This window comes from Heptranchias perlo, chromosome 8 (genome assembly GCF_035084215.1).
Source record: "Heptranchias perlo isolate sHepPer1 chromosome 8, sHepPer1.hap1, whole genome shotgun sequence".
Lineage (NCBI taxonomy): Eukaryota > Metazoa > Chordata > Chondrichthyes > Hexanchiformes > Hexanchidae > Heptranchias > Heptranchias perlo.
In genome coordinates, this window is record NC_090332.1 from 91,220,779 (window position 1) to 91,509,136 (window position 288,358).

The 288,358-nt window shown below is 43.7% G+C and overlaps 4 protein-coding genes and 3 long non-coding RNA genes across 12 annotated transcripts; 3 read left to right on the plus strand and 4 right to left on the minus strand.

Annotated features, from left to right (window-relative positions):
- Window positions 1-28,056: 28,056 nt before the first annotated feature.
- Window positions 28,057-30,029, minus strand: LOC137324280 (uncharacterized). Its single transcript, XR_010963583.1, has 3 exons — window positions 29,781-30,029; window positions 29,377-29,575; window positions 28,057-28,153 (listed from the first exon to the last, which is right to left on the minus strand). It is a non-coding gene; the product is annotated as an uncharacterized lncRNA (long non-coding RNA).
- Window positions 30,030-32,521: 2,492 nt separating this feature from the next.
- Window positions 32,522-76,625, minus strand: b3gnt2b (UDP-GlcNAc:betaGal beta-1,3-N-acetylglucosaminyltransferase 2b). 2 transcript variants are annotated; one of them, XM_067989532.1, is made up of 3 exons: window positions 76,536-76,625; window positions 38,694-38,797; window positions 32,522-34,658 (listed from the first exon to the last, which is right to left on the minus strand). In XM_067989532.1, exon 3 carries the CDS (start codon window positions 34,647-34,649, stop codon window positions 33,462-33,464), a length of 1,188 nt encoding a protein of 395 aa, XP_067845633.1. In that variant the 5' UTR covers window positions 34,650-34,658; window positions 38,694-38,797; window positions 76,536-76,625; the 3' UTR covers window positions 32,522-33,461. The 2 variants fall into 2 exon arrangements, with proteins under 2 accessions (XP_067845633.1, XP_067845634.1); XM_067989533.1 differs by lacking the exon at window positions 38,694-38,797.
- Window positions 76,626-77,052: 427 nt separating this feature from the next.
- On the plus strand, window positions 77,053-98,677 carry LOC137324814 (uncharacterized). The gene is made up of 3 exons (XR_010963726.1): window positions 77,053-77,396; window positions 93,724-93,891; window positions 96,729-98,677. It is a non-coding gene; the product is annotated as an uncharacterized lncRNA (long non-coding RNA).
- On the minus strand, window positions 98,578-228,728 carry commd1 (copper metabolism (Murr1) domain containing 1). 5 transcript variants are annotated; one of them, XM_067989534.1, is made up of 4 exons: window positions 228,532-228,728; window positions 189,527-189,808; window positions 108,279-108,382; window positions 99,441-99,560 (listed from the first exon to the last, which is right to left on the minus strand). In XM_067989534.1, exons 1-4 carry the CDS (start codon window positions 228,700-228,702, stop codon window positions 99,533-99,535), a joined length of 585 nt encoding a protein of 194 aa, XP_067845635.1. In that variant the 5' UTR covers window positions 228,703-228,728; the 3' UTR covers window positions 99,441-99,532. The 5 variants fall into 5 exon arrangements, with proteins under 5 accessions (XP_067845636.1, XP_067845635.1, XP_067845638.1 ...); XM_067989538.1 differs by lacking the exon at window positions 108,279-108,382 and adding an exon at window positions 106,642-106,694 and having other exon boundaries at window positions 99,473-99,560; XM_067989536.1 differs by lacking the exon at window positions 108,279-108,382 and adding an exon at window positions 106,642-106,694 and having other exon boundaries at window positions 99,473-99,560; window positions 189,489-189,808.
- A 4,184-nt stretch (window positions 228,729-232,912) lies between these two features.
- Window positions 232,913-252,110, plus strand: cct4 (chaperonin containing TCP1, subunit 4 (delta)). The gene is made up of 14 exons (XM_067989539.1): window positions 232,913-233,301; window positions 236,277-236,329; window positions 237,562-237,651; window positions 237,982-238,090; window positions 239,741-239,883; window positions 244,993-245,114; window positions 247,386-247,518; window positions 248,487-248,626; window positions 249,773-249,869; window positions 250,011-250,121; window positions 250,269-250,399; window positions 251,134-251,368; window positions 251,484-251,597; window positions 251,916-252,110. Exons 1-14 carry the CDS (start codon window positions 233,193-233,195, stop codon window positions 251,928-251,930), a joined length of 1,602 nt encoding a protein of 533 aa, XP_067845640.1. The 5' UTR covers window positions 232,913-233,192; the 3' UTR covers window positions 251,931-252,110.
- Window positions 252,111-255,364: 3,254 nt separating this feature from the next.
- abcb10 (ATP-binding cassette, sub-family B (MDR/TAP), member 10) lies at window positions 255,365-285,584 on the plus strand. The gene is made up of 13 exons (XM_067989541.1): window positions 255,365-256,080; window positions 260,679-260,882; window positions 264,409-264,611; window positions 265,720-265,854; window positions 270,320-270,466; window positions 272,664-272,799; window positions 273,999-274,094; window positions 275,075-275,284; window positions 277,438-277,517; window positions 277,732-277,912; window positions 278,023-278,066; window positions 281,360-281,394; window positions 284,780-285,584. Exons 1-13 carry the CDS (start codon window positions 255,705-255,707, stop codon window positions 285,033-285,035), a joined length of 2,103 nt encoding a protein of 700 aa, XP_067845642.1. The 5' UTR covers window positions 255,365-255,704; the 3' UTR covers window positions 285,036-285,584.
- LOC137324817 (uncharacterized) lies at window positions 265,623-272,173 on the minus strand. The gene is made up of 3 exons (XR_010963727.1): window positions 271,849-272,173; window positions 270,508-270,632; window positions 265,623-265,878 (listed from the first exon to the last, which is right to left on the minus strand). It is a non-coding gene; the product is annotated as an uncharacterized lncRNA (long non-coding RNA).
- Window positions 285,585-288,358: the final 2,774 nt, after the last annotated feature.

Consider the following 288,358-nt stretch of genomic DNA (forward strand, 5'->3'; position numbering starts at 1 on the left):
ATTCACTCCCTTCACCACCGGCGCACTGTGGCTGCATTGTGCACCATCCACAGGACCCACTGCAGCAACTCGCCAAGGCTTCTTCGACAGCACCTCCCAAACCCGCGACCTCCACCACCTAGAAGGACAAGAGCAGCAGATACATGGGAACAACACCACCTGCACATTCCCCTCCAAGTCACACACCATCCCGACTTGGAAATATATCGCCGTTCCTTCATCGTCACTGGGTCAAAATCCTGGAACTCCCTTCCTAACAGCACTGTGGGAGAACCTTCACCACATGGACTGCAGTGGTTCAAGAAGGCGGCTCACCACCACCTTCTCAAGGGCAATTAGGGATAGGCAATAAATGCTGGCCTCGCCAGCGACACCCACATCCCGTGAACGAATAAAAAAAAGTTCACATTTGCACCTGCTGCAATATATCTTCAGTCCAGTGCAAGCCTAGGAGAAAGTACAAGGAAGTGCAGAACTCCACTGTGACTGCACCTCAGAGTCAGTTAGCCTGATGTCGTTGTGAACGAGAATTCCACCGATGGTGGCTATTACTGTCCAATCATTAACTACAGGCAAACGGCAGCTGTACAGTCATAGTCACGGCTTGAACATCTGCACATGTGCAAGGCTGCTAATTTCCTGTTGTATCAGTAGATGTACCCCTAGATTTACACATTGCAGTGGAAGTGGTTCAGCAATATGGGAATGGCAAGACAGGACAGATGGTTCTGTGGAATCTACTTCCTTCTCAAACCAAAAGTAAGTGGTGCAATCACTGTCTCACCTCAGCTCAGCTCCCTGTCCTTCCACTTTATTGTATTGAATCACTTTGAAATCTTGCAATATTAACCCTGACACCCGGGAAGACTCAGCCACTGACAGTCCACCATGGTGTCGCGTCTACCAGAGTCAATTTGAGGCTGCGAGATTGCAAGATCTGGCCCCAAATGCCTGGCACTCAGGGCAACCCGTCCGCCCGCCTCACCCGGCTCCCAGTGTGCGTGTGGCCGGGAATGGGCACCTCGCCCATCGGTGCCCCCACAACAACCGAGACTGATCGGGCAATTTGACGGGAGGCTCCATCATTGGCACAGTGACTACGTGATTTTACCAATCTGTGTCTCAAAACACATTGTTGTACTTTCCTTGGCACAACGGGAACCATTATTGAATTTATTATTAAATTAGTTATCTTCATTTTATTCATTGTTTGTGGCCTATTTTTGTAACGTAATATTATTACATGATACCGTAATAAAGTGTACACTATTGTGTGTTTTCAGTTCTAATACTGAGACATTAACAGCTAGTTTGGCTAAATTATTTTAATGATGTACTTCTGACTCGGAGGTTTTGGTGTGAACAGTAATGTGACGGAGCCGCCAGACTGGGAATTAACAAAAGTCAAACTTCAGGCTGCTCAGAGACAGCTTGTTCCTGATGGCGGATCACAGTGGAAAAACTTGAAAAAGAACCAAAGTGTTGGACAATCTTTTAGCTGCAGCTTTAGCCTTTTTATTACTTGTTGATCAGAATCTCAGCCAGTATTGATCAATTGATCAGTATTCTCCAGTATTTGTCAGTATTGATCAGTATTCTCCAGTATTTGTCAGTATTGATCAGTATTCTCCAGTATTTGTCAGTATTGATCAGTATTCTCCAGTATTTGTCAGTATTCTCCAATATTGATCAGTATTGATCAGTATTCTCCAGTATTGATCAGTATTGATCAGTATTCTCCAGTATTGATCAGAATCCTCAGCCAGTATTGGTCAGTATTGATCAGTATTCTCCAGTATTGGTCAGTATTCTCCAATATTGATCAGTATTGATCAGTATTCTCCAGTATTGATCAGTATTGAACAGTATTCTCCAGTATTGATCAGTATTCTCCAATATTGATCAGTATTGATCAGTATTGTCCAATATTGATCAGTATTCTCCAGTATTGATCAGTATTCTCCAATATTGGTCAGTATTGATCAGTATTCTCCAATATTGATCAGTATTGATCAGTATTCTCCAATATTGGTCAGTATTGATCAGTATTCTCCAATATTGATCAGTATTGATCAGTATTCTCCAATATTGATCAGTATTGATCAGTATTCTCCAGTATTGATCAGAATCCTCAGCCAGTATTGGTCAGTATTGATCAGTATTCTCCAATATTGATCAGTATTGATCAGTATTCTCCAGTATTGATCAGTATTCTCCAATATTGATCAGTATTGATCAGTATTTTCCAGTATTGATCAGTATTGATCAGTATTCTCCAGTATTGATCAGTATTCTCCAGTATTGATCAGTATTCTCCAATATTGATCAGTATTGATCAGTATTCTCCAGTATTGATCAGTATTCTCCAATATTGGTCAGTATTGATCAGTATTCTCCAGTATTGATCAGAATCCTCAGCCAGTATTGGTCAGTATTGATCAGTATTCTCCAATATTGATCAGTATTGATCAGTATTCTCCAGTATTGATCAGTATTGATCAGTATTCTCCAGTATTGATCAGTATTCACCAATATTGATCAGTATTCTCCAGTATTGATCAGTATTCTCCAATATTGATCAGTATTGATCAGTATTCTCCAATATTGATCAGTATTGATCAGTATTCTCCAATATTGATCAGTATTGATCAGTATTCTCCAATATTGATCAGTATTCTCCAGTATTGATCAGTATTCTCCAGTATTGATCAGTATTGATCAGTATTCTCCAGTATTGATCAGTATTCTCCAATATTGATCAGTATTGATCAGTATTCTCCAATATTGATCAGTATTGATCAGTATTCTCCAATATTGATCAGTATTCTCCAGTATTGATCAGTATTCTCCAATATTGATCAGTATTGATCAGTATTCTCCAGTATTGATCAGTATTCTCCAATATTGCTGTTGAAATCAATAAATTGACATGAAAATAATCCCAAGATTTAATTACATTTTAAAGTGTCCCTCTTATTGTTCATTTTTCACAGTGGGTTATAAAGCTGAGAAAAATGCTTCTGAATTTTATTTGCAGGAGTAAGTCCCCTCATATCACATTGCTTTAGCTGCAGAAAGTAGGAACTAGATGGGCTTGGGACTTGCTGATCCCAACCTTTATGATACAGCTTTTAAACTAAAATATGCAAACAAAAGGGTAACTCCCCTCCAGATCCTGCAGAGCCTAACATCTGTCATTGGGAAAATGCTAGAATCCATTATTAAATGGCAGAGCAGGCTTGAGGGGCCGAATGGCCTACTCCTGCTCCTATCTCGTATGGTCTTATAGCATGCCATTATGGAAAGGTTGATTCACTGCTGTCTTCTAACCTAAGGCAGGGATAGGGCAGAGAATGAGGCCATCACATCATAGCTGTGCAATGTTACTTAAAGATCTATATTTCTTCTCTGGGGAACTCCCACACGCAGATTGATAGTGAAAACCTCTGTTTTGAAAATTGGAAGAGGCAGAGAGGTTCCCTTGCTCAGGTCCTACAGTCTCATTTTGTAACTTATTTTCTAATGAAGACTGTTAGGATTTTTAAAATTATAAGCAAGTTAAAGATTCCCTCAGGGATTAGACTCAGAAATAGAGAAAAAAATCTTGTAAAAATAATGAGAGTGTATTTCTGCCAAAAATGAAAGGTTTATTAATAAACTTGGAGCATTTACTGGGATGCACAGAAGTGCCGCTCTGGAATTATAGATAGGCGAGGAATTCTGGGCTCCATCGAGCTTTGTGTATGTTGGAAAAGAGTCAATTAAATTACTGATGTCACGGGTTAATTTATTAACAGCAGTGTATCAGGATGAGGGGGAAAGTGAGTGTGGGATTGTGATGGAGAAAAGAGAGGAATGTAAATAACTGACTGACTAATTGTAGGGAAATATCACTCCTCGATTTGCCTCTCTTCCTGATAACATTCCTGATAGGCCTGTGTCTGACCATTCCATGACATAGTGGGGCCGATTCCCATTCACTGCTGCCCCGTTCAGCTTGTAAATAGGATGGTAAGGGGACGAAAATGTCAAAAAAATGCAGACTTACTACGAGAGGTCCACTCACTGCGATTCTCAGGGGTATCTCAATTTAGGCATCAGTGTTTCCACTGCAAACAGGTGAGGGGTCAGATGACCCGGTTAAGACCCCAATACGATTTTCATGTGAAACAGCACTGCCCCCACCATCTCCTAACTCACCCACACATCAAGTCATGACTTACATTTCCAGCTCTACTTAAAGGGACCTCCGCCTGCTTCCATTTAAAATGCTGCAAAGGCGTCAGATACATTTTGCTCATTGTTTATAGTGGCTTTTGGCAATTTACTCAATTTTAAAGTGCTTGTAGTGGCTGAACAAACTTCTGAATTCTGAAAGGGGTACTGATAATGGACATTGTTCAAAATGGGCATTCTTCTGGCAATCTCATTCTGGGTAGAGGAAAAGGATCAGGGTCAAGGTCAGGGTCAGGGTCAGGGTCAGGGTCAGAGTCCTGCTCAGAGTCCATTGAAGATGGCTGCAGAATATTGATGTCATGCTCCAGACCCTCACACAAGTTGGTAGTGGACCCTCCCCAATCTCTGACACGTTACGGGGGCTCCCTGACAGGCACCCCAATATATCAAACAATTGTTGGTGCACAGAAAACATTTTTCTTTTGAAGTTTGGACCTCTAAAGTTTGCATCTCTGTCCTCTCCAGCAGTGCAAGGACCAGAGTTTACCCTCTTGTGAGCCATGTCCTGGGCTGTCTTTTCCATCCTGCTCCTGGTTACTTGTGCTCTACCAATCACCCTGTGCATACCCCTCTATGTCTCTATCTATACCACTCGAGGTGACCATTTCGGTGCTGGTGCTCGAAAAGGTATGAGCGAGTGATGGTACATTTTCAGGACGGCTGGTCCCCACTGTCTGCACGGCTCAATTCATCTGAAGGACCTAGACAAAGGGCAGGACAAGAGTTAGCACATAATGGCAAGGGCAAGCAGCAGATGAGTGGCAGCGTATGTAGCCCCAGTTGGCCATGTTGTGGGTGTGATTGTGTGAGCTGAATAGTTAAGTAGAAAATGAAAAGGAAGGAAAAATCCCCAAACCTCATGCTGTGCTGGCCTCCAGACTCACCATCGGAAATGCTACCTGTCCTCCATGGCATTGTCCTCCATTGGAGTACAAGTTTGCAATGTGGCAGAATCTTCTCTTGTTCTTGAGGTCTCCCTTCTGTTCTGTGCCAACGTCTATTGCAAGAAGAGTGAGAGTGGGTTAGCGTGTGCCCCGTTTGAAGAATTGTGAAGACGTGTAACACAGTCAGCATCGTGTGCAGGCTGAGAGTCAGAAGCAACAAGTGTGGGCGAGAGGGAAGTCATTGTGAGGGCAGGTAGCAGGTGGTGTAGTGAAATGTGCCACTGCAATTAGAGGAGAGCTTGTCAAGTGGGGGAGGGCAGGGTTGTTTGGACTAGTGCTGGGATTAAAGTCTGGTGTTGCGGGGCTATGTAGAGAGTAAAAGAGATGTGAAGAGGAGTCTTACCTTGACAATTCAGGTACGGTCATTAAATTTCCTCCTGCACTAGGAGCTGTGCTGCTGTTATTGGCCTGCCCAGCCACTTCTCTCCACTGCTCTTCACCAATTTGCCAGGGCACCCATCACCCATCTGAAGGAAACAGGTCCTCCTTCCTGGTCCTTACTTATTCCATGAGGACCTCCACAGTAGAAGGCCCTGCTCACTGCCCACCCGCCCGATCTGCTCCACAAACAAAAATCAACTCTAGTGTATTTGAAGATAAATGCACAATGTCCTTACATTTTTCCTCGTCTCATTTCTGTGCTTCCCACTCCCTGTTTGTCCCCTTTCTGTGCTTTTCCCTTTGACTCTATTCGTTTGCTCTCTATTCCCCTTGTCCTGTCAATATCTGTCCTCTTTTACCTTCTGACACCAAATTCCATTAGTTGTTAAGAGATGGAGTTCAGCGACAAACGGAAGCACGTGGGGTGGAGATATTCACCCATCCCACCCCACTCTGTGTAGATTCCCACAATTGCTCACACAAAAAACAAGATGCAAAAGGAAAAGGGGATGGAAGGAGATATGGAAAAGAAGAATGAGACAACGTAACACGCCAGCAGAGAAACATGCAACAGAATTCAGGCTACAGCTCTTGGTCACTTGCACAGTTTCACAAGTGGGAAGATAGTGAGAAATACAGTGCATATTAGGAACATAGGTAGGAACAGGAGAAGGCCGTTCAGCCCCTCAAGCCTGTTCCACCATTCAATTAGATCATTGGTCTGTATCTTAACTCCATTTACCTGCCTTGGTTCCATATCCCTTAATATCCTTGCCTAAGGAAAATCTATCAAGCTCAGTTTTGAAATTTTCAATTGACCCCCAGCCCCAACAGCATTTGGGGGAGAGTTCCAGATTTCCCCTCCCTTTTGTGTGAAGAAGTGCTTCCTGACATCACCCCTGAATGTCCGAGCTCTAATTTTACGGTTATGCCCCCTTGTTCTGGACTCGCCCACCACCTTATTGCCCTGCATAAGGTCTTCAAAATCACTAGAAACCACTTATAATGATATCATGAATATAGCTCAAAGATGTAATTCTTCATTTTTATTATGAACCGATAAATGAATCAATTTTAAAAAATCTCAACCAGCAGGTTGGAGAGGTTCAAATTTGTCGAGTTTCCTGATCAGTATTCCACTCTGAAACAACACCAGCAAGCAGATTAACTGGTCATTCATCTCATTGCTGTTTGTGGGATCTTGCTGTGTTCAAAATGGCTGTCACATATGCCTACATAAGTCACATCAATGTAAAGTAAATAATTGAATACAAAGCACTTTGAGAAGTTTCTAAGAAACATCAGACAGTATAAATGCAAGTCGTCCTTTCTCTTCAAAGGTATATCAGGGAGTTGAGGAAAAAATGAAGCAGATGCTTCCTGATGTGACAGCATTGTTCCAAAAGATGGCAGTCTATCACTGTAAAGATGGCAGTCTATCACTGTAAAAGATGGCAGTCTATCACTGTAAAGATGGCAGTCTATCACTGTAAAGATGGCAGTCTATTGCTGTAAAGATGGCAGTCTATCGCTGTAAAAGATGGCAGTCTATCACTGTAAAGATGGCAGTCTATCACTGTAAAGATGGCAGTCTATTGCTGTAAAGATGGCAGTCTATTGCTGTAAAGATGGCAGTCTATCGCTGTAAAAGATGGCAGTCTATCACTGTAAAGATGGCAGTCTATCACTGTAAAAGATGGCAGTCTATCACTGTAAAGATGGCAGTCTATCGCTGTAAAGATGGCAGTCTATTGCTGTAAAGATGGCAGTCTATCGCTGTAAAAGATGGCAGTCTATCACTGTAAAAGATGGCAGTCTATTGCTGTAAAGATGGCAGTCTATTGCTGTAAAGATGGCAGTCTATCGCTGTAAAGATGGCAGTCTATCACTGTAAAAGATGGCAGTCTATCGCTGTAAAGATGGCAGTCTATCGCTGTAAAGATGGCAGTCTATCACTGTGAAAGTTAAGTAATACCAACTTCCACTCATTTGCTTTGCAAACGGTGAAGATAGTTCGCAATTCGAGACACGTCAAAATGTTTTTTCGCTTCCTGTGCTCAAAGGATTTCTCAGACTGAGATGTGGCTCCATTAACATCTCAACACGACTGCAATTTAATTGTGACATTAGAGCAGCAGCTACGACAATTTACGCACACTTGGAAATTCTGAAGTTAGGTGTGACCTTCCTTCGATTATGCAGCAGAGGAACAATGCCAACTCTGTTTAAATAGAATATGACCTTTGTACAATATTCCAAGAGTCCAGTAACTTACTACAGAAACAATCGGAAATGTTTTCGATGGGGTGTTCCTGCTGTGTTGATTTTTTTCACATTTTCTTTTAACCCCTCCTCTCCTGTAGCTAGTGACTCATAGTGCAGTACGTACACCAAAGATACCTTTATACTGGAAACAAGGACATTCCACGATAGTGGATTTATTGAAAATGTTGTTAACCATTAAGGTCCCTTTTCTATATCTTGAAGACTGGATCTCTCCAGCTGTACACGTATTCATCCATGATTAAAAATACAAGAGCCAAAAGCTCAGCCACTATTGTTCAGTTCTTGGGATTTGTTGTCACATTATATCTTCACATTCCTCCCCAACACAAGGCTGGAAAGATGTGATTGCACTAGAGAGGGTACAGAGGAGGTTTACGAGGATGTTGCCAGGGCTGGAGAATTTTTGCTATGAGGAAAGATTGGACAGGCTGGGGTTGTTCTCTTTGGAACAAAGGAGGCTGAGGGGAGATTTAATTGAGGTGTACAAAATTATGACAGGACTAGATAGAATGGATAGGGAGGAACTATTTCCCTTAGCAGAGAGGTCAATAACCAGGGGGCATAGATTTAAAGTAATTGGTAGAAGGATTAGAGGGGAGCTGAGGAGAAACTTTTCACCCAGAGGGTGGTGGGGGTCTGGAACTCACTGCCTGAGAGGGTGGGAGAGGCAGAAACCCTCAACTCATTTAAAAAATACCTGGATGAGCACCTGAAGAGCCGTGACCTGCAGGGATACGGACCAAGTGCGGGAAAGTGGGATTAAACTGGGTAGATCTTTTTCGGCTGGCATGACGTGAAGGGCCATATGGCCTCCTTCTGCGCTGTAACTTTCTATGATTCTATAATTCTATTGCTACTCATGCCTTGGCATTATTACTGTATGTGGCAAGGACTCTAGGACTCAGACAGGAGTTGGCAACGGAGCAGATGGTCCCTAGATGGCGGCTCACCGCCAATGCACAGCGCTGATTACTGTCACTGTAACCCCATTCCCACATCATTACTTGTGAATGACCAGTCCCAGTGCTTAGGCGGTTGAGGCATTGTCAGATCAGCGGAATGGCGGAACAGGCTCAAGGGGCTAAATGGCCTCCTCCTGTTCCTATGTTCCTTATCTATAGATGCTCATCAGCTTTGATATCCAGATGTGGCTTATTCTGTAGACATGTTCTCTAGATGTTGATTCTCCACTGTTTCGCACTGGAGTCGAGAGGGTTAACAGAGTGCAGGAAACTGTGTCCCGACTTCAGTCTGCTCTGAGCAGGATGGTGCTGGGACAATGGATGGGATGGACGGTGCTGGGACAATGAATGATGCTGGGACAACGGACGGTGCTGGGACAATGGATGGGATGGATGGTGCTGGGACAATGAATGATGCTGGGACAATGGATGGTGCTGGGACAATGGATGGGATGGGCGGTGCTGGGACAATGAATGATGCTGGGACAATGGATGGTGCTGGGACAATGGATGGGATGGATGGTGCTGGGACAATGAATGATGCTGGGACAATGGATGGTGCTGGGACAATGGATGGGATGGGCGGTGCTGGGACAATGGATGGTGCTGGGACAATGGATGGGATGGGCGGTGCTGGGACAATGGGCGGTGCTGGGACAATGGATGGGATGGACGGTGCTGGGACAATGGATGGGATGGACGGTGCTGGGACAATGGATGGGATGGACGGTGCTGGGACAATGGATGGGATGGGCGGTGCTGGGACAACGGATGGGATGGGCGGTGCTGGGACAACGGATGGGATGGACGGTGCTGGGACAATGGGCGGTGCTGGGACAATGGATGGGATGGACGGTGCTGGGACAATGGATGGGATGGACGGCGAGGATCGTTAGATTGTCTGGGTGCAGCTCTGGCTACGGCTACTCCGTACATCTGGAGATGCAATACTCGACAGTAGGTAAAGATCGTCCCGCTTGGTAGGTTTAAGGCAGCCAGTAATGCAACAGCCAAAAGCATCAAGAATTGAGTTCAATTTCTTTGCATGAAGCAGCAGGAACAGAGTCCAGAGCCATGGTCCTGATAGTGTTTTGATCAATGGCCCACTTGGAGTTAGCCAGATTTCGTAGGATGTTAGTCCGAGCTCCAACTTTACCTTTGGTCTTGATAATGTGCACCTTGTAACTCAAAGTGCGATGCAGTCACACCAAGATAGTCAGGGTTCAACCAATGATCAAGATTTTTCCTGCACCCTCAATATAAAACTCCTGCTTTGCTTCTCTATCCTTGAGGTGGAATACACAGACCTGCGTCTTGTCTGGATTGGCCCTCAGTTGATTGGCGTCTTGCTCTTGTGTCAGGCCAGCTAGGGTTGCTCACGGTTACTTCCACCCAATCAAAAGTCCAGCTTTGAGCAGTAACAGAAAGATCATCTGCATTCAGGAAACTTCTGATGCCGGGATTGGTCATTTATCGAATAGTAAACCACCCTGTGGACCCCATCTGTTGTCTACGCCAATGGCTTTTATTTTATCAGCATAGTTCCATGCAAAAATGGCGACTGCTAATAAAGTTGAGATGAGCTGGTTAGTTTGGATTAATGGGGTGTATTTCCTGTAGTACCAGCATCACAGCATGAGATTTATTTGCATCCAAACACCAAACAGTTGAACTTTCTTCTGCAGTCAACCCTCCTTTATTATGCATGGCAAATTCCCAGCGGGAATGGGCCTAGTGTGGGGAGCTTGCCAAAGGGGAGAGGATGGGACACTTCACACATAACACCATTAGAACATAACCTAGCTGCAAGATGCATGGTCATGTACTGACAACACATGGGGCACCATCTCTGACACTGGGCACGTGCTCCAGAGCACAACGTCAGGAGTAATTGTCTGCTTTCAAGGTGGCACCTAATACAGATCCAAACTGGAGGAGGGCTGAGAAAGGACTAGTCCTTCTCTCTATTTTAAGAAGGGCACCGAGACATCTTTACATACAAGAGCATGGAGATAATAGGGAAAGGTGAAGCTGACAGGCTCAGGGCTGAGCTTTTGTCTCACTCCCACACAGACATACACACTGAGACTTTGTGCAATGGTTAAAATAGGCAGCGAAATGGCAGCCCAATCACAGCATGTCATGCTTTATGTGGAATCACATGAAGACATATCAGGAGTGAGGCCTGATTGGCCCCCGCTATATTTGCAGGTATGGTCAATGTCTGTGGAGCAGTGTCTTCATCGGGTCCGGGTCAGCACAGCCAGATAATAAACAATGTCACCTGATTTATGGTCACTTCCAGCTCACTGTCACGGTGACTGAAGGAGCTGGTTGGCTGCAGATGGCACTTCCTTGAGCTTCACTGTTGTTTGTCATTTCTTAAACCTTTACCCGCTCAACAGTGGCAAAAACATGCAAATGTGTTGAGACGCCCTCTGAACCCTCCCGCCCCGCCCATTGCGAAACTTGCCTCCAACTGTTTCCAACCATTAGCTGCAATTTTTATTCCCACCACCGATGCACTCCTCACAGGAGCACTGTCCTGTGAAGCGCCTCGGGACGTTTTACTACGTTAAAGGCGCTATATAAATGCAAGTTGTTGTTGTAGACCTGGTCTCCACCTGGATCTCTGACTGGCGATCCAGGAAATGTGAGTGTTATCAACACATTACCACTCAGGCAGAATTAGTGCCAATTATTAATTGTTTAGATTGGGCTTATACCATAGAATCATAGAAATGATCCAGCACAGAAGGAGGCCCACTGTGCTCGTGCCAGATGAGGGAATTCCCCCAAAACCCTGCAATTTATAGGCTCAGATATTTAGCTTCAACTGGCATAAAATCTTACTTTGCCTCTTCAGCTTTAAAATTGGTAAAAAATAAAATCAAGGTGAAGGAATACATAGAATAAAAAGACCATTTATTTACAGTTTGCACAGAAGAACAGACACAAAAACCCCATTTACTAAAAGTGGAATTTGATTTATTGAGTGATTGTCAGTCGGTGGGCCAGACAGTATCTGCGACACGTAAATTCTCCTATTGTTATAAACATCGACATCTGACTCACCCTGAGCAACGACTCAGAGAATTGATAGTAACTATGCAAAGTGACATTGAATTCACTGATTTCCTCCACAACCTCAGTTCTCAGTAAAGACTTTTGTGGGATTAAATTAACATTCTCTTCATTAGTATGATCATTGTTTTAAAGAAAAGCAGATGTAAATTATTTTGTTGATGTGATTGTTGTTCTCTGTTTCTCTTCCTTTTTATTCCTGAAAAGACTATCTGTAATCACCAGGTATTGTTCTGTGATTTATAAATGCGTAGGCTTCGAGGAGCTCCTGACATTTACCTGAGGAAGGAGGAAGCCTCCGAAAGCTTGTAAATTTCAAATAAAATTGCTGGACTATAACTTGGTGTTGTAAAATTGTTTACAATTGTCAACCCCAGTCCATCACCGGCATCTCCACAACATTTTTATTCCTGTGTTGCTCACGAGGAAAACCCTGTGCCCCATTGGCCGAAAATGGCCAAAGAACCTGGCAAGGCCGGGGAAGGAACATCAGCAGCAGGAGGCCACAGCTGGGGACCCTTGGGGACGGTCCCCGGCAATCTGGAGGGGGAAAAGAGTCCCGCGATCGGGGGGGGGGAGGGGGAAGGGGAGAGTCGGCGATCGGGGGGGAGGGGGAGGGGGAGAGTCCTGCGATCGGGGGGGAGGGGGAGGGGGAGGTCTGCGATCGGGGGGGAGGGGGAGAGTCTGCGATCGGGAAGGGGGTGGAGGGGGAGGGGGAGAGTCTGCGATCGGGATGGGGTGGGGGAGGGGGAAGGGAGGGGGAGGGGGAGAGTCTGCGATCGGGGGGGAAGGGGGGAGGGGGAGAGTCTGCGATCAGGGGGGAGGGGGAGGGGGAGGGGGAGAGTCTGCGATCGGGGGTGAAGGGGGAGGGGGAGGGGGAGAGTCTGCGATCGGGGGGGAAGGGGGAGGGGGAGAGTCTGCGATCGGGGGGGAGGGGGTGGGGGAGGGGGAGAGTCCTGCGATCAGGATGGGGTGGAGGGGGAGGGGGAGGGGAGAGTCTGCGATCGGGGGGGAAGGGGGAGGGGGAGAGTCTGCGATCGGGGGGGAGGGGGTGGGGGAGGGGGAGAGTCCTGCGATCAGGATGGGGTGGAGGGGGAGGGGGAGGGGGAGGGTCTGCGATCGGGGGGGAAGGGGAGAGGGGGAGGGGGAGAGTCTGCGATCGGGATGGGGTGGAGGGGGAGGGGGAGGGGGAGGGTCTGCGATCAGGGGGGAAGGGGAGAGGGGGAGGGGGAGAGTCTGTGATCGGGATGGGGGGAGGAGGTGGGGGAGGGGGAGGGTCTGCGATCGGGATGGGGGGAGGAGGGGGAGGGGGAAGAGTCTGCAATCGAGGGGAGGGGGAGGGGGAGGGTCTGTGATCGGGGGGGAGGGGGGGAGGGGGAGGGGGAGAGTCTGCGATCGGGATGGGGGGAGGAGGGGGAGGGGGAGGGGGAGAGTCTGCGATCGGGGGAAGGGGGAGGGGGAGGGGAGAGTCTGCGTTCGGGGAGGATGGGGGGAGGGGGAGAGTCTGCGATCGGGATGGGGGGAGGAGGGGGAGGGGGAGAGTCTGCGATCGGGGGAAGGGGGATGGGGAGGGGGAGAGTCTGCGTTCGGGGAGGATGGGGGGAGGGGGAGAGTCTGCGATCGGGATGGGGGGAGGAGGGGGAGGGGGAGAGTCTGCGATCGGGATGGGGGAGGGGGAGAGTCTGCGATCGGGGGGGAAGGGGGGAGGGGGAGGGGGAGAGTCTGCGTTCGGGGGGGAAGGGGAGAGGGGGAGAGTCTGCGATCGGGATGGGGGGAGGAGGGGGAGGGGGAGAGTCTGCGATCGGGGGAAGGGGGATGGGGAGGGGGAGAGTCTGCGTTCGGGGAGGATGGGGGGAGGGGGAGAGTCTGCGATCGGGGGGGAAGGGGGGGAGGGGGAGGGGGAGAGTCTGCGATCTGGATGGGGGGGAGGGGGAGGGTCTGCGATCGGGATGGGGGAGGGGGAGGGGGGAGAGTCTGCGATCGGGGGGAGGGGGTGGGGGAGGGGGAGAGTCCTGCGATCGGGGGGGGAGGGGGAGGGGGTGGGGGAGGGGGAGAGTCCTGCGATCGGGGGGGGAGGGGGAGGGGGAGAGTCTGCGATCGGGGGGGAAGGGGGAGGGGGAGGGGGAGGGTCTGCGATCGGGATGGGGAGGGGGAGAGGGAGGGGGAGAGTCTGCGATCAGGGGGGAAGGGGGGAGGGGGAGGGGGAGGGGGAGAGTCTGTGATCGGGATGGGGGGAGGGGGAGAGTCTGCGATCGGGCGGGAAGGGGGGAGGGGGAGGGGGAGAGTCTGCGATCGGGATGGGGGAGGGGGAGGGTCTGCGATCGGGGGGGAAGGGGGAGGGGGAGGGTCTGCGATCGGGGTGGGGGGTTGGAGGTCAGAGTCCTGCAGTCGGCAATCGGGCCTGGGAGAAGCTCCTGGGAGAAGCTCCACGTTCAGGTGAGTTATTTTCCTCTCCGGTGGCAGCCTTCAGCCTCCCTTTAAGGGCCTCTGGTTTAGCTGCTGTGCACCGAATAAAACTGACCACAGGGCAGAGTTAGATTACAGATCAGCCATGATCTCATTGAATGGCAGACCAGGCTCGAGGGGCTGAATGGCCTCCTCCTGTTTCTATGTCTCTCAGTGTACGGTGCACATGCTGCTCACCACATCGAACCCTTCAACATGAGGAATGGGAATTACCCAATCAAATTTCGAGGCCATTAACTTTGCCATGGCTGGTGTGTATCTTGTGATTTGTCAGCTGAAGATCTTTCATTGTCTCTGTTTTTAGATGATTGTATAAAGTGTTTGGGGTTTGTGGTCTCGGATGTACCAAAGTGTGTTGTAACCTGGTGACACACACCCAGTCACCCTGCTGTCCATATTGTACAGGCACAGGAGGCCCTCGAACCCCCCTCGTGAGAGGTGACACTATTACATCACAACTCAGTTAGTGTTGTGAAAGTCATGATGTGGCGATGCCGGTGATGGACTGGGGTTGACAATTGTAAACAATTTTACAACACCAAGTTATAGTCCAGCAATTTTATTTTAAATTCACAAGCTTTCGGAGGCTTCCTCCTTCCTCAGGTGAACGATGTGATTTCCACATCGTTCACCTGAGGAAGGAGGAAGCCTCCGAAAGCTTGTGAATTTACAATAAAATTGCTGGACTATAACTTGGTGTTGTAAAATTGTTTACAAGTGTTGTGAAAGACATTTGTCATTCCACTCAATCAAAGCAAATCTCAAAGCAGTGATGTTACTGGTGGGACTCTCAGGATCAGTAAACTCTGATAACAATAAGAAGGAGAAAGTTTAGTGATGGGTAAAGGAAAATAGAAACATTTATATATTGTTTTAAAAATCAATAATATCCTTGAAATGGGTTCAAGGGGGGAGTTGGGTGATGTTCATAATCTGCTCAAACGTTACTCCTGGGAACACACTCAGTCGTTAGTCGTGTAACATATTCCCTCTGGTCCCCTTTCTCATTCATATTTACACCACAGTTAATATTATGTCCAAGAAATATAAAGTGATAACGGTATGACATCATGAAAGTATTTACTGGAACTATTCTTAAACAATGGTTAAAAGTTAAACTTGTGCTGAATGACATGCAGCAGAGAACAGATCAGAAAAAAAACACTTTTGATGTATTTCAGCTTAAATATAAACATCTAAGTAAGAATCGTGTCTAAACTGGGCTTGATCTGGAATTTAAATTCAGTTATTTAAAATAAAATCTGGAATTAAAATACTAGTATCAGTAATGGTGATCATGAAACTACCGGATTGTCGTAAAAACCCATCTGGTTCACTAATGTCCTTCAGGGAAGGAAACCTGCCGTCCTTACCCGGTCTGGCCGATATGTGACTCCAGACCCACAGCAATGTGGTTGATTCTTAATTGCCCTCTAAAATGGCCGAGCAAGCCACTCAGTTGTAAAATCTCGCTACAAAAAGTCATAATCAGCATAAAACCGGACGGACCACCCGGCATCGGACCACTAGGCACCGGACACGACAACGGCAAAACACCAAGCCCAGTCGACCCTGCAAAGTCCTCCTCACTAACATCTGGGGACTTGTGCCAAAATTGGGAGAGCTGTCCCACAGACCAGTCAAGCAACAGCCTGACATAGCCATACTCACAGAATCATACCTTTCAGCCAACGTCCCAGACTCTTCCATCACCATCCCTGGGTATGTCCTGACCCACCGGCAGGACAGACCCACCAGAGGTGGCGGTACAGTGATATACAGTCAGGAGGGAGTGGCCCTGGGAGTCCTCAACATTGACTCCGGACCCCATAAAATCTCATGGCATCAGGTCAAACATGGGCAAGGAAACCTCCTGATGATTACCACCTACCGCCCTCCCTCAGCTGATGAATCAGTCCTCCTCCATGTTGAGCACCACTTGGAGGAAGCACTGAAGGTAGCAAGGGCACAGAATGTACTCTGGGTGGGGGACTTCAATGTCCATCACCAAGAGTGGCTCGGTAGCACCACTACTGACCGAGCTGGCCGAGTCCTGAAGGACATAGCTGCCAGACTGGGCCTGCGGCAGGTGGTGAGCGAACCAACAGGAGGGAAAAACTTACTTGACCTCGTCCTCACCAATCTACCTGTCGCAGATGCTTTTGTCCATGACAGTATTGGTAGGAGTGACCACCGCACAGTCCTCGTGGAGATGAAGTCCCGTCTTCACAATGATGTCACCATCCAACGTGTTGTGTGGCACTACCACCGTGCTAAATGGGATAGATTCAGAACAGATCGAGCAGCTCAAAACTGGGCATCCATGAGGCACTGTGGGCCATCAGCAGCAGCAGAATTGTATTCCAGCATAATCTGTAACCTCATGGCCCGGCATATTCCTCACTCTACCATTACCAACAAGCCAGGGGATCAACCCTGGTTCAATGAGAAGTGTAGAAGAGCATGCCAGGAGCAGCACCAGGCGTACCTAAAAATTAGGTTCCAACCTGGTGAAGCTACAACTCAGGACTACATGCATGCTAAACAGCGGAAGCAACGTGATATAGTCAGAGCTAAGCGATTCCACAACCAACGGATCAGATCAAAGCTCTGCAGTCCTGCCACATCCAGTCGTGAATGGTGGTGGACAATTAAACAACTAATGGGAGGAGGAGGCTCCGTGAACATCCCCATCTTCAATGATGGCAGAGTCCAGCACGTGAGTGCAAAAGACAAGGCTGAAGCGTTTGCAACCATTTTCAGCCAGAAGTGCCGAGTGGATAATCCATCTCGGCCTCCTCCCGAGATCACCACCATCACAGAAGCCAGTCTTCAGCCAATTCGATTCACTCCACGTGATATCAAGAAACGGCTGAGTGCACTGGATACAGCAAAGGCTATGGGCCCCGACAACATCCCAGCTGTAGTGCTGAAGACTTGTGCTCCAGAACTAGCTGTGCCTCTAGCCAAGCTGTTCCAGTACAGCTACAACACTGGCATCTACCCGACAATGTGGAAAATTGCCCAGGTATGTCCTGTCCACAAAAAGCAGGACAAATCCAATCCAGCCAATTACCACCCCATCAGTCTACTCTCAATCATCAGCAAAGTGATGGAAGGTGTCGTCGACAGTGCTATCAAGCGGCACTTACTCACCAATAACCTGCTCACCGATGCTCAGTTTGGGTTCCGCCAGGACCACTCGGCTCCAGACCTCATTACAGCCTTGGTCCAAACATGGACAAAAGAGCTGAATTCCAGAGGTGAGGTGAGAGTGACCGCCCTTGACATCAAGGCAGCATTTGACCGAGTGTGGCACCAAGGAGCCCGAGTAAAATTGAAGTCAATGGAAATCAGAGGGAAAACTCTCCAGTGGCTGGAGTCATACCTAGCACAAAGGAAGATGGTAGTGGTTGTTGGAGGCCAATCATCTCATCCCCAGGGCATTGCTGCAGGAGTTCCTCAGGGCAGTGTCCTAGGCCCAACCATCTTCAGCTGCTTCATCAATGACCTTCCCTCCATCATAAGGTCAGAAATGGGGATGTTCGCTGATGATTGCACAGTGTTCAGTTCCATTCACAACCCCTCAGATAATGAAGCAGTCCGAGCCCGCATGCAGCAAGACCTGGACAACATCCAGGCTTGTGCTGATAAGTGGCAAGTAACATTCGCGCCAGATAAGTGCCAGGCAATGACCATCTCCAACAAGAGAGAGTCTAACCACCTCCCCTTGACATTCAACAGCATTACCATCGCTGAATCCCCCACCATCAACATCCTGGGGGTCACCATTGACCAAAAACTTAACTGGACCAGCCATATAAATACTGTGGCTACAAGAGCAGGTCAGAGGCTGGGTATTCTGCGGCGAGTGACTCACCTCCTGAATCCCCAAAGCCTTTCCACCATCCACAAGGCACAAGTCAGGAGTGTGATGGAATACTCTCCACTTGCCTGGATGAGTGCAGCTCCAACAACACTCAAGAAGCTCAACACCATCCAGGACAAAGCAGCCCGCTTGATTGGCACCCCATCCACCACCTTAAACATTCAGTCCCTCCACCAATGGCACACCGTGGCTGCAGTGTGTACCATCCACAGGATGCACTGCAGCAACTCGCCAAGGCTTCTTAGACAGCACCTCCCAAACCCGCGACCTCTACCACCTAGAAGGACAAGAGCAGCAGGCACATGGGAACAACACCACCTGCACGTTCCCCTCCAAGTCACACACCATCCCGACTTGGAAATATATCGCTGTTCCTTCATCGTCGCTGGGTCAAAATCCTGGATCTCCCTTCCTAACAGCACTGTGGGAGAACCTTCACCACACGGCAATGGTTATGCCATTGAATGTCAACGGGAGGTGGTTAGACTCTCTCTTGTTGGAGATGGTCATTGCCTGGCACTTATCTGTAAATATTTCAGAGGCATATTCAAAACTGGGGCAGAAAAATGGGCGGCAAAATAAATGTGGAGACAGAAAGTGGAGTGTGGGCTGGTTTTGGAATGGTGAGCATTTGAACCTCCTGTCTAATGGCTGCTAAAGTGTTGAATATTTACTGCTGGCCCATTCCAAACACCCACACAGGAAGATTCAAAAATGGCAAGCCTATGACTCACAGGGAAGACGGCACCTGGTGATCCTTGCCTATAAGAGTTTGATTGGTTCAGAGAATGTGAAGATGTTGGCCTAGCCCAAACTATTTCAGTTCTTGTGTCTCGTCCCCTTCTCACTCAATCCCACGCAGGCACTCAGAGTTACACAAACAACATACACTGTTAGTGCCTTGTATTGTGAGCTCTGTTGCATAACTGCATGAGAAGAAGAAATAAAATCATACAGGAAAGTCCCTCCGAGAACTCGACAGGCCATCAGGTAGTTATCACATCATAAAGAGAAGATCATTCTCTAATTCAAAGGTTGCAGACCACTAGAAAGAGGACCCACTTACTGTGGCAAACTTTGGAAGCAAATGGAATTTCTTCCTTATTTGGGAAGTTGGTCTGTTAACTGTAGATCGCAGTGACCTGCTCTGCTACCAGTTCCAGTGCAACCCTGACACCCCCTGGACAGCACCTCCCTCAACATTATCTCCAGAGCTGTCCCACTTGAGAGCCCCACCCTTGGAATTGTTGGACTTCTGGCCCATGTCCTCAACATTTGCTGCAATACTGAAATGAAAAGAAGCTTTTTTTCCTCCAGGAAAGGCAGGTACAGTTTTATGATCTAAGCTGCACTTTTAAGGCTCTGCCTGGGAATCCCACCTCCTGACCCCTGCATTCCCTGTACGATATGCAAAGTGAGCTAGGAGTGACTATCCAGAGAGGACCCCTCACTAGCCCAGTGCTGGGAATGTGCCAGCAAATGGGTTTCAGGCCCAATATTTTTATTAATGCTTTTTGCGATCCTAACAAAATTTGTGCTGGCAAGTCTAGCTGCCAAAGCAAAGCCAGCATTGAGCAGACTGTGGGGAATTTGCAAGGTTGACTCATTTGAATAATTAGTATAAGCTCCGGGCACAACTTTGGCCTGGTGCTGGCAGCTGTCTCAAGTGGGAGAATGTGGAAAATCTGGCTGGTAGCACAAATTTAACGGCATGTGGCCACTTAAAGGTGAGTGGCTGCATATGGGGGAGGGGCAGACATATAATGTTTGAGCCTTCGCAAAGGTTCAAAATAGATTCCAAATATTTGTAAGTTTTTTCCAAGACTGTGAGCAGGGCGTGGAGGCAGGTGGGCGTTTGATGGAGAGCATCACATGGTTTGATGGCTGACCAATGGGCATGCACTACCTGCCGCTGTTTTGCTCTCCAGGGCACCCTCCCCACAGGACCACAGTTCACAGGCTTGTCAGGAGGTGACAATAGTTCACACAATACGTGGGTAGTGGCACCATAGGGAACCTTGCTACCTGGGAAACGTTCAGTGTTCTGGTGAGATGCTGCCTCACGTTGCTCCTTGCAAACAAGTCCTCTGTCACTTGCTTGATGCGTCAGTGGACAGCTAACTGACTGGCTTGGCATTTGTCACCGATGGCAGGGTGGAAGGATTGGGTTGCATACAAGTTTAATGCAGTAGTGATCGTTCTGCCCACAGCAAGAGCCATCTCTGTGATCCGATTGCCTGAAGGCCAGCAGTTGATAGCTAAGGGGGCAGCCTTCCTCGTACAGTGCAGGCACCAAAAACAGTTTTCCTCTAACAAGCCCAGAAAGGACAATCTGGGCCAGTAAGTGCAGGTCCTGGGTTTGGACAGGTAACTAAAAATGTGCGATGCTTTGTTACACCTGCCTTTCTTGGGCCCTCAAGAAGGATTAAGGAGGAATTTCCAAAGGGTAGTAATATGGTTAGTCCTTAGCTGCACGGTATTGTGTCCAATTCTGGGCACCACCCTTTAGGAAGGATGTCAAAGCCTTGGAGAGGGTGCATATGAGATTTACTAGAATGGTACCAGGGATGAGGGTCTTCAGTTCATAGAATCATAGAAAGTTATTGCACAGAAGGAGGCCATTCGGCCCATCGTGTCCATGCCAGCCGAAAAAGAACCATTCAGCCTATTCCCACTTTCCAGCACTTGGTCCATAGCCCTGTAGGCTCCGGCACTTCAGGTGCACATCCAGGTACGTTTTAAATGAGTTGAGGGTTTCTGCCTCTCCCACCCTTTCAGGCAGTGAGTTCTAGACCCCCACCACCCTCTGGGTGAAAAAAATTCTCCTCAGCTCCCATCTAATCCTTCTACCAATTACTTTAAATCTATGCCCCCTGGTTATTGATCCCTCTGCTAAGGGAAATATGTCCTTCCTATCCACTCTATCTAGTCCCCTCATAATTTTTTATACCTCAATTAAATCACCCCTCAGCCTCTTCTGTTCCAAAGAAAACAACCCCAGCCTGTCCAATCTTTTCTCATAGCTAAAATTCTCCAGTCCTGGCAACATCCTTGTAAATCTCCTCTGCACCCTCTCTAGTGTAATCACATCTTTCCTGTAATGTGGTGACCAGAACTGTACACAGTACTCAAGCTGTGGCCTAACCAGTGTTTTATACAGTTCCAGCATAACCTCCCTGCTCTTATATTCTATGCCTCGGCTAATAAAGGAAAGTATTCCATATGCCTTCTTAACCACTTTACCTACGTGTCCTGCTACCTTCAGGGATCTGTGGACATGCACTCCAAGGTCTCTCACTTCCTCTACACCTCTCAGTATCCTCCCATTTATTGTGTATCCCCTTGTTTGTCCTCCCCAAATGCATTACCTCACACTTCTCTGGATTGAATTCCATTTGTAACTTTTCTGCCCACCTGACCAGTCCATTGATATCTTCCTGCAGTCTACAGCTTTCCTCCTCACTATCAACCACACGGCCAATTTTTGTATCATCTGTAAACTTCTTGATTAAGCCCCCCACATTCAAGTCCAAATCATTAATGTATACCTCAAAAAGCAAGGGACCGAGTACTGAGCCCTGAGGAACCCCACTGGAAACAGCCTTCCAGTCACAAAAACACCCGTCGACCATTACCCTTTGCTTCCTGCCACTGAGCCAATTTTGGATCCAATTTGCCACTTTCCCTTGGATCCCATGGGCTTTTACTTTTTTGACCAGTCTGGGACCTTGTCAAAAGCCTTGCTAAAATCCATGTAGACGACATCAAACACGTTACCCTCCTCTACCCTCTCTGTTACCTCATCAAAAAACTCAATCAAATTAGTTAAACACGATTTGCCTTTTATAAATCCTGCTGGTTTTCCTTTATTAATCCACGTTTGTTGAAGTGACTATTAATTCTGTCCCGGATTATCGTTTATAAAGTTTCCCCACCACCGAGGTTAAACTGACTGGCCTGTAGTTGCTGGGTTTATCCTTACATCCTTTTTTGAACAAGGGTGTAACATTTGCAATTCTTCAGTCCTCTGGCACCACCCCCATATCCACGGAGGATTGGAAGATTATGGCCAGTACCTCCGCAATTTCCACCCTTCCCTCAGCAACCTCGGATGCATCCCATCCGGACCGAGTGACTTATCTACTTTAAGTACAGCTAGTCTTTCTAGTACCTCCTCTATCAATTTTTAACCCATCCAGTATCTCAACTACTCCTCTTTTACTGTGACATTGGCAGCACCTTCTTTCTTGGTAAAGACAGATGCAAAGTACTCATTTAGTACTTCAGCTATGCCCTCTGCCTCCATGCGTAGATCTCCTTTTTGGTCCCTAATTGGCCCCACCCCTCCTCTTATTACCTGTTTACTATTTATATGCCGATAGAGAAGACTTTTGGATTCCCTTTTATGTTGGCCGCCAGTCTATTCTCATACTCTCTTTGCCCCTCTTATTTTCACTTCCCCTCTGTACTTTCGATATTCAACCTGGTTCTCACTTGTATTATCAACCTGACATCTGTCATACGCCCCCTTTTTTCCATTTCATCTTACTTTCTATCTCTCTCATCATTCAGGGAGCTCTGTCTTTGATTACCCTACCTTTCCCCCTAGTGGGAATGTACCTAGACTGTACCCGAACTATCTCCTCTTTAAAGGCCACCCATTGTTCGATTACAATTTTCCCTGCCAATCTTTGATTCCAATTTACCCGGGCCAGATCCGTTCTCAACCCACTGAAATTTGCCCTCCTCCAATTAAGTATTTTTACTCTAGATTGCTCCTTGTCCTTTTCCATAACTAACCTAAACCTTATGATACTAGGATCACTGCTCCCTAAATGTTCCCCCACTGACACTTGCTCCACTTGGCCCACCTCATTCCCCAGAACCAGATCCAGCAATGCCTCCTTCCTCGTTGGGCCGGAAACGTACTGATCAAGAAAGTTCTCCTGAACACACTTCAAAAATTCCTCCCTCTCTTTGCCCTTCACACTATTACTATCCCAGTCTATATTAGGATAGTTGAAGTCCCCAGTTATCACTACTCTATGGTTCTTGCACCTCTCTGTAATTTCCCTGTAAATTTCCTCCTCTATCTCCTTCCCACTAGTTGGTGGCCTATAGAATACACCCAGTAGTGTAATGGCACCTCTGTTGTTTCTTAACTCTAACCAAATAGATTCTGTCCTTGACCCCTCCAGGACATCCTCTCTCTCCAGCACTGCAATATTCTCCTTAATCAATACTGTCACCCCCCACCTTTCTTTCCTTCCCTATCATTCCTGAACACATTGTAACCAGGAATATTTAGTACCTAATCCTGCCCTTTTTTGAGCCAGGTCTCCGTTATCGCTGCTACATCATATTGCCATGTGGCTATTTGCGCCTGCAGCTCACCAACCTTATTTACCACGCGCTTCTTGCGTTTATACATGTGCACTCTAAACCTACCTTAGACTTGTATTCTTTTAGTCTGATCCCACCTAATACTATGCTATTTTTTACCCTCATGCTACCTATCTCTCCCAATCCTTCGCGCAACTTGTTTCTCCTTTCTGGTGCCCATCCCCCTGCCAAATTAGTTTAAACCCTCCCCCACAGCACTGGTGAACCTCCCCACGAGGACATTAGTCCCAGCTCTGTTGAGGTGCAATCCGTCTGTCTTGAACAGATCCCTCCTGCCCCAGCACTCGTCCCAATGTGCCAAGAATCTGAAGCTTTCCCTCCTGCACCATGGCTCTAGCCACGCATAACCTGCCGTAACTTCCTATTTCTGTACTTACTAGCGCGTAGCATTGGAAGTAACCCAGAGATTACTACCTTTTGAGGTCCTGCTTTTTAACTTCCTCTCTAGCTTCTGAAACTCTAGCCGCAGGACCTCATCCCTTTTCTTTCCTATGTCACCCACTTGGACCATGACTTCTGGCTGTTGCCTTGCACCCACGCTGTGATGTCCTTTACCCTGGCACCAAGGAGGCAACGCACCATATGGGACTCGCGTCGACGGTCACAGAAATGCTTGCCTGTCCCCCTGACTATTGAATCCATCATGACTACTGTATTTCAATGCTGAATACCGTTTGAGAGTGCCACACACCCAGAAGATTCCAGCACTGCCTGTCTCTTCCTACCCTTTTGGATGACCACCCACTTGCTAACCTGAACTTTCTGTGGCTGTGGGGTGACCATCTCTTGGAACATACAATCCAGGGAACCTTCAGCCTCCCTGATACTCTGCAATGATTTCAGCTGCCCCTCCAGCTTAGAAACCCTCAGCTTGAGCTCAAGCAACTGGCAGCATTTCCTGCACATGTGGCCCTGTAGGACACATGAAACGTCCTGAAGTTCCCACATGACGCAGGGATTGCACGCAGTGGGTCTCAGCTGCACGTCCACTATATTTAGAAACCTTTGTTTTTCTAAACTCCCTTTGGATACTCGATTATTAATTTACTCTTTACTTACCCCGATTAACCTACCCTTTTATTCCGGGTCTCTCAGAGCTCCTCCTCTCTATCACTCTCTCTGTTTTCAGTGAATGGGGAAACTCCCCCGGGGCTCAGCACCGCACCCAGGATACCCGGGGCCCCTCCCCTGGGCTCAATGCCGTTTCTCTCAACTAAATGACCTGTTTATTTAGAGATAATTACTTTTTAGTCTGTTTTTTTTTAATTGTTGGTTTACTACAGAAATTAGGATCATTTATTTCGTTTTTTTAACTTAAAGATGATGATATCTCCAGTTTCCTCCTCCACTGGTCACCTCCAGAAGCTCAAAGTTGGACTGAATCTTTGAATTGCTCATTACCAGCCCTGGCCACCAGCTGCCCTGTATTTCCTAATGAGCTGAACACTCACTGAGGTTTCTCTGGGTGGAGTTTTTCAATTTGCTGTGTTTGGAAAAAAAAACCTGAGAAGTGGGCCAGTATTATGCAGCAGCGATGATGTGGTTTATGACTTCAAGCATGTGATACTCACACTGGTTTCTCATGATCGTTCAGGCCCTGAACTAACATTTTCTGAAGCAGATGTTTCTTACAGATCCAAACATACACTTTTTAAATCCATGGCAAGTCCAAAATTACTTGATCTTTTACAAAGCTTTAGTTTACATTTGTTTCATAATCAGGAATCTGAAAGTTATGTAATGCTCATTATATTCTAAAATAATGTATTATTTTTAGAATAATTGTTAAAAGCACAAGAATATTATTCCACAAATTAATATGTTTCTTTATAAACTAGTAAAACTTCTAAAATGTACAAATATTATATGTGGAAATAGACAAGGCATATTTCAACAACTTGCAATATGAGCAAAACACTTTAGGAGAAGGTGAGGTGAGCAAACATGACACAGGAGGGTTGCAGAGGCAATTGGAAAGCAGAGAGAGAGAGAAATTTTTCAGAGAATTTTGCAAGAGGAGATTGAGGTTGCAAGGTGGTTTGGGGAAATGATTCCAACGAGCAACGGCATAATGACTGAAGGGTTAGCCTGAATATGGAGTGGAGGATTGAGGAGGGTCAGTGGGCCAGTGTCACGAGGGAAAAAGGTATGGCCTGGGACATACGATTGGAGGAAATGATTCAGGATAGGGTGGGGCCAGAATGGGGAGAGAGAGAGAGATTTTGAAGCTGCTGTCGGGAGCCAGTGCAGCTTGACACGGACAAGGGGCAATAGTGGGCAAGACTTTGTGTGAAAGGGATCTCGGGCAACTGAGTTGTGATTTAACTGGACTTTGTGAAGGGTGGAGAAATCTATCCTGGGAATGATGAAGACATGGATTAGGGTTTGGGCACTGGAAGGTGAGGGGTAGGATTCGAGTTGGCAATGTTCTGGGTGTGGAAAATGCAGTGTTGGTGTGGGTCCTAATTAAACACAGTTCAATCACAGTTCCTTTCCCTTTGGCCAACATCAAACATGATAGATAGGGTGCAGCTATAAGGTGCGAATAGCTGCAGTAATGAAACTCAAAGACACCATGAAATAGACAAATTTCCTTAGAATCCGAAACAACTCTCAGTGTAAATCAGCCAGAATGGCAGGATGAGGAGCAAAATCAGGCAGGACCTAGAGACACTGGGTCTCCATCCAGATCTCAAGTTTCCATTGGGGTTTGGAATGGACAGAACTTCTGCCTCGTATGACCCATGATTTTAGAATCCCTTTCACTCACTGATCTGGACACTGGGAAGAATCCAATGCACAGGTCAGTTCAGGGGCCAAATTGGGGCCCACCTGAAGTTCCAGGTCGGGACCTCCGAGAATTCCGGCACGTAGCGGGGAGTGGGACTGTAATACAGAGCGAGGAGTGGGACTGTAATACAGAGCGAGGAGCGGGGAGTGGGACTGTAATACAGAGCGAGGAGTGGGGAGTGGGACTGTAATACAGAGCGAGGAGCGGGGAGTGGGACTGTAATACAGAGCGAGGAGTGGGGAGTGGGACTGTAATACAGAGCGAGGAGCGGGGAGTGGGACTGTAATACAGAGCGAGGAGTGGGACTGTAATACTGAGCGAGGAGTGGGACTGTAATACAGAGCGAGGAGCGGGGAGTGGGACTGTAATACAGAGCGAGGAGTGGAACTGTAATACAGAGCGAGGAGTGGGACTGTAATACAGAGCGAGGAGCGGGGAGTGGGACTGTAATACAGAGCGAGGAGTGGGACTGTAATACAGAGCGAGGAGTGGGACTGTAATACAGAGCGAGGAGCGGGGAGTGGGACTGTAATACAGAGCGAGGAGCGGGACTGTAATACAGAGCGAGGAGTGGGACTGTAATACAGAGCGAGGAGCGGGGAGTGGGACTGTAATACAGAGCGAGGAGGGGACTGTAATACAGAGCGAGGAGCGGGGAGGGGACTGTAATACAGAGCGAGGAGCGGGACTGTAATAGAGTGGGGAGTGGGACTGTAATACAGAGCGAGGAGCGGGGAGTGGGACTGTAATACAGAGCGGGGGGGTGGGTCTGTAATACAGAGCGAGGAGTGGGACTGTAATACAGAGCGAGGAGCGGGGAGTGGGACTGTAATACAGAGCGAGGAAAGGGGAGCCGGGTTTTAATACAGAGCGAGGAATGGGGAGCAGGGTTTTAATAGAGTGGGGAGTGAGACTTTACTACAGAGCGAGGAGTGGGACTTTAATACAGAATGGGCAGTGGGATCTAATACAAAGTGGGATTTTAATGCAGAATGAGGCTCTGATGTAGAGCAGAGAGTGTGCTTCAATACAGAATGGGAACTGGTGCTTTCAATTTCCCCATTGTCATGCTCCATTGATCAGCTGGCTGCTGTTAAATGTTGGTTAGGACTGTCCCAGGAAATGAATGTGCTGATGAGGTGATCAGCTCCGACAGACACTTGCACACATTCTAGACTTACAGGTATGAAGTTTTACCAAACGGTTTTGTTTCTGATAAAGGTGATTCATTTTGGTCAATGGGAAAACAAAACCTCCTTCCCAGCCCCTCGCTTCTTCGAGAGGAAAGTTAGAGTCGCAAAGTTTATTATTTTCGAATCTAAGGTCAAACTTTTCTATCTCAGTTTGAACTCTGTCTCATTGCAACTTTAGTCAGTATGAATTAAGTCAGTGGTTTCAGTATGAATTTTCAGTCTCTATGCATCCCACATCTATTACTCATGTCAAGAGAAATTTTGGGGGATTTCCTGAGTAACGTATAAAGATCATATCCATGAAACGAAAGTAACAAAATGCCACACAACTTGTAGACGCCAAGTGGTAAAGTCAGCCTGGTTGTAGTTAACATCAATTTGGCAAAAAATAACTTTACCTGCTGCCAAGTGAGCTTACCCACAGAGAGCGGCTCACAAGCTCTTTTCATTCTCTGGTTCTTTCCGATGATGCATCCACATTTACGCAAGTAAATGTCCCAGAGGTTACTTATGTTCTTCTGTGTAGGTGACACAAAGAAGGATAGACAAGTCCATTTTACTTATTTAGCACATGACCAGGAGAGGAAGAGCAAAAGAAAGTCAAGTTTAATATGACTAAAAAACAGAAAAACTTGTAAACGATTAGGATTTTCCAAGAATAGGTTTGACTGTAATCCCTCAGATAACCGAAAGCTGGTTTAACTTCTCATGGACACCATCCACTCCTATTCCTCCTCGCTGGGCCAATTGCCCTCAAGATTGGCAACTTCTTTCAAAACCTCCAAATGACACTTTATGGCTGATGCTCGGCCCAAGCTACAGATACTGATGGTACCAGAGGATTCCCTTCCTTCCACTCGAGGGGGAACGCACCTCCTTAGCTACTTTATTTTAACTATGACCCCAGTGAACACCCATCATTTTTGGGAGCCAGATTTGGGCACAGAGAGCAGCTCAGTTTCCCCCTTCACTACCTGACAACCAGCAACAGTTGAGCGCGTTAACTCAAAACATCAGATATTCATCACTAACTGAACGAAAACCGAATACCTGCTGGACTGGCTACAGTAGCATTCAGCACCCACCATCATATATACTGGATCTGGCCCTTAGTTCAGCTATTTGGGCACATGCAGCTAGAAGAACCAATTCCAACACAGGAATCTTACGTACTTGACCGCCTTTTGGAAAGCCCTTATTTATTTGAGTGGCTATTTCCAGCAGCGCGGAACAGTCCAGTAATTATATGGCACCAGGTGGAGTCCTTACCCCAAACTACTGAACATTGATAAACATTGTTTTCTCTGATTCACCACTCAGGACAGATGGAATACTCATTCTCACAGATATGATCCTTCTTTCTTGACTCCTGCCAGCAGATACTGTTAGCCCTCTCCAGGCAGTCATTTATACTGCACTTTCTTAGCAGGATTTGGTGGGTAGCAGGTTAGACGAAGGACTGATTTCTTCATCCCCACCTCTCGAGGGCTGGAGATCCCTTGTAGGAGTGTAACTCCTAGTATCCCTTTGTGGTTTGAACTAGATATTTGTGTATTTTTCTTGAATGCTTCTTCAATGTTCTTGAAAATTGACTGTGCAAATACTTGAGACAAGGTTTGATATGAATCGATAAGCTGCTTTATCTCACAGTAATGAGAACGTAGAAAAGTTATGGCCAGACTCACTTTAATTCAAACACTACCACTTATCTTCATGTAGTAATACAAAATAAAGAACTAACCTCACTGCCCCACATCAGTGAGTTATCTCACTTGACTTAAAGATAACTTCTGACTATTCTCTTCTGCATTCCAACCTTCTTGTAGTTTGTGATATCTGGCAATCTTGCCGCACTCAATTTTAAAAACTCTCTGCCTGTATACGTCCATCTCTTGTTTGTAGAAAGGGTATCAAAGACTTTCCAGCCGTGCGTGCGATTGCTGAGACAGAAAAATGAATTGCTTATTATTTACATTCTATGAGGAAACAACATCAACACTTGCTTATTAGCATCTTAACTATCTATCATCTCAGATTCTTTTATTAAACTTATGTGAATGCTTTAAAACACATTTACAACTATTTTTCCAAAACCTCTCTTTGGAACAATGGTCTCAGTGTGTGTTTACTATTCATACTCATCACCTGTACTTGGCTTTCTATGTCTGGTCTCGTTCCACTTTATCCAATGGGAGAGTGACCATGGCACTGCGAGGACAAACAGCAAATACAGCATTCAATCTCCACTCTGAACTGCTGACGACTTTATCCTGCGCTGGTGTCCTGCTACACATTAGGATTCTCTTTCTTTAACATTGACAGTGGTATAAATTTCTTGCCTTAAGTGTAAGTAGACATGGTTCATGTTCCATGTTATGATCTGTGATAAAATCCTATGTTGAAAAAATGAAAATACAAACTGAAAAAGAGCAAATCTACATTGTGAGTTAACTATGAACAGTCTACTGAAAATACAAATTTACCTAATTATACTGGTGTCATCTACTTAAAAGATCAAAGTAATTTGTTTCCTTGATTTAATTGGTGGCAGTGACCCTTTCACAAGACAGATCTATTTTGTTCTCTTATATAGTTTTTGTATGATCGATACAGATACATTAAAGTGCTCAGTTCCAGACACTGTCCAAACACTGCGCTCACGCCCAAAACCAAGGCAAGTCCACACTTGTTATGAACTAAAATGTGACCTGAGATGCCAAGCAATCCAGGAGGTAGCACGCCTGAGGTGAACAAAAAAATCCCTTATGTTCCTGGAAATTTATGCCACAGTTGGAGGTTAAACTAGCAAAACGTGAGAAGAAGTGCTTCCTGACATCACCCCTGAACGGCCTGGCTCTAATTTGAAGGTTCTGCCCCCTTGTTCTGGATTCCCCCCACCAGAGGAAATAGTTTCTCTCTATCTACCCTATGAAATCCTTCAATCATCTTAAACACCTCAATCAGATCACCCCTTAATGTTCTATTCTGAAGGGAATACAAGCCCAGTCTGTGCACTGGAGGGTTGAACTCTTTGCCAGATTTAAAGGACCTCATGCTACCAAACTCCACATCTTCCAGCCCAGTTTTGCCAAACTCCAGGATCATCCCGCTGGACTAGGAAAGTCCAGAGCTGCCCTAGAGGACCGTTAAACCCGATTCACCCTCCCTACTACTGCTAAATACTAGATAGTTATCTCCAATTGGGTGCACCTTGTTTTACATGTGCTGTTTATTCCTAATGTATATGGCAGCAGGGAAAATCCAGAATTCTTTTGAGTACAAGTGGATTTTGACTGACTCAGTCACTATAAAATCAGTGGCACTGATGTTATCCCCTATCCTCGGAGTCACTGTGAGCAATGTTAGGAGTGAACTAGTGTATTTTAAATACTTTATACTAACGACGGAAGTGTTCACAAAACATTGGTGTCGGTCGGAGGAGAAACCAAACGTGAGTCAACTGCATTTTCCCAGCTGGTTTCAAACTGGAAATAATTTGCAAATCACTATATGCAAATCCTAACACCACCAGTACAATTCTTTTTAAAGACATTCATGCTAAAAATGCAAATACATAATCAGTAGTTAATGCCTATTTATATGCAAGTCAAATGATTTAAATTGAAACTGGGTATTACAATTCAAATTGGAAATAGCAAATTACATATCAAGTTCCACACTGTCCAAATATATGCAGAGTAAGAACACTGCATCTTAAAACCACTGACATCTTTTGCACCTTTCCCCTTCCACCCTCTCCCCACCTAAAAAATATACTAAACAGCAGCCCGATCTCCCAAATCAACCAAGGCCAAACAATGAAAAACATAGCCTGGGGTGGAGGGAATTTGGGGGAGAGAAAAAGGGAATGCGGGGGGGAAGAGAGGAGAGGAAGGGAAGGGGGAGAGGAGGAGGGGAAGAAGGGGAAGAGGGAGGGGAGGAGGGGAAGGGGGAGAGGAGGAGGGGAAGGGAAGGGGGAGAGGGGAAGGGGGGAGAGAGGAGGGGGAGAGAGGAGGGGAAGGGAAGGGGAGAGGAGGGGAAGGGAAGGGAGAGGAAGGGAAGGGAGAGGAGAGGAAGAGGAGGGGGGGGAGAGGAAGAGGAGGGGGGGGAGAGGAAGAGGAGGGGGGGGAGAGGAAGAGGAGGGGGGGGAGAGGAAGAGGAGGGGGGGGAGGAAGAGGAGGGGGGGGAGGAAGAGGAGGGGGGGGAGAGGAAGAGGAGGGGGGGGAGAGGAAGAGGAGGGGGGGGGAGAGGAAGAGGAGGGGGGGAGAGGAAGAGGAGGGGGGGAGAGGAAGAGGAGGGGGGGAGAGGAAGAGGAGGGGGGGAGAGGAAGAGGAGGGGGGGGGGAGAGGAAGAGGAGGGGGGGGGGAGAGGAAGAGGAGGGGGGGGGAGAGGAAGAGGAGGGGGGGGGAGAGGAAGAGGAGGGGGGGGGGGGAGAGGAAGAGGAGGGGGGGGGGGGAGAGGAAGAGGAGGGGGGGGGGGGGAGAGGAAGAGGAGGGGGGAGAGGAAGAGGAGGGGGGAGAGGAAGAGGAGGGGGGGGAAGGAATGGGAAGAGAAAGGGGGAGAGGCACATGTTTTGTAATAAATGTCACACAGATGATGGGCCCAATTAGCAAATCACCATCACATGGTTAAAATTATTTAAGTTAATTATTTGTTTTGAAAATTAGTCAAGATACTTTTCATGTTAATATTTATGGATATGTGGGATCTTGTTAGCATGTACTTGATTAAAGAGCATCCAAGATATAACTTGGTTTTATTGATACATATGCACCCACTTAATAATGGTTACACACCCTGTATTATACAGTTAGAGTTCTCCCCTCTCAAGTTTAAAGAATTGTATACTAGAGGATTTTGTGTTACATTTTCAATCATGCCAAGGATTATATTAACCAAGTTTATTTAGAGACAAGTCACTTAACAGGTTTTACAGACAAAATGGTACATTGTATATATTTTCCATTTAAAAACAATTTGGTCTTTTGATCTGAATAAATAAAACAGCAGGCACTTTTTCACATAAAAACACAGGAAGCACACATGCTTACATAGATTGGAGAACATCCAGCAACCTTTAATAGATTGGAAATAATCTGATACGAATCCAGAATTTTAAAAAGACTTCTGGATTTACTTACACTATCCACGCTAAAATTTAAATAGCATCAACTTTCCATTCAGAAATTAGATTTATTAAACAAAATCCATTTACATTCTTCTTTGAAGACATGAAATATCGGCCCTTCATGATGTACAGTACAATATAATCAAACATGATTGATAGTGAACCTCTAAAATTATGTGTAGACAAGATTTAAAGAGACAGCATCACTCTTACTGGCCTGCTGAAAATGTACAGTTTAACCATCTGTAATCTCGTTTCTATATAACATACCTGTTACTAGCCTACACTATACTGAATGGACCCCTCGATTGCCATCATCACCACAGTTTATTTTAACTGGGTCCATAATCATCTCCCAGGACTTCTTTTGATAGATTATTACGTCAGATAGCGAGAGTGCAGATTGACGAGTCTGTGAAATCATTATGTATGTTCAGTAAAATGTAGGATTCAGATCGGCCAACAGAACTGATATCATCTCTTCAACAAATACTCCTGGAGATATATAGATTCCTTTGGACCCATTATGCTTCACCCAGATTTCAGGTTTGTTACTTGGACATACATCTTCACATGCAGACTTTGCACAGCCTATTAGCATCATAACATCATCAAGTGTGCAAAATAAGATAACCCTTTACATCCAATGGAAATAAGCCTCAACCCTGTCAATCATTTTTTTCTTATGGCATTTTCGATTAACATTTCAACTCTGGATCCTGCAACTTGCTCCAGATTCTTATCATTTCTTGAGGATTTCTGCTGTGGACTAATATTAAATGTTTATATGCACAGGTATTTTGTCTATCTTTTTGCAGTATATCAAAAGTCCTGAAACCCTTATGCTTCTCTGGAGCAAGACCAAGTTTTCGAAGACACATTCCAGTATACACATCATCAATTGGATACAGTGCTACTTGATATGACACATTATGAAGTCTCTTTGCCAAGTATCCAGAGTACAGAAACCCACCACCACCGGCATAGGGAGGATAGACGCCTTCGAATATGCTCTCTGGAACATAGTACTTCAGTTTCTTCTCTCGATGAGGTCCAGCATTTGTAATAACATCACCAACAAACAGATCTTTGGCTTTGTCCTTATCCAATGTGTCCAAGTATTCCAGCATCTGTACTGTGTTTACAAAGACATCATCATCTCCTTTAAAAATGTATTGAACATCAGAGCATGATTTGCTTACCCACTCAAGAAACAACACTTCTTTTAGAGTTAGGTTAAAGAATGTGTCTCTATAGTCCCATAGAAGAATATCTTTGTGCTTGTTACTCTCAAATTGCAGCATATCTGAAAGGTTAGGAAATGCATCAGCTGCAGACGACTTCCCCAGTAAAAAGACCCGTACAACGGTCTTATTCCCTATAGTATCTTCACTTCCCCACGATTGACGGATGGCCTGCCTTCGATCAAAGTGCGATTCCAGTGATTTTATAGCCAGCAGTAGTACAGGTTTATTCTGGCATTTGGTTGGTTGGTCAATTATTAATGGATAACTCCTACATCTCAAGTATGTTAGAAAATCTTTGAAACGGTCAGGCAAAGTATCAAAATTACTGATCTCATCCTTTAACTTCGAATTACGTTCACATGTATACATAGTTGTAATGTTTAAGTTCTCCATCACAGATCTGTTGCGTAGAGCAGCTATAACAGGATTATACAGCTCATCCAATTTGTGCTGTTCTCGATTCCAGTAAGGCTTAATATGAACCACTGACATCCAAAATGCACGGTCAGAAATGATCACCTTTCTGCTAGAGTTTTTGTCTTGGTGGCCACTCCGTGAGATTTCTACCACTATATAAATGAAGAAGTTTACCATCATCATAATGCCCACCAGCTTTGTTCTTTTGCGTCCCACACTCATTTCTCATACCTGTAAAGAAAAATAAAACAGGTATTTACCAAATGGAGAGAAGCAGAATGCCAGCACAACTTCCCAACATGAGCGAGGATTGTTTCTACATAAACTGTATTAATGTGTACTCCCAGAACCCAAATAGCTAGCCAACTTGATATATCCCACAACTTTGAATTACTAAAAAACATTAACTTGATTTTTCATAAGACAATAGGGGACAGGATAGCTTCCGGAAACATCTTTAAATGCTGGCTACTGAAAGAGAACTCGAGACAAATGTATACATTTTTCTTTTTTTAAAAAATTCATTCATGGGATGTGGGCGTCGCTGGCGAGGCCGGCATTTATTGCCCATCCCTAATTGCCCTCGAGAAGGTGGTGGTGAGCCGCCTTCTTGAACCGCTGCAGTCCATGTGGTGAAGGTTCTCCCACAGTGCTGTTAGGAAGGGAGTTCCAGGATTTTGACCCAGCGACGATGAAGGAACGGCGATATATTTCCAAGTCGGGATGGTGTGTGACTTGGAGGGGAACGTGCAGGTGGTGTTGTTCCCATGTGCCTGCTGCTCTTGTCCTTCTAGGTGGTAGAGGTCGTGGGTTTGGGAGGTGCTGTCGAAGAAGCCTTGGCGAGTTGCTGCAGTGCATCCTGTGGATGGTACACACTGCAGCCACTGTGCTCCGGTGGTGAAGGGAGTGAATGTTTAGGGTCTAAGTCTATAGTTTTATTCTGTGGATAATTTCAATATGCCATGCCACATTCTAGTCACTAATATTTCCTCCAGATTTCTGATCCATTTTTACATTTAAAAGCAAACCCCAAGACAACACAATGGAGTTCCAACATTCTGCACTATAATTGTAGGGAGGTGGACTCACAGAGAGGATGAATAATACTGTTCGCATGCAGACTCTGCCGGAGAAAGCTCGTGCAGAGATATTATGGAAGAGAAAAATTGAGCACAAAAATAAAAATCACAATTAGAAAAAAACTTCAAAATTTTTTACACAACAGCAGCGCTAAAGTTAATGAAGTGATAACGCAGGAAAGATAAGGCCCTCCTCCCGGTCTTTGTTGGTGTTTAGAGGCAGTATTTTACTGGAAGAAAATCCTCTGACAATTGTTGCAAACCATATGCAGTGAACATGAAGTTTACACACATCACTCATATAATGTCATTCATTACACCTTTAATTGCGAGTCTGACCAATATATCAACAATATAAGTGCTAGCCTGTTCCAAACCCAGAGGGAGTCGAACACCTTTTCAGGTATCTCTAAGCCTTAAAGAAAAGAGTAAAATGGGCGACAGCAGCAAGTGTCTAGTGTCCACAGTTGTGTGTGCATCTTACTTATTTTTTTGCAGATTACAAGTTTATCTCATGGTAGTTTAAGCTTGAACATTTTCTAGAGACAAGCAGACGACAGCAAGGAGAGGCAGTGCATCCCATGGTAGGAAAAATGCAATTAGCAGATCACATAGAATGTACAGCACAGAAACAGGCCATTCGGCCCATCTGGTCTATGCCAGTGTTTATGCTCCACACGAGCCTCCTCTCTCCCTACTTCTCGAACATATCCTCTTATCGGAAGAACATGGCACTTTATATCGCAATTGGAAAAGAATCTAGTTTGTATAATCTGACACTTTACTTCTTTAAAATAGTTTTAAAAATTCAAACGAAAACCTGAAGGAGCTGCCCTGTCAAATTGCAGTCTTAATTTATATATTTAAATTAATCAGTGTAACACTCGACACACAACACAAGTAGCACCAAAAGATGAGCAGGTTCATGACGAGGGTAGAAATGCAAGTTTGAGATTTTCAATTGTACAAGATAACATTCCAATTCATAACATTATGTTGAAATATTTTCTATTAAAGGAAGTCAGTAAATGGTCAGACCAACAGTGACATTTTACTGTAACAATTACAAAATTACCTACAGTTTCACGGTCGTGTCCTTTCATTCAGTCCACAGATTTCTTCCCCCCCCCCCTTTTTTCTTCCAATTTTCTCCTCTCCCCTCCTTAATTGTTAACTTATTTCTGGCACATAGTTCCAGAGGCAGCCGTCATTCTCGGGTAGCACACTCAAACCGCTAGTGTGAACCAAGATAATGTCTGCAAACTACTCAATCACCCGGGGGAGGGACCATCAGGACCACGGATAATCTTGTCCTCACCCCCCAGGGGTTACTGGACAGAAATCAGGTGTTGTTCGCAGTGAGCAATTTTACCCTTTCTAATCATTGTAAGCAGTGTAGATAAAAACATAAAATTACAAAGGGATATTGATAGATTAGGTGAATGGGCAAAACTGTGGCAAATGGAATTCAATGTAGACAAATGTGAGGTCATCCACTTTGGATCAAAAAAGGATAGAACAGGGTACTTTCTAAATGGTAAAAAGTTAAAAACAGTGGATGTCCAAAGGGACTTAGGGGTTCAGGTACATAGATCATTGAAGTGTCATGAACAGGTGCAGAAAATAATCAAGAAGGCAAATGGAATGTTGGCCTTTCTATCTAGAGGACTGGAGTACAAGGGGGCAGAAGTTATGCTGCAGCTATACAAAACCCTGGTTAGACCGTACCTGGAGCACTGTGAGCAGTTCTGGGCACCGCACCTTCGGAAGGACATATTGGCCTTGGAGGGAGTGCAGCGTAGGTTTACTAGAATGATACCCGGACTTCAAGGGTTAAGTTACGAGGAGTGATTACACAAATTGGGGTTGTATTCTCTGGAGTTTTGAAGGTTAAGGGGTGATCTGATCAAAGTTTATAAGATATTAAGGGGAACGGATAGGGTGGATCGGGAGAGAAACTATTTCCGCTGGTTGGGGATTCTAGGAGTAGGGGGCACAGTCTAAAAATTAGAGCCAGACCTTTCAGGAGCGAGATTAGAAAACATTTCTACACACAAAGGGTGGTAGAAGTTTGGAACTCTCTTCCGCAAACGGCAATTGATACTAGCTCAATTGCTAAATTTAAATCTGAGATAGATAGCTTTTTGGCAACCAAAGGTATTAAGGGATATGGGCCAAAGGCAGGTATATGGAGTTAGATCACAGATCAGCCATGATCTTATCAAATGGCGGAGCAGGCACGAGGGGCTGAATGGCCTACTCCTGTTCCTATGATCCAGTGGCTCGAAGGCCAATTGAAGGACCTCTCCAGAGACCAGCTAACCTCCCACAGAATGAGGTTTGTCCGAGCACCTGCCTGATCTTACAGCTCTGTTACACACTCTGTAATAATGATAGTTGCTTCATATGCATTCTAACAGGGTTACACATGGATTAAAAAAAACCTTTCAAAACATTCACTCTGTGGTTGGAATGTTTTCTTGTACAATTGAAAATCTCAGACTTGCATTTCCACTCTCATCATGAACCTGCTCATCTTTTGGTGCTACTTGTGTTGTGTCCAGTGTTACACTGATTAATTTTTCTCTTCAATTGTACATTATAAAATGGCAAGAATGATTTACAAGGAGACAATAAAAGCATGGCAAAGAGAAATGTAAACAAAAGAAAACGTGGCCTGCTGAAGGCCGTTTGTCTGTTCTACAGTGAAGGTAAGGGTGTAATCAAGATGAGGAAAACCAAAAATAGATTTCCCTGGAAGGGCCGAATTCCAATGAGGGCTCAGAACATCAGCACTTCCTCTACCAGAGGAAATAGGCACAGCTGAGATTGACAGTACTCTGCATATGGAAACTGGAGGGAATACATTACCTCTTACAACTAGTTCACGTTGCAGGGAATGAACATCCCAGTCAGATTGCTCAAAGCAGTTCTGCCCAGAAGTAAATGACCAAAAGGAGGGTCCAATGGCAGAACTGCACCAGAATCTTGGGGAAATCTCCACAGGAATCCCAAAGAAATGTGGCAGGAGGGTACTCACTCCTTTATGGTCTTAACACACTCAATTACATTTAAACATGCACCACTCCAGACACAAGACTCATTCGACCATCTCTTCTACTCTCACTTCACTGACGCCCTTTCTTCTCCCATAAACAGGGGGCGGGAATGTCACCAGAATACCTACAGTAGCAGTCCTGCTTGTAGTTAACACAAAAGAACGTGATTTCCTTCCAAATGCTGTGCATTATATCATCTGCATTACTTCCAGTTCCGTTTTCCAACAATTTCCTGCATATAAAACAAATAAATCAAACACTGAAAAGTAATGAAAAAGTCACACTCAAAGTTTGAGGAGAAATTAAAGAAATGATCGTCAATGCTAAATCCAGAATTGTATCCTAATGGCTTTATTGGGAGGAGACAATTCTAGATTTAATACAATCTCCCTGTGGGTCCTGCACATTTTAGTGTTTACAAAATAAATGGCATTAGTTTTCAGCCAACAAAGTACTTTCATCTTCACTCCGAAATAAATTTTTTAAAAAATGCCTCCCATTTCCCATTAACTTCAATGAAGTTTACGTTGCATAGTATTATAGATTAAAATCAAATTTAAAGATGTTACCTTTTATTGTAGTATTGAACTTAGAAACATTTGCAAATGTTTGTTGCATTTCAACAGGTCAATATCAATTTAGCCACCAAATGGGAAGAGGCAAAGTCTGGACTTAATGTCTCCCTCACATTACATCACTGAAAACTGTACAGCAACAGGTTAACTGACACCTTAGGTTGCAAATAAAGTTGTTGAAATATTTGTTATGCCAAATAACATATCTCAAGACTTCTAGTCAAAAGCATCTAGAGGAAGTATAGAAAAATACAGCAATGGTAAGTGACAAAAACACATGGAAAGGGACAACAGGAAGCAAGTGGAGACTAGTACAGTAAATGTACCAAGTGACAATACAGCTCGTTCACCGGGTATATCAGGAGCTCGACATTTTACTTGCACGGAAAAGTTGGCTTACAGAAGAACTAAACCACAAACATTCCCGAAGAAAAAAAGCCGACCAAGATAAAGGTTAAAAATGCTTTCAAAATAGTGATAAAAACAGTATCAAAAAATAGGGAACGCTCAATTGCTAGGATTTTATTCACTTGCTCTCCAGTATGGGGAAGCATAAAGTCGATGAAGAGGACACAAGAAATGAATGCAGAATGAGGAAAGAGCAGTCCAATGCTAAACCCAAAGTTCCCCTGTGCTAAGCTTCTCTTATTGCAGAGACGAGGCTTATTGGAAAGTTTTTTAAAAAACCACAAAAACAAACTTCCTTTGATCAATATTGTACAATATTGAGAGCAGTTATTAAACTGGTTTCAAACAGCAACTCCAGTAAATTGTGGAACGGCATAACCAAGAGGTTGGGTGAAAGTCTTGATTCATATTATGATTATTGCAGTTTAATTAGGCCACTGTAAGGACATGACAGCTCACTACATTCTGTCATTGTCATTTGCTGCACCCAGCATTTTAAATTAACACAGTGGCAGAATCAAATTCAGATGGATTGCATCAATGTTCATGTGCACATCCCAAAATCAAATGGGCAGCACGGAAGTATATCATCCATATACCATTCTGTGCATATGCCTCATGGACACTATTGACGGAGGGAGCAGGAATTGTAAAAAGGAGTATATGTATCTCAAAAATATTTATAGTAATGGATTTCTTGTAGTAGTGCTTGTAGTAAGGCACAGAGTGTAATATCACAGAACGTGAGCCCATTAAATCACAAGAACCGTCCCTCCTGTTCGCCACATCAGGGCGACTCTCCCCCGCCCTCCTTCTCTGTTTCCACCAAAACAGCATGTGTCCTCATTCCACAGGTTCTCGATGTCTCCTTGCCCTTCCCTCTTCTCGACTCCCCTATAGGCTCTCTCTAAGCCCCCTACTCTCTGTCCTCCATCAGGGTCTCTTCCCATTTCTCTAACCCAAATCAAGATGATCTTGCCTTGCCCAAACAACAGAAACAGCATTGCTCTCATCTCCCTGTTTGTGGGCCTGCAGCATTGCTGGGATAAGGTTGGGCACATGTTCAGAGACTCATTTCTGTGCATCCACATGTATATTTCTCCCTAATCTCCCCTTCATTTCCTTGGCTTTCTCCTCCTCTATTTCTCATTTATTTTAAACTTTCTCTCTTCTTGCTTTACCTCACGCCTATGTTTCTGCAACACTTTCTCCTCATTACTGCACATAATCCAGGCTGACCTTTCAGTGCAGTACTGAGAGAATGCTGCACTGCTGGAGGTGCCGTCTTTCAGGTAACACATTAAACCAAGGCCCAGTTTTTCCTCTCGGGTGGATGTAAAAGATCTCCTAGCTCTTTTCGAAGTAGAGCAGGGGGTTCTCCCCGGTGTCCTGGCCAAAATTCCATCCTCAATAAATGCAAAAAAAAGATAATTGATGTTTGTGGGATCTTGCTGTGTGCAAGCTGTCTGTCCTGTTTCCTACATTACAAAAGTGACTACACTTCAAAAGCACTTCATTGGCTGTGAAGCACTTTGGGGCATCCTGAGATTGTGAAAGGCAAGATAGAAATACGAGTTGTTTCTTTATTTCCTGCACTGTTTTGTTCTGCCGTAGAGGACGATTTCAGAATGGGAGGTGTAGCAAAAGACAGCGGGCTAAGGGAAAAAAAATTGGGAAAGTGAATGAAGAGGGGGGGGGGTGGGGGGTAAGCAAAGCAGGGTAATCTTGCTGGGGGAATGCTCTGCGGAAGTCCAGCACCCCGAGGAAGGGAGGCCAATGCTCTTGCGAATGTTTTTTTTTGGGAGGAGAAAATTAGCTCCTGAAGAAATCCATGATTTCTTCCGAGATCTAGAGTCCTGGGGACACCAAACAAATTTACATCACATTTTGCCTGATTGCCAGCAAGGTGTCTCCAGAATGTTCCAGTAGGGTTAGTCGGCAGGTGGACAAATGGAGAGAAGTTATTCCAGCTGGGCTTATGGGCAAGCTTGTGATTCTTCAAAAATATACTGGCCAAGAATTTGCTGGAAAAATAACAGTGAGTTCATGATGCAAACATAACTGGAGGGGAAGGGTGAGGGGAAAAAAAACTCACGGCACTGACCGCGGGGCGCCCCCCTCCCCCGAGACTCCGCGGGGCGCCCCCCCTCCCCCGAGACTCCGCGGGGCCCCTCCCCCGAGACGCCCCCCCTCCCCCGAGACGCGCCCCCTCCCCCGAGACCCTCTGCTCCAGCTAATGCTGAGCCATTTGGTGATGAATATTTGCTGGATTGTGATTGGGAGAGAGGTTTTGTATAATATTATTAATGAAGAAAACAAATAAAAACATTGAACTCCGGGGAGGATCTTCGATCAACTTGACGGAGGAGGCGGTCACGGCCCACGGCACAGAAATATATACACTGATTGAACTTTTCCAAGGAGCCTGGTGTTCAGTCATTTCAGTGGAACAGATATACTGGGATGACACTGGGCAAGTGACTCCGTATTAATGTAAAAATGGTCTGTAATAGAAGCCTATCCCTTGTTTATAACAGTTTGAACATCGTGTTAACTGCCAATTGCTGAAATAGGATTGCTAATGCAATGGGATATCTACTGGCACTGTGAGGCATTTATTCCTGGTTAGTTCTTTCTGGCTTTACTCTTCTGCTATCCAGAAAGTAAATTCTCATCTTTATTATTCCTGACAAGAGGTTTGTGCACCAGGAGGTGTATTGGGAACTCAAGCACACACCTGCTCTGCAGCTCCCACATCTGTATATCCATTCATTTTAATGGACAGAAAATCATGGGGAACTGATTGGTGATACCCACTCCTGGTGGTGTGAAATTCTGGGCCAGGAGTGCAAAATACAAAAAATTACCCTCCGTTGTACAGAAATTTTAAATGAAAATTGACAGTTCCTTTCACTTTTTTAATCACAGTTTACGAAAGCAGTTGAAGACTTAACATCTGCAATCAGTCCCATCATCAATGTTTTGGAACAATGTTCGAGGAGAATTCCTTGTCCAATACTATTCACATCTGTCCCATCCATTAAAATGGTTTAAAATAAAGTTTTGTAGGAAAAGTTCTTGCATTCTTCCCTCAGCTGATAAGTTAAACAACTGCCGTTTATGGTTTTGTATTTAAGTATAATTCTGGAACCTGCTCCCATGTCATAATTCCTCATCAATCTGCAGAACTCTCATTGGCACAACTTCACATCTTTGGCTCCTCTTCTAAAAGTGTATATTTGGTAGTGAATGGAAGTGGGGCAATCACTTCAGGACTGCTCGAGTCCCAGTTAGGACAGGAAGGGAAGAATGCTCAAATTATGATCAAGGCCCTTGTGTCAGGACGGTCAGCACTTGTATCACTCCTCATGTTCTCAACACCAATTCAGCCGAGTCAATTAAAGGCAGTCCAACACTCCTGCACACTTTTGGTAGATTCACAAAGACAAAAACACATTTATCACAGACCTATGTCTGTCTCTCCTCCCTGAAGATCTCCCCCTGATCTGAAACATTGGGTTACTTAATCAGGGACACCTGTGATGACTTTTATTGGGAGCCTTGCTGACGTCCCCATCCCCTCTCCATGATCCTTGTACCTTAAAATAGTAGATGCCCGCATCTTCACACAATTTACAAACATTTAGCATCCGCTGTTCTGTACAGCACAGTGGCAATGAAGGAGTGATAACTGAACATCTCAATGCTACATATCTGAACTCATTTGATTAAACAACTTCAACACATGCTGCCATAGCATTTCAGCTCGGCTACTACCCAGTCAGAAGCTCACAGGTTCCAGAAATCTGAACACAATCTAAGCTGACATACTAGTGTAGTACTGAGGGAGTGCTGCATTGTTGGAGGTGCCGTTCTCCAGAAAGAAATTAACTGGTCATTTATCTTACAGCTCTTTTTAGGACATTCCTGCCATAGAATGGTTGCCACATTTGCCTACAGAACAGTCACTGATTCATTGAGATGAGCTTTCGGATATTTCTGACATTATTAAAGGTGCTTCAAAGGCAAGTTCTTATTCTTCTTTAGTAGAATAACATAAATGACACACGTGACTGTGGATTCTTTAAATATGACATTACATCACTGTTAACCTTACTGAAAATTTGCAATGAGTGTAACTTCTGTTTACTGTGTTTGTGCATTCAACGAGCACTCAGTCCCCTCAGATACCATGAAGTTGCAATATGCCACGACTGAAGTGTTAAGAAAATAATTACAATGTCATGGCCATTCCAGCCCTTTCAATTGTAGCTGTCCGCTCAAATCTCATTCCCCTTCCTTTCTGCATTTTTACCTTGCATCTACTAAAAGCATCTTCAACAGACACTGGCCAGCCAGAAGTTAAACAGACACTGTTCTAGGCACAAATTATTTATTGAGGAATGATTTCAGGAGTCTTCTGAAAAGGCAGATATCAAACATCTTTCAATAGATCAATTGATTACGCTGCGTTACCTGACCTCAGCTGAGGTGGTGGTAAGGACATGACACTGAGCCTGAAGGAGGGGAACTCATTCATCAAATGAACCCGGGTTACAGTGGACACGTGAGGGGAGATTGTCTTCAGGTCCGATATTCTCCATTGTCAAATCGTTTCCAAGATTATACATGAAGAATTGTCACTTTGGTGAGATATCAGAGACCAAGTCATGTTCAGATCAGACCCCAGCAGGGGTTAACATTTTTAGAAACAAAGATGGGAGGAAACTGACAACCCCACCGGCCAAAACAGCTGAATTGGTAACTCTACCCCTTTAAAAGTTGCACATCTGCATTAGTATTATGTACCAGGTGTGCCACACGCATACACTGGGGAGTATCTTAGTACACATGCATTATACTGGATGCCTAATTAACCAACATACACATCCTTGAACAAGTAATGGTAGCCAACTAATACTTTCATAATTAATCAATTCCACCTTGCTGAGTAAACCATGGTTATTGATTAATGAGGAGTATTGGTACTTGGCTGCCATCAATCGCACTTTATGTAAGGTTTCAATGAAGTATTTTAACCTATGCTCAAGGATAGAACTGCGAAATTCACCCATTCACACCCATGCAGTGTAAGTAGACAATACAACTTGTACTCTGCCATCTGCACTCAATATGTCACATGAATACCCGCTCCAGATTGTCATTCACTTAAGGACATTTTCAGCCAAGGTCATTAAAAGCAGAGCAAAAAGGATAATCCCCAACCTAAGAACATTGAGCTACAAAGACAGACTTGATGACTAGGGCTTGTACTCAATGGAGAGACCGTTTAATAACAGAATGAGGGGCCACCCATTTAAGCTAACGAAGCAGGGAATGAACTTGGATATCTAAAAGTTTTGCTGTTCCTGGAATATGATTGACCTTTGGAACAGGATTCAAGAGGACATAGTAGACGGATTCCTTATAAATCTTCAAGATGACAACAGACAGACTGCTGGAAAAAGAGGCGATCACAGTTTATAGACATTAGAAGTAAATCATTTTAGATAATAATTAATGGGTTTGGGACCTCCTGAAGCTGTCCTGATTGTTAATATTCCTCTTCGATCACTCATGGGCAGACGACTCATCAAGAGGCAATGGGCGTCTCCCAGAAGCTCGGGTGGAGAAGGTTGGTATATGGGAGTGAATGTACCACAGATGCAGCTGAACACGTGTTGGCCTGATGGCTTTTAATCTTTGACACATTGGGGATAGGATCAGGTGCCTGTTAAATAACTCACGAACATTCACAGTCTAGGATCATACATGGGCACTTGGACAAGGTAGGGCAGAATAATGACAGCTATAAAATTGCAATTGAAGCAGGGATTTGGTAATGCATGGACGAACAAACTAGAGGCCAGGGGTTCAGGCAAACTAGAAATGGGCAATAAATGTTGAGGGGAGGGAGAGAGTAAAACATTTCAGTAAATAAACACTCAATTGCTGCTTTGAATGTTGATGTAATATATAAACATAACTAAATAAAATATTCACTTCAAGTACTTCACGTGACAAACATAAAATATCTCCTGTGTTTCAAGCTAGAGATCCTTCAATATTTAGTAAAAATATTTTTATACAATCCAAATTGGCATTGTATGTATGGTATTTATTCACAGATAAGTGGTAAATGGGAATAAAGACCACATATAGAACACTGCTAAACGTGCTCAACAAAGCTGCTCAACTAGGGTTTTGTACAATAAAATTAGACATCACGACTTGTTTCCTTTCAAGAGCAGGTCAGAGGCTGGGTATTCTGTGGCGAGTGACTCACCTCCTGACTCCCCAAAGCCTTTCCACCATCTACAAGGCACAAGTCAGGAGTGTGATGGAATACTCTCCACTTGCCTGGATGAGTGCAGCTCCAACAACACTCAAGAAGCTCGACACCATCCAGGACAAAGCAGCCCGCTTGATTGGCACCCCATCCACCACCCTAAACATTCACTCCCTTCACCACCGGCGCACAGTGGCTGCAGTGTGCACCATCCACAGGATGCACTGCAGCAACTCGCCAAGGCTTCTTCGACAGAACTTCCCAAACCCGCGACCTCTACCACCTAGAAGGACAAGAGCAATTAGGGATGGGCAATAAATGCCAGCCTTGCCAGCGACGCCCACATCCCGTGAACGAATAAAAAAAAAAGAGCAGCAGGCACATGGGAACAACACCACCTGCACGTTCCCCTTCAAGTCACACACCATCCCGACTTGGAAATATATCGCCGTTCCTTCATCGTCGCTGGGTCAAAATCCTGGAACTCCCTTCCTAACAGCACTGTGGGAGAACCTTCACCACACGGACTGCAGCGGTTCAAGAAGGCGGCTCACCACCACCTTCTCGAGGGCAATTAGGGATGGGTTCCCTCAGTACCAACCCGCCGACACTGCAGCGCTCCCCCAGTACATTTAAGACAGAGGGGGGGTGGGGGGGGAGATAGTTGATAAACTAATCAAACTTAAAGAGGATAAAACCCCTGGTCCGGATGGATTGCATCCACGAATATTAAAAGAAATTAGGGAAGAGATAGCAGAGGCACGATTACATATATACAAAAATTCATTAGAAAAGGGAATAGTGCCAGAGGACTGGCAGACAGCTAATGTTATTCCTATATTTAAAAAGAGAGATAGAACAAGACCAGTTAGCTTAACATCGGTGGTAAGAAAGATAATGGAATCTTTACTCAAAGATGTAATAGAGAAAAATCTAGAAGCCGAAAATATAATAAAGAATAGTCAACATGGATTTCGGAAGGGAAGGTCATGTTTGACCAACCTTATTGAATTCTGAGAAGTAACAGAAAGGGTAGACAAGGGTAGTGCAGTAGATGTAATATATTTGGATTTTCAAAATGCCTTCGCTAAGGTGCCGCATTGTAGACTCATGATTAAGGTCAGAGCATGTGGAGCCAGGGGACAGGTAGCAGAATGAATCGCAAGTTGGCTACAAAACAGAAAACAGAGAGTAGGGGTTAAAGGTAGTTACTCAGACTGGCAAAAGGTGGGAAGTGGTGTTCCACAAGGATCGGAGCTGGGACCACTGTTGTTCACCATTTATATAAACGATTTGGACTCTAGAATCGGAAGGACAATCTTAAGATTTGCAAAGACACCAAATTGGGAGGTTAATACAAAGGAAGACAGTGGGGAAATACAAGAGGGCATTAATAAACCAGCAGAACGGGCGTGTAATTAGCAAATGAATTTCAATATAGTTAAGTGTGAGGTGGTGCATTTTGCTGGAGGAATAAGGAGGCCTCACACTGCTTGGATAATAAGAGTCTAAATGGTGTTGAGGAGCAGAGGGACCTGGGGTACAGATATAAAAATCACTAGAAGTAGCGACGCAGGTTAATAGGACTGTTAAAAAAAAAGCAAACCAAGCACTGGGTTCATTTCCAGAGGGATAGAATTGAAAAAGCAGAGAAATTATGTTAAACTTGTATAGAACCTTGGTTAGATCCCACAGAGTACTGTGAACAGTTCTGGTCCCCATATTATAAAAAAGATAGAGGTACTGGAGAAGGTGCAAAAAAGATGCACTAGGCTGATACCAGAAATGAGGGGTTATCCCTATCAGGAAAGGCTGAGGCTCTTTTCTCTAGAAAAGAGAAGACTGAGGGGTGACCTGATCGAGGTCTTTAAGGTTATGAAAGGGTTTGATAAGATAGACGTAGAGAAGATGTTTCCACTTGTGGGGGAGACCGGAACTAGGGGTCATAAATATAAGATAGTCACTAATAAATCCAATCGGGAATTCAGGAGAAACTTCTTTGCCCAGAGAGTGGTTAAAATAAGGAACTCGCTCCCACAAGGAGTAGTTAAACTGATGAGCATCGATGCATTAAGGGGAAGCTCGATAAACACATGAGGGAGAAAGGAATAAAAGGGTATCCTGAAAGAGTGAGATGAAGAGGAATAGGAGGAGGCTCGCGTGGAGTACGGCTCAGTTGGGCCGAATGGCCTGTTTCTGTGCTGTACATTCTATATAATTCTATGTCCTTCTCAAGTCTTTATTCATAACCGTAGCCCCTGACTCCTTGTAACATCCTAGTAAATCTATGCTGCACCTTGTTCAAATCCATAGAACAGTATTTTCACACCAGTTTACTCTGTCTAGTGGGGATATCTTGGGGTTGACTGTAATTTCCAGACTCCATGTATACAAAACCATAAGACAGCAGGTCTCCATCACAAGAATTTTAAATATTACTTTGTATCTGCATTTCCTTACATACAACTTGCATGCTCTGACAAAACCCCAAACTGTTGCTGACTTTTTTTTATTGTTGTAAAAACTTCCAGCAATTTCCCAGAAATGTATATATGCATTGCTTCCAGTGATAACGGTCACAATTATAAACTCTAGAAACAGTGCATTAATATACAGCCACTTTAGAAACATTGTGCGAGTGGTTACAGTATTGACAAGTACATGTAACGTTAAAAGAATCAAAATGAAGGTATTCGAAGCTGAAAGCCACAAGTACGGGGAACTACAGGCCAGTGAGCCTAACATCAGTGGTAGGAAAATTATTGGAAAAAATTCTGAAGGACAAAATTAGTCTCCACTTGGAGAAGCAAGGATTAATCAGGGATAGTCAACATGGCTTTGTCAAGGGAAGATCATGTCTGACTAATTTGATTGAATTTTTTGAGGGAGTGACTAGGCGTGTGGATGAGGGTAACGCAGTGGATGTGGTATACATGGATTTCAGTAAGGCCTTCGATAAAGTCCCCCACAGGAGACTGGTCAAGAAGGTACGAGCCCATGGAATCCAGGGTGCCTTGGCACTTTGGATACAAAACTGGCTTAGTGGCAGAAGGCAGAGGGTGATGGTCGAAGGTTGTTTTTGTGACTGGAAGCCTGTGGCCAGTGGGGTACCACAGGGATCGGTGCTGGGTCCCTTGCTGTTTGTGGTCTACATTAATGACTTGGATATGAATGTAAAAGGTATGATCAGTAAGTTCGCTGATGATACAAAGATTGGTAGGGTGGTAAATAGTGAGGAGGATAGCCTCAGTCTGCAGGACGATATAGATGGGTTGGTCAGATGGGCGGAACAGTGGCAAATGGAATTTAACCCAGAAAAGTGCGAGGTGATGCACTTTGGAGGGACTAACAAGGCAAGGGAATACACAATGAATGGGAGGACCCTAGGCAAGACAGAGGGTCAGAGGGATCTTGGTGTGCAAGTTCACAGATCCCTGAAGGCGGCGGAACAGGTAGATAAGGTGGTAAAGAAGGCATATGGGATACTTGCCTTTATTAGCCGAGGCATAGAATATAAGAGCAAGGAGGTTATGATGGAGCTGTATAAAACACTGGTTAGGCCACAGCTGGAGTACTGTGTGCAGTTCTGGTCGCCACACTACAGGAAGGATGTGATCGCTTTGGAGAGGGTGCAGAGGAGATTCACCAGGATGTTACCAGGGCTGGAGCGCTTCAGCTATGAAGAGAGACTGGGAAGATTGGGTTTGTTTTCCTTGGAGCAGAGGAGGCTGAGGGGGGACATGATTGAGGTGTACAAAATTATGAGGGGCACAGATAGGATGGATACTAAGGAGCTTTTTCCCTTTGTTGAGGACATAGATTCAAGGTAAAAGGCGGGAGGTTTAGAGGGGATTTGAGAAAGAACTTTTTCACCCAGAGGGTGGTTGGAGTCTGGAACTCACTGCCTGAAAGGGTTGTGGAGGCAGGAACCCTCACAACATTCAAGAAGCATTTGGATGAGCACTTGAAATGCCATAGCATACAAGGCTACGGACCAAATGCTGGAATATGGGATTAGAGTAGACAGGGCTGATGGCCGGCACGGACACGATGGGCCGAAGGGCCTCTATCCGTGCTGTATGACTCTATGACTCTAAGTACGTCCTTTTTCTGCCTCCACTTTAAAATTTAATCGGTGAACAGGATAGGTGTTAAATGCGGTTACAAGTGGAATAAACATAAAAATTCTACCAGCGCAAAGTATTAGCATGTACAGAAATAAATTTTGCGTTTTATTTAAATCAATTTACAAAGTGATTGAGTGAAGTTTTAATTGTTCACAATGTACTGAAGCTAAAATAACCTTGATACAAGGAAAAGATGTGGTGATTGGCTGTATGTTTCTTAATACACGAGAAACGTTGTGCAAGCTGCAAGTTACAACATTGGCCAGAATAGAGTATTACAGTACATGTACATCACGTAACGTTACAAAGCAAATCAATTCCAAGACATCGGAGCTAAAACTTACAAATGGACATTTTACACATTATACAACCAATTGCATTTATATAGCACCTATAACAGAAGATGACCCAAGGAACTTTACAAATGCTGAACCCTGGAGCAAGAGTGGGAGAGGTGACCAAAAGCTTGATTGACATGCTGAGTTTTGGGAAGGTTTTTAAATATGGTTTCAGAAGTCGAGTTCCAGAGAATAGGGCCAAGACGTTTGAATACTAATTGTATCCATGTGATTGATATCATTTAGTATTAATTGTATTCAGGTGGTGGGTTTCAATTGGGAACTCTCTTGTGTCCATTTATAAGAGAGCTTATCTGGGGTGCGGTGGGTGTAATGTGGCGCTCTGTGAATAGAGGCTCGGAAGCAACTGAAGACCAGGCTCCAGTATTCCATCCTTCACCAATGGACGATCCAGTTTAGAACACTGAAGACTCTGCCATCACACATGCGATGAAGGGAGGGGAAGATTCATAAAAAGCTAGTATTGGCCCGATGAATCTTGGAGGTGATTTAAAGCCGGAGGAGATTGCAGAGATAGGGAGAGGCAATACCTTGGAAGGATTTGAAGTCGAAGATAATGATTTTAATTTTAATTTATTGGGAAACAGGAAGCCAATGTGGGTCAGTGGCACAAATTATGTTTTCAAACTGAGGTCCCAAGACTTTTTGAATTCTCTCCACTTACTGGCCTATTTAAACGTTGTTTCTGTATAAATAAAATGGCTCCTGCAAGACTAAGACTGTTTCTCTTCCAGTATCTGGCTCCATCTTTTGAAAATTAAAACACAATCTTCACAAGTGTGTCAATATTTACAGAGCATCTCACAGAAAACGTCCCAGACTCTTCTATCACCATCCCTGGGTATGTCCTGTCCCACCGGCAGGACAGACTGACCAGAGGTGGCGGTACAGTGATATACAGTCAGGAGGGAGTAGCCCTGGGAGTCTGCAACATTGGCTCTGGACACCATGAAATCTCATGGCATCAGCTCAAACATGGGCAAGGAAACCTCCTGCTGATTACCACCTACCGTCCTCCCTCAGCTGATAAATCAGTCCTCCTCCATGTTGAGCACCACTTGGAGGAAGCACTGAGGGTAGCAAGGGCACTGAATGTACTCTGGGTGGGGGACTTCAATGTCCATCACCAAGAGTGGCTCGGTAGCACCACTACTGACCGAGCTGGCCGATTCCTGAAGGACATAGCTGCCAGACTGGCCCTGCGGCAGGTGGTGAGTAAACCAACACGAGTGAAAAACTTACTTGACCTCGTCCTCACCAATCTACCTGTTGCAGATGCATCTGTCCATGACGGTATTGGTAGGAGTGACCACCGCACAGTCCTCATGGAGACGAAGTCCCGTCTTCGCACTGAGGACACCATCCAACGTGTTGTGTGGCACTACCACCGTGCTAAATGGGATAGATTCAGAACAGATCGAGCAGCTCAAAATTGGGCATCCATGAGGCGCTGTGGGCCATCAGCAGCAGCAGAATTGTATTCCAGCACAATCTGTAACCTCATGGCCCAGCATATTCCTCACTCTACCATTACCAACAAGCCAGGGGATCAACCCTGGTTGAATGAGGAGTGCAGTAGAGCATGCCAGGCTGAGTGCACTGGATACAGCAAAGGCTATGGGCCCCGACAAATTCCTGGCTGTAGTGCTGAAGACTTGTGCTCCAGAACTAGCCGTGCCTCTAGCCAAGCTGTTCCAAGTACAGCTACAACACTGGCATCCAGACAATGTGGAAAATTGCCCAGGTATGTCCTGTCCACAAAAAGCTGGACAAATCCAATCCGGCCAATTACCGCCCCATCAGTCTACTCTCAATCATCAGCAAAGTGATGGAAGGTGTTGTCGACAGTGCTATCAAGCGGCACTTACTCACCAATAACCTGCTCACCGATGCTCAGTTTGGGTTCCGCCAGGACCACTCGGCTCCAGACCTCATTACAGCCTTGGTCCAAACATGGACAAAAGAGCTGAATTCCAGAGGTGAGGTGAGAGTGACTGCCCTTGACATCAAGGCAGCATTTGACCGAGTGTGGCACCAAGGAGCCCGAGTAAAATTGAAGTCAATGGGAATCAGGGGGAAAACTCTCCAGTGGCTGGAGTCATACCTAGCACAAAGGAAGATGGTAGTGGTTGTTGGAGGCCAATCATCTCAGCCCCAGGGCATTGCTGCAGGAGTTCCTCAGGGCAGTGTCCTAGGCCCAACCATCTTCAGCTGCTTCATTAATGACCTTCCCTCCATCATAAGGTCAGAAATGGGGATGTTTGCTGATGACTGCACAGTGTTCAGTTCCATTCACAACCACTCAGATAACGAAGCAGTCCGAGCCCGCATGCAGCAAGACCAGGACAACATCCAGGCCTGGGCTCATAAGTGGCAAGTAACATTTGTGCCAGACAAGTGCCAGGCAATGACCATCTCCAACAAGAGAGAGTCTAACCACCTCCCCTTGACATTCCACGGCATTACCATCGCCGAATCCCCCACCATCAACATCCTGGGGGGATCACCATTGACCAGAAACTTAACTGGACCAGCCATATAAATACTGTGGCTACAAGAGCAGGTCAGAGGCTGGGTATTCTGTGGTGAGTGACTCACCTCCTGACTCACCAAGCCATCTACCAGGCACAAGTCAGGAGTGCGATGGAATACTCTCCACTTGCCTGGATGAGTGCAGCTCCAACAACACTCAAGAAGCTCGACACCATCCAGGACAAAGCAGCCAGCTTGAATGGCACCCCATCCACCACCCTAAACATTCACTCCCTTCACCACCGGCGCACTGTGGCTGCAGTGTGTACCATCCACAGGATGCACTGCAGCAACTCGCCAAGGCTTCTTCGACAGCACCTCCCAAACCCGCGACCTCTACCACCTAGGAGGTCAAGGGCAGCAGGCACATGGGAACACCACCACCTGCACGTTCCCCTCCAAGTCACACACCATCCCGACTTGCAAAAATATCGCCGTTCCTTCATCGTCGCTGGGTCAAAATCCTGGAACTCCCTTCCTAACAGCACTGTGGGAGAACCGTCACCACACGGACTGCAGCGGTTCAAGAAGGCGGCTCACCACCACCTTCTCAAGGGCAATTAGGGATGGACGCCCACATCCCATGAACGAATAAAAAAAAGTTTGAAAAGCACTGCTATAGATTTATTTTATACGCAATACTGGCCAAGAGTCCTACACCTCCCAGACAACTGGGATTTTTTTTGGTCATCAATGATATTCACAATTCTTCAGCTTTATGCTTAAATAGACATTTTATAAAAACACGGGTCGTATCACAAGCCATCCAACCTTCCAAATGTTTTCATCCAGTCTTGAAATATAGTAGAATCAAACCATAAACTGTCTGAAGTACACAAAGCTAAACTCTATCGAACAGTTCGCACTAAATCAATTAAAATCCTTCCTTGTTCTCCAGAAATTAAATAAATCTCTTTCCAGTTACCAGAAGCATTAAAACAAAATGGAGTATTTTACAATTATGGTGAAGAATAGTAGTGACTTCATGCATTGCGAAAAACCAAGTGTAGAAACAGCCTGTTACAAGGTGAAGATCCCACTCCTCTGCCCCAGAAATGGACCTTAATCCCCAAACTTCAGAATATCCTCATTACAACAATGGGAATTTTTAAAAAAACAAAATACTGCAGCTGCTGGAAATCTGAAAACAAAACAAAAATAGTTGTGAATACTCAGGATCAGGGAGTATCTGTGGACAAACAGAAGTCAGGCAATGTTTCAGGCCTTCAGACTTCCTCAGGACTGGGAGATATTATCAAGGTGAATTTTTCCACTGCCCACAATACTCACTAATTTTTTTCTAAACAAAGGAGCATCAAGAGGATTAGTGGTACATAATTCAATGTCCATATGCCAGGACCACAACAGCGGTGATAGTGAATTGCATCAATAAGCTTCGTCACTTCTACCGAGGACTCCCCAAACAGTTCACCTAGAACTTGATCCTTTGTCCCTTTCCAGTCTCTCCCCCACTGCCCTCCCAAGTTCCTTTCATCCATGGGACCATCATCCTTAAATTCCTGATTGCCCAGCGTCCCATCCTGCCCCCCAATGTAGCTGATCATCCCCTGCCGTTCAAATCTGCCATCACCCTCCACCCCAACCCAAGAAAAAACCCTCAATCTTTGTCCTCGTCAAGTATTCCAATTTCCAAAGCACTTGGATCCCAGATCTATGCCCAACCTCCAAACAGGTTCGTGTCCCTCCAACAGCACCAATGCAGCTCTAACAAAAGTCATGAATGACATTCTCTGTGCTTGTGGTGCATTATTCCACCTCGTCCTCTCTGCAGCTTTCGGCATGGTTGATCATACAAACCTCCTTTGTCATCCTGCTCCATTGGACTGCCCTTGCTTGGTAACACTCTTACTTACTCAGTCATAGCCAGAGGATCTCTTTCCACCCCCACACTGACACATTGGGAGTTCCCCAAAGATCCCCCCTTGGGCCAACTCCTCTTCCTCATCTACATGCTGTCCCTTGGTGACATCATCCAAAGGTCCTCGTCCACATGTATGCTGAAGGCACGAGATCTACCTCCCCAAAACCTCTCTTCTCTTCTCTTCCCTCCACTGCCAATGTATAGCCCCACACTCTGGAATCCTCTCACTTTATCTCCTTCAACACCCGACTTAAAATCCACCTCTTTAACCGAGCTTTTGGTCACCGTTCCTAGTCTCTCCTTCTTTGGCTCTGTACCTGCGCTCTTTTTGCCTCAGTGAAGCACCTTGGGGGAAATTTTCCTACGTTAAGGGTGATGTAAAAGTTGTCCACTCGGATAAACAAGTCGACACTTGAACCACTCGCTGAACCAGGGTTGTTGGGAGCACGGGATGACTGAACTTAACAACTATCACTTCAGCACAAATTCTCTCAGCCCCTTGGTCCTCTCATGGGGAACGTGACTTGAAGAAACACTTCTGCATTTGGGGGGCAGGCTGAAATCCAGCCACAATAATCAGATAAAGCTTATTCTTTCTCTTTAGGTCATAAGGGTCATTTGAAATAAGCTTGAACAATCTCAATCCAGCTCCTATTAGCCACAAGTGATTGTTAAATTCATAACTTCACTCAGACGCCACAAAGATAGCTGGCACATGATGATCATACGTTACGGTCTAGTCAGGCTGCTCCCATCGTCTATGCAGTGAAAGATTACTACACGTGAAATCAAACCAGACCTTTTCCCTCCAGAGAAGCAACTTATCTTTAGCACTTCTATGCTGCTGTTACTCTCCTGCCAACGTGCAGGGTGTGTGCGTGTGCGTGTGAGCGTGCGGTGGGGAGAGGCTTGGTTTGGTGGGCAAGGAGGAGGGAGGGAGGGAAGCAAGTTCATCAGATGGTTCAATCTTGGTGACAAAATAGTCCATGAGCTCCTCACACTTGTTGGAGGTGAGGCTGGAGGGGGAAAAGGAGAAAGGTTTATGGAAATGTTTGGGAGTGGAGAAAAGCTCAGACTATATTTGCTCTCCAGAGTGATCCTGGGTAATGTGTAGTTTTGGCACAGGAGTCAGAGTTACAACCCTCCAGTCCTGGCTCAATTCTGGAAATTAGAATGAGAATCTCTGCTATTTCTTGCCTCAGATCCCCAGGTGTAAAGTATCAGGACCTGGTGATTTGTCAAAATTAATCAACTTTAAAAAACAGAATGCAATTAGTATTTCAGTGTTAAATCATGTGAACAATATTTAGCTCCCTCTCTAAATTACTATCTGGCAACTACTGCTTCAAAGTACGTGTGTGTATATGCAGTGATACCATCCATAGTTGAACAGCCTGCTGCGGATGAGGAAAGTAAAAGGTAAACAAAGGAAGTGTGGGACAATAGGGAAAGAGAAACTGAGCAAGTGTGGTGAGGTGACTGCTGGTGTGGAGAATGCTCACTTGGTCAAAGCACTGGGGGGCAGTGTGTGTAGAACTGTACCTCAAAGAGTTAGCCTCCAAAGAGGAAAGAAAAGGCGACTAAATTGGCCAAAAAACACTGTGTACAAGTGGGAACTGCATTCCTTTAATATATTTGTTTAATAACAGATTACCAAGGAATAAACAGCACATTAAAATTAGAACAACCTGGGGATACTGAAGGTGCCAGTAGGAACATTGAATGATTAGAAACTCTGTTTTAAGAATTAAACTCATCATTACATCCTTGCTATCTCAGCCAATTGGGTCACTTGTTTAAATCCATCAAGTAATACGATGCAGTTAAACAATTTTAAAATGTATTGGATGATCTTTCAGCTGTTACACTCTCCATATTCTCCCCACTAACCCGGAGCTATACACTGCCTTCATCACTCCTTCCAAACATTTATGTTTGTTTTCACACAGGAAAATAAGGAGAAGTGAAGCAGGATAACGTCTGGTCATTGGATACTGGGAGCAGAAAGTTGAAAGGGACATTGATGGATTCAGTGATTGGGCAAAATTGTGGCAGATGGAGTTCAATGTGGGAAAGTGTGAGATCATCCACTTTGGATCTGAGAAAGATAAATCAGAGTATTTTCTAAATGGTGTGAAGCTGGGAACTCTGTGAATGAGCAGAGATTTAGGGGCGAAGTACAGAAATCACTAAAAGCTAGTGAACAGATACAAACAATAATTTAAAAGGCTAATGGAATGTTGGCCTTTATCTCAAGAGGGCTGGAATACAAAGAGGTGGAAATGATGTTACAGCTGGACAGAGCTCTGGTCAGAGCCCATCTGGAGACTGGGTTCAGTTCTGGTCACTGCACCTCAGGAAGGATATATTGGCCTTGGAGGGGGTGCAGCCCAGATTCACCAGAATGATACCGGGGATAAAAGGGTTAAATTACGAGGACAGGTTGCACAGACTAGGCTTGTATTCCCTCAAGTATAGAAGATTAAGGGATGATCTAATTGAGGTGTTTAAGATGATTAAAGGATTAGATAGAGTAGAGAGAGAGAAACTATTTCCTCTGGTGGGAGAGTCCAGAACAAGGGGGCAGAACTTTGAAATTAGAGCTAGGGTGATGTCAGAAAGCACTTCTTCACACAAAGGGGAGTGGAAATCTGGTACTCTCTACCCTCTCCCCCCTTCCCCCTCACCCAAAAAAAATCCATTGAGGCTGGGGGTCAATTGGAAATTTCAAAACTGAGATTGATCAATTTTTGTTAGTCAAGAGTATTCAGGTTTCAGGAACCAAGGCGGGTAGATGGAGTTAAGAAACGGATCAGCCATGATCTAACTGAATGGCAGAACAGGCTCGAGGGGTTGAATGGCCTCCTCCTATTTCTTGGTTCCTATGTTCCTAAATGGCAGGGTTTTGTGCTCAATGAAATGAGACCTGTAGAGTTATCACCAAGATTGTAGTAAAGTGTGGTGTCACCATTACTGGACGTGCCCCTCGGTGCATCAAGTACTGAAGTACGGCTTCGTTTGTTTCCTTTTAGGAACATAGGAACAGGAGTAGGCCATTCAGCCCCTCGTGCCTGCTCCGCCATTTGATAAGATCATGGCTGATCTGTGATCTAACTCCATATTCCTGCCTTTGGCCCATATCCCTTAATACCTTTGGTTGCCAAAAAGCTATCGATCCCACATTTAAATTTATCAATTGAGCTAGTATCAATTGCCGTTTGTGGAAGAGAGTTCCAAACTTCTACCACCCTTTGTGTGTAGAAATGTTTTCTAATCTCGCTCCTGAAAGGTCTGGCTCTAATTTTTAGACTGTGCCCCCTACTCCTAGAATCCCCAACCAGCAGAAATAGTTTCTCTCTATCCACCCTATCTGTTCCCCTTAATATCTTATAAACTTCGATCAGATCACCCCTTAACCTTCGAAACTCCAGAGAATACAACCCTAATTTGTGTAGTCTCTCCTCGTAACTTAACCCTTGAAGTCCGGGTATCACTGCATTCCCTCCAAGGCCAATATGTCCTTCTGAAGGTGCGGTGCCCAGAACTGCTCACAGTACTCCAGGTGCGGTCTAACCAGGGTTTTGTATAGCTGCAGCATAACTTCTGCCCCCTTGTACTCCAGTCCTCTAGATATAAAGGCCAGCATTCCATTAGCCTTACTGATTATTTTCTGCACCTGTTCATGACACTTCAATGATCTATGTACCTGAACCCCTAGATCCCTTTGGACATCCACAGTTTTTAACTTTTTACCATTTAGAAAGTACCCTGTTCTATCCTTTTTTGATCCAAAGTGGATGACCTCACATTTGTCTACATTGAATTCCATTTGCCACAGTTTTGCCCATTCACCTAATCTATCAATATCGCTTTGTAATTTTATGTTTTCAATTACACTGCTTACAATGCCACCAATCTTTGTGTCATCGGCAAGCTTAGATATGAGACTTTCTATGCCTTCATCTAAGTCGTTAATAAATATTGTGAATAATTGAGGCCCCAAGACAGATCCCTGCGGGACTCCACTAGTCACATCCTGCCAATGTGAGTACCTTCCCATTATCCCTACTCTCATTCGCTTTTCGCTCAGCCAACTTCCTAACCAAGTCCGTACTTTTCCCTCGATTCCATGGGCTTCTATCTTAGCTAACAGTCTCTTATGTGGGACTTTATCAAATGCCTTCTGGAAGTCCATATAAATAACATCCATTGACATTCCCCTGTCCACTACTTTAGTCACCTCTTCAAAAAATTCAATCAGGTTTGTCAGGCATGACCTACCTTTCACAAATCCATGCTGGCTCTCTCTGATTAACTGAAAATTCTCGAGGTGTTCAGTCACCCGATCCTTAATTATAGACTCCAGCATTTTCCCCACAACAGATGTTAGGCTAACTGGTCTAGAATTCCCCGGTTTCCCTCTCTCTCCTTTCTTAAAAGGTTTCCCTTTTATTTTTCAATTTGTTTTTCCTTTACTTTCTCTCTATCCACCAATCAAAACTGACACACTCAAACTGTAGTGGGAGCACTAAATCAGTTAAAGCATATCAGATAAAGGTGTTAACTACACTGCACTGGGTGCGTACAGTTAGTTAGTTTCAACCAACTGAAACTTAATCAGCTGCTCTCACCATTAGATTTTTAGATAATCTGTCTTAAAGAATTGACAAAATTTGCACAATAAAAGGGGCAGAAAGCAGCTCATGCAATTGGCTGAGGGACAGAAAGCAGAGAGTAGTGGTGAACGGTTGTTTCTCAGACTGGAGGGACGTATACAGTGGTGTTCCCCAGGGGTCAGTATTAGGACCACTGCTCTTTTTGATATATATTAACGACCTGGACTTGGGTATAGAGGGTATAATTTCAAAGTTTGCAGATGACACAAAACTCAGGAATGTAGTAAACAACGTGGAGGATGGTAACAGACTTCAGGAGGACACAGACAGACTGGTGAAATGGGCAGACACATGGCAGATGAAATTTAACACAGAGAAGTGTGAAGTGATGCATTTTGGTAGGAAGAATGAGGAGAGGCAATATAAACTAAATGGTACAATTTTAAACGGGGTGCAGGAACAGAGAGACCTGGGGGTGTATGTACACAAATCATTGAAGGTGGCAGGACAGGTTGAGCAGGCTGTTAAAAATGCATATGGGATCCTGGGCTTTATAAATAGAGGCATAGAGTACACAGCAAGGAAGTTATGATGAACCTTTATAAACACTGGTTCGGCCTCAACTGGAGTATTGTGTTCAATTCTGGGCACCACACTTTAGGAAGGATATGAAGGCCTTGGAGAGGGAGCAGAGGAGATTTACTAGAATGGTTCCAGAGATGAGGGACTTCAGTTATGTGGAGAATCTGGGATTGTTCTCCTTAGAGCAGAGAAGGTTAAGGGGAGATTTAATAGAGGTGTTCAAAATCATGACCGGTTTGGACAGAGTAAATAAGAAGAAACTGTTTCCAGTGGCAGGAGGGTCGGTAACCAGAGGACACAGATTTAAGGCAAAAGAGCCAGAGGTGACATGAGGAAACATTTTTTAAAAAAAACGCTGTGAGTTGTTCTGATCTGGAATGCGCTGCCTGAAAGGGTGGTGGAAGCAGATTCAATAATAACTTTCAAAAGGGAATTGGATAAATACTTAAAGGGAAAACATTTACAGGGCTATGGGGAAAGAGCAGGGGAATGGGACTAAATGGATAGCGCATTCAAAGAGCCAGCACAAGCACAATGGGCCGAATCGCCTCCTGTGCTGTACCTACAGTGAAATTATGAATAGTTCATTGGTTAAATTCAATGTGCCGTAGCCACAGACCATGAAGACCCATAAATTAATCCATGGTCTAAGACAAATCAGTTGACGTAATTCCGGACAGTGGTAAACAAACCTCAGTTGACAGCAAATATCCAAAGCTTTGTTTTGGTGGGGGTTTCGGGGGGGGGGGGGGGGGGGGAAGAGGGAATTATTCACTCCTGATGACTTTCCAACAATTGCTGCCTAACAGGGAACATCGTCAGCGATTTGTGGAGGACAGTAACGTGTTTGGCTACAATTCCTCCTCCCCCTCCCCCTCCTCCCCCTCCCCCTCCTCCCCCTCCCCCTCCTCCCCCTCCCCCTCCTCCCCCTCCCCCTCCCCCTCCTCCTCACTTTCTCCACAAATTCCCCTGGCAGTTTTCCAGTGGATTTGGGGCAGGCAGAGGCAGAAAGCAACTCTACCACAATATCATCTCTGGCGGCCCGTCCCATCAGGGATATCTGCCCCCTCCATTTTCACTCTTCGAGCATTTGATGTAGGGGTTCACCCATTACGTCTTAGCATTGAGAGGTTGGTGGAGGGAACCCAGGGCAAAAATTGAAGAGGGGTCAGTGTATAATGGTTACAGCACAGAAGGCCGCCATTCGGCCCATCGAGCCCGTGCCCCTTCAGGAAGATGTGGGCAGCCGACCTGAAGGTGCAGCACCACTCAATCTGACCGTAGCAAGCACCAGCTCAGAGACGGGCACCACGCGTACTTTAGAGACTAGGCTAGACGAGGGGTCTTCACGCGGTGAATCACCGTGTACAAGTGTGCAGGAGCTAAAGCAGGGGGATAGGACATCACAGGGGCCAACTCACCAGAGGGCGAGATCACATGCTCGCTCTGCTGCGGAGGACTCAGGTGGAGACTCTGAAGGCCATGGGATGATGAGCACACCCCAGGAAATGCTAGGTGCACTGGGCAGCCTATCAGCCTACCAGGTGTGCAGTGGCTCAGAGCACAGAGGAATCAAGTCCCAACTTGTGTCGGGGGCTTCGTGCAGACCATGGAGACCATTCTGTCCAACATGGAGCGAGCGGTCTCCAAGGACATGACCATGGCGGTCACCACCGTGACAGTTTCCACGGCGACAGCGGCATCCACCACGGCGACAGTTCCCATGGCAGCTCACGCTGCTGTGATCATATTTCCAGGCCAAAGACACGAACATTAGATACTAAACCTAATAGTGAAATGCAGCACATGGAATACTCGGAGAAGGCAGGGGTCACCTCGAGTCTGTCTATAGCCCTGATGTACATGCAAGTAATATTGACAAAAGTATTGTTAAAAAGCAGAGATTACATTTATAGAGCTTGGAAAAAATGTGTAGAAGGAGAAATATCAGCACTTTGTATATTTAAGACTCGCCACACAATAAATCCTGTGTACCTGTTTGACTCTAGATATTAAAGTTTTGTGTAACAGAAAAATAAAAGGTTATTGAACTACTTTTTTGAGTTTGAATTTGCTTGAGTTCTTTGAGGACATAACGTGCAGGGTGGATAAAGGGGAACCAGTGGACGTAGTGTATTTAGACTTCCAGAAGGCATTCGACAAGGTGCCACATAAAAGATTATTGCTCAAGATAAAGAATCACTGGATTGGGGGTAATATTCTGGCATGGGTGGGGGATTGGTTATCCAACAGGAAGCAGAGAGTTGGGATAAACGGTTCATTCTCAGACTGGCAACCAGTAGCCAGTGGTGTTCCGCAGGGGTCGGTGCTGGGTCCCCAACTCTTTACAATCTATATTAACGATTTGGAGGAGGGGACCGAGTGTAACATATCAAAGTTTGCAGATGATACAAAGATGGGAGGGAAAGTAGAGAGTGAGGAGGACATAAAAAACCTACAAGGGGATATAGACAGGCTAGGTGAGTGGACGGAGATTTGGCAGATGCAATATAATATTGGAAAATGTGAGGTTATGCACTTTGGCAGGAAAAATCAGACAGCAAGTTATTATCTTAATGGTGAGAAACTGGAAAGTATTGCAGTACAAAGGGATCTGGGGGTCCCAGTGCAAGAAAATCAAAACATTAGTATGCAGGTGATCAAGAAGGCCAACGAAATGTTGGCTTTTATTGCTAGGGGGATAGAATATAAAAACAGGGAGGTATTGCTGCAGTTATATAAGGTACTGGTGAGACCGCACCTGGAATACTGCATACAGTTTTGGTCTCCATACTTAAGAAAAGACATACTTGCTCTCGAGGCAGTACAAAGAAGGTTCACTCGGTTAATCCCGGGGATGAGGGGTGGACATATGAGGAGAGGTTGAGTAGATTGGTACTCTACTCATTGGAGTTCAGAAGAATGAGAGGCGATCTTATTGAAACATATAAGATTGTGAAGGGGCTTGATCGGGTGGATGCGGTAAGGATGTTCCCAAGGATGGGTGAAACTAGAACTAGGGGGCATAATCTTAGAATAAGGGGCTGCTGTTTCAAAACTGAGATGAGGAGAAACTTCTTCACTCAGAGGGTAGTAGGTCTGTGGAATTTGCTGCCCCAGGAAGCTGTGGAAGCTACATCATTAAATAAATTTAAAACAGAAATAGACAGTTTTCTAGAAGTAAAGGGAATTAGGGGTTACGGGGAGCGGGCAGGAAATTGGACATGAATTTAGATTTGAGGTTAGGATCAGATCAGCCATGATCTTATTGAATGGCGGAGCAGGCTCGAGGGGCCGATTGGCCTACTCCTGCTCCTATTTCTTATGTTCTTACGCTCTTACTTATAGCTCAACTTGTGATATAAACAAAAAGCCAGTTGAACAAATAGTTGCATCTCTACAAATATCAATAGACTTTTCTCCCTTATTCGAAAATACTCCCCTCTGACTCAACTGCAATTATGATAACTGCTACCCAAATTAAGATGCAAAACTATGTTATAATTCTCAGACTGAAGTGTTAGGTCTGTTTTATTGGAACAAGTTCAGAGAAAATACAAGGGACATTAACAGCACAAACTACAAATTGATAGTGACTGGCCAATCTGCGCTAGCTACATAGCCATAATATGTGGGTTAAAACCACCAAAATATCAACAGCACAGATTGTCAATCTTCCCGACGAGTCATTCCAAGAAGCGGAAATGATGCAAACAGTCACAGGTCTCAGCACAAAAACTAACACTGTGCGCGTGAACAGATAACATTCTACAGACAAGCTACAACTAAGATGTTTTGATATAGTAACTGAGGCATGGAATAAACCGGAAAAAAGTTGTCCTAGTGACTTGGACACTTGTGTTATCTCTACCAATGGATTCTCTTCCTAATCCCACACTGTCACCTTGGAAGTCCCCCAAAGATTGATCCCTGGCCCCCTCCTCTTCCTCATGGCCCGTTGCAACATCATCCACAGACATGGGATCAACCTCCACATGTACTGGTAACACCCAGCTCTACTGCTCCATCACTTCTCTCAACAACATACAATTATTTAGAGCCTTTAACTAGAAAAACATCCCAAGGCGCTTCATAGAGGTGTAATCAGACAAAAATTGGTGCCAAGCTAAAATGAGGAGGTATTAGGAGGGTGTCTAAAAGCTTGATCAAAGATGTGGGTTTTAAGGGGGGGTCTTAAAGGGAGAGAAGGAGGTGGAGAGGTAGAGGGTTTAGGAAGGAAATTCTAAGGTGTGGTGATGCACAAGGAGCTGGAGTTGGAGGAGGAGAGATCTCGGAGGGTTGTTGGGCTGGAAAGTTAGAGATAGGGATGAGCGAGGCCATGGATGGGTTTAAACATTGGGGGTGATCATTTTAAATTTGAGATGATGGGGACAGCGAGCCAGACTACTGCAGGATAGGATTGAAGCAGCAGAGTTTTGGATGAGCTGAAGTTAATGGAGGGTGGAGGATGAGCAGCTGTCCAGGAGAGCATTGGAACAGTCAAGACTGGAAGTGACAAAGGCATGGATGAGGATTTTAGCTGAGGAAGGGGCAGAGGCGTGCGATGTTATGGATGGAAGTAAGCAGTCTTTGTGATGGAGATAATATGGGGTCAATCTCAGCTTGGGGTCCCACCATGACGCTAAGAATGAGCACAGGCCAGTTGTGGGAGGGATGGAATCGGTGTTGAAGATACGGAGTTTGTGGTGGGGCCGAAATCAATGGCTTCCATCTTCCCAATGTTTGGCTGGAGAAAATTGCAGCTCACCCAGGATTGGATGTCGGACAAGCAATTTGACAACAGAGGTGGAGTCGTCGAGCTGGTAGCGAGGCAGAGTTGATTGTTGTCACGGTATGTGAGAAACCTGACCCCAGGTTCGCGGATGATGTTGCCAAGGTGTAGCATGTACATGAGAGAAGGAGGAGGCCAAAGACAAATTCTTGAGGGACTCCAGAGGTAACGGTGATTGCCAAAAAAAAACCTCTGGCTACAATTGAATAGGTAAGAATGAGTGACCCTCTACACTGGACAATGGAGGAGACGTTTTCGACCATCTCAAAGACTGCAGAGAGGTCGAGCAGGTAAAGCGCATCACGGTCCCAATTGCAAAGCATGTCATTTGCATCTTGGATTAGGGGCGTTTCAGTGCTGTGGCTGGAAGAATCTGATTGGAGAGATTCAAACATGGAGTTACACGAGCTCTCAATCCCTCCACTGTGCCGAACTTGTAAAATCCGCACTTGTTTTTTAAACTTGGAATAAGAAAGGCAAAGAAATTTGAGTCCTCAAAAGTACAATCTCAAGAGTTTGTACGAATGCTGAGGCTTTGGTCAGAACGTGTGCAGCTAAGTGAAGACGAATTAAATTCCTGCTCCAAGTTATTATACTTTCCAGATAAGACCGTACTTCCTAAACTCAAAGAGTGATCACCTGCTTTAAACAAGTTCCACACGAGCCTCCTCCCACTTTATATATTTCATCTCACCCTATCAATATATCCTTTAATTCCTAGTGTGACTAGCTGGATTGCTCTCGGATAGAGTCGGCACGGACTCGGTGGGCTGAATGGCCTCCTTCCGTGTGGTAACCAATGATTCTATTTACTTATCTAGGGATGGGGAGTGTATAAATTGTGATGCACAAGGCAGTGCAGTTGCATGGACCAACAACTTTGTGTCATGAAGTCATCACTGTAAATTGTTATTTTGTGGACACAACAACAATGTGCATTTATACAGCGCCTTTAATGAAGTAAAACGTCACAAGGAACTTCACAGGAGCGATTAACAAACTTTGACACTGAGCCACATAAGAAGATATTAAGACAGGTGACCACAAGCTTGGTCAAAGAGGGAGGTTTTAAGCTGCATCTTAGGAGAGAGAAGTGGAGAGGCGGAGAGGTTTAGGGAGGGAATTCCAGAGCTCAGGGCCCGGGCAGCTGAAGGCACGGCCGCCAATGGTGGAATGATTAAAATCAGCAAGAGGCCAGAATTGGAGGAGCGCAGAGATCTCGGAGGGTTGTTGGGCTGGAGGAGGTTACAGAGATAGGGAGGGGCGAAGCCATGGAGGGATTTAAACACAAGGATGAGAATTTTAAAATCGAGGCGTTCCTGGACCGGGTGCCAATGTAGGTCAGCGAGCACAGGGGGTGATGGGTGAACGGGACTCGGTGCGGGTTAGGATACGGACAGCAGAGTTTTAGACGAGCTCAAGTTTATGGAAGATGGAAGGCCAGCCAGGGGAGCATTGGAATAGTCCAGTCTGGAGATAACAAAGGCATGAACGAGGGTTTCAGCAGATGATGAGCTGAGGCAGGGACGGAGATGGGCGATGTTACGGAGGTGGAAGTAGGCGGTCTTGGTGATGGAGCAGATATGTGGTCGGAAACTCATCTCAGGGTCACTTAGGACGCCAAGGTTGCGAACGGCCTGGTTCAGCCTCAGACACTGGCTAGGTAGAGGGACAGAGTCGGTGGCTAGGGAATGGAGCTTGTGGCGGGGACCAAAGACAATGGCTTCGGTCTTCCTAATATTTAGTTGGAGGAAATTTCTCCTTATCCGGTACTGGATGTCGGACAAGCAGTGTGACAAATCAGACAGTGGAGGGATTGAGGGAGGCCGCGGGGAGGTCAGTGTACATGTGGAATCTGACTACGTGTTTTCAGATGATGTCGCCAAGGGGCAGCATGTAAATGAGAAATAGGAGGGGGCCAAGGATAGATCCTTGTGGGACTCCAGAGGTAAGAGTGTGGGAGCAGGAAGTGAAGCCAGTGCAGGTGATTCTCTGGCTGTGACTGGATAGATAAGAATGGAACCAGGCGAGTGCAGTCCCACCCAGCAGGATGACGGAGGGGAGGCGATGGAGGAGGATGGTGTGGTCAACGTGTCAAAAGCTGTCCGTTATTATTGTATGTTTGTAAATTATATAACGTACTTTTAAAGAAAACAGTTGGCATATTATTACCAAGCAATCACTCATTTCTGGCCAAGCCAGTATTCCAATAGGCCCCTGCATAATAGCAACTCCCAGCACAGATCTGCTGCAGATATTGTGCACAGCAGTCAAGTTGAGACAATAATGCTGAGTAATGTTGTGGGGAGTACTCCATGTGGCAGTCTCATTTGTGAAACGTCTATAAGCAGTTGTGGAATAGCTGGAACGATCTTAAACCTGTCTCTGCGTTTCTAATGCAGTGCTAAATTCACTCGCATCAAACTTGCCCTCTGCTCGGCGATGATTACTGTTACTTTGTACTGATAGCTTTGCCCCATAAAAACAATTGAAGAAACTTTTTATGGCACTCAATTACAGCGATATGGACATAGCCATCTTTTCGGTCTAAGCCTGCTCGTCATGACGACCAATGGGCTTACTATCTCACCAACTGGAGGCAGTTGACCATCTTTAGTCGAGGGGCTGGATGGAAGATCCTCATTTCAGGGCACCACAAAATATCTCAAAAGCCTGCTCTCTCCTGCTTCGCACAACTCATTCAATTGTAATTGATGCTAATAATTTGTTGATCCCAGCACACAAAACTATCATGAAATTGGGGGATAGGCCTGTCCAAAAATATCCAAAATCCCAACATTTACAAAGACTCTTCTGCATTTCCCCACAAATTGCTGCAAGTGGCTCCCAGCTGGTTTCTCATGTGTCACCGCTATCAGGCATTAGGCCCAGGCCCATCAGAATGGCCGTGGTTGTGTCTTGCATCTTGCAGCAGGTCATTGGAGGTACAGGGCTCAGAAATTTGGGCGGTGTCACAAGAGGGCCGTTGTGGTCTTTGTGGTGACTCATCAAATGAACAAGGACATTCTTAAAAAGTAAACTGTAATAAATTTTTTAAAAATGCTCAACAAATTAGACCAACTCCTTCTCAGTGTTGGAACTTTACCAAATCCAAAGTCTCGGCAAAACTTGAACACTGCTCCCTTATCTCGGGAGGCACTCTGGGCCCCCCGCTCACACTGACAGATGCAAGAAAAGGCTGTGGTCTGAAACAATTCCTCTCACCTCTATCCTCCTTTCACAATCGTTCTTGTCTTGATTTTTCTGATTTACTCGAATTACTGCCCCTCTCTTGTTCTGAATACATATCCTACACACTAGTAACAATCTCCACCTGTAACTTATTCGATTCCAAAACTGGAACTTTTTATCTCCTACAATCTTCAGGCTTTGATTACCCAAGTTTGGCATCACCTCCTGATTTAACTAATCTTTGTTTTTCTTTTATGATGTCCTCCACTTAGAGCCTTGACCCTTCACCTTGGCTTCTTAAAATAAAATTGCACACATGTACAGACCACAAGTGACAACAGAGTAGCTCAGCTGGGCCCAGAAAGCAGTTCAGTCAAGAATTACACAGAAGGACCCAATGAGGAAAAGCAGCAACATGAAACCTGATCCTCCATCTCCTGCTGAGCACCAGCTCCCAAACCAGAATGGCAAAATACACAAAATTCTGTGGTACTAGAGTGAAAGTAATGGGTTCGAGCATCTACCCTGAACAAGGCAGTCACTTAATTCCATCTCTTGATGCCTCCCAGACAAGGTTAGATGACAAAGTATTGATGGAAGGAACAGTACTTCTCAAACTAGACTTTTAAACTGGCAAAAACAAAAAGGTTACAAGCGCAAATTATTTTTTGAAGAATGCACACACTATACACGTATTAACGCAGCAGAGCTCAGAGAAAATTGTGGTAAACAGAATTTGCTTTAGACTATTATATTCATACACAAACAAACATAATACATATTAATTCTCTACTAATCGTACATTAAACCATGGATTTGTTTACAAAAGGTTCTTAGAACCCTGAAATTATACAGCTTGAAATTAACAAAATCACATCCTTTTAAAATCTACACTAAACAATATCTAGTATTGTGTGCAGACACTGTGTTTACCTATAATGTAGAAGGAAATAATTTTGTGCGAACTGAAACAATGACACATAAAAGGATGTTTATAATAGCACAAGACAAACATGGAAACTATAGACTAGACTTTATTCAAAGGCTATTTGATTGCAGCATTCCTAATCCGAGTCTAGTGCAATACTGATCCTCTCTCTGTGGTACATGTATTGTATCAAACCACATTACAACAAACAAGTATCATTTTACACTTCAAAAATTCATTGGCCGTAAAGTGGTTTGGAATGTCCTGAGGATGTGAAAGATGCTAAGTAAATGCAAGTTTTTTGTTCTTTAATTATTAAAAGAGCACCATACCATCGAGCACAGACTCACATACATGATAAATTAGGACATACATTGTATCACCGTGGGTACAGCACTGGAGGAGGCTATTCGGCCCATCGTGCCTGTGCCGGTTCTTTGAAAGATCTATCCAATTAGTCCCGCTCCCCTGCTCTTTCCCCATAGCCCTATAAATTTTTTCCCTTCAAGTATTTATCCAATTCCCTTTTGAAAGTTATTATTGAATCTGCTTCCACCACCCTTTCAGTCAGCGCATTCCAGATCATTATAACTCTCTGTGTAAAAAAATGTTTTCTCTTGTTGCCTCTGGCTCTTTTGCCGATCGCCTTAAATCCGTGTCCTCTCGTTACCAACTCTTCTGCCACTGGAATCAGTTTCTCCTTATTTACTTTATCAAAGCCCTTCATGACTTTGAACACCTCTATCAAATCTCCCCTTAACCTTCTCTGTTCTGAGAACAACCCCAGCTTCTCCAGTCTCTCCATGTAACTGAAGTCCCTCATCCCTGGTACCATTCTAGTAAATCTCTTCTGCACCCTCTCTAAGGCCTTGACATCCTTCCCAAAGTGTGGTGCCCAGAATTGAACACAATACTCCGGCTGAGGCCTGACCAGTGTTTTATAAAGGTTTAGCATAACTTCCTTGCTTTTGTACTCTGTGCCTCTATTAATAAAGCCCAGGATCACGTATGCTTTTTTTTTCACAAAACAGCCTTCTCAACTTGTCCTGCCACCTTCAATGATTTGTGTACATACACCCCCAGGCCTCTCTGTTCCTGCACCCCCTTTAAAATTGTACCATTTAGTTTATATTGCCCCTCCTCATTCTTCCTACCAAAATGCATCACTTCACACTTCTCTGCATTAAATTTCGTCTGCCATCTGTCTGCCCATTTCACCAGTCTGTCTATGTCCTCCTGAAGTCTGTTACTATCCTCCACATTGTTTACTACATTTCCGAGTTTTGAGTCATCTGCAAACTTTGAAATTATACCCTCTATACCCAAGTCCAGGTCATTAATATGTATCAAAAAGAGCAGTGGTCCCAATACCGACCTCCATCAGTACCTACTTCCGTCCAGTCTGAAAAACAACCGTTCACCACTACTCTCTGCTTTCTGTCCCCTGGCCAATTTGTATCCAACATGTTTAATCCTCTAGTGGAAAGCTACGTCTCTCACATATGCACTCAGTCAACCTCGGGCACTGATAACCCCCCCCCCACAACATTGAAAATCTTGCTGACAGTTGATACACGGCCTCACATGAGGCAACAGAGGACCTGCCAACACTCAGCAAATCAGACCCCAACCCAGGAAAGATAGGGAGAGAAAGGGGAGTAGACTAGAGAGGGGGAAAAAAATCACAATAAATCAAACTCTTTCCCACTCCTGAAAATAGTGACATGCTGGAGTTATTCCATTGGCACCATTTGTCCTCAGTCATTCTTCATTTAGGAGCCTGAGCTGAGAAAGTTGGTAAGATATCAACTGTCGGGGTAATCTTCAACCACTCCGAGAACTCTGGCTTCCTTCACCACTCCCGAGCAGGGACCACAGACACCAACTGCTCTGCCCCACGACGACACTCAGAAATATTGGCTGGGCCTGTATCGCTCATTCCCACATTTACACTTTGCAAAATTAGACATGTAATCCACACTGTCAACTGAAACTAAGTGGGAAATATGAGGAAAGCTGCCATACTAGGCCAAATTGAATACTGCTCTTTTAAGACCACAAAATTAAATTTAAAGAGCAAACTGGGTCTAGCACATAATTAATACAGGCAATCCTTGTTCAAGAAAATCTATCACAAAAGAGTTCCAACAACAACTTTCATTTAAATAAGTTTCTTCTACGTAGAAAAGCATTATCAGGTGCTTCATACAGACAAAATGGACACTGAGACACAGGAGGAGATGTTCGGAGGGGTGACCAAAAGCTTGGTTAAAGACGTGGATCTTAGGGAGATGGAGAGGTGGAGGGGTTTAAGAAGGGATTTCCAAAGAGTGGGGTCCAAATGGATGACGACATTGCTGCTAACAGTGGGGCAAAGGGAGCGGGTTACACAACAGGCCACAGTCGGAGGAACGGAGAGTTCAAGAGCGGTTTGTAAGGCAGGAGGAGGTCACAGAGATGGGGAGGGTGAGGCCGTGGAGGGATTTAAAAACGAGAATGAGGGCTTTGAGTTGGAGATGCTGTGAGATTGGGAACAGTGTGTGAGCAGGACTTGGTGCAGGATACAATGTTAAAAATTAGCTGAGTACTGGCCACATTTAATAGAAATAAAAAGAAATCAGCAATTTAAACTTTAATTTATATTTAATCAACTTTATAGAGTCAGTCTCTAAACTGTGGATGGTAGTTTGCATTCTCCACTTCTACATAATCTGAAAAAAAATACATTTTGCAGAAAGAACCTCAACTTATAATTGGGTTGGAACTGGAGTCCTGGAGTCCCAGACACTCGGTACATGTAGAGATCAGGGGTTTTGTGTCTTTAGCCACGAGCGTCCAATGATTTATACCATAAGCAACAACAGAAATCTAGGAGAGTGGATTTTTTATTCATTGATTCAGAGAATGTGAGCATCACTGGCGAGACCTGAGCTGGCTGTGGTCAGCTTTCTTGAACATCTGCAATATCCTGTGTAGTGGTTTTAAACAACTGAGTCCTTATTAGGCCACCGAGAGGGCAGTTAAGAGTTGGCAATAGGACCGCAGTCACACACTGGCCAGACCAGGTAAGGATATTAATGAACCAGTTGGGTTTTTGTGACAATCCGACAGCTTCTTGGTCCTTTTACTGAGACCAGCTTTTTATTTCCATATTTTTTTCAAACTGAATTCAAATTCTTAAAACTGCCTTGGTAGGATTTGAACTTGCATCCAGGGCTCTGGATTACTGGTCCAGTAACATATGCAAAACACTACTGTAACCATATTCTGCTCTTGCCTGGCCCATTGCTCCAACTAGTGTGTAAAAATGCTAATGTCCACATGAGTGGCAGCTTGGTGTCACAGCACATGTTATCATCGCTGCACTTGATTTTGGTACTTTTAAAAGGCACTGAACCTAAAGTCAAACAAGCATTAAAGTTTACCTGAAATTTTAAAAGGACTGAAGCCTGAGAGCAAATCATTTACCATCACACGTCTAAAGTAGCCGAAAATAAAGAGCAGAGAACAAAAAAAAAATCCACCCTGTGCTGACAAATGCCCAGATGTGGTCATCCCAGTGACAGTTAGAAGTGAGGCACTCAACACAAAGACCAACACAAATGAAAGTAATTATACCAACTCCGTAAATGGCAATGATTGTTAATTTAACAACTGTCTCCTTATGATTTAAAGAAGCAGTCAGAAAATTCTTGCTATAATGCACAACTTGGGAGCAATGCTTGTTGTAACAAAGTATGCAGAACAATCAAGATACTGTATTACAATTTGAGGCTTCTCTGGATACTTTCTATTGTGTTCAATACAGAAGTCAGCATGCACGTGCAATACACCCGTACTAGGAATTGAAACTTGATCTAATGTGTAAGGTATCCAGAATAAGGGGCCATAGGGTGAACCATTCACTAGGAATAGTACAAAACACAACCGTATACTCCTGATCTCTTTGGATGATAAAAGCCTCAGAGTAAAACTACTAATTCTTGTTCATTAATACTAAACAGAAGCAAAAGCAAAATAGCAAATTAGTTATAGTACTTTACTCTGTTAAAAAAACAATAAAAGTTCCAAACTTCTTTGCAGTTCTCTCCTGTTTTCTGACATGCATTAAGCAAACAGAGAGGACTCATCCTCCCCACTTTGAAGCAGAAATCTCTACACTAGACAGGGACTCACCAGATTTAAAGATGTTTACTTCACTTCCCACTTCCACACAGAACAAGTAGGGTCCCAGGTTTGAACCTGTCTTACCTGAGGCCACTTCAAAATTATCAGTTTCACTTCAAATTCTGGGAGACAAGGGTCTATTTGCCGACTTAACACATTTCCACGACTAAATCTGGCTCCCTTATGCTGGCTGCAAACTTTTTGACCCAGATTTTTTGTGGGCTGTGATTCTGCCACTGGAGTAAGGAAGCCAAATTTAGCAACATAAACATCGGGAGTTGGCTTACGGAGGGCTGGTCTCCTTGAATTAGAGCTAAATTAGTAAAAATATTAAATAAGCTTTAGCTGATTTCCGCCACCAAAGCAAGGGGGGCACTTCAGTCTGCGACAGCATCCCAAGGCTAGGAAGGGAGAAGGGGAAAATCTCAAGGATTCCACTCCCATCTCCACTAGAAAGTATATATGCAGACAGGATCAGCACACTGATGTCCCCTCAGTTGAGCACTCAATCAAGGCTCACACGTAATGAACAGCCACTTTGACTATGAGCACCCTTGAGCACATTTTGGTAGGAAGAATAAACTAAAGGGCACAACTCTAAATGGGGTACAGGAACAGAGAGATCTGGGGGTATATGTGCACAAACCATTGAAGGTAGCAGGGCAGGTTGAGAAAGCGGTTAAAAAAAAATACGGGATCCTGGGCTTTATAAATAGAGGCATAGAGTACAAAAGTATAGAAATCATGATGAACCTTATAAAACACTGGTTCGGCCACAACTGGAGTATTGTGTCCAGTTCTGACAACGCAATTTAAGGAAGATGTGAAGGCCTTAGAGAGGGTGCAGAAGAGATTTACTAGAATGATTCCAGGGATGAGGGACTTTAGTTACGTGGATAGACTGGAGAAGCTGGGGTTGTTCTCCTTGGAACAGAGAAGGTTGAGAGGAGATTTGATCGAGGTATTCAAAATCATGAAGGGTCTAGACAGAGTAGATAGAGAGAAACTGTTCCCATTGGGGGAAGGGTCAAGAACCAGAGGACATAGATTTAAGCTGATTGGCAGAAGATCCAAAGGTGATATGAAGAAAAACATTTTTACACAGTGAGTAGTTATGATCTGGAATACACTGCCTGAGGGGGTGGTGGAGACAGATTCAATCATGGCTTTCAAAAGGGAACTGGATAAGTACTTGAAAGGAAAAAATTTGCAGGGCTACGGGGATAGGGCTGGAGAGTGGGACTAGTTGGATTGCTCTTGCATAGATGGGCTGAATGGCCTCCTTCCATGCTGTAACCTATGATTCTATGAGAAGTAGGGAAGAAAATTGGATTAAAAACGTTGAGGCAAGGAAGTAACTGTGCAGCGGGTAGACATTGGTCTTTGACCTCTGGCACCAAAGGTTCAAACCCAGCTTGATGGGATGAAAGTTTGCTGGATGTAAAGGGGAAACGTGCGATGGGGCCATATGACAGCTGTTATGGGAAACGGAAAAAAATGTCAGCGATCTCCGGGGTGGGTGGGGCACAAAGTCCTCAGGCAGCAGGTTGAGCAACCCTGCCCACCACTTTAATGAGGAAAATGAGAAGATGGGGAAATCTGCAGAGTCATCCCAGCTGCTGGTTCAAAGGACAAGTAAAATGGATGTATTGCCCCGAGCACAACCAACATTAACAGCGTCTCAGAACATGTCCAGGACTTTTCACAATCTGTGACTTTTTTCATTTTTTTGACCATAACTAATTCATGATTTTTTCAATATATTTTCATTTTAAATTATTCTGCAATAATCCCTAAACCAAAAATGCTTATTAGATTGGGCAGTTTAGTAAAATTCTGACAAGGAGCGAAATATTCTTCCTGGGACAAGTCTACTAAATGATCATTCTGGGCCATGTGAAGGTGTGGAACTTGTTAATATTGCATGTATTCAATTATTACACGTTAAAGATTCACAACAATTAGTTAAGTGTGCGGGCTCACATTAAATCCCATCATTTTACCATTCACCAGATGCAAGTAAGCATTTATACTTCAATTATATGCTGCTCAGATAATGCTGAAAAAAATGTTGCAACTAAAATAGTATTCACAAACAGTTAAATTAAAATTATTACAAATCTCTCCTATAAATCCAGACATCCCATGAAGTTTTTTTTTACTTGCAACTAACAAATCACAATCTAAACACTGACTTCTCTAAGGACACTGAGATGATGTAGGAATTTCCCAATTATTCTTTTGTCAAAACTCTCCTTTTCAAGCAACACAATGATTATTAAAGAGGAAGATCATCACCGCCCATCTCTCCACTTCCTAATGACAAGAATCCATTCGGGACACAGGATTATTGTTCAGTCGCTGCATTTCTTTGGGCGACTTGTGTCTTTATATTAACCTTTAAGCTGATGTTTCTTCTACTCGATTCTTTTAATCCTTTACCGCAGAGAGGGGAATATTGGGGATATTGGGGGAATATTGGGGATATTGGGGGAGATTGGGGAATATTGGGGGAATATTGGGGATATTTGGAATATTGGGGATATTGGGGGAATATTGGGGATATTGGGGGAATATTGGGGATATTGGGGGAATATTGGGGATATTTGGAATATTGGGGATATTGGGGGAATATTGGGGATATTGGGGGATATTGGGGGAATATTGGGGGAGATTGGGGAATATTGGGGGAGATTGGGGAATATTGGGGGAATATTGGGGATATTGGGGGAGATTGGGGATATTTGGAATATTGGGGGAGATTGGGGGATATTTGGGGAGATTGGGGAATATTGGGAATTGCAGTCAGTGGGACTCACGCACAAACTCAGCTTTTCTGACACCGTTTCCCTGTTTCGCCACTCCCGCCCCCGCCGCAAATAAAACCCGGGGACTCGGCGGGCGGAGACTGCGGCCTGAAGCCGGTGGATCAGGGACACGGCGAGGGCCCCCCCCCCGGGCCGGGCCGCCTGTCTCCCCCCCCCGGGCCGGGCCGCCTGTCTCCCCCCCCCGGGCCGGGCCGCCTGTCTCCCCCCCCCGGGCCGGGCCGCCTCCCCCGGCACAAACTGCGGCTCCACTTCCCCCCCGCACAACGCGCCGCCTCTGCGGCCGCTTCCGGCTTGGAGCACGGCGGCTGCAGAACATCGAAAACCCGGCCAGACCGGGGGGGATCACCCGCAACACAACCCGCCCAAACCCCCGGGCCAGACCCGCAACACAACCCCGGCCAGACCCGCAACACAACCCGCAACCCCCGGCCAGACCCGCAACACAACCCCGGCCAGACCGGGGGATCACCCGGTAACACAACCCGCCCAAACCCCGCAACCCATCCCCGGCATCACCCCGCAACACCGGGCGATCACTCGGCCGTTCCCCGCCCGCAGCCCGAGCCCGGGGAACCCGCTCGACAACGGACGGGAGGCGGCGACCCCCCCCCGGGGCCCTGTTGCTCCACAATCCGCCCATCCTTTCCCCGGTTAACACGGTGAGTTTGGGGCCGCCGTGATGCAGTAACCGACCTGCCGGCTCCGCTCCGGCCTCTCCTCCGCTCCGCTCCCCGGGCAAAGCTCAAGGGCTCCGGCACAGAATGAGAGCGAGTCTCCGACAGGGGGCGGGGCCCGGGCCGGGGGGCGGGGCCTGACACAGGGGGCGGAGCCTGGGGAGGGGAGGGGCGGAGCCTGGGGAGGGGAGGGGCGGGGCCCGGCGGAGGAATTCATCGACCTTCCCGGTGTGTGAGCGGCCGAATGCAGCACAACCTCGAGCAAACCAAGTGCATCCGCCGCCCCGAAATATTCCGCCCGAACCCAATCGAGGGAGGAGGGGGGAGGGGGGAGGGGGGAGGGAGGCCGGGGGCCGTCGGCCGGCCTCGGAAATATGTAAACTCCTCCATTCCCTCCCCCCCCGGGCCCGGTTGCTGCGCCTGCGCACTGTCGCCGTTTACCTTCCCAAGTGCCGAGCCCGTCACTTTCGCGCATGCGTAGTTCTCACACTGACTCTGGAACTTTGCCGCTTCCACGCTCCTCGCACGAGGGGGGCGGGCGGTCCGGTCACATGACACCGACAGTGCAGCCCGGCCCGGCGCCCGGCGCCCGGCCCGTGGTCACTCGGTGGCCGGAAAGTGGTGGTTGCGCGGAGCAGCTGCTTGTGGAATGGCGGGATAGGCCGGAGGGGCTGAATGGCCGCCGCTGACTTGTGATTTGCAAAGTTCAGATCCGCGACACGCACTGGATCCACAGCACCGTGTGATGAGCACCGAATGCCAAATATGGTCCGCGACACACGGCGCTTATAAACTCCAGGACCTGCCCCCGGGGCTCGCTTCTAAAACTGGCTTTTGGATCTTGCTCAAGTATAAATTTCACTTCTATAATTTTCTGGTGGTAAGTTATATTAAACATTGTGTAGATGGAAGTGGAGTTAAGGAACTAAAAAGCTGTTACATTGTTATAAACTCCCAAATAGTGAGAAGCAGATGGAGGAGTGAAGCTGTAGGCAAATTTCAGCAAAATATAATAATGGAGCAGAAACAGTAGGGGACTTCAATTGCCCCAAGACAGACTGGGGGAGAAAAAGTAAAAAGGACAAGGAAGATGAAGAATTCCTAAAATGTGCACAGGAGAACTTAATCAGTATGTTTCTAGCCCAACATGGAAGGAAAGAGTGCTGGATCTAGTTCTAGGCAGTGCAGTCTGTTTCAGTGGGAAAACAGCTTGGTAATAGTGATTGTAATACTAGGTTTAAAGTAGTTACAGAAAGGGACAAAAAAAAACCCAACAGTGAAAATACCCTGTTGAGATAGTTCGGGTACAAAAAAAAAAGCACGTTCCCCTAAGGAGGAAAGATAGGGCATTCAAAGCTAGAGCCTGCTGGGTGACATAGGAAATAGAGATTAAAATAAAACAGAAAAAGATTTATGACAAATGTCAGGTACAGAATACAGAAACTGCAGGGGGAAATTGAAAAAGGATATAAAGGCAAAGAGTATTTGAGGAAAGATTAGTGGGTAACATAAAAGGGAACCCAAAAATCTTTTATAAACCTATAAAAAGTAAAAAGATTGTTAAAGTAATGGTGGGGCCGATTAGGGACAAAAAAGGAAATAATCTTAGGGCGGCAGAGGGCAGGACTGAGGGAACCTGAACTATCTCTGCCTTGAAGGCCTACCATTGTTCGTTTCACTGAATGAGTACTTTGCATCTGTCTTCACAGGAGAAATGGATGAAATCAATGTTGCAATAGAGGAGGGGGGAGGAGAGATATTGGAGAGGATAAAATTAGATAGAAAGCAGGTGCTAAATGGCATCACTCAAAGTTAACAAGTCACCCGGTCCAGATGGGATGCATCCGAGGTTGCTGAGGGAAGCTCGGGTGGAGATAGCAGAAGCTCTGACCACAATCTTTCAATCCTCCTTGGATATGGGAGTGGTGCCAGAGGACTGGCGGATTGCAAATGTTACACCCCTGTTCAAAAAAGGAAGAGAATGATAAACCTGGTAATTACAGGCAGTCAGTCTAATATCAGTGGTGGGAAAACTACGAGAGACCATTGTCAAGGACAAAATTAAATTTCACTTGGAGAAGCATGGCTTAATAAAGGACAGCAGCATGGATTTGTTAAAGGCAAATTGAGTTCTTTGATGAAGTAACAGAGAGGGTTGATGAGGGTAGTGCAGTAGATGTATATATGGACTTTCAAAAGCCATTTGATAAAGTACCACATAACAGACTTATTCGGAAAATAGAAGCACATGGGATTAAAGGGACGGAGGTAACTTGGATACCTCTGGCTAAGGGATAGGAGGCAGAGAGTAGTGGTGAACAGATGTTTTTCTGACCAGAGAGAAGTATGCAGTGGGGTCCCCCAGGGGTTGGATTAGGACCATTGCTTGTCTTGTACATAAATGACCTGGAATTGGGTATTGGGAGTACAATTTTGAAGTTTGTAGATGATACAAAACTTGGCAACATAATAAATAGTGAGGATGATAGCAGCAGACTTCAGGAGGACATAGATGGACTGGTGAAATGGGCAGACACATGGCAGATACAATTTAATCCGGATAAGTGTGAAATAATGCACTTTGGGAGGAACAACATGGAGAAACTGTGTAATCTAAATGGTACTATTTTGAGGGGGGTGCAAGAACAGAGAGACCTGGGGGGCATATTCACAAATCTCTGAAGGTGGCAGGACAAGTTGATAAGGCAGTTAAGAAAACTAATGGGATACTTGACTTTGTAAATAGGGCCACTGAATACAAAAAAACAAGGAAGTTATGCTAAACCATCACAAATCACTGGTTAGGCCTCAGCTGGAGTATTGTGTACAATTTTGGGCACCGCACTTTAGGAAGGATGTCAAGACCTTGAAGAGGGTGCAGAGGAGATTTACCAGGATGATACCAGGGATGAGGGACTTCAATTATGTGGAGAGACTGGAGAAGCTGGGACTGTTCTCCTTACAGCAGAGAAGGTTAAGGGGAGATATTCAAAATAATGAGGGGTTTTGATAGAGCAAGTAGGGAGAAACATAGAAAATAGGAGCAGCAGTAGGCCATTCGGCCCTTCTAGCCTGCTCCGCCATTCAATATGATCGTGGATGATCCTCTATCTCAATACCATATTCCCGCTCTCTCCCCATACCCCTTGATGCCTTTTGTGTCTAGAAATCTGTCTAGCTCCTTCTTAAATATATTCAGTGACTTGGCCTCCACAGCCTTCTGTGGCAGAGAATTCCACAGGTTCACCACCCTCTGAGTGAAGAAATTTCTCCTCATCTCAGTCCTAAATGTCCTACCCCTTATCCTGAGACTGTGACCCCTCGTTCTGGACCCCTGAGCCAGGGGAAACATCCTCCCTGCATCCGGTCTGTCTAGCCCTGTCAGAATTTTATATGTTTCAATGAGATCCCTTCTCATTCTTCTAAACTCGAGTGAATACAGGCCGAGTCGACAAGTGGGTCAGTAACCAGAGGTCACAGATTTAAAATAATTGGCAAAAGAACTAGAGGGGAAACGAGGAGCAATTTTTCACACAGAGGGTTGTTAAGACCTGGATCTCACTCCCTGAAAGGGCGGTGGAATCAGATTCCACAGGAACTTTCAGAAGGCAATTGGACATGTACTTGAAGAGGACTAATTTGCAGGGTTATGGGGAAAACGCTGGGGTGTGGGACTAAATTGGACGGCTCTTTCAAAGAGCGGCACAGGCACAACGGGCTGAATGGCCGCCTTCTGTGGTGTAAGATTCTATGGAAAGGCAAGGACGATAAGAAGGAATAGTACACTGATAGGAGTCACAAAGGGTGTTTTTGGTGATTCTGACTAGAGCAGGGAAATTGGACTGAAGACTGGGAGTGAGGCGAGAAGTGGGCACAAAACTGGGCGACAATGACATATGTGAGGTCCTTAGAGTGGAAATCAAAGTTGGAGATAGGGTGGTAGTTGGACAGGACAGTGGGGTCAGGGTAGGCCTAATGAGGAGACTCTCCTTCTGTATTACACAATCTGCACCCTCTCAGCTGATTATCACATACGCAAGGCCTGATATAAGGGCCATGTTGTGAACAAACAAATTGCTTGTGCACAGGGTTCCATCTTCAATGTAAAATACTTCTACTGTGGTGAGCATTGCACAAACCTGCATAGTGTAACTACTGCATTAGAAGTTGATCAATAAGTAAGTCTGGGAACAAAAACCTCAGCAGAGGCAGGACACACAGATAAAGGAGGTCTGGGCATGTGTGCAGTTTGCCCACCTCAAACATTTCATTTGCAGCTGATTTGAGTATTACTCTGAAAAGCCCCAGTCACTCACTCACTAAAACTCCTTCAAGCCACCTTACGTCAGTTGAAGTATCAAAGCTGTCATGGTTCAGGATTCTTCGGCCATTTTTCCACAGAAAGGAGGCCAGCTATGAGTTACTTTAAAATGTTCATTAAATTAAAGCATATCTGAAAGGGATTCAATTCAGAGGAAATCAGGGCCGGCAGGTACATATTGAGGTTTCAGACAGGGTATCTGAAACCTGACATCCTAGGCACAATAATATATAATTTGACATTCCAGCAACAATTCACACATAAGAACATAAGAAATAGGAGCATAAGTAGGCCATTCGGCCCTTCGAGCCTGCTCCACCATTCAATCAGATCATGGCTAATCTTCAACCTCAACTCCACTTTCCCGCCTGATCCCCATATCCCTTCATTCCCCAAGAGTCCAGATATCTATCCATCACAGCCTTGAATATATTCAACGACTCAGCATCTACAGCTTTCTGGCGTAGAGAATTCCAAAGATTCACAACCCTTAATGAAGAAATTCCTCCTCATCTCAGTCTTAAATAGCCGACCCATTATCCTGAAACTATGCCCTCTAGTTCTCGACACTCCAGCCAGGGAAAACATCCTCTCAGCATCCACCCTGCTGTAACAACCCAATTCATTTGAACTCAGCAGGGGTCATCATCAGGTTAGGCTGGTGGACTCCACTCGGGGGTGGGGGTGGGGGTGGGGGGGGCGGTCAGTTTTATCTTCTCAAAGTTGACATCATGGTCAGGCTTTGAAGGAAAGAGACAGACACCAAGTGTCAGTCAAAGCGCAGACGGCTACAAAGGGGGTGAACTCCTGTCCTGGGCAATGGGGCAGGGAACCAGCCAATTTGAGGAACCCCTCACTTGCGGTCTCAGCCCACTAAAGGCACTGATATCATGGGATCTGCTCCTGACCCCGTGAACTTTGGTGAGATCAGTGCCAGGCACATTTCCGCACTTACAAGCAGACGCTCCATCTCGTGGATTTTCGGGACCATATATACTAACGCTAGTTATTGTAGTGAGAGCCTTGACTAAGATTAAGCCATTGTGTACAACAGGAACAAAGTATCTGGGTCAGCCTCATATCTGCAGGAAGATAAAATTCAAAGGGGAATGGAGAAACAGTAATAGCATGGAAAGGAAGGTGCAGCTGGGGCAGCATTACAGACAGTCTAACACCCCCCATCCTCCCAATGTATATCGAGATGGAGGAAGGGCAGGAATGAGAAATTTCTCCTGAAACTAAGCACCAACTAAACTATCCCAGAGCGGATTCAAGGTTCAACTAAAAACACCAGGATTAGTGCAATCCACCCCTTATTCCTGTGTGGTAATTCAGAAAGATTCGAGCAGTGTTGTGGGAAATGTCCCATCTTCTGGTGTAATAGTGCTGAGTGATATCCATCTGATCTCTGTAGGTATGGGTGAAAATGCTACAATTGGCCTTGTGCCCCTTTCCAATTTTGTGTTGTTGAAATTTCATCTATTTTTTCTCACACATGTGCCATCATACTTGGATTCAAAGTGTTTAGAATATACAGTATTCATAGTCCACACCGTATTCGGAGAGCAAGCTGGGGGAGCTGGAGTTCAAGAGATACCTGGCTTATCAACAGAGTGCAGCTGTGCTGTCGCTTCTGCATTGCCGTAAAACAAAAGTTACAGTATAATAACTACACGAGGTCCTGATATGATTCTGGGATATTAAGTTGTGAAAACCCTTACCTAACTTATGCTTGGCACTCCATGGATATTATTCCCATGTAGTGTGAAGCCAGATTTAAAAAGTGCTCAGGGTGACTGTTTTTTCATAATGTTTTGAAGTACTTACACACAGGCAGAAGGTGTGATTATGCAGCCTGTGGTATAACATAGGTGTTGCCAGATGTGAACTATACTCTGCAACAGTCTTTGAACAGTGTAACCGCAACAAAAACAGAAAAAGCTGTAAACACATAGCAGTCAGTATGTGTGGAGAGAGCAGACACATTTCGAGCTCATGTCATTTATCAGAACCAAAATATAATAGATGAACAAGCATATTATTGGAATCAAAGAAAAAGGGGACAGAAGGGAAGAGAGGAAGTGTCAGTAAAATGATTGTTGGATGATAGAATAGATTGTCCTCGTCAAGTAATGGAAAGAACCATTAAAAAAAACAAGATGTTAAAGAAACCAAGGGAATGTGAACTGCTAAGGCTGTAGGAGAGCTAATGGAATAGGAAAGAAAATTGGACAAATGGAGAGCAGAAAACCTGTGGATCAGGTCTAACTGTGTACTTAATTGCTCTGTTTTAATGTAAAGAATCTTACAACACCAGGTTATAGTCCAACAATTTTATTTGAAAATCACAAATTGTTGGACTATAACCTGGTGTTGTAAGATTCTTTACATTTGTCAACCCCAGTCCATCACCGGCATCTCCACATCATGGCTCTGTTTTAAGGCAGCTCTCAACATTTTTGGTTAAACAAGAAAAAATAAGCAGCTATATTTATTTACAGGTACACCATGATCAATTTGAGAAATTCTACTGGCAGGTCAAGTTAGAGTGATTCCCTTCCCCGTAACGAAAATACATCAGGAGCATAAATGTAACAAAGGATTTCATTTTAATTGTCACACAGCCAATAAAAGCTAGTTGAACAAATTACAAGTCACAACCACTAGTTTTGAAATAAAGATGAATCATGTTTCCATTATTTCACTAATGCCAACAAAATACCAGAAGCCGAGAGGAACACATAAACCAAATAAAGGCAGAACTTTCAACTTATTTAACATTTAAAGTTCCAGATGAATACCAGAACACAGCAGTGAATATGGAATTATCCAGGGGGGAAAAAACTGAAGGAAATCCTGAGCTTTAAATTCAGCTTGAACACAAGGAAACAGGTTGAGATGCAAACCATTTCTCCAGTAACTTTTATAGAATCAAAGAATGATACAGTCCAGAAGGAGGCCATTCAGCCCATCGTGCCTGTGCCAGCTCTTTGAAAGAGCTATCCAATTGGTCCCATTCTCCTGCTCTTTCCCAATAGTCCTGCAATTTTTCCTTTTCAAGTATTTATCAAATTCCCTTTTGAAAGTTACTATTGAATCTGCTTCCATCACCCTTTCGGGCAGTGCATTCCAGATCATTACAACTCATTGCGTAAAAAAAAATTATCCTCATCTCCCCTCTGGTTCTTTTGCCAATCACCTTAAATCTGTCCCCTCTAGTTACTGACCCTTGTACCACTGGAAATAGTTTCTCCTCATTTACTCTATCAAAACCCTTCATGATTTTGAACACCTCAACTAATTCTCCCCTTAACCTTCTCTGCTCTAAGGAGAACACCACCAGCTTCTCCAGTCTCTCCACATAACTGAAGTCCCTCATCCCTGGAACCATTCTCGTAAATTGCCTCTGGACCCTAATAACACAGCTAAAGTTTAGATTCTTACATTTAAATAAATCACATTGCAAACACTAAAAAGGAATTATAGCCACCTCATGATGCGAGCAGAATACATTTTATTCAGTTTCTGACCTACCTCATCTGTAGTTCATAAATCTGACTCCTGCTAGTGTGCTATTATGAATAGTTATGAATGTTACATTGTGCTTTTGAATGGTATCATAATAAGAGCTTTAATCTGGAAATGGACAAACTGATGGGGAGTTTCTTTCTAGAAGCTGGAATATTGGCAGGAAAGGTGCAATGTTTAATACTTTAGTACAATGTTTAATGATTTGTACTTAGTATCACAGCTAAACATTGCTTTTGCAAGTCAACTTATCACAGCTACACAAGTTCCACTTTTTATGGTTAAGCAGGGGATAAAGTTTAGGGATAAATTTTTGTTCAAAGCACTCAAATATTTTTTCTGGAAAAAATAATATCCCCACCAGAACATTCTTGCAGATTTGTAAAAATGTCAATTTTGTTGTTTGCTTGAAAACCCTTAGGAACATAGGAACAGGAGTAGGCCATTCAGCCCCTCGTGTCTGCTCCGCCATTTGATAAGATCATGGCTGATCTGTGATCTAACTCCATGTACCTGCCTTTGGCCCATATCCCTTAATACCTTTGGTTGCCAAAAAGCTATCTATCTCACATTTAAATTTAGCAATTGAGCTAGTATCAATTGCCGTTTGCGGAAGAGAGTTCCAAACTTCTACCACCCTTTGTGTGTAGAAATGTTTTCTAATCTCACTCCTGAAAGGTCTGGCTCTAATTTTTAGACTGTGCCCCCTACTCCTGGAATCCCCAACCAGCGGAAATAGTTTCTCTCTATCCACCCTATCCGTTCCCCTTAATATCTTATAAACTTCGATCAGATCACCCCTTAACCTTCAAAACTCTAGAGAATACAACCCCAATTTGTGTAATCTCTCCTCGTAACTTAACCCTTGAAGTCCAGGTATCATTCTAGTAAACCTGCGCTGCACTCCCTCCAAGGCCAATATGTCCTTCCGAAGGTGCGGTGCCCAGAACTGCTCACAGTACTCCAGGTGCGGTCTAACCAGGGTTTTGTATAGTCTATCCTTAATGAGCTGCACCAATAACATTAATAGTGGGACCTGTGCCCATCAATCCCAGAGCAGATTCATCGCAAACTGCAGGGGTCAAAACCTCAGACCAACCGACATCCACTCCGGAGGCACATGTCCCCGGAAAATCCAGCTATAGACTGGGATCCAGTGTCATTATTTTATTTCACAATGCACACAAGAGAGTAGAATTAATTATTTTTTTCAGGTTTGTTCCCTACAGTCCTGCAGGTGCAGATTCATCCTGGAATACGGTTCCACTCGCATCCCTCTGTTACCTCGCCCAAGAGGCCAATCTTCATGTGTAAGCCTACACAGCAATTGTCGGCAGAGTATTTAATCATGGAGGGCAGCAGAACAGTGCCCACTACGAGCCTTACCTGATATGTACATACCTGCACTTTCCAACAGCAATCACTCTGTAGTGATCACAAGCCCAACCAATGGCTGATTTTCCACCCTCCCTCACCGAGGGGCACTAGGACCAAATGAAGCATCCCAATAATTGTCACATGAGAGTACCACACTCAGCACAGGCTGGCATCAAGGAACCTTGTGGTGCCACACTGGGGAATGCCGTTACTCATTTTTAAAGTTTATTCCAGTAAATTCCAGCACAAAATCACCAGATTTTGAGATCATCGATTCAGTATGTACCTTAGGTTGGGACTTCCTTGTATCCTTCATCATCCACATCCCCTACCTCTTTCAAACCCCACTTCCTTCTACATCCGTCCCTGGATAAACTCTTCCCAAATCACCTGCAACTGCAGTTTCTAACTCCCAACTGTCTAGCCCTTGGCTCACCATTCAGCACAATACTTCAGCAGCCATCAATCTGCTTAACCGCTCCCTCATGTCCGGCTCTGATGCCGTTGCCCCAGCAAAACCTTTACTCTCTCACATTTTGGTCAATCCCCATGGTATGGTACTCATCTTCACTCCCTTATGTCCAAGGGGTGCATACTCGAGTGTATCTGGCGCACAACTGGTTTGTCCATCCGTCACTAAATCTGGCTGAACCATATCAAGTACTATTGGACTGCACTTCTCTTTGCCAAAACAGCACACTACTCCAGGATCATCCGAGAATGTAAAGATAAGCCCCAGCTTCTTTTCTTCACTACCAACTGTCTCCTTAAATCCTCCCCCCGCACCTCTACCTCCACCTCTCTCCTTAAATTCCCCCCCTGCACCTCCACCTCCAACTGTCTCCTTAAATCCTCCCCCCTGCACCTCTACCTCCACCTCCAACTGTCTCCTTAAATCCTCCCCCCTGCACCTCCACCTGTCTCCTTAAATCCTCCCCCCTGCACCTCCACCTCTCTCCTTAAATCCTCCCCCCTGCACCTCCCCCCTGCACCTCCACCTGTCTCCTTAAATCCTCCCCCCTGCACCTCTACCTCCACCTCCAACTGTCTCCTTAAATCCTCCCCCCTGCACCTCCATCTGTCTCCTTAAATCCTCCCCCCTGCACCTCCACCTCTCTCCTTAAATCCTCCCCCCTGCACCTCCATCTGTCTCCTTAAATCCTCCCCCCTGCACCTCCACCTCCAAGTGTTACAAGCTCACAGACTTCAATACCATTAAGACTGAGCCCACCCGTTCAGCTGCTTCCCCAGCCCACCAGGCCAAACTGCTCCCAGAGTCCTTCTGCCCGAGCCCTGCACCCGCATCTTTCTCTAGTTTCTCTCTTATCTCCCTTCATGCCCTCTCCGAATTAATCATGTCCGTGAGACCCACCTCTTGCTCCCTTGACCCTATTCCCACTAAACTGCTGAAAACCCAACTTCCTTTCCTGGCCCCCATGCTAGCTGATATTGTAAACAGTTGTCTGGAATTTCTTTCAGTTAAACATTGGGAAAACCAAAGGAGTTTCTTCTCTAAATCTCTCCACCTCCCTCTCCTCCTGTAAGACCTTCCTTAAAACCCATTCTTAGACCAAGATGTTGGTCACCTCTAACGTATCCACTTTTTGGAAAAATAAATACTGACTATTTGAACTTTTAATACTAACACAAAGACCGCATTCCAAACCATGAAACAAACCACATTGTTTTGTCATTTGCTGTAATTACCAGTAACAGAAACAATTCTATTTTTATTTGACCATTAGCGGGAAAAAAGACTAAATTTAGAGTTATGGTGAGTCAGTAAATGGAATGTTTTGTATTTGCCAAATGGTGCCTTACTTAAAACAAATGAGTGGTGTTTTTGGCACAAGATGCACTTTTCTCTTCAGGCAGATAAATATTTTGTCTGGGTTACAATCAAAAATTTTCTTTGCCGACTCACCCACTTTCATCTTTACATTCTTTTGTTAATACTACTGTTCGTATTTTTTAAACTTACTGCTTTGTGAAAAGGGTTTAAATCTTTTTTGTTAAAGTTCTATATTTAAATACCAGCTTTCATGAAGTAGAGCTGCCTGTCCTTTGGAGAATGGTGATATCGCCATCTGAAAGAATTCACGACAGACTGTTAGAGCGGCTTTAGAAACTGTCCAGCCAAAGAAAGTTCAGCTGCTTCTATCCTTTGAGCAATGTTAAGAGTAGTTTAAAATCAACAATCCGATAGTTTTAATTAGAGTTAAACAAGAGCAACCGTTCCTTTTCTCAGTATCATCTGCTTTCTGCTTTCATCCTCTGACGCACTTCTTTCCTCAAACTGGATGGATGGATCTGTCAATTCTACTCTGTAACCAGACAGGAGATTCATTTTAGAGAATAGCGCTGCTTCTGAACAGTTTTAGTTCCCCACAAGTTTTTTCACTTAAATTTTTTTTTTAAAAACTGAATTTAAATTCTCAAACTGCCGTGGTGGGATTTTAACTCTCATTCTTTAGATTATTGCTGCAGATTGCTGGATTACTTGTCTAGCAACATAACCACGAAACACTCATACTCATCAAATTGTCGCCAGAGCATTTCCAGCACTGGCTTCTCTTCCGGGCCCTGCAGTTTCCTCTGGAGTCCTCCAAGGATCTATCCTTGGGACCCACCTCTTCCCCATCAACATGCTTGGTATCATCCTCAGACATGGGGTCAGGTTCCACATACATACTGATGACCCCCAGCTCCACCACCTCGTTTGATCCTTTCATTACCTCTGCTGACCAACATCTAGTCCTGGATGTAGTGCAAATTCCTCCAGCGAAACATTGGGAAAGCCAAAGTCATCATCATCAGTCTCCGCCACAAACTCTGTATCCTTGCTACCAATTCCATTCCCCCAACCCCCCCGGCCACAGTCTTAGGTGGAAACAGACTCTTTGCAATCTCGACATCCTATTCAACCATGGGCTGAGATCCTGACCCCATATCTTTTTCATCAGAAAGAGCACCTCCTTCCATCTCTAACATTGCCCACGTCCATCTCTGCCTCAGCCCATCTGCTGCTGAAACCTTCATCCATGTCTTTTTTTTAACCTCCAGACTCGACTATTCCAATGTTCTCCTGGCCACTTACCCCATCCTCCACCCTCCATAAATTTCAATCAATCCAAAACTCTGCTGCCCATATTCTATCCCACTCACCCATCACTCCTGTCCCTGCTGACTTACAATGGCTCCCAGTCCCCCAACACCTCCAATTCAAAATTGTCATCCTTGTTTTTAAATCCCTTTGTAGCCTCATCCCTCCCGATCTCTAGCCCTACAACCTTCCTAAAATCTCATTTTCGCTGACTCTGGCCTCTTGTGCATTCTCTCTCCCTTCGCCCCACCTTTGGCAGTCATGTCTTCAGCCATCTAGGCCCTTTGTGCAATTCCTTCCCTAAACCCCTCCGCCTCTCCTCCTTTAAGACATTCCTTAGAATTCACCTTTTCAACCAAGCCTTTGATCACCTTCTTTGGTTCGGTGTTCATTTTTTCCTTACGTCTGTGAAGCTCCATCAGATCTTGTTTTCTACATTAACACTGTATATATAAATGCAACTTGTTGTTGAAAAAAAAATCAAGAAACCCATGAGCTTTTTGCACTTAGTTTTGGGGGTGAGGGGAAAGGGGTTTGAGGAACCAATTAGTCACGGAGAAGAGGGAAAGACAGCCTCTTTTTTTAATATAGTTTTGTCACGTTGAAGTGACATCAGAAGTTAATGGACTTTAAACAGTCAGGAGTGTGATGGAATACTCTCCCCTTGCCTGGATGAGTGCAGCTCCAACAACACTCAAGAAGTTCGACACCATCCAGGACAAAGCAGCCTGCTTGATTGGCACCCCATCTACCACCCTAAACATTCACTCCCTTCACCACCGGCGCACAGTGGCTGCAGTGTGGACCATCCACAGGATGCACTGCAGCAACTCGCCAAGGCTTCTTCGACAGCACCTCCCAAACCCGCGACCTCTACCACCTGGAAGGACAAGAGCAGCAGGCACATGGGAACACCACCACCTGCACGTTCCCCTCCAAGTCACACACCATCCCGACTTGGAAATTTATCGCCGTTCCTTCATCGTCACAGGGTCAAAATCCTGGAACTCCCTTCCTAACAGCACTGTGGGAGAACTTTCACCACACGGAATGCAGCGGTTCAAGAAGGCAGCCTTACCAGCGACGCCCACATCCCTGCAATCTCACCCTGGGAGGCACATCGTGTAGAAATTTGAAAGGATGACACTGATGAAGTAGGGGCTGTTGTGAGGCTATTGTTTGTATAGAGTTTCTCTCCCTAGCTGGCCATGTTACACCTGACTTCAGAATTAGGGTGCCAAAAGTTAAAACTGTTTTACTTCTGTTCCTTTGATAGGTACAAATTCAACACTAAACAAAATTCAAAAAATGTTCTGAAAATTAAAAATGACACGATATTTAGAGAAACAAAAGGAGGAAAGGAGAAAAAGGTCAGGTTGCATCATAGATGAAAGATTCTACCTGTTAACTGTGTGTATGGATTGAGAGCTTGTAACTTCAGTACAATAACTTAGGGCAAGGATGCCCGAATAGCAGTAATCTCTGTATACTTGATCCAGATGTAGCCTAGCTTAAATTTATTTTTCTTGAAGCATGAAAAGACTACAAGCAACATAGTTTCCACAACAAACTTAATGTTCTGTCACTTGTTCCACGAGAAGCAACGTGTACCCGTGATCATTTAGTGAAGAGCTATAGGTTGGCCCCAAGCCATTTATGTCAGTAACTACAACAGAAGTGTAATTAAAAGATTTACCTGAGGAAGGAGGAAGCCTCCGAAAGCTTGTGAATTTAAAATAAAATTGCTGGACTATAACTTGGTGTTGTAAAATTGTTTACAATAATTAAAAGAGCATGGTCTTCATGAAAAAGTGGCAAATCATTTGTATTTGCTTGCACACACATGATGTAAATGACATTAAAACACAAATGTATCACTTTCATGATTAATTAATTCTTATCTACAAATTAAGCACAAAAGTAATTGAAATGTAATAAGTTGGGGCGGGAATACTCATTAATTCAAGTGCATGTGTTTGTCAACCAGTGTTTTACTTCAGAAAATTGATGAGGTGAACATTGTCAGAGTTGTCCTATTAATGTCTCAGCAATGTAGCAGGATTATAAATAGATAAAAAACCATTAGTAAAATTCACCTCACATTGTTTAACTGACACTATTTTAAACATCACTATACCAATTAAAGTTATTCAAAAATAACAAAAAGGAATGTCAAACATTCAGTTCAACAGAAAATGCTGGAGAAATGACACAGTAAGCACATGTAAAGAAAACTCGACAGGTTAAAGTTTTGGGTGAGTGCCTTTCATCAAAATTCATGATTGTTTTATTTCAGATGTCCAGTATTTGCATTGTTTTTTCTTTTTATTGATATAGGTTACTCAATGAAGCAATAGAATACTTCTAAGGATTTTATAAATTCTTACTTCCCTTCAAATCTGTAAAGTTGTACATACAATACCTATTTATAACAAAAAGTTACCACAATAAGAGAGAGCTCCACTTGTCTTGTGGTACGTATTGCTCCATAAGCCTTATGTAACAAGAACTGTTAATCCTCCTGTGTGAATAGTTATGCACCAGGGCACTGGAGCATACTGCCATAAAACTGGTCCAAAAGAAACAATAAAAACATTACCATGAAATTGAAACAATTCTAAGCAATAGTGAATGTGAAGAAATTATTAAAATGTTGAGCTACTTAAGGAGTTTCAAAATAATTTTAAACCACTTTTTTTCTCGTGTAGTTTGGTAGATCAGACCAGTTCCTCATCAGATTATGATCCTGAAATCACAATGAGGTATCCATAATATGTTGTAATAGAGTATCGGATATACCTTTGTCACACCTGTGGTTCAATAGTTCTTTGATGCTCTGTATATCTTGAACATTGAAAACATACTTTCAAATCTGGACTCTTTCTGCCCTTTGACCCCACATGTGCCTCACGACCACGGAACCACTGACATCAGGAATTCACTGTGGGTCAAATCCACCTGAAAATCTACTGCAGTCTGGCACTAAACCACCCTAATCGGGCTGAATATTCTTAAATCATGTGTTCATGTTTAACTACTGTAGACTTTTTAATAGTCTATTATTAGACTTAGAAGTAATCCCTTTTGACGTATAGTAATCTCACTTTCCACCCATCCTCCTCCCTTTAAGTGATGTGGAGAAGTCAAAGGGTGGGTTTTTTTTTAAAAAGAAAATCTCTCTGCCTTGTGCACACGGGCCTGGGTTCCATGTCAATTGAATAGCCTACTCTTTTGTCCTAGTCATTTAATTGATAGAGAAAGCAGTGCTCTTGTGCTCGCTGTGGTAGGATTAATCTGGGATTGAATTATTTAGTGGTAGAGCGCTGTAGACTCGAGTTCATTTACAGGGACTAGACCTTTAATGCCAGGTTGAATGCCCGACAGTTTGTTTTGGAAAAGTGCTGGAAGCTGAAGCAAGCCAGGGAACCGTGGTCCATTTCATTCTGGTGTCAAATCAGGCCTCATCACCCAATTCAGACTGCATTTACACGATAACTATAGTATCAGTGCAGTAGGAAGGTAAACACGCTTTAATCCAGTGTCACAGCCCAACTTGATGATGGAACGAAGCAAAGGGAGACGCCGCATAAGAGGGAGTCTCTATCTGCTCTACTAAGTTTGGGCCATAACACGCCAAATTTAGTGTTCATGTGAAGTGCTTTCGACTTCACTCTGATGCTAAACGTGAGAGTGAATGTGCCATTGGAAAGCCTCTGGTGTACTAAATAAGCTAAATATGTTCTTTGGAACATAACTCAGCTTCTTGTAGGATCTGACCCATTTATTGTGTGCTATGTGGAAAAACTTTTTGAGGTCGTTATTCTGGTGTAGGTACAGATAAACTTCAAATAATGGCCCTACACTGCTCTGCTCAACACACTAATGGTGAGACATGCAGTGCACTATTTGGAGAGGTGATACACTCAGATTAGGTAGCTCACATTACAGCACAAAGTAAACTCAATTGTGGAAACTACTTTTCAATAAAACTTTGTCTTCCTGCCCCTTGATGTTGACAGGAAACAGATTTACTATAAAACCTGTTATCCTGTTAATGGATGTAAATAAACTGATCAACTTCAAAGGCAATTGTATCATGCAGCATTTTTACTTTGATTGTAGGTAGGAAATCCAGCTTAACTTCTAAAAACAAAGCCCCCAAAATAGAAATTATTGTATAAAGCGAAAAAAAAATATTGAATCAAGAAACCTAGAACTCCTGGAACTGCACGGCCAATTGTAGCACAGGTGTGACATTCAATAGCAAAATATGTTCCAGGGTCAAAACCATGACTAAATAAACGCAGCATGATTGATAAGGAAAGATAAGTAAATTAGAACTCCTGTTTCTGAATTATATCCAGTGACCCCTAAAAGTTTAACATAACTTCTCTGCTTTTCAATTCTGTCCCTCTGGAAATGAACCCCTGTGCTTGGTTTGCTTTTTTTTTTAAATGGCTTTATTAATCTGTGTTGTTACTTTTAGTGATTTGTGTATCTGTACCCCCAAATCCCTCTGCTCCTCTATTCCATTTAGATTCTTACTTTACAAGGAGTATGTGGCCTCCTTATTCTTCCTACCAAAATGTATCTCAAAACTTATCTATTTGGAAATTCATTTGCCAATTACACACCCATTCTGCAGGTTTATTAATCTCTTCCTGTATTTTGTCACAGTCCTCCTCAGTATTAACTATACCCCAATTTGGTGTCATCTACAAATTTTGAAATTGTACTTCTGATTCCCAAGTCCAAATCATTGATGTAAATGGTGAACAACAGTGGTCCCAGCACCGATCCCTGTGGAACACCATTTCCCACCTTTTGCCAGTCTGAGTAACTACCTTTAACCCCTACTCTCTGTTTTCTGTTTTGTAGCCAGCTTGCTATTCATTCTGCTACCTGTCCCCTGACTCCACACACTTTGACCGTAGTCATGAGTCTACAATGCGGCACCTTATCGAAGGCATTTTGGAAATCCAAATATATTACATCTACTGCATTACCCTTGTCTACCCTTTCTGTTACTTCAAAGAATTCAATAAGGTCAGTCAAGCATAACCTTCCCTTTTGAAATTTGTGCTGATTATTCTTTATTATATTTTCAGTTTCTAGATGTTTTTCTATTACATCTTTGAGTAAAGATTCCATTATCTTTCCTACCACCAACGTTAAGCTAACTGGTCTATAGTTCACTGGACTTGTTCTATCTCCCTTTTTAAATATAGGAATCACATCAGCTGTCTGCCACTCCGCTGGCACTATTCCCTTTTCTAATGTTGGGTGAGGAATGAATCCAACCAAACTGCAAGTGTAACAAGAATTGACAAAGTTGATCCAGGTTCAAATATCAGGGGACACAAGTTAAAAATTAGTAAGTTAGGATTAAGAAGGGAAGCCAGGTGAAACGTTTTCTTGCACAATGGGTAAAAGGCTTGTGCAACAAATTACTGGGGAAAGCAACCAGTATAACTATAGGGTTCAAGAGGTTGTTAGATTTATTTTTGGGAAGAAAAGTAATTGAAAGATAGGATAAGGTGTGTAGTTGTCAATCAAAAGGGGACAGGTTTAAGATCCATTTTCTGCTCCTAAAAACTCTAAAATAAAAATGTATTGATTCATTGCCTTCAAGAAAAAAAACTGGAAAGAATGAATAATCACAAATTGACCACCTGTGGCTGCAGAAGCATTTTTGTAGTAAACATGTTGAAGCGATTTATTTAACAAGAGCATTTGCTGAGTTGTTGATTTCACAGGATTTTCTTAATAGACAGGACCAGATAAAGGGAACATTCTGCTTGATAGAATGCGTCTGCTGCCACTTCGCTGGGAAGTTCTGTATTTTCTTCAGAATGCATTGTGAACCACACCATACCTTCTCCACTGATACCCATTACGGAGATCTTTCAGAATTATGTGCGACAGCTAGAATAGACCGTAGTTTAGCCATCTTCACTCAGTTGTTATTTCTTTTTCTGCCTCACCAAAGAATGTATTTTCCTTTTGTTTATTCTCACTAGTTGTGACCATTTTCATCTGTTCCCAATTCCATTCCCATGGTCTGAAGTTCATCAACAGTTGTACACACATTATTGCTGCTATTCCTACGTCACAACAGCTGCTTCAACTTCACTGCTACTATAGTGGCACTTAACAAAAGAAACATTTCCTCCAGCATATTCCTCACCCAGTGTCAGACTGTAACCTATAGTAGTAGTGAAGGCATTTCACAGAAGTGTAATCAGACAAAAAGGAGATGATATTAGAAGGAATGACCAAAGGCTTGGTCAAAGAGTTAGATTTTAAGGAGAGTTTTAAAGGAGGAGAGAGGAGGAGGGGCAGAGAGCTGTAGGGAGGAAATTCCAGAATTTAGGGCCCAAACGGCAGAAGGCCCTGCTGCGGATGGTGGGGTGGAGGGAATGGGGAACGCAGAGTTCTCGAAAGGTTGTAGGGTTGGAGGAGGTCACCATCTTAGGGAGGGGCGAGGCCATGGAGGGATTTGAACACAAGGATGAGAATTTAAATTTGAGGAGTTGTTTGATTAGCCATAGAAGCCTTAAATTGACTGAAAACTTTCATTAATGATGAATAATCCCACATTTCCCACCAACCTATCTTAAAATAGCATCCATGCAGTGCGGATATATTTCATGTTTCCTATTCCCATGTATATTACCATATATTTATTTACATTAAAATCATTCTAACATTCTTTAGGTTATCTGCTTAATTGGTTCCGATCCCGTGTAGTGCCATTAATTTCCTTTTCCATCTGGGCACATTGCTTGATGTTACCAGCAAATGTTATAGTACTAGAAGCACTTCCCTCCATGTTATTAACAGCCGAGCAGCAGGGATCCCAGAACGGAGCACTGCACAACTCTACTAACCAAAGGCGCTGCCAATCCAGAAAAAAAGATTCCCATTTATCATTACTTTCTGCTTTCTATTGCCAAGTCAGTTCACAGTCTAACTAATTTACTATTACTCCATAAGTCCAAAAAGTCATACATGTAGGAGTTTATCAAATGCCTTTTGAAAATAAATTAAGTGCTTTTTATCCACTGGACAAGTAGATTTCCACAAACTTTGTTACCTCCTCAAAGAATTCCAGTAGATTTGTGAGGCGTGACCTATTGCTTCTAAAACCAGGCTGATGACTCCTTACGGACTGTGCTTCTTCAATGAGCATGGATAGTATCCTGTAAAGTGATTTCAAACACCTACTAAGGTTAGATTAACTGGTTTATAATTTCCCAATACATGTCTTATTAATTTTTTGTATATCAGGATAACATTTTTAATCCTCAGGTACAGCCCCTGTATTTTTGGAGCTCCTAAAATTATTAAAGCACATTTATTTCCTCCCTCATCTGTTCTGGCTCAACAACTAAGCGCAAATTGGTAATTGCCCGATGAGGAAATCATGTAAACAAACCCACAACCGATCACACCATGACACAGTGCATTTATGACAACTCAAAGCAGAACAATCAAAAAAGCATAGTAGCCCTGTGATGGCTAATTTGATCCCACGGCAGAAGTGTGCTATTGAAGGATTAACAAACTTGTTTAGTTAAATTTAAATATTAGCAGACAGATATTAAGGGAAGGTTTACAGATATGATTTTTGTGAGCGTTTCATGTGTGAGCCTCTCTTGAAAAACTTGAACAAGAAACAAAAAGAAAAAATGGCTATTTGAAATAAAAAGAAACTGAAAATCTGAAATAAAAACAAAATGTGAAAAATACAGGTCGTTAAGCATCTGTAGAACGAAAGCAGGTTAATATTTTCAGGGAGAAGTGATGGTTGAAGAGCTCAGCATCATGCCAAGCTTGCTTTATTTCTCGATAAATTTTTGTGGTCCCTTCTTCTTGCTCAGGTTTATTTCCACACATGGCTCACCTGACAGAACACTCAAGGATCACTATTTATTTAGCCTTGACAAAGACGGTCAGTGAGCTATTTAATCATGTGGGGTATCACAACAATGCTCAACATCTGCAGAACGGCGATCAGAGGTAGGAATTCTAGCTGACTGCTCCCAATCAACTAAATCAGGTCAGACCCAAGAGACAGGAATCAAATCTGGGATCCTCCCGATGTGTATGGCTCAGCAATTCACTGGATAAACTGTCAGCCATTGGGGAGCTCAACTGTTCCAGCGTTTAATATTACTGCATTAATGATGCATTTAATCTTTGACACTGCAATATCCTCACTGAGGATTGCTGTTTCAATTCAATTTGTAATATATATTATTAATTTTGCTAGTAACCTGCAAAGCCCCACAACTTTTAGTTTTAAAATCAACAGTACTTCTCAAAGTAGGTAACTCCTGCAAAAATGATGAATTTTTTTTTTCCAATGCTAAAAAGAAAAGGTAAATAACAACCTTTTATCCCTGTGCTTTTGCTCCTCATGGCCTTATACAGCAGCTACACTGCCAGTGACTCATTTTACTTTTTTGTTTGAAGAGGTGGATCTGATTTACAGATTTCTTGTGTAATCTGTCTAAGGAAGACAATGAGCTATGGAAGAATTTCACTTTTGTGAAAACAAGGTGGTCCTGTAAACCATTTTTTGAATACTTATAACAATATTATTTTTAAGTGAATATCAGTTTCCAATGTAACAGTGACTGCTTTGCACAACATTTGTGATGGCCACTCTTGAATCAAAGATTGAGTAGAACCATAGAAAAGATACAGCACAGAAGGGGGCCATTCGGCCCATCGTGTCCGCGCCGGCTCGAAGAACAACCAGGTGCCCATTCTAATCCCACCTTCCAGCACCTGGTCCGTAGCCCTGCAGTTTACAGCACTTTAGGTGCAGGTCCAGGTACTTTTCAAAAGAGTTGAGGGTCCCTGCCTTTACCACCAATTCGGGCAGCGAATTCCATACACCCACCACCCTCTGGGTAAAAAAGTTTTTCCTCATGTCCCCTCTAATCCTACCGCCAATCAGCTTAAATCTATGTCCTCTAGTTCTTGGACTCTCCGCTAGGGGAAACAGGTACTTCCTGTCGACTCTATCTGGGCCCCTCATAATTTTGTACACCTCAGTCAAGTCTCCCCTTAGCCTCCTCTGCTCCAAGAAAAGGGGTGGGAAAGTCGTAAAATTTTAATTTTATTCCCCACAAGCTGGTAGTTATGAGGCAGATGTTTCCGTGTGGAGTTTTGATGGATTTGACCCGACAGGAGTAAAGAAAATCAGGGTCTCCAATATACTCATTTTTGCATATTCAAATTTTTTGCTGCTTTGTAGCCACTTCCAAAATAAATCGGAACAGGTAAATGTTTTGTAGTCGTGTTATGAGATACAATACTTTATATTCAGTTAAATGACTTCACTCCAAATATCAGATCATTAGATCTCCAGGTATCTCTGCACTTCAGAATATAACAAATCCCATCCATTTGTTATTATCATGGCACAAACATTCATGTACTATTTTCTGAAGGCTCTTGGCTTAGATCTGAATTTAAGAGAACTACTTATTATTTAAGGTCAGGAAGAAAAGGAACTGTAAAATGTTCTTAATTCAACTTGATTCCATACTAAAGCTGGAAACTTTGTGGTCTGTATGACTCTATATTAAATGACACAGTGCATTTACATAGTATATCTATAACCTAAAAGTTAAATGCCATAAAATTGTAGATTATTAATCTAATTATGAAATGGTTATTTAAGTTGATTCATGATAAGCAATGCAAATAAAGGATTACTGTATTTTGTATGCATTTATTCAGATCATATAAATGGTTGAGTAACTGAAATACTGTATATACAGGGTATTGAAAATTATATATTCTCATCACAAAACAATCGTCCTTCATTATTGTGCCACTGTCATGAAAGGCGTCTTGTATTTTTGTACCAGTAATATCAAGTGCTTCTTGTAAGCTTCAATCTACAGCTTCATGGGTTTCATCAACTCACATGACACTGGGTTTGTGGGGGTGGGGGTGAGGGAGGAAAGTGATTTTTGGACTTGGGCCAACATCAAGCATCCCTGCGTAGGTCACAGCTTGAACTCGATGCAGAGTAAATCAACATGCATTAATCCCACCTCAGGGGACTACCCTCTTCCACACCACGGTCATATTTTTCAAATCCTTGTAGCCTTTCTGAGTGAGACAATCCAATTCATGTCAATTTTGTCAACGAATGTGCACAAGGAAATGGATTGAGGCTATCCAAACCAATTTCACTTCAGACCCTTTGCAACAGGTAAGGAAAAGAAAACTTGCATTTTAATCTGAATGCAGAGTCAGGTTCTAAACAAGATCCCCAGCCTGTGTGTTTTTTCAAAAAAGGATGTAGGAGAAAAATATCAAATTAAAAACCGAATCCTGAACACACAATTTATTACAAAAAACCAACAGATGGTGAAGTGGGAATTAGTGATGCGTCCCCTGTTAGTTTTGGGCCTGTGTGTAGATCTAAGGCTGTTGCTAAGTAAACTCAGAATCACACTGCACTTCCAACCACTCTATGACCACTGCAGATAATGCATACATTACATAATTCACTTGGATATTTAGTGCTCCAGCTGGTTATTGACATCACCATCTGTATAGCTTCATTATCCTCCTCGACATCAGCTGGTGTAACTTAGTGCACTGATGCTCTCTTCAATTTCGGTTAGTTTTTTCAGCAGTTGGTTCACTTTGCTCTCATTTAACTCCAAGCAGAGAAATTCCGATTCCTAAGACACATAAAACAGAACTCTTCAAACTCAAATAAAAACAAACAGTTTGTAAAAATTAGTTTTTGAAACAGAAGCATCACTCGAGGTTTATTCCCTTTACTTCTTTTAACATTGAGGCGGCAATTTATGCCAGTCACACATGGCACAAGCTTTCTCATACCTCTCCCAAGCAGCCATTCTTGTGAGCTTGGACTGTCGCAGGCAAATCTAATTCTGCCTACACCCAATAACGACGCACACATATTTCCATTAGGATCACTGGATAGTGATAAGTAGCACAAACCCTGGACACGTTTTCTCTCCCTCGCCTGGAGACTGAAGATGCCACTTGGCCACTTTTTCCTACAAACCCAGCCTGCTTTTATGAAATTGTCACTCTGTTGAAGGCTACACTTTTTAAAAAAAAATGCGACCGCTATATTGCCAATTGAAGTTGTCAACCAGCAAAAACTAGGTGAGCCAGTAACAAGATGACAACTCTACTGACACAGAGGCAAAGTGGACTGTCCTCACCACCACACTGGCAGAGATTGCAGAACAAGAATTAAAGCTGGAAACCTGGTTTGTAAGGTTGCATTAAATGACAGTGCATTTACAAAGTGAGCAATGGAAGAAAACTGAAGAATTACTGAACAACTTGCACATATAAAGCACCTTTAACAGAGAAAATCAGAGCTAAAGCACAGAGCGGATCACAAACCGAGTGGGAACTTGAGAATTTGGAGAGTGGGAATTAGGTGCTAAATTTTTTTTTAAAAGACTAAAAAGTAATTATCGATAAATAAATATAGATTAAGATATGGCAGAGCAGGTTGTGTGCCTGGACTACAGTATGTGCAAGTTTGTGGACAGCGAGACTGTCCCGAGTGAACACATCTGCAGTAGATGTCTCTGCCTCGAATCTCTCCAGCTCAGTCATTGAGCTGGAGTGTGAGTTGGAGACACTCCGACAGATAAGGGAGGGAGAGGAGTATCTGGACAGTTTGCTCCAGATCTCGGTCACACCTCGCAGAGAGGGACAGGATCAGAACGGAGTAGGTATGACCGATAGTGTACAAAGGAAGGGGAACCCAGGTGAGATAGAGAACGCGGATCCGCAGGTACAATGTACTTGCTACCTGTGAGGATAAGGATAAAGACTGTCAGAAGGACAGTCAGAATGCTGACCATGGCACCTTGGAGCAGGAGGCTGTACAAAGGGAGGTGGAGGAGGAGAAGCATGGGGGGACAGATAGCATCCTTTGTAAGCAGGATCGAGAGTCCCACATGGTATGTTGTCCACCTGGTGCCAGGGTGAGGGACATCTCAAACCAGCTTGAAAGGATATTGGAGAGAAGGGGAGGATCCAGTCGTTGTGGTCCATGTTGAGACCAACAACATAGGAAAGAGTAGGCAAGAGGCTCTGTTCAGGGAGTACCAGGAGCTAGGAGTTAAATTGCATCACCTGCACGTTTCCCTCCAAGTCACACACCACCCCAACTTGGAAATATATTGCCATTCCTTCATCGTCACTGGGTCAAAATCCTGGAACTCCCTACCTAACAGCACTTTGGGAGAACCTTCACCACACGGACTGCAGCGGTTCAAGAAGGCGGCTCACCACCACCTTCTCAAAGGCAATTAGGGACGGGCAATAAATGATGGCCTTGCCAGCGACACCCACATCCCTTGAATGAATTAAAAAAAGTTTAAAAACAGGACCTCAAGGGTTATAATCTCTGGATTATTACCCAAGCCACATGCAAATTGGCGTAGGGATAAGCAGATTAGGGAGGTGAACACGTGGCTGAAGGACTGGTGTGGGAAGGAGGGGTTCCATTTCATGGGACTCTGGCACCAGTACTGGGACAGGAAGGAACTGTACCATTGGGAGGGGCTCCACCTGAACCGGGCTGGGACCAGGGTCTGAGCGGAAAGGATAAGTAGGGCGCTTACAAGGATTTAAAATTAGTAAATAGCGGGGAGGGCTCAGGTGGAAAAGGTAGTATAAATAATAATTCTAAAACAAACAAAAAGCAAGAGAGTTGAGTGATAGAAATTAAGCTTTAGGCACTACAGGTAAACTAAAAGATGTAAAGTAATTAAATCAGGAGAGAGAAATAAGAAATGTGCGAGAAAAACCATTAGAGCAGATGACAGGTTAGGGTGTGTGGCCCAAATAAGCGTTCTTTATACAAACGCATGGAGTATAAGGAACAAATTGAATGAATTGCAGGCGCAAATTCAACTTTGAGGGTACGACATGGTAAGAAGGTAGTCAAGGAAAACGTGGACCCCTTAAAAACTGATAATGATGATGTTGTAAATGAAAATAAGGAAATGGCGGGCATGTTAAATAATTACTATGCAACAGCTCCGGACACCCCAAGGAAACTAATTTTGAACCAGGGACAGGGACCCACCATAACTAACGTAAGCAAATTAACAGTAATGAAGAAAATAATGGCACTAAAGAGTGACAAATCTCCAGGACCAGATGGTTTCCATCCCAGGGTTTTAAAGGAAGTCGTTGAGAACATTGCAGAAGCCCCAACTATAATCTTCCAAAGTTCTCTCGATTCAGGAACCATTCCTTTAGATTGGAAAATTGCACATCACTATTTAAGAAAGGTGAGAGCGGGAAACCAGGGAATTATAGACCAGTTAGCTGAACATCGGTTGACAGGAAATTACTAGCGTCCATGATTAAGGATAGAGTGACTGAACATCGTGAAAATTTTCAGTTGATCAGAGAGAGCCAGCATGGATTTGTAAAGGGTAGGTAAAGCCTGACGAACCTGATTGAATTTTTTAAAGAGATGACTAAAGTAGTGGACAGGGGAATGTCCATGGATGTTGTTTAGATGGACTTCCACAAGGCATTCAATAAGGTCCCTCATAAGAGACTGTTAGCTAAAATTGAATCTCAGGAATTGAGGGCAAGTTATTGACCTGGTTAGGAAATTGGCTGAGCGGCAGGAGACAGAGAGTAGGGATAATGGGCAGGTACTCAAATTGGCAGGATGTGACTAGTGGTGTCCCATAGGGATCTGAGTTAGTGCCTCAACTATTCACTATTTATTAACGACTTAGATGACGGGATAGAGAGTCACATATCCAAGTTTGCCGATGGCACAAAGGTAGGCAGCATTGTAAACAGTGTAGATGGAAGCATAAAATTACAAAGATATTAATAGATTAGGTGAATGGGCAAAACTGTGGCAAATGGATTTCAATGTCGGCAAGTATGAGGTCATCCACTTTGGACCTAAAAAGACTAGATCAGAGTACTTTCTAAACGGTGAAAGGCTCGAAACAGTGGAGGTCCAAAGAGACTTAGGAGTCCATATCCATAGATCATTAAAATGTCATGGACAGATACAGAAAATAATCAAAAAGGCTAATGGAATGCTGGCCTTTGTATCTAGCGGACTAGAATACAAGGGGGTAGAAGTTATGCTACATCCATACAAAGCCCTGGTTAGACCACATCTGGAGTACTGTGTTCAGTTCTGGGCACCGCACCTTAGCAAGGATATATTAGCCTTGGAGGGAGTGCAGCGCAGATTTACTAGGATGATACCTGGACTCCAAGGGTTAAATTACGAGGCGAGATTACACAAACTAGGGTTGTATTCCCTGGAATTTAGAAGATTAAGGGGAGATTTGTTCGAAGTTTAAGATATTAAGGGGAGTCTAGGACTAAGGGACATAACCTAAAGATTAGAGGCAGGACTTTCAGGAGTGAAGTTAGGAAACATTTCTACACGCAAAGGGTGGTAGAAGCTTGAAACTCTCTTCCGCAAGCTCAATTGTTAATTTTAAATCTAAGATTGATCGAATTTTGTTGACCAAAGGTCTTAAGGGATATGGGGCTACGGCGGGTATATGGAGTTACGTCATAGATCAGCCATGGTCTCATTGAATGGCGGAACAGGCTCGAGGGGGTAAACGGCCTACTCCTGTTCCTATGTTCCTCAGACAAAAATCAGACCGAGCCAAAGAAGATATTAGGAGGGGTGACAAAAAGCCGAGCTGAAGAGGGTTTTTTTTAAGGAAGGTCTTAAAAGGAGGAGAGGAAAGGGTTTAGGAAGGGAATTCCAGAACTTAAGGCTTTGACAGCTGAAGGCATGGCCGCCAATGGTGGGGCGAGGGGGTGACCAAAAGGCCAGAGTCAGAGGAACCAAGAGTCCAGGGGCAGCAATAATCTGAACTATATTTCCCAACTCAAGCATGACACCAACTAATGTGAAAAGTGCTTCATGTATGCAATCAGGGTTTATTATAAAATGTGTTTTTGGACAAATGTGGGTTTATATTTGCAATTAAATCAATGTGGGACTCCTTAATTTACACGCTAAACACCACATTCTGTAAAGTCCAGTACATGGATTAAAGATAACAGATTTGTACTTTTGAAACTGCTATTAGCTACAAATGCCCTACACAAATGAGGAAAAATTTCTTCACTCAGAGGGTTGCGAATCTTTGGAATTCTCTATCCCAGAAGGCTATGGATGCTCAGTTGTTAAGTATATTCAAGATTGAGATCAATAGATTTTTGGACACCAAGGGAATCAAGGGATGTGGGGGATCAGGCGGGAACGTGGAGTTGAGGTAGAAGATCAGCCATGATCTTATTGAATGGCGGAACAGGCTCGAGAGGCCATATGGCCTACTCCTGTTCCCATTTCTTATGTTCTTATGTACACGTTGCTTGAAATGAACCTAAAAAGATTCAAGGGACATGTTTCAACAACAACTTGCATTTATATAGTGCCTTGAACATAGAAAAGCACCCCAAGTCATTTAAAGGCACAATCAGAAAAAAATGGCCAGCAAGCCAAAAGCGACATTAGGAGGGGTGATTAAAGGCTTGGTCAAAGAAGTGGGTTTTAAAGAGGGTTTAAAAGGAGGAGAGGGAGATGATCAGAGGGGTTTTGGGAGGGAATTCTAGGACATGGGGCCTAAGTAAAATTAAAGTCAATGGGAATCAGGGGGAAAACTTTCCAGTGGCTGGAGTCATACCTAGCACAAAGGAAGATGGTAGTGGTTGTTGGAGGTCAATCATCTCAGCCCCAGGACATTGCTGCAGGAGTTCCTCAAGGCAGTGTACTTGGCCCAACCATCTTCAGCTGCTTCATCAATGACCTTCCCTCCATCATAAGGTCAGAAATGGGGATGTTCACTGATGATTGCACAGTGTTCAGTTCCATTCGCAACCCCTCAAATAATAAAGCAGTCCGAGCCCGCATGCAGCAAGACCTGGACATCATCCAGGCTTGGGCTCATAAGTGGCAAGTAACATTCGCACCAGACATGGACCATTTCCAACAAGAGAGAGTCTAACCACCTCCCCATGACATTCAACAGCATTACCATCACCGAATCCCCCACCATCAACATCCTGGGGGTCACCATTGACCAGAAACTTAACTGGACCAGCCATATAAATACTGTGGCTACAAGAGCAGGTCACAGGCTGGGTATTCTGCGGCGAGTGACTCACCTCCTGACTCCCCAAAGCCTTTCCACCATCTACAAGGCACAAGTCAGGAGTGTGATGGAATACTCTCCACTTGCCTGGATGAGTGCAACTCCAACAACACTCAAGAAGCTCGACACCATCCAGGACAAAGCAGCCCGCTTGATTGGCACCCCATCCACCACCCTAAACATTCACTCCCTTCACCACCGGCACACCGTGGCTGCAGTGTGTACCATCCACAGGATGCACTGCAACAACTCGACAAGGCTTCTTTGGCAGCACCTCCCAAACCCGCGACCTCTACCACCTAGAAGGACAAGAGCAGCAGGCGCATGGGAACAACACCACCTGCACGTTCCCCTCCAAGTCACACACCATCCCGACTTGGAAATATATCGCCGTTCCTTCATCGTCGCTGGGTCAAAATCCTGGAACTCCCTTCCTAACAGCACTGTGGGAGAACCTTCACCACACGGACTGCAGCGGTTCAAGAAGGTGGCTCACCACCACCTTCTCAAGGGCAATTAGGGATGGGCAATAAATGTTCGCCTTGCCAGCGACGCCCAAATCCCATGAACGAATAAAAAAAAAAGTGGCTGAAGACACAGCCACCACTGGTGAAGCGAAGTGTGGGGAGGATGCACAAGACATGAGAGTTGGCGGAACGGAGAGTTTGGTGGGGGACTGGAGGAAGTTAGAGTTAGGGTAGGGCCATAAAGGAATTTAAACAACAGAATGAGAATTTCAAATTGGAGGCGTTGGGGAATGGGAGCCAATGTAGGTCAGCAAGGATAGGAGCGATGGGTGAGCAGGACAATATGGGATAGGATACAAGCAGCAGAATTTCTGATAAGCTGAAGTATCATTTGCAAAACACTCTCAAACTCAAACATTTCTGTGCTCATGTTTTCAATAAACCTGTAAATATTTTTTCCTGATATTTCTTACAACAGGCTAGCCTTCCCCTCACACTCATTCACACAGATTTTTTTTAGTTAAGCTTGTTTAACAAACCTTTCACTCTACAGAATGGATGGATATTTAAGGACATTTTTAAGGTTCAAATCCAGTATCTACAGCAATCAGAATTTTCTGAAGAATGCAACGCTTCTTTTTGTTGGGGATATTTGTCTGTTTCCAATAAAGCTATTAGTAAATCAGCAGAGGTCTTATTTCTATTGTTAACAGTGTAAAGAATATTTAGCTGCTCTATCATGAATTGTGTTCTTATATACAGACAGCTACAACACATCAAACTTCATTTAAAATGATAAAATCTTATTTCCTAGAGTTGTTAACCTATTTCCTGCAATATGTGAAAGAGCACAATGATATCATGTCCAGGATGTTACTCAGTGTGTATCTCACGGTTTGAGATTGTTGCCTCTCGGCATAAACAATGATGCAACACTGTGAACAGCACTGCTATCTGCAGCACTGACAAACCTGTGCTAAGTGACACGAGTTCACAATTTATGCCCTAGTACTACACTGTACATTTTTCAAATATAAAAACGCTGCATTTATCTTGCATTCTATTCCTTCCAATTGGCATCTGACTTTTAGGCTGCATGATGGTGGTCGCACAAATGCTTGTATCACGGACCTCACCTCTGTTAGAGATTCTTTTTCTTCAATATGCTCCTGTCCTGAATCTGAGGAATCTGTATAGTAAAACGCAAAAACTGGAGAAAGAAACATGCTCGGACAGATTCTGTTTGAGGCAAACTTTACTTGGTCAAAATTGCTCTGGGGGTTTAAAATACAATTTTCATTTTAACGCATTAACACATGCTTGGAATTAATCTGCAGGTTAAGGGCCATGGTACGGTCAGGTTCTAAACCTGGGACATTGATGCATGAATGACGTGTTCTTTGGCCAATCAGATAATGGCTTTGCAGAAGCTGGTGATGCTCTGGCTCACACTCCAGACTTAATAAACTGAGGAAATACTGACAGAGGTAGAACTGGTCAACATTTAAAAGAGAGTTCAATAGAATCCAGGAGAAATGCATACCCTTAAAAATAAAATAAACTAGCCAAAAATGAGACGCCATGGCTAAATAAAGATGTGTAAAATTGAATCTAAAGAAAAAGGCATACACTATTGTACATAAACAAAGGAGATGAGAAAAGGGAACATAATAAGCTGAAGAGATTAAGAAAATAATTAGGAAGTCAAAGAGTCAGTATGAAATGAAAATGTCAAAGAATAGTGAGGTATCCTGTAGGCACTTAACTAACAAAAAGGAGATAGACCAGCATAGACCAATTGGGCCGAATGGCTGTTTCTGTGCTGCAGATTCTATGTAATTCAAAATCATCCTGTAAGATCGGGACATGAGAAATTTGACTAATAATTAAACACTACATTAAAACTAGTAAACTTCCTCTTTAGACTAAAATTGAGGTACCACCTTTTTGCACCAGTCTATTGTTTTTGTATCTTATGTTAAGATACAAAAATGTTATCTTGTTATATGTGATCTTGTATCTCTTGTATCTTAATTGTTTAGTGACTCCAATGTGAAAATCTTCCCTGAAGTGTTACAAGCAATATTGTATCAAATAAAACCTGATTTTTCACTTGGCTCGTGACTATAACGAGTGCACAGGCAACCACCTCAAAAAAATAAATCTGAATATCAAAGTTTAAATACTCTTGAATCAGCCTTTGCAGGATCACAACAACTTGCATTTAATGTAGTACGGCTGTAAGATGTCTGCAAGCAAGATGTCTTCTATTGGACTTGGCAGTGGGATCATTTATGCTCACATTAATGATTTTACACAGCACTTATATTGTTTCTGAATCACATGGAAAGATCCTATGATTAAAATGAAAGTGACTATTAGCACTATCATTGCTTTGATTGCTGCAGATGCAATACAGTGCTAACATGTCTTCAACTCGTTGATCGCCCATGGCATGTTCACTGAAAATAGAACTGTCTCACTCTTCCTGTAATGGTGACCATCCATCTCTTTTTTTTCTGTTGGCCTCTCATTTTCATGGTTATCTCTATATTTCTGTCCATCTGATTTCATGGTCTTCTATTTCCTCTCTCCTCCTGTCTCTCACTTGCCATCTGCCCCTTGCACATTTTCTCGACTTGTCTCCCAATCTGTTCATTTCATGCACACATGCCTCACTTTCTTTCCATACATCTTTCCCTCATTTTCTATGAATATCTCAGCCTCTCCTTTTCCGCTTGCCTCTTACTGGAGTCAGACTTGTAGCTCTCACCCTCCAACAATGAACTTGTTTCTCCTTGGGTATGAAGCCATAGCTCTCCTCTTTAGACTAATCTTCAAACTCTCCTCTGAAGAGACCAACCACCTTGGGAATACCTGGGAGGGAGCAGGCAGGAGAGAGAGTCAGATACATAGTTGGGCCAGAACCATGGGAATTCGATCCTGGTAGTCACGTGACTTATACATTATACAGTTTGAAAACAAAAACAAAAAAAACATCTGGAAATACTCAGGTCAGGCAGCATCTGTGGACCAACAGAATTCAGTCCATCAAAGTTTCAGGTCTAAGATTCTCCTCCCCACACTCACACCTGAAATGACGACTGACTGATTTCTGTTTCTCCAGACGTGTTGAGTGGTTTCAGCTTTTTCTGGTTTTGTTTTCAGCGTCTGCAATATTTTGCTTTTTGTTTACATTAAACAGTTTAATTGTTCACGAGGCGGATTCAGAAGCAAGAGACCTGGTGTATGAGACTGAATTTTAAAAAATTTAAACAGATGGGTTGGGTGAGCAGCACAAATTTCTCTGACAGTTATTTCCCTGTCCTGTAATCTTTTCTCCTGGTTTCTACCTGTTATCCCCATTCTTTCCTTATTGCTTTCTGTTTCTAATTCTTCGAGGCTATTTTCCATTATCCACTTTCTCCCCAGTTATTTTCCCAAATACCTATTGTCCCAATTCATTCCCCGTTATTAATTTGCTTCTTTTAGTTTTCCATTATGCAGGATAGAAACACGTGGCATTCTGTCTTGGGTGGAAATTGCAGTTCCCTCACAAAATAGTGCAGTTCCCGCCTAATTACAACAGGTTTGCAGTAGCACAGCTCCCAGCTCCCCACAGATGTCAGTTTCTTAAACCTTAGTTTGAATCTCCTTTCAGAGGAGATTCAAATGCAGGTAAAAGGCGTCAGGTGGGGAATGGGACACAGGTGCGATGTAGAGACCAAGTGAGTGGCTGAGAGAGAGTGGAGTTGTTAACATTTGGGGCTGGGAGGAATTGGTAAGCGAATGGGAACAAATAGATTGGCTATAGAGTGTAAGTATGCGAAAATAGTCCCCGTTAACCACATGACTGCATTTACTATTTGAAAAGAGTTTAAAATAATTTATCCTACAATACACATTTAGAAAATGGAAATGTACACAGTAGCTGGAATAGTTTTTGAAACACATGGCCCAATCTTCTGAAGAACATGACTATGACTTTGTGTTTGCATCAGACCTCAACTTCAGACACCTGTGGTGGAGCCAAGCTTGCCTGTCTGCAGTTACTGGCAGGATGCGAATTTAAGGTGAGAGTGACTGCCCTTGAGATCAAGGCAGCATTTGACCGAGTGTGGCACCAAGGAGCCCTAGTAAAATTGAAGTCAATGGGAATCAGGGGGAAAACTCTCCAGTGGCTGGAGTCATACCTAGCACAAAGGAAGATGGTAGTGGTTGTTGGAGGCCAATCATCTCAGCCCCAGGACATTGCTGCAGGAGTTCCTCAGGGCAGTGTCCTCGGCCCAACCATCTTCAGCTGCTTCATTAATGACCTTTCCTCCATCATCAGGTCAGAAATGGGGATGTTCGCTGATGATTGCACAGTGTTCAGTTCCATTCGCAACCCCTCAAATAATGAAGCAGTCCGTGCCCGCATGCAGCAAGACCTGGACAACATCCAGGCTTGGGCTCAAAAGTGGCAAGTAACATTCGCGCCAGATAAGTGCCAGGCAATGACCATCTCCAACAAGAGAGAGTCTAACCACCTCCCCTTGACATTCAATGGCATTACCATCGCCGAATTCCCCACCGTCAACATCCTGGTGGTCACCATTGACCAGAAACTTAACTGGACCAGCCATATAAATACTGTGGCTACGAGAGCAGGTCAGAGGCTGGGTATTCTGCGACGAGTGACTCACCTCCTGACTCCCCAAAGCCTTTCCACCATCCAAAAGGCACAAGTCAGGAGTGTGATGGAATACTCTCCGCTTGCTTGGATGAGTGCAGCTCCAATAACACTCAAGAAGCTCAACACCATCCAAGATAAAGCAGCCTGCTTGATTGGCACCCCATCCAACACCCTGAACATTCACTCTCTTCACCACTGGCGCACAGTGGCTGCAGTGTGTACCATCCACAGGATGCACTGCAGCAACTCGCCAAGGCTTCTTCGACAGCACCTCCCAAACCCGCGACCTCTACCACCTAGAAGGACAAGAGCAGCAGGCACATGGGAACACCACCACCTGCATGTTCCCCTCCAAGTCACACACCAAACCGACTTGGAAATATATCGCCGTTGCTTCATCGTCGCTGGGTCAAAATCCTGGAACTCCTTTCCTAACAGCACTGTGGGAGAACCGTCACCACACGGACTGCAGAGGTTCAAGAAGGCGGTTCACCACCACCTTCTGAAGGGCAATTAGGGATGGGCAATAAATGCCGGCCTCGCCAGCGATGCCCACATCCCATGAACGAATAATTTTTTTAAAACACATACTGACTAGGTGTATATGCTAATATCCTCTACTTTATGAGTAAGCTAATACAACACTGGAAGAAATGCTGTTACCAAGATTCGGAGTGCCTAAAGACATTGAAATGTGTTGAAAGCCCTATCCTAACTCTGCTTTTACAGTTGACTATAATTACACACAGATTGTCAGCCATACAAATCATGCATGACAGAGTGGGAATGGAGTTTCAGCACAATCTGATGTACATGGGCAGAGTCCCAACAAAGGGTTAAATAAGAAAGACAGCTTTCTCTGCCTTCCGGATGTTTCTGCCTCTCTCTCTGTTTTTTTTCCTGTTTGTTTTTTTGTTGAATGTGTATTCGGGGGTTCTGTAGGTGACACCTCTCTGTCTGAACACGGTGATTGCTTTGGCAACGGGCAGTTGCAGGGGCAGTCTGTAAACACCATGTATTGTTCTATATGTATAAATGCGTAGGCTTCATGGAGCTCTTGACATTTACCTGATGAAGGAGGAAGCCTCCGAAAGCTTGTAGATTTCAAATAAAAATCGTTGGACTATAGCTTGGTGTTGTAAAATTGTTTACAATTAAATAAGAAAAGCAAGACGACAAGACTCAAGATCCACAAGAGGACATAAAAGACAATTAGGACAAATAATTGAATGCAAGATGTTTACTGGACAGAAGAAACAAAATCAAACAAATACAAAATAATTTATTTTAAGATGGGAAGGAGTTAGGTTACTACAACTTTGGAATGACTAATTGCACTACAAAGCTATTGTACAGAGTTTAAGGTACTGGCATCTAGGCAACATGATGGAGACAGAAGAGTCTTACACCAGAAGTGTTGGCACTGTCAGAACACAATGCATATCGATTAGCGAGTTTAATGTGCTCTGAGTGTGGGACAGCCTGTTCCCACCATATGTTCAAATCAAGGAATTTGGGAAACTTTCCCATTTGCATCAAGCACTCATTGTATCATCTTTATTGTTATAATACAAACTTCTACAAAAAAAGTCCTTAATAGAAGAATCATAGAATGGTTACAGCACAGGAGGTGGTCATTTGGCCCATTGAGTCTGTTCTGGCTCTTTGTAAGAGCTATCCAGTTAGTCCCATTCCCCCACTCATTCCCCGTAGCCTTGCAATTTTTTTCCCTTCAAGTATTTATCTAATTCTTTTTTGAAAGCCACAATTGAATCTGTTTCCATCACCCTTTCAGGCAGCGCATTCCAGATCACAACAACTCACCGCGTAAAAAAGTTTTTCCTCATGTCACCTTTGGTTCTTTTGCCAATCACCTTAAATCTGTGCCCTCTGGTTCTCGACCTTTCTGCCAATGGGAACAGTTTCTCTTTATTTACTTTATCTAAACCCTTCATGATTTTGCACACTTCTATCAAATCTCCTCTCAACCTTCTCTGCTCTGAGAACAACCCCAGCTTCTCCAGTCTATCCACGTAACTAAGGTCTCATCCCTGGCACCATTCTAGTAAAACTCTTCTGCACCCTCTCTAAGGCCTTCACATCCTTCCTAAAGTGCAGTGCCCAGAATTGGACACAATACTCCAGCTGTGGCCGAACTAGTATTTTATAAAGGTTCAACATAACTTCCGTGCTTTTGTACTCTATGCCTCTATTTATAAAGCCCAGGATCCCATATGCTTTTTTAACCGCATTCTCCATCTATCCTGTCACCTTCAACAAATTGTGCACATATACCCCCAGGTCTCTCTGTTCTTGCACCCTCTTTAGAATTGTACCTTTTAGTTTATATTGCCTCTCCTCGTTCTTCCTGCCAAAATGTATCACTTCACACTTCTCTGGGTTAACTTTCACTTGCCATGTGTCCGTGCATTCCACCAGCCTGTCTACGTCCTCTTGAAGTCTGTTACCATCCTCCTCACTGTTTATTACACTTCCAAGTTTTGTGTCATCTACACATTTTGAAATTGTGCCCTGTGCACCCAAGTGCAAGTCATTAATATATATCAAAAAAGCAGTGGTCCCAGCACCGACCCCTGGGGAACACCATTGTACACCTCCCTCCAGTCTGAAAAACAACTGTTCACCACTACTCTCTGTTTCCTGTCACTTAGCCAATTTCGTATCTATGCTGCCACTGTCCCTTTTATTCCATAAGCTTCAATTTTGCTGACAAGCCTATTATGTGGCACTTCATCAAATGCCTTCTGGAAGTCCATATACACATCAACCGCATTGCCCTCATCAACCCTCTGTTACCTCAAAAAACTCAATCAAGTTAGTTAAACACGATATGCCTTTAACAAATCCATGCTGGCTTTCCTTAATTAACCCATACTTGTCCTGGATTATCGTTCCTAAAAGCTTTCCCACCACTGAGGTTAAACTGACTGGCCTGTAGTTGCTGGGTTTATCCTTGCACCCTTTTTTGAACAAGGGCGTAACATTTGCAATTCTCCAGTCCTCTGGCACCACCCCCATACCCAAGGATGTTGGAAGATTATGGCCAGTACCTCCACAATTTTCACCCTTCCTTCCCTCAGCATCCTAGGATGCATCCTATCTGGACCTGGTGACTTACCTACTTTGAGTACAGCCAGCCTTTCTAGTACCTCCTCTACCAATTTTTAGCCCATCCAGTATCTCAACTACTCCTCTTTGATCGTGACTTCGGCAGCATCTTCTTTCTTGGTAAAAGCAGATGCAAAGTACTCATTTAGTACCTCAGCCACGCCCTCTACCTCCAAACGTAGATCTCCTTCTTGGTCCCTAATCGGTCCCACCCATCCTCTTATTACCAGTTTACTGTTTACATGCCGACAGAAGACTTTTGGATTCTCATTTGTGTTAGCCGCCTGTCTATTCTTAGACTCTCTCTTTGCCCCTCTTATTTCCTTTTTCACTTCTCTGTACTTTCTATATTCAGCCTGGTTCTCACTTGTATTATCAACCTGACATCTGTCATATGCCCCTTTTTCTGCTTCATCTTACTTTCCATCTCTCTCATCATTCAGGGAGCTCTGGCTTTGATTACCCTACCTTTCCCCCTAGTGGGAATGGACCTAGACTGTACCCGAACTATCTCCTCTTTAAAGGCCGCCCATTGTTCGATTACAGTTTTCCCTGCCAATCTTCGATTCCAATTTACCCGGGCCAGATCCGTTCTCAACCCACTGAAATTGGTCCTCCTCCAATTAAGTATTTTTACTCTAGATTGTTCCTTGTCCTTTTCCATAACTAACCTAAACTTCCATACTTAAGAAAAGACATACTTGCTCTCGAGGCAGTACAAAGAAGGTTCACTCGGTTAATCCCGGGGATGAGGGGGCGGACATATGAGGAGAGGTTGAGTAGATTGGGACTCTACTCATTGGAGTTCAGAAGAATGAGAGGCGATCTTATTGAAACATATAAGATTGTGAAGGGTCTTGATCGGGTGGATGCAGTAAGGATGTTCCCAAAGATGGGTGAAACTAGAACTAGGGGGCATAATCTTAGAATAAGGGGCTGCTCTTTCAAAACTGAGATGAGGAGAAACTTCTTCACTCAGAGGGTGGTAGGTCTGTGGAATTTGCTGCCCCAGGAAGCTGTGGAAGCTACATCATTAGATAAATTTAAAACAGAAATAGACAGTTTCCTAGAAGTAAAGGGAATTAGGGGTTATGGGGAGCGGGCAGGAAATTGGACATGAAGCTGAGTTCGGATCGGTCAATGCCCTGTGGGTGGCGGAGAGGGCCCAGGGGCTATGTGGCCGGGTCCTGCTCCGACTTCTTGTGTTCTTTAGATTTGTGGTTGGGATCAGATCAGCCATGATCTTATTGAATGGCGGAGCAGGCTCGAGGGGCCGATTGGCCTACTCCTGCTCCAATTTCTTATGTTCTAAACCTTATGATACTATGATCACTGTTCCCTAAATGTTCACCCACTGACACTTGCTCCACTTGATTCCCGAGAACTAGATCCAGCAATGCCTCCTTCCTCATTGGACCAGAAACATACTGATCAAGAAAGTTCTCCTGAACTCAGTTCAGAAATTCCTCCCCCTCTTTGCCCATTACTATTCCAGTCTATATTAGGATAGTTGAAATCCCCGATTATCACTACTCTATAGTTCTTGCACTTCTCCGTAATTTCCCTGCAATTTTGCTCCTCTATATGCTTCCCACTAGTTGGTGCCCTATAGAATACACCCAGTAGTGTAATGGCACCTCTATTGTTTCTTAACTCTAATCAAATAGATTCTGTCCTTGACCCCTCCAGGACATCCTCTCTCTCCAGCGCTGCAATATTCTCCTTAATCAATACTGTCGCCCCCCACCTTTTTTTCCTTGCCTATCTTTCCTGAACACCCAGGGATATTTAGTACCCAATCCTGCCTTTTTTCAGCCAGGTCTCCGTTATCGCCACATCATCATATTTCCATGCAGCTATTTGTGCCTGCAGTTCACCAACCGATTTACCATGCTTGCAATCTAAGCCTATCTTGCATATTGCTAGAAATAAGGAATATTTGTTGGTGCCTGCTGGAACTACCAGTGCAGTGGAGTGGATGGGCTTACTGTCCTTTCAGCACCGAGACCTTGACTCAAATTCAGCCCAGGGTGACGGAGTGGCTGACTGCAGGGGTCCAGCTTCCCCTCATCTTCAGCCAGAAGTGTCGAGTGGATGATCCATCTCGGCCTCCTCCCGATATCCCCACCATCACATAAGCCAGTCTTCAGCCAATTCGATTCACTCCACGTGATATCAAGAAATGGCTGAGTGCACTGGATACAGCAAAGGCTATGGGCCCTGACAACATCCCAGCTGTAGTGCTGAAGACTTGTGCTCCAGAACTGGCTGCGCCTCTAGCCAAGCTATACGAGTACAGCTACAACACTGGCATCTACCCGACAACGTGGAAAATTGCCCACGTCTGTCCTGTCCACAAAAAGCAGGACAAATCCAATCCGGCCAATTACCGCCCCGTCAGTCTACTCTCAATCATCAGCAAAGTGATGGAAGGTGTCGTCGACAGTGCTATCAAGCGGCACTTACTCACCAATAGCCTGCTCACCGATGCTCAGTTTGGGTTCCGCCAGGACCACTCGGCTCCAGACCTCATTACAGCCTTGGTCCAAACATGGACAAAAGAGCTGAATTCCAGAGGTGAGGTGAGAGTGACTGCCCTTGACATCAAGGCAGCATTTGACCGAGTGTGGCACCAAGGAGCCCGAGTAAAATTGAAGTCAATGGGAATCAGAGGGAAAACTCTCCAGTGGCTGGAGTCATACCTAGCACAATGGAAGATGGTAGTGGTTGTTGGAGGCCAATCAGCTCAGCCCTAGGACATTGCTGCAGGAGTTCCTCAGGGCAGTGTCCTTGGCCCAACCATCTTCAGCTGCTTCATCAATGACCTTCCCTCCATCATAAGGTCAGAAATGGGGATGTTTGCTGATGATTGCACAGTGTTCAGTTCCATTCGCAACCCCTCAAATAATAAAGCAGTCCAAGCCTGCATGCAGCAAGACCTGGACAACATCCAGGCTTGGGCTCATAAGTGGCAAGTAACATTCGCGCCAGACAAGCCAGGCAATGACCATCTCCAAGAGTCTAACCACTTCCCCTTGACATTCAACAGCATTACCATCGCCGAATCCCCCACCATCAACATACTGGGGGTCACCATTGACCAGAAATTTAACTGGACCAGCCATATAAATACTGTGGCTACGAGAGCAGGTCAGAGGTTGGGTATTCTGTGGCGAGTGACTCACCTCCTGACTCCCCAAAGCCTTTCCACCATCTACAAGGCACAAGTCAGGAGTGTGATGGAATACTCTCCACTTGCCTGGATGAGTGCAGCTCCAACAACACTCAAGAAGCTCGACACCATCCAAGATAAAGCAGTCCGCTTGATTGGCACCCCATCCACCACCCTAAACATTCACTCCCTTCATCACCGGCGCACAGTGGCTGCAGTGTGTACCATCCACAGGATGCACTGCAGCAACTCGCCAAGGCTTCTTCGACAGCACCTCCCAAACCCGCGACCTCTACCACCTAGAAGGACAAGAACAGCAGGCACATGGGAACAACACCACCTGCACGTTCCCCTCCAAGTCACACACCATCCTGACTTGGAAATATATCGCCGTTCCTTCATTGTCGCTGGGTCAAAATCCTGGAACTCCCTTCCTAACAGCACTGTGGGAGAACCTTCACCACACGGACTGCAGCGGTTCAAGAAGGCGGCTCATCACCACCTTCTCAAGGGCAATTAGGGATGGGCAATAAATGCCGGCCTCGTCAGCAATGCCCACATCCCATGAACGAATAAAAAATAAAGCTGAATTGAGTTTGGGCGCAAACCAGGCCAGAGTAGATGCATACTGTTAGCATGCAACTTGCTACAATTCAGCATCAATTGACACACTCATTCAGAAGAGGCCGCATAGGCAGCTAGTGTGGGAAATAGACAGCTTCACACTGGTGCCCTTTTGAGGCTGCATTAAGTGGCACAATGTTAGAACAGAGCTTTACACTGCACATGGCTGTGCTACACTGGATCTTTGAGCAGTGGCATAGCTAGGAATGGAAGTTTGGGTGAGCCCCAGCTTATGGTTGATCGGCAATACCCTTACCGTCGGACACACATGAAGAGATTTATGCTACAGAGTGCTTCAACTTAGAACAACTTGCTTCTTTTTTTTAAATCCAAAAATCTCAAAAGTATAACTAAACCAGAGCCTAGTTTTTCCATTTGGAGTTATTTTAATGCCGTCATTAACTCATTTGGCATTAAAATGTGATCGGAAAACTTAGGCTCATGCGATCATTTCGGAGGCAATTTTAACCCTGCCTGCCCGGTGGAAACCAGGCAGGTGGGTGTTAAAATCGGCCGGGTCAGTTACCCACCCTGGAGCTGACAGGTTCATATTTTAACCCGAGCAGACGCCAAGGATACCTGGCCAAAGCCGGTGGGGTTTTTTTTTTTAACACCTGTACGCCGGGTCCCGATGACACGGTATGCAGGCACTCAGTCCGTGCCAGGAGAACACCGCAGGCTAAAATTAGGTCCCGATGACATCAACAGAACCAGACTGCAGTTACTACTTTGTGGCCTAAGCGGTAAGGGGCAGTGAGTTTCCCAGCAGACCATCCCAGCGAGTAACTAGATTGGGGGCAGAAGAGACCAAAAGGTACGTTTTTTTTTTTTTTTAAAACTTTCCTTGAGGAGCAAGGAGAAGCAGGACTCCTCCAGCCCCACGTGAAATGCTCGGGCCTCCCGTCACTGCCTCACTCTGGCCTTGATGGTGTAGAGCCCCAGGGGACAGCCGGGCACTTGATTCTGCCAGGTCCCTGGGCTCGGTGGGCAGTGCCAATTTACGCCGCTTCCCTTATAGAATGAGTGGGAAGTCGGCTGGCGGGGTTTAGATGGGGCCAGGAGTTAAAATACTCCAGGCCTCTTTCTTGCTGCAGCTCGTGTGTTTTGAACTGACACCAAAACTCACCTGATGAAAACTGGTCCGCTTTAAATCAGGGCCTTAGTGTCAGTTGCTTTGATTTTAATTTGTGAACATTCAACTTCGTTTCATATTCCACAGATATTCCTGTCCTCATTTAGATCCTTCAATGTAATAGGCTAAAATGTTACCAGTCTACAAAAGTAGTACAGAATTGTTGAAGCAGCAATGGTTTTATAGCAGTTTAATTTTAACTACAGAGTAGTGACCAACAAATTAAAAGATTAATTGATTAAAGGCTAATCACTTTGCAGACATTTAACTAACTGTGACTCCTTGGTCTGCACAATTAGAAAGAAATCCAATGTAAGTTAAGAACTGCAGCAAACATCTCGTAGCTCGATCATAAACAGTTAGAGTTATCATAAAAATGAAAGCAGATACAATGCAAATGACAGACTTGTAAGGAAACACCCACAGACTTTAATCTTTTTAAGCGGTGACCAGTGAGTTCACAGACAGCACAAACATTGCTGTGTTAAAAACAACCACAATTTGCAGTTTCACCTCAAGATGGACATTTCCAATACAAAAAAAATCTTGAAAACTACAATACATTAAACACTAACCTTGATACAGGGAAGTAAAATAATGTTAACTTTACACGCCAGAAACTCTTATTTGAAGTGATGTTGTAATAATCTTGGTTTCCTTTGCCGTAGAATTCATTGTTTCCAGTGGAGGATAGATCTGGCAGCAACAACTAGTGCATGCAGAGTTGGTCACAAGTGTGACTTTGATTTCTGGCCTTGGGTCCTCCCCTAGTGTCTCACGAAGGTCCATGCAAGCCGGCAAGCACAAAAAACACATTGCTGCTCAGTGAAGGTTGACTGTGTGCTCGAGCTGCCCAGGGCAGAGAAACAGAAGCTAATGATCGGAGAATCAGGCCTTTTTATTGCTGCTTTGGTCAACTCTGCTGTCTGTGGTACTGCTCCACACACTATGAGGCAGTGAGACCTCAGGGGTCTATCACTGAAGCAAAGGAGCTTGACTAAGAATTGTAACAGTAGGTTAGCACAGAGACTGAGCAAGCAGCCTACATATCAGGGATGATGTTACAATTTAAAATGCAGACTTTGTGGATTTCAGCAACATGGCTGGTTAGCTGCATCTTTGCAGCATATCAATACCATAAATAAAAGTCAGGAGTTCGGTCATAAAGAGTCAGGATATCCATTGCAAAGGAGATATTCACCAACTATATGGTGGACATTTCAATCAAGAAAATGAACACAGCTTGGCCGAGCTTAAATATTCTGCTTTGTATGAGCTGCACAACTTAGTGTACAGTACACAAACATATGAGCAGCACATTAGCAGATGCACATGAACTGTGATCTTTTACCTGGTGTACAATTCACCTTCAGTTAGCCAGCACCTGGAGTGAGGGAAGGGAAGTCTTGTCGTTAGTTTCAAGGTGACTCATTTAACTTCAGCAGGCATTTAGCAGCTTTGTCAAGAACTGAGAAAGCATTCGCACAGGAACAGGACAGCTCCAGTTACAAATTTTCACTGCAGGGTCATATGAATAAGAAGTGAATAATTTATTTTCCACACTATCAAATTGCCTCAGTGAATGAAGCATTTTAAACGACTAACTTGTCACAGTGCCACAGGACGGGTTTAATTTCTCCCTACCTGACTCAGGCTGAAAAATGACAAATGATAGTTATGGCCATTTGTCAAACTGTAGCCATGCAGTGCAAGCACTAACCATACGACCATTATGTATTTCATCAATGACCAAAATCTCTAGTTCCTCACTTTTAGCTTATGCCAGCAGAACAGTCAATATTTAAACAAGAATGTAAGGGGTTAAGGGGTACAGTAGTATAGTGATTAGGTTACCAGGCTAGTAATCCAGAAACTTGAGAACAGGAATTCAAATCCCATCTTACAGTTTAAGAATTTGAATTCAATTGAAAAAAATCTGGAAGTAAAAAGCTCCAGTCCCACACCAACATGTTGAGCACCACTTGGAAGAAGCACTGTGGGTGGCACGGGCACAGAATGTACTCTAGGTGGGGGTCATCAACGTCCGTCACTAAAAGTGGCTGGGCCTGCGGCAGGTGGTGAGAGAACCAACATGAGGGAATAACCTCCTTGACTTCGGCCTCACCAATCTACCTGTCGCAGATGCATCCATTCATGACAGCATTGGTAGGAGTGACCACTGCACAGTCCTTGTGGAGACCAAGTCCTGTCTTTACACTGAGGATACCCTCCATTGTGCCACCGTGCTAAGTCGAATAGATTAAAAACAGATCTAGCTGCTCAAAACTAGGCATCCAGGAGGCGGCAGCAGCAAAATTCTCTACCACCACAATCTGTAACTTATTGGCTCGCAATATCCCTCACTCCACCATCACCATCAAACCAGATGACCAACCCTGGTTCAATGAGGAGAGTAGAAGAGCATCCTGGGAGCAGCACCAGGCATAACTGAAAATAAGGTGCCAACCATTTGAGGCTACAAGACAGGACTCCATGCTAAACAGCAAAATCAGCATGCTATTGACAGAAGGCCATTGTCTTCGGTCCCCGCCACAAACTCCATTCCCTCTCTCTGGCCATTGTCTGAGGTTGAACCAGACCATTTGCAACCTTGGCGTCCTATTTGACCCTGAGATGAGCTTCCGACCACATATCTACTCCATCATCAAGACCACCTACTTCTACCTCCATGACTTTGCCGGCTCCGCCTCAGCTCATCTGCTGCTGAAACCCTCATCCATGCCTTTGTTACCTCTAGACTTGACTATTTCAACGGCCGTGCCTTCAGCTGTTTAGGAATTCTATTCCTAAACATCTTCGCCTCTCTATCCTCCTTTAAGGTGCTCCTTAAAAGCTACCTCTGTCCAAATATCTCCTTATGTCGCTCGGTGTCAAAGTTTGTCTGATAATCGCTCCTGTGAAACACCTTGGGATGTTTTACCACATTAAAGGTGCTATATAAATGCAAGTTGTGGTTGAGGTAAGTGATCCCATAACCAAGGGATCAGGTCAAAGCTCTGCAACCCTGCCACATCCAACCGTGTAGTGGACAATTAAGCAACGAATGGGAGGAGGAAGCTCTGAACACACCCATCCTCAACGATGGAAAAGCCCAGGACGTCAGCGCATAAAGACAAGGCTGAAGCATTTGCGTACATCTTCAGCCAGAAGTGCAAGTCATCCAGTTTTCTTCAGCAGCACCTCCCAAACTCATGACCTCCACCACCCAGAAGGACGAGGGCGGCAGGTGCATGGGAACACTATCGCCTCCAACTCCCCCACTAAGTCACACACCATCCTGACTTGGACCTGTATTGCCACTCCTTCACTGTTGCTGGGTCAAAATCCTGGAACTCTACCTAGCAGCTTTGTGGGAGCAGCTTCACCACACAGCCTGTAGCTCTTCAAGGTGGCAAAACCCCTATTTTCTCAGCCTCACTCAACCTCTTTCCTCCCCACCCAAAAAGCTACATAGTAGCTTGCACTTTTGAAGAATAAGATGCTTTGATGATTGGATTCATGATCAAAACTGCAACTTGGTGCAAACAATGGGCTGTACATCATTAATGGAATGCCTTGTACTTCCAGTACAATTTTCTCCCTACATTATTTAAAACAAATTAAGCATCTTCTACTTAGCAGGAGAGAACTTCACCAGAATGTTACCCCTATGGAGATGCACAATGTCTTTTCTTGTTTGTATGTTATTGCTTTCAGAACACTCCATAAGTCCCAGAATGGCTCCATTCATGAATGGGGAAGTGGACACTTTGGATTGCCATCCATGTGGGTCCTGTGCCAGAAATGTTAGTACTGGCTGGGCACTGTTGTACTCACCTGATGCCAACTTTTCCTGGCTTGGAATGCTTCCCAATTAGTATACTGCTGTGTATTCAGCTATTATTAACTTTTCCAGCTTGGGCACCAGGCCCTTAAAGAGGAATGTTAACATAGGCTGGGGGGAGGGGAGGTTGAGGAGTGGTAAGAATACCATCTCAACAGAAATGTTAAAATGTCTATCTGACAGAATATATTTCTTTTTGTACAAGTTCCAAAGTCTCTAGAAGACTATTGATGAGTCAGGAACCTTGAAGGGCCCATCTCCTGCTGGCTACCATTCATCACAAATCTGCATTTCAGAATTGGGACCGGAAGGTGAATAGTGCCTGGGACGAAACATTCTGTTTCAGTGCTGGACATGACTCAGAACTGGAATACCAATTACTGTTCAGATGAATAACTTGTCTGGAGAGCAATCTGCATGTATCACTTGAATAAGCTATTTCCAATAAGGAAACCAAACATAGGGAAAAAACTATTTTCTCATGAAAAATAGGAATTTTTCAGGCAAGAGAAATATATATTTTTTTGATGCGTTTAAATTGAAATACTCCCCTTCCTAGAGTATTATCTTACTTAAGGCTATGCATTTTGGCAAAATTCTCAAAATTCAGGGTCCAACTCACACATCTGTCAAATACCTCAGTGAAACTTACGAGTCAGCTCAGTTAATTCGATTGACACAGGAAATCACAATAAATGATCTCCATTCTGTGTAGATATTTGGTGGTGAGGACCACCTCAGTCTGCAATAACCACCAGACGTGATCTAAGAAAATTCTTTGTGAATTACATCCTCTAGCAGAACAATTGTATCACCAGCTCTTCAGCAATCTCGAAAAGCCATATAGATTTCATTAACCCTGATCAAATGGATACAACACGTGGTCTGGGAAAACTGTATTCCAGGTTGCCAAGCAATTATGAGACAATGATACAAATTGACAAGGACAGAAAGGCTGGAGCACAAGAACCTGTATGGTCAGGGGCCTTTCATGATGTATCAAAAACCATAGGAAGATACTGTAGTTTGTAAGGTGCACACTCAGCACAGCCATTTGATAAAGTGCATGTAACTGGATGAATGAATCAAACCCGCAATAGGTGTGCACTTGTAAACAATTATGCTCCCCTCTATGAAATCAAAGAACATTAAGTAAAAACAGCAAATACTGGAAATACACACGTTAGTCAGCATCTGCACTCTCAATGGATTCTGAGTGACTTGCTGTTTTCCACTATTTTCTGTTATTTCATGCAGTTAACGATAACTTGGTAGAGCCTTGGTAATTGATGTAAATTCAAGGGCACCATCAATTGGAAAACAGGATCAGATTTAGTGCTTGCTAGAGGAATGAAGGGTTGTGTTATGTGGGTGTCTTGTGCACCTGTTTTACATCACCTGAGTGACTACATTTCAAAAGTGGTTCATTGGCTGTAAAGCGCTTTGGGATGTCCTGAGGTTGTGAAAGGCGCTATATAAATGCACGTCTTTCTTTTCTTTCCTTTATCTTCTGAGGTCGCATTTGGTATCAGATGTTGTGGACCTTCATTTCAGAAATGACATGTACACAGAAATCAACTAAGATGATTTCCAATTCCATATGATCGCTAACTGTTGGGAAGGTGGCACATATTCCAGGAGGATAACAACCTGAAAGATATTTAGTCACTTGTGAAGGACTTGCTGGAGCAGTAAACGAGAATCATAAAATGATACAGCACAGGAGGCTGCTGTTTGGCCCATCGTGCACAGCCCTGTCTCTGGACTTAAAACAGATAAAGGTGGCTGAAGCTATACCTGACTGAACTGAATGCCCAGAAGACAATTTTCTCCCTCCCTAGCAACAGCAGTAAGACAGACCTGGGCTTCAGTATAGGAAGTACAATTTCGAAGTTTGTGGGTGATACAAAATTTGGCAACTTAGTTAATAATGAGGAGGATAGAAGACTTCAGGCGGACAGACTGGTGAAAGATAGAATCATAGAAATTTACAGCACAGAAGGAGGCCATTTGGCACATTGTATCTGTGCTGGCCAAAAAAGAGCTATCCAGCCTAATCCCACTTTCCAGCACTTGGTCCATAGCCTTGTTGGTTACGGCTCTTCAAGTGCTCTAATCCTTCTACCAATCACTTTAAATCTATGCCTCCTGGTTATTGACCCTCTGCTAAGGGAAATAGGTCCTTCCTATCCACTCTATCTTGGCCCCTCATAATTTTACACACCTCAATTAAATCATCCCTCAGCCGCCTCTGTTCCAAAGAAAACAATCCCAGCCTATCCAATTTTTTCTCAGCTAAAATTCTCCAGTCCTGGCAACATCCTCGTAAATCTCCTCTGTACCATCCAGTGCAATCACATCTTTCCTGTAATGTAGTGACCAGAACTGTATGCAGTTCTCTAGCTGCGGCCTAACCAGCGTTTTATACGGTTCTACCATAACCTCCCTGCTCTTATATTCTATGCCTCGGCTAATAAAGGAAAGTATCCCGTACGTCGCCTTAACCACCTTATCTACCTGTCCTGCTCCCTTCAGGGATGTTCTCAAAGGCAATTAGGGATGGGCAATAAATGCTGGCCTTGCCAGCGACGCCCACATCCCGTGAACAAATAAAAAAAATCTGTGGACGTGCTCTCCAAGGACCCCCTATTCATCTACATCTCTCAGTATCCTCCCATTTATTGTGTACTCCCTTGCCTGGTTTGTCCTCCCCAAATGCATTACCTCACACTTTTCTGGATTGAATTCCATGTGCCACTTTTATGCCCACCTATTCAGTCCATTGATACCTTCCTGCAGTCGACAGCTTTCCTCCTCACTATCAACCACACGGCCAATCTTTGTACATCTGCAAACTTCTTAATCATGCCCCCTACATTTAAGTCGAAATCATAAACATATACCACAAAAAGCAAGGGACCTAGTACTGAGCCCTGCGGAACCCCACTGGAAACAGCCTTCCAGTCGCAAAAACACCCATTGACCATTACCCTTTGCTTCCTGCCACTGAGCCAATTTTGGATCCAACTAGCCACTTTCCCTTGGATCCCATGGGCTTTTACTTTTTTGACCAGTTTGCCATGTGGGATCTTGTCAAAAGCTTTGCTAAAATCCACATACACTACATCAAACACATTACCCTCATCGACCCTCTTGTTACCTGCTCAAAAAGTTCAATCAAGTTAGTCAGACACAACCTTCCCTTAACAAATCCACGTTGACTGTCCTTGATTAACCAGTGTCTTTCTAAATGACGATTTATGCTGTCCCTCAGAATTGTTTCCAATAATTTGCCCACCACCGAGGTTAGGCTGACTGGCCTGTAATTACTCGGTCTATCCCTTTTTCCCCTTTTAAACAATGGTACAATGTTAGCAGTTCTCCAATCCTCTGGCACCACGCCTGTAGCCAGGGTGGATTGGAAAATGATGGTCAGAGCCTCCACTATTTCCTCCCTTGTTTCTTTTTACAGCCTGGGATACATTTCATCCAGGCCTGGCGATTTATCGACTTTCAAAGATGCTAAACCCCTTAATACTTCCTCTCCCACCATGTTTATCCCATCCAATATTTCACACTCCTCCTCCTTAACTACAATATCTGCATCGTCCCCCTCTTTTGTAAAGACAGACACAAAGTATTTATTAAGAACCATTCCCACATCTTCCCCCTCCACACATGGGTTACCTTTTTGGTCTCAAATAGGCCCTACTCTTTCCTTCGTTATCGTCTTGCTCTTTATGTATGGGCAGACACATGGAAGATGGAATTTAATGTGAATAAGTGTGAAGTGACATACTTTGGGAAGAACAACATGGAGAGGCAGTATAATCTAAATGGCACTATTTTGAGGAGGGGGTGCAAGAGCAGACGAACCTAGGGGTTCATATTCACAAATCTTTGAAGGCGACAGGCCAAGTTGATATGGCAGTTAAGAAAGCCAAGGGGATACTTGGCTTTGTAAATAGGGCTACTGAATACATAAAAACGAGAAAGTCATGCTAAACTTTACAAATTACTGGTTAGGCCTCATATGGAGCAGTGTACACAATTCTGGGCACCCCACTTTAGGAAGGATGTCAAGGTCTTGGAGAGGCACAGAGGAGATTTACCAGGATGATACCAGGGATGAGGGACTTCAATCATGTGGAGAGATTGGAGAAGCTGGGATTGTTCTCTTTAGAGCAGAGTAGGTTAAGGGGAGACCTAATAGAGGTATTCAAAATAATGAGGGATTTTGATAGAGCAAGTAGGGAGAAACTGTTTCCTCTGGTAAGTGGGTCGGTAACCAAGGTTATAGATTTAAAATAATTGGCAAAAAAACTAGAGGGGAAATGAGGAGAAAAATTTTCACAGAGGGTTGTTAAGATCTGGATCTCACTCCCTGAAAGGGCGGTGGAATCAGATTCCACAGGTACTTTCAAAAGGCAATTGGACATGTACTTGAAGGGGACTAATTTGCAGGGTTATGGGGAAAATGCTAGGGAGTGAGACTAAATTGCACAGCTCTGTCAAAGAGCGGCACTGGCACAACGGGCCGAATGGCCGCCTTCTGTGCTGTAAGATTCTATGATTCGAAGTGATGTTAATTCAGTGTCCAAACGCCAGTTACTAAGAGTGGTAATCAGGTGACACTGACAAGTACCAAAATCCTTCAGGAAACAAGCTTTATTGAAAACAATATCACAAAAATCACTAAAAATCCAAAATTAATTAAAGGCTTCTAGGCACAAGAAATGAAGTATCCAATAAACAAAACATAATACAGTCTAACTGATGTTGACATATTACTGCCATATTTATGACACACTGCATTCAATCAAAGCAGTTTGTTCAGCAGTTTAATAGTCAATGTCAAATGGGCAGCTTTTAAAAACAATGACATAAAATGAATAATGCCTTGAAAAAAGGTTTTTCACGGACAGTTTGCATTATAAAACTAAAGTTAATGGCAATCAAATAGTTTTTGCATCAATGAAATATAAAAAAAATATAAACAACATTGGCCCAGCAGCAAAGACCAATTTTTCCAAGGATCTGCTCTCTTAGCAGGAGAGGGAGAACAGTTCTGGGAGACGAGTATAGGGCTGCTCTCCTGAAATTAGCAGAATATAAAAGCGCCTTAGCAATAAAACCTACAGAAGTATTGCACAATAGAATGAAGACCTGGAATTATTCCAACGCCTCCAGAACTAATGCAACAAATAGTCATTTTAGGAAGTAGGAAGGAAGTGGAAAGCTGGTGATGCAACTGTTTGAAATCAGTGATCCGAGGAAATGAAACAGGTGCATAATAAGTCATGTAAGGAATCTTACAACACCAGGTTATAGTCCAACTGTTTTATTTGAAATTTCACCCGACGAAGGAGAAAGCCTCCGAAAGCTTGTGATTTTCAAATAAAACAGTTGGACTATAACCTGGTGTTGTAAGATTCCTTACATTTGTCAACCCCAGTTCATCACCGGCATCTCCACATCATAATAAGTAAGTGATAGTTACTGGAGTATAAAGTATTTTTTATATGGAAAAGGTGGAGTGATACCCACATACAACCAAATTAGTGACATGAACCTTTACAAATCAGTGCTGGAACTTTACTGTGCCATTTCTAGATTCCTTGCTTTTTGTCCTTACCCTACATTTGCCCTTTTTTCTTTCAGACAATATACTTATCATTCCTCAGTATTCCTTTCTGCAATTTCAGTTTCACCAGCTTCTCTGTCCTTGGTCCAGTCTCTATGCTTTTACAGGCTGCACTCTTGCTGTAGTCTCTTACGTGCTATCCTCAAAGATTCCCTGCCTTCCCCCAGTCTGGAACTCTGGGCTATGGCTGGTGTTCTGGGTTCCGAACAGATTTGGAATCCCAGCTGCAGTTTGTCAAATCCTCCTGTGGTGAGAAGATCAATGTTGGCGATCAAGATTATCAATCTCCCGAAGCGTTTGCAACCATCTTCAGCCAGAAGTGCCGAGTGGATGATCCATCTCGGCCTCCTCCCAATATCCCCACCATCACAGAAGCCAGTCTTCAGCCATTTCGATTCACTCCACGTGATATCAAGAAACGGCTGAGTGCACTGGATACAGCAAAGGCTATGGGACCCGACAACATCCCAGCTGTAGTGCTGGAGACTTGTACTCCAGAACTAGCTGTGCCTCTAGCCAAGCTGTTCCAGTACAGCGACAACACTGGCATCCACCCGACAATGTGGAAAATTGCCCAGGTATGTCCTGTCCACAAAAAGCAGGACAAATCCAATCCGGCCAATTACCGCCCCATCAGTCTACTCTCAATCATCAGCAAAGTGATGGAAGGTGTCGTTGACAGTGCTATCAAGCGGCACTTACTCACCAATAACCTGCTCACCGATGCTCAGTTTAGGTTCCGCCAGGACCACTCGGCTCCAGACCTCATTACAGCCTTGGACAAAAGAGCTGAATTCCAGAGGTGAGGTGAGAGTGACTGCCCTTGACATCAAGGCAGCATTTGACCGAGTGTGGCACCAAGGAGCCCGAGTAAAATTGAAGTCAATGGGAATCAGGGGGAAAACTCTCCAGTGGCTGGAGTCATACCTAGCACAAAGGAAGATGGTAGTGGTTGTTGGAGGCCAATCATCTCAGCCCCAGGACATTGCTGCAGGAGCTCCTCAGGGCAGTGTCCTTGGCCCAACCATCTTCAGCTGCTTCATCAATGACCTTCCCTCCATCATAAGGTCAGAAATGGGGATGTTCGCTGATGACTGCACAGTGTTCAGTTCCATTCGCAACCCCTCAGATAATGAAGCAGTCCGAGCCCGCATGCAGTAAGACCTGGACAACATCCGGGCTTGGGCTCATAAGTGGCAAGTAACATTCGCGCCAGACAAGTGCCAGGCAATGACCATCTCCAACAAGAGAGAGTCTAACCACCTCCCCTTGACATTCAACGACATTACCATCGCCGAATCCCCCACCATCAACATCCTGGGGGTCAGCATTGACCAGAAGCTTAACTGGGCCAGCCATATAAATACTGTGGCTACAAGAGCAGCTCAGAGGCTGGGTATTCTGCGGCGAGTGACTCACCTCCTGACTCCCCAAAGCCTTTCCACCATCTACAAGGCACAAGTCAGGAGTGTGATGGAATACTCTCCACTTGCCTGGATGAGTGCAGCTCCAACAACAATCAAGAAGCTCGATACCATCCAGGACAAAGCAGCCCGCTTGATTGGCACCCCATCCACCATCTTAAACATTCACTCTCCCTTCACCACCGGCGCACTGTGGCTGCAGTGTGTACCATCCACAGGATGCACTGCAGCAACTCGCCAAGGCTTCTTCGACAGCATCTCCCAAACCCGCGACCTCTACCACCTAGAAGGACAAGAGCAGCAGGCACATGGGAACACCACCACCTGCATGTTCCCCTCCAAGTCACACACCAAACCGACTTGGAAATATATCGCCGTTCCTTCATCGTCGCTGGGTCAAAATTCTGGAACTCCCTTCCTAACAAGCACTATGGGAGAACCTTCACCATACGGACTGCAGTGGTTCAAGAAGGCGGCTCACCACCACCTTCTCAAGGGTAATTAGGGATAGGCAATAAATGCCGGCCTCGCCAGCGATGCCCACATCCCATGAACGAATAAATTAAAAAAAAGAGGCTGGTGTGAACAGAAAGGGGCAGCCGGAGCTCAACAAGATTCTGGTTCGAAGACTTAAAATGTGATTTGCGATAGTCACGTATATAGTAAAAATCTTTTTCCTGTGCACATTTCCTGCATCATCTTTTTCCATTCCGATGTTCACATTTAGAACGGAAACGCCATATGTAAACTTGTCTTGCTGGGTCACATTTGCCACTCTCCAGTCCTCTGTCACAACTTTCCTTTCCTCAGATTTATTAGTCAGAACCTCAGCTATGTCTTACCCAGCTTCCTTCAGAATCTTATGTAGTAAAAGCTATTAATTAGAGTTCTATGGTTGAACGGATACTGTTCTGATATGGTTGAAAATCTTTCTCGCTGTGTCAATTATATTCTTTTGAAGTGTTTTGCTAAACTTGTACATGGCCAGATGCACAAGAAAGCTTCTTCGACTCTACTCCAACAATGTGCTTTAATCCGAAACTCAAAAAGTACCAACGTTGCACCAGAGTGAACCCATCTACCTAGCCTTCTTGGTGGAGTGCATTCCCAATTAGTTCTGTTGTCTTTTGACCACAAAGAATTGGATTCACACTGCCAAAACTAATTTCACACATGATGTGGAGATCTTACAGACAGTCGTCCCTTTTACCCCCGTCAATCTGGGTCGCACTAAAACTCGAGGCTCACAACTGAAAGGACACAGTTTCAACCATTATTATTTTTATTACTATATTCAATGCCACACCACATCACAGATTAACTTAAATCAAAATTAGAAATTATTTCTCCATATTTATAGTCTAATCATAAAACACCCACTCAGATCCACAAAAATAAATCTCATTAGAAATAAATTGTGTGTGTGTGTCCAGGACATTTGTACTGTGATCAGGGAGCAGTAATGGGATATATTTCATCCCGACAGCTGCTTTAATTTTCATCTCTAATGCCGCCGATCTGATGCGCAGGTCTTGTGCAGCTGACTGCATCAAAGTTAACTCATAACAGTCACTAAGCTACGGCCAACAAATGGATATACTCTGTGCAAAATGGGCCATGTACAAAATATAAAAGCAGCTTCTGTTTGCTACTCAAACAAAAGCAAATTTCTGCGGAAGCTGGAAATCTGATCTAAGGTCATCGACCTGAAACATTAACTTTCCACAGATGCTGCCTGACCTGCTGAGAGTTTCCAGCATTTTCTGTTTTTATTTCTGTTTGCTACGGTGGGTTATGGAATACTCGTGCTCTCAGTTGTGTGGGTTTCTGCATTTGTTTCTCTAGAAATTCTCAATGGAGACAAACGCCATACATTAGTTTTACTGGCAAAGAAATAATTAATCACTCCCCCCATTGCTTGTGAACTTTAATGAAAGAAAATGAATCATGAGGAAGAACATAGTGAGCTGGGAGAAGAGGTATAACAGATGAAACAGGAAAATAAGGAAGGATTGGATTTTCATTACCCTGAAGTTCACTTGTTAGTTGGTGTGTAATTTTATTTTTCAGCTTGCTACAGTAACAACACAGGCTTGTTGGCAAGTAGAATTTTCCAGCCCTGTGTGAATAAGCAGTATTTCACAGACACTACAATCCAAATAATTTCCACCCACCATATATTAATGCTACAGAAGTTATTGCTTTTAAACCAGCTCACTTCTGTTGGTTAATCACAATTTCCAATAATAAAATCTGACAAAGCACCTTCTCAAAGCAAGTACAGTTTAAGAACAGTAATTCCAGCCAGTCCTATCTAATGATCAATACAAAGCAGAATGATGTACTTCTGTGTTGAAGGCCAAGATTCAAATCTTAGCTTTAACCAAAATGTGAATCTGGCAACCATTTAATTGATGAATTTTTGCAAGGCTGCTGGACAAAGATTTCTTTCATCAAGAAGAGGAGAAATACCACATAGAGATAGGATTGAAATGGGAATAAATGAATATAAAATGGGGAAGTTACAAAGTTTATTTTAAAACTCTCTTCACATTTGAGGGCTGTGATCCATCATGATAAGTGAACTGTGCAACAAATATTTAAAAGCATCTTCAGCAACCTCCACTGTTATCAGAATAATATTTGAATAAATGACTCATTATTTTGGATTATCTTAAGGGCCTTTGTTCTTTCCCCATCCACTTGCCTCCTCTCATGGAGATGCCTCATGCTGGGATTTGGGAAATTTTAGTAACTGCAGCCTTTAAAAAAAAATCAATCGGAACCTAATTCCAGCTTAGAATTGTTTTTCCCTGCAAAGCATTTTAAGGGATTTTCCTCTTAACTAAATTGCAATACATCAATGTATTAGGACAAGTGGCGAGATAACATTCTACCAGAGGCCATCACCACACAGCTTGGAACAGAGGCATAATACAAAAAGTCATCTGGCAAGTGTGTTATGACAAACTGCGATTGGAAGTTCTTCAGGCAGATACATATTTAAAACGAACACGCAAGATTCTTTGGCGGTCTATCAAGCTTTGCACCACTGTGGTCAAAGGTCAACTGTGAACCCTCTTATTGTGAATTGTGGAGAGAAAAATACCTGGAAAAATACATTTCTGCTTAAAACAATGGAGATGCTTTTATCCCCGATCTGGCTGAGCTAGCTGTTCACATTGAAGATGATGGTGGAGACACTATAATTGGCTGCTGGAGACAGGGTTCCATCAGGATTACAGACAATTAAACCAATGACCCCTGCTGGAAAGTAACTGTGTATGGATGTCAAGTGAGAATAGGATTGAATTTGGCTGTAATAACTTTCCCTACTCAACCACTCAATGTCTAGACTCTCACATCAAGAATGTCATCTGTGGAACTATCTCTCAGCATTCACCACCATCGCCAGGGCCGAAGGAGAGAAATGTGGGAAAGAAAACAAGATTAGCTCCAGTCCATATCAAGGTTTACCTGTGGATTCTATTTACATACGAATTAAGAGCAGGAGTAGGCCATTCGGCCCCTCGAGCCTGCTCTGCTATTTGATAAGATGATGGCTGATCTGATTGTGACCTCAGCCCTACTTTCCCATCTGCCTACGATAACCTTTGACTCCCTTGTTAATCAGGAATCTATCTAACTCAGTCTTAAAAATATTCACTCTCTGGGGAAGGGAGTTCCACAGACTCACGGTTCTCAGAGAAAAAAATTCTCCATCTCCGTCTTAAACGGGAGACTCCTTATTTTCAAACTGTGGCCCCTAGTTCAAGTCTCTCTCACAAGGGGAAACATCCTCTCAGCAACTACCCCTTTTAGTCCCCTCAGGATCTTATAAGAACATAAGAAATAGGAGCAGGAGTAGGCCAATTGGCCCCTCAAGCCTGCTCCGCCATTCAATAAGATCATGGCTGATCTGATCCGATCCTCACCTCAAATCTAAAGAACACAAGAACTAGGAGCAGGACCAGGCCACTCAGTCCCTGGGCCCGCTCCGCCACCCATAGGGCCTTGACCGATCCGAACTCAGCTTCATGTCCAATTTCCTGCCCGCTCCCTGTAACCCCTAATTCCCTTTACTTCAAGGAAACTGTCTATTTCTGTTTTAAATTTATTTAATGATGTAGCTTCCACAGCTTCCTGAGGCAGCAAATTCCACAGGCCTACTACCCTCTGAGTGAAGAAGTTTCTCCTCATCTCAGTTTTGAAAGAGCAGCCCCTTATTCTAAGATTATGCCCCCTAGTTCTAGTTTCACCCATCCTTGGGAACATCCTTACCGCATCCACCCGATCAAGCCCCTTCACAATCTTATATGTTTCAATAAGATCACCTCTCATTCTTCTGAACTCCAATGAGTAGAGTCCCAATCTACTCAACCTCTCCTCATACATCCATCCCCTCATCCCCGGGATTAGCCGAGTGAACCTTCTTTGTACTGCCTCAAGAGCAAGTATGTCTTTTCTTAAGTATGGACACCAAAATTGTATGCAGTATTCCAGGTGCGGTCTCACCAATACCTCCCTGTTTTTATATTCTATCCCCCAAGCAATAAAAGCCAACATTCCGTTGGCCTTCTTGATCACCTGCTGCACCTGCATACTAACTTTTTGATTTTCTTGCACTAGGACCCCCAGATCCCTTTGTACTGCAGTATTTCCAGTTTCTCGCCATTAAGATAATAACTTGCTCTCTGATTTTTCCTGCCAAAGTGCATAACCTCACATTTTCCAATATTGTATTGCATCTGCCAAATCTCCACCCACTCACCCAGCCTGTCCATATCCCCTTGTAGGTTTTTTATGTCCTCCTCACTCTCTACTTTCCCTCCCATCTTTGTATCATCTGCAAACTTTGATATGTTACACTCGGTTATATGTTTCAATAAGATCACCTCTCATTCTTCTAAACTCCAGTGTATACAGGCCCAACTTGTCCAACCTTTCCTCATAAGATAACCCCCTCATCCCAGGGATCAGTCGAGTGAACCTTCTCTAAACAGCCTCCAAAGCAACTTATGTCCTTTCTTAAATAAGGAGACCAAAACTGCACACAGTATTCTAGATGTGATCTCACCAATGCCCTGTACAACTGTAGCAAAACATCTCTACTTTTATATTCCATTCCCCTTGCAATAAATGACAACATTCCATTTGCCTTCCTAATCACTTGCCGTACCTACATACTAACTTTTTGTGATTCATGTACTTGGAAACCCAGATCCCTCTGTACCTTAGAGTTCTGTAATCTCTCTCCATTTAAATAATATACTGCTTTTTTGTTCCTCCTGTCAAAGTGGACAAGTTCACATTTTCCCACATTATACTCCATCTGCCAAATTTTTGACCACTCACTTAACCTATCTATATCCCTTTGCAGACTCCTTATGTCCTCTTCACAACTTACTTTCCTACCAACCTTTGTGTCATCAGCAAATTTAGCAACCATACATTCGGTCCCTTCATCCAAGTCATTGATATAGATGGTAAATAGTTGAGGCCCAAGCACTGATCCCTGTGGCACTCCACTCATTACATCTTGCCAACCTGAAAATGACCCATTTATGCCTACTCTCTAAATTGGTTAGCTAACCAATTTGCTCTGCTCCATCCTTGTGGTGAAATACATTTGAATAATTCTTCCTTTTCTCCCTGATTTGTGGTTTTGTTCTTTCCTTTCTTCTGTTATTTTGTTTTCGCCCATCCTATTTATCCATTATTTTCTCTTACATTTACTTTCCCATTGGTTAGATCAAAGTTAGAATATTGTGTTCAGTTTAGGGTGCTGTACTTTAGGAAAGATGTCAAGGCCATGGAAAGGGCAAGAAAGAGGTTCACTAAGTTAATACCAGTGATGAAAGACTTCAGTTACATAGAAATTATAACAGAGAAATAGGCCACTCGGCCCAACTAGTCTGTGTTGGTGCTTATCCTCCACACAAGCAGTAATGCTAGTTCCATGTGCCCACTCTGTTCCCAAATCTCTTCATTCTCTTTTCCTTCAAACACCTATCTGATCTATTCCTAGGCATTGCCTTGGTCTCTGCTTCAATCCCTAATTCCTGTAGTGCATTCCACAGCCTCCATCCGTGTTCAAGGTTTCTCCTGCTCTGTCCGAAACCTCTTACATCTATGTCCCTTTGTTCCAGACCTCTCAATCATTGGAAAAATTTGTTTCGATCTACTTTGTCCCATTCCTCCATAATTTTAAACACCTCCATCAAATCACCCCATTCTAATGAAAACATCCCCAATTTTTCCAAGTCTTTCTTCGTATTTGTATTTCCTCATACCAGGTAGCGTCCTAGTGCATCTTCAATGATACATTTGGGAAAAATACTCAAAAACATGTTCTACAGAATACTAATATGATCGTGAAGTTCTATTTACAATTTCAGTGCACTGGTGCTTACAGTGTGACTTTTGTATTGCTAACATTACTGTACTGGTGTACAATATTCAATTTGCTAAATTTAAAAATACAGCTTATGATGCATGTTCTAAAATGTTGGTATGAGCTGTGTACAAATGATTGGTGCACTAGTTTCATGGTGAATATTACTCAATTTTTAATTTAAGTTAGTGTCAAACAATGTGTGTTCGGAATGGGCAATGTGCATTTTTCAGAATACTAGCAAACCCATAATAATCCCGAGAAGTCTGGACAGAAATCATGGAATCCCTCAGAATATTCAGTTACTAAATCATACCATAAGCCATCATACTTCAATATTAATTCAGTCACAGAATTATGGCTTGATGTTTATTCTAACTCTGTATACAAACATTTTGCAGATTTCAAAATCTAAATGATAGTCAAAATGCCCAAGTGTTGCAGGGTTTGGGAAGGTTTAGCAATTAACATTATGATATTAACTAGTCTTTTTTTAAATGTTGATGAAGCAAGGTACTTTGAGCAGACATACATTTCCGAAGGCCAGTAGCACTGAACTCAATACTACCCTGGCTTTCCAAAGGTTATTCATCAAAAATTCTGAAATACAAGGCTATACATCCATTAAACAACAAGACAATTCTCATTACTGGAGGAATAGAACTGAACTGAATTATTTAGCAAATATTTCAATAAGTCCTAAGCAGTGTCTACTGAAAAACATACGCTCACTGGAAGTTAAACTTGTTTCAATCATGGTAATGCATTACAACATGGTGTAACCTTTGATATCACTTTTTATGTGCCTGATACAGCACCAAATGTGTTACACTAGCAAAACCTGGGTATTAGCACTACTTAGATAAATTAATATGGATTTAGTGGCAGGGACTGGTATTGCAGCAATGGCGTAAACATAACAGGGATATTACAATTAGAAGACAAAAGAGTCATTAATTCCATCACCAGATCACGTATATTGCAAACACAGTTCAAGAACTAACATTTGGAACCAGCACAGCCCGATACAAACTAAAAGCACATCTACATCTAGTTTAAACTAGAATGGCAGGGGGATGGGAACCTGAGCAGGGAGACAGAGGAGGGGGAAACGAGGATAGAAACAAAAGACAGAAAGGGCAGAAGCAATAGTGGAAGGCAGAGAAAACAAGGGCGAAAAACAAATAGGGCCATAGTGCAAAATAAAACTAAGACGACTAGCAATCTGAAAAAGACAAATCTAAAGGCATTGCGTTTAAACGCACGGAGCATTTACAATAAGGTTGATGAATTAACAGCGCAGATAGATATTAACGGTTATGATATAGTTGCGATTATGGAGACATGGCTGCTGGGTGACCAAGGATGGGAACTGAACATCGAGGGGTACTCAATATTTAGGAAGGACAGGCAAAAAGGGAAAGGAGGTGGGGTAGCGTTGTTAGTAAATGAGGAAATCAATGCAATAGTGAGGAAGGATATTGGCTCGGAAAATCACGATGTGGAATCTGTATGGGTGGAGCTAAGAAACACCAAGGGGCAGAAAACGTTGGTGGGGGTTGTCTATAGGCCTCCAAACAGTAGTGGAGATGTAGGGGGGGGGGGGCATTAAACAGCAAATTAGAGACACATGCAAGAAGGGTACAATTATAATCCTGGGTGACTTTAATATACATATAGATTGGTCAAACCAAACTAGCAATAATAGCGTGGGGGAGGAATTCCTGGAGTGTGTACGTGATGGTTTTCTAGACCAATACGTTGAGGAATCAACCAGAGAACAGGCGATCCTAGATTGGGTATTGTGCAATGAGAAAGAATTAATTAACAATCTTGTTGTGCGGCATCCCTGAGGGAAGAGTGACCATAACATGATAGAATTCCTCATTAAGATGGAGAGTGAAGTAGATGAATCCGAAACTAGGGTCCTGAATCTAAATAAAGGAAATTATGAAAGTATGAGGTGCGAGTTTGTGTTCCGCCAGGACCACTCGGCTCCAGACCTCATTACAGCCTTGGTCCAAACATGGACAAAAGAGCTGAATTCCAGAGGTGAAGTGAGAGCGACTGCCCTTGAGATCAAGGCAGCATTTGACAGAGTGTGGCACCAAGGAGCCCGAGTAAAATTGAAGTCAATGGGAATCAGGGGGAGAACTCTCCAGTGGCTGGAGTCATACCTAGCACAATGGAAGATGGTAGTGGTTGTTGGAGGCCAATCATCTCAGCCCCAGGACATTGCTGCAGGAGTTTCTCAGGGCAGTGTCCTTGGCCCAACCATCTTCAGCTGCTTCATCAATGACCTTCCCTCCATCATAAGGTCAGAAATGGGGATGTTCGCTGATGATTGCACAGTGTTCAGTTCCATTCGCAACCCCTCAAATAATGAAGCAGTCCGAGCCCGCATGCAGCAAGACCTGGGCTCAAAAGTAAGGAATCTTACAACACCAGGTTATAGTCCAACAATTTTATTTTAAAATCACAAGCTTTCGGAGATTATCCCCTTCGTCAGGTGAATGAGTGAAAGGTTCTCAAATCGCATATCTTATGTTAGGCTGGGACACCATCACACCAATCAAAAGGTGTCGTTGGTGTTCAGACAGGTTAGCCACGGAGAACAGTACGTCCCAGTACACTGAATATACATTGTGTCAAATTACACAGACAGAGCGAGAGAGACCCAAATGGCAGAGAGAGAGAGAATATTAAAAACAGATAACTCTTTTTTCCCCTTGCTGGTGGGGTTACGTGTAGCGTGACATGAACCCAAGATCCCGGTTGAGGCCGTCCTCATGGGTGCGGAACTTGGCTATCAATTTCTGCTCGACAATTTTGCGTTGTCGTGTGTCTCGAAGGCCGCCTTGGAGTGGCAAGTAACATTCGCGCCAGACAAGCCAGGCAATGACCATCTCCAACAAGAGAGTGTCTAACCACCTCCCCTTGACATTCAACAGCATTACCATCGCTGAATCCCCCACTATCAACATCCTGGGGGTCACCATTGACCAGAAACTTAACTGGACCAGCCATATAAATACTGTGGCTACAAGAGCAGGTCAGAGGCTAGATATTTTGCGCCAAGTGACTCACCTCCTGACTCCTCAAAGCCTTTCCACCATCTACAAGGCACAAGTCAGGAGTGTGATGGAATACTTTCCGCTTGCCTGGATGAGTGCAGCTCCAACAACATTCAAGAAGCTCAACACCATCCAGGACAAAGCAGCCCGCTTGATTGGCACCCCATCCACCACCCTAAAGATTCACTCCCTTCACCACCAGAGCACAGTGGCTGCAGTGTGTACCATCCACAGGATGCACTGCAGCAACTCGCCAAGGCTTCTTCGACAGCACCTCCCAAACCCGCGACCTCTACCACCTAGAAGGACAAGAACAGCAGGCACATGGGAACAACACCACCTGCACGTTCCCCTCCAAGTCACACACCATCCCAACTTGGAAATATATTGTCGTTCCTTCATCGTCGCTGGGTCAAAATCCTGGAACTCCTTTCCTAACAGCACTGTGGGAGAACCTTCACCACACGGACTGCAGCGGTTCAAAAAGGTGGCTCACCACCACCTTCTCAAAGGTAATTAGGGATGGGCAATAAATGCCGGCCTCGCCAGCGACGCCCACATCCCATGAACGAATAAATAGAAAAAAAGTTGGCTATGATAGACTGGGGAACTTTACTAAAAGGGATGACAGTGGATAGGCAATGGCCAATATTTAAAGAATGTGTGCAGGAATTACAACACTTATTCATTCCTTTCTGGCGCAAAAATAAAACAGGAAAGTTGGCTCAACCGTGGCTTACAAAAGAAATTCGGGATAGTATTAGATTCAAAGAGGAGGCATGTAAAATTGCCAGAAAAAGCAGCAAGCCTGAGGATTGGGAGCAGTTCAGAATTCAGCAAAGGAGGACAAAGAGATTGATTAAGAGGGGAAAAATAGAGTATGAGAGTAAACTAGCAGGGAACATAAAAACTGACTGTAAAAGCTTCTATACATATTTGTCAAGAGAAAACAATTAGTGAAGACAAATGTAGGTCCCTTACAGTCAGAAATGGAGGAAATTATAACAGGGAACAAAGAACTGGCAGAACAATTAAACACATGCTTTGGTTCTGTCTTCACAAAGGAGGACACAAATAACCTGCCAGAAATGTTAGGAACCAAGGGTCTAGTGAGAGGGAGGAACTGAAGGAAACCAGTATTAGTAAAAAAAAATGCTAGGGAAATTAATGGGGCTAAAGGCTGACAAATCCCCAGGGCCTGATAATCTACATCCCAGAGTACTAAAAGGAAGTGGCCCTGGAAATAGTGGATGCATTGGTGATCATCTTCCAAAATTCTATGGACTCTGGAACAATTCCTACACATTAGAGGGTGGCAAATGAAACCCCACTATTTAAAAGAGGGAGAAAAAAACAGGGAATTACAGACCGGTTCGCCTAACATCAGTAGTGGGGAAAATGCTCGAGTCTATTACAAAGGATGTGATAACAGAACACTTAGAGAGCATTAATGGAATTGGACAAAGTCAGCATGGGTTTATGAAAGGGAAATCATGCTTAACAAATCTACTGGAGTTTTTTGAGGATGTAACGAGTAGAATAGATAGGGGAGAACCAGTGGATGTGGTGTATTTGGATTTTCAGAAGGCTTTTGATAAGGTCCCACACAAGAGGTTAGTGTGCAAAATTAAAGCACATGGGATTGGGGGGGAATATACTGGCATGGGTTGAGAATTGGTTGACAGACAGGAAACAGAGTAGGAATAAACGGGTCTTTTTCCGGGTGGCAGGCAGTGACTAGTGGGGTACCGCAGGGATCAGTGCTTGGGCCCCAGCTATTCACAATATATATCAATGATTTGGATGAGGGAACTAAATGTAACATTTCCAAGTTTGCAGACGACACAAAGCTGGGGTGGAATGTGAGCTGTGAGGAGGATGCAAAGAGGCTCCAATGTGATTTAGACAAGTTGGGTGAGTGGGCAAGAACATGGCAGATGCAGTATAACGTGGATAAATGTGAGGTTATCCACTTTGGTTGTAAAAACAGAAAGGCAGATTATTATCTGAATGGTGATAGATTGGGAAAAGGGGAGGTGCAACGAGACCTAGGTGTCCTTGTACACCAGTCACTGAAAGCGAGCATTCAGGTGCAGCAAGCAGTTAGGAAGGCAAATGGTATGTTGGCCTTCATTGCAAGAGGATTTGAGTACAGGAGCAGGGATGTCTTACTGAAGTTATACAGGGCCTTGGTAAGACCACATCTGGAGTATTGTGTGCAGTTTTGGTCTCCTTATCTGAGGAAGGATGTCCTTGCCATGGAGGGAGTGCAACGAAGGTTTACCAGACTGATTCCTGGGATGGCAGGACTGACGTATGAGGAGAGATTGGGTCGACTTGGCCTATATTCACTAGAGTTTAGAAGAATGAGAGGTGATCTCATCGAAACATATAAAATTCTAACAGGACTAGACAGACTAGATGCAGGGAGGATGTTCCCGATGGCTGGGGAGTCCAGAACCAGGGGTCACAGTCGCAGGATACGGGGTATGCCATTTAGAACCGAGAGGAGGAGAAATTTCTTCACTCAGAGGATGGTGAACCTGTGGAATTCTCTACCACAGAAGGCAGTGGAGGCCAAGTCATTAGATGTATTCAAGGAGACAGATATATTTCTTAATGCTGAAGGGATCAAGGGATATGGGGAAAAAGCAGGAACAGGGTACTGAGTTTGACGATCAGCCATGATCATTTTAAATGGCGGAACAGGCCCGAAGGGCTGAATGGCCTACTCTTGCTCCTATTTTCTATGTTACTCTGCTGCATCTGTCCCTTAACTGTATCAGAACTCTCCTTACTGGGACAGTGTAACATTTCCAATTCCCACAGCAATTTCTCAGTGAAAACTATCAATTTAGTTCCAATTAGTGCCAAATTAGTAGTTTTGTGTTATGTTCTCTCGGCTGCAAGAAACTTGACCAAACTTGTCCAAATCATTCGACTCATGACACTTGGAACCAGCAAGGGAGACTTTCCATTTAGGCTGCATTCAAATCCATGCCTCGTCTCCAGGAGGCAGAAGAACAGCACAAGAACCCATTGTACCAACAATTTTACACAATCTGTCTTAACTTTAACGACAGCACAAAAGAATGCTATGTGCAACATCAAAAATTTGATGCAAGAAAAGTTTCACTACAATAAACCAAATCTTTCCTAATCCCTTAAGGAATTTTTAAAAAATCGTGGTGTCCATCAACAGCACTGTGCAATAGCTCCCTGCCATGCCACAGCCCACGGGTCCTTCTGCTGCTCACTATATTACTGGATGGCCATCAGCAATCGGAACCCCCAGCTCATTCCTAGTTCCTTATTTAAATGGTCAGAAAAAAATAATCACCTGACAGCTCATCAGTTAAGCTGTCCAGCCTATGTCTACAACACTAACTTCTTGTTGCATTTATATAGCACTTTTAAAGTAGAAAAATGTTCCAAGGCCCTTCACAAAAAGGCAAAGAAAAAAATGGACACTGAGCCAAAGACAGCAATATTAGGAGCGGGCACGAACAGCTTGGTGAAAGAGGTGGGTTTTATGGAGTGTTTTAAAGGAAAGACGTAGATGGAGAAGTACACCCCATTTTGGATTTAAACACAAAGAATCAAATTTTAAATGAGAGTTGTTGGGAGCCAATGTTGGTCAGTGAAGTTGGGGTGATGGGCAAGCGTGACTTGGTGTGGGAAAGGACACAGCAGTCGAGCTTTGAATGAACTCAAGTTTACAAAGGTTGGAGGATGTCCAGGAGGTGACAAAGGCACAGACAAGCGTTTCAGCAGCAGAATGGCTGAGGTAGGGCCAGAGGTGGGCAATGTTACAGAAGTGGAAGTAGGCAGTCCAATGGACAGACTATAAGGTCAGAAGCTCATCTTGGGGTTGAATACAATGTTCAAGTTGCTAACATTCTGGTTCAGTCTGAGATGGGAAGGGAGATAGAGGTGGTGGTGAGGATAGAGTTTATGGTGGGAGGCAAAGACAATGGCTTTGGTCTTCGCAATGTTTAGCTGGAGGAAATTGCGGCTCATCCAAGATTGAGTATTAAACAAGCAGTCTGACAGCACAGAGGCAATGGAGCAGTTGAGAGAGTTGGTGGAGAGCTAAGGCTGGGTATCTAATGCACATGGAAACTGTCACCAAGGGGCAGCACACAGATGGGGAACAGAAGCATGGATGCTTGGAGACTCCTGCAGTAACAGTGCACGAGTGGGGAAAAAGGCCATTGCTCGAAATGATCTGGCTCCAATCGGATAAATAAGAGTAGAACTAAGCGACCTCAGTCCAAAACGAGCTGGACAATGGAGAAAATCCAGTGAAGGAGGATCGTGTGATCGACAGTGTCAACTTTCAATGTTGTTTCAATGCTATGGCTGGGGAGGGGGGTGTGGCTGCACAACCCTGATTGGAGAGATTGGGAGTTGCAGGAGACATGGGCACAGATCTAGGAACTGGCAACATCTTCAAGAACTCTGGAGGGAAAGGATGGTTGGAAGAAAAGAGGGGTTGAGAATGGGTTTTTTGAAGGCGGGGGGTGGGGGGCGCGGTGGTGACGGCAGGGAGAAAGAACCACTTATTCTGTCACCTAGCACAAGGGTCAGGAAGGAAAGTTGTGAGGTCAGCAATTTAGTGGGAATGAGACCAAAAGCACAGGTGGTCGGTCTCATGGATGAGATGAGCTCGGAGAGGGCAGAGGAAGATGGGAGAGAAACTAGAGCGAAACGGGGGTTCAGGGTTAGGGTAGGGGAAGCCAAGGGCAAGGCTCGGCTTGGTGGGCAAGGAGATGGTGGGGGAGAAAGAACAGAGGCAACTGAATGGATGAACTCTATCACGGTGGCTAAGAAGTCCATGAGCTCCTCGTACTTTTTGTTGGAGATGAGGGCGGAAGGGGCAGGGCAGATGGGTTTAAGGAGACATTGGTAATGAAAAAAAAGTAGTTTACATAAGAACATAAGAAATAGGAGCAGGAGTAAGCCAATCGGCCCCTCGAGCCTGCTCCGCCATTCAATAAGATCATGGCTGATCGGATCCTAACCTCAAATCTAAATTCATGTCCAATTTCTTGCCCGCTCCCCATAACCCCTAATTCCCTTTACTTCTAGGAAACTGTCGATTTCTGTTTTAAATTTATTTAATGATGTAGCTTCCACAGCTTCCTGGGGCAGCAAATTCCACAGACCTACTATCCTCTGAGTGAAGAAGTTTCTCCTCATTTCAGTTTTGAAAGAGCAGCCCCTTATTCTAAGATGATGCCCCCTAGTTCTAGTTTCACCCATCCTTGGGAACATCCTTACCGCATCCACCCGATCAAGCCCCTTCACAATCTTATATGTTTCAATAAGATCGCCTCTCATTCTTCTGAACTCCAATGAGTTTGTGAGGTTATCTTTGCTCTTCAGGATTTTCCTAGAGTAGTGGGCAGTTTTGGTGGAGGAGAGTGGCCCTGGCCAGCATTTGTTGTTAGTTCCTCATTTAATACAAAGTTCAAGATCACCTATGGTCTTCTCTGAATAGGAACAATGGGAGTTGAAAACTGGTTCTTCAGCTCATGGTAGGCTGTAAGGATAGGCTGTAAGGTATTATAAGGACAGGAGTAAACAACAACAACTAGCATTTATATAGCACCTTTAATGTCGTAAAACGTCCCAAGGCGCTTCACATTTAAAAAAAAAATTTTTTATTCGTTCACGGGATGTGGGCGTCGCTGGCAAGGCCGGCATTTATTGCCCATCCCTAATTGCCCTCGAGAAGGTGGTGGTGAGCCGCCTTCTTGAACCGCTGCAGTCCGTGTGGTGACGGTTCTCCCACAGTGCTGTTAGGAAGGGAGTTCCAGGATTTTGACCCAGCGACAATGAAGGAACGGCGATATGTTTCCAAGTCGGGATGTTGTGTGACTTGGAGGGGAACGTGCAGGTGGTGTTGTACCCATGTGCCTGCTGCTCTTGTCCTTCTAGGTGGTAGAGGTCGCGGGTTTGGGAGGTGCTGTCGAAGAAGCCTTGGCGAGTTGCTGCAGTGCATCCTGTGGATGGTACACACTGCAGCCACAGTGCGCCGGTGGTGAAGGGAGTGAATGTTTAGGGTGGTGGATGGGGTGCCAATCAAGCAGGCTGCTTTATCTTGGATGGTGTCGAGCTTCTTGAGTGTTGTTGGAGCTGCACTCATCAATGATCAAACAAAATTTGACACCAAGCGACGTAAGGAGATATTGGGACAGGTGACCAAAAGTTTGGTGAAAGAGGTCGGTTTAAAGGAGAATCTTAAAGGAGGAGAGAGGAGTAGAGAGGCGGAGAGGTTTCGGGAGGAAATTCCAGAGCTTTGGGCCTAGGTGGAAGTAGGCGGTCTTGGTGATGGAGCGGATATATGGAGGCTCATCTCAGGGTCATATAGGATGTCAGGGTTGCAAATGATCTGGTTCAGCCTCAGACAGTGGCCAGGGAAAGGGATGGAGTCAGTGGCTAGGGAATGGAGTTTGAGGCAGGGATCGAAGGCAATGGCTTCGGTCTTCCCAATGTTTAGTTGGAGGAAATTTTTGCTCATCCAGTGTCGGACAAACAGTGTGACAAATCAAGAGACAGTGGTGAGGTCGAGCAGGGTGTTGTCAGCGTACATGTGGAACCTGATGTTGTGATTCCAGATGACATCGCTGAGGGGCAGCATGTAGATGAGAAATAGGAGGGGGCCAAGGACAGATCCTTGGGGGGTACTCCAGGGGTAATGGTACTGGAGCAGGAAGAGAAGCCATTGCAGGTGATTCTCTGGCTATGACTGGATAGATAAGAATGGAACCAGGTGAGCTCAGTCCCATCCAGTTGGACGATGGAGGTGGATGGTGTGGTCCACCTTGTCAAAGGCTGCACACAGGTTGAGAAGGATGAGGAGGGCTAGTTTACCATTGTCACAGTCACATAGAATGTCATTTGTGACTTTGATAAGGACCATTTCAGTACTGTGGCAGGGGAAGAAACCTGATGGAAGGATTCAAACACGAGTGGCAGGAAAAATGGGCACGGATTTGGGAGGCGACAACACGTTCAAGGACTTGAGAGGAAAGGGAGGTTGGAGATAGGGCATTAGTTTGCAATGACAGAGGGATCAAGAGTGGGTTTCTTTTGAGGAGAGGAGTGATAACAGCAGATGAGAAGGGGAGGGGGGAACAGTACTTGATAAGAGGGAACCGTTAACAGTGTCAGCTAACATGGGGCCAGGAAGGGAAGCTGGGTGGTCTGCAGTTTTGTGGGAATAGGGTGGAGGGAGCAGGAGGTGGGTCTCGGTCAAGATGAGCTCAAAGAGGGCATGTGGGGAGATAGAAGAGAAACTGGAGAAAGATGTGAGTTTAGGGCTAGGGCAGGGGGAACCATAGGGGAAGTTTGGCTTGGTGAGCTAGGGGAAGGGAGGGAAGCGGCAGAGGCAGCTGAATGGATGGTCTCAATCTTAGTGACAAAGTAGTCCATGAGCTCCTCACACTCACAAAGCATGGAACACGCAATGCATCATTCCACTAGTAATGTAGAACGGTGTGTCCTGTGCTGTGTCTCATTAAGATCACAAAGCTGATTACTCTTAGCAGAATTTGAGATCAATTAGCAGTCAGTCAGACTTTCTATCCTCTTTTACATACTTTTTAGAAGTCTGACACAGAAATTTGGGTCCTGAAGTGTGGACAGTTCCCTACTTCCATCATTTTTCAGTATCACTTTTCCACATTAACATTAACAGGGTATTATCAATTTGTCATGACATCATGTGTATAAAAAAATCTCTAGTTTATGCATTAAAATAAAATAAGACTTGCTTCATTTTAGCACAACCACATATTGAAACATAGGTGGATGAAAAATATTTCCTACGGGCATACAAAATAAGAGTCCAGCTGATTCAAACTAAATTAACAGCAGAGAAGGATTATCTTATGATAACCTCAAAGATAATTTGAGCTTTACTTATACCAAGAAAAGATGGTTATTCAATTATTATTTGAGGATGCATAAAACTTGCCAAATATGGAGTATTCTTGTGCTACACGGAGCCATCCGAAAGTGTGGCGGGGTGGGTGGGGGAGAGGGATGAAGAGATCAGCATATAGCAGTTGCAAGATTCATAACTGAACTTTGCCTCAGCCTTTAAGTTCTGAAATAAAATGCTCACAGATCTTTGGTTTCTAAAATGATTAATCGTTCCTTACTGCATTGTTCCTCCACAGCACATGTGCTTAACTCGGATTGAAAGGAAATTAAAACTATTCAAAGCACCTTCATATGTTGAAACTACAGCACATAAATAGGCCATTCGGCCCAACTGGTCAATGCCAGCGATTATACTCCTCACGAGCCTCCTCCCTCCCTACTTCATCTAACCCTGGTGGTTCCCTCTATAGTTCCCTGGATTTGTTCTTTCTCCTTTTGTAAATATGGGAACATTAGCTGTCCACCAGCCTTCTGGCACTATTCCCTTTTCCAGAAATATTTTATAAAATTTCCAGTTTATATTCCCTAGTTCTACTCTCATCCCCTCAAAATTAGCTTTCTTCCAATCTACTAATTTGGTCTTTGCCTTACTTACATCTTTCTCAATCATTATTTTAATCCTTATTAAGTTATGATCACTATTGCCTAGATGATCTCCTATGCCTACTTCTCTTATCTGTTCTGGTTCATTTCCCATTACTAGATCCAGCAGTGATCTCTCTTTTGTTGGGCTTCTCACATATTGGGTAAGAAAGGAGTCCTGGACACACTCTAAAAACTCCATTCTCTTTTCCCCTGTCCCTACCTCTTGCCGGTTTATTTGGGGGTAGTTGAAATCTCCCATGATTATTATTCAATGTTTTTTTTTAAACTCATTTCATAGATTTGTCTACATATTTCATCTTCCACTTCCCATCCACTATTAGGTGGTCTGTAGAATATCCCTATTCATGTGATCGATCCCTTCTCATCATTTGTCTCAACCCATATGGATTCTGTTGCTATCTTAAAGTTACTTATGTCCCTTTTTTCTATTGCCATTATGCTGTCGCTAATTAATACAACTACCCCACCCCCCCTTCCCTATCCTTTCTAAATACGTTATATCCTGCAATATTTAACTGCCAGTCCTGTTCTTTGTGTAGCCAGGTTTCAGTTACCCCTACTACATCTGGCTCCTCGCTATGAATTATTGCCTGCAGTTCCCCTGTTTTATTTCAGATGCTGTGCACATTGCTGTACAGGCAATTTAATTTGTTTTTAATAATTGTTCCCCTCCCTTTGTTTTTAACAGTCATTTTGTGCTTATGTTCTATAACTGTATTTGTTCCCTGACCGTTTATGTTGCCCTTATTCCTTAGCTTGGTCTGGCCTTGACTCTCATTTCCTATCTCTTTTATCTCCAGACCCTTCTCCCTGCCTTCCGAGTTTAAAGTCCGACGGACGGCCCTATTTATCCTTGCCTCTAGGAAACCGGTCCCATTCCGGTTCAGGTGGAGCCCGTCCCAACGGTACAGCTCCTTCCTGTCCCAGTACTGGTGTCAGTGACCCATGAAATGGAACCCCTATCACAGAATGCCAGATTAAAAAGTCAATTGTAAACGAATAGAAAATAATCCAGAGCAAAATACTGCAGATGCTGGAAATGTGAAATAGAAACAGAAAATGCTGGAAATACTCAGCAAGTCAGGCAGCAGTCACATGGGAACAACACCACCTGCACGTTCCCCTCTAAGTCACACACCATCCCGACTTGGAAACATATCACCGTTCCTTCATCGTCGCTGGGTCAAAATCCTGGAACTCCCTTCCTAACAGCACTGTGGGTGAACCTTCACCACACGGACTGCAGCGGTTCAAGAAGGTGGCTCACCACCACCTTGTCAAGGGCAATTAGGGATGGGCAATAAATGCCGGCCTCGCCAGCGATGCCCACATCCCATGAACAAATAAAAAAATGTCAGGCAGCATCTGTGGAGAAAGAAAGAGTTAACGTTTCGGATCAATGACCTTTTGTCAAAACTGGAAGTAGCAAGGATTTAACAGTTTTTAAGCCAGTACAGAGTCAGGCAAGGGGGTGGGGGGAATGGGAGGGGAGGAAAGAACAAAAGGGAAGGTCTATGATAAGGTGCAGGGCAGGAGTGATTAAATGACAAAAGGGATGATGGTGCAAGGCAAGGAGGGTGGTAATTCAACAAGTAAAGAAACAAAAGATGGGTCTAGAGGAGCTGTAAATGGCAACAGCAGAACCATTACCAGCACCTGCTGTCCAAAAAAATGGGAGCAGTGGTTATGATCTGAAGTTATTGAAATCAATGTTGAGTCCGGAAGGTTGTAAAATGCCTAATCAAAAGAAGAGGTGCTGTTCCTCCAGCTTCATTGGGACAGTGTAGGAGGCCGAGGACAGAGAGGTCAGAGTGGGAGAGGGACAGAGAGTTAAAATGGCAAGCAACCAGCAGGTCAGGATCACGCTTGTGGACTGAATGGAGGTGTTCAGCAAAGCGATCACCCAATCTGAGTTTGTCTCCCCAATGTAGAGGGGACCGCATTGTGAGCAGTGAATACAGTATATTAAATTGAAAGTACAAGTAAATCACTGTTTCACCTGGAAGGAGTGTTTAGGGCCCTGGACGGTGGGAAGGGAGGAGGTGAAGGGGCAGGTGTTGCATCTCCTGCGTTCGCATGGGAAGGTAACATGAGAAGGAGAGCAGGTGTTGGGGGTTATAGAACAGTGGACCAGGGTGTCACGGAGGGAACAGTCCCTTCGGAATGCTGAAAGGGGAGGGGAAGGGAAGATGTGTTTGGTGGTGGCATCACGCTAGAGGTGTTTAGATGCAGCTAAGCAATGCACAACTACATTAGCTATGAATTAAGTACAGTGTTACCTCTATTGTTAGAGGGGCCACTGAATATAAAAAACAAGGAAGTCATGCTAAACCTTTACAAATCACTGATTGGGCCTCAGCTGGAGTACTGTAACAATTTACCCATAGTTACACTTCGATTAAACAAGTGGGCCAACAACGTAGAGGATGATTTGTTGAATGTGGAGGCTGGTGGGGTGGAAGGTGAGGACATGGGGGACCCTATCGTGGTTCTGGGAGGGAGGGGAAGGGGTGAGGGCAGAAGTGCGGGAAATAGGACGGGCGCGGTTGAGGGCCATCAACTACAGTGGAGGGGAATCCTCGGTTGAGGAAAAAGGAAGACATATCGGAAGCACTGGTGTGGAAGGTGGTATCGTCAGTACAGATGCGACGGAGACGGAGAAACTGGGAGAATGGAATAGAGTCCTTACAGGAAGAGGGGTGGGAGGAAGTGTAATCAAAGTAGCTGTGGGAGTCGTGGGCTTATAGTAGATATTGGTTGACAGCCCCTATCTCCAGAAATGGAGATAGGGAAGACGAGGAAAGGAAGGGAAGAGTTGGAGATGGACCATGTGCGGGTGAGGGAAGGGTGGAAATTGGAAGCAAAGTTGATGAAATTTTCCAGTCCAGGCGAGAGCAGGAAACAACACCAATACAGTCATCAATGTTCCGGAAAAAGAGGTGAGGAAGGGGACCTGAGTAGGACTGTATCATCCACAAACTTCAAAACTGTACTCCCTATACCTATGGCCAGGTCATTTATATACAAGAAAAGCAATGGTCCTAATACCGACCCCTGGGGGACCCCACTCTACATTTCTCTCCAGTCAGAGAAACATCCATTCCCCACTACTCTCTGCCTCCTATCCCATAGCCAATTACGTACCCTAATTATCACTGTCCCTTTAATCCCACGTGCTTCTATTTTCCAAATTAGTCTGTTATGTGGTACTTTATCAAATGCCTTTTGAAAGTCCATATATACATCGACTGCACGACCTTCATCAACCCTCTCTGTTACTTCATCAAAGAACTGAATCAGGTTAGTCAGACATGATTTGCCTTTAACAAATCCATGCTGGCTGTCCCTTATTAGCCCATGGTTCTCCAAGTGAGAATTAATTTTATCCATACAAAATTATGATTTCAATTTTTTAAAATAATGGTGCAATAAATTATGTAAACGGTCAGGAAGCTGTTTAGATGCAGCTAAGCAATGCACAACTACATTAGCTATGAATTAAGTACAGTGTTACCTCTATTGTTAGAGGGGCCACTGAATATAAAAAACAAGGAAGTCATGCTAAACCTTTACAAATCACTGATTGGGCCTCAGCTGGAGTACTGTAACAATTTACCCATAGTTACACTTCGATTAAACAAGTGGGCCAACAACGTATAGAATGAAGGAGAGACTGGCAATACTGCACGTAATTTAGGACATTCAGTATATTGCTCATCACCCCCCCAAATAATGGAAGCTTCACCCGTGTGGCTACAGGAGATAGTTAACAGATCTAAATATTAAAATTGCGCTCAAATTTATCTTAAATGCCATAATAAAACAGAGTCCAACTGCCGACATAGTTAATTATTTCAGTTTCTTGCATTTTGCTCAGGTTTTGGAGGCAGTATATTAAAAAAAATTAAAAGCAGAAACTAACATTTAAACTTCAAATCATATTTGGTAAACACAGTTCTCATGCCAGTAATGAACATTCTTTCAAACTGGCAGATGAAATAGATTCTAAATGATAAGATGTTCTTTTCCAGAATCATTTCATTTCCCAGTAAGCCATGACCAGATGCATATGTATACAGCAGAAATATTGTACTTTTTAAATGAAAACACCAGGAAGCTGAGTATTGATGAATTAAAAGGGTGCCCTGTATTGCAGTAATACTACACTGCTTATATAAGTTAAAAAAGCACAACATAAAAGAAACAGATTACATACGACTTCATCTGTTATCTCACGTTTCTCGTTGTCTGTGGGCTGGCAAATCGACGAAGAGATAACAAGCAGGATTTGCATCTAACTTTCAGATTTCCTGCAACTCTAATTAGCAAATAGGTCACGTGACATTCTTTAAGAGGGCACAATGGAAAGACATCATGTTATTGTGCACACTGGAACAAGAGAACAGACCATTTGTTAAGTAGTTAATTGGGGTCAAAAGATTCCCACAATGCTTTGCCTTCTCATTAAAAACTGAAAACCAACAGCTTAATCTGCCATCATCAGGTTGCACTGGGAAATGGTTGTGTGTAAATTATATCTCGTGTATGGATTATTTCTAGAAGGATGCACCATTGACGGAACGAGTTTAAAAAGGTGTCCTCTAAAATGTGTCAAAAAGTTTCCACATTTGTAGAGTCTTGTATTGACACCCACAATTCTATACAAGTACCAGTATTGGATACTTGTCACATTGGTACCCATATCTTAATGGAGTCTTGGTGCAGCTATATTCCACAAATCATTTTTAATTCAATCCAAACTTTAATGGTTTCTCTCTAATACTTGTCATAATGACCTGGACTTGGGTATAGAGTACAATTTTGAAGTTTGCAGATGATACAAAACCTGGCAATGTAATAAATAGTGAGGAGGATAGTAATAGACTTCAGGGGGACAGACAGGCTGGTGAAATGGGCAGACACATAGCAGATGCAATTTCATCCGGATAAGTGTGAAGTGATGCACTTTGGGAGGAACTACGTGGAGAGTCAATATAATTAAATGGCACTATTTTGAGGGGGATGCAAGAGCAGAGGGACCTGGGGGGCAAATTCACAAATCTTTGAAGGTGGCAGGGCAAGTTGATAAGGCGGTTAAGAAAGCCAATGGGATACTTGACTTTGTAGATAGGGCCACTGAATTCCCAAAAACAAGGAAGTTATGCTAAACCTTTACAAATCACTCATTAGGCCTCAGCTGGAGTATTGTGTACAATTCTGGGCACCACACTTTAGGAAGGATGTCAAGGCCTTGAAGAGGGCATAGAGGAGATTTACCAGGATGATACCAGGGATGAGGGACTTCAATTATGTGGAGAGATTGGAGGAGCTGGGATTGTTCTCCTTACAGCAGAGAAGGTTAAGGGAGACCTAATAGGAGGTATTCAAAACTATGAGGGATTTTGATAGAGCAAGTAGGGAGAAACTATTTCCTCTGGCAAATGGGTTGGTAACCAGAAGTCATAGATTTAAAATAATTGGCAAAAGAACTAGAGGGGAAATGAGGAGAAAATTTTTCGCAGAGAGTTAAGATCTGGAACGCACTACCTGAAAGGGCGGTGGAATCAGATTCCACAGACACTTTCAGAAGGCAATTGGACATGTACTTGAAGAGGACTAATTTGCAGGGTTATGGGGAAAAAGCTGGGATGTGGGACTAAATTGGACGGCTCTTTCAAAGAGGCACAGGCACAACGGGCTGAATGGCCTCATTCTGTGCTGTAAGATTCTATGATTCTACTTATTAAGACACTGCAATTTGTGTGTCAAAATATAGGACTTCCACATGAACACAAACAAGATTTTGGAATCTAATTGTTAATTTAGTGTTCAAGATCGAGTGCTGATAGCAGACAAATCACATTAAGAATCTTTAATGAGGGCTCCCCTGATGGGGAAGGAAGTTTATCGAGTGAGCAGCAGAGCTATATAGAGCAAGGACATCTAAGGTTCTATTCCTGGTCTATGATGATTTTGCTGGTGTTAGGGATGCTACGGTCGGCCACAAAGCCTCTAGGTTAGGAAGGGGAATGCTGGCTAGGGGGTCCTACTTAGTAACCAGCATTTTTCAGTGAAAGTTGGGGGAGGACATGATTCAGCTCAGCTGTAATGTAATGGCTGATGATCACTAATAATGTGTCCACAGGTATAATTGTCAGTTGGGCGAGTTACCAGAGGGTACCCATGCCAATATGAGAGAGAAAACAAAAAAAAGAGCAAGAATGCTACATACATACTTGTTGGCCACTTGTCTGACAGTGGCAATACACATTTTTCACTCCTCTTAAGGTGAGGAAATAAATATCTATCCTACCATGAATAATCTCAAGTTGCACTGTAGCAAGATTCTACATAGATGCTCTATGTTACAGCCTGTGCCCTACTGCATGCACAGTGTTTTGAAGTAGAATTGGTTGATCGAGAAACCAACCTGAAGAACCATCAGAGCCTGAAGCCAGCACTGCAGAATCGCTCAACTGCAATAATAATTGTGCAGTAAGACGCATTCGCATTCTGATGATCATGGCAAAGCATGGCAGGGAGTGCCAGCTCATCGCCACATTTCAATGTATAGCACAATAAATAGTTATCAGTAGTTAAACTACCAAAAAAAAGATAAAAATGAGTTTTGTTTTGAAGATTGGAGCAGGGGAGAGGAGAAAAGCATTAGATTCACAGGAATAACTGCTATTTGGGTGAGTTACCAAAGAGCACTCATGACAATATCTTGGAGAGAAAAAAAGCATATGGTACTGTTTTTGTTGCCTGAAAGCCAGCTAAAGTGGAAAACCTAAGAATCTTTTCAGATTCAGCAAATGACATGAGATTATCACAACTTCAAGGTCGCCGGTTCGCCTGATGGTCATTCCAGCTAAGTGCCCTACCAAGAAGGTTCCAGGTTTAAAACAGAGTCTGACATCGCTGATAACAGTTGGGTTAACAGTGACACGCTACAGTCAGCCTCAATGTCCCAGGTTATTTTGGATGGGAGGGAGAAGAGAGAAAATAGCCTGGGGTTGAAGTGTATTTTTCGATCGAGTGATCCCTGTTGGAATGTGGACTCAGCTGTGATGTCACCCATAGCCCGCTGACTCGCATTATCAGAGTGCGTGAGCAGGGGACCAGAGTGTTGTCAAGGAGCAAGGGGATAAAATTGGGAACAAAAATTATAGCATAGAGTCATGTTATTTTAATCATTGTACTTTTTTAAAAATGTAAGCGTTTAAACATATTTATAGGTCTCAAAAGAGCAACTGTTGGGACATGGACGGTGCATTAATCCAGGCAACATCTGTGAGATGCAGCTAGTAGCTCTGTGCTGGAGAGAGGCATGGGAACATAGGAATTGCTAGACAAAAAAAGACTACGGTCCATCTCGTACACCTTCTACCATCCTGGTAGTCGCATGAAACAATGATAATGGAGTTGTTGACTAATCGTAGCAATTAATCTCTATCAATTAGTCTATGACAGACCCAGACATGAGACTAGGAAAACCCCCAGTGGTGGAGAGCTTTGGGAAGCATAGGTCTAAAGTTACCTGTTCCTCCCAAGCATGTTACACTCATGTCATGTCTCAAATTACTCTGAGAATTGGGTACAGTAGTCTCTTGCTTATGGTACCAGACTACGAGAGGTCATGAGTTCAAATCCTACCATAGCGAACTGTCAAATTGAATTCAATAAATGTGGTGTTTTGTGAGCTAGCAGAAAATGATCGTGTTTATTATCAAAACTGAACCAGTTGGTTCATTAATGTGCTTCAGAGAAGGGAACTTGCCACCCCTACCTGGGCTGGCTTATATGTGACTCCACCACCACACTTAATACCCTCAAGGCAGCAGAGACAATGCTGCCTTACCAATGTCACTCACAGCCAAAGACCAAAAAAATCTCATTCTGAAATTTTTTAAATGAGCAGACCAGCCACGAGTGTGAAGGCAGAGTTTCAATCTGCAACTTCTGACCCACTTCTCAGGATTTCACTCACAATCTCACTCCTTATCTGCAGAAGTAGGTGCTGAGCCAATAATCAACAACCTGTCCCTCTGTAGAAGTGATCTGTTCATTTAAAAAACAAACTTGCTACATTCCAAACCTGTACTTTGAGTAATAATCCACAGCCTTTAATAAATACCTCTCGTTTGTTGCCAGTGGGAGAGAGCAACTTACGTGACATGATTGTGGAAGTACAATTATTATTTCTAGTGGTATTCTTCTTCACATGTTACAGTCGGGCTCCTGTAATAATGGCTGAGAGATTTGAAAAGGGGAAGAGAAAGAGTCAGGATACAGTTAACTCTGAGGCTCTTTATTTTAGCTCCAACACGATTGTGATTATGCAGCGGCCTAGATGCTGCCGGCTAAGAAGGATCAGATCCCATGACATATTCTTTGACAGAAGCTACATTTAGCTCCCACTCAAACTAAGATTTTACAAATACTAGAATGATTATTCAGTCTGCAGAATTATCTACTGCACTTAACCCTGCTCTCTGCTTCTTCCAGCAGTTACAAGCAAAGGAGACAAGCTTAACTCTTCTGGATCAGAGAGGAATTCCCCAGAGCTTTTTTCCTAAATTGGCCTAGTTTTTTTTGTTCTTTTTGCCTCTACCAGGAAGTTGCATGACTGTTTGGCTCGGGGGGGTGGGGGGGAGATGTGGGTGGATAGCCTAAGTTAAATTATGAGGGGACAAGGCAGGCTCGATGGACCAGCTGGTCTTTCCCTATCCACCTTTTTTGTATTTTCTTTTAAACCAAGTTGGTTCCCAATTTTATCACCTTCTAATAGTAGTGACTTGTGTTGGGAAAGCTGGGTGCCATCTGCCCTGTGGTACCTTGACCACTCTTCCTGTCAAGCATCGAGAGTGGACATCGCCGATGCCCCCTCACTTGTTACCTGTATACACGCGTACATCCTTACTTACTTTTGAGCACAGGATGACTGGATGGTATTTAGGAGCAGGAATTCAACTGGCATTTCAATTCTCTATCCCTCATCCTTACTGAGGGCAACTGTAATGCCCAGCTGAGTCTACCCAATTCAATACAGATCAGAGATGGAGCCAGCGGCCTCACTAATATGCAAGGGTCAGTACCACAGAGACAGAGATATTTACCTGGTAAGCCATTGGAGAGTGCAAATCAAACTTTTAAAATTGGGGCCTCTTTATCCAAATTATTTTAAATTTGTATACAGTTGATTATCTGTGTTAATAAGCACATAATCCAGAATGACACTCACAGTGAAGTACTAAGGGAGTGTGGCGTTGTTGGAGGTGCTGGCTTTCAGATGAGATTAAATTGAGACACTGCCTGCCTGCTCAGGTGGATGTAAAAGGTTTGAAGAGCAAGGAGATTTCCAGTATGCTGGCCAAAATTCCCTCAACCAACACCACCACCAAAAAAAACGATTATTTGGTCATTCATTTCTATTTGTGGGAACTTCCTATGTGCAAATTGGCCAAGTGTATGTGGATGAACTGTGAGTGGGGTTGTGGGATTTAAGAGTAGTGAAGGTGGTTTTACGATTTAGGAATACTGGGGAGAGGGGTTGTGGGATACAGTATTACTGAGGCCGTAATGGGTGTGGGAATATACTGAAGGCGTCCAAGGATATTGGAGAGGCGGTCCTGGTATTTTGGAATAGTTCCAGATTTCCACCATCTTGTGTGTGGAAAAGTGCTTCCTGATTTCACTCCTAAACTGCCTAGCTCTAATTTTAAAATTATGCCTCCTTGTTCTGGATTCCCCCCAGCAGAGGAAATAGTTTCTCTGTGTCTACCCTATCAAATCCATGTATCATTTTAAACTCCTCAATTAGGTCACCTCTCAATTCTCTAAAGTGAAGAGAATACAAATCAAGTTTATGCAACCTATAATTTAACACTTTCAGTCCTGGCATCGTTCTGGTGAATCTGTGCTGTACCCCCTTCAAGGCCAAAATATCTTTCCTCATGTTCAGTGCCCAAAACTGAACCCAGTCTCCAGATGGGGTCTGACCAAGGCTCTGTACAACTGATGCATCATTTCCTCACTCTTGTATTCCAACCCCCTTGAGATAAAGGCCAACATTCCATTCGCGTTTTTGATTACTTTATGTACCCGTACACTAGCTTTTAGTGATGTGTACATCGACACCTAAATCCCTTCGCTCCTCCACAGCTTCTAGTCTCTCACCATTAAGGAAATATTCTGATTTGTGTTTCTCAGATCCAAAGTGGATGACCTCACACTTCCCCATATTGAACTGAATCTGCCACAGTTTTGCCCACTCACTTTGTCTGTTTATCATAGAAAGGTTACAGCATGGAAGGAGGCCATTCGAGTCCATGCCGGCTCTATGCAAGAGCAATCCAGCTGATCCCATTCCCCCACCCCCGCAGCCCTGCAAATGTTTTCCTTTCAAGTATTTATTCAGTTCCCTTTTGAAGGCCATGATTGAATCTGCCTCCACCACCCCCTTGGGCACTGTATTCCAGATCCTAACCACTCGCTGTGTAAAAAAGTTTTTCCTCCCGTCATCTTTGGTTCTTTTACCAATCATCTGAAATCTATGTCCTCTGGTTCTTGACCCTTCTGCCAATGGGAACAGTTTCTCTCTATCTACTCTGTCCAGACCCTTCATGATTTTGAATACCTCTATCAAATCGCCTCTCAACCTTCACTGTTCCAAGGAGAACAACTCCAGCTTCTCCAGTCTATCCACGTATCTAAAGCCCCTCATCCCTGGAATCATTCCAGTAAATATCTTCTGCACCCTCTCTAAGGCAGTCACATCTTTCCTGAAGCGCAGTGCCTAGAATTGGACACAATACTCCAGCTGTGGCCGAACCAATGTTTTATAAAAAGTTCATCATGACTTCCTTGCTTTTGCATTCTATGCCTCTATTTATAAAGCCCAGGATCCTATATGTTTTTTTAACCACTTTCTCAACCTGCCCTGCCACCTTCAACGATTTGTGCACACATACCACTAGATCTCTCTATTCCTGTACGCCTTTGAGAATTGTGCCCTCTAGTTTATAATGCCTCTCCTCGTTCTTCCTACCGAAATGTATCACCTCGCATTTTTATGCTCTTTTATAACAGCCCCCCTGCACAGAACTTTCTGGGAGAGGGTGTGCATTCAATGTGCATATGGCGATGTCACTGCATCGTGATTTCAATGGATCATGTGACATGCTAAAAATCCCAGACTTTCTTTAACATCTTCCATCATCGCATCAACAACTTGCATCAACACAGGACAAAAGGTGTTATGGACCAGTGAAAAATCGGGTAATTTTGCATTTATCCACTCTCAGCTGTGGAAGACTGAAGCGCTTTGAGCTAGCGTCCATCAACATAAAACTAGCTTTAGAGAGTCTAAGTGGATTCTACAAAGACCTTTCAATTTTGATCACTATTTTTAGCACTATCCTGTCTACTTCTGGATAGTTAAAATCCCACATTATTACAGCCATATTATTTCTGTAAACCTCTTCGGATGGCATACAGCGCTACCTGAATTTCTTTATCACGATGTCACTACAATGCACCCACTCTAGAGTTTCAAGGTTTTGATCAGGTAAATTGAGAAAACTATTTCAACTGGTCAGTAAGTCAGTAACTAGAAGACTAAGATTAACAGAGGGCTGTTTGGACATGGAATGTTCCATCAGAAACAGTGGTGGAATTAGAATCCATCATAGCTTTTAAAATGGAAATGGATAAATATTTGAAATAGAAAAAAAATTAAAAGTGTAAGGGGAAAGGGCAGGGAAATGATAGGATTCCCTCCTCCACACGAGAGGGCAGAGATATATTTGCCACAAATGTGATCCTTTTCTCTTGTAAATTACAGGCTGGTGCTGCCAAAACAAATACATTACTGTTTCTAAAACCATTTTGTCTGCGTGCCACTTATAATTTTTCAAATGCTGTAAACGCTCAGCTATCGAGTACAATAAATAAAGGAAAACATGTGCCAAGTATTAACACAGCATTCATTGAAAACTGCTGCCTGATGGAAAAATAAATACAACAGAGCATCTATCCAACTGCATTTCCGTTTCATTTTAAGCAGTACATTATGAAGCTCTGATTTGTATTCCCAGTTCGTTTTTATAATCTGCCCCTTTTAAAGTCGGTACTTGACCTATGAAATGGCTAAGCAGCTTGATTCATGGACATGGTTTTAAAAACTAGCAAAATGGGGATTCAGTACTAAAAATACCTGAGCATATAAAATATTAGTTACTATCATAACAGGCACTCACAAGGACTAAACTATCTCGGCTGAACAATGAAGCAATTTAGCTATTGTGTCCAAGCAGGCAAAGTTACACCATACGGTTATATTGTAAAATATACACCCAATACATTTGTATTTGTACAAAAAGGTGAAACTTTTTTTTTGCCCAGGCACCCAGTGCCAACCAGTCAGCTTCCATAGAAGGTCAACATCCTACTTGGCATCCACTAGCGCTGCTAGAGAAGCTGTCATCGGGAGATGCACAATCATTTAAAAGAGTATGGAGAAATGGTATAGAAATGGGACCAAGTGGATAGCTCTTTCAGAGATCTGGTGAAGTGAATACTTCAAAAGTACAAGTCCAACGAGCCAAATGACCATCATCTGTGCTGTAACATTCCATGTTGCTAACTGCCCAGAATGACTGTCCCTCCAATTTTCCCTTCTCCCTAAATCACTATGATTTAAAATGGCTATGCTATACAAGCAATAGACTTTCCATCAATTTAATGGTTTTATTTTTTTTTAAATGTAAAAATAATAGCATTTATCAGTGATAAAATTACAGTATTAATCAACCTTTATGATCATAGGTGATCTTCTAGTTAAGCAATTCATGCATGAAATGAGAAAATTAGCCTCTTTTTTTTTAAAAATGGATAATTACTCAGTGAAAGGCTTGCATGCTCAGTTTTCTTTCTGTGAGTTCTGTTCCAACAACACTAACTTGCATTTATATAGCGCCTTTAATGTAGTAAAATGTCCCAAGATACTTCACAGGAACGTAATCAGATAAAAATTTGATACTGAGCCAAAAAGGAGACATTAGGACAGATAACCAAAAGCTTGGTCAAAGAGGTAGGGTTTAAGGAGGGTCTTATAGGAGGGGAGAGGCAGAGTGGTTTAGGGAGAGAATTCCAGAGATTAGGGCCTATATGGCTGAAGGCACGGCTGCCTGTGGTGGAGCGATGAAAATTGGGGATGCACAAGAGGCCAGATTTGGAAGAGCATCGAGATCTCCGAGGGTTGTAGGACTGGAGGAGGTGAGAGATAGGGAGGGGCGAGGCCATGGAGGGATTTGAAAACAAGGATGAGAATAATTTTTTTTCCAAAAAAATTGAGGTGTTCGGGAACCAGGTCAGCGAGTGCAGGGGTGATGAATGAATGGGACTTCTCAATTATCAAAAGGGTAAATGTCCCATTTCCAGACTTCCAGCAAGGCTTCCTTTGACTACCCACTGGAAGGCATACAACAGTAATCTGTCGATGACAGCTCCATCTGCCATTCCTGTACCACTGAAGTAAGTTTGTTGAAAACACTCAAAAGTGAGAAGAGCTACTAGAAGTTGCTGAATTTAAAAGGAAAGATATTACCCATGAAAGAAAAAAGTATCATTTTATGAAATATTTTCTTTTTTTTACTTCATGTCCTCCTGAGCAGCTTGAACTCTGAGAATGGGATTGGAAACAAGCCAGGACATCTTAATGAGCTTTGATCACAGTAGGAATTTCTGAAACAGAATCTGAGGTGGAATTTCTTGATGTGCTCAGGCCTTCTCCAGACTGAGATAAGCAATCTCAACTCAGTCTTCCACCCCATGGTGCAGACACAAACATTTTATTAATTATCCGAGTCCAATCGACTGCAATTCAAAAGAACCAGATTACAGCATGGTATATGGGGATTATACATTACACAAAAAAAAATTTGTAGCTACTGCGAAGTTTCTATAGTCCAAGGTGAGGAGTCACGTACTCTAAACAAGCCCAAGCCTTTGGATGACATGCCAAATAAAACCCAGCAAGGATCGCAGCACAAAATATTGTATTTTAGTATTTCTAACAACAGGACGATTACATTTTCTTCTGTATCTTTGAGAGAAAACTGCTCCAGTGAACATTAAGTGAATTTTAGCCTCAATTGCCACATAGAAAAACGGATCACAAACAAACGTAACAGTTTTAATTGTATATTCAACATACAGGAAAGCATACAGCAGTAACATTCTCAAGTTGGATAAGGTAAGGTCAAATTCTAACTGTACACACCTTATTTTCCAGTAACAAGAGATTTATTTTACGGAAAATTTCCTTCGTTACGTGATCTCCAAGAGCACTTTTACCGTAACTATGAAAAACATCCACTCGGCTGAAGGCAATCCAGGAAACGTTTAACAGTGATCTCATTGGTGAACTGGCAACCAGAAAATATAAAAAGTACAGCACCAAAATCACAGGAGATAATTTTACTTCATGTGTGTAACTTGTCTCAAACACACTGCTACTCACATTTTATTCTGCATTATTGAGATTTACTTCTCAAGTATTAACGTAACTGCTATTTAACCCAGTTCTATGGAAAGTTTTAATAGACTTGGGCTTTGCAATGCATAAATATTATTTTGAGTTATCCTGCAAGAGCACGAGTTCTTTTCCACACAGCAATGTTATAATCTCCAACTCACTTGGCAGCCTATTGGTACTTCACCCATGTTAGTGTGATGCAGTCAGTCATTTATTTGTGAACTTGAATACCAAGTGTTTGCAATTTATTGAGCTCCAAGAGGCATCACAATCAACCCGACCCGTCCTCATCTGATTATACCATATGTTCATTTTCTAGCACTGGTTACTGGCGGCCTGATTTTCCCCTCTCCAGCCTAGAACACGGAAATTAATTGTGGCTCCCTCACTGCCACTCCGGCTGAGGGCAACTAAATCAACACAAACCAAGAATTAAAATTGAGACTACCCTGGTCTGTCTTTCTCAGTACCACATCAGACAGTGCATTTTGCATTGGGCCATTAACCCACAAATTAATTGAAACATTTATTATTTTCAGGTGGATTTAACATACTGGTGAAAAATCAAGGAATCTTTCATTGCAATCTGGTGAAACTCTGCTGTGTTAGCTCTTGCTTTTAAGTTAACTTGTTAATAAACATGATTCGTCATTTTTAGCCCGAGATAGACCATCTGTCAAAGTATTATTTCTCAGCCAGTTGGAAAGGTCTGGAGTTGCTGTTTCCAGTATACGGTAAATGGATTTATTGTTCACCTGGGAACTCGACCTCCCAGATTACTTCATTCATAAGGTGACATTTTTGGTTCATAGGAAGTGTGAGCTCTCCAGTAGAAGTAGGCCTTTGCGCTGAGCACAGGAAAAGCATCTGGAGAGCACGTGCACTGTAACAGCAACCTCTGCATCAACTCCTTCCTCAGCCCCACAGTTAGTGGCAGATTTCAGCTACCATAACCTTACACACTGGACTTCTCTTCCGGAATCCCTCTGGTTTATTACCTTTCTTGCCATCATCAAAACCTCTCTCTTCAACCAGGACTTAAATCTCCTTCTTTAACCTCTCCCTCAATCTGCACGTGTTTCCTGAATCCACAATAATGCACCTTGGGACATTTTGTTACATGTAAAGCACAACAGAAATACAAGCTGTTGCTAAGATGAAAAACAACTGACCAAACATAAAAATCTTCACAATTAAATGAAGGAAAACTTAGTGTTAAACCTCAGACCCTCTCTAGAGCTGATGTCATCAAGCAAAGTTTATGCCAGGTTGAAGTAACAAGTGACACAGTCAACTGATACAAAACTGGCTGGTGTAAATGTTTTGCCTTTTTATACTCATCCACTGATCTTACTCTTCAAAGATTTCTTGTAGCTCTGTGAGCAGTCCCAGAGGGTCCAGGTGGAGAAGCAGAGGCAAATTTGACAAGCAACTATACCACTGACCTGATAATCTGCATCCCAGAGTACCAGAAGAGGTAGCCATGGAAATAGTGGGTGCATTGGTTGTCATCTTCCAAAATTCTATAGATTATGGAACAGTTCTTGCAGATTGGAGGGTGGCAAATGTAACCCCACTATTTAAAAAAGGGAGAGAGAAAGCAGGGAACTACAGACCGGTTAGCCTAACATCAATAGTAGGGAAAATGCTAGAGTCTATTATAAAGGATGTGATAACAGGACACTTAGAAAATATCAACGGGATTAGACAAAGTCAACATGGATTTATGAAAGGGAAATCATGTTTGACAAACCTACTGAAGTTTTTGGAGGATGTGACTGGTAGAATAGATAAGGGAGAACCAGTGGATGTGGTTTATTTGGATTTTCAGGAGGCCTTTGATAAAGTCCCACATAAGAGGTTAGTGTGCAAATTGAAAGCACATGGGATTGGGGGTAATATATAGGCATAGATTGAAAATTGGTTAACAAACAGGAAACAGAGAGTAGGAATAAATGGGTCTTTCTCAGGGTGGCAGGCAGTGACTAGTGGGGTACCGCAGGGATCAGTGCTTGGTCCCAGCTATTCACAATATATATCAATGATTTGGATGAGGGAACCAAATGTAATATTTCCAAGTTTGCTGATGACACAAAACTAGGTGGGATTGTGAGTTGTGAGGAAGGTGCAAAGAGGCTTCAAGGCAATTTAGACAAGTTAAGTGAGTGGGCAAATACATGGCAGATGCAGTATAACATGGATAAATGTGAAGTTATCCACTTCAGAAGGAAAAACAGAAAGGCAGAGTATTATTTAAATGGTGATAGATTGGGAAATGTTGATGTACAAAGGGACCTGGGTGTCCTTGTACACCAGTCACTGAAAGCAAACATGCAAGTACAACAAGCAGTTCGGAAGGCAAATGGTATGTTGGCCTTCACTGCAAGAGGATTTGAGTACAGGAGCAAGGATATCTTACTGCAGTTATACAGGGCCTTGGTGAGACCACACCTGGAGTATTGTGTGCAGTTTTGGTCTCCTTACCTAAGAAAGGATACACTTGCCAGAGAGGGAGTGCAGCGAAGGTTCACCAGACTGATTCCGGAGATGGCAGGACTGTCATATGAGGAGAGATTGGGTCGACTAGACCTGTATTCACCAGAGCTTAGAAGAATGAGAGGGGATCTTGTTGAATCATATAAAATTCTGACAGGGCTAGACAGACTGGATGCAGGGAGGATGTTTCCCCTGGCTGGGGGGTCTAGAACGAGGGGTCACAGTCTCAGGATACGGGATAGGACATTTCGGACTGAGATGAGGAGAAATTTCTTCACTCGGGGTGGTGAACCTGTGGAATTCTCTACCACAGACGGCTGTGGAGGCCAAGTCACTGAATATATTTAAGAAGGAGCTAGATAGATTTCTAGACACAGGGGTATGGGGAGAGAGCGGGAATATGGCATTGAGATAGAGGATCAATCATGATCATATTGAATGGCGGAGCAGGCTCGAGAGGCCGAATGGCCTACTCCTGCTCCTATTTTCTATGTTTCTATGCTCGCCAGAGAGGCAACTGTGACCATCTCCAACCACAAAGAGTTTTAAGGAGGCTTTTAGGGGTAGGATGAGTAAAGGCAGGGGAGTTTAGAGAGGGAAATGTAGAGAGGAGGGCCGATGCAACTGAAGGTTGCAACAGAAGGCTGTAGGAGAATTCAAAGGGATGAAGAGATAAGACCATGGAAGAATTAAGAAAAGTACAAAAGATTTCAATTCAACATATTGGGGAAGAGGGAGTCAGTGTAGAGCAGTGATGCCACCAGTGATAAGACAAGCAGGACAGGGTATGGGTAGCTGAATTTTGAATGAGTGGGAGCTAACAGAGAGAGGACGATGGGAGTCTGACCAGGGGGCCTCAAGTCTACAGGTGACAAAGGCATGGGTAAACATTTTGGCAGCAGTGGAGTTACATGGGAGTAGAAGTATTCAATGTTGCAGAGGTGGGAGTAAGCAGCCTTGGTGATGGATAAAATGTGGGGTTTAAAACTCAACTCTGCATTCAACAGGTCACTAAGGTTTTGCATAGTGTGATTCAACCTGAGCAAGCAGCCAGAGGGGGATGGAATCAGTGGCAAGGGAGCTCAGTTGGTGGGGCAGAGAATAATGGCTGTTGTCCTGTATCCTGCCTCACTGTTAACTCTCTGACAAGCCTGTGGATTTCTCATTTCTCCCTCAATGTGAAAGAAAGCATGCAGCAGGAAATATTACTGGGGATGGGGCTACCCCAGTGTGCCCTACTTTGTGAATCTTGCATACTTTATAGTGGGAATAGATACTTGCACAAAGTATGAGATATTGAAATATTCCCAGCCCCGGTAACATGTGACTCACTCACACTTGCAGAACGAATAAGAGCAGGGAGCTTACAGACTCTCCGGGAAGTCAGAAATTAGGAGAGTCAGGAGCTCAGGGACAGGTCTCCATTATTACACAGATTGTGGGCCACTGCTTGAGAAGACACCATGCTTTCACCTCTGCAGCCTGGGTTTGATTTCGCCCCAGACTGATAACGATGAAAATCTCATCATTTTACTGGCTTTAAGTCCTACTTGAAATGAGTTTTGGCACGATTAGCCCACAGCAAAACTACCCTGTTTCAGCACTATTTGGGAGTCTCATTCAGCTAGGCCAGAAGGATGGCTGGGGTGGAAAAGGGAAAGTTTTCAATTGGTACATGGAGGTGATGCTGCTGAGGTGGTGGTGCACAGTAGAAAGAAGAACAGAAAATGCTGGAAACTGCAAGTCAGGCAGCATCGGGGTTGTGACAAAGGGTCAGAGACCTGAAACATTAACCCTACCTTTCTCTCTCCACAGATGCTGCCTGACCTGCTCAATGTTTCCACTAATTATTTGCTGTCAGGTAGAAAATCACAGACACAATGCCTAAGGTATTTCTGTTTTTACGTTAACATGGTAACAATTTTATGAAGTTTTTAAATCCAAAAAGATTACTTTGGGACACTTACCTCAGGCAAATGATATTTTCTGAGGTAATGTTTTGAGCAGTTTGATTGACAGGAAGGTTTGGTTAGAAGCCCCACTTCCTGCCACCCAGGAGATTGAAACATTGATGGCTGAATTTTGCTAGTTGAAAATAAAAATAAATGTTATTAAAGCTGTTTGTGTTTATTGACCGTTCCAGGAGGTAGAGTGGAATGTGCATATTTATTTATGCAGCTGTGATATTTATTGATGCACTAAGACAACAGAAATCATTCATACAACAATTAATTCACTGTTTGCAGAGATCCGTTAAACCTATAAACCCGTGCAGACAGACCTGGAAACCCACTTCGCCATCTCTCCATCCAATTGCTGACAGTGCCAAAAATCCACCAGTGAGCTGAACCCCACATTCCACCTCTAGTTCGGCCAAACCTCAGGTGTTTCCACCCCAGTGCTGCTGACCTCCAGGATCCAGAACCTGTGCAACAAAATTGTAGCCCCATCCCGCCAGTGTGACTAACATCCAGGACTGTTTCCTAGAGTTGCTCAAACTCACAATCGCTCCCCAATGCCGCTAAACACTCGGGAATTAGTGGCAGCCTATTACAACATGTATACCATCTTGCCATGCATTTTCAGCTTGAAGAAAGGCACAGGAGAAAATTAAATGCATAGGTAAAGGAATGTTGATAATACAGAATGCATAAGAACTTCAAAGCAATGTAACCCATAAACTTTTGGACTTAAGTAAATGAAACTTGAGGTAAATTTTAAATTTTTTTTTTAGAACTGACAGTTTAGGTGACCATTCACAGAGTATGTTGGAACTTACTGGTTTGTAAACCCTGCCCCCAAACGCATATTCCAAGGAAAATCAATGCTAGAGCAAAGACAGGAAAATATTTTGAGGGCTTGAAGATAAAAGATAAATGTGGGATTTATTAGACAGACACAGGGTGGGGGTGGGGGAGAAAGAGAAGCAGACACAGAGAGAGGGAGAGAAAGGGAAATGGGGGTAAGAAGAAAATGGAGGCAGAGAGAGAGAGAGAGAGAGGGGCACACACCAATAGGCAGATTTTTGAAGAATTTCTTTCAGGTTTATTCATTAACTCATTATAGTACAATGGAAAGCAAAGTCAGTGAACTATTAATAACTTATACGTGGTAGGCGAAGATTTATGCACTCAGTGTACCAAAGCAGAACACGTAACTTATCACAAGATATGTTCTGCATAAATCTGTATCTAACATAAAACTAGTGAAAATTGAGTCTTAAAGGAAGAAAGTAAAGTGAGGAGGCAGAGGGGTTTTGGAAGGGAATTTCCGAGTGTGGAGCGTAGGCAGCTCAATATACATCTGCCAATAGTGAGACAAATGGGTGGGGGGCGGTGAGGGAAAGAGTTGGGATGCACAAGAGGTAGAATCAGAGGAACCAAGAGTTCCGGGGCCATCGGGGAGCTGTAGTGCTGAAGGAGATTAGAGATAGGGAGGGGTGAGGCCATTAAGGAAATTAAACACAAGGATGATCATTTTAAATTTGAGGTGTTGGTGTGCCAGGAGCCAATGCAGTTAGTTTAGCAATGACAGGGGTGATGGGAAATTGATTGCTTTGTCTAGAAGGTGGAAGTGGTTGGATTTGGATCCAACAACTCGATGAATTTCAGTAAACCATCACTTTAATTTTTTAGCTTTGTTCAACTGTGGAAGATACCTTTCAACTATCTATATCCCAGGTCAACCTTTAAAGGGGTGAGAGGCAGTTCTCCCTGTACCACTCCACTGCTACTACATATGTGGAGATGGACACGTGTAGACAACATGGCAGTTAGACAAAATCTCAGATAAAAGTTTCATGTTACAGACACTGGTCCAAGCCTTGCATTACCAAGACAATTCGAGAGGTGTTTTATCAGTACATTAAGAACAAGAGGATAGCTAAGGAAAAGGTGGGACCTATCAGGGATGATAAGGGTAACTTGTGTGTAGAAGCAGAAGATGTGGGTAGGGTTTAAATGAATATTTTGTCTCCGTATTCACAAAGGAAAGGGGTGATCCGGACGTAGTAGTTAAAGAGGAGAGGTGTGAAATATTGGATAAGGTAAACATAACGAGAGAGGAAGTACTAGAGGGACTGGAATCCTTGAAAGTTGATAAGTCACCAGGGCCGGATGGATTGTTTCCTAGGCTATTGAAGGAAGCCAAGGAAGAAATAACGGATGCTCTGAGGATCATTTTCCAATCCTCACGAGATACAGGGGAGGTACCGGAGGACTGGAAGACTGCAAACATAGTACCATTGTTTAAAAAGGGTACGAGGGAAAGGCTGAACAATTATAGGCCGGTCAGTCTTACCTCGGTGGTGGGCAAACTATTAGAATCAATACTGAGAGATAGGATAAACTGTCACTTGGAAAGGCATGGTTTAATCAGGGATAGTCAGCATGGATTTGTTCAGGGAAGGTCATGCCTTACAAATCTGATTGAATTCTTTGAGGAAGTGACTAGGAGGATTGATGAGGGTAGTGCAGTGGATGTTGTCTACATGGATTTTAGTAAGGCATTTGACAAGGCCCCACATGGCAGACTGGTCAGAAAGGTAAAAGCCCATGGGATACAGGGAAATGTGGCGAATTGGATCCAAAATTGTCTCAGTAACAGGAAACAAAGGGTAAAAGTCGATGGATGTCTTTGCGAATGGAAATGCGTTTCCATTGGTGTGCCACGGGCTGAGTGTTGGGTCCCTTGCTGTTTGTGGTATATATTAATGACTTGAATGTAGGGGGCATGATTGGCAAATTTGCAGACGACACAAAAATTGGCCGTGTAGTTGATAGTGAAGAGGATAGCTGCAGACTCCAAGAAGATATCAATGGGTTGATGGAGTGGGTGGAAAAGTGGCAAATGGAGTTCAACCCGGAGAAGTGTGAGGTAATGCACTTAGGGAGGGCAAACAGTAAAAGGGAATACGCAGTAAACAGGAATATACTGAGAGGGGTAGAGGAAGTGAGAGACCTTGGAGTGCAGGTGCACAGGTCCCTGAAGGTGACAGTACAGGTAGATAAGGTTGTGAAGAAGGCATACGGAATGCTCTCCGTTATTAGCCGAGGTATAGAATACAAAAGCAGGGATGTAATGATGGAACTGTATAAAACGCTGGTAAGGCCACAGCTGGAGTATTGTGCGCAGTTCTGGTCACCACATTACAGGAAGGATGTAATTGCTCTGGAGAGAGTGCAGAGAAGATTTACAAGAATGTTGCCAGGGCTTGAAAATTGCAGCTACGAGGAGAGATTGGATAGACTGGGGTTGTTTTCCTTGGAGCAGAGGAGGCTGAGGGTAGACTTGATTGAGGTGTACAAAATTATGGGGGGCCCCAGATAGAGTAGACAGGAAGTACCTGTTTCCCCTAGCGGAGAGTTCAAGAACTGGAGGACAAAGATTTAATCTGATTGGCGGAAGGATTAGAGGGGACATGAGGAAAAACTTTTTTTTAAACCCAGAGGGTGGTGGGTATATGGAATTCGCTGCCCAAATTAGTGATCGAGGCAAGGACCCTCAACTCTTTTAAAAAGTACCTGGACCTGCTCCTAAAGTGCTGTAAGCTGCAGGGCTACGGACCGGGTGCTGGAAGGTGGGATTAGAATGGGCACCTGGTTGTTCTTCCAGCCAGCGCGGACACGATGGGCCGAATTGCCCCCTTCTGTGCTGTATCTTTTCTATGGTTCTAGGTGTTGCATTTTGTTACTGTTGTACCTGAGGAGCTGCAGTTACACTTCTGTGATCAAGTGAAATCTGGTTGTGACTTTCTGGTGCTGGTTAATTTTTACTTTTAATAAAGCTAATGCGTCATTTATAAGTTGTATGATCTGAAAGTGTTTTTCTTTTTTCACAATATCCAAAGGCTATGAAAGGGTTCGTATCAATTGTATTGAGCCCATTACCCCTGGACAACACAACATCACCAGATATTGTGTATAAAGTCAGGCCTCCGCTCCTTCCAATGGAAGCGGTCTTTGACACTGGCAGTGAAGTCCTAAAAACACAACAGCAGCAACCAGTCAGAATTCAGTTGTAGGGAAGAAATGAATTAAAACAGCAAAGCAACCGGGTACCTTGTTACAAGCACACATCAAGTATGAAAGCAATGAATCAAGGATGTGTCGCAACAGAAAATGAACCAATAATACAAAGTAGATGCTGAACCAAATTGCCGAAAGCATTTTTGTATAATTAGCTTGAGTCATCACCTTAATTGTCCCCCAGCTGAAAACTTACAAGTAGAAGTAACATTTGTAACACAAGAAACCTATAAAAAGTTAACGAGTTCTCAATACTTGCTCAGAGTTGCCTGCACACTGTTGCAATTCCTTAGAAAACCTTTTCTCAGAGAGGCTTGCGTTATGTTTTTGGATCTTTTCTAACCTCCATACATATTTTGGCTCTCATATTGTAGATCACTTTCATGGGCTTGTCCCTAATTCTTTGTGAGTGTCTATCCTTGCCTTAAGATCTAGCTAAACTTTTAGCAAATCATTGCTTCGAATCACGCGTCCAGTTTTGGGCATTTTACTTTAGGAAAGATGTCACAGGCAGAGAAGGAAATGAAGAGATTTACTATGATGATATCAGGGATGAGAGGTTTTCGTTATGAAGAGACTAAAGAAACTGGAGCTCTTTCCACCAGAACGGAGAAGGTGAAGAGGGAATCTGATACAAGTGTCCATAATTATGAAAGGATTTGATAAGTTAAATAGGGGAAAAACTGTTTCCATTGGTTCCTAAGTTAGTAACTGGAGGGCATAAATTTAGGATCATAATGAAAAGATTAAAGGGAGGTTAGGATTTTTTTTTTTTGTATACAGTGGGTTGTTAGGGCAAAGAATGTTTAGCCAGGAACAATGGTAGAAAAAGAAATCACAACAGCTTTAATAAGGGAACATAGAAACAGGGGTTGGTCATTCAGTGCCTCGAGCCTGTTCTGCTATTTTTTTTTATATTCGTTCATATGATGTGGACGTCGCTGGTGAGGCCAGCATTTATTGCCCATCCCTAATTGCCCTCGAGGAGGTGGTGGTGAGCCACCTTCTTGAACCGCTGCAGTCAGTGTGGTGAAGGTTCTCCCACAGTGCTGCTATTCAGTGGGGAGTTCCAGGATTTTGACCCAGCGACGATGAAGGAACGGCGATATATTTCAAAGTCGGGCTGGTGTGTGACTTGGAGGGGAACGTGCTTGCTGCCCTTGTCCTAGGTGGCACAGGTCGCGGGTTTGGGAGGTGCTGTCGAAGAAGCCTTGGCGAGTTGCTGCAGTGCATCCCGTGGATGGTACACACTGCAGCCAGTGAATGGAGTGAATGTGTGGATGTGGCAGGACTACAGAACTTTGATCTGATCCGTTGGTTGTGGAATCGCTTAGCTCTGTCTATAGCATGTTGCTTCCGCTGTTTAGCACGCATGTAGTCCTGAGTTGTAGCTTCACCAGGTTGGCACTTCATTTTTAGGTACGCCTGGTGCTACTCCTGACATGCTCTTCCACACTCCTCATTGGACCAGGGTTGATCCCCTGGCTTGTTGGTAATGGTAGAGTGAGGAATATGCCGGGCCATGAGGTTACAGATTGTGCTGGAATGCAATGCTGCTGCTGCTGCTGATGGCCCACAGCGCCTCATGGATGCCCAATTTTGAGCTGCTGGATCTGTTCTGAATCTATCCCATTTAGCACGATGGTAGTGCCACACAACACGTTGGACGGGACTTCGTCTCCACAAGGACTGTGCGGTGGTCACTCCTACCAATACTGTCAGACAGATGCATCTACGACAGGTAGATTGGTGAGGATGAGGTCAAGTAGGTTTTTCCCTCATGTTGGTTCGCTCACCATCTGCCGCAGACCCAGTCTGGCATTTAATTAGATCTTGGCTGATCTGTGCATCAACTCCATTTATCTGCTTTTGCTCCATATACCGATAGCCTTACCAGGCGAAAATCTTTCCATCACTGTCTTAAAAGCTCCAATTGACCCCCAAGCATCCACAGTACTTTGGGGGCAGGGGGTGCAGTGGAGAGAGCGTTCCAATTTTCCACTGCCGCTTGTGTGAAAAAGTGCTTCCTGATTTCACTCCTAAATAAGATTCTGCCCCCTTGTTCTGCATTTCCCCCACCAGAGGAAATAGTTTCTCTGTACCCGATCAAATCCCTTAATCATTTTAAACACAATAAAATCAATCCTTAACCTTCTAAACAAGGGAATACAAACCAAATTTATGCAAGCTGTCCTCATAATTTAACCCTTTAAGCCCCAGTATCAGTCTGGTGAAACTGTGCCACACCCACTCCAAGGCCAATATATCCCTCCCATGTTTCGGTGCCCAAAACTGAACGCAGCGGTCCAGATGGAGTCTGACCAAGGCTCTGTACAACTGAAGCATCACTTCCTCACTTTTGTATTCCAACCCCCTTGATTTAAAGGCCAACATTTTTGTAGCCTTTTTGATCACTTTTTGTCGCAGTATACCAAGTGGATAACTGGTTGATGCCCCTCACATGCCTCTGTCGCATTGCCACTTCTCCCCCTTTTTCTCATTGCCCCCTATGTTTCTCTGTCTCACTGCCCCATCCACCTCTCTTGCAGCCCCTATGTGTCCCTCTCTGTGCATTGTGCCTACCACTCCATCTTTTCATCCTGCAGCCCCATGTCTGAGGCCTAAAAGGGCTGAAAGGGGGAGGGAGGGAAAGAGTGGAGCCCAAGCCTGAAATTGCAACACTGAGGGGCCCATCTGAGCCAAAATTGTAGAATCGGGATGCCCGAGTAGCCCAAATTGGAGAAATGGGAGGCCTAAGAGGACCAAAATAGTGGCATTCATAGGCCTGAAAAGGCTGAAGCGGGGGAGCCAGAGATCTAAAGAGGGTGAAATGGAGGAATTATAGACCCAGGAAAATGTGGAAGGTGCCAAGTTATAAAAAAAGTTACAAAAGTCATTATTTACCTTACTACTTAAAACGCATGTCAACAGATCAACATGGCCAACAAAGTGGAGGTGGAAAAAGTTTTATTTAAAACTTTACTCTGTGACACTACCAAGTAGACATAAGCTATAACTGCAGCAGTCACAGAGCTTCACATGACAATGAAAAATCCTATTAGGATGGTTACCTACAGGCAGCCATCCAGCAAATGGATGACACAGGACTCAGACAGGACATACTAGTTTTCTAAGAGATATATGGAAATTGGACTCCTTTTGTCCTGTAAAATTCTATGTGCGCATGTGTTACACACTGTGATTTAGATAAGTTGGGTGAGTGGGCAAGAACATGGCAGATGCAGTGTAACATGGATAAATGTGAGGTTATCCACTTTGGTTGTAAAAACAGAAAGGCAGATTATCTGAATGGTGATAGATTGGGAAACGGGGAGGTACAACGAGACCTGGGTGCCCTTGTACACCAGTCGCTGAAAGTGAGCATTCAGGTGCAGCAAGCAGTTAGGAAGGCGAATGGTATGTTGGCCTTCATTGCAAGAGAATTTGAGTACAGGAGCAGGGATGTCTTACTGCAGTTATACAGGGCCTTGGTGAGACCACATCTGGAGTATTGTGTGCAGTTTTGGTCTCCTTATCTGAGGATGTCCTTGCCATGGAGGGAGTGCAACAAAGGTTTACCAGGCTGATTCCTGGGATGGCAGGACTGACGTATGAGGAGAGATTGGGTCGACTCGGCCTATATTCACTAGAGTTTAGAAGAATGAGAAGTGATCTCATCGAAACATATAAAATTCTAACAGGACTAGACAGACTAGATGCAGGGAGGATGTTCCCGATGGCTGGGGAGTCCAGAACCAGGGGTCACAGTGTCAGGATATGAGGTATGACATTTAGAACCGAGATGAGGAGAAATTTCTTCACTCAGAGGATGGTGAACCAGTGGAATTCTCTACCACAGAAGGCAGTGGAGGCCAAGTCATTAGATGTATTCAAGAAGGAGATAGATACATATCTTAATGCTAAAGGGATCAAGGGATATGGGGAAAAAGCAGCAACAGGGTACTGAGTTAGACGATCAGCCATGATCATTTTGAATGGCAGAGCAGGCCCGAAGGGCCAAATGGCCTACACTCTTGCTCCTATTTTCTATGTTTCTACATTAGACATCACACTTTAAATACAACCCATTCTTACAGGTGCAAAACAATCTTTAAAGAACAAAGAGAAAGTGGGAGGTTGGGAAGGGAGGGAATGAAATGTCACTCTTTGACCAAGAGAAAAAGGATCTTTATAACCATTTTCTATGGAAATGTCCACCAAATGTTAAAAGTTACCACTCACTGCAGATAGATCATGTGCACAATAGCTTAACTGACAACTTCCAGTCTCTCAACTAGTTTGTATCGATCACAAACTCTTAATATTACTTTAGAACTTGATTAACCATAATAAAACATATTTCTCTATCAGTACCAGGAGCAGATTAATGCAAGGGACCATGGGGACTGTACCCAGGCAAATATGGGGTCCTGCCAAGGGTCTTATAATATACCGCTTAAATGAAATATATTTGTATATGATTTGCTTTATTTTCTGCAGTGTGTAATACATCTATGGGCCTATTTCATCATACATTTTACTATATGTTTGTGTTCAAATGGTGTGTGGGGGTGGAGGGGGCGGGTGTTGGTGGGGCTCTAAATGTCCCAGGTGCCCAGGGCCTCCAGAATTCTTAATCCGGCTCTGATCAGTACTGCAATGTTGGATTACCTACTGTAGGTATGATCATCATTCTTTGAAAGTTCAATCTCCACACAAAATTGGGATTGTACCAAAACAGTACAAATTGGTGGTGGGACTACAAACCTTTTTGTTCAGACCAAAGTGCTCATCATTCTGAGCTTCCAGTTCAACAAAATTGTGCTCAATAACAGCATGCAAGTTGCTCCAGATATTTGCCTTGCGAAGCATCGAGACAAACGTCGTCTCACATCAGCACCATCCTTTTGTCAAATAAGACTTAGTCGTTCTGCTACAAAAGCATACAGTTCACATATCGAGTGCCAAAATGATAGTTAATAGAAGTAATTGTTTTAGCATTGTCAGTGTTCAACGTTGAGTTCCCCAGATGCCAGGAGTGTTTCAACCAGCATATAAAATCCCATCACGCCGGACTTCATGAAATAAAGGGGGCAGAAGCAACGTGGATACAAAATTGACTAAGGGACAGGAAACAGAGAGTAGTGGTGAATGGTTCTTTTTCGGACTGGAGGGAGGTGTACAGTGGTGTTCCCCAGGGATCAATGCTGGGACCACTGCTTTTCTTGATATATATTAATGACTTGGACTTGGGTGTACAGGGCACAATTTCAAAATTTGCAGATGACACAAACTTGGAAGTGTAGTGAACAGTGAGAAGGATAGTGATAGACTTCAAGAGGACAGGCTGGTGGAATGGACGGACACGTGGCAGATGAAATTTAACGCAGAAAAATGCGAAGTGATACATTTTGGTGGAAAGAACAAGGAGAGATAATATAAACTAGAGGGCACAATTCTAAAAGGGGTACAGGAACAGAGAGATCTGGGGGTATTTGTGCACAAATTGTTGAAGGTGGCAGGGCAGATTGAGAATGCAGTTAAAAAAGCATATGGGATCCTGGGCTTTATAAATAAAGGCATAGAGTACAAAAGTATGGAAGTCATGATGAACCTTTATAAAACACTGGTTCGGCCACAACTGGAGTATTGTGTCCAGTTCTGGGCACCGCACTTCAGGAAGGATGCGAAGGATCTAGAGGGTGCAGAAAAGATGTACTGGCATGATTCCAGGGATGAGGGACTTTAGTTACGTGGATAGACTGGAGAAGCTGGGGTTGTTCTCCTTGGAACAGAGAAGGTTGCGAGGAGATTTGATAGAGGTATTCAAAATCACGAAGGGTCTGGACAGAGTAGATAGAGAGAAACTGTTCCCATTGGTGGAAGGGTCAAGAATCAAAGGACATAGATTTAATGTGATTGGCAAAAGAACCAAAGGTGACATGAGGAAAAACTTTTTTTTTTAAAAACACAGCGAGTGGTTATGATCGGGAATGCACTGCCTGAGGAGGTGGTGGAGGCAGATTCAATCATGGCTTTCAAAAGGGAACTGGATAAGTACTTGAAAGGAAAAAAAATTGCAGGGCTACAGGGAAAGGGTGGGCGAGTGGGACTAACTGGATTGCTCTTGCATGGAGCCGGCACGGACTCGATGGGCCGAACGGCCTCCTTTCATGCTTTCTATGATTCTATGAAGACTCATACTGTGGGCCATCATCCAGATTCCATTTGTAGGGGATCCTAGAAAAGTTAATGAGCACTTTCAGCATGGTTCCCTCCACAGGAATGGCATTCAGCACCTTAGAAACATAGAAAATAGCAGGAGTAGGCCATTTGGCCCTTCAAGCCTGCTCCGCCATTCAATATGATCATGGCTGATCCTCTATCTCAATACCATATTCCCACTCTCTCCCCATACCCCTTGATGCCTTTTGTTTCTAGAAATCTATCTAGCTCCTTAAATATATTCAGGGACTTGGCCTCTACAGCCTTCTGTGGTAGAGAATTCCACAGGTTCACCACCCTGAGTGAAGAAATTTCTCCTCATCTCAGTCCTTAGTTTGGCGATTCACAGAGAAACCCTAAGCTCGAACCATCTACATCCACACAGCAGGATAGTGCCCTAAGCACCATGGGTTACTGCAATAGTCTGCTTGTTAAAGGCCTGTGTTGTTGCCGTACTGATCTGGATGATCTATGTATAAACTTGACCCATTTCTGTTCACAAGGTGACGAGAGTGTGAAGTCTTTTGTCCTAGTTATCCAACCCATAACGATGCAAAGTTCTAGTTCCAGGGAGACTTAATCTGCTTATGGAAACTGCCCATCACAAGCACCAGTTAAAAGTAGTGCAAAAAAGCCCAACCTGCAGTACCAAAGTCCTAATTTATAGAGTGGTCTTAGCTGATCAATTAACCTGGTTTACCAATGCTATGTGTTGGCAAACTGTACAGTTTGAAACCCTAGAAATGCCTCTATGCATGCTTGGGTCACATCAACCTGTGCCGATATTCTCTGGGCTTAGTTAAATGAAACAGGTCCCTATCACATTTAATTATGCGCTTTAGAGCATCCTCAGTTAATGCTTCACTACACAAATACGATGGGTCAGTCAGAACTGGTCATTTAAAGTTCTGTGTGTATTTTATTGATACTTTATTGGAAGTGTGGAGAGGAAAAAATGAATGTTAACTATATTTCAATTGTTCCTCAATTTGGACAAACGAAACGCAAGTTACGCTGTAAAATGAATACAAAAGCAAGAATAGATCCAAAGTCAGCAGTGTGCAGGCCTTTGACAGATATACTGAAACACTGGAAACAAATTCAGAGACCTGCTGTTTATACCTGAAGACTGTTACTATTGATTAACCAATTTTTAACTTTTCTAGTTGCACATACTTGTACTCCAAATTTCCCAATCCTTTTGTTGCTGCCTACGCTTACTTAATTTGTAAATATACGAGTTATCGGAATCTGTCAACTCAAATGTAGTGTCTGCCATTTCCAAAATGAGTTTGATAGCGTGACAGGGACAGTATTTAATCCAGTTTACATAGGAGAATGTCTCTCGAAGTGGTGCCTGGAGTAGATGGTTGTGTGGTAGTTAGATCAACTTTCCATCATTCTGATCTAGATCTATGAAAGAGACTCACTCTCTCTCTCCAAGGCAGAGACACTCATACTGGGGTACGGTTCTGACAACTCCCCGGCACTTTGATGGATTAACCATTCTTCAATCTTCATTTTGGCTACAGAAACTGATCACTACATTCAAGAGTCTCCAAACACTAGATAGCAAAGCGATCCAGATAGCAAAGCGATCTGGAGTTAATTTCCTTTTCCTAGCCTAGAAACACTGAAGCTAATTATGCCTCTCGTCCTACTGTTCCAGCTGAAATCAGTGAATTCAGCACAATCAACTAAATCATTTTTTAAAAAGAGAAATTTTGATACAACTTTTTAATTCCTCTCTTCTGGGCTCTATTCTTATTTCCTGCTGACATGCTATGAGCATGATAGAATATCATGTTTGTGGAGAAAGCTGAAAACTTCTTACAGCAAAATCAATTAATAGTCCAATTACCTTGAACCAAACTTTAACAGAATACATTCAACAAAAACATCTTTCTCAAATACAATATTTGCCTTTTCATACTGGGTGAAAGAAACATTGCTTTTTACAATAGACACGGGCTCTATGGAGCCAAACAAATGACAGGATGAAACAATGCTGTTTGTTTTTTATCCAGAGCTTCACTGGAAATGAACATTAGGTTTTCAGTAACATATTGTGGCTGCTAGTGACATTTACATCAACAGGAATTTTAAACAGGCAAGTTACATTTCTGTGTACTTCCAAATTAGCTGTTCTTTCCAGACTGGTGTACCTGCCCCCTTTGCAAAAAAACTCATGTCACACAACTTCATTTCCCATCAAAAATGCCAGTTCCTTGCTCAAAAAATGTAACCAGAGAGAACATCACTTTTCAATGTATTTTCCATGACATCTCAAGCAGATGATCTGAAGCATTCAAGAAGTTTAGACTGTATTTATTTAATATCAGATTTGAATGATTTTTGCATAGTAAGAGCAGCAGAGTAAATTCATTTACAATCATCTGTGTGTTAAGCATTTATCTCTCAACCAATACCACTAAAAACAAATATGGTAATTTTATCTTATTGCTGTTTGTGGGGCCTTGCTATACGCAAATTGGCTGCTGCGTTTCCTACAATACAACAGTGACTACACTTCAAAGAAGTACTTGGTTGGCTGTGAAACAATTTGGGATGTCCTGAGGTCGTGAAGCACGCTGTACAAATGCAAGTTCTTTCTTTCACACTGAACATTGAAGCTAGAATTTAAGTTTTAAAATTCCTGTGCTTAAACTGTAAAGCACAGGCAGAATCTTTACATTTGGAGAACATGAGCAAGCATGGGACAAGGAAAAGACCAATCAGCCTCTCAAATTTTTCCTTCCACAGATTATGCACATTTTGCTTGGTCATGAATTCTACCCAATTTACATAATTGCTTAAAAATGTCATGAAATTTCTCTCCCATACTCTGAAGGCATTCAAAATAAATTCCAAAATATGTGAATTATAATTTACATAAGGACCCTCGTGTATTATAATCGCTCTCCCCAGTTAACTGTATTAATTTTGGGCCATGAAGCTGCCCTCATTACTAGGCTGGAAGACAACCCACAATTTACACAATTAATGTACTCCATTTTTATGGGCCTCAATGGCAGTTTCAAAAGTACCGGCAAGCTACACTTTACTGCAACTTTTAGTATGTAATCATTTGAATCACAAAACTCACTGAGCCTATAATACGTTTACTTCTGTTATCTCTTCATGACTGCTTTTAATTTTAGTGTATCTAGTATAAGATTGGAATGTTTGGAGAGCATTTGCTGAATTGAAAATCTATTGTTAGAAATCAAAGGTTTGTAAAATTGTAATGTTTCCTTGGATTTTCATTTTTGTATGTCACTCACATTTGGAGTGGGGGTTGCAGGCATCATTTGGCCCCCAGCAGCACTCTTCCCATCCTCTCCCTTAACCAATTTCTACTTTCCACTCCCTCCCACCTCCTCATTTACAATAGGGGGAATTTCAACTATCCTCATCGGCAGGAAAGGAGCGGGGAAGCAGTTAAAGCCGAGTGGCTCCATTCCCGACAATCTGTTCCAAAAAGACAAACCAAAAGGACCCATTTAAGAGGTTAATTAATGCCTACCTGTCTTCTTTATTATGATACAGTCTGACTATTTCTAAAACCCCAGCCAAAATACAGTCAGATGCACATACTCCAGGATTCATTTATTGCAGCAGAGAAGGGAGAGATTTTTGCCAAAAGTAAAATTTTGTCAATAGTACAAAAGCAGTCGTCTCTTAACTGCCTTTGGTTTCAAACTGAAGCAGAACATATTCAAAGCCCAATAAAAATCGGCAGAAAATCCGAGGTAAATCATGGCATACACTAAGAACTCCAGCCCAGTCCTTAGTCCCATGTTACAGGATTTCCAAGAGCAAATAGGTAGATTTTTGGCCAAATTTAGTGATTTATTTGAAAACTGTGTGTTCATGTTAGAAACGTAATTTTTTTTTAAGATATAAAGGCCGCGGTTTTCTGGGGCTCACCAGCCTACAATTCTTTACCCATTCACTATAACAGACAGAAAATCATCAGCACATAAGCAGAAAACCCTGGCCACAGTCAGTGACTCAAAAGCAATTGAGATTTGATTTCTTGGTTTATGCTGGTTACTTGTTGCTGATTGGTAGCTTTTGCTACCTACTTTTGGATTGTCTCAAATATCAGATTCATCTAAGGTCAATCAACCAGCACAGTTAACTTAACAGACAGTGGTTATTTCAGCCAATCAATGACAACTTTCTCCTCTACAGAAGATGCCTTTGAGGCATGATGTCACAGACACGTGCTAAACACAAAAAAAATTACATCGAGGGACGACAACAAGGTTTTTGCTAATGGTGTTGCAATATAGAAATGTTAGCACTCAAAACATCTCTCTACTGTTTGAATGTAGTTAGAAACACTACCTGTGTGAAATCAAGAGGAAACTATGACTGGTTTGCAGTAAACATTGCACTGTGTAGCATAGAACCATGTACATAGGTCATCAAAACAGAACAGCAGCAGCTTTCATCCAACATGTACAAATACCATCTTATAAATTAGTTTAAGGGGGAATCTTTTCACAGCTCTTTTCTGTTTGCATTTTCTCCTGTAGTTTGCTTCAGAGCAATTTTTAGGGGTAATATTAACCTAGACACTGCAAGACACATGAAGCCTTCCTTGATTTGTTACATTGACAGGTTTAAGTGCCCATTTGGAAACAACATACTTAACCATTTGAATTGCAGTTTCTATTATTTGTGGCACTTGTCTCAGTTGCTGGGGAATGAGCGCACAAGCCCCAATGACCGTAACTCTACTGATGCTTAGTCAGCAAAACTGTACAATCCTTGAAGTGCGTTTTCGATGAACAAGTGGAATTGAAAGGAGAAAAAGTTTTGGTAGGAACACTTTACATGCGTAACGGAACTGTTAAATTTATACTTAAGGAGGGCAAGAACTACTGCCATGAAAGGTGGTAAAATAGAAAGCATAAGGAGCGTGAAAATAAATGTGTATCTTGCTGAAGTAAAGTCTCTGTCAGTGACCTTGAACTAGATCGAAAGGTAGCTGTCTGTGTTCCAACTTTGCTCGGAACAATGAACTCGGGGATGCACTTCAAGATGGAATGTACATCAGCAGTCAAGGATATGTAAAGCAACAGTAAAGGAATGCAGGGGATGATCAGAGTGATCCAACTAAGATGAGTTGCTGTTTAATGAACAATAAAACTGCTGTAAGAATGCAAATGAAAATGAGTTAGAAAAAAAATATTAACAGTTATTAGAACATTTTACAATCAATTTAAAACTGAAAAGCTAAAGATAACTATTCGTTCAACTATCGTGTCAGAAGTTCCACTATAGTGACAGCAGTTCCAATACCAACATACTGAGCAGATTTTCTTTAAACCAACTCCTCCAACATTTTTACCATTTTTTCTATTGTGGGCTTGGGTTGGAGGGGGGGGGGGCGGGGGGTTTGCTTCTGGACAGATTTGCTGTGGAATAATCCACAGGTATGGAAGGTAAAGGGATTAAAACATTCTTTTGGGGAAGTATTAATATTTTAACTAGCTTACACTATAGAAATTCAAACAAATGTCCTTTGTTCATTTGAGGGGGCACTTAAAAGAGCACAAGTCCTTTCTTGTAGAATATAGATTATCAAGAGCTGGCTAAAAAACAAAAACACATTTGGCATTTACAACACAAGGTGCTGTCCAAGACCCGTGGGCTTTACGGTTTGTAATCAGAGAGCAGGATATCAAACACTTCATAATTTTATATGTGCTTGGGGTGGAAACAGTTTCCAGCAATAAGATCAGAAGATTATAAGAAATAGATTGGTTTATACAGGAAATATAAATTATGCATATCCTGAGTACTTCAGGAAGTGACAGGTGAATGCGAGACAGTTGACAAGAGATGTCTGTGATTGGATTATACATAAATTATCTGAAGTACAAAGCCACAATAGGATTTACAACATTTACTAAATCCAGGGTGAGCAGGATCTTTGCTGCTATTGACCCATACAAATTTAAAACGCTGTACTGGATTGAGGGAGTGACGAGGACGTTGACTAGCACAGTCTAAGGGGGCAATGAAGGGTGGGGTGAGCAGGACGGGAAGTAGATTGTTGAGATTAACTCCCAGTAGGTCCACTGCCAAGAGGAGGATGGGGCAGTTGGGGTTGCTGCTTGTAAGAAGGCAGTGACGAGTGCCTTGACAGCTCTTTGGTGATTGCAGAGAGAGACATACAGAGGGTAACTGTGGGCTTATCCTAAGGGGATTCAAGCCTGGGACAGTGGCAGGAGAGTTGTCAGGCAGAAACGGCGTGATGGGTTGAGAACGGGGGAGTAAAGTACCCAAGAGTGGAGAAATGAAAAGGTGGCATTCGACAGGAAATGGAGAAGAAAGGAGAGAAGAGCCTAAGAGATGAAAAAGGAAGGTGGAAGCAGTGGATCCAGAGCAGCAGCCAAAATGTGTACACAATGGACAGACGAAATTCAGGTTATATTGGCACGGCAAAGATTAGGACAGGCGTGACCTCGTCATAAACAGAGGACATAAAGGAGACAATAGGAGAGATTCCAAAATTAAACTGAGGTCCTGTGGTGGGATGAAGTTGACTTGTAGAGAACGAGAGTGGAGTCAGCTTGAAGTGTCCAGGTTTGGGACAGTTGTGGAGAGGGGGTGAATCTAGGAGCTGTTGAAGGGGAGCAGTATCAGTAAGCGTACTGCTGGATGTCATCCAGAGCTAAATTAAGCGCCGAGGAAGAAAGAAGATACAGTATCTATAAATACTGTCTCTAAATGTACAATATCTTTTGATACTTACATGGGGCAAGAAGTCATTTTAGTTCCATATTTGTTAGAAAACAAATTTCTAACGCTGTTCTTGAGATCAGTATGGCAGCTTAAAGTCAGAGCGATAACTTGAAGAATTTGAAAGCAGCTAAGCAATATAAAGGTCATTGAACAATTTCTCATTTCGCATGTTAGTATTTGTCAGAAAATCTATTTAATCTGTGAACATGTATTCTAACTGCCTCATTATTTTTTATTCTTGGAAATAACCTTGTTGCTCCACAACTTCATCTTCCATCATTTGTCTTCAACGGGGCTAGTCTTTAAAATATTCCCTATTGATGATCAATAAAAGTCATAACACAATTTCAAATCATCTTCGACCATTACCTCATCGACAATTGTATAATTATAGCTATAACGCAGATCAGGGAACAGTTTCTTTCCTGTTATGTTCTTATGTTTGCATTTGACAAGAAATAGGAGCAGGAGTGGGCCATATGGCCCCTCAAGCCTGCTCCGTCATTCAATAAGATCATGGCTGATCTTCAACCTCAACTCCACTTTTCCATCCAATCCCCATATCCCTCGATTCCGCTAGTGTCCTAAAATCTATCGATCTCAGCCTTGAATATACTCAATGACTGAGCATCCACAGCCCTCTGGGGTAGAGAATTCCAAGGATTCACAACCCTCAGTGAAGAAATTTCTCCTCATCTCAGTCTTAAATGGCTGAACCCTCATCCTGAGACTATACCGCCTAGTTCTAGACTCTCCCAGCCAGGGAAAACCTCAGCATCTATCCTGTCAAGCCCTCTCAGAACCTTATATGTTTCAATGAGATGACCCCTCATTCTTCTAAACTCGAGAGTATAGGCCCATTCTACTCTCTCTCTCCACAAAGGACAACCCTCTCATTCCAGGAATTAATCTAGTGAACCTTCGTTACACTCCCTCTTAGGCAAGTATATCCTTCCTTAGATAAGGAGACCAAAACTGTACACAGTACTCCAGGTGAGGTCTCACCAAAGCCCTGTACAATTGCAGCAAGACTTCCTTATTCTTGTACTCCAACCCCCTTGCAATAAAGGCCAACATACCATTTGCCTCCCTAATCGCTTGCTGTATCTGCGTGTTAACTTTCTGTGTTTCTTGTACGAGGACACCCAAGTCTCTCTGAACACCAACATTTAATAGTTTCTCACCATTTAAAAAATATTCTGTTTTTCTATTCTTCCTACCAAAGTGAACAACCTCACATTTCCCCACATTATACTCCATCTGCCACCTTCTTACCCACTCACTTAACCTGTCTATGTCCCTTTGCAGACTCTTTGTCCTTCTCACAGCTTACTTTCCCACCTAGCTTTGTATCAACAACAAACTTTGACACATTTCACTCAGTCCCTTCATCTAAGTCATTAACATAGATTGTAAATAGCTGAGGCCCAAGCACTGATCCTTGCGGCACCCCATTAGACCAGTTCATCCCTATTCTCTGTTTTCTGTCTGTTAACCAATCCTCTATTCATGCTAATATATTACCCCCAACCCCATGAGCCCTTATCTTCCACAGTAACCTTTTATGTGGCACCTTATCGAATGCCTTTTGAAAATCCAAATATACTACAATCACTGGTTCCCCTTTATCTACCCTGCTAGTTACATCCTCAAAAAACAAATACATTTGTCAAACACGATTTCCCTTTCACAAAACCATGTTGACACTGCCTAATCATATTATGATTTTCTAAGTGCCCTGTTACCACTTCCTTAATAATGGATTCCAGCATTTCCCCACGATTGATGTCAGGCTAACTGGCCTGTAGTTCCCTGTTTTTTCTCTCCCTCCTTTCTTGAATAGCAGTGTTACATTTGCTACCTCCCAATACACTGGGACCGTTCTAGAATCTAGGGGATTTTGGAAGATCATAACCAATGCATCTACTATCTCTGTCGCCACCTCTTTTAGAACCCAAGGATGTAGGCCATCAGGTTAGGGGATTTGTCGGCTTTTCGTTCCATTAGTTTGTCTAGTACTTTTTCTTTATTGATATTAATTGTTTTAAGTTCCTCACTTTCATTTGCCCCTTGGTTCCTCACTATTCTGGTATGCTTTTTGCATCTTCCACTGTGAAGACAGACAAAAAAAGTGTAACGCATCAGCCATTTCCTTATTCTCCATTATAATTTCTCCTGTCTCAGCCTCGAGGGGACCAATGTTTACTTTTGCTACTCTTCTTTTTTACATACTTGTAGAAGCTCTTACAATCTGTTTTTATATTTCTTGCTAGTTTACTCATTCTGTTTTCTCCCTTATCAATTTTTTGGTCATCCTTTGCTGGTTTCTAAAACTCTCCCAATCCGCAGGCTTACTACTCTTCTTAGCAACATAATAAGCCTTTTCTTTTCATCTTTAACTTCTTTAGTTAGCCACGGATGGATCGCTTTTCCTGTGGAGATTTTATTTCTCAATGGAATGTATATTCGTTGAGAATTATGAAATATTTCTTTAAATGTCTGCCACTGCTTATCTATCATCATACCTTTTAATCTAATTTCCCAATCCACCTTCGCCAACTCGCCCCTTGTACCTATGTAATTGGCTTTGTTTAAGTTTAAGACTCTAGTTTCGGACTTAAGCATGTCACTCTCAAACTCAATGCGAAATTCTATCATATTATGATCACTCTTCCCCAGAGGATCCCTTACTATGAGAAGATTAATTAACTCCGTCTCATTACACAAGACCAAATCTAAAATAGCCTGTTCCCTGGTTGGTTCTACGACGTATTGTTCTAGGAAACTGTCTCAAATGCATTCCATGAACTCGTCCTCCAGACTACCTTTGTCAATTTGATTTGCCCAGTCTATAGGAAGATTGAAGTCCCCCACGATTATTATATTACCCTTGTTACAAGCTTCTATTATTTCTTGATTAATTCTCTGTCCAACAGTATAGCTACTGTTCGGGGCCTATAAACTACTTCCACTAATGTTTTCTGTCCCTTGTTATTTCTTATCTCCACCCAGACTGATTCTACTTCCAGATCTTCTGAGCCAAGATCCTTTCTCACTACTGTCCTTATGTCATCCTTTATTATTAGGGCTACACCCCCTCCTTTTCCATTCTTTCCGAAACATCAAGTACCCTGGAATATTTAGTTCCCAACCTTGGTCACCTACAACCATGTCTCTGTAATGGCCATTAGATCAAACCCATTTATCTCTATTTGTGCCATTAATTTGTCTATCCTGTTACGAATGCTTCATGAATTCAGATAAAGAGCCTTTAATTTTAACTTTTTACCATTATTCCCTGCTTAGACCTTATTCGTTTATGCATTATTTCCGTTAAGCTCTCTGTCCCTTCCTGTCACACTGTGCTTGTCTTTACCCTAATCGCTTTATTGCTCTATTGCTTTATCTTTTCTCTTTAGACTTCTAAATTCCCCTTCACCTGGACCTTTCCTGCCCACCCCCACCCTTTTTAGTTTCAAGTCCTATCCATGGCCCTAGTTATTCGATTCACCAGGACACTGGTCCCAGCGCGGAGTGGAGTCCGTCTCAATGGAACAGCTCCCTCTTTCCCCAGTACTGGTGCCAGTGCCCCATGAATCGAAACCCCTTCCTCCCACACCACTCTCAGCCATGCGTTTAACTCTCTGATCTGCTTGACCCTATGCCAGTTAGCACATGGGTCAGGTAGTAATCCAGAGATTATTACCTTTAAGGTTCTGCTTATTAATTTAGACCCTCGCTCCTCGAACTCCCTCAGCAGAACCTCATTTAGTTCTACCTATGTCGTTGGTTCCTACCTGGACCACAACAACTGGATCCTCCTTGTGCTCTAAGTTCTTCTCCAACCACGAGAACATGTCCTTAACTCTGTCTCCGGGCAGGCAACACAGCCTTCAGGACTCCCGGTCGCAGCTGCAGAGAACAGTATCTACCCCCCACCACTACCACATTCCTTTTTAATCCCCCCACTTTAATGACCCCCTGTACCACGATGTCGTGGTCAATTTGCCCATCCTTTCTGCCGTCCTGGTTCTCATCCATACAGGTACCAACTACCTTGTACCTGTTCGACAAGGTCTGAGGCTCCTCCATCACTGCATCCTGGGTCCCCATACCTGCCTGACTCGCAGTCACATCCTCCTGTCCCTGACCAATGACTAACTCTAAACTACTTCGCCTAAGGGGTGTGACTGCCTCCTGGATCCAAGTGTCCAGATAACTCTCCTCCTCCCTGACGCATCGCAATGTCTGCAGCTCAGACTCCGGCTCAACAACTCTGAGCTGAAGTTCCTCGAGCTGCAGACATTTACTGCGGATGTGGTTCCTCGGGATCTCACTGCTCTCCACCAACTCCCACATGCTGCAGTTATGAAACACCACCTGCCCTGCCATCCTTATCTAGCCTTGTTTAATTTAATTAGTTTTTTTAAAGTTTTTATTCAATCGGTTATTTATAGTTTTATTAATCTGCTAATAAACTAGTTTAAGTTATCAATTTAATAAAGTAATAGCAGTAATAACACTACCTTCTAACAGTCTTATGACTAGTGAGAGAAAACAGATAATCTATCCTTTAACTAAAGAGGAAGAAAAATCAAGACAGGAGTACCTTCTGTTCAAAATCCTCTCAATCTCTGAAAATTATTTGATAAAACATATATTTCTTTTCTGCAAAAATATACCACAGCAAGCTTATGGAGACTTGTCTTAACAGGTTTCTTGACCTCCTCATCCACTTCCCATGAAGAGGCCATGTATGTCCTAGTCACTGTAACATGGGCCAACATACAACCGGACTGTGTCCCTAATTAAAATGTTTGGATCTGGAGAGATGTCATGGGCTGCTACGATAAATCTCAAACCCACACATTCCCATATGGCAAGCCCAGATCTCAAAGGTGTTGCTATATAGAGGTTCCAAAATGGAAACCAGATGCTTCCTCGGGAGGAGTGATGGAAAAATCAAATATTCACTCACCTCAACTTTCACACAAGCTCTAGTTTCCCAGCTATGGAGCAGAGTCGGAAATCCGATCCCAGACAACCAACAACTTGCCCCTTTGGTAAGGAAAGTATAACAAGGAAGTGGCAAAATATAAAAGACCTTAAAAAAAAACTAAATCAGACATATCACAAATGTCCAAACTTTGAGCCGTGGCACTGAATAATCTAACCCTAGCTAGGTGGACGTAGGGTAGCCTCACCATTTGAGGCTCAGCAGAAGAAATAATTCAGCTGGCTTTGCGTCATCATCCAGTGTCTCCTGCTGGAAGTGCGTGTATCGAGTGAGGGTTGGGCTATGACAGTCCCCACATTTGAACTACATACCAACAACACTCATCGTCCAGGCTCATACACTGGATTAAGGTAACAGTGAGCCATTGCAACCCGCGGAACCAGTCATGATGTCACCAACTTGTAGAGGACAGTAAAAGGAGAAGATTGGAGGGAAAATATTGCTTTGTGTGGGAAGTTTAAGGGGAAAATGGTTTAAGATACTCATGCTCTGAGAAGTGTTCTTTTATAGTTTTCTTACATAAAAGCTCACAAAGAACAGGTGTAAAAGACACTTTTGAAAATATAGTGCTTCCCCCTTGGAATTAAAATTCTAGTATCCAATAACTGTTGCCAGTTAATTCTGAACTACAGGTAGGAACTTCCCATTTGGAAAAAATCCTACCATTTCAAAGATATTAAAGTTTTCACAACAAAGATCAGTTTTGTTGGGCTCCTCCTCCAATCTCAGTGAATTTGTCCAAAGCAGCAGTAGGAGTACCACTCAGCACCCTTACATTCGAGAGTGGGGGGGGAAAAAAAATCACATGAAAATCAGCTAGTCACTACTCATCACCATCTGGCAAGCCCTGCAGGAAGTGCTTAGTAAAAACAAAGTCAGAATTAGCTGCAAATGCCCATCTCCCTCCCTCTCCTCCCAGCCTGATATCTTGCCAGCATTTCGTAACAAGGCTTACACATGAAAAACAGTCACTTGAATCAGATACCATAGGGTACACAATAATCATGGAACTGTACCCAGCAGGGAGTCAATGCCTTTGGGGGAGTGGGAATAAGAGACGAATTGGTGGGGAAAAGTTGATTTAAAAGTGAATTTCAAGATGCATATTTCTGTCCTCTTCGCGATGACCTCTGATCACACCTCTGGATTTTAACTCTGATCAGTGAGAACATAAGAATGAAGCTCTAGGAAGTAATTTCTGCTACAAATATTCTAAGACATGTAGACTGGGCTTCTTTACCTCTTACCTATATGCTGTTATGCAAAATCCAAGCTCCGTCCTCACCTGATCATTTTTTCCAAGCTCCAACTCCACAATAGCAACTGGTGTGTTAATTTGATCCAAGCGCTTGGACTGAGTCTTCAAATCAACTCGCCAACTCAAGTTCCTTAAGCAGTTCTCCCATTTGCTCTGATTAATAAGGCTTTCTCGGATTTTAACTTTATGATTTTTCCAGAATTTTGTTAAAACTGTAGCTTGCTCCGGTGCAATTCCTTTTTGTTTCTTGGTCTGTGCTGTTAAGAAGGCTTCCAGTTGGTTGAAGTCCATGTCTGCAGACGCTATTGACTGTTGAGATAAAACTCATATTAGACCAACAGTCTTAGCCATCATATACCAAAATCTTTTGTGCAAGAGATTCAGCACAAAAAGTCTGACCAGACAAGATGGAGAGTACACTCTGTAAAAATAAAAGCCAGGATGCTGATCGGCACAACAAAAAGGTATTGGGCATTTTTCCACCACTACTTAACTCAAATGCACTTTGTAACTAACTTCTGTAGAAGGATATGAGCAAGAACGCTGTCTTGAAGCAATCAATAAAGCGATAGTTTTTATAACTGCTCCTGCAAGTTGAATGGGACTTGGCAGCAGAGTTTTGGATGAGCTGAAGTTTATGGAGGGTGGAAGATGAGAGGCCGACCAGGAAAGAATTGCAATAGTCGAGCCTGGAGGTAACAAAAACGTGGATGAGGGTTTCAGCATCAGATGGGCTGAGGCAAGCACGTGCTTCCTCTTTGCTGCTCAATTCAAAGAGAAACCAGTGGTATGATTTAAAAATAAATTCAGGAAAGCGCCACTTTTGGGTCACTCTGCCAAGACCTGACCTATAATATAAAAGGCTCTTTGCATTACTGCAGTGTTGTCAATTCCAGATATGCAGCTCTTGTGCTGTCATCCACACTAGCAAATATCAACTTAATGGCTTCAGTTCGGCTGACGAGAACTATTTTGTCATGGGTCTCCCTATCCCTTGCAATAGTTCTCGTTAGCCTTGTAAATGTACTGAGACTGCTCAGTGAGTTAGCAAAGCAGCATCGTGGCGCAAACACACTAACACCCAAGACTGTCCTAGCTTAAGTTCATTGAGTAGGTATGAACAGAAAGTGCTGATAGGGTCACAATAGCAGCACCAAGGGATCCAAGCATACACAGAACAGCGCATTTTCACTTTTGAAGCCAGCCCACACAAAGACTGGATTCAGTGCTCTGCAACTGAAGGAAGCCCAGACAGATTCTTCGAGACCTGGATCCCAAATCACTTTAAAGAGATACAGTACACAATATATACGTTAATTTTGGTTGCATTAGATTACAAAACCGTAAACATACATTTACAATTTTCATCACAGAAGCAAATAATCATCAAGCAAAAGGGCATAGAACATTTCACTGCAGCCAACTTTGTCCCTAAATTTCTCAAATCATTCATTTGGGGGTTGCAATGATTAACACAGTGTACAGCAGAAAGAATCATTAGTGAACTGGAAAGCATTCTTGCACTTCATGAACCAATCTTACTTTCTGACAATAGAAATACATAAAGGCTGCACACCACAGTCTAAGTGATTGCAGTACCAGTAATTAGGAACTTTCCGACTGGCTCACACAGCAGCTCAACAAATAATGGGAAAAAAACAAATGGGGAAATGGTTGGATATGTAATTTAAGACACATTAAGGCACAATACAGGATGTGGCAATCTCGATGCGATCACACAATGTGCAAGTTTCTGAAACATCCATTTGGATGTTGCGTTGGCTTTAGTGAAAAGATGGTATATGGAAGAGAACAAAAAGATTTAAACAGAATATTACTTCACCAAATAAAACCAAGTAAATTGAACAAAATGAACTCGTGAGAATAAGTTACCCCTAATTTCTGCTCAATTGTGAGCTTCATTTAAAAGTTCACCACAGGCATTCTTCAATAAAATGCAAGGATAACTTACCCAATTAAAAATTAATGCATTAAATGTGTTGTCCGCTGCACACTCACCACTAAAGACATTTAAAGAGAAATGCTTAAACCACCACATTTTACATTCCTTGCAACAGAAATAGCTTTCATACAAAGTAGTCTACTCCACTTAGTCTATATGCAGGATGACAGTAGGTTGCAGTCCACATGCCAGCAATCTTCTACAAAGTGGGGATAGCTTTGTTGGGTTGAAAGGCCTTTTCCTAGAAATTATGTTCTCCTGCAACTTCCAATTTCAATCATGCCATCAGGAAAGATGCCCAGTGCCAACTACAGGGAGAGATGTGGAAATGATCAGCACATCACCTCAGCTGCAATTGCACAACTCCACAGGCAACTCAAGAATGCCACTGAATGCAGCTTAGGATCAGTTCCACGCCCTATAGTCACGAATGATGTGACTGCCACCATCGAGACCTTGGGCAACCATATAAGATAACCATATAAGATATACCATCTTTTCACTAAAGCCAACACGACATCCAGATGGATGTTTCAGAAACTTGCACTCAACAGAGAAGATAGAAAGAAACTGCTCCCATTGGCAGAAGGGTCAAGGACCAGAGGACATAAATTTAAGGTGATTGGCAAAAGAACCAAAGGTGACACGAGGAAAAACTTTTTTTTTCAAAAACACAGCAAGTGGTTAAAATCTGGAATGCACTGCTTGAGGGGGTGGTGGAGACAGATTCAATCATGGCCTTCAAAAGGGAACTGGATAAGTACTTGAAACAAAAAAATTTGCAGGGCGACGGGAAAAGGGCAGGGAGTGGGACTAGCTGGATTGCTTTTGCATAGAGCCGACGTGGACTCGATGGGCCAAATGGCCTCCTTCCATGCTGTAACCTTTCTATGATTCTACTGTTTGGAAACAACAGTGATGGCAGGTTTTACCCACATCAGAGACATCCTACACATTGCTCTCATGCAGCTTGTCAGTTATCCAACTGAGGTGCCCAGCACCAGGGGAATAGCTGAAGATGATCGAATGAGAACGCTCCCACGCCAACTTCCCACTCCAGCCAGACCCCTCAAAGAATTGAGGGGCTATCTGAGAGCAAGCAGGCGATGCCAGCCATTGCACTGTCAGACATGGCATCAGGTGACCCTGCACTAAGAGGTCCAAGGCCATGACCATCCAGTGCCTCATCAGCCAACCTGAATATGTCACTACAGCTGCTCCCCCCACTCAGGCAGCATATAGACACAGGCTTAGGTAAAAAAGGACAAGCAGCCTTACAAGATCATGAAGAGTAAGCAAGGGTATGTGGCTTATAACTATAATAAAATAGTTGTAGATTTTTTTCTCCTGTGTGTGGACAATATTAGTTCAGTAAGGCTTCAGAAACTTAAGTGCTGGGAGAAGGCAGGAAGCCTGTAGTTCCATGTTTTTGGTGTGACAATGTGTGGGAGTTCTTTGGAAAAACAGTTAATCTGTGGCAGGTGTCCACTATTAAAAGTAGTTCTGAGTTCAGCACCAATCACCCTGTCTGCAAATAATTTCCATTGATGTCACCCATCTCCTTTTACTCAGCTGTGACTCAGTTGGTAGCTCTCTCATCTCCAAGTCAGAAGGTTGTGGTTCAAGTCCCACTCCAGAGACTTGAGCATATAATCCACGCTGACACTCCAGTGCTGCACTTTCAGATGAGACATTAAACTGCCCTCTCAGGTGGACATAAAAGATCCCATGGCACTAAGAGCAGGGGAGATCTCCCCGGTGTCCTGGCCAACATTTATCCCTCAACCAACATCTAAAACACATTATCTCATTGCTGAGTGTGAGACCTTGCTGTGCGCATATTGTGTGTCACATTTCCCGACATTACAACAGTGACGACACTTCAAAAGTACTTCAAAGGATGTCCCAAAGCTCTTTACAGCCAGAGGTCGTGAAAGGCGCTATGTAAATGCAAGTTCTTTCTTTACTTGTACTCTTTCAGTGAGCCTTCACCACCACGAGCCTGCCCCTCATCCTGGTACATACTCACTCCTCTCTGGATGGCTAAATTGTGCATCATGCAGCGGATGGTGACAATTTCAGAGATTATGCTAGGAATGTAGAGCAACACCTCGCCTGAGCGATGCAAACAATGGGAGTTGCTTCAGAATCCCTATGGTATGCTCACAGTAACTCAGGTAATGGCATGGCCTCGTTTATACCCACACCCTGCTGCTGCGTTTCTAATTGGGATAATCAGTCATGACTGCAACAGGTAGCCTTGATCTCCCAATGGTTCATTCTCTCTGGGACTGTCGAATAATGCAGGTACCATGGGCTGCTGCATACTGAAAGCATCAAATCTACTCCCTGGATAATGGGCATTAATATGTAGGATCACATTTGTGGTCTGAAACCAATCGTCTGCGCATTTATGAAGGGGTGCCCCTTCTTTTTAATGTATGCATTGGGGTGGATGTATGGAGCCTTTATGGCCATGGGGTTCCACCTCTAATACCCTGGGCTGTTGGAAAGCCTGCCAGTGGGTTAAAGTTCTGTGCCCTCACCAGTTGGTACCACTAGAAAAGTGATAGAGGTTTTCTCTGATGAACATGAGATCAGTCACTTGCTTTATACGAGAAACAACTGCTGACAGGCTTACCTAGCAGGTGTCTCCTGCGGTGTCCTTAAAGGATCCTGTTGCAAAGGGGTTGGAATATAAGAGTAAGGAAATCTTGCTGCAATTATACAGGGCTTTGGTGAGACTACACCTGGACTACTGTGTACAGTTTTGGTCTCCTTAACTAAAGAAGGAAGGTTCACTGGATTGATTCCTGGGATGAGAAGGTTGTCCTTGAGGAGAGATTGGGTAGAATGGGCCTATACTCTCTGGAGTTTGGAAGAATGAGAGGTGATCTCTCATTGAAACATAAAAGATTCTGAGAGGGCTTAACAGGGTAGATGCTGAAAGGCTGTTTCCCCTGGCTGGAGAGTCTAGAAGCAGGGGTCATAGTCTCAAGATACGGGGTCAGACTGAGGACTGATTTAGGACTGAGATGAGTAGAAATTTCTTTGCTTAGGAATTCTCTACCCCAGAGGGCTGTCGTTGCTCAGTCGTTGAATATATTCAAAACGGAGATTGATAGATTTTTTAGACTCTAGGATATGGGGATAGGACAGGAAAGTGGATTTGTGGTCGAAGATCAGCTATGATCCTAATGAATGGCGGGGCAGGCTCGAGGGGCCATATGGCCTACTCCTGGACCTATTTCTTATGATGCATAGAAACTCACTGTTGTAGGGACCTTCAAAATGACAGGAAGAGCGGTCCCAATCCTTGAAGTTGTCTGTAAATTAGCCTGCAACAGGTGGCATAGCTTGGTCAGTGCATCTATAATGAAGCAGAGGTACTGAAGGGGTGTCTCCGGAGATGTTCTCAGGAAAGCCTGTGTAGTCTGTAAACACAGGTCTTTGGATATTGATGGTACTGAAAATACTGCCCCTTCCAAATGTCACTGGACCTGAAAATGTTGTGCTGTCATGAATTGGTCTCCTTTATCCAATTCATGCAGTGCTATGAGAAAAGTAAAACAAATTCCCATCCTTCCAACTTTGTTAGTTAATTCCCAAGACTCCAGGAAAGTGTGTCTAAGCAAACTGAAAGCTTCAACAAAAAGACAAAAATGAAAAGGTAAAAAAAAATATGCAGGGCGTTCAATGCATAAAGTGTATTAATATGCAGAGAAATGCTCACTGCAAAAATAACTAGACTTCAACATTCAGTAAGACAGCAGTAAACTTCCTTTCACAGGCGCTCCAAAGCAGGCCATGTCTGTTTCTGTGTCGTGCAACTTGGGACCTTATTTACCTAAATATCCTATTTAAATTAAATTTGCATATGGCTGTAGTGCAGCTTTATTCCACACGTGAGCACTGAAGACAGGGGCTTGGTTTTCCTCACACCTCGGCCACAGGCTCAACTCCACCACTGTGTCCTGTGACCGTAAAAATATTTGTAACAGTAAAGGGAGCAATTTTGTGTGGAAACCTGCTTTTGTCTCTTGCAAATCTTCACATTCATAACTTCCCATTCATGGCAAAAAACAAATGCATCCCCTCCCTCTTCTCCAAGAGCTGTCTTGGGAATTTGCTGGCCTTTTTTTCATTATCGTAATGCAATCAACTCGTGAGGCACCAGTCCCATACAGTTAAAGACAGTACATTTACACAATTAAAGTAGCCTCAGAATGCAAGTACATAAAGCTCAGCAACTCTTCCTGGCCTGCATCATTTTTTTTTCATTTGCTTCCCCAATCTACCAATTTGTATGGTCTCTCCCCACAGCTGCGTAGCGGAAAACATGGTCACAGCAAGGTGAAGAAATGGAACGGGTGCCCCAGCATTCCATGATCACAGTAAGATGGTTCAGCACACCAACGACTGATTGCATTGCACCCATTGTACACCTCATATTTTATTTAATGTTATGTTTTGGTGACAAAAGGCAGAAGCCCCTGCCTGTAAACAGAATATATTTCTGTATCTAAAACTGCATTCTATCAAACGGCATTTCATTTGAGTTGAAAAGTGCATTTCTCAGATTTCTGTGTACGATCTCACACACAGTACAGCAGATGTGGTCTCTGGGAACTGCACAAAAACACTTTTAGCAAGGGGCATGTTACACCGCAGTGCAAGAGAATATATGTATTAATGTTTCAAAGCTTCTATTCTGAGAAACAAGTTACATTGGAGTTCATAGAAATGTATAGAGTAGGAGCTTACTGTACACAGCACATAATTCCAGGAAATTACTGAGGGAGGAGTCAAAGTTCCCAGAAATTCTATGCACGTACCCACTATATCTTGCTAGCAAAAAGAAACCAAGCAAACAGCTTTGGTCTTTGGCTCATATTTATTATAAAACACGCAAACTAAAACATCATCTGCCATAGCTTTCCCATACATGTAACCATTCCATGACTCTAGCACAGATGGAGGCCATTCGGCCCGTCAAGCCTGTGCTGGGTCTCCAAGAGCAATCCAGCTAGTCCCACTCCCTCGCCTTTTCCCCATAGCCCTGCAAATTTTTTCCCCTTTAAGTACTTGTCCAATTCCCTTTTGAAAGCCACAATCAAGTTTGCCTCCATCACCCCTCCTCCCCAATGTGAGGGGGATGGTGGAGGCAGTGCATTCCAGGTCATAACCACTCGCTGTGGTAAAAAAGTTTTTCATTGTGTCGCCTTTGGTTCTTTTGCCAATCGCCTTAAATCTATGTCCTCTGGTTCTTGACCCTTCTGCCAATGGGAACAGTATCTTGCTACCTACTCTGTCTAGACCCTTCATGATTTTGAATACCTCTATTAAATCTCCTCTTAACCTTCTCTGCTTTAAGGAGAACAACCCCAGCTTCTCCAGTCTACCCATATAACTGAAGTCCCTCATCCCTGGAACCATTCTAGTAAATCTTTCCTGCATCCTCTCGAAGGTCTTCACACCCTTCCTTTACATGTACCTCTTTCTGCTGTAGGCTACAAAACCATCAAATCACTAAGAAATGGAAACAGTTTACATAAAGTCTGTGCCCAAATGTATAAAGTATTTTGGTACAAGTGACGAAAAGATGTTAAAATTAACGCTTTTTTCTTTTTTTCCAAACTGAGCAAGAATCATTGTACAATGAACTTTTAGGAGGTTAAAAGCAAAGAAGGTGAAATGTGAGAGGGAGGACAGCCTCATAATAGCAGAGAGTCATTATACACAACTGAAGTACTTGTGGTTTGAAGACAGTAGCATTAAAGGCATTAAAAGAAAACGCCTGCTCTAAGGCACAAATTAAATTTTAATTCTCTAGAATCACATTGCTGAACAATTTTACAGCTCACATTCATTCCCTCAGAATGCTGATGCAATTAGGAGTAGCACTAAGCCCATTATTCAGAATGGCTTTCTTTTAAAAAATATACACCGCTTTTTTACTTAGTATTTAATATATTCAATCCTAATGGTCCTCTTATTAGGAGATATTTAGATTTTAATAAAGGAGCCATAAATTCTGAACTTGCAACAAAATTCCACTAGACAGGACAGTGACTTTGCCTCAGGATAAGCACGCCTTCTGATGATTAAATGTTGCAAATTTGCAATCTCCTTGAAAGGTGTGATGGTGTCCCAGCCTAATACAAGATATGCGATTTGAGAGCCTCTTATTCACTCACCTGACGAAGGAGATAATCTCCGAAAGCTTGTGATTTTAAAATAAAATTGTTGGACTATAACCTGGTGTTGTAAGATTCCTTATCCTTGAAAGGAGTCACAGAGCAAGAAAGCTTCACATATACAGTATAGATTCTGGGATGATTCCAGAAACCCAGACAATCTGCAGATTTGACTAACTTGCAAACAAGAGTCGCAGCCAACCGAATGTTTCAAAACATATTTTTGGGGGAAATTACAGTTACATTTTTTTCCAACTCCAAACATAACAGAGTTGTTTAATCAGATTTTCTTTCCTTTCCCATCTGATTGGTTGACACAAGTTTTCACCCTCATTCAAGGAGCAGTTTACACACCAAGGAAACCCCTTCCTTCTGTTTGATGTATGAGGTTGTCAGTGATTTTCTGTACCAATAGATCCTGCAATTGTCCACACAATCCTGAGCTCAATTAAGTTGAGGCACTACGTCATGGAAAGGGGAAAATAAACATCATAATGCAAGCCGTACATCCCTTTAACATCTCCAAGTGCCCACTGCCTCGGAGTAGGTACCCACTAGCTTTTTCACCCCGATGTTGACTGCTATTCACACTCAGAATTAAGTTTATCATACGGATGGATGCCTTCTGGCACCATTCAGCATTTTTCCAGGTGCACTGAGTAAGAAGTAGTGTTGAAGATGTTTCAAACAGCATTCATTACCATCACACCAGTAAAAATAGAAATTTCCATAAGCACTAAAGCCACATCCCTCCAGACCATGAGGTGGGAGCTGCCAACTGTCCAAGCCGTAAAAAACAAAGATACATTCATTGTAATCCAAATTTGTAGAGTACCAAAGAGGTGAACAAAGGAAGAGAGGTGATCACAGGGAAGAGGACGAGAATGCCCCAGGGAAGAACCTGAGAGCCAAAGGCAGTCGATGGCAGATAGTGAAAGCAAGGGAATTTAGAGTTAAATTAATGTTATTTCAAATTCAGGTACTTACCTGCAGCGCCACCTAGAGAAAGCGATCTGGGAGAGGCAGCAGTGCGATACCACAACCGTTTTTATAGGTTAAAATACCTCGGAGTAATAGCCTGTGCTGACAGGTGGATACATAGATGAGACATAACAATAACAGGAAATAAAGTGAATATGTATAGGATATATGTACCATGTGCAAGACTTTTCATATTAAAAGTCAATCTCCTGTAGTCATGGCCTGTACAGTGATGTTCCAAAGAAAATGACAATATACCCTAAAACAACAGACAACAGAAGCTGCTGCTACAACATAATTAGAAATAACCAAATAAACTAGAGAACTTAAATTAGAACAAAGTGTTTTTTGTATGCCACACAATCGCAGTGGAAAACTGAACCCACAGAAACCAAACGAAAGCACATGCATCATGACTCACTGACAATGAAACGAAACTGATGAACATTGCAGCACAGCTAAGTAGACAGCACTGAACCAATAAATTGATGGAGCAGCAGGCACCAGCAAATTAATACCCTCTTCCTACCTTGGCAATTAATTAACATATCATTGCGTACCAGAAAATTAAATGGAGACGTGAGCAGCAATAAATTATTAAGTTTGTATGCCAAAAGGCACATCAGCAAAATGAATGGAGCAGTGGGTACCAGTGAATAACGGAATGGGCACACCAAGTAAATTAATGGAGCAGCAGACACAGCAACAAATCAATGGAGCAGTGGGCACCAACAAATTAATACCCTCTTTCTACCTTAGCAGCCCCTGCTTCTTTCCCGCCTAACCATTCACTGATTCTTGTCGGTTTTATTTTTCAAAACACTATTAATGACCATGTATTTGTCAACTGCAAAGTTTAATAAAAACTAAGTCTCTAGCTAAAAAAAAGCCTTTTAGTTTGCTAAGGCACTTGGACAGTTAATGCGACATATTTGCATACTTTATAAAATGAGTTTAAATGCTTCAAAGAGCACTTTAAATTCAGTGGTGGGTCCAGGGTCAGAGATAAAGGATTGCAATATAGTTAGCGTGAGACTTGATATGGCAGGTTTGAGCACAGCCATTGTACCACCATGAAAAGCTGGGATTTGGGTAGACCCCAGCCCTAGATCAGGCAGGTTGGGTGGCCAGAAATGGTGAGAGGGAGGCCTGCAATGGACAAGCAGGTTCTAAATGCGTTTGACTACAAAACAGTGACTAAAGAAACAACAAACTTGCATTCATATAGTGCCTTTCATGACCCCAGGACATCCCAAAGAGCTTGACAGCCAATTAAGTATTTTTGAAGTGCAGTCACTGTTGTAATGTAGGAAACGTGGCAGCCAATTTGTGCACAGCAAGGTCCCACAAACAGCAATGAGATAATGACCAGATAATCTGTTTTTTTGTGATATTGTTTGAGGGATAAATATTAGCTAGGACACCGGGAATAACTCCCCTGCTGTTCTTCGAATAGTGGCCATGGGATCTTTTACGTCCACCTGAGGGGGCAGACTAGGCCTCAGTTTAACATCTCATCTGAAAGATGGCACCGCTGACAGTGCAGCACACCCTCAGTACTACACTGTTAGCCAAGAATGTGTGCTCAAGTCTCTGGAGTGCGACTTGAACTTTCAAAAGTAATTAATTGGCTTTGAAACACAGGCATCTTGTGGACGTAAAAGACGCCATATAAATGCAAATTGTTGCTTTTCTTTATCTCAGAGGAATCACACCTCATAAGCAGTTGGAGGTCCTTGGATAACCGTGGTGATCTTTCTCCTTTATTAACCATGAAGTGCAATACATTCAAAACAATATAATTTCACTGTACACAAAAACTTACACAAGTGACAACTTGTAATCATAACCTCCTCTCCTCCCAAACATAAATTATGCTGTGCAAAAGCTGTTTAGACGACATAAATATTTTTTTCCCCCCCCAATAAGGTAAAACAAATTGGGATATCTGTGATGATTATATGTGGCAATAGCATCTAACTTGTTAACTAGCAAATATAATCCTGGATTTAACAGGCATGCAGTTAAAATATAAAACAAGTTATTTTCTTCTTTAAACGTGGAGCAGAATGCGAGCTACAGTACAGCGCATTGAATTGTCAGCGAAATCCTTCTTTCAGTCGCAAGGTCAACATTCAATCGATATCGCACTCATGTATCTAATACCTGATGGCAAGTCTCCAGGAGTGGGGGTACGGGACAGACAGAGAGAGAGACATGGACGGGCTGACGGACAGACAGACAGACAATAAAACTGATCAAGATTTCCATTTTGCATCACTTAACTATGTTTCCTGATTAACTGATCAACAAGTTTGCACCAATCAAATCCAGAATCATGCCTTTGTTCGGATCTGTGCACTTCTTGTAACACCTGGATACAGGATATTGAGATTTTTTTTGAAGATTAATGAGGATACACATTACAATTTGGTATTGGCATTTGCACAATCTGTTTGCTGAACAATTTTATAATGAAAAATACCATATTTTAAGATGATGTGGGCTTAACAAAATCAGTACTTTCAGCTTCACAATTTAGCTGCTATGTGCCACAAAGTCTCAGAGCTTCAAAGGTTGCTAGCTTACGGTGAAGAGACTGAGATCATGATCACCAGACTGAGAAGGTGACATTGGAATTTAATCTTGATCTCCTTTGGCTGTATTACAAATTAAAGATTGGCAAATCAGATATGCACAACATATCATTTAAAAAGGTTAAGAATCATGGAAAGGTTACAGCACAGAAAGAGGCTATTCAGCCCATCGAGTCCGCGCTGGGTCTATGCAAGAGCAATCCAGCTAGTCCCACTCCCCCGTCCTATCCCAGTAGCCCTGCAATTTTTTTCCTTTCAAGTACTTATCCAGTTCCCTTTTGAAAGCCACGATTGAATCTGTCTCCACCACCCCCTCGGGCAGTGTATTCCAGATCACAACCACTCACTGTGTAAAAAAGTTTTTCCTCATGTCACCTTTGGTTCTTTTACCAATCACCTTAAATCTATGCCCTCTGGCTCTTGACCCTTCCACCAATGGGAACAGTTTCTCTCTATCTGGACCCTTCATGATTTTGAATACCTCTATCAAATCTCCTCAAACCACTCTCTGCTCCAAGGAGAACAACCCCAGCTTCTCCAGACTATCCATGTAACTAAAGTCCCTCATCCTTGGAATCATTCTAGTAAATCTCTTCTGCATTCTCTGCAAGGCCTTCACATCTTTCCTAAAGTGCGGTGCCCAGAACGGGACACAATACTCCAGCTGTGGCCTAACCAGTGTTTTATAAAGGTTCATCATGACTGCCTTACTTTTGTACTCTATGCCTATTTATAAAGCCCAGGATCCTGTATGATTTTGTAAACAGCTTTCTCAACCTGCTCTGTCAACTTCAGCGATTTGCGCACATATACCCCCAGATCTCTCTATGCCTTTACCCCTTTTAGAATTGTGCCCTCTAGTTTATATTGCCTCTCCTCATTCTTCCTCCCGAAATGCATCACCTCGCATTTTCCTGCGTTAAATTTCATCTGCCACGTGTCCGCCCATGCCACCAGCCTGTCTATATTCTCTTGAAGTCTATCACTATCCTGCTCACTATTCACTCCCCTTCCAGATTTTGCGACATCTGCAAATTTTGAAATTGTTCTCTGTACACACAAGTCCAAATCATTAATATATATCAAGAAAAGCAGTGGACCCAGCACCAACCCCTGGGGAACACCACTGAACACCTCCCTCCAGTCCAAAAAACAACCATTCACCACGACTCTGTTTCCTGTTACTTAGCCAATTCTGTATCCATCTTGCTACTGCCCCCTTTGTTCCATGGGCCGTGATCTTGATGACAAGCCTACCGTGTGGCACTTTATCAAATGCCTTTTGAAAGTCCATATATACATGAGGATGTGAATTTATAATTTGTGGCATTGGGGGACGGAGCCAATGTAGACCAGCAAGGACAGAAGTGATGACGAGTGGGACCATCAACTTTCCCCATTTAGAGTTTGTTTAGGCCACAGGTGAAGTGCTATAAGCAAGTCTGGGTGTGCAATTTTAGGTAGGATATCAGAGACAAGGAAAAGCTTCTGTGAAGATTCACTAGACTGATGGGAAATAAGAGGTGATAAAAAATGGCTCAAATAATTGGATCTTTTTCCCCACTGGAACAGAGAAAGTTAATGGGGGTGTAATAGTTTTCAAAATTCTGGAAGGTTTTTGAATGAATTGCACTTTGTGGTTTCCAAAGGAGAGGGAACACTAAGGAGAGTTCGCATTCTCCAGTTAGCCTGGGACCTTGAATCCAGTTTATGATGAATACCCTGCAGCCAAAACAAAAGATTACTCCTACTGATTGGTGAATCTTTAACATGAGGGCGCACAATGAAGATAAATCAGTAGAAGAATGATGGAGAAAGTTGATGATTCCACTCGCCATCACTCCTGTCCTTGCATTGGCTCCATCCCCCAATGCCCCAAATTATAAATTCTCATCCTCATGTTTAAGTTCCTTCAGAGCCTTTCCCCTTCCTTTCTCTGTAACTTCCCCTTACAACCTCCATGTAGGAGCAATTTGTTTGATAAACTAACAAAACCTCACACAGCATTGAAGTGTATTGGCTAAATGCATTTTTTTCTATAAATAACCCAACAGCAATGCTACTGATGAGCTATTACTACAGTCACACTATTTCCATCACTGTCAATGACTTCACTGTGTAGTGGTAAGAAAGCCCCTCACCCAAGATGTGACTAGACAATAAAACATGAGAGAAGTATTCAATTTCTCAACCATGAATTGCTCAATGCAGTCAGATCCTTGGGACTGAATTTATTTACTGCTAAACATTTACTATTACTTCACATAATAGCACTTCAATACATTGTGAATTAATTTAATGATCCATCAGGGAGAAAAAAGAGTGATGGATGCTTTACTTAAATGAATGTATATTAATATACACAGGTAGCTTTTGAGGGGGTTTAAAAAATATATATATCCAAAACCAGGGGTGGATCAACATCCCAATCCACCTGTTTTGTGGGTTAGCAAGTGTTGATGGATTAAATTGGGCATGTATATTTACAGGGTTCAGGCTGCAGTCTGGTCAACCCACCTATAGCCCCAAAAAGTTACAGAAATGTACTATGCCTGAAGTGAACTTAACTGGTTTCTATATACTTACTTTGGCAGACTGATGTCCGGATCACATTATTGCCAGTTTTATAATTAAAAAACAAGGAAGGCAGCTATACTACTCCTTTAATGATCATACCAATTTTAATATTTTTGGAAAAAAAGAGAAAAAAAATCCTTTCAATTAATAGGAAAGTTTCATTAGGCATGACTGTCACATTTCAGGATTTTTTTCCCCCAAAAAGGATTTTGAAAAAAGTGTCACTTTTAATGTTGTATAAAACATTGTGCATCGCAGAGTTTTTAAAAAGGCACCGAGATGATAAATGGTTCACGCTAATAGAAGGTGCTTTCCCCAAAGACTGTAAACAATAACCAATTCATTGGCTTGTCTCAGTGATCAATAAACACCTCACACCCATTATGTTGGAAAATCTTCGATCCCTTTCTAGTTGTGATGTGGAGATGCCGGTGATGGACTGGGGTTGACAATTGTAAACAATTTTACAACACCAAGTTATAGTCCAGCAATTTTATTTTAAATTCACAAGCTTTCGGAGGCTTCCTCCTTCGTCAGGTAACATTTACCTGACGAAGGAGGAAGCCTCCGAAAGCTTGTGAATTTAAAATAAAATTGCTGGACTATAACTTGGTGTTGTAAAATTGTTTACAATTTTCTAGTTGTGAACAGAGGGGGATAAAACAGACGCATAAGCAATCAGGTTTTTGTAACAAAAAACTGTGAGGTAGTTGGGCCCCACCCAGGTCATGATTAAAAGGTTAGAAATGCTGAAGGACAGTTAGAAATCATCTTAAGTCAATTAACATGACCCATTGATGTGGGGATGCAGAGCATGTTCTTCATTTTATATTACAAAACTATACGTTGTGCTAATTGAATTAAGTGATTCCAATCATAATTACTGTTCTGTTTGTATATCTTACTGTGAAATAAAAGCAAGTGGCTGATTCAAAACAGGCCTCACCTCATGTCATCAAGTGTTTGATTGGTCTGCTTTCGGAGAGATTGACAAAGCACACATACAAAAGATTGAATATCTGGTCCAGATCACATGGGGGTACTATTATTGGAACCCCAGGTTACACTATTGCACAAGATGGGCCGTGTGAATCCACACTCGATGCTCAGGCCACTTACACGAACCACTGACATCAATGAACCCAAAAAGGTACTGCATCTATGGCAGTCGAAAACGCCAAAAAATCTTTACTGAAAAATTGCAAGTGCCAAATATTAGGGAGACACTAACATTTCTTAACCTCCACAAAACTTCAAGGTTGAAATAATATTGTATGAAGTCACACCTTCATGCCTGTATTATGTTTTCTACACATAGGAACCAATGTAAACATGCACAAAAGCAAAATTACAACATTGTGGCTTGTAATCCAGATCCATGTGAAGGGATTCGCAAAATTTCACATGTTCCCCCCCCCACCGAAGATTTATTGGAGTTATTAAAGAAGCCCTGGTGTGACTGTGTTTTAAAAAATCCAGGTCTCCCAAAATGGTTGCGGTCAGACACATGGCCAAGGGCCTGCAGCATTTGAAATTGGATTCTCTGATAGCTTGGCAGGCTCTGTGTTTCAGACAGGGTTCTTTGAACAATGCAGTTGCATTCGCACCCTGAGGCAAGCCATCAACGTTGCCTTCCTACACAATCAAAATTCGAGCAGGAATAATCCCAGGACTAAGGTAACCCATTAAGGAACATTCGGAACAATGGAAAGCAGTTATGGAACAGATCAGTACAGGTACCGGCCATTAATGTAAATGGGCCAAGATCAGGGCCCTATTGTCTTACGTTTTCGCGCCCAAATCGGACAATGGAGCAAACTGATGAGGCGCGAAAATAACCTGTTACCGGGAGGGTGTAACTGGGGCGTCCCAGAACCTCTCTCTCTTCGCCTCGGCCAGGCATCCTGCTTGCCTGCTAGCAACCAAGAAAGAAGGCCGTCCAGTAAACATCGCAACCACATGTCGACGGCAGCAGCAGGACACAGGGGCCAGGCCTTTTCATCTGTTTCACTGGTGAGCATTATTTTTTTTTTCTGGCTGTCACAAGACAACCTAGCTAGGTGTAAGGGTGGGAGTTAAAGGGGTATTGCTAAAATTGTGATTTTAGAATTTTCCCTCGATGTGTCCGTTTCTTCCACCCCGTTAAGTGTAAGACTGTATTGCATCCATAGCGATTCCTTTTATCTTCTGTATAATACTGTTTACCTTGTAGTTTTTGTTTTCTTATCAATAAACATGGGTTTTCCTTGCACCAATCCACTGGTCTGTTCGTCTGTCCTTATTACCACTCGATAAGTCCTGAGCTCAGAATCAGGAAGGGGAAAGCAATTCGAAACTGCACAGCGGGCAGGGCAGCTCAGGAAAACATAACTGGCTGACCTACAATAAGCCCCGGAAACAAAACCCCTTACACATGGCGCATATTCAAAGTTAATCATCACTATAATTTTGTTCTGGGTTATTTATGCATGGAATATTAATGTGATAAATTCATTAATCTGGATATGATTCAATTATAGTACAAATGTATCTGGGGAGAAAACTGTTTAAAAAGTTGTTGAAGTTGAGCAACTACAAGAACATGTCCTACTTTCTTCATTGCAACTCTAACCACAGCACATTGCCACTTTTCTTTAAGCATGACAACAGAGGATGTGGGCACCCAGTACAATCACTTTTCTTGGAATTCATACAATAGCCGCTCCTCCATAAGCTTCAGAAAGCAACAATTAGAAATACTACATCCCCTCCGACCTCACATCCTAATTTTTTCCATTTGAATACTTTCACAAATATTTTTTTAAATCCTGCTTTTTCCTACTTCTTCCACCCCTGTTGCTTGAAGAAACATCCCCTGTTTTCACATCACACTGTAAAAGGGATACATCTCATATAGAATCATGTTACAGCACAGAAGGCGGCCATTTGGCCCATCATGTCTGTGTCAGCTCATTGAAGGCACTGTCCAATTAGTCCCACTCCCCTGCTCCTTCCCTATCGTCCTGCAAATTTTTCCTTTTCAAGTATTTATCCAATTTCCTTTTGAAAGTTATTACTGAATCTGCTTCCACCGCCCTTTCAGGCACTGCATTCCAGATCATAACAACTCACTGTAAAAAAAAATTCTCCTTTTCTCACTTCTGGCTCTTTTGCCAATTACCTTAAATCTGGTTACCGACCCTTCTGCCACTGGAAACAGTTTCTCCTTATTTACTCTATCAAAACCCTTCATGATTTTGAATGTCTCTACTAAATCTCCCCTTAACCTTTTCTGTTCTAAGGAGAACAATTCCAGCTTCGCTAGCCTCCTGTGCACACTTTATTACTGGCTGTTAGTTGGAATCATGGAAAGGATAGTCATTTTCTTGTGCATTTTGCTATGACAAAAGAATTAGCAAAAGCACAAAGTGTTACATGGTTTATTACACACAGTTGATGACAGATCATGATGCAGGTGAATCTTGCATTCCAAAAACACTTGCACAACAAATTTAAGTTTTCTTGCATTCTTTTAATTCCTTCCCTCTGTAATTTACTGGTTGTATGGTATGCTAAAATAGTTTGTGTGCATTTAAGAAAATATGCTTCAGAGAAAAGTCTGGCCATTTCAGAGCTGCCAGTCCTTCCTTTCTGTCGGTCACTGGCCAAGTACTGCTTTTCATACTTCCACTAAGAATGATCTTCCGGTCAGTTAGAAGATCAAGCCCAACAGCTTTTAATTTGGAAATCAGGGAAGGAATGTTGGTCAGTATATCTCAAAGAGTGCCATGGGATCTTTAATATCCACCTACAGACAAGGGGTTAACGTCTCATGCAAAAGACAGCACTTTTAATAATATAAGCACTCCCCCAGTATTGCACTGTAGTATCAGCTTATATTATGTGCTCAAATCCTGGAATGGGGTTGAACTCACAACCTTCTGACTTGGTGGTGAGTGCATTTATTGGGTTACACTGACAGGTATTCCTGATTATCCCTGTAATTCAGCTCATCTTCTAGACCATTTCCTCACCTCCAATCGTACCTCTTACACAGCATCCGCCTCCTCACTGTTTGCTCTTCTAACCATTGGCTCATATCCACCGACTGAGGAGGACCCAGCAATAAATGACATATCTTATTTGACACTATAAATCACCCAACTAGTGCTGCATTTTAGTTACATCATGCCAGTCATTCTGTTGTTGTAAACAATTTGCCTACCATACCTAGATTAGTGTGAAGCATCCCAGCCCACGATTAGATGTGATAAACACAACTTAATTGAAAAGCAGCATGCCCTCCACAAGCTCTTTCTGGTTTGTTTCCAAAGCAAAGCCTTGCAATTCCTGTGAATCATGCTTTCCACCCTCTTTCATCACGATGGTACAGTTTAAAGTTCTTCTAAACAGAACGCTGACCCTTTTAACTCATTTTTCTCTTCCAACATTAATCTCTCGATCTTGGTTAAAAAAAGTGAATCCACTACTCCAACCTTTGATCATTATGATCAATATTAAGTTTTATTCAGATCATGGCTGTTGAATCCTCTGCTTCTGGACTCCTATAAAGACTTTGAGTCTGAATGGCATCCATACCAACTGAAGATGTATGCTTCTGAGCTTAAACCCCTCGCCCCATCCTATGTTATTAGTTCAATTTCTCTTTTACCTAGTCCAAATTTACTTACGTACACCCTACCCCTGAGCAAAACAATCATTCTTGCGCTTTTAAAACCTGCCCGGTCATCCTGAAGTTATGGGAGTTGCCACTTACTCTCAAATTATCCGATATCTTGTAAGCTCTGGCCTAAACCAGGATTATCCGTATGATTTCTGATATGATATAAATTATCTTGTTCACCATTCTACACAATTCTCAAACTTTGCATTCGACTGAATCATAGTCATTGCCTTAAACACCCCCAATACCCTGGACAGGTTCGAGAACCATGCACCTTCTACACTAGTTAGCATCATATTTTAATCCAAAGCTGTGTCCATAACTCTAGTTTCCTCTAAAATAATTTTACCAATGCTGTACTTGATAGCTCGATTCACTCCACGTAATCAAGAAATGGCTGAGTGCACTGGATACAGAAAAGGCTATGGGCCCCGACAACATCCCAGCTGTAGTGCTCCAGAACTAGCCGCACCTCTAGCCAAACGTTCCAGTACAGCTAAAACACTGGCACCTACCCGACAATGTGGAAAATTGCCCAGGTATGTCCTGTCCACAAAAAGCAGGACAAATCCAATCCGGCCAATTACCGCCCTATGAGCCTACTCAATCATTAGCAAAGTGATGGAAGGTGTCGTCAACAGTGCTATCAAGCGGCACTTGCTCACCGATGCTCGGTTTGGGTTCCGCCAGGACCACTTGGCTCCAGACCTCATTACAGCCTTGTCCAAACATGGACAAAAGAGCTGAATTCCAGAGGTGAGGTGAGAGTGACTGTCCTTGACATCAAGGCAGCATTCGACCAAGTGTGGCACCAAGGAGCCCAAGTAAAATTGAAGTCAATGGGAATCAGGGGGAAAATTCTCCAATGGCTGGAGTCATACCTAGCACAAAGGAAGATGGTAGGGGCTGTTGGAGGCCAATCATCTCAGCCCTAGGAAATTGCTGCAGGAGTTCCTCAGGGCAGTGTCCTTGGCCCAACCATCTTCAGCTGCTCAATCAATGACCTTCTCTCCATCATGTGGTCAGAAATAGGGATGTTCGCTCACGATTGCACGCTGTTCAGTTCCATTCGCAACCCCTCAGATAATGAAGCAGTCCGTGCCCACATGCACCAAGACCTGAACAACATCCAGGCTTGGGCTCATAAGTGGCAAGTAACATTCACACTAGGCAATGACCATCTACAACAAGAGAGAGTCTAGCCACCTCCCCTTGACATTCAACGGCATTACCATCGCCATATCTCCCACTAACATCATCCTGGGAGTCACCATTGACCAGAAATTTAATTGGACCAGCCACATAAATACTGTGGCTACAAGAGCAGGTGAGAGGCTGGTTATTCTGCGGCGAGTGACTCAGCTCCTGACTCCCCAAAGCCTTTCCACCATCTACAAGGCACAAGTCAGGAATGTGATGAAATATTCTCCATTTGCTTGGACGAGTGCAGCTCCAACTCAAGAAGCTCGACACCATCCAGGACAAAGCAGCCCGCTTGATTGGCACCCTAAACATTCACTCTCTTCACCACCGGCGCACAGTGGCTGCAGTGTGTACCGTCTACAGGATGCACTGCAGCAACTCGCCAAGGCTTCTTCAACAGCTCCTCCCAAACCCGCGACCTCTACCACCTAGGACAAGGGCAGCTGGCACATGAGAACAACACCACCTGCACGTTCCCCTCCAAGTCACACACCATCCCGACTTGGAAATATATCGCCATTCCTTCATCGTCACTGGGTCAAAATCCTGGAACTCCCTACCTAACAGCACTGTGGGAGAACCTTCACCACATGGACTGCAGCGGTTCAAGAAGGCGGCTCACCACCACCTTCTCAAAGGCAATTAGGGATGGACAATAAATGCTGGCCTTACCAGCGACGCCCACATCCCATGAGCGAATAAAAAAGATAAAATATCAAGTCGTACAGGCAAGATGAACGTAGATTATTCCTTCAAGGTGCTGCAAGATGAGCGAAAATGAGCGAAAATTAAATTTAGAATAGTAATCACGAAAAATGTTTTTAAATGTATGAATAATTCATCAGTCAAAACATTTGGGTTATTTTGAAGTACAGTAATAAGCAAGATAATGTTGAAGAATGTTAAGCTTCAATGGGCCAAATGGCATTTTCTCATCCCTGATTTTTTATGGTGGTGGTAATAATCCTTTACAAAGCACGCAGAGAACCTCTGGTGGCAATAAGGGATTATTACACAAAATACTTTATGAAATTACTATATGACTACAGTCCTTTCCCACCCTCCCCCACCATTTTATCCATTGCTTCTCCGCCTCATTATGCTGTTGCTGCGGAAGTGAGTCAGAGACAGAGACAGATGAGTTGCTAAGTACAGACGGTTCAGACCAAATATACAGGGAGCAGGAAGAGCAAGAAATGGTCAAGGAATCAAGTTCACTACAAAAGATAAAAACAATACTTTGTTATAAAAACACAATTTAAATTATTCAAATCATAAATCCGTGACCCCAATAATATTACGTATTACATAGCATAAAACAGCATTATCTTTCAACTCAATAGAAGATTTAAGACTATATTATATAGGTGCAACGAGCATGTGTTTGTCCATCTGGCCTGTATATATGCACATGTGTCACAATTGTACTTGGATTGCCTCAAACTTCACATTCATACAACAGCAACTCACAACTGAACTGGTTAACACACCACTCAAACAAGAACAAAGACTATGAGAAACTATTAAGGATACAAGAAAACAACAGAATGAGCAATTTCTTTTCCCTGCCCTTGATGTTTCGCCACTAAGCTGAGAACTTACCATTGGAAATAAGGTGTGAACTTAATATATAAATAATTACAAAATGTACAAGAAAAAATTGTTAGATGTACTTCTACCATTGTGTTTTCTGTGTTTGAACTGCTTGTAACAATGTTTTCCATTGGAGCCCTGTGCTAATTGGAGAAGTGATGTGGAGATGCCGGTGATGGACTGGGGTGGACAAATGTAAGGAGTCTTACAACACCAGGTTATAGTCCAACAGCTTTATTTGAAATCACAAGCTTTCGGAGCTTTGCTCCTTCGTCAGGTGACTTCACCTGACGAAGGAGCAAAGCTCCGAAAGCTTGTGATTTCAAATAAAGCTGTTGGACTATAACCTGGTGTTGTGCAACTAATTGGAGAAGCCAGATGTATTACAATCAGTTAGTGACTGGTAAGCCAATGCTCCCTCTCTGGTTCCTCACTGCTCTTGTGCATACAACTTTTAGAAATTTTGATGATTGACAGCAAGACTGACCATTCAGAGCATCCAAGGACTTGATTTTCCCAAGCCCTGCACCACCAATGGACTTACTTCGACAGTACCTTCCTATCCTGCCACCTCTACCAAGAACAAATGCAGCATGTCATAGGAATACCATCAACTCCACCTCCAAATTTCCCATCATGCTGAATTCAGCATGTATCGCCATTTCTTTATAGTCAATGAATAAAAATCCAGAAATTCCCTACCCAACATCATTGTGGGAACCCCATCTCCACAAGGATTGTAACAGTTCATGGTAAAAGCTAGAATTCAAACTTCTTCTGATGTTATTTTGAATGCAAAAACTTGTATGTTAGCCGATATTCCACAACTAGTCACCGAGGTACAGTAAGGGAACCACACAGCCAAGAAACTCAGTGAATGGAGAAAGATTCGGGGAAGAACAATTCAAAAGCGAGTCTTCACTTTTGTAATCCTCTAAATGGTTACATCAGGTGCATTTGTTTCATTATGTTTATACTCAGAAATCAAAAGCAACCAGATTTCATTAAACATTAACAAATTCTGGAAAGACTATTTGTTCAGGTTTGGAATCATAGAATGGTTACAGCACAGACGGAGCATTCGGCCCATCGAGCTCGTACCGGCTCTTTGTAACAGCAATCCAGTCAGTCCCACTCCCCCGCTTTTTCCCCATAGCCCTGTAAATTTTTTCCCTTCAAGTATTTATCCAATTCCTTTTTGAAAGCCACGACTGAATCTGCTTCCAGCACCCCCTCAGGCAGCGCATTCCAGATCATAACAACTCAATGCGTAAAATTGTTTTTCCTCATGTCGCCTTTGGTTCTTTTGCCAATCACCTTAAATCTGTGCCCTCTGGTTCTCGGCCCTTCCGCCAATGGGAACAGTTTCTCTTCATTTACTTTATCTAAACCCTTTGTGATTTTGAACACTTCCATCAAATCTCCTCTCAACATTCCCTGCTCCAAGGAGAACAATCCCAGCTTCTCTAGTCTATCCACGTAACTGAAGTCCCTCATCCCTGGAACCATTCCAGTAAATCTCTTCTGAACTCTCTCTCAGGCTTTCACATCCTTCTTAAAGTGCAGTGCCCAGAATTGGACACAGTACTCCCACTGGTTCGGCCACAGCTAAAGTTTGAAAGATGATTCTGAATAACAGCCCTGAATTTAAACATTCAAATGAACAAACCCTTTTGCTAAAATCAAGTACTGTTGCAGTGGTGAATAATTATGCAAATTAGTTTAATCTTTTCTTCAATGTTATAAATTTGTGGCCTTCGCCATTAAAACCCACACCCTAAATGAACAGGCAGAGAATTATTTGTTTCTGTGTGTGCGCTAAGTGAGGAGAATTTATCCACCTGTATAAACTTTACCTGGATAAAGAAAACACAATTTAATTTTCCAATACGCTTCAGATCTCTTTGAAAATTTGTTCCCAAGTTCTTTCAATGGAGATATGGAACCTTCAACACTTCCACAACCCATAATCTGACTGCATGTTAATTTATTCAAGAAACACAAAAAGTACACCACAGAAAATTTTACACAGCCACGAGAACTCTTCACTGTAATCCTCACGGCAACATTGCTTTATCCTTCAGATTTGGTCCCCCACACAGGCATTTGTGGCATCTCTTCATACAGCTGAAAGCAGATTCACTCAGGTGCATCAGTAGAATTTTCTGACTTCTTCAAGCAACTTTTGCCAGCCCAAATGCATGAGACCTCCTTATATGAAACACACGCTGCATTTCTTTCTTCTACACTTGATTGATGAACACCCCCATAGCTTAATTTTGAGTATTTTCTGTCATTGCTGGTAGACCTCTGGTGAGGATCTCTGCTTAACTTGCTGAAATATGGGTTTACCCTTGCAAATTCACAAAGCTCTGGAACTTGAAGACTTAAGTTGGAACCATGCTGTGACCAGAGTTCTAGCGAATCGAATAACTGGAGAGGTAGATAGGACTTTAAACTAAATAAGGGGGGTGGTGGGAGGGTGGGGGGCGGGGAAAAAGAGGGTGCCGGTGGAGGGAAATCTAGAACGCTAAAGAAAAAAGACAAAGAAGCAGTGCAGGAAAGTGATTGGGATAAGGATAACCAGATTGTGTCAGGAAGGGACAGAGCGTGCAAACAAAAGAGTGCACTAACAAATAGGGTCCAGGTAAGAAAAAATGGTAAGAAAATAGGGCCATAGTACAAAAAAAATGTTAAGAAGTCTAAAAACATTAAAAAGGCAAATCTAAAGGCACTGTGTCTGAATGCATGAATACGATATAATTGCGATTACGGAGACATGGCTGCAGGGACAAGACTGGGAGCTGAATATCCAAGGGTATTCGATATTTAGGAAGGACAGGAGGTGGGTTAGTGTTGCTGGTAAAGGATGAAGTCAAAGCAATAGTGAGAAAGGATACTGGCTCAGAAATCAAGGTGTGGAATCAGTCTGAGTGGAGTTAAGAAGCACCAAGGGGCAGAAAACACTGGTGGGAGTTGTCTCTCGGCCTCCAAACAGTAGTGGTAATGTCGGCATCAAACAGGAAACTAGAGATGCATGTAACAAGGGTACTACAGTAATCATGGGTGACTTTAATCTACATATAGACTGGCCAAACCAAATTTGCAATAATACTATGGAGGATGAATTCCTGGAGTGTGTACGAGATGGTTTTTTAGACCAGTAAGTTGAGGAGCCAAAGAACAGGCTATCCTAGATTGGGTATTGTGCAATGAGAAGGGGTTAATTCATAATCTTGTTGTGCGGGGTCCTTTAGGGAAGAGTGACCATAACATGATAGAATTCTTCATTAAGATGGAAAGTGAAGTAGTCCAATCCGAAACTAGGGTCCTAAATCTAAACAAAGGAAACTACGAAGGTATGAGGAGTGAGTTGGCTATGATAGATTGGGAAGCTTCATTAAAAGGCATGACGGTGGATGGCTAACGTTTAAGGAATTGCAACATGAATTACTACAATTATACATTCCTTTCTGGCACAAAAACACAAAAGGAAAAGCAGCCCAACCTTGGCTAACAAAAGAAATTAAGGATAGTATTAGATCCAAAGAGGAGTCATATAAAGTTGCCAGAAAAAGTAGCAAGCCTGAGGCTTGGGAGAAGTTTAGAATTCAGCAAAAAAGGACCAAGAGATTGAATAACAGGGGAAAAATAGAGTATGAGAGTAAACTTGCAAGGAACATAAAAGTGGACTGTAAAAGCTTCTACAAGTAAGCAAAAAGAAAAAGATTAGTGAAGACAAATGTAGGTCCTTTACAGTCAGAAACAGGAAAATTTATAATGGGGTAGAAAGAAATGGCAGAGCAATTAAACAAATACTTTGGTTCTGTCTTCATGGAAGAGGACACAAATAACTTCCCAGAAATGCTGGGGAACCAAGGGACTGGTGAGAAGGAGGGATTAAAGGAAATTAGTATTAGTAAAAAAAGAGTGCTGGAGAAATTAATGGGACTGAAAGCCGATAAATTCCCAGGATCTGATAATCTGCATCCCAGGGTACTAAAAGAGGTAGCCATGGAAATAGTGGATGCATTAGTTGTCATCTTCCAAAATTCTATAGATTATGGAACAGTTCCTGCAGATTGGAGGGTGGCAAATGTAACTCTACTATTTAAAAAAGGGAGAAAAAACAGGGAATCACAGATCGGTTAGCCTATCAGCAGTAAAGAAAATGCTAGAGTCTATTATAAAGGATGTGATAACAGGACATTTAGAAAATATAAACAGGATTAGTGCTTGGGCCCCAGCTATTCACAATATGTATCAATAATTTGGATCAGGGAACCAAATGTGATATTTCCAAGTTTGCTGACGACACAAAACTAGGTGGGATTGTAAGTTGCGAGGAGGATGCAAAGAGGCTTCAAGGCGATTTAGACAAGTTGAGTGAGTGGGCAAATACATGGCAGATGCAGTATAACATGGATAAATGTGAAGTTATTCACTTTGGAAGGAAAAACAGAAAGGCAGAGTATTATTTAAATGGTGATAGATTGGGAAATGTTGATGTACAAAGGGATCTGGGTGTCCTTGTACACCAGTCACTGAAAGCAAACATGCAGGTACATTGCAAGAGGATTTGAGTACAGGAGCCAGGATGTCTTACTGCAGTTATACAGGGCCTTGGTGAGACCACACCTGGAGTATTGTGTGCACTTTTGCTCTCCTTACCTAAGAAAGGATATACGTGCCATAGAGGGAGTGCAGCGAAGGTTCACCAGACTGATTTCTGAGATGGCAGGACTATAAGACCATAAGAGACCATAAGAGATAGGAGCAGGAGTAGGCCATTCGGCCCCTCGAGCCCGCTCCGCCATTTAGTGAAATCATGGCTGATCTGATTTTTACCTCAACTCCACTTTCCCGCCCTTTCCCCATATCCTTTGACTCCCTTGCTGATCAAAAATTTGTCTAACTCAACCTTGAATGTATTCAATGACTCAGCCTCCACAGCTTTTTGGGGTAAAGAATTCCAAAGATTCACGACCCTCTGGGAGAAGAAATTCCTCCTCATTTCCGTCTTAAACGGGCAACCCTTTATTCTGAGACTATGCCCCTAGTTTTAGATTCCCCCATGAGGGGTAACATCCTCTCAGCATCTCCCCTATCGAGTCCCCTCAGAATCTTGTATGTTTCAATAAGATCTCCTCTCATTCTTCTAAACTCCAATGAGTATAGACCCAACCTGTTCAATCTTTCCTCGTAAGACAACCCTTCCATACCCGGAATCAACCTAGTGAACCTTCTCTGAACTGCCTCAAATGCAAGTATGACTGTCGTATAAGGAGAGGTTGGGTCAACTCGGCCTGTATTCACTCGAGTTTAGAGGAATGAGAGGGGATCGCATTGAAACATATAAAATTCTGACAGGGCTAGACAGACTGGATGCAGGGAGGATGTTTCCCCTGGCTCAGGGGTCCAAAACGAAAGGTCGCAGTCTCAGGATACGGGGTAGGGCATTTACAACTGAGATGAGGAGAAATTTCTTCACTCAGAGGATGGTGGAATTCTCTACCACAGAAGGCCGTGGAGGCCAAGTCACTGAATATATTTAAGAAGGAGCTAGATAGATTTCTAAACAATCAAGGCATCAAGGGGTATGGGGAGAGCGCGGGAATAGGGTATTGAGATCGAGGATCAGCCATGATCATATTGAATGGCAGAGCAGGCTCGAAGGGCCGAATGGCCTACTCCGGCTCCTATTTTCTATGTTTCTATAAGCTCAAACAGGTCTTCCCCTCAACTCCATTTACCTGCCTTTGCTCCATATCCTTTGATACCTTAACCCAACAAAACTATCAATCGCAGTCTTGAAAATTCCAACTGACCCAGCATCAACAGCCTTTTGAGAGCACCACTTCCAGGTTTCCACGATGGGTGAAAACGTGCTTCCTGATTTCACTCCAATATGGCCTAGCTCTAATTTTAAGATTGTGCCTTTTGTTCCGGAATCCCCCACCAGAAGAAAAAGTTTCTCTCTATTTGCCCCATCGAATCCACGTATCATTTTAAACTCTTCAATCAGATCACCCCTCACCCCCGCAGCCTTCGAATCTCAAGGGAATAGTAGCCAAGTTTATAAAACCTGTCCTCATAATTTAACCTTTTAAGTCCTGGTATCATTCTGTTGAACCTGCACTGCACCCCCTCCAAGGCCAATATATCTTTCCTACATTTTGGTGCCCAAACTGAATGCAGTAGACCAGATGGGGTCTGACCAAGGCTCTGTACAACTGATGCATCACTTCCTCACTCTTGTATTTCAACCCCCTTGAGATAAAGGCCAACATTCCATTAGCCATTACTTTTTGTACCTGTGCAGTAGCTTTTAGGGATGTGTACCATCGATACCTAAATCCCTTGCTCCTCCACAGCTCGTCTCTCGTCATTAAGAAAATATTCTGATGTGTCTTTCTCAGATCCGAAGTGCCTCACACCGCCCCACATTGAACTTCATCTACCATAGTTTTGCCCACTCACTTAATCTGTCTATATCCCTTTGTAACTTCCTGCACCCATCTACACAATTTACTGTGCCTCCTATGAATGTCATCTGCAAACTTGGATATACAACTTAAAATCTTTACATCTCAATATTCAATGTCCTCACTGAGGAGGACTATGACATGAATTATTTCAAGATGCTCAGAATTCTCATGTCGTAGCCCTGGTTCTCTTTACTCTCCCCCAAACCCCCTGGCAATTTTGGTGCCAGAGGAGTGGTGAGGCACAGTCCCAGGAGAGTTGCCTTAGCTCCATGGGAAAGGCATCTGCCCCCCACCACCCACTCCGCCAGTGCTCAAGGCCCAGAGCTGCTCCAGGTCACCAACCACAGCCATCTGAAGTGTCCTCAATGGAAGCTCAGCAACCTTCAATCTCCCAAGCTGTAACCACTGGGGAAACACTTTGTAGGAGCACTGGGATACAGAAGTGAGGACAGAAGACAGGCACTAGGGACTTGCACAAAGGTGATTCTTAATTATTTCAGGAGTGCGATGGAATACTCTCCATTTGTCTGGATGAGTGCAGCTCCAACAACACTCTAGAAGCTCGACACCATCCAGGACAAAGCAGCCCACTTGATTGGCACCCCATCCACCACCCTAAACATTCACTCCCGTCACCACTGGCGCACCGTGGCTGCAGTGTGTACCATCTACAGGATGCACTGCAGCAGCTCGCCAGGGCTTCTTCGACAGTACCTCCCAAACCCGCGACCTCTACCACCTAGAAGGACAATGGCAGCAGGCACATGGGAACAACACCACCTGCACGTTCCCCTCCAAGTCACACACCATCCTGACTTAGAAATATATCGCTGTTCCTTCATCGTCGCTGGGTCAAAATCCTAGAACTGCCTACTTAATAGCACTGTGGGAGAACCTTCACCACACAGACTGCAGTGGTTCAAGAAGGCGGCTCACCACCACCTTCAAGAGCAATTAGGGATGGGCAATAAATGCCAGCCTTGCCAGCAACGCCCACAAACGAATAAAAAAAATCCTCCTCTTCATGATGTTCCTGTTCCTGCTGCACCACTTGCTGCCCAGCTAGTGGGAAGGGCTGGTCCTGGAGTATGCAGCTGACGGCTACAAATCTGGATAGATGGTCAGAGCCATACTGCAAAGCTCCTCCCGAACGGTCCAGGCAGCAGGAGCATACCAACTGTCTGTTCCATGAAGTTTCTGGTGGCGGCATAGCTCTCACTGTTGGCCAGTTCTGCAGCTGTGACCGGGTTCTTGACAGTCGTCATGAGCAAAGTCTGAAGGGCATAGCCCTCATTGCCAAGTAGCCAGCTGGTAAGTTGACGGCCTCTTTGGAATAAACGTAGCAGAGAGGACGGGCGTATAATGAATGAGTCATGACTGCTGCCAGGAAACCGGACACAAATCTGCAAGATGCGCTGCCTGTGGTTGCAAACCAGCTGTACGCTAAGGGAATGGAATCCCTATCGATTGATAAAGATGCCAGGCTGGTTATGGGGAGCAGGCAAGGCAATGTGGTGCAGTCAACGGCACCTTGAACCCTGGGGAAGCCTGCAATGCGGGCAAAGCCTAGGGCTCTCTCATCCTACTTCCCTCTGTCAATAGCAAAAGTAATTAGCTATTCCGCCTGGTATAGAGAGACCCTCAGTGACCTCCCCAATACAGCAGTGAACTGCAAACTGGAAGATGTCGCTGATGTCACCTGCTGCAGCCTGTAAGAAGCTGGTTACAAAAAATTAAGGGACACGGTGACCTTGACAGCCACAGGCAATGCTGTCCATGGCCTGATCCAAGGCTTGAATTGTGGCTGCAGTCGGTCATATAGCTCAGTGACAGCCTCCTTTGTGACGTGGAAGCAGCTCATATATTGCTGCTCCAAAAGGTTTATGTAGAAGTGCTCCCTGAAGACCTGCTGTGGGTATGGCCTCTTGCGATTTGCCAATCTCCTCCTCTCTCTTGTACCAGCTGCTCCTGATCTCTCCTGTCCTCCTTACTGCTTCCCCTCATCCTCCAGCCCCCAAAGGCAGCCCTACCAGACCACCCATGACTGCAGAACAACTGTGTGGTTGAATATGTCGTCTGAGCAAGCCCAACTGACTTTCAAGCCAAGAGTTTACTTTGGGTGCAACTCATTTATTTTTGTTTATTCTTCCCAAGTGAAAATAATGATATAAACGAATGTTACACCCAATACATAAACACAGTAGTGGAAATAGTAAATACACTATCGGGTACATAGTATATTGCAAAGGGCAACATTGTAATTAGGGATGGTTGATGGTTTCTGAGAGTCACTATTAGAGTACTTATTAAGATGTGGAGATGCCGGTGATGGACTGGGGTTGACAATTGTAAACAATTTTACAACACCAAGTTATAGTCCAACAATTTTATTTGAAATTCACAAGCTTTCGGAGATTTTCTCCTTCCTCAGGTGAATGTTGTGGAAATGAAATCCTCGAATCCTTCGCATTTATAAATCACAGAACAATACCTGGTGATTACAGATAGTCTTTCCAACTGCCCGTTGCCACGGCAATCACAGTGAGCAGACAGAGAGGTGTTACCTAAAAGGCCACCGAATATACAAACCACCAAAAAGAGAGAGAGGCAGAAACAAACATAGAAAAGACAGCAAATGACCCGTTATATTAAAAACAGATAACATTTGTTCGCTGGTGGGGTTACGTGTAGTGTGACATGAACCCAAGATCCCGGTTGAGGCCGTCCTCATGGGTGCGGAACTTGGCTATCAATTTCTGCTCGACGATTTTGCGTTGTCATGTCCTCCGCAGCCTTCAACATGTCATCAATGACGACGAACACCTCGCTATGGCCATCCCCACACCTCCACTACTCGCCTTTAAACAGCCACCCAACCTCAAACAGATCATCGTTCGCAGCAAATTACCCAGCCTTCAGGAGAACAGCGCCCACGACACCACACAACCCTGCCACGGTAACCTCTGCAAGACATGCCAGATCATCGACACAGATACCACCATCACACGAGAGGACACCACCCACCAGGTGCACGGTTCATACTCCTGTGACTCGGCCAACATTGTCTACCTCATACGTTGCAGGAAAGGATGCCCCGGAGCATGGTACATTGGCGAGACCATGCAGACGCTGCGACAACGGATGAACGGACACCGCGCAACAATCGCCAAACAGGAGGGTTCTCTCCCAGTCGGGGAACACTTTAGCAGTCATGGACATTCAGCCACTGATCTTCGGGTAAGCGTTCTCCAAGGCGGCCTTCGAGACACACGACAACGCAAAATCGTCGAGCATAAATTGATAGCCAAGTTCCGCACCCATGAGGACGGCCTCAACCGGGATCTTGGGTTCATGTCACACTACACGTAACCCCATCAGCGAACAAATGTTATCTGTTTTTAATATAACGGGTCATTTGCTGTCTTTTCTATGTTTGTGTTTGTTTCTGTCTCTCTCTCTCTCTCTCTCTCTCTATCTATCTATCTATCTATCTGGTTTTTTTTTGGTGGTTTGTATATTCGGTGGCCTTTTAGGTAACACCTCTCTGTCTGCACACTGTGATTGCCGTGGCAACGGGCAGTTGGAAAGACTGTCTGTAATCACCAGGTATTGTTCTGTGATTTATAAATGCGAAGGATTCGAGGATTTCATTTCCACAACATTCACCTGAGGAAGGAGGAAGCCTCCGAAAGCTTGTGAATTTCAAATAAAATTGTTGGACTATAACTTGGTGTTGTAAAATTGTTTACAAGAGTACTTTTTAAAGCAGTTAGTGTCAAAGAAGTTATAAAAAAAAAGCTGCTGAAATTTAACTTTTAAAAAATTTTATTTTTCTTCGAATGGTCAAAGTGGGGATTTTTTTTTAAGAATGTATCCAGAACTGCTTCTTAGATCAACGCATTTCTCGTGCAACAAGGAAAGGAGCATAGCTTGATTTTGTTCTGGGTAATGGAATGGGGCAAATAACTGATGCAAAAGTGTAAAAACAATTGGGAAATCATGACTACAACATAGTAAGAGTCACTCGATTGCTGGAATATGGGATTAGAGTAGACAGGGCTGATGGCCGGCGCGGACACGATGGGCCGAAGGGCCTCTATCCGTGCTGTATAACTCTATGACTCTATGTATAACTCTAATGTAATAGAAAAGGACAAAATAGTCAAGATAAGAGTACTGGACTGGAAAAGGTAAAGTTCAGTGAGATAAAAGGGGATCTGGCCCAAATTAACTGATCACAAAAGTTAGCAAACAGGTCAACAGATCAGCAGTGAGAAATCCTCAAAAAGAGATGCATAGAGTACAAAATAAATATATTCCTATTAGGCAAAAAGGGGGTGCAACACAGTATTGAGTGCTGCAGATAAATAAAGGTTAAAACTGAACTGAAACTTGAAAAGGATGCCTATGATAAAGTTTGGGCCAACAATACTGAAGATAATCATGAGAGATAGAAAGTGTAGGCGGGAGGTGAGTAGAAAGGCTAGAAGGGCTAATAAGGAATACAGAAACTTCAAAAAATTTACGGCACAGGTCACCATTCGGCCCATCGTGTCTGTGCCGGTCGAGAAAGAGCTACCCAGTCAAATCCCACTTTCCAGTGAATATGAAAAAAGACTGATAGATGACATAAAAGGAAATAGCAAGAGTTTTTAAATGAGCATATAAAAAGTAAAAGAATACTTAGAGTGTAGGCCACTCAGGGATGAAAGAGGGAGTCTAAATGTGACGGATGACAGTATGGCAGAGATATTAAATAACTATGATAGTGGAAGTGAGAGCAGAGACGTACAAGAGGAGATTATGGAACAATTAACTGTAGAAAGGGAACTGGATCTGAAAAAATAAATAGAACTCAGAATGGATAAGTAACCAGACCTAATGCCATGAACCAGTCTGTTGAGATGGCAACAGCTCTGGACAAAACTTTTCCTTCCTCCTTAAATATGCAAAATGTGCCGTGGAACTGGAGAGAAACACCCATGTTCAAGGAGGGAGAGGAAAATAAACTGGTAACAATTGACCAGATCATCTAAAGCACGTTGGCGGCAAATTCTTGGAATCCACAATTCAAGATAAGATTTGTAAGCATTTAGACATGCATACATTAATCCAGGACAGCCTGTGCGGTTTTGTTAAATTAGTCAAACACTGCTTGCCTTTTAAGAGTTTTTTTTTGAAGAAGTCACTGATTGGATGGATAAAGGGCATGCAGTGGATGTAGTATATATGGGCTTTACAGAAAGAACTTGTATTTACTTAACATCTTCCACACTCTCAGGATGTGCCAAAGCACTTACTCTTCTTTGAATCATGCCATGAAATATTTTGTGTCCACTCAAGCAGGCAGACAGGGTTTCTGTTTAATGGCACTTCCAACAATGCAGCACTCCCTCAGTAATGCACCGAAGTGCCAGCATGGATTCTGTTCTCAAGTCCAGAAGTGGGTTTTGAACCCATGACCTTGTGATTCAGTGGGGAAAATGCTACCACTGAGCCAAGCTGACACTAAAGACATTCAATAAGGTGTTTCACAAGAGGCTTGTTAGAAAAATGTGGGTGTATGGCATCAGAAGAAATGTTGCAACATGGATAGATAATGTATTGACAGACAGGAAGTCTGGTAACAGTGAGGAGGACTGTAAAAGACTTCATGAAAATACAGACAGAATAGAGAATGGGCAGACAAGTGGCAGATACAATTTAATGTGGATAAATGTGAGGTAATACATTTTGGGAGAAAACACAAGGAATGGGAGTATATTCTCAATGAAAAGATATTGATGGTGTGGACGAATAGAGAGGCCAATGGGTTAAAATACATAATTCTCCAGAAGTGTGTAGATAAAGCCATAAAAAGGCCAATTGAATTTTGGGTTTTTACAAATGGGAACACAGAGTATAGATTCATCAGAATGATGCCAGGGATGGGAAACTATAGCTGTTAGGAGAGATTTGAGGTATTAAGATTATTTCCACCTAATCAGAGAAGGCTAAGAGGAGATTTAATTGAGGTTTTTAAAATTATGATGGGTTTTATAGATTGAAGAGGGAAAGACTATTTCTTCTGTTTCAGGAGTCAGTAACAAAGGGTCATCAATTTAAAACCACCAAGAGTGAAGAGAGAGATTAAGAAAAAATTCTTTCTGCCAAAGGTTATTAGAGCAAGCAATGCGTTGCCAGAGCGAGTGGCTAAGACAGAGACCATTGCATCTTTATGGGTATAGTAGCTACGGCGACATGAGGAAAACTTTTTACGCAGCGAGTTGTTATGATCTGGAATGCACTGCCTGAAGGTTCGATCGTGGCTTTCAAAAAGGAATTGGATAAACTAATGGTTACGTTACTGGATTAGTGGTCCATCCCCAGGCTTGACTAATAATCCAGAGAACAAAAATTATAATCCTACCATGGCAGTTTGAGAATTTAAATTCAGTTTAAAAATTTGGAAATAAAAAGCTGGTTATCAGTAAAAGTGACCGTATAGATATCGGATTGTTGTAAAAACCCAACTGGTTCACTAATGTCCTTTAGGGAAGGAAACCAGCCGCCCTTACTCAGACTGGCATATTTACAACTCCAGTCCCACATCAACATGGTTGACTCTTAACTGCCCTCTGAAGTGGCCTAGCAAGCCACTCAGTTGTACCGAACTGCTACAAGTAGTTCAAACAGAAGGCTCACCAACACCTTCTCAGGGCACGAGGGATAGAATCATTAAATGGTAACAGCACAGAGGGAGGCCATTTGGCCCATCGAGCTCATGCCAGATCTTTGTAAGAGCTATCCAGTTAGTCCTATTCCCCCGCTCTTTCCCCGTAGCCCTGCAATTTTTTTCCCCTTCAAGTATTTATCCAGTTCCTTTTTGAAAGCCACGGCTGAATCTGCTTCCACCACCCTTTCATGCAGCATATTCTAGATCATAATTACTCGCTGCGTAAAAAGTTTTCCTCATGTCGCCTTTGGTTCTTTTGCCAATCACCTTAAATCTGCGTCCTCTTGTTCTCGACCCTTCCGCCAATGGGAACAGTTTCTCTTTATTCACTTGATCTAAACCCTTCATGATTTTGAACACTTGTGTCAAATCTCCTCTGCTCCAAGGAGAACAACCCCAGCTTCTCCAGTCTATCCACGTAACTGAAGTCCCTCATCCCTGGAACCATTCTAGTAAATCTTTTCTGCACCCTCTCTAAGGTCTTCACATCCTTCCTAAAGTGCAGTGCTCAAAATTGGACACAATACTCCAGTTGTGGCCAAATCAGTGTTTTATAAAAGATTCAACATAATTTCCTTGCTTTTGTACTCTGTGCCTCTATTTAAAGAGGCCAGGATCCCATACGCTTTTTTAACCGCCTTCTCTGTCCAGCCACCAAAGATTTGAGCACATATACCCCGAGGTCTCTCTGCTCCTTTAGAATCGTACCATTTAGTTTATATCGCCTCTCCTCATTCTTCCTACCGAAATGTATCACCTCACACTTCTCTGTGTTAGATTTCACCTGCCACGTGCACACCCATTCCACCAGCCTGTCTATATCCTCTTGAAGTCTATCACTATCCTCCTCACTATTTACTACACTTCTAAGTTCTGTGCCATCTCCAAATTTTGAAATTGTGCCCTATACACCCAAGTCCAAGTCATTAATATAAGAAAATCAAGTCCTAGTACCAACCCCTGGGGAACACCACTGTACACCGCCCTCCAGTCCGAAAAACAACCGTTCACCACTACTCTCTGTTTCCTATCACCCAGCCAATTTCGTTCCATGCTGCCACTGCCCCTTTTATTCCATGGGCTTCAATTTTGCTGACATACCTATTATGTGGCACCTTTTGAAAGTCCATATAAACATCAACTGCATTGCCCTCATCTACCCTCTCTTACCTCATCGAAAAACTCAATCAAGTTAGTTAAACACGATTTGCCTTTAACAAATTGTGCTGACTTTCCTTTATTAATCCACACTTGTCGAAGTGACTATTAATTTTGTCCCGGATTATTGTTTCTAAAAGCTTCCCCACCACTGAGGTTAATTTGACTGGCCTGTAGTTGCTGGGTTTATCCTTACACCCTTTTTTGAACAAGGGCGTAACATTTGCAATCCTCCAGTCCTCTGGCACCACCCCCCGTATCTAAGGATGTTTGGAAGATTATGGCCAGTACCTCCGCAATTTCCACCCATACTTCCCTCAGCAACCTAGGATGCATCCCATCCGGACTGGATGACTTATCTACTCTACATACAGCCAGCCTTTCTAGTACCTCCTCTTTATCAATTTTTAGCCCATCCAGTATCGCAACTACCTCCTTTTACTGTGATGTGGAGATGCCGGTGATGGACTGGGGTGGACAAATGTAAGAAATCTTACAACACCAGGTTATAGTCCAACAGTTTTATTTGAAAATCACAAGCTTTCGGAGCTGTCGTCCTTCGTCAGGTGCAATAGAAATGTATGGAGGGTATACTGATAACAGTGTTAATGTATGGAGGGTATACTGATACCAGTGTTAACGTATGGAGGGTATACTGATAACAGTGTTAATGTATGGAGGGTATACTGATAACAGTGTTAATGTATGGAGGGTATACTAATATCAGTGTTAATGTATGGAGGGTATACTGATAACAGTGTTAATGTATGGAGGGTATACTGATACCAGTGTTGATATATGGAAGGTATACTGATCTCACTGTTAACGTATGGAGGGTATACTGATACCAATGATAATGTATGGAGGGTATACTGATATCAGTGTTAATGTATGGAGGGTATACTGATATCAGTATTAATGTATGGAGGGTATACTGATACCAATGATAACGTATGGAGGGTATACTGATATCAGTGTTAATGTATGGAGGGTATACTGATATCAGTGTTAATGTATGGAGGGTATACTGATATCAGTGTTAACGTATGGAGGGTATACTGATATCAGTGTTAATGTATGGAGGGTATACTGATATCAGTGTTAACGTATGGAGGGTATACTGATATCAGTGTTAACGTATGGAGGGTATACTGATATCAGTGTTAATGTATGGAGGGTATACTGATATCAGTGTTAATGTATGGAGGGTATACTGATATCAGTGTTAATGTATGGAGGGTATACTGATATCAGTGTTAATGTATGGAGGGTATACTGATATCAGTGTTAATGTATGGAGGGGCAAAGATTTATCCAGACGAAGGACGAAAGCTCCGAAAGCTTGTGATTTTCAAATAAAACTGTTGGACTATAACCTGGTTTGTAAGATTCCTTACATTTGTCCTTTTACTGTGACATTGGCAGCATCATCTTCCTTGGTAAACAAAGATGCAAAGTACTCATTTAGTACCTGAGCCATGTCCTCTGCCTCCATGAGTACATCTCCTTTTTGGTCCCTAATCAGCCCCATCCCTCCTCTGACTGCCTGTTTACCGTTTACATGTCTATAGAAGACTTGTGGATTCCCTTTTATGTTGGCCGCCAGTCTATTCTCATACTCTCTCTGCCCGTTATTTCCTTTTTCACTTCCCCTCTGAACTTTCTATATTCAGCCTGGTTCTCACTTGTATTATCAACCTGACATCTGTCATACGCCCCCTTTTTCTGCTTCATCCTACTCTATCTCTTTCATCATTCAGGGAGCTCTGGCTTTAGTTGCCCTAACTTTCCCCATCATGGGAATGTACCTAGACTGTACCCAAACTATCTCCTTTTTAAAGGCCGCCCATTGTTCGATTACAGTTTTCCCTGCCAATCTTTGATTCCAATTTACTCGGGCCAGATCTGTTCTCAACCCACTGAAATTGGCCCTCCTCCAATTAAGTATTTTTACTCTAGATTGCATCTTATCCTTTTCCATAACTAATCTAAACCTTATGATACTATGATCACTGTTCCCTAAATGTTACCCCACTGACACTTGTACCACTCATTCCCCAGAACTAGATCCAGCAATGCCTCCTTCCTCGTTGGGCTGGTAACATACTGATCAAGGAAGTTCTCCTAAACACACCAGAAATTCCTCCCCCTCTTTGTCCCTTACTCTATTACTATCCCAGTCTATATTAGGATAGTTGAAGTCCCCCATTATTACTACTCTATAGATCTTGCACCACTCTGTAATTTCCCTTCAAATTTGCTCCTCCATATCCTTCCCACTAGTTGATGGACTATAGAATACTCCCAGTGGTGTAATGGTGCAACGGGCAATAAATGTCAGCAATGGCCACATCCTGAGAATGAGTAAGAATAAGAATTTTTTGAAGAAAAACTGGATAAATATTTGAAGATATAAAGCCATGGGGAAGAGAGCACAGCAGTGGGTTTAGATTTACATTGTGTAGCAATGCATTTAAAACAATTACCATCGCTGAATCCCCCACCGCCATCCTGGGGGTCACCATTGACCAGAAACTTAACTGGACCAGCCATATAAATACTGTGGCTATGGGAGCAGGTCAGAGGCTGGGTATTCTGCGGCGAGTGACTCACCTCCTGACTCCCCAAAGCCTTTCCACCATCTACAAGGCACAAGTCAGGAGTGTGATGGAATACTCTCCACTTTCCTGGATGAGTGCAGGTCGACACTATTGGGGGGCGGGGGGCCGGGAGGAGGGGGTGGCCGGTGGCGAGGGGGTGGCCGGTGGCGAGGGGGCCGGGAGGAGGGAGGAGGGGGGCCGGGAGGAAGGGGGGGGGCCCGGTCTGAGGTACTGTGAACACCCGTTAGCGGGCAGCTAGGCCCCGGTCACTCGGGGCGCGGCGCCTCCTCCACCTACCCGCAGGATCCCTGTCATTTTCTCCAGCAACGCTCGGAAGTCTTCCTGGGACAGGTCCGGGAAGAGCTGGTGCTTGAGCTGCTGCTCGGTGATGTCCGTGTTGTGGAAGTAAACTTGCTGCGCGATGCCGCCCAACAGGCCGCTGAGAGACCGGCCGTCCCGCTCCGCCATGATCCGCTGACGTCACGCACTGACCTCCCCGCGACCTTTCACCTGCCGCCCGTCACGTGGCTCCCGCGGTCCGCCCGCAGCGCCCCTGCTGGCCCAAAACAGACACCGCAGCCACAATAGCTGAAACTTTTCCCAGTTAATAACTCTCCCAAACCCATTGTATTCTTTCTAATATAACCCACGATGTGGAGATGCCGGTGATGGACTGGGGTGGACAAATGTAAGGAATCTTACAACACCAGGTTATAGTCCAACAGCTTTATTTGAAAATCACAAGCTTTTGGAGATTATCTCCTTCGTCAGGTGAGTGAGTGAAAGGTTCTCAAATCGCATATCTTATATTAGGCTGGGACACCATCACACCAATCAAAGGTGTCGTTGGTGTTCAGACAGGTTAGCCACGGAAAACAGTACATCCCAGTACACTGAATACACAATGGGTCAGATTACAAAGCCAGAGAGAGAAAGAGACCCGAAAGGCAGAGAGAGAGAATGTCCAGTTGTATTAAAAACAGATAACTTTTTTTTCCCCTTGCTGGTGGGGTTACGTGTAGCGTGACACGAACCCAAGATCTCGGTTGAGGCCGTCCTCATGGGTGCGGAACTTGGCTATCAATTTCTGCTCGACGATTTTGCATTGTCGTGTGTCTTGAAGGCCGCCTTGGAGAACGCTTACCCGAAGATCGGTGGCTGAATGTCCTTGACTGCTAAAGTGTTCCCCAACTGGGAGGGAACCCTCCTGCCTGGCGATTGTTGCGCGGTGTCCGTTCATCCGTTGTCTAAGTGTCTGCATGGTCTCGCCAATGTACCATGCTCCGGGGCATCCTTTCCAGCAACGTATGAGGTAGACAACGTTGGCCGAGTCACAGGAGTATGAACCATGTACCGGGTGGGTGGTGTCCCTCCTAACCTCAAACAGACCATTGTTCGCAGCAAATTACCCAGCTTTCAGGAGAACAGCGTCCACGACACCACACAACCCTGCCACAGCAACCTCTGCAAGACATGCCAGATCATCGACACAGATACCACCATCACACGAGAGGACACCACCCACCCGGTACATGGTTCATACTCCTGTGACTCGGCCAACGTTGTCTACCTCATACGTTGCAGGAAAGGATGCCCCGGAGCATAGTACATTGGCGAGACCATGCAGACACTGCGACAACGGATGAACGGACACCGCGCAACAATCGCCAGACAGGAGGGTTCCCTCCCAGTCGGGGAACACTTTAGCAGTCAAGGACATTCAGCCACCGATCTTCGGGTAAGCGTTCTCCAAAGCGGCCTTCGAGACACGCGACAAAGCAAAATCGTCGAGCAGGAATTGATAGCCAATAAAGAACTTAACAAAACTAAAGGAAACTAATAAAACTTCAATAATGATATTACCGGTGTCCACTATGCACTCCAGTCCCTGCAGTACCCACTGGTCACAGATGGCTTCAAGCTTACCAGCGAACACCACATGCTCCCTCTCCAGTGCCACCCAGGTGTGGAATGGAGGCAGGTAGCCAGAGTAACCACCCCCACGGGGCATGTCCAACTTAGTCCTGTAGGTGACCACCTTGGCCAGGCCCAGGAGCAGACCCACGAGGAGGTCCTCCGACTTAACAAACATATTGTATTATACTTGGAACTGTGACTATTAGAAAAATTGGAACTAAGGTTTAGGATTAAAACTAATGAAACAAATTGCAAAGCCCATTTTTATTCCCGAAGCCCTCTGTGTAGACTGAGACATCAAAATGTTTCACATTTTTAAATCAAAGGGAATGTCACATTTAAATAAGAGCTGACCAGACTTTTACATATATACTAGTCGATCTCCCTTGGCGATGCTGAAAAGTTTCATCTTGGGAGGCCAGAATTGAGTTTCTAAGCATCAGAATTCAGGAATGGCCCAAAACTAGTCTCAGATGAACATGTGGGGTTTGTTGCAACCAATATTACAGTGCAAACTCTATTCACTTTAGTGATTAAAGTCTTTCATGAATATTTGTTAGAAATAGGGTGGTGGAAACAGATTCAATAGTGACTTTCAAAAGGGAATTAGATAAATACTTGAAGGGAAAAAATTTACAGGATTATGGGGAAAGAGCAGGAGAATGGGACTAATTGGATAGATCTTCCAAAGAGTCGGCACAGGCATGATGGGCTGAATGGCCTCCTTCTGTGCTGTACCTACTATGATATGGTTTAATTTGATGTTTGGATGCCACAGCAGAAGAATCAAAGGACAAGTGACAGAAAATGAATTTATTTATGAAAAATGAGGTTGCACAAAAAGTAAGAGAAAATAAATAGAAAGGATTCAGCACAAAAAAGTGACTGTTTTACTTTAAAAATGAAAGTTTAGCGAATGTGGGTCTCACCATCACCAGAGAACAGAGTGTATATAAACTCTCCCAGTCAATTGATTCCAAACTGAGTTAAACCACAGATTAACTTAATGGTTACAGAATGCAGTTTTTCAATCTGGGGTGGAGGCCATGACCTTAAATGCCTCCTAGTAAATACATTCTGCACCATCAGAGCTCATTTCCTCTTTCAAAAGTTTCTAAATCCACCACTGCAAAAATGCACTTTTGTGTACTTTTATTTTTCTCGCCCCCAGTGATATAACTGATGGAATATTAGGTCTAACCGCAGCTTAAGTCATGACAACAACTTACATTTATATCGTGCCTTTAACGTAGTAATATTTCCCAAGGCACTTAACAGGAGTGTAATAAGACAAAAATTTACATCGATCCAAAGAAGGGGATATTAGGACAGATGACCACAAGCTTGGTGAAAGAGATAGGTTTTAAGGAGCGTCTTAAAGAAGAAGAGAGAGGTAGAGAGGTTTAGGGAGGGAATTCCAGAGCTCAGGGCCTAGATGGCTGAAGGCACGACTGCCAATGTGAGGTGAAGGAATTGGAGGATGCTTTAGGTTCCCAACCCTCCTGGAACGTCCCAGAATCAGGGATTCCTGTCCCGAGCACTGCTTCCAGCAGCTCAGGAGATCAGCGTTTTATATTTCCTGCCACAGTGCCCCTTCCGTGACACCACCGGGCAATATTACAGAAGTGGAAGTAGGCTCATTGAATTTAGGCTGACACGTTACTGTTGTAGTGAGAGAGTGCTGCACTGTTGGAGGTGCAGTCTTTCAGTGAGATAGGAAACAATTATTTTAATGCAAACTAGGGTTGCCGACTCTGGTTTCATCACATGATGTCCCACCTCCCTGCGCCCTGCCCCACGCTTCTGCCATTGGTCACCCAACACATCCATCCCACGCCAATTGCAAAGTGAACAGACCCTTCATGACTAAATTGGATGATTCTCGACTGTCAAAACAGCTTTTCTCCCTCAATTCCTCTATTTTTAGAACTAATAAATTAAAGTATTCAAAGCAAATGAAAAAAACCCACAATGTGTTAAATGCCCCTCTAATTTTTCTCAAAAGCAAAATACTGCGGATGCTGGAAATCCGAAATAAACACAGAAAATGCTGGTGAAGCTCAGCAAGTGAGGCAGCATCTGCTCGGGGCAGGAATCCCTGATTCTGGGACGTTCCAGGAGGGTTGGGAACCTAAAGCATCCTCCAATTCCTTCACCTCACATTGTGTGGAGATGCCGGTGATGGACTGGGGTTGACAATTGTAAACAATTTTACAACACCAAGTTATAGTCCAGCAATTTTATTTTAAATTTCACAAGCTTTCGGAGGCTACCTCCTTCCTCAGGTGAATGATGTGGAAATGAAATCCACTTCTGTGAGACCCGGCAGGTAACACCTGTCTGTCTGCACACTGATTGCCTTGGCAACGGGCAGTTGAAAAAACTGTCTGTTATCACCAAGCATTGTTCTGTGATTTATATATGCGACTTCATTTCGAGGATTTCATTTTCACATCGTTCACCTGAGGAAGGAGGAAGCCTCCGAAAGCTTGTGAATTTAAAATAAAATTGCTGGACTATAACTTGGTGTTGTAAAATTGTTTACAATTGTTCACCTCACATTGGCAGTCGTGCCTTCAGGTCAGTGACCTTTCACCAGGACTGGAAGATGTTAAATGTTCTGGAGATTAAATATTATAATATTGAATATAAAATATTTCTGTTTATATCATTATTTGAAATATTTCTTTTTTAAAACAAATTGATCAGAATTTCCGACTGGCTTCTCCTTGGACAGCTGCTGACGTCATGAGCAGCGCCGGGCTGGGGTCCTGTTTGCAGGTTTCTGGAAGGTTCTTCGGCTGATTCTCGATCCGCCGCCCGCTCGGCCCCCGGCCCCCGGCTCAATCCGTCTCCATCCGCCCGGCCCCCGGCTCAATCCGCCGCCATCCTCCCGCCCGGTCCCCGGCTCAATCCGCCGCCATCCTCCCGCCCGGCCCCCGGCTCAATCCGCCGCCATCCTCCCGCCCGGCCCCCGGCTCAATCCGGCTCCATCCGCCCGCCCGGCCCCCGGCTCCATCCAGCCTCAAAACCCCGGCGAGATGCCCGAAAAAAGCGCCAGCAAAGCCCCGAGCAACTGGGGGAAGGGCGTGTACCAGGACCGCGACAAACCGGCTCAGATTCGCTTCAGCAACATCTCCGCCGCCAAAGGTGAGGGGTTCGCGGCTCGAATACAGCGCGGGGGCCGGGGGCCGGGGGCCGCACACTGCCCTCCCGTGCGGCCATTCATCCATCAGGCGGAGCCTGGGACGCGGGCACATCCCTTCACCCCCCCCCCTTTTTTTCTCTCTTCCCCCCCCCTTTTTTTTCTCTCTTTCCCCCCCCCCTTTTTCTCTCTCTTCCCCCCCCCTTTTTTTTCTCTCTTTCCCCCCCCCTTTTTTTCTCTCTTCCCCCCCTTTTTTTTCTCTCTTTCCCCCCCCCCTTTTTTTCTCTCTTTCCCCCCCCCTTTTTTTCTCTCTTCCCCCCCCCCCTTTTTTTCTCTCTCCCCCCCCCCTTTTTTTCTCTCTCCCCCCCCCCCTTTTTTTCTCTCTCCCCCCCCTTTTTTTCTCTCTCCCCCCCCCTTTTTTTCTCTCTTCCCCCCCCCTTTTTTTCTCTCTTCCCCCCCCTTTTTTTCTCTCTCCCCCCCCCCTTTTTTTCTCTCTCCCCCCCCCCCCTTTTTTTCTCTCTTCCCCCCCCTTTTTTTCTCTCTTCCCCCCCCCCTTTTTTTCTCTCTTCCCCCCCCCCTTTTTTTCTCTCTTCCCCCCCCCCTTTTTTTCTCTCTTCCCCCCCCCCTTTTTTTCTCTCTTCCCCCCCCCCTTTTTTTCTCTTTCCCCCCCTTTTTTTCTCTTTCCCCCCCCTTTTTTTCTCTTTCCCCCCCCTTTTTTTCTCTTTCCCCCCCCTTTTTTTCTCTTTCCCCCCCCTTTTTTTCTCTTTCCCCCCCCTTTTTTTCTCTTTCCCCCCCCTTTTTTTCTCTTTCCCCCCCCTTTTTTTCTCTTTCCCCCCCCTTTTTTTCTCTTTCCCCCCCCTTTTTTTCTCTCTTTCCCCCCCCCCCCCCGGAGAGAGCAGGAATATGGTATTGAGATGGAGGATCAGCCATGGTCGTTGAATGGCGGAGCAGGCTCGAAGGGCCGAATGGCCTACTCCTATTTTCTATGTTCTTATCCTCCATTTCGACCCTCCAATCCCAGAGCTATCCACATACTCACCGACAGCATCTTCAACTGTTGTTGCTCGGCCAAGAGATTTGCCCCTCTCCCAGTGGTCTCCTCTTTCTGTAAGGACAGCTTCACTCTGTATTGTGGGCACTGCACTGGAAGCCAGAGGCTTCACAGTACGGATATCCCTTAACGCAAGCACAATTTTAATCTTAAAAAAATAGATAATCACAGCTATTTTTCTTCCTTTGTCCAGTCTCTTACGACCTACATCTGCGACTCTTACGATGCCCTCCACCACTTTAACAGTTTCCTGGCCCTAACCGTCTCCTTTTCACCATGGAAGTCCAGTCCCTCTGCACCTTCATCCCTCACCAGAACGGCCTGCGGGCCCTCCACCTCTTCCTTGAATGGAGGTCCAGCCAGTCCCCGTCCACCATCACCCTCCTCTGCCTGGCTGAACTTGTTCTTACGTTCAACAACATCTCCTTTGATTCCACTCACTTTCTCCAAATAAAAGGTGTTGCCACACTTCTATTTCCCACACTTCTACGCTCACCCCTTCCCTCCCTCCCAGAAACCGCGACAAGGGTCGCTTTGTCCTCACTTTTTTTATATTCGTTCATGGGATGTGGGCGAGCCCGGCATTTATTGCCCATCTCTAATTGCCCCTTGAGAAGGTGGTGGTGAGCCGCCTTCTTGATCCGCTGCAGTCCGTGTGGTGACGGTTCTCCCACAGTGCTGTTAGGAAGGGAGTTCCAGGATTTTGACCCAGCGACGATGAAGGAACGGCGATATATTTCCAAGTCGGGATGGTGTGTGACTTGGAGCCCACCAGCTCCACGTTCAACGTATCCCGTTCTCCGCCATTTCTGCCGCCTCCAGCACGATGCCACCACCAAACACACCTTCCCCTCCCTCCCCTTTCAGCATTCCGAAGGGACCGTTTCTTCCGAGACAATCTGGTCCACTCTTCCATCACCCCCAACATCCACTCCCCTTCTCATTCATGTGAGCACAGGAGATGCAACACCTGCCCTTTCACCTTCACTGCTCACGATGCGGTCCCCTCTACATTGTGGAGACTAAACGCAGTCTGGGTGATCACTTTGCTGAGCACCTCCGTTCTGTCCGCAAGCGTGACCCTGACCCGTGCGATTTTAATTCCCCTTCCCACTTTCATTCCGACATCTCTGTCCTCGGCCTCCTACACTGTTCCAATGAAGCTCAAGGAACAACACCTCATCTTTCAATTAGGCATTTTACAGCCTTCCGGCCTTAACACTGATTTCAACAACTTTAGATCATAACCACTGCTCCCTTTTTTTGGACAGCAGGTGCTGGTAATGGGTCTGTTGTTGCCATTTACAGCTCCTCTAGACCCATCTTTTGTTTCTTTACTTGTCCCATTACCACCCTCCTTGCCTTGCACCATCATCCCTTTTGTCAATTAATCACTCCTGCCCTCACCCCCCACCACAGACCTTCCCTTTTGTTCTTTCCTTCCCCGCCTCTTCCCTTTGCCTGGCTCTGTGCTTGCTTAAAAACTGTTAACTCTTTAACGACTTCCAGTTCTGACCAAAGATTATGGACCTGAAACGTTAACTCTGTTTCTTTCTCCACAGATGCTACCTGACTTGCTGAGCTTCTCCAGCATTTTCTATTTTTATTTCAGATTTCCAGCATCTGCAGTGTTTGCTATTGGGATAATCACAGCATTCATTTGAGAGACAGGTCACTGTTCCTCATGCACTGAACTTTGGAAGATTGATGACACTTAAACTTTTATTGTCTGAATATACCTTAGGAATCAGAATATCATTCCATTCCGTTACATGCCCAGTAAATGAATTTGGATATTGACTTTTTAATTGTGCTGTGGATTTTTATCCTGAGATTAGGAAGCAGATTCCATCTTACGAAAATGGGGTTTAATGATGCAAACAAGTCTAAGTGATTAAGTTTTAAGAAATTTCTGTTTTTCTTTTTTAGCTGTTGCAGATGCCATAAGGACAAGTCTTGGCCCAAAGGGCATGGATAAAATGGTATGGGCTTCTTGCATTTATAACTGGAATTTGTGCTTGTTTTTCTTTTTCTTGCCCTGCCCCATCCCAACATTAAGCTTCACAACAGCGTTTAATTGTACACATAGAGCACCTGCCTAGGCGGGCAACATGGTTTGTCTTTGCCTCTCTGCTTTTGCCTGTGGTCTTCCTTCTCCAAGCAAAAATTAGATTAGTGCTTAATCCTTGGCATAAACAAAACTGCTTCATAACTAATAGAACATAAGCTATTTCTGTGTGTAAAATAAGAACATAATAGGAGCAGGAGTAGGCCATCCGGCCCCTCGAGCCTGCTCTGCCATTCAGTAAGATCGTGGCTGATCTTCTACCTCCATTCCACTTTCCCGCCCGATACCCATATCCCTTGATTCCCTTAGTGTCCGAATATACTAAATGACTGAGCATCCACAGCCCTCTGAGTTACAGAATTCCAAAGATTCACAACCTTCTGGGTGAAGAAATTTTTCCTCATCTTGTTCCTAAATGGCTGACCCCTTATCTTGAGACTATGACTCCTTGTTCTAAATGACTAACGTTTTCCTACGTAAGTCATTGCTCGTCGAAGTATTCATTATCTGACATGCTGAGAGATGTTTATAAGTTGGACTATCAATGTATGTTTATTTCATACTCTTAACTAAATATCAATATGCACAGATTACAGCATGTTGGCATTTAGTCAATAATTAAGCTTTGTAATGCCCAGAAATATTAGAGGGAGTTTTCCCAGCAACATTTTTTTTAAAATCTGTTGACCTGCATCTTCTGTCTTATTCTAAGTAGTTTCAGGATGCTGGGGAGCTGTCCTGCAGCACAGTGATCCAGTGCTGAAGGTCAAAACACAAGTTTGAGAGAATCACTTCTATAAAGTGAATTCCTGGGATTAGTTTAATTGAAGAAGTTGCTGAACTGTGCCAGCATTCCTTCCTCAATCATCGTCTCCAGGAATAGATCATTCAGTCCTTATTGACTACTGGGTTTGCCTGCATAACAATGACTGCGCTTCAAAATTAATTGTCAAGTGTTTGGTAAGACATCCTGTGGAAATGATCAGGCAATATTTAAATGCAAATTCTCTCTCCCTCCCCTCATCCCACCATGGTCTGGGAAAAGTTTTTAAGATTATGTGCAAGATTTGACCTTAATATGTTGTACATTGTCATGTACTATGCCCTTTTAGTTTGCGTTTTGTTTGTTAACTTTTTTTTCCCCAGATCCAAGATGGAAAAGGTGATGTGACCATTACCAATGATGGAGCAACTATCTTGAAGCAAATGCAGGTTTTGCACCCAGCAGCAAAAATGGTAAATGTTATGAAGCTACTCTTTTATGATCATTATAGGTGGTACTAGTTTTTTTTTAATTGGTATATGGCTCTCCAGAGTGATTAATTGGAATGTATTTTTTAAAAATCAATGTTAGTATGCCTTCTCTTCACGTGATTCCGATGTTTTGTTAACAAATCAAAGTTATTCAGAGTCTGGTATGATATATAAGCTGCCTATAGTTCTCATATATATAGTTTTGCTCTTAAACATTAATGTCACACTTTCAATAAACAGTTGCCAATGACAAACTTGCATCACACTCTTATACTTTTGTAATCTATAAACTGTCTTCTTTAAATAACTAAGCTGGTAGAGTTGTCCAAGGCCCAGGATATCGAAGCTGGTGATGGGACCACTTCTGTTGTGGTAATTGCAGGAGCTTTGCTCGACTACTGTGCTAAACTGCTTCAAAAAGGTATGTGTTACAATTAATGTGAATATATACTTATATGTTGGGATGAAGTAATTTCATCAGATTTAATGCATTGATTTTTTTAAAAGTTTGAGACTTGGTTTCTCTAAGATACGCTCATGGTTATCCCTTTCATTTCTTGTTTAGGACTGTTTACCAAGACCTGGTTTTATAGCCATATCTTTTCTCAGCCCTTGCCTCTAGTTCATCCTTACTCCAGAGGGATTTCGGCCAAAGTTTCACTCTTCCTCTTTTGGACCCACTAATGCTTCTCTGACTACTGCCGTTGGCATTTTATGCAGTCTGCCCCCTCCCGTCTGTTGCATGAATGCTGTCAACCTCACTCCAACAGCACTGGCTCAGTCTTTGCCCTGGCTGTACTGGTCCACAGTTTTACATCTTCCTTCATCTCATCTGATGTTTTAACAAGAAAGGAATATTGCAAAGACCAGAAGCTCAAGCAACTCCTGGATGCTATCCAGTCACCTGATGCCTCTTCTCCCTTTGCTTTCTTCTGACTGAAACTCCTAACCTCACTTCTTGCCAGATTTTCAACATCCCCTCTGACCATCTCCTGTCCTAGAATGATCTGCCCTCAGCCAAGGTCTCCTTAGCCCCACCTCTGTGTTCCAAACTTGATACTAAACTCTTATTCCACTGCCTCCGTACCTTTTTGGTCACCTCACCACCACCCCCCCCACCCCTGCCCCTTCCAGTGAATGTAACCTATTCTTCTATCTCCAGTTGTTCCCATCTTCCTGGTTCCTTGCCCCCTTGATCTTTTCATCAAAAACTGCCACCTGTGACGTTGGCCATCTCAGTTTCTCCACTTCTCTCTTCCACTCTAATCTATCTCTTGGAACTTTTGGCTCTCTGTTCTAACCCTGACGTCAGCATCATCAAACCTTATGACATAGGGAGTGTTGTTGTATGATGGAAGGACTTCTACCTGGCTGAGGCTGAATGGCAACTATCTGATCACAACTCCTATTTCATTCTGGGCCACGACTGAACACCAAGCCAACACTTCCCAAACTGTTGCTTATCTTTGTTCTGGAGATCTATCTCATTCCCCCCTCCCCAAACAACACCACCGTCTCTTGCCTAGTTCCCAAACCTAGCACAGGCTGTTTCTACCTTCTCTCAGATACTCAAACAAGACTCTTGCACCAGTTTTTCCCATTTTCTGGTTTCTGTCTGCGTGGGCCTCTTTTAGTGCCTTTCCATCCCGTCACTGATCCTTTATATTATCTAACAGAGTTCTATTCAGCAGCATGTGGGTCATTCAACCAGTTATTTACCTCTGTGATTGGAGTATCTGCCTTTTTTCCACTCTTTTTCCTTCATTGTATAAAATGCTTGCCTGTCTTTTAGTTTACAGTTCTGATCAAGGGGCGACACTTGAAAATTAACTTGTCTTATCTCCTGATAAATGCTGACTAACCTGTTTATTGCCAGCATTTTCTCTGTGTGTTGAACCTTGTTGATGTTGTTTATTGGCATAATTTTTTTAAAACACAAATAACTACAGCTTCTACAAGTAAAAAGTCACTGTGATATCCTGGTAAACATATGTTTAAATGTTGATAGGCAAGTAGTTCTAATCCATTTTCATTTTTACAAAAATAATTGATCAATTATTTTGTGTTAAAGGAATCCATCCTACAATTATATCTGAGTCTTTCCAAAAGGCCCTAGAGAAGGGAGCTGAGGTTTTGAATGGCATGGCACAACCTGTGGCACTAAGTGACCGAGAATCCCTCCTGAACAGTGCTACCACTGCTCTCAACTCCAAAGTAAGGATGGTTTCAATTGTGTGGACATACTGTTTATTTCTACATCATTAACAGGGGCTTTGTTACATATTATTTAATACATTAAAAATAATGTATACAACGGGTATCTCTCAATTTCTGTAACATGCTTTGTGTCACACTAAATCATAGACAAATATATTTAATTATAAATGTATATTCATTTTCAAAAAAAATCTGAGCTTCTTGGAGGCAATTGGGTGCTCTACAAATTTATTGCACATCAAGCAAATTTCTCTCAGCTGTTTGGGTGATGTGCAAATTTATTAATTGGAATTCACTCATATTAATTTGTTATAGTTGAAGTTTGCCAAGCTAACCAATCATACCACTCCAGAAATAAATGAGCACAACAGTGGGACGTTGTCGAGCCAATAGCCTTTGCTGTGTGCACTGTACTCAGTCGCTTCTTAATGTCTCATGGAGTGAACTGAATTGGCTGGAGATTGGCATCGATGATGGTGGGGACCTTATGAGGAGGGGGGGGAATAGGATTGTTCACTTGACACTTTTGGCTGAAGATGCTCGCGAACGCTTGAACCTGTCTTGCACTCACGTACTGGGTTCCGCTGTGGTTGAGGATGGGGACAGACAGATGTGCCTGTGCCGCATAAATTGATGAGCACTCGGTCAAGCAGGTTACTTCCTTATGTTGGTTCCCTCAGATCCTGGCGCAGGCCAAGTCTGGCAGATACATCCTTTCGTGGTCGGCCAGTGGTGGTACTACAGAGCCACTTGGTGGAATCTGAAGTCCCCCATTCAAAGAGTACATTCTGTGCCCCGGCTTGTCTCCAAGTGATGCTCAACATCACGGAAAGACGGGACCTGTACAAGCTGGACGGGTTGCACCCAAGCAGAGCTGGGACCAATATCCTTGCAGAGGCATTTGCTAGTTCTGTTGGGGAGGGTTTAAACTAGTACGGAGGGGGATGGGAACCAAAGGGCTGGTACAGATACTAGAACGACACCTGGACTTCAAGGGTTAAGTTACGAGGAGAGATTACACAAATTGGGGTTGTATTCTCTAGAGTTTCGAAGGTTAAGGGGTGATCTGATCGAAGTTTATAAGATATTAAGAGGAACGGATAGGGTGGATAGAGAGAAACTATTTCCGCTGGTTGGGGATTTTAGGAGTAGGGGGCACAGTCTAAAAATTAGAGCCAGACCTTTCAGGAGCGAGATTAGAAAACATTTCTACACACAAAGGGTGGTAGAAGTTTGGAACTCTCTTCCGCAAACGGCAATTGATACTAGCTCAATTGCTAAATTTAAATCTGAGATAGATCGCTTTTTGGCAACCAAAGGTATTAAGGGATATGGGCCTACGGCAGGTATATGGAGTTAGATCACAGATCAGCCATGATCTTATCAAATGGCGGAGCAGGCACGAGGGGCTGAATGGCCTACTCCTGTTCTTATGTTCCTAAATTCAGACCAGGAAACGGGAAGTAGAAAAGCAGTTAGTGATGTAGTTAGCGACTCAGAAAGGCAAAAGAAGCAAAGGTTCAGCGCAGGAATTTGACGGGGTTAAAGGGTATATACTTCAATGCAAGGAGTATTACAAACAAAGCAGATGAGCTAAGAGCACAGATAGACACATGGCAGCATGATATTATTGCTATAACGGAAACCTGGCTTAAAGAGGGGGATAATTGGCAGCTCAGTATTCCTGGATTAGAGTTTTCAGGCAGGATGGATTGGGTGATTTAAAAAAGGAGGGTTAGGGTTAACTATTGGTTAAAGAATCAATTACAGTTGTGAGAAGGGATGATATGCTAAATGGATCATCAATCAAGGCCATATGGGTTGAGCTAAGAAATAAAAAAAAAAGGGCAGTCACACTGCTAGGAGTGTACTATAGACCCCCGAATAGCGAAAGGGAGATAGAAGAACAAATATGTAGGCAAATTTCTGAGGGCAATAGGGGACTTCAACTACCCTAACATCAACTGGGATTCAAACAGTGTGAGGGGCACAGAATTCTTGATCGGTGTCCAGGAGAACTTTTTTAGCCAGTACGTGACAAGCCCAACAAGTGGGGATGCAATTCTAGATTTAGTCCTGGGAAATGAAGATGGGCAAGTGGGTGACCATCTTGGGGATAGTGACCACAATTCAGTTAGTTTTAGCATTATTATGGAAAAGGACAGAGTTAACTCAGGAGTAAATGTTTTAAATTGGGGGAAGGCAAATTTTACAGAACTAAAAGGTGATTTGGCAGAAGTGGACTGGACATAACTACTTGAGGAGAAATCAGTAGCAAGCCAGTGGGAGGCACTAAAAAGTGAAATTCTACGGGTACAATGCAGACACGTCCCCTCAAAGAAAAAGGGTGGCACTGCCAAATTTAGAACCCCCTGGTTGTCGAAGTATATGGGGCAAGATAAAGCAGAAAAAGAAAGCTTATGACTGTCACAGAAAACTAAATACTGCAGAAAGCCGAGAGGAGTATAGAAAGTACAGGGATGATGTAGAAAAGGAAATAAGGAAAGCAAAGAGAGGGCATGAAAAAATATTAGCTAGTAAGATTAAAGAAAATCCAAAGATGTTTTATCAATACATTAGGATCAAGAAGATAGCTAAGGAAAAGATGGGACCTATCAGGGATGATAAGGGTAACTTGTGTGTAGAAGAGGAGGATGTGGGTAGGGTTTTAAATGAATATTTTGTTTCCGTATTCACAAAGGAAAGGGATGATCCGGACGAAGTAGTTAAAGAGGAGAGGTGTGAAATATTGGATAAGGTAAACATAACGAGAGAGGAAGTACTAGAGGGACTGGAATCCTTGACAGTTGATAAGTCACCAGGGCCGGATGGATTGTTTCCTAGGCTATTGAAGGAAGCCAGGGAGGAAATAGCGGATGCTCTGAGGATCATTTTGCAGTCCTCACGAGATACAGGGGAGGTACCGGAGGACTGGAAGACTGCAAACGTAGTACCATTGTTTAAAAAGGGTACGAGGGAAAGGCCGAACAATTATAGGCCGGTCAGTCTTACCTCGGTGGTGGGCAAACTATTAGAATCAATACTGAGAGATAGGATAAACTGTCACTTGGAACGGCATGGTTTAATCAGGGATAGTCAGCATGGATTTGTTCAGGGAAGGTCATGCCTTACAAATCTGATTGAATTCTTTGAGGAAGTGACAAGGAGGATTAATGAGGGTAGTGCAGTGGATGTTGTCTACATGGATTTTAGTAAGGCATTTGACAAGGCCCCACATGGCAGACTGGTCAGAAAGGTAAAAGCCCATGGGATACAGGGAAATGTGGCGAATTGGATCCAAAATTGTCTCAGTAACAGGAAACAAAGGGTAAAAGTCGATGGATGTCTTTGCGAATGGAAATGCGTTTCCATTGGTGTGCCACGGGCTGAGTGTTGGGTCCCTTGCTGTTTGTGGTATATATTAATGACTTGAATGTAGGGGGCATGATTGGCAAATTTGCAGACGACACAAAAATTGGCCGTGTAGTTGATAGTGAAGAGGATAGCTGCAGACTCCAAGAAAATATCAATGGATTGGAGAAGTGGGCGGAAAAGTGGCAAATGGAGTTCAACCCTGAGAAGTGTGAGGTAATGCACTTAGGGAGGGCAAACAGTAAAAGGGAATACGCAGTAAACGAGAATATACTGAGAGGGGTAGAGGAAGTGAGAGACCTTGGAGTGTATGTGCACAGGTCCCTGAAGGTGGCAGTACAGGTAGATAAGGTTGTGAAGAAGGCATACGGAATGCTCTCCGTTATTAGCCGAGGTATAGAATACAAAAGCAGGGATGTAATGATGGAACTGTATAAAACACTGGTAAGGCCACAGCTGGAGTATTGTGTGCAGTTCTGTTCACCACATTACAGGAAGGATGTAATTGCTCTGGAGAGAGTGCAGAGAAGATTTACAAGAATGTTGCCAGGTCTTGAAAATTGCAGCTACGAGGAGAGATTGGATAGGCTGGGGTTGTTTTCCTTGGAGCAGAGGAGGCTGAGGGGAGACTTGATCGAGGTGTACGAAATTGAGGGGCCCAGATAGAGTAGACAGGAAGTACCTGTTTCCCCTAGCGGAGAGTTCAAGAACTAGAGGACATAGATTTAATCTGATTGGCGGAAGGATTAGAGGGGACATGAAGGAAAAACTTTTTTACCCAGAGGGTGGTGGGTGTATGGAATTCACTGCCAAATTGGTGGTAGAGGCCGGGACCTTCAACTCCTTTAAAAACGTACCTGGACCTGCACCTAAAGTGCTGTAAGCTGCAGGGCTACAGACTGGGTGCTGGAAGGTGGGATGAGAATGGGCACCTGGTTGTTCTTTGAGCTGGCGCGGACACGATGGGCCGAATGGCCCCCTTCTGTGCTGTATCTTTTCTACGGCTCTAACATGGAGAATTGCTGACCTGGCACTTGCGGGGCGGGGGGTTGTTGGTTAGTGGTGATCAGGCGGTTTTCTTGGGCTTTGACCTGACGCCGTGATTCTACGTGGAGTTCGGAGTCAATGTTGAGGACTTCCATTGTAGGTCCCACCCGATTGTATACCAATGTGCCCCATCTCTAGTGGGCCTAACCTGCTGGTGGGACAGAATACAGCCAAGGTTGGTTGGAATGTTGGCTGATAGATATGATTCTTTAGTACGGCTATGTCAGGCTATTATTTGACCAGTCTGTGGGACACTTTTTTAAAAAAAAATATGAGCGCCAATGCTCAGATGTTAGTGAAGAGGATTTTGCAGGATTGATTTGGGCTGAGAATGCCCAAGTCTTTCCCTGATATAATGTTGCCAATAGGTCTGTCTGAAATTTTAGAATTGTTCCAATCTGACAGTAAGGGTGGGGAGACAGGAGAGGCAGATAATGCTTGAGAGATGGAGTTGGACAAGAAAGATAGAGAGGGGAAGTCAAAAATTGTTATGTAATATGCCTATTACTAAAATGGCAGCTATATAGTTGGGATTCCCAGATGCGTGAAGGTACTGATTGAAGAGGTTGAAGTTAATGAAGTGTTAATGCCTGCTTTTAGCGCTGTGATAAGTATTTTCTGGTCAAAAGATAGCACTATTATGACAATACACTCAACTAAAATAAAAGTGAAGTTTTTATTTTGTAGGTTGTTTCTCAGTATGCCAGTCGTCTTGCTCCAATGAGTGTTGATGCAGTAATGAATGTAATTGATCCTGCAACTGCCACGAGTGTGGATCTCCGAGATATCAAAATTGTCAATAAACTGGGGTAAGAACAAGTATCATTGAATGTGTTAGTAATTCATATCTCAAATTTCGAAGCATGAAAATGATCTTGCAGAACTTAAGTTACGTTTTAAACTGGCCCAGAATTCGCTGTTAAAATAACAGAGTTTAATGGCGCTCGTTGTTGTTAATGTGCAAGTCATCCACCAACTTGTGGTGAGGAAGAGAAACCCGTAAATTGCAAATCGCCACAGGTTGCTGGATGATTTTTGCTACTCCACAATTAGCCTGGTGAAAATGGCAGCTCCCCATGAGTTTCATGAAGTTGCTGGATTTACACATAAATTGCTCATTAAACTTGCTGCAGAAAGTTAGGGCTGGTAATTAACAGAATAAGAACCTTTTTAATTAGATTTATTTTCCTTTGTCTCTTTTTTTTCTCTCTCTCAATCCAATCTTTCCCTCATTATTTCTCTTTCTGTACCTTACTTGACTAATTCCACCCTCCTTCTGAGCTGTTCCTCTTTCTCAATCCGTAAATCTCATTGGTTAAGGAGATAGACTGTTGGCCCCGTCGTTCAGAGGTCCCAGGTGCCCTCTTGCCCTTGGAACTCGCACTTCCAGCAACTTAATAGGCCAAAATTGTTCGCACTGAAGGGGAAAAGTGTAATTAACAGGGCATGCTGCGAAATGTCCCAATCCAATAAAATCTGGGCCATAGATTTGATTCTAGTGCAGTCAAAACAGCTGTTGACACCAAATTAACAATGAACTTTTGCCTGAATTCCTTTTGACTCGACATAAGTTTTCTCATAAATATTCAATATTTGGGAAGTGCAGGGTTGTTTTTACACTGCCATGTGTTTGGAGAACAAGATGGGGCGTTCAGTTCTAGATCATTATTTAATTTAACAGCTTCATTAGTTGGTGTGATTTTTGGTTGTTTTATGTCCAATTTGTTTTGAGAATTGATATTTTAAGTGCTGGAGCTATCAGGCTGCCAGTAAAATGTGCTTTTAAAAAAGACTGAACAGCTCCACTAACAGAGTCAGTAGCTGGGGGTACACATGATGATCCGGATTCTTTCCCCTCAGTCTGGTTCAGTAAAAACTGAAGTCGAATACATTTTAAAGTTCATCACAACTTTAATAGCAGGGTTCTTAGTCTGCAGCATTGATTTGGACTCCTGATAGAGTCCCTCTATGCTGGCAGAGCAAGAACAAAAACATACAGAGATCCACACGTTTTTATACAAATCAATAGGGTTGGAACATACTTAACGAGGGTCAACACCAATCATAAGCCGGGCACAGGTTGCCATGTGAGGTTACATTATTTCCGGCCAATCATAAATCGTCCATGTGCTGATCATGTTGCTGTTAGACATCAAAGGGGATACTTCCTCACCTTCCAACTTGGAATGTTCTTTTCTGTTCCTTATCTCCCAACCTGGAATGTCTTTCAACTTTGGCTAAGCTCGTTGCCTATATTGATCTGCCATAAACATGGAGACATTCAGACCAGTCCTTGAATCACATCAAAGACTCTACATTGCTAAGACCATGCAAACCTGCTGACTACGCAAACATATGGCCCAGCAGGAGGCCAGGCCACCTGTACCAATCTCAGTTACTAACTAATTAACCCTTTCTAACCATTTTGCATTCTGCTTCTTTGCCACGTAGACATTTTAATATTTTACTGAAAACTGACCACGTAGGGATTCTCATACAGATTGGTAACTGGGTCAGTAGCTGGGGGTATACAGACTTGGTCCCAGGCCTAATCCTCAGTCTCTGAATTATCTGATTGAGATAGGGATGTTTCCATCGTCCCTGGGAGCCCTGTGTTGGAAAGGTTCTTGCTGTTCCCCATCCAGTGACCTTCAAGTCTATGAGGGGACACTACTAGAATTGAACCAGCAAAAACTGCACAGCCGACTAGCACAGATTCTCTTAGTGAGTTGAGCTCGCTGTCCAATCAACAACAGTGCCCTGGAGTACTGTCGACCAGCCTGGCTCAGCTATTGGATTATTGAGTCTGTCACAGCTTGTTTACTCGCTTTAGAGCTTTCATCATCAGATGTGTCACATGGGACCCTCCTCTAACCCAAAGATAGTCTCTTTCCCTCAAGCTATCGTCAGTAGTTGGATATTAAAACTCTGGCAAGCATGTGTTTGAGCCCTCACTAGGCAGATGGCAGGTATCAGGAAGTCTTCACAAGTGGCATTTGTGCTTTTTTAAAAATAATCTTTGGATGCCTTTTTATAATGAAATAAATGTTTACAATAAGTAATCAAAATCTGCCTTGCAGAGGAACTATTGACGATTGTGAATTGGTGAATGGACTGGTTCTGACTCAGAGAGTGGTCAACACAGGTGTAACTCGAGTGGAAAAAGCTAAGATTGGGCTCATCCAGTTCTGCTTGTCTGCTCCAAAGACTGATGTAAGTACATTTTTTTATAGTAAGGATTAAACCATGATCAGCCTTCAGTTTTTTAACAACACAATTACCATGAAAATTTGACATTGCTGAGAACATTCTTAAAGTTTGAAAAGCAGAATGCAGTTGTGAAAATGCCAAGTCTCTTAACCACATGCTGCTTTTTATAAAACTGTCCTTGGCAGCTGAGTTTTTTAATGCTTGTTTAAATGTGTAGGCCTATTGTGAATGTTTATCTCAAACAGAATATGTAATCTGAAAAAGACAGAAGTGGTTTTATGAGAGGTGATATTGGAATGGATTTTTATTTAGGTTGGTATGTACCAAAAAATGGCACAGGTCAACCTGTAGTTTCTGGCACAGGACTGTTAGCTAATTAAAGTAATCTGTTTTGTAGCTTGTTTTTTTCATCAGTTCTGTCTTGCTTTCACACATTATAGCATTCAACCCATTGCTATCATTTCCGATGTATAATTTAAGATGCATCAAAATACTGGAGTATGATTGTTCTCGTACAGGATGAATTTTTTAAAATCAAAATGCGCATGTGAGTGCAGTAATCCTGCCACTTTCATGTCAATAGAAAGTGGCTCCAACAATGCATCGACACATCCCCTACCCCCACCCTTGGCTCTCCCAAAGAAAAGTGTTATGATTCAGGCCACTTCCAATTGCACTTCACTCAAGCTCAATACAGAAATCTGCATCTACAGTCAAGTTGTCAATTCCTATGAACTAAAATGCTCCTGTAATGCATTCATCGGAGATCACTAAAATATTTTTATCCTGTGCCTCTTCTACTGGTTGAGGCCAATGTACCACTCAGCTGCTGCCCTGTCTTTGATCAGGACAGTGACATTCAGGACAGTGACATTCAGGACAGGCTGGTGATTTTGTTAAAATTTCTTCTCTCTGCTACATTTCTCGTCATTGTAGCTAAAAGATTCTTCATTTTTTATTTTAATCTCTAGATGGAAAATCAGATTGTGGTTTCTGACTATGCTCAGATGGACCGTGTGTTGCGTGAAGAGAGAGCCTACATTTTGAACTTGGTGAAACAGATTAAAAAAGCTGGATGCAACGTTCTGTTAATCCAAAAATCGATTCTGAGGTAATTTTTGAGTTAGACACGTCCCTTTGCTGATTTAAAAAAACATTTACCTGAGGAAGGAGGAAGCCTCCGAAAGCTTGTGAATTTAAAATAAAATTGCTGGACTATAACTTGGTGTTGTAAAATTGTTTACAATTAAAAAAAACAAGTGAAGGGTAGTCTCATGATGTCATGTGCTGGTGCAGCAAGGTACTATGCTATGTACTGGTAGAGCATGTACTCATGCTGTTCCCTATCTATGTGGGTGACTGTTTTTGGCAAGGTTGTTGAAGATGTCCTGTAGAGGATAGGGCCCATAGAGGGTAAAACATGAGGATTACTCTAATATTAGTGGGCAGTTTTCTCCATCATGTTAGTAACTTGATTTCATGGATTGTGAACATAAAACATAACTTTTAATTTTAATTTAACTGGGAAGGTATAGGAAACATTGTGTGATGTGTTACAGATTTGCAGAGCTGGCCATACTTTTATTTCATATAAAGTGAAATAGAATGGAAGGTTATTCTAATCTCACAGACATCATTTATGGGGGACTTGGGAATGTGCGAATAGAATAAAATACAACTTGACATATATTTGAAATTGGACCTGGAAAGTTATTTTTCAAACTGAAGATTAATTGGAGACTGTGTGATGCAGTTAGTTAACACCCTGACTTATCACTCTTTGGTCTGAGACCTGTACCATAGACCAGCATGAAAGATCCATTTCTTCCATTTGTAAACGCCCTCTGCAAAATAAGTTTGGCCCGTTTCAACCTCGTTGGTGCAAGTGCAAACTATCCGTAAATTAACAATATTACTGAAAGACCATAAGGGTTGCTGATGTAGAAGATGCATGCTGGAAGTAGCCTTTTTTAAAGTTGTGAATTAATGCATGTTATTACATGAAACTTTATTCTACATCTGGTCCATGCCGTACCTTACCTGGGAGTGCTTGGTGTCAAAAACATCAGTGTTCCATTTCTGAGCAATGACATCTTTCAAAACCTTGAATGCAAAAAATGTTGGACTAGTTGTCATGTGACATTTTCTGCATCATTCCTATACCTCTGTAACCATGTACTGAAATAGCTTTGAAATGTTCCATTTCTTCTGTCTTGGTCATCCTAGTCAGCAGTAACACCATTAATGCTTGTTATAGGGATGCACTTAGTGACCTGGCCCTGCACTTCCTCAATAAGATGAAGATTATGGTGATCAAAGATATTGAGAGAGAAGATATTGAGTTCATCTGTAAGGTACGAGAGGCTTTTGAGACAGTTGTCCGACTAAAGTCTTGTAGATTTAATTGCAAAATTAACATACTGTCAATTTAGAATTTCTGTTCTTTTTAAGTCATTAATTAAAAGCCATTAAATATTCATTCTTTTTCTTTGTAGACTCTTGGCACAAAACCAGTTGCCCATGTTGACCAGTTCATGCCGGACATGTTGGGCACTGCAGAGCTGGCAGAAGAAATCCGTTTGAATGGTTCTGGCAGACTGATCAAGGTAATGATGAACAACACATTTGGAAGCTAGCAGCAGGTTTTTTTTTTAACGTGCTTCCATTTTATTTAAGCTGCATTGAAGCTTCAATATTGGATGTAATTGTAGTTGCCTTAAATATACTAAAATGATGAGCACTTTCTATTGTAGATTACTGGCTGTGCAAACCCAGGAAAAACAGTATCTATTGTGGTCCGTGGGTCCAATAAATTGGTAATGGAAGAGGCTGAACGTTCCATTCACGATGCTCTCTGTGTCATTCGCTGCTTGGTAAAGAAAAGGTAATTTTCTCATCTTGCTCTCTTCTAATGAACATTAATTGGGATTTTTTTTAATATTAGTCAGTTGGTACATTAAACCCATTTCAACAAAGGGAGTAATTCCATTGTATAGTCAGTAATCGGGCAAGCGTTGAGTTTAAATATCTATGGTTGGCATTCAAAAGCATGCCATCTGAATGGGAGTTAACCATTTGACCAAGAATGGGAGTTATTTGGCCACCGAGTTGCATTTTTTTTTCAATTCTTCAATCATGTCTGAACTTCTCTAGATTGATGCGAGTGCTGTGTTTTTAAATTGCATTTCAGAAATTTAACATGTGGTTTATGACTTCTCCTTGTGTCACAGAAAACAGCTGCTCTGGCTGCTTGATTTTCTTTTGTCTGGGCAATGGACTATTACACAAGCCTGATAATCAAGAATACAGAGTGCATCCACTTTAACTTTTCTGCAATTTGCATGTTGGTAGGAGATCACACCATGAAAAACTCATGATAATTCTGAATTGATGTATGAATTGAGAAAAAGCTGTCTGGGCCATTGGATCCCATTATTTCAGGCACTTCATGTTAAAATTTACACCATCATGGACCCTACCCTGCATAATTAAAGGAGGATAATGTAGCGGGACCATACCCAGAATAAAGCATCCCACTTGTCCTGGTGAACCAATGTTGGAATTACCACTGTACAAAAAAATTATTGCACAATTCAGTAAATTAATCTCTTTTAACAGGGCTTTGATTGCTGGAGGTGGAGCTCCTGAGATTGAGCTAGCACTACGTTTGACTGATTACTCCCGTACTCTCAGTGGCATGGAGGCATACTGTGTACGCGCATATGCTGATGCCCTAGAAGTTATCCCGTCTACTTTGGCTGAAAATGCAGGTCTTAATCCCATTTCCACTGTGACCGAGCTGAGAAATAGACATGCACAGGGAGAAAAGACTGCAGGAATTAATGTCAGAAAGGTGAGATTTTCATTCCACGTTTGTTCTGTCAGTATTTGTTACTTGTACCTACTGAAGAAAAATGTTTGTAGGCAGAATCTATGAATTGTTTTTCATTTGGCAATTTGTTTTCCAGGGTGGTATATCGAACATTCTGGAGGAACTGGTTGTGCAGCCTCTGCTGGTCTCCATCAGTGCCCTGACACTAGCTACAGAAACAGTTCGTAGTATCCTGAAGATTGATGATGTGGTAATTTTTTTATTACTGTATTTGGTGGGGGGGGGTTGTGCACTGTTATAGTGCTCCAAAAGCTTAATTTTCTAAGTAGAGATAAGATAAGCAGAAAAATGTTCTGATATCAATGATGTAGAAGTACAAGAATTGTTTTGGACATTCTCATTAGGCACACTTAAACCAGTAATTAATGTTGCTCAAGATTCGATGTTTGTGTTGAGTTTTCAGACCTAAATAGTTTTAGCAAATTGTTTTTCATGTGTAAATTCTATTCCTGGCTTTGAATGCAACAAATATTTAATATATTTGGGTTATTTTTTTTTCTTGTTCCAGGTTAATGCACGATAAGTTCAGTAATGTGTTCAACAGAAGTGAGATGTCTGATTCCACATGCACTCGTCTGCTATGTCAACTCGTGATAGAACATGGCCTTTCTGATGTTCCATAAATCAGTCATTGTGCAGGATCTTTGTGTTATCTAACTGTAGTAATGCTATAACTTAATAAAATGTTGCAGTTTGAAATTTATCTTTGTTTGATTCACATTTTCCTTTGAGTGTTTATGTTCTCCTAATATAGATACCAGTAGTTATTTTTTGTTTTTAAGACCGTATTAACCATGTAGCTTTATGTGTACTATCTTTTTTAACTGCTGTATTTCAAAAAGCAGTTTGAAGGAACCAGTAGCAGTGCTGCAGCTGAAGTCCTGACAGTCTCCACTAAATATTGACGTTTGCTTGACATTGAAATGTATGCACACGGACAGGTTATTTTCTTTGTGAATACGCTGAGAATAATGAATTGCTTACTTACATATATTTTGCAGTTAAAGCCAACTTAACTAAAATGACAAATCAGCATTTGGACAACTAACTAGGAGAACTGTATCACCAATTTTCTAGTTGTTTGCTTTAGACTTAGTTTTCACACAAAGTTCATGAATTCTTAAATTGTGTAAATTGAAGATAATGCTTAAAACATTTCACCCTGTTGGAAGAAGTCTTGCTTAACTCTCTGTTCATATACATTCTGGATGATACTTGAATGATACAGAATGAATCCCACATATTCCCTGCACAACAAACTTCACTATATTCAGTTACCTCCCCATCAGTATGTTTTCAGGAAGAGTTTATTGTAGCAATGAGAAGTGTTTTGGTCAGCAACGTAATCACTTTGATTTCAAAACCATTCCTCTGGAAAATATTGCTTCAATGGGTCGTGTCCATTAACAGGAGCAGAATTTTATTTTCATCCATTCAGTTTGGATGTAAATGCTGTTTTGTTTTCATAAGCAAATATAATTTTAATCAGCTGTATTAAAAACATGCACACTTTTGTAGCCTTTGCTGATCAATACCAACTTGCATTTATTTCCCTTTTTAACACAGAAAACATCCCAAGGCATTTTCGAGAGGAGAAAAAAATATCAATACCACCAAGCCACAAATGGAGTTTTAGGTGGGCAGCCAAAAGCTTGGCCAAAACGTTGGGTTTATAAAGATGGGGAGCGAATAGGACAAAGAAGTTTAGGGAAGGAATGAGAGAGTATGGCCACAGTGGAGCAAAGGAAGGGTAGAATGCATAAAAAGCCAGAGTCAGAGGACTAAAAGGTGCAGGAGGGGATATAAATCTGGTTAAAAGATTTTAAATTCAGTATGTTCAGTGAGGCAAAGAGCCAGCAGTGATGGATGAGTAGGACCGGATATGGGCAGCTGTTAGGACAATGGGAGACCAACAAAGAGGGCATTGGAGAAATTGAATCTTGAGGTGACAAAAGCATGAATAACGGTTTGTGTTGCTGGCCTGGTATTGCAAAGTTTAAGGTAAGCGAGCTTGGTGATGCATGTGATGTTGGGTTTGAAGCTCAGCTCCAGGTCAAAAAGGACACCCAAGATTTTGCATGGTCTGGTTCAGTCTGAGCAAGTATCTTGGGAAGGATATCGAGTCAGTGGCAAGTGAGTGGATATTATGGTGAGAGCCAAAAATGATGATGGATGTTTTGTCTCATCATTTGTTGAATAGCAGGCTGACTGCAGAACTGGTTGAGGGAATTGGAAAATTAGAGCTGGGTGTTATTAGCATACATGTGGAAGCTGACCCTGTGGATGATGTCACAAGGTCTGCATGTAGATGAGGAAGAAGGTAGATCCTAGGGGAATTCCAGAGGTGATTGTGTGGAAGCAGGAAGAGAAACCATTGGAGATGTACTGGATGCTGTCATAGAAGTAGGAATGGAACCATGAAGTCCTGCAAATCATAATAAAAGATTAACTATTTTCTAAAATACATTTTCATATTCAACCTATTTACTACAACTGGTGATATATTGTGATAACACTCGAGTAAATCAAGTGACTTTCATGGCAGGTGGCAAAACATTACTTATTCCTCTAATCCCAGGTTTGGAGGTCAGTAAAAATGATTTGAGGTCCAATATGTTGTGCAGGGGAGTGGAAAGTTGTGGTTTCCTGCTGCTCCTGGAACAAGTTTTCCCATTTTAGCCATGCAGTTGAAAGATTGTAAATAGGCCAGGTGCTTCCCTATCAGGGAATGAAAATTGGAAGACCAGGGACTTGTGTGTTTTCAAATTTCCATGGCCAATTATTAAGCACCTTTTGAGAGGAGCTTGAGAACAGGTGTGTGACCAGACTTAGCTGGGGGTAGTCTGGGAGTACAAACAAAAAATTTGGATGAAGGTGCATACTCAAATTTTTACAGGATGTGCATATTTTTATGAAGTTTGAAAATGCAAATATTAAAACTTGGGACCTGAAAGATTTAACATGGAGAAACTGCCATTTAATGCATATGAGTGATCACTGCCTGGGAGCAAGTCACCTGCCTCATCAGTAAAGAGTAATGTGTGGCAGACATTAGTAATCCTACATCTCACCTACCCGTGTTGCGTGGTGGTACCTGTTCCCTCTCGTTAAGCCTACTTTATCAGTTCCTTTGCATTTTTTGTTAATTTTATCAAATTGCAAAGTGAAGGACAGGAGTCCGTCAGAGCCAGATGGATCAGAGTATACCAGTGTTAAGAACCTACCAGGTGAAATAGTGATTGACTTGTACTTTCAATTTAGTATACTGGATCTGCTGCACACGGTCTCCTCCTACATTGGGGAGACCAAACGCCCCTGTCCATAAGCGTGACCCTGACCTGTCGGTTGCTTGCCATTTTAATTCCCCTTCCCCTTCCCACTCCTACTCTGACCACGGCCTCTTACACTGTTCCAATGAAGCTCAAGGAACAGCACCTCGTCTTTTGTTTAGGCACTTTACAACCTTCTGGACTCGACATTGATTTCAATAATTTCAGATCATAACCACTGCTCCCATTTTTCTGGTCAGCTAGTGCTGATAATGATTCTGTTGCTGCCATTTACAGCTAAACAAGACTGATCTTTTGTTTCTTAATCTGTTTTATGACCACCCTCCTTGCCTGGCACCATCATCCCTTTTGTTATTTAATCACCTTTGCCCTCTACCCTATCACAGGCCTTGCCTTTTGTTTTTCCCTCTCCCTCTTGCTCAAAAACTTTAACATTTTCGAGTTTTGAGCAAAAGGTCTTTGACCTGAAAGGTTCCCAGTTTCTTTCTGCACAGCTGCTGCCTGACTTGCTGAGCTTCTCCAGCATTTTCTGTTTTGATCTCAGATTTCCACCATCCGCAGTATTTTGCTTTTGACTTAAGATTGTTTATAGGCTTAAAGTTACCGAATAAAATCGGAAAATGCTCGTAATGCGGAACAGATGTGTACGGGGAGAGAAAGGACAACCCAGGCAAGAGCCTTGTTTAGCCTGAAACGCTGGGGAAGGTTTGCAGTTTTAGCCCTGGGGGCGGTGGTGCATTTGGAGTTTGTGCGGTGTCGGAGTCGGGGCGTTGCAAACTTTGTATCCTCGTGCAATAAAAAAAACTAGTGACAGGAAACGCTGAGGACCATTGGAATGGACCGGGCAGCAGCAGGAACGTCAGTCTCTGATGTAAGAGGCGGAAGATGAGTTACTGTGGCGGAGGAGCAATGCCCAGGACCGGGGCTCTGCGCCGTGCAGATTGAACTCGTCCCAGCGGTTTGACTGCAAGGCTTTGCTTTTATTATTAATATTTTAATTGCACCGAATGGCTTTCCGGATTTTGCAGCTGCACCGCCGGGCCGGCTTGCAGGCTGCCGGCAGGACTCTGCTGTGGGCTCGGTGCTGCGCGTTGCCGGCCTGCCGGGCGGAGCGGCGCGCGGTCCGGGGCTCGTGGCCTGAGCCCTGCTGCGGTCACCATGGTAACCGGGGCCTGGCCGGGACTTGCCGCCGCCGCACCAGCACCGGGCCTCCGCCGGCCTCCAGCACCCGGCCTCCGGCACCGACCACCGGCCCCAAGACAGGACACCAGCAGCCAGGCGCCGGTCCGGAGAGTGAGGGCAGCCGGGCCGTCGCCAGCGCCGCCTTGGTAGACGCCAGGAGACTCCTGACTTTGGCCTACCCGGAGAGGCTGCCGCTCACAGGTAACAGCGGCCCCGGGGCGGGCGGGGTGTTTCCCCGGGGCGGGCGGGCGGGCGGAGTCCCCTCTGTGTCCGCGATGTTATCGGCCGCGGGCAGACAGTTGTGTCGATTAATCGGATCAGGAGATCCCTCCCCACAGGGTCAGATACCCGCCGCCGATACTCTGTAAACATCCCCATCCCCAGTGATGGCGGAGTCCAGCACCTGAGTGCAAAAGACAAGGCTGAAGTGTTTGCGACCATTCTCAGCCAGAAGTGCCGAGTGGATGATCCATCTCTGCCTCCTCCTGATATCTCCACCATCACAGAAGCCAGTCTTCGGCCAATTCGATTCACTCCACGTGATATCAAGAAACGGCTGAGTGCGCTGGATACAGCAAAGGCTATGGGCCCCGACAACATCCCGGCTGTAGTGCTGAAGACTTGTGCTCCAGAACTAGCCGTGCCTCTAGCCAAGCTGTTCCAGTACAGTTACAACACTGGCATCTACCCGACAATGTGGAAAATTGCCCAGGTATGTCCTGTCCACAAAAAGCAGGACAAATCCAATCCGGCCAATTACCGCCCATCATTCTGCTCTCAATCATCAGCAAAGTGATGGAAGGTGTCATCGACAGTGCTATCAAGCGGCACTTACTCACCAATAACCTGCTCACCGATGCTCAGTTTGCGTTCCGCCAGGACCACTCGGCTCCAGACCTCATTACAGCCTTGGTCCAAACATGGACAAAAGAGCTGAATTCCAGAGGTGAGGTGAGAGTGACTGCCCTTGACATCAAGGCAGCATTTGACCGAGTGTGGCACCAAGAAGCCCAAGTAAAATTGAAGTCAATGGGAATCGGGGGGAAAATTCCGGTGGCTGGAGTCATACCTAGCACAAAGGAAGATGGCAGTGGTTGTTGGAGGCCAATTATCTCAGCCGCAGGACATGGGATCTTGGGTCTGAAACTACTATATTAAACTTAAGGGCAATTATGAAGGAATGAGGGTGGAATTGGCTAAAGTGGACTGGGTAAACAGATTAGATGGTATGATGATGGTGGATAAGCAGTGGCAAACATTTAAAAAGATATTTTATGACTTGCAACAAAGATATATCCCTGTGAGGAGGACAGACTCCACAAAAAGGGGTGAACCAACCATGGCTAACTAAGGAAATCAAGGATGGTATCAGGTCACAAAAAAAGCAGACAACTGGTGAGCCCGAAGATTGGGAAAACTTTAAAAACCAGCAAAGGATGACTAAAAGAATAATAAAGAAGGAGAAAATAAATTATGAGAGTAAACTAGCAAGAAATATAAAAACTGACAGTAAAAGCTTCTACAAGTATATAAAAAGGAAGAAGGTAGCTAAAGTAAACATTGGTCCCTTAGAGGATGCGACTGGGGAAATAATAATGGAAAACAAGGAAATGGCAGAGGAATTGAACAGATATTTTGTATCTGTCTTCACATTGGAAGACACTAATAAAAACCAATAATAGTAGAAAATCAAGGGGCAAAGGGGAGGGAGGAACTAAAAACAATCGCTGGAGAAAAAGTACTAGGTAAACCAATGGGTCTAAAGGCTGACAAGTCCCCTCGACCTGATGGCATGGATCTGAGGGTCTTAAAGGAAGTGGCTGCAGAGATAGTGGATGCATTGGTTGTAATCTTCCAGAATTCACTAGATTCTGGAAAGGTCCCAGCGGATTGGAAAACCGCAAACATATCACCCCTATTCAAGACTGGAGTGAGACAGAAAGCAGGTAACTATAGACCAGTTAGCCTAACATCTGTCATTGGGAAAATGCTAGAATTCATTATTAAGGAAGTAGTAGCAGGACATTTGGAGACTCATAATACAATCAAGGAGAGTCAACATGGTTTTATGAAGGGAAATCATGTCTGACAAATTTATTAGAGTTCTTTGAGGAAGTAACGGGCAGGGTGGATAAAGGGGAACCAATGGATGCAGTATATTTGGATTTCCAAAAGGCATTTGATAAGGTGCCACGTAAAAGTTTACTGCACAAGATAAGAGCTCATGGTGTTGGGGGTAATATACTGGCATGGATAGAGGATTGGCTAACTAACAGAAAACAAAGAGTCTGGATAAAAGGTTAATTTTCAAAATGGCAATCTGTAACTAGTGGGGTGCCGCAGGGCTCAGTGCTGGGGCCTCAACTATTTACAATATATATCAATGACTTGGATGAAGGAACAGAGTGCCTTGTGGCCAAATTTGCTGATGATACAAAGATAGGTGGAAAAGCAAGTTGCGATGAGGACACAAAGTGTCTGCAAAGGGATATTGACAGGTTAAGCGAATGGGCAAAAATTTGGCAGATGGAATATAATGTGGGAAAATGTGAAGTCATCCACTTTGGGAGGAAAAATAAAAAAGCAAAATATTATTTGAATGGAGAAAAACTACAAAATGCTGCGGTACAGAGGGATCTGGGTGTCCTCGTACATGAAACACAAAAAGTCAACATACAGTTGCAGCAGGTATTCCGGAAGGCAAACGGAATATTGGCCTTTATTTCTAAGGGGATGGAGTATAAAAGCAGGGAAGTCATGCTACAACTGTACAGGGTGCTGGTGAGATCACACCTGGAGTACTGCGTACAGTTCTGGTGTCCTTATTTAAGGAAGGACATACTTGCATTGGAGACAGTTCAGAGAAGGTTCACTAGATTGATTCCGGGTATGGAAGGGTTGTCTCATGAGGAAAAATTGAACAGGTTGGGTCTATACTCATTGGAGTTTAGAAGAATGAGAGGAGATCTTATTGAAACATACAAAATTCTGAGGGGACTCGATAGGGTAGATGCTGAGAGGATGTTACCCTTCATGGGGGAATCTAAAACTAGGGGCACAATATCAGAATAAAGGGTCGCCCGTTTAAGATGGAAATGAGGAGGAATTTCTTCTCCCAGAGGGTCGTGAATCTTTGGAATTCTTTACCCCAAAAAGCTGTGGAGGCTGAGTCATTGAATACATTCAAGGCTGAGTTAGACATTTTTGATCAGCGAGGGAGTCAAAGGATATGGGGAAAGGGCAGGAAAGTAGAGTTGAGGTAAAAATCATTTCAGCCATGATCTAAATGGCAGCGCAGGCTCGAGAGGCCGAATGGCCTACTCCTGCTCCTATCTCTTATGGTCTTATTGCTGCAGGAGTTCCTCAGGGCAGTGTCCTCGGCCCAACAATCTTCAGCAGTGATCTTCCCTCCATCATAAGGTCAGAAATGGGGATGTTCGCTGATGATTGCACAGTGTTCAGTTCCGTTCGCAACCCCTCAAATAATGAAGCAATCCGTGCCCGTGTGCAGTAAGACCTGGACAACATCCAGGCTTGGACTGATAAGTGGCAAGTAACATCTATGCTAGACAAGTGCCAGGCAATGACCATCTCCAACAAGAGATATTCTAACCACCTCCCCTTGACATTCAGTGGCATTACCATTGCCGAATCCCCCACCATCAACATCCTGGGGGTCACCATTGACCATAAATACTGTGGCTACAAGAGCAGGTCAGAGACTGGGTATTCTGCAGCGAGTGACTCACCTGACTTCCCCAAAGCCTTTCCACCATCTACAAGACACAAGTCAGGAGTGTGATGGAATACTCTCCACTTGCCTGGATGAGTGCAGCTCCAACAACACTCAAGAAGCTCGACACCATCCAGGACAAAGCAGCCCGCTTGATTGGCACCCCATCCAACACCCTAAACATTCACTCCCTTCACCACTGGCGCACAGTGGCTGCAGTGTGTACTTTCCACAGGATTCAATGCAGCAACTCGCCAAGGCTTCTTCGACAGCACCTCCCAAACCCACGACCTCTACCACCTGGAAGGACAAGAGCAGCAGGCACATGGGAACAACACCACCTGCACGTTCCCCTCCAAGTCACACACCATCCCGACTTGGAAATATATCGCCGTTGCTTCATCGTCGCTGGGTCAAAATCCTGGAACTCCCTTCCTAACAGCACTGTGGGAGAACCTTCACCACACGGACTGCAGCGGTTCAAGAAGGCGGCTCATCACCACCTTCTCAAGGGCAATTAGGGATAGGCAATAAATGCTGGCCTTGCCAGCGACGCCCACATCCCATGAACGAATATTAAAAAAAGTTGTGGCCCAGTGTGGACACACTGCCCGCTTCATCGCGCCGCCCCCGAGCCCCCTCATCGCGCCGCCCCCGAGCCCCCTCATCGCGCCGCCCCCGAGCCCCCTCATCGCGCCGCCCCCGAGCCCCCTCATCGCGCCGCCCCCGAGCCCCCTGTGTGAAGAAGTGCTTCCAGTTGGCTCATTGTGCCTGTGCTGGCTCTCTGAAATATTTATCCATTTCGTCCCTTTCCCTGTAACCCTTTTTATATCTTTTTTTTAAATACTTGTCCTTTTCCCTTTTTAAAAGCTAGCGTGGATTCTACCAGTCAGGTTGAGGTGTTTAAGTAGATGTACTGAATCTAGGGAGTTTGTTCCTGGCCCGGTATCTGCAGCCAGACCTCTGTGATATGTTGTCAGTTGGTGCACTCCTTATCTTGGCAGTCCAGTTGTCCTGGTGTTGCTGTGATATCTACAGGTTTGCATTGTCACTTTTCTTTCTCCAGCTGCCGTGGGCTTCCTGGGCGTGTCCAGCATGGTGACTATGTCAGCTCCGTTCTTTCTGGGAAAGGTTATCGATACCATTTACACGAATCCCGCAGGGGGGGATGTGACTGGGAGCCTGACCACACTCTGTGCCGTATTGAGTGGCGTCTTTATATGTGGAGCTGCAGCCAACGCCGCCCGTGTCTACCTCATGGAGATCTCAGGTGAAGAAAGGGTCGGACTGCAAAAGTATTTGACTATAGGGACTTGCAGACAATGGCGTACGTTTGAAGTGTAATCGTTGTTATTATGTGGGTAAATGTAGTGGCCAGTGCGCACAGCAAGTTCCCGCAAACATTGAATTACAGCAATTTACAGCACAAACAGGCCATTCGGCCCAACTGGTCCATGCTAGTGTTTATGCTCCACACAAGCCGCCTCCCACCCTATTTCATCTAACCCTATTAGCATAACCTTCTATTCCTTTCTCCCTCCTGTGCTTATCCAGCTTCCCCTTAAGTGCATCTATTCCAATCGCCTCAACCACTCCCCGTGGTGGTGAGTTCCACATTCTAACTACTGTCTGAGTAAAGAAGTTTCTCCTGAATTCCTTATTGGATTTATTAGCAACTATTTTATATTTATGTCCCCCTAGTTCTGGTCTCCCCGACAAGTAGAAACATCTTCTCTACGTCTACCCTATTAAACCCTTTCATAATCTTAAAGACCTCCTCTCAGTCTTTTTTCTCGGGAAAAGAGCCCCAACCTGTTCAATCTTTCCTGATAGTTGTTGCAGCAGCAACAACAACAACATGCATTTATATAGCGCCTTTAACATCGTTAAATGTCCCAAGGCGCTTCATAGGAGTGATCATCAAACAAAATTTCACACGGAGCCATGTAAGGAGATATTAGGACTGGTGATCAAAAGCTTGGTCAAAGATTTTAAGGAGTGTCTTAAAGGAGGAGAGAGACACAGAGAGGTTTAGGGAGGGAATTCCAGAGCTTAGGGCCCAGGCAGCTGAAGGCACGGCTGCCAATGGTGGAGCGAAGAAAATCAGGGAGGCGCAAGAGGCCAGAATTGGAGGAGTGCAGAGATCTCGGAGGGTTATAGGGCTCGAGGAGGTTACAGAGATAGGAAGGGGGCGAGGCCGAGGCCGTAGAGGGATTTGAAAACAAGGATGAGAAATTTAAAATCGAGGTTTTCCCGGACCGGGAGCCAATGTAGGTCAGCGAGCACAGGGGTGATGGGTGAACGGGACTCGGTGCGAGTTAGGATTCAGGCAGCAGTGTTTTGGATGAGCTCAAATTTATGGAGGGTGGAAGGTGGGAGGCCGGCCAGGGAAGCATTGGAATAGTGAAGTTTAGAGGTAACAAAGGCATGGATGAGGGTTTCAGCAGCAGATGAGCTGAGGTGGGGCAGAGACAGGCGATGTTATGGAGGTAGAAGTAGGCGGTCTTAGTGATGGAGCGGATATGTGGCTGGAAGATCTCATGGTCAAATAGGACGCCAAGGTTGGGAACGGTGTGGTTCAGCCTCAGACAGTGGCCAGGGGAAGGGATGGAGTCGGTGGCGAGGGAACGGAGTTTGTGGTGAGGACCAAAGACAATGACTTCGGTCTTCCCGATACTGAGTTGGAGGAAATTTCTGCTCATCAAGTACTGGATGTTGGACAAGCAGTGTGACAAATGAGAAACAGTGGAGGGGTCGAGAGAAGTGGTGGTGAGGTAGAGCTGGGTGTCGTCAGTGTACGTGTGGAACCTGATGTCGTGTTTTCGGATGATGTCATCGAGGGGCAGCATGTAGATGAGAAATAGGAGGGGGCCAGGGATTGGGGGTCTCCAGAGGTAATGGTGCGGGAGGGGAAGAGAAGCCATTGCAGGTGATTCTCTGGCTACAACTGGATAGATAAGAATGGAACTTGTCAGTTGTGGTATCATCCTTGTAAATCTATTTTGCACTTTCTCCAGAGCTTCTATGTCCTTTTTGTAATATGGAGACCAGTACTGTGCACAGTGTTCCAAGTGTGGTCTAACCAAGGTTCTATACAAGTTTAACATAACTTCTCTGCTTTTCAATTCTATCCCTATTGAAATGAACCCCAGTGCTTGGTTTGCACTTCTTATGGCTTTGTTAACCTTGCTACTTTTAATGATTTGTGAATCTGTAGCTCATGATCTCTTTGTGACTCTACCCCGTTTCGGCTCCAATTTTCCAAGGAGTAGGCAACATCTTTATTCTTCCTACCAAAATATAACACCTCACACTTGTCGATATTGAAATTCATTTGCTATTTACATGCCCATTCTGCAAGTTTCTTAATCTCTTCCTGTATTTTGTTGCAGTCCTCCTCAGTATTAACTATACCCCCCAATTTGGTGTCATCCGCAAATTTTGAAATTGTGCTTTTGATTCCCAAGTCCAAATCATTTATGTAAATAGTGAACAACAGTGACTTTCCACATTCCGCCAGTCTGAGTAGGGTTTGAGATGAATGACTGACTGGTTAATCTGTTTGTGGTGCTATTGGACACTGGGAGTGCTCCCTTGCTTCGAATAGTGCCACGAGATCTTTTACACCCACCTGAGAGGGCAGGTGTGGCCTCGGTTTAACGTCTCATCTAAAAGATGGCAGCTCCGACAGTGCAACACTCCCTCAGTGCTGCACTGGGAGTGTCAGTCTGGATTATGCGCTCAGGGCTCTGGGGTGGGACTTGAACCCATGACTGTCTAACGTGCCTGGGGATGTCCAAGCACATGAAAGGCACAATATAAATGTCTGTTCTTTCTTTTTAAAGGAAATTCATTGTTCAATGAAACCAGTGATTGAAGTGTAATTTAAGAACTAACTTGTGTAAATTGGACTTGCTGTAAAACTGGATGTTTTCATGTCACAATATTAACTTTCTTCAGGCAAAATAATGTCCTTGCTGATCAACTCCCTATAGTTTTATTTGGCCAAAAAAACTGCAGACTCTTTAAAATGTGAGTCTGTGATTTGGATGTCATCAATCATTGAATGTTTTGGCTTAAATGTGTCGTGAAGTGTCAGCTTTGCTCAGCAATGGCAATCGCGGCTCCAAGTGAGCCGATGTGGGTTTACGCCACACTCCAGGACTTGAGCATTGCTGCACAGTTTGAGTGTGCATTTTGATAGATCTCAGGTTAGTTTAACTGCTCTCTCCTGTAAAGAGACAGTGTCTCTGATGATCAGGAGTTTACATTTGTTACCCGATATCTAGATGCATGATAACATAACCTGTGAGCGCGCAGTGCTGTAATCAATGTGAAACCAGTCTGGTATATGTCGAAGAATAAGGACTAGTAGAATTGGGTAAGAGGTCAAGATCCACAGGGAGGGGCTGAAATTGACTTGGGACACGCAGTGCTGGTTGGAAAGTTTAAACAAGTAGTTCCTAAATAATAAAGAACAAAGGGGAAGTGATGATTGAGAGGGACAAGTCAGAATCTGGGTACGGCACTGTGATTTTTACAAAGTATTGAAGGTTTACCAGCACTTTCGCAGCATTCCCGGCTCCACACTAGAATATGGAAAATGTTCACAGTAAAGCCATGTGAGAAAGTAAAAACTGGGGAACGTGGATTAGGTGGGAGTTACCCATTTGGTTACTGAAAAGTTGCGCTCCTGCAAGAAGGGAGAAGATGTGAAATTCCTTGTGACTGTCTGATTTTGGCATTCGGTTTGATGGTCAGTTTAATGCCCTTTTTTATTGGTGTGTTTATTACAGGACAGCAGATTGTCAGGCGTTTGAGGGCAAGATTATTTTCTTCGATTCTATGCCAGGAGGTTGGATTTTTCGATAAGACCAGCACAGGAGAGCTGATAAACCGACTTTCGTCCGATGCTGTCCAGCTTGGGCACTCAGTGACCGAGAACCTCTCTGATGGGCTAAGAGCTGTGGGTCAGGCAGCAGCTGGTGTTGGCATGATGGTGGGGAAAGGGCCGAAGAGCAAACGAGCAAATGTTGTTAGATTTCTGCATCGGTTAACTCTGCCGCTAACATTTGTTCCTGGAATATATTTAATCTTTTTAAAAACGTAATATTTATGGACATTTTATTTGTATGGATTTTACATGCTCTTAGGACAATTGCCATTTCCATTAGAGCATGTAAACTCCATACAAATAAAATGGGGGCTGTGCGTGCTGCGGGGGCGGAGTGGGGGGGCCGTGCGGGGTGCCTGTGCCTGCATGCGTGCGCTGTAACAATGAGTCTAAGAGCTGTATGTGGTAGCATGCAAAAGTAGCGTGCCGTGGACTTTCCTGCACCATGGTTCTGGGCAGGTTGTGGTAAATGTAAATGCCTCCCCCCACCCCCATCTCCCCTTGAGGCATGGACTGCTGCCGGTGATGTTCCACAGTGCCAGCAGCAGTGTCCTAGACGATGACTGTTCATTGGCTATTCTGCTGTGGAGGGCATCGCAGCCGAGCCTCATCCTGTTCGTGCCCGATGTCCACAGGCACACTTTCCAGCAGAGCTCACTGGATGGCAATAGAAGATAGGAGCTGTAGATGTCCCCCTCCCCCCTTAACCCAGAGGCACTGAGACAACTGCTCAAAACACATTCAGTAAAATGATCTCAGAATAGTCTCTGGTTATTCAAAAAATCTGTAACATGCGATTGGTTAATGAGCGGTTCAAGAAGGCAGCTCGCCACCACCTTCTCAAGGGCAATTAGGGATGGGCAATAAATGCCGGCCTCGCCAGCGATGCCCACATCCCATGAACAAATAAAAAAAACTACAAAATGTCATTACTTTGCATTTAACACAACTTAAACCTTTAAATAAAAAGATCAGTTAGGGAATAGGGAGGAAATTGATCGGATGTGATTGGATGGCGGAGACTTGTTTGTGTTTCACTTTACTCGGCTGCCGCACGTATATTAAGTTTCTTTGCAATGTTTAGCGTTTTACAGAATGTAGTTTGTGATAAATTGATTTAACTTTATAATTTTTTATTTTTCGGAATACCATTGTGTGATCTTAGTGCTTGTTGTTAATTTCATTTTTCCTTCCTTGTTTTTTTAATGAACAGTTTTGCATGTCACCTCAGTTGGCCACGTTTGTCCTGGGCATCGTTCCCCCTCTCTCTGTGCTCGCTGTGTTTTATGGGCGATACATTCGCAAGCTTGCCGGAGTGACCCAGAATTCACTGGCCGATGCAACACAGGTAACGCGCTGTCCATTCCTCGGTCTGTAAGAGTAAAGGGGCATTGTGACTGCAGGAGGTTTGCAGATGAGAAGGCCCTTCATCCTCGCTTTAGTTCATCCACTTAGAAAACCTGCAGATCCATCATCACAGCAGCCAACCGTCTCTTAAATGTTGCCACGGTTTTTGTTTCCAGATTAGAGAAGCTGGGACTGTTCTCCTTAGAGCAGAGACGGTTAAGGGGAGATTTAATAGAGTTGTTCAAAATTATGAAGGGTTTTGATAGAGTAAAAAGGGAGAAAATGTTTCCATTGGCAGGAGGGTCGGTAACCAGAGGACACAGATTTAAGATAATTGGCAAAAGACAATCAGTGAGGACAAAAGAATGTGTAAATGGGCGGTGGGGGGGGTGCGGGTGGTGAATGAAAACCCGGGAGAGATGTGAGAAAAGAGGGAAAATTAAGATATGGATTAGTCCCAGTTACAGCGCCAGTTATCAGTTCCGGGAGTTAGTCAAACGTTGTTGTATCTGCACATTGTGCTTGAGTTCGACTCGTCTTTGAACTCTCAATGCTGGAGTTTCTCGAGTGTCGAAAATTTGTTTTCTGTTGAAATGTGGTTGTTTCAAAACTTCAGATGTTGAGATGTATTAAAAGGTCATTATTGCACCAAAATAGTCAGGTAATCCCACCACTGTATAAATCATTGATGCGACCGCACTTGGAATACTGTGTACGGTTCTGGATGCCACTGTACAAAAAGGATATTGCAGCAATTGAAAGGATACTGAAGAGGGTAACCAGAATGATTATGGGGATGGAGGGATTGGATTATGAGAAGCGATTATTTAAATTCGGCATGTTCTCTGGAAAAGAGAAGATTGAGGGGTGACATGATTGTTTTTAGGATTCGAAAGGGACTGGATAATGTCAGCCATGACCAGCTGTTTCACCTTGTCCAGAACAGTAGAACCAGAGAACACGGCCTGCGTTTGAAGGGGGTAAATTCAAAACTAATCTGTGGAAACAGTATTTCAGTGAGTGAGTGGTCAATCCATGGAACAGGCTCTCTGGGGAGACGGTGGAAGCAGTTAGTATTGATTCATTCAAATGCATGCCAGGATGGACCGTAGGCTTTTTTTCGTCTATCAATTCCTATGTTCCTCTTTGGCATGTGACTCGTGTCGGCTTCCAACTCTGTTGGTGCTATTCCCAGTTTTCCAGGCTAATGATGATCAGGTCATGTGACACCATGCCCTTCCCACCACTCATAAATCCCAAGAACGTGAAGTTTGTCTTGTCTTGACATTAACTGACTGGTGTAGCTAGAGGGGAAGACAGCATGGGGTTTTGGATTTCATGTACCCAAGCTAACTTTCAGGATCTGTTCTGAAGCCATACCTTAAAGAAATACAAAGCCTTCAGGCTAGAGAAGGAACATATCTTGTGTGTATCTACTATCCTAGTAGATACAGCACAGGAGGAGGCCATTTGGCCCATCGTGCCTGTGCCGAAAGAGCTATCCATTTAGTCCCACTCCCCGGCTCTTTCCCCATAGTCCTGTAAATTTTTTCCCTTCAAGTATTTATCCAATTCCCTTTTGAAAGTTACTATTGAACTTGCTTCCCCCGCCCTTTCAGGAAGTGCATTCCCGATCATAACAACTCACTGTGTAAAACACTGTTTCCTCAGGTCGACTCTGGCTCTTTTGCCAATCACCTTAAATCTGTGTCCTCTGGTTGCTGACCCTTCCACCAATCGGAACAGTTTCTCCTTATTTAGTCTATCAAAACCGTTCATGGTTTTGAACACCTCTATTAAATCTCCCTTTAACCTTCTCTGTTCTAAGGAGAACAATCCCAGCTTCTCCAGTATCCCCACACAACTGAAACTCCTCATCCCTGGTACCATTTTAGTAAATCTCTTCTGCATCCTCTCTAAGGCCTTGACATCCTTCCTAAAGTGTGGTGCCCAGAATTGAACACAATTCTCCAGCTGAGGACTAACCAGTGTTTTATAAAACTTTATCATAACTTCCTTGCTTTTGTACTCGATGTCTCTATTAATAAAGCCCAGGATCCCATATGCTTTTTAACAGCCTTCTCAACTTGTCCTGCCACCTTCTAAGATTTGTGTATGTGCCCTCCCAGGTCTCTCTGTTCCTGCACCCCCTTTAAAATTGTACCATTTAGTTTATATTGCCTCTCCTCATTCTTCCTACCAAAATGCATCACTTCACATTTCTCTGCGTTAAATTTCATCTGCCATGTGTCTGCCCATTTCACCAGTCTGTCTGTGTCCTCCTAAATCTATTACTATCCTCCACATTGTTTACTACATTTCCGATTTTTGTGTCATCTGCAAACTTTGAAATGATATCCTGTATACCCAAGCCCAGGTCATTAATATAGATCAACATTGTTGCAACATTTCTGAACTGAACTGATAAGGGATCATTCGAACATTCGAGGGTTGGTCTAAGTGGACTCATCGTATTGGCGTAAGCAGCAGGGTTATCTAAAACCTGCCAGACTCGTACTAGCTCTCGCCCAAGGCATGGGCGTCACCAGCCTCAAACTGCGCTTCCTGTAGTTCTTGAGTTGCATTTGCAACTGTTGCCAGTTGAAGTGTTGCCAGAAGATTTAGGTTCCCTTTACATACTCTTTAATTCATGCCCAATGCAAAAGATCAATTCCACAGGCAAACCCTCGCTCCCGTTGATCCTTGCCATCTAATCTTCTCAATTTTCTCATTTGCTTTTCTTAAAGGAGCAATACAGTGACCTTGCGTAGGAAATAAATAAAACAATAAAAGCTGCATAGTCTCAGCAGTACCCTTTGGTCACTTTTATGTCCACGATTGAGAAACTAATCCCATCGCTGTGATTTGGAACTGAAGCAATTGCCAGCAGCGGTCCCATTATTCAAGTCTGCATACTCCGAGACAGAACTGCATCATTCCGTCTTGATTGCCTGTGAAATCCAGATTGTGTTTTAACCAGGGGATGGATGATGATGCAAAGTGCATCTCCCAGCTAAGGTGGTGGGTTCAAGCCCCACTCCAGAGACTAGAGCACAAAATCTAGGCTGGCCCTCCAGCACAGTACTGAGGGAGTGCTGGAGGCCCCATCTGCCCCCTCGGGTGGATGTGAAAGATCACATGACACTATTCGAAGAGGAGCCAATATCCCTCAACCAACATCACTAAAAACAGATTATCTGGTTATTAACTTATTGCTACTTGTGGAACCTTGCTTAAATTGGCTGCTGTGTTTCCCACATTGCGACAGTGACTACTCTTCAAAAGTACCTCATTAGCTGTAATGCTGTAATGTGCTTTTGGGTGTCCTGAGGTTACAAAAGGCGCTGTGTAAATGCAAGTTTTTTTCTTTCAAAAAAAACAAAGCTAATTTTTGATGGTTCTGCCATTAAGGAGAAGAATATTATCTTCTCTCGCAGCGGCTACCTTGCATATATTAACATATCAGGATCCCTAGGTGTCTATCTGCTTCAGGAAAGAAAGTGGGAATGTGTCTGGCCGAACTTGTCCTTTTGTGATCGGTGGGAACCGCAGGATGTAAATTGCATTGTAGACGAGGGGAGCAAAATTGTAATCTAGTTCACTATTCTGAGCTTTCAGTAGATCATCTGTGAGAATGTTTTGTTTGTTTGCGGGGGAACTTGCAGTGATGCTGTTGGTCTGATAGCAGTGGAACCAGTACAATCCTGTTGGTCTATTTTCAAATAGTCCTGGACCCAAACAAATGTAAACAAAAGCCATCCTCTTCCCTACATTTCAATATCAAACCCAAACCCCCTGAATGTTCCCTCCTTTAAAAAGTCAACAAAGAATCTTCAACAGCAAGCAGTCACAGGAGACAGTTTAACAATTGTCACAACACTAGTGTAGCTACAAACTCCTACAGGTATTACATTAATCCAAAAGCAGTTTCACTTTAAAAATAGCTAAAACAATTGTCCTTTTTTGCTTGTGATGCCTTTGTTAGTATTCTTGTATCTAAAGTTTATCTGCTGTAGACCAGTGGGTTCATAGAATCGAATTGTTGTCAGTGAAGATTATTCAACTTGTGAACCTTCCATTTTCCCTCTCCTTTCCTGAGGAGGTGTATGGTTCTAGTGTACTTTCATATCCCTCCTGGCCGGCTAGTCATCAGTGGGGCATCGTTCCTAGTTCAGTGCCGACATTCGCGTCCCTTCCAGTGGGGTTGCTGGATAGCCGGTGGGCACAGGACTCTCCGGCTTTTCATCTACCCTTCCCAGGACTGGCAATGCTTGGGCCAACTGAGGAACTCTTCCCCACCACTCCGACTGAGATCGGCTAACTCTGCAGGGATCAAACCGGGGACCTACATGGTGTGTGTGTGTGACGTGTGGAGTCCATCGGGAGCTGGCTGACATTCTGATTTTATTTGACGTGTACAGTAACTATGACTTTCTCTCCCCCCCCCCCCCCCCCCAAATTCACAGCTTGCTGAAGAGCGCATTGGAAACATAAGGACAGTCCGTGCTTTTGCGAAAGAGGATTCTGAGTTGCAGACGTACACTGAGAAGATCAGCCGCGTGCTGCAGCTTGGCAGGAGGGAGGCAGTGGCCCGGGCAGGGTTTTATGGGGCGGTAAGTGCAGGTTTATTAGGGCTTCGGGCTTTTTCTTTTACCTTTTAGCACTCTAGATATTTTGGACTTCTGTATTTCAGACATGGTGCACCCTGTGTCCTGGAGAGTGTTTTCATTTTCCCTGTTATTTGTAGCCTTCCCAGGACCCTTTCCAGATGGTGGTCTCCTGTAAATATAAGAGAGTCACTAATAAATCCAATGGGGAATTCAAGAGAAACTTCTTTACCCAGAGAGTGGTAAGAATGTAGAACTCGCTACCACAAGGAGTAGTTGAGGCAAATAACAGATGCATTTAAGGAGAAGCTCGATAAACACATGAGGGAGCAAAGAATAGAAGGATATGCTGATTGGGTGAGATGAAGAAGGGTGGGAGGAGGCTCGTGTGGAGCATAAACACCGGCATGGACCAGTTGGGCCAATTGGCTTGTTCCTGTGCTGTAAATTCTGTGTCGTTCCCTGTGATACTAGTAGTATTCTTGTGGAGCAGTTCAGTTTTGTTTTTTCATCAACTACAACTTAATTAACACTCTTCATAAATTCTAGATTATAGAATCATAGATTGACTCTCTTGAAGGTCCCAGATAGACTGATAAATACCTTCAAAATGGTGACTGGGGCCAAGCAGAATTTCAAAAATGTTTCAATCCATAGAGTTGCCAAAGAACCATATTTTGAACATATCAGGCAGCATATTTTGATTGGTTGGCCCTCCCCACTGGACATATTTTGAAAACAGTGTGTTCAGTTAGGCTGTGATATCTGTGAGTAAAGATAGTTTCTAAACCTTGTGTACAGTGACAAAATTCAATTAAAAAAATTAAACCACCCAAAATCATAGGCCTAAACGTTTATTTTTTGTGACAGTTGTGGGTGTTGGGGAAGGAAATGTGCTCCACTGAATTAGTCATCCCAGAGTACATCAATTAAAGCTGATTGTGAGCAATCAATGAAAGAATCGCTGACACTCGAGTGTAGTACTGGGGGAGAGCTGCTTTGGAGTTTTGTGTGAGCAAGTGAGAGATCATCCACTTTGGATCCAAGAAAGATAAATGGGAATATTTTCTTAATGTTGAACGGCTAGGAGCTGTGGAGGAGTGAAGAGATTTGGGTGTCCAGGTACACAAATCACTAAAAGCTACTGCACAGGTACAAAAAGTAATCAAAAATGCTCTTTATCTTTTATCTTTATGGGTGTGCGCGTGTGTCATTTCAATGCAGCTGACGAAACTGGAGAAGAGTACTTCAGATTGAGGCTAAGGGCAACAAAATCGAACAAACACAGTCCTTGTTTGCTTCTATATCTACCTACGCTCTCATTCTCTTTCGCTTTCTCTCGTATCCAATGAAGAAAGCATGATCTAAACAATACATATTTAACTCACCCAGCCAGTTAACCACTGACACACTTCCAGTAATTCGATCGGTTTTCCAGTGCTCCTCCCTCCCCGAAACACCCAGCAACCAATCAGATGAGCTGCCGGTTCAGTGTTTACTTTGGGTGCCTGTCGAATGGTCTTCAGCCGACACGCAATGCACAGCAAGAATGTTCAGCATGTATCTGCTTTCATCGGTTATTTCCGTCGCGTCACTCTGCAATACTGGAGTAGGTTGTCCGGATCCATATGGTGTGCAGAGGCTTCAGCTAGGCAGAGCAGTGAAGAACGTGCTGCGAAAGCATCCAAGTCCTTCTGCTGGCCTGTGTTATCGAGAGGCATCTGGTGCAACAGACATTCTCACTGCGCCCCAGCCCCAGCCCCAGCCCCCAGCTCCCACTGTTCGAGTTCACTGAATTCCATTGTTAGTGCCAACAATGTGTTTGCTGTCACTTGATCTGCATTCCGCACTATTTCCTCTAGTGAGCTCTTGTGTTGTAGCTTTCCGAAGTTAAATGTCATCTGGGGTGTTGCCTACAGAGGAGAGGCATTGGTCACCATAGAAAATCCTAGATTCATCATAGATCCTTATCGCTAGGGGTCACTCCTTTTTCCCCCCCCCCTTCCCCCCATCCTCGTGGGGTTTGGCCCCACAGATACCAGTCACCCTCTGGTACCTTTTTCAGTTGACCCTTTATTCATGCCTGAGTCTTGCTAGTTATTCGACCATGGGGTGACCTCACAGTGGAGCCAGACGCCTGGAATTGCCAGCAGTAATTGGGAGTAGGAACACTGATATTGATAGATTTATTTTTCGTTTTCAGATTGGACTGACCGGAAATCTGATAATTCTTGCCGTCCTGTACAAGGGAGGCCTGATGATGGGCGGTGCCCACATGACCGTGGGAGAACTCTCCTCATTTATGATGTACGCCTTCTGGGTAGGAATAAGTATTGGAGGTAAATGTACTGGTTTAATGTTCGCACTTTACAGCCTCCAGCAACACACCACTTATCCATTCCCTGAACACCACTTTGAAAATTATAATCTCTCATAGTTAAAGGCCTATTAATGTGATAGAGTTTGGATAGGGTAGATGTAGAGAAGATGTTTCCACTTGTGGGGGAGTCCAAAACTGGAAGTAAATAATATAAGATAGTCACTAATAAATCCAATGGGGAATTCAGCAGAAACTGCTTTACCCAGAGAGTGGTGAGAATGTGGAACTCACTACCACAAGGAGTAGTTGAGGCAAATAGCATCGATGCATTTAAGGGGAAGCTGGATAAACACATGAGGGAGAAAGGAATAGAAGGATATGGAGATAGGGTGAGATAAAGTAGGGCAAGAGGAGGCTGTTGTGGAGGATAAACCACCGGCATGGACCAGTTGGACTGAATGGCCTGTTTCTGTGCTGCAGATTCGATGTAGTTCGATATTAGTAAGTTTCAGGTATTAGGAAAGGCTGTGTGTGCGCCTGCTCCTTTTCTGCTTTCAAGGATTTGGATGTCACTGGCAAAGCACTGAGAAGGCCGCCTTGAACTGCTGCAGTGCGTGTGTATTCTTTGTAGTGGTTTGATACGATCGAGTGTCTCACTCGGTCACTTCAGAGGGCAGTTAAGAGTCAACCACTTATGGGTGTGGGACTGGAGTCACGTATAGGCCCAGACCGGGTAAGGACAGCAGGTTTTTGTCCCTAAAGGATATTAGTGAACTAGTTGGATTTTTATGATGATCCGACAGCTTCCTGGTGATTTTTACTGATACCAGCTTTTTATTTCCATTTTTTAAAAAACTGAATTCAAATTCTCAACTGCCAGTGTGAGATTTGAACTCAACAACAACAACTTGCATTTATATAGCGCCTTTAACATAGTAAAACGTCCCAAGGTGCTTCACAGGAGCGATTATCAAACAAAATTTGACACCGAGCCACATAAGGAGATATTAGGACAGGTGACCAAAAGCTCCCCACTCTTGACCCTCTGATGGAACAGCAATTCCTTTTCTCACTGGACTCGCTTTGCTCTGTGCATTGATGGATGCTCTGTTTGAACCATAAGTCAACCGTTAATATATTTTGATATTTACTGAGCAGTTTTTGAATGTGGGATTGTACTTTGCAGTTTTCGATTCTATTCCATCCATATTTTTCCAGGCCTCAGCTCTTTCTATTCTGCGTTAATGAAGGGTCTTGGAGCAGGAGGACGATTATGGGAATTACTCGAAAGGAAACCAGAGATGCCACTGAACGGTCAGTTACTCCGTCCATTAATGGCCCTATCCAGACTGACTGTGAAACCTCTTGCTGGGGTGCTGTGTCAAGATGCGCAGAGACTCCCCGGGTCACCAGCACTGGCTCTCCCTGGGTTTTAGAGCAGGAGACGCTGCCAGGATCTGTCTTTCTCATTTACGTGAGTGAGCAGATTCTGAAACGAATTGTCAGGTTTCCAGATGACACTAAAATATGAAGAATGGAAACTGACTGTGCAGGCAAGGATTTTGATTCAGTTGAAAATTAGCAGTCAGATGGCAAGTGACATCTAATACCGACAGTGAAAAGTGTTGCACATTGAATGAAATAATGTGTAACACGGGTACAAAATGAACAGAATAGAATTAGCAGCAGACTCATCACTGTCGACACCCAAACATTGTGAGGTAATTTAAAAAACAAGTAGCACAATGCTGCGACTTGTAGCCCAAGCGGTGGATATACGTGGACTGAGGTTACGCCTGTCCTTGGAAATAGAAGCTCAGCATGAATAGAACCGAGGGGCGTTTTTAAAAAGTATTGTTAAAAAATGTTAATCAATTCACATCAACAGAAGCTCACAACTTGTTTGCAGGAAAGAATGTCATACCCTGTAACTTCCGCCATGATCTGCAGCTATCCAGGAACTTTGCTGACGTTTTATTTGCTTCTGTTGTGGGACAAGCTAGTTGATGGGACACGGTGCCGGTGTGGGACACGGTGCCGGTGTGGGACACACAAGTGAGTCTCGTTCATTGAGTCAAGTCCCCTTCGGGTCTTTGGAGGATGAGGTAAAGGTCTGAGTGCTTCCAAAGCAGTGAGTGCCCGAGGCGCTCCCCCCACCCGCCCCCGGCTTGGTCTGTGTGTTGGCAGGAGGAGGAGGAGGAGGAGGAGGAGGAAATTGTCCGTTCCTCAGCTAATCAACGTAAAATTGAACCTGTTTGCAGTTATTAATATGCCTGTTTCTGTTTTGGTCTTAGAGGGAGTGGTTTTGCGGCCCGATCAGTTTAAGGGAGCCATTGAGTTCCGCGGTGTCCGATTTGCCTATCCAACCCGGGAGGAAGCACCAATTTTCAACAACCTTGACCTGTCTGTCCCAGCAGGCTCCGTGATGGCTATTGTTGGGCCCAGTGGCTCAGGAAAATCTACACTAGTGTCTCTGTTGCTGAGGCTGTACGATCCTGTTTCAGGTAAGTTTAAATATGTTTGAATTTGTTATGTTGCCTAATGACTCATAGTAGATACGGTGTCACATGAAAGTAAAACTAAATCCAGTCTAAAATCCAAAATTTTAAATGCTCAACTTGTCTGAATTATTCTGCCACATTCCCTAGGTTTGGGAATTATTCTGCCACGTTCTCTGGGTTTGGGAATTATTATGCCACGTTCTCTGGGTTTGGGAATTATTCTGCCACATTCCCTAGGTTTGGGAATTATTCTGCCACATTCCCTAGGTTTGGGAATTATTCTGCCACATTCTCTGGGTTTGGGAATTATTCTGCCACATTCTCTGGGTTTGGGAATTATTCTGCCACATTCTCTGGGTTTGGGAATTATTCTGCCACCTTCTCTGGGTTTGGGAATTATTCTGCCACCTTCTCTGGGTTTGGGAATTATTCTGCCACGTTCTCTGGGTTTGGGAATTATTCTGCCACATTCCCTAGGTTTGGGAATTATTCTGCCACATTCCCTAGGTTTGGGAATTATTCTGCCACATTCTCTGGGTTTGGGAATTATTCTGCCACGTTCCCTAGGTTTGGAAATTATTCTGCCACGTTCTCTGGGTTTGGGAATTATTCTGCCACGTTCTCTGGGTTTGGGAATTATTCTGCCACATTCCCTAGGTTTGGGAATTATTCTGCCACGTTCTCTGGGTTTGGGAATTATTCTGCCACGTTCTCTGGGTTTGGGAATTATTCTGCCACCTTCTCTGGGTTTGGGAATTATTCTGCCACATTCCCTAGGTTTGGGAATTATTCTGCCACCTTCTCTGGGTTTGGGAATTATTCTGCCACATTCTCTGGGTTTGGGAATTATTCTGCCACATTCTCTGGGTTTGGGAATTATTCTGCCACATTCTCTGGGTTTGGGAATTATTCTGCCACGTTCTCTGGGTTTGGGAATTATTCTGCCACATTCTCTGGGTTTGGGAATTATTCTGCCACCTTCTCTGGGTTTGGGAATTATTCTGCCACATTCCCTGGGTTTGGGAATTATTCTGCCACATTCTCTGGGTTTGGGAATTATTCTGCCACATTCTCTGGGTTTGGGAATTATTCTGCCACATTCCCTAGGTTTGGGAATTATTCTGCCACATTCCCTAGGTTTGGGAATTATTCTGCCACGTTCTCTGGGTTTGGGAATTATTCTGCCACATTCCCTAGGTTTGGGAATTATTCTGCCACATTCTCTGGGTTTGGGAATTATTCTGCCACATTCTCTGGGTTTGGGAATTATTCTGCCACGTTCTCTGGGTTTGGGAATTATTCTGCCACATTCTCTGGGTTTGGGAATTATTCTGCCACCTTCTCTGGGTTTGGGAATTATTCTGCCACATTCCCTAGGTTTGGGAATTATTCTGCCACGTTCTCTGGGTTTGGGAATTATTCTGCCACGTTCTCTGGGTTTGGGAATTATTCTGCCACCTTCTCTGGGTTTGGGAATTATTCTGCCACATTCCCTAGGTTTGGGAATTATTCTGCCACCTTCTCTGGGTTTGGGAATTATTCTGCCACATTCTCTAGGTTTGGGAATTATTCTGCCACATTCTCTGGGTTTGGGAATTATTCTGCCACATTCTCTGGGTTTGGGAATTATTCTGCCACGTTCTCTGGGTTTGGGAATTATTCTGCCACATTCTCTGGGTTTGGGAATTATTCTGCCACCTTCTCTGGGTTTGGGAATTATTCTGCCACATTCCCTGGGTTTGGGAATTATTCTGCCACATTCTCTGGGTTTGGGAATTATTCTGCCACATTCTCTGGGTTTGGGAATTATTCTGCCACATTCCCTAGGTTTGGGAATTATTCTGCCACATTCCCTAGGTTTGGGAATTATTCTGCCACGTTCTCTGGGTTTGGGAATTATTCTGCCACATTCCCTAGGTTTGGGAATTATTCTGCCACATTCTCTGGGTTTGGGAATTATTCTGCCACGTTCTCTGGGTTTGGGAATTATTCTGCCACATTCTCTGGGTTTGGGAATTATTCTGCCACCTTCTCTGGGTGTGACCTGAGGGCTGCCATTTTATCCTTCCCTGGGGGACTGTGGGTAATGCAATGGCCAATGGGAGTCCATGGCATGAAGCAGTAAGGATTTAGAAAGCATGATGTTTCTGTTTCAGGTAGCATCACTGTCGATGGCCACGATGTACGGAGGCTGAATCCACATTGGTTGCGAAAAAGCATGGGTGCAGTGAATCAGGTAAAATGGGGGTACAAGAATCGGGTAAAATAGGGTTCAGAAAAAAGGTGGGTACAAGAATCAGGTAAAATGGGGGGGTGCAGGGAGTTGGGTGGATAGGGGGGGTGAGGCGCGTCGGGTGGAACAGAGGTGCGTGGAGTCGGGTGGAACGGGGGTACGGTCTTGTTCCGAATTACTATTAGGCTTTGTTGCTATGGATGTTTTTGCTTCCCAGGAGCCAGTTTTGTTCTCCTGCTCGATTGCGGAGAACATTGCATACGGAGCAGTCCAGCCCTCCCAGCTGACAATGGAAGATGTTGAAAAAGCCGCCAAGATTGCCAATGCCTACGGGTTCATCCGCAGCTTCCCCAAGGGCTTTCAAACCGTGGTCGGGGAGAAAGGCATCTTGCTCTCAGGTGAGCTAACCAGGCTGGGACATCTTCATCCATCTCCTTGTAAAGACTGCATTGGAAGGCTGTTCAGGATCTCCACACCCTTGGCTAACGTCCTCCTGTTTCCTTGCTAGGTGGCCAGAAGCAGAGAGTTGCTATCGCTCGAGCTCTGCTGAAGGTGAGGCTCTTGTCCTGGATTTTTACATTCCATTGATCTTTTCTTATTCAAATAGCAACTGAGGGCCATGCACCAGAACTCGGTGAGATACCGAACTGCAATTCTCGAATGATAAAGGTGAGGTAGCTTTTAAGACTTTTCACTGCAGACTGTGCAGGTGGAGTTTGTACTGATTCTCTGTACTGCAGCAATTAATGGGTACTAACTGACCGAGACATAGAGTAAGTAATATAAAAGAAAGACTTGCATTTAAATAGTGCCTTTCACAACCTCAGGACGTCCCAAAGTGCTTTACAGCCAATGAAGTACATTTGAAGTGTAGTCACTGTTGTAATGTAGGAGTATACAATACTGTGCTCTGTTAATCTGCATAGTACATTTGGTCAACCAATCAACTCCTGGTTTTGAGGCTCTACTGGAGTTGTAATTAGCTTAAAATAAAGATTTGAATAATAATTTATTTCCCCCCCCCCCCCCCCCCCAATTTTTATAGATATATAACTGGGCACAGTATTCCAGTTGTGGTCAAACCAGTGTTTTATGAAGGTTCATCGTGACTTCCTTGCTTTTGTACCCTGCTTCGATTTACAAAGCCCATGATCCCGTCTGCTTTTTTTTAACCGCTTTCTCAACCTGCCCTGCCACCTTCAATGATTTGTGCACATATACCCCCAGATCTCTCTGTTCCTGTACCCCTTTTAGAGTTGTGCCCTCTAGTTTATATTGCCTCTCCTCATTCTTCCTACTGAAATGTATCACTTCGCATTTTTCTGCGTTAAATTTCATCTGCCATATGTCCGCCCATGCCACCAGCCTGTCTATATCCTCTTCAAGTCTATCACTGTCCTTCTCCCTGTTCACTACCCTTCCAAGTTTTGTGTCATTTGCAAATTTTGAAATTGTGCCCTGTACACCCAAGTCCAAGTCATTAATATATATCAAGAAAAGCAGTGGTCCCAGCACCGACCCCTGGGGAACACCACTGTACACCTCCCTCCAGTCCGAAAAACAACCATTCACCACCACTCTCTGTTTCCTGTCCCTTAGCCAATTCTGTATCCACGTTTCTACTGCCCCCTTTATTCCGTGGGCCGCAATCTTGATGATGAGCCTACCATGCGGCACTTTATCAAACGTCTTTTGAAAGTCCATATACACCACATCAACTGCGTTGCCCTCATCTACCCTCTCTGTTACCTCATCAAAAAACTCTATCAGGTTAGTTAAACCCTTTCTTGAACAAGGGTGTAACATTTGCAATTCTCCAGTCCTCTGGCACCACCCCCATATCTACGGATGTTTGGAAGATTATGGCCAGCACCTCTGCAATTTCCACCTTTACTTCCCTCGGCAACCTAGAATGTATCCCATCCGGACCAGACGACTTATCTACTTTAAGTACAGCCAGCCTTTCGAGTACCTCTTCTTTTATCAATTTTTAGCCCATCCAGTATCTCGACTATATTTTGTTTACTGAGACTCTGGCAGCATCATCTTCCTCGGTAAACAGATGCAAAGTACTCATTTAGTACCTCGGCCATCCCCTCTGCCTCCATGAGTAGATCTCCTTTATGGTCCCTAATTGGCCTCACCTCTCCTTTTACTACCCGTTTACTGTTTACATGCCTGTGGAAGACTTTTGGATTCCCTTTTATGTTGGCCACCAGTCTATTCTCATACTCTCTCTTTGCCCCTCTTATTTCCTTTTTCACTTCCCCTCTGTGCTTTCTATATTCTGCCTGGTTCTCTCTTGTGTTATCAACCTGACACCTGTCATATGTCCCTTTTTTCCATTTCATCTTACTCACTATCTCTTTTGTCATCCAGGAAGCTCGGTCTTTAGTTGCCCTCCTTTCCCCCTCGTTGGAATGTACCAAGACTGTACCCGAACCATCTCCTCCTTAAAGGCCGCCCACTGTTCAATTACAGTTTTGCCTGCCAATCTTTGATTCCAATTTACCCGGGCCAGATCAGTTCTCATCCCATTGAAACTGGTCCTCCTCCAATTGAGTATTTTTACTTTAGAGTGGGTCCGTGTCCTTTTCCATAGCTATTCTAAACCTTATGGTACTAGGATCGCTGCTCCCTAAATGCTCCCCCACTGACACTTGCTCCACTTGGCCCACCTCATTCCCTAGAACCAAGTCCAGCAATGCCTCCTTCCTCATTGGGCCGGAAATGTACTGGTCAAGAAAGTTCTCCTGAACACATTTCAAAAATTCCTCCTCCTCTTTGCCCCTTGTATTATTATTGTTATCCCAGTCTATATTAGGATAGTTGAAGTCCCCCATTATCACTACTCTTTGGTTTTGCACCTCTCTGTAATTTCCCTGCAAATTTTCTCCTCTATATCCTTCCCACTAGTTGGTGGCCTATAGAATACACCCAGTAGTGTAATGGCACCTCTTTTATTTCTTAACTCTAACCAAATAGATTCTGTCCTTGACCCCTCCAGGACATCCTCTCTCTCCAGCGCTGCAATATTCTCCTGAATCAATACTGTCACCACCATTTTCTTTCCCTCCCTATCTTTCCTGGACACCTTGTATCCAGGAATATTTAGTACCCAATCCTGCCCTTTTTTGAGCCAGGTCTCCATTATCACCACATCATATCATATTCCCATGTGGCTTTTTGCACCTGCAGCTCACCGACCTTGTTGTAGTGCTATCTGTCTCCCCCAATCCTTTGTGCACCTTGTTTCTCCTTTTCAATGCTGCATCCTAGTGCCCATTCCCCTGCCAAATTAGTTTAAACCCCCCCCACACACAGACAGCACGAGCGAACCTCCCCGCGAGGACATTGGTCCCAGCTCCGTTGAGGTGCAACCCATCTGGCCTGTAAAGGTCCCACCTCCCAGAACTGGCCCCAATGCCCCAGGAATCTGAAGCCCTCCCTCCTGCACCATCTCTCTAGCCATGCATCTATCTGCTCTATCCTCCTATTTCTATACTCACTAGTGCGTGACACTGGGAGTAATCCGGAAATTACTACCTTTTGAGATCCTGCTTCTCTTTCCTAACTCCCTAAAATCTGCCTGCAGGACCTCATCCCTCTTTCTACCTATGTCATTGGTACTGATATGGACCACGACCTCTGGCTGTTCAGTAACTTGCTTTGTAACTTTGGGTGTCTCTTCGAATTGCAGACTTTGAATGTGAGAAATGAAGATCTATTTACAGTTAGTAAGGTTCCCTCCTGATAGCAGACACCTATAATAATTTTGGAATCGTACTGGTTTCGGGTATTGAGAGAGTTAACCGATAGTTACATTTCTTTTTGTTCCTTTTTAGAACCCCAAAATTCTACTGCTGGATGAAGCTACCAGGTGAGAGATTGCAGGGCTATAAACTGGTGATGCAAGAGCTTAATGTTGAAAGAATTTCTTTCAATTTGTTGGCAATCTTTGCTACAACACAGTAATTAGCAAACCCAACGAGTAAGGAAATTAAGTGAACTAACAACATGCAATTATATTGTGCCTTCAACATTTCAAAGGCACTTCACAATCGGGGGGTCAACCCTCGGTTTAACGGAGGAGTCGGAGGAGTTGGGGGACTTGGCTGAAGGCAGAGCTGGAGAGGTCAGTTTAAACAAGGAGTCTGAAGGTCGTGAAAGCTATAGAAAGGAAGGGGGTTTAGGAGAGAGTTCCAGAATGTGGGGTTGGATAACTTAAGGGTCTGCTGCTGATGAAAGAGCAGAGGGAAGGGGGACTGCACAGAAGAAAGGGAAGAACAGAGGGTCCAAGAAAGGATTTAGAGGTTCAGGAGGTTGCAGAGGTAGAGTCGAGCAAAGCTCGAGACAAGTATAAGAATTTTGAAGTGGTTTAGCTTAGACAGGGACCCATTGGAGGTCAGTGAGGACAGGGTAAGATGTGGATGGTGGACTCTTGAATGAGTTGTGACTTATCTGGGGTGGAGCTTACAAGGTTGGCATGCAGGTCTTTGGAAATATCGAGCCTGAAGGTGATAAAGGCATAGGTGAGGGTTTCAGTGATGGTCGGTGTGTGTTCGAGATAGAGGTGGGCTATATTGTGCAGATTATATTGTTAATGGACAGCTCAGCTCCAAGACAGGCAGCGCGCTGAGGTGGTGGGACTTCAGGGTGAACCTGAACGGGGGACCAGGAAATGGGGTGGGCTCAGAGGCTAAGGTGTGAAGTTCGTAGCGGGAGCTGAACAGGTGACTGGCGCTATTGTCAAGCAGCAGGAAATTCCAGCACAACTGCGACTTGATCTCAGACAAGAGTCACGTGGCAAGTCATGGAATCGAGGGTAGTGGAGGTGTCGAAGCAAAGTTGGTTCAGTTGAAATTGAAGTTACATTCTTCATATTTTCCAATAATATATTTAAGGATGCTCACCATTAATATCTTTGTGTGGAAAATTGTGTTGGGATTTGTTTCCAGTATTCTTGACTGGGATCGTGAATATTAGTCTGCTATGGTGAACATGTCCCATTCTGTTGATCACAGTGATATATGACCTTTGGTAAGTCTGCTTTCAAAATGCTCTGAAATTCCCTGTCATTTCAGAGTTAAATATAATGTAAATTCGGGACAGACTGTGAACGAGAGCCCTGAAGGTGGGAGACTCCACTCCCACTGCGGAGTCTCTCAACGGGAATGAAAATCGGAGAATCGTGTGCTGATTCAGGGTGGTCTAAAGTTTCTGGCTATTGTAGTCAAATGGCAGAAAATTGGACACCATCAATCAGTGACTTCACTCCATGGCTGTCTGCCCGATCCCCTCAGGTGAGGCTGGGAGTGGACGGTCACAATCTCCGGGCTAGAATGTTTCCATGTTTATTGTCTGGTTCAGAAATTGAAGTTTGAAGTTGCCATGCATTATGTAAATTAATGCAATGGATTATTTAAATTTGTGCAATAAAGTTCTGGAATAAAACAAGCAGTTAAAAAGGGGTTTCATATATTCACACTCCCCATCTCTGTAAGACTGTATCTTTGTAACTACAGGACTTCAGTTACTCGACAAGAGAGGATTCCAAATTAAACTTAATTTAGCCTTAAGCTCCTGAATGTTTGACTGGTTTGAAATCTGATTGGAACCACACTAAGCAAACATTTATGTTTTTTTTTGCCTATTTCATCTTCCTATTATTCATCTACATCCCAGAGTACTAAAGGAAGTGGCCCTGGAAATAGTGGATGCATTGGTGATCATCTTCCAAAATTCTATAGACTCTGGAACAATTCCTACAAATTGGAGGGTGGCAAATGTAACCCCACTATTTAAAAAAGGAGTGAGAGAAAAAACAGGGAATTACAGACCAGTTAGCATAACATCAGTAGTGGGGAAAATGCTGGAGTCTATTACAAAAGAGGTGATAACAGAACATTTGGAAGGCATTAACGGGATTGGACAAAGTCAGCATGGGTTTATGAAAGGGAAATCATGCTTAACAAATCTACTGGAGTTTTTTGAGGATGTAATTAGTAGAATAGATAGGGGAGAACCAGTGGATGTGGTGTATTTGGATTTTCAGAAGGCTTTTGATAAGGTCCCACACAAGAGGTTAGTGTGCAAAATTAAAGCACATGGGATTGGGGGGAATATACTGGCATGGATTGAGAATTGGTTGACAGACAGGAAACGGAGAGTAGGAATAAACGGGTCTTTTTCCGGGTGGCAGGCAGTGACTAGTGGGGTACCGCAGGGATCAGTGCTTGGGCCCCAGCTATTCACAATATATATCAATGATTTGGATGAGGGAACTAAATGTAACATTTACAAGTTTACAGACGACACAAAGCTGGGGTGGAATGTGAGCTGTGAGGAGGATGCAAAGAGGCTCCAATGTGATTTAGACAAGTTGGGTGAGTGGGCAAGAACATGGCAGATGCAGTATAATGTGGATAAATGTGAGATTATCCACTTTGGTTGTAAAAACTGAAAGGCAGATTATTATCTGAATGGTGATAGATTGGGAAAAGGGGAGGTGCAACGAGACCTGGGTGTCCTTGTACACCAGTCACTGAAAGCGAGCATTCAGATGCAGCAAGCAGTTAGGAAGGCGAATGGTATGTTGGCCTTCATTGCAAGAGGGTGAGAGTACAGGAGCAGGGATGTCTTACTGAAGTTTTACAGGGCCTTGGTGAGACCACATCTGGAGTATTGTGTGCAGTTTTGGTCTCCTTATCTGAGGAAGGATGTCCTTGCCATGGAGGGAGTGCAACGAAGGTTTACCAGACTGATTCCTGGGATGGCAGGACTGACGTATGAGGAGAGATTGGGTCGACTAGGCCTATATTCACTAGAGTTTAGACGAATGAGAGGTGATCTCATCGAAACATATAAAATTCTAACAGGACTAGACAGACTAGATGCAGGGAGGATGTTCCCGATGGCTGGGGAGTCCAGAACCAGGGGTCACAGTCTCAGGATACGGGGTATGCCATTTAGAACCGAGGTGAGGAGAAATTTCTTCACTCAGAGGGTGGTGAACCTGTGGAATTCTCTATCACAGAAGGCAGTGGAGGCCAAGTCATTTGATGTATTCAAGGAGACAGATATATTTCTTAATGCTAAAGGGATCAAGGGATATGGGGAAAAACCGGGTACTGAGTTAGGCGATCAGCCATGATCATTTTGAATGGCGGAGCAGGCCCGAAGGGCCGAACGGCCGACTCTTGCTCCTATTTTCTATGTTTCTATGTTTAGTGCTCCTCCTCTTAATGGTTTTCTCCTCACTCCAGTGCGCTGGATTCAGAGAATGAGTTCTTGGTACAAGAAGCCTTGGACCGACTAATGGTGGGACGAACAGTGCTGATCATTGCCCATCGCCTGTCAACCATTCAGAATGCAGATGCTGTTGCCGTCCTTGATCAGGGCAAGATCACTGAATGTGGGACACCCCACCAACTTCTTGCAAATCCCGACGGATTATTTCGAAAACTTGTGGAGAAACAGACGTTTTTACAGGACAGTCGAAGACTTGTATTGAATGTGTAAATGTGCCTAAACTTTGATAATTTTCCCCCCCAAAAAAATGCATCAAGGCCAAGATGGGGTTCTGATTGACAGCAGGACTGATTGGTAAGGTAGATTTTAAGCCTGCGACTCTGCACAGAGAGAGTTCAGGATCTCGGCCATAGCACTGTGGGAGATGGTGAACAGTGAATGGTGCTCACTCAGTGGGAGTCACCCCTGAGCCACATCTCACAGGATCGTTGGACCCTGGACAAGTCTCCAACATGAGCTCTTGAACGGGGAAAGGTGCAGACAGACTCTGGGAAAACGAGGAAACAAACTTTTCAATGACCAAAGCTTCTCTTCCACAAAGTTTTTTAAACTTTTATGTCTTTTGGGAGCTGCCTTAAAGGAGTGGGAGAGACCCAAGTTTGAAAGTAACTTTCCCCAAGTGATACGCGGGACACCAAATTCTTCTGTGACGTTGAAGTAAAAAACTTGGACTGGTTGGTGAAACTGACTGTTTACAGAATGTGTATAGTTCTGTGTGTTTTGTGAAATTCAGGAGTATAGTAAAATCTTTATAATTCAGTGGAAATGTTGAATTGAATAATCAGTCCTGGTTATGTATAAATACGTATATGGATTTTAAATTGCTTCTACAAATACGCTTCATAGTATCATAGTAGGCACAGCACAGGAGAAGGCCATTCGAGCCTGTGCCAGCTCTTTGACTGAGATATACAATTAGTCCCACACACCTGCTCTTTCCCCGTAGCCCTGTAAATTTTTTACCTTGAAGTATTTATCAAATTCCCTTCTGAAAGTTATTATTGAATCTGCTTCCACCGCCCTTTCAGGCAGCGCATTCCAGATCAGAACAACTCGCTGCGTTTTAAAACAAAAAAGGTTTCCTCATGTCACCTCTGGCTCTTTTGCCAATCACTTTAAATGTGTGTCCTCTGGTTACCGACCCCTCTGCCACTGGAAACAGTTTCTCCTTATTTATTGAGAACAATCCCAGCTTCTCCAGTCTCTCCATAACTGGAGTCTCTCATCCCTGGTACCATTCTAGTAAATCTTTTCTGCACCCTCTCAAGGCCTTGACATCCTTCCTAAAGTGCGGTGCCCAGAATGGGACACAATACTCCAGCTGAGGCCTAACCAGTGTTTTATAGGTTTAGCATAACTTCCTTGTTTTTGTACTTTGTGCCTCTATTAATAAAGTCCAGGATCCCTTCTCAACTTGTCCTGCCACTTTCAAAGATTTGACTATGTGAACCCCCAGGTCTCTCTGTTCCTGCACCCCCTTTAGAATTGTACCATTTAGTTTATATTGCCTCTCCTCATTCTTCCTACCAAAATCACTCCACACTTCTCTGCGTTAAATTTCATCTGCCATGTGTTTGCCCATTTCACCAGTCTGTCTCTGTCCTCCTGAAGTCTGTTACTATCCTCCTCATTGTTTACTATATTTCCAAGTTTTGTGTCATCTGCAAACTTTGAAATTATACCCTCTTTACCCAAGTCCAGGTCATTAATATATATCAAACAGAGCTTAGGTCCTAATCCTGACCCCTGGGGAACACCACTGTAAACTTCCCTCCAGTCTGAAAAACAACCGTTCACCACTACTCTCTGCTTTCTGTCCCTCAGCCAATTTTGTATCCACGCTGCTACTGTCCCTTTAATCCCATGGGCTTCAATTTTGCTAACCAGTCTATTATGTGGAACACTTAACCCTTTGAGGTCTGTGGTACCATTTTTTACAGCAAAATAAAAATGACTAACGTATAAGTTATCTTAAACCGAGTCTTTATTTTGCCTCTTCTGTTTGTACCAATTTTCTCCCCTCCCTGTGCCTCCCCCTGACAGAAGGAGCATGCTGTCCATGTACAATTTCACCCAGGCCCCTGAGGTAAATGAAAGTTGGAGACAATCCCACTTGTTTCTCACTGCTGCTTTCTCTCAATGCACAATGGTGAGGTGGTCCTGTAAAAGGACAAAGAACATTGGATCGCCCCCCCCGCCCAGCAAAGGGCTTGGTTGAACCGCACATGAGCTCAGTCAATGTCTCAGACTAGGTGTTGTCGAACAAATTGACAGTTTCCAGATTGCCTTCCGTGAATCACTGGAATGTTCTTCAACTAAACTTCCAATGAGATCTCGTGTTATGTTCCAGCAGCTGCCCACCTGAACTCTGTACTGATTAACAGATAATTCGTCCCATTCGCTCTTTGTGGGATCTTGCTGTGTGCATTTTGGCTGCTGCGTTTCCTACATAACAACAGTGGCTGCACTTCAACAAGAGACTGAGAGCAGAGGGCGGCAGAAACTTCACACACAGCTGTGAGGTTGTGGAATTCACTTCCATGGGGAGAGATTGAGGTGGAAACTGGAGCGGTGGATGAAGATGTTGGGGATGGGGGAGGGGGAAGAGGATGGAGATGGAGGGGAGGGGGGGGGGAAGAGGGATGGAGATGGGGGGGGGGGAGGGGGAAGAGGATGGAGATGGAGGGGAGGGGGGGGAAGAGGATGGAGATGGAGGGGAGGGGGGGGAAGAGGATGGAGATGGAGGGGAGGGGGGGGGAAGAGGATGGAGGGGAGGGGGGGGGGAAGAGGATGGAGGGGAGGGGGGGGGGAAGAGGATGTAGGGGAGGGGGGGGAGGGGGAAGAGGATGGAGATGTCGGGGGGGGGGGGGGAAGAGGATGGAGATGGAGGGGAGGGGGGGGGGAAGAGGATGGAGATGGAGGGGAGGGGGGGGGAAGAGGATGGAGATGGAGGGGAGGGGGGGGGGAAGAGGATGGAGGGGAGGGGAGGGGGGGGGAAGAGGATGGAGGGGAGGGGAGGGGGGGGGAAGAGGATGGAGGGGAGGGGAGGGAAGAGGATGGAGGGGAGGGGGGGGGAAAGAGGATGGAGATGTAGGGGAGGGGGGAAGAGGATGGAGATGTAGGGGAGGGGGGGGGGGGAAGAGGATGGAGGGGAGGGGGGGGAAAGAGGATGGAGATGGAGGGGAGGGGGGGGGAAGAGGATGGAGATGTAGGGGAGGGGGGAGGGAAGAGGATGGAGGGGAGGGGGGGGGAAAGAGGATGGAGATGTAGGGGAGGGGGGGGGAAGAGGATGGAGGGGAGGGGGGGGAAGAGGATGGAGGGGAGGGGGGGGGAAGAGGATGGAGGGGAGGGGGGGGAAGAGGATGGAGGGGAGGGGGGGGAAAGAGGATGGAGATGTAGGGGAGGGGGGGGGAAGAGGATGGAGGGGAGGGGGGGGAAGAGGATGTAGGGGAGGGGGGGGGAAGAGGATGTAGGGGAGGGGGGGGAAGAGGATGTAGGGGAGGGGGGGGAAAGAGGATGGAGATGGAGGGGAG

Bases quoted from the DNA above. Each gene is read 5' to 3' on its own strand.
- commd1 (XM_067989534.1), bottom strand. From the start codon at position 228,702: ATGGCGGAGCGGGACGGCCGGTCTCTCAGCGGCCTGTTGGGCGGCATC. The intron at 108,383-189,526 runs GTGAGGACGGAG...GCTCCCTCCCAG, and splicing joins AGCTTGGAAAAAATGATCAG to GTATTCCCAAGGTGGTTGGT. The intron at 99,561-108,278 runs GTGAGAGCTACA...TATGTGTCTTAG, and splicing joins AACAAGTTCATTGTTGGAGG to GAATCGGAATTTCTCTGCTT.
- cct4 (XM_067989539.1), top strand. From the start codon at position 233,193: ATGCCCGAAAAAAGCGCCAGCAAAGCCCCGAGCAACTGGGGGAAGGGC. The intron at 245,115-247,385 runs GTAAGAACAAGT...TCTGCCTTGCAG, and splicing joins AAAATTGTCAATAAACTGGG to AGGAACTATTGACGATTGTG. The intron at 250,122-250,268 runs GTAATGATGAAC...TTTCTATTGTAG, and splicing joins GTTCTGGCAGACTGATCAAG to ATTACTGGCTGTGCAAACCC.
- abcb10 (XM_067989541.1), top strand. From the start codon at position 255,705: ATGGCTTTCCGGATTTTGCAGCTGCACCGCCGGGCCGGCTTGCAGGCT. The intron at 274,095-275,074 runs GTCAGTTACTCC...TTTTGGTCTTAG, and splicing joins ACCAGAGATGCCACTGAACG to AGGGAGTGGTTTTGCGGCCC. The intron at 275,285-277,437 runs GTAAGTTTAAAT...TTTCTGTTTCAG, and splicing joins GCTGTACGATCCTGTTTCAG to GTAGCATCACTGTCGATGGC.
- b3gnt2b (XM_067989533.1), bottom strand. From the start codon at position 34,649: ATGAGTGTGGGACGCAAAAGAACAAAGCTGGTGGGCATTATGATGATG.